Here is a 288,358-nt window from a genome sequence, read left to right as displayed (position 1 = left end):
AAACATTTAAAAAAGAATTAACAGCAATCTTTCTCAAACATCTATAGAAAATACAAGAGGAGAGACCACTTTCTAACTCATTCTATGAGGCTAGCATTACCCTTATACCAAAGTCAGAAAGACACCACAAGAAAACTATAGACTAATAACTCTTATGAACATAGATTCAAAAATCTTTAAGATACTATCAAACTGAATCAAATAGCATATTTAAATAATTATAAAAATTCCATGACCAAATGGGATTTATCCCAGGAATACAAAGGTGATTCAACATAAGAAAATCAATCAATGTAATACACATTAATAGAACAACAACAAAAAAACTGAACCATTTAGTCATCCTAACTGATGCAGAAAAAGTAGTTGACAAAATCTAACATTTTTGATTTTTAAGAAAATACTCACAGAAAAGTAGGAATAGAAAGAACATCCTCAACATAATAAAGGGCATTTATGAGAAAACCACAGCTAACATCATACTCAATGACGAGAAACTGAAATCTTTACTCCTAAGATCAAAAACAATACAAAGACTCCTACTTTTACTACTGTCATTTGATATTGTACTGGAAGTTCTATACACACCAATTATAAAAGAAATAAAGCATAACCATCAATAGCAGTTCTATACACTAACAATGAACTTTCCAAGAAATAAATCAAGAGGGCAATCCCCTTTATAATAGTTACAAAATAAAATATAATACCTAAGAAAAAATTTAACCAAAGAAGTGAATTATTCACTGAAAACTATCAAACATTGATGAAAGAAATTGAAGAAGGCACAAATAAATGGAAAGATATCCTATGTCCATGGATTGGAAGAATTAATATTGTTAAAATGTGCATGCTGTAATACCCAAAGCAATCTACAGATTTAGTGCAGTTCATATCAAAATACCAATGACATTCTTCACAGGAATAGAAACAAAAGTTCTAAAATGTATATTGAACCACAAAAGAGCCTGAATAACCAAAGCAATGTTGAGCACAATAAACAAAGCTGGAGGCATCACACTACCTGACTTTAAAATATACTACAAAGCTATAGTAGTCAAAACAGCATAGTACTAGTGTAAAAACTGACAAATAGATAACTGAAGCAGAATTAGATAATCCAGAAATAAATCCACATATGTATGGTCAATTAATTTTTGACAAAGGTGCCAAGAACACACAGTGGGAAACGACAGACCTTTCAATAAGTGGTGTTGTCACAAGAGCATAGCCACATGCAGAAGAATGAAATTAGATCCTATCTTATACCATATATAAAAACTAACTGAAAATGGATTAAGACTTAATCATAAGACTTGAAACTGTAAGACTACTAGATGAAAACATAGGGGTAGAATTTCATGACATCAGCATGGGCAATTATATTTTACATATGACCCTAAAAGCACAGGCAACAAAAGCAAAAATAGACAGGATTACATCAAACTAAAAAGTTTCTGCACAGCTAAGGAAACAATCAACAGAGTGATGAGACAACCCATGAATTGGAAGAATGTATTTGCAAACCGTACACCTGATAAGGAATTGACATCCCAAATATATAAAAAACTCAAACAACTCTATAGTAAGAGAACCAGTGACTGATTTTAAAGTGAGCCAAAGGACCTAAATAGACATTTCTCAAAATAAGACATATGAATGGTCAACATGTATATGAAAAACATGTTCAACATCAGTAATCATTAGATGTCTTAGTCTGTTCCTACTGCTGTAACAGAATACCTTAGACTGAATAATTTATAAACAACAGAAATGTATGGCTCACAGTTCATAAGACTGGAAAGTCCAAAATCCTGGTGCCAGCAAATTCTGTGTCTGATGAAGACTTGTTCTCTGCTTCAAAAATGGCACCTTTTCTTGCTGTGTGCTCACATGAAGAAAGGGGTAAGGGCGGTCCTTTGATTCTCTTTTATGAGGCCACTAATCCCATTCATGAGGGTGAAGCCCTCATGACTTACTCATTTCCCAAAAACCCCACTTCTTAATACTATCACAGTGGGTTTTAGATTCTAACATATAAATGTTGGGGCACACATGAACATTCAGACCATAGCATCAGCAAAATACAAATTAAAACCACAATGAGATATCACCTCACACCTGTTAGAATGATTATATCAAAAAGATAAAAGATAACAAGTGCTGGCAAGGATGTGGAGAAAAGAAAACCTCTGTATACTGCTGGTAAGAATGTACATTAGTACAGATATTATGGAAAATAGTATGGAGGTTCCCCAAAAAATTAAAAATAGAATTACTCTATAATCCAACCACTCCACCGCCAGGTATATATCCAAAGGAAATAAAATCAGTATGTTGAAGAGATATCTGTACTCCTATGTTCACTGCAGCATTATTCACAACAGCCAAGATATGGAATTAACCTACATGTTCATCAACGGATAAATAAAATGTGGTATATATATACATGATGGAATACTATTCAGCCTTTAAAAAGAAAAAAATCCTGTCATTTGTGATGACATGAATGAATCCGGAGGATATTATGTTAAGTGAAATAAGCCAGGCACAGAAAGACAAATACGGCATAATCTCACTTACATGTAGAATCTAAAAAAGTTAAACTCATAGAAGCAAAGAGTAGAATGGTAGCTACCAGGTGCTGTGGGGTAGGGATTGAGGAGATGTTGGTCAAAACATACAAAATGTCAGTTAGATGGGAGAAATAAGTTCAAGAGATTTATTGTACCACATGGTGATCATAATGAATAATAATGTACCCTTGAAACTTCCCAAGAGAGTAAATTTTAAGTGTTCTTACCATAAAAAAATAAGTTTGTATAGTACTGCATACACTAATTAGCTCAACTGAGCCATTCCACCATGTATACATATTTTTACATGTCATGTTGTACACAATAAATACATATAATTTTTATTTGTCAATTAAAATAAATAGATAAATTTGAATCTTTAAAAAAAGTATCCAAATTGGAAAAAAGAAGTAAACCTAGTTCTTTTCACAGGTGACATTATCTTACATATAAGAAATCTCAGAGAATCCACAAAATAAACTAGTAGAGCTAATAAACCAATTCAACAATTTCAAAGTATAAGATACAAAAATCAGTTGTGCTTTGATACACCAGCAATAAACAATCTGAAAAGTGAATTAAGAAAAACAATTTCATTTACTATAGTGTGAAAAGAATAAAATACCTACAAATAAATTTAACCAGGACGGATAACCTGTATGCTGAAAACCACAAAACATTGTTGAAAGACCTAAATAAGTGTTAAGATACCTCATGTTCATGAGCTGGAAGACTTAATATTGTTAAGATGGCAATACTACTCGAAGTGATCTACAAATGAAATCTTTATCGAAATTCTAGCAGCTTTTTCACAGAAATGAAAATGCCGGCCAGGCACAGTAGCTTATTGTATGATTCCATTTATATGAAATATCTAGAATAGGTAAATCCATAGAAACAGAAAGCACATTGGTGGTTGCCAAGGGCTGGGGGAGGGAGGAATAGGGAGTAACTACTTTCTTTACTTTACTTTCATAGGGGATGAGGCAAATGTTTTAGAACTAGGCAGAGGTAGGCGGTGTTTACACAACATTGTGAATGTACTAAATGCCAGTGAATTGTTCACTTTAAAATGGTTAATTTTATGTCGTGTGGATTTCATCTCAATTAAAAAGAAAGAATAAACCAGAAAAGCCACTTAAAAAAAAGAAAAAAAGAAGTTTGTTAAAAAACGAAGTTACCTGGAAATAGAAATCAAATGTCAATCATCCTTATACACCCTTGCTCCCATGACCTTTAGCACAGGATGACACATAAAGACAGAAAATGAATAGTGTTTGCCTGGATGGATGAATAACCTACCCAAAGTGATCTACAAATGCAATCCTTATCAAAATTCTAACAGCCTTTTTTACAGAAACGAAAATGTCAGCTGGGGTGGTGGCTCACGCCTGTAATCCTAACACTTTGGGAGGCCAAGGCAAGCAGATTGCCTGAGTTCAGGAATTTGAGAACAGCCTGGGCAACATGGTGAAACCCTGTCTCTACTAAAAACACACACACACAAAAAAAATAGCTGGGCATGGTGGCACGCCTGTAGTCCCAGCTACTCGGGAAGCTGAGGCATGAGAATTGCTTGAACCTGGGAGGCAGAGGTTGCAGTGAGCTGAGATCATGACACCACACTCCAGCAGCCTGGGCAACAGAGTGAGACTCCATCTCAAAGAGAAGAAAAAGCCAGTCCTCAAACTCATATGAAATTTTCCAAGGTCCTTGAATAGCCAAAATTATATTGAAAAACAAGAGCAAAGTTGGTGTACTCACATTTTCCAATTTCAAAACTTGCTACAAAAGTACAGTCATCAAAATAGTATGGAACTTGTATAAGGAAAGACATACTTGCCAGTGGAATAGAATTGAGAATCCAGAAATAAACCCATACATCTAAAGAAAAGCTACATATAAATTTGAGGGATTTAGAAATCCTAGAAGATCTTCATCTTTCATTCGCCCCTATTGTTTCTTTAAATGCTTCCTTGGATTTTCTTTTTCCAACTAGAAAAGCAATACTCACTACTTCCTACAAGCCAGTAGCAGACAAGTAGACAAAGAATTCCCAGCAACTGCCCTCTCCACTCCCAACGCCACACCGCTGCACTCTCACAACTGAGGTTCCGATATTAACAGATTAACAGTCTGGTGTGTATCTTTTCCCTCTTTTTTTCATACTTATTCAAATATCCTCCAAATGATGTGTGCAATCCACCTCGTGGTTACTATCCCACAATTAGTATTCCTAAGGTGAATTACTCCCATGTGTTTTTACTCTTTGATATTCTCCCCTGAGATGCTGGGGGCCAGAGGGCATGATTAAGAGGCATTTTCCCAGGTTAAAGGAATGACATTTCAACTGCTATATGCATTGTCTAATTACAAAGAGTAGGAGTTTGATTTGAAACTTAAAATGAGAAAGCTTCAGTGGGTGAGACATTTGGCAACACCCATACTCCCGCCCCTAATGTATGCTATGTGTTATTTTGTAACCATCCCCATTCATCAGCAGAGACCATCTGCCTCCCAGCAGGGATTTTATCAGAAAGCATTTCAACTTTTACCAGTTCAAAGATGGAATTTCATCACCTTCAAATATTTACTTAATTTATGTACTTATTTTGTTTACTGTCTGCCTCCTTCACTAACATATTACCTCCAAGGGCCAGAGATTTTGGTCTATTCCTTCACTCACAGGTGCCCAGCCCTTGAATGTGCGTGGTACACAGCGGGTGGTCAAAAATACTTGTTGAATGAAATTCTACAAGATCTTTTCTTTTAGGCTTTTAGATAAGGCTGGGGTAGAAATCTGGAACATTTTTTCTCTCTCCTCTCCTTCCTGGTTTCTCATGAAGATGACAGCTAATTAAGAGAGATGGGGAGTTGATTGACCAACAAGGCTCTGGCTTGCCTGGGTCTCCCAGCTTCTCATCTTGTTGGATCGCTGGTGGAGTTGAGAGATAAGACCCTCCATGAGCATCACCCCTTGAGAATCACTAAGCCCCTCCACACAGCATCACCGGGTCCTTAGGCCATCCTTTGGGAGAGATAAGAAAGGGTCATTCCATTTTACAGGAAGGCATTGGGGAGCCCTCTGTGTGACATGAGGGAGCTGAGATCAGAATTCATGTCTTCAACTGCTTGCTCAAGACTGTCTCCATGGCCAGAGAGAAGCACCATTTTTCCCTCATGAGGTTACATTTTAAAACCCTAATTTTCTACCTCAGCAGGCAGTTTTCCCCAAGCTATTTTAGGAACAATAGAATACAAAAGCAGATGCTCGAGTTTTCTTCAAAAAATGTTGGTTGATCAGCCGTTTTGTTGAATGTCCCTCTATTTGGGTTTGTCTGATGTTTTCTCATGACTGAACTGAAGTTATGCATTTTGGGGGAAAAATACCACAGCTGTGAAGTTGTATTCTTAGTGCAATAATCTTTAAAAGTGTCATGGTCATAAAAGACAAGAAAAGACTAAGGAATTGTTAGAGACTGCAGAAGATGAAGAAATAACAACTAAATATAATATGGGACCCTGGATAGAGTGCTGGAACTGAGAAAGAATATTAATACTGTTAGTGGGAATGTAAATTAGTTCAGCCACTATGAAGAGCAGTTTGCAGATTTCTCAAAGAACTAAGAGCAGGACTACCATTTGACCCAGCAATGCCATTACTGGGTATGTACCCAAAGGAAAATTAATAGTCCTACTAAAAAGTCACTTGCACCCATATCTTCATCACAGCACTATTCACAATAGCTAAGACATGGAATTGACCCAGGTGCCTTTATCCAACAGTGGGTTGGATAAAGAAAATGTGGGACATATATACCATGGAATACTACACAGCTATAAAAAAGGAATGAAATTATGTCTTTTGCACCAACATGTATGCAGCTAGAGGTCATCATGCTAAGCGAACTAGCACAGAAACAGAAAACCAAATACTGCATGTTCTCACTTAAAAGTGGGAGTTAAATATTGGGTACACATGGACATAAAGACGGGAACAATAGACACTGAGGGATACAAAAAGAGGGAGGGAAGGAGGAGCGCAAGGATTGAAAAACTGCTTTATCAGGTTCTATGCTCAGTACCTGGATAAAAAATTCATTCGTACTCCAAACTTGAGTATCACACAATATACCTTTGTAACAAACCTGCACATGTACCACTGATTCTAAAATAAAAGTTGGGGAATAAAAAAAGAAAGAACATTAGTGAAAAAACAACATTCAAAGTCTATAGTTTAGTTAATAGTATTATATCAATGTTAGTTTCTTAGTTGTGATAATTGTTCTATGACTATGAAATTTGTTGATATTAAAAAAACTATAAGAGTACAGAAAAACTCTACTATTTTTGTAATTTTTTCTGTAAGTCTAAAGTTAGTTTAAAATTAAAGGTTAAAAAAATGATGTGTGTTTTCCTTGTTCTCCCCACCTCTATTTACCTGGAAAGGGAGAGAGGAAAAGACACAGAATCTTTCTAGCTCCTTTAGAGTTACAAAGATAGAAGCAACCAACCCTAAAGCAAAGTGGATCTGGACAGCTCCAAGTAGCTTTAGGGGCTCAGAGCCAGATGACCAGCAGAGAGTGAGCTCTTCTTGGAATTCCAAGATGCTCCATCTTGAATAGTTGGCTGAAATTCACGTTCCCATGGATTTAGCTGTATCCTGATATAGGAACATGGACAATTGGTCTCATTGGTCAAACTCGCCATGCACGTGGGGAGCCCTTGCTCTCCTGTCTGTCTACATAGCCAATCACTCATCCTCTCTGTATGCAGGGGCCCTACTAGGCACACAGTTCTTAGTGTTTCAGAAGACTTATTCCTCCTTCCTGTTCCAACCCTAACACTGCCGAACTTAAGCTTGACATTTTCTGCCGTCATCCCAGATGGCAGTGGTGTACTTTGTGTACCACATGTGTGCGTGTGCACACGTGTGTGCATGCATGCACCAATACAAGTAATTTTCTACTTAGACTGTTCAATTTTTATATCAACAAGCCATATTCAAGCTAATGTTTTGATGATATTTGTTAAGTTGAAATCAAGTTAATTGTGGGTAGCAAAAAGCAAGGGACTTCCAACAAACTCCTATCTCCCACATCTCATTCATTCAATAAATACGTATTGAAAACTTCTGTGTGTCAGGCAATGTGGAGCAATGCAAATGATTTATTTCCAATCCTGCCTTCTATGGCACAGAGTAGGTGAACCGTCTTTGATGCCATTCCATGACCCATCAAGGCATCTGGTTTTACTCTCAACCCACAGGATTACTGTGCACGCACAGATACACGGAGAGCAAAGGTTAGGACTGATGTCAGAGAGATTTTAGAGGAATGAACAAAAACATAGTTATTAATCGGATATTCCAGATAAGGTGTCTGGAAGGAGAATAGGAGAGAATCATGGAGTCCATCCTCTGGTCCTGCTTTTAAATACCTGAGTTCAGATTCCAGCAGGAACCCCAGACCTGACACCAAGGAGGCCTTTTCACCAACCAAACTCAGTTCCTGTTTCTTCCTGTAAGAGATTAAATCTTGTACCCATCCATAGGTAGAGATTAAAAATAGCAATGATTTGGGTCCAACCTGACATGTAACTTTTTTTTATTTCTGTAGGAGAGAAGAATGAGGAACACATCAGCTTAGAGACAGACCCATGGACCCAGAGAAAGCTGTCAGATCTCACCCCACTTTTGTGATATAACCATGGTGCTTCAGAGGTCATGGACCACTCTTTCATCCCCACTCCTCCACTGTCCCCCAGACCGTTTGGGTTGCAGAGCTGGGACAGTGATGATCCACAGCACTCAAAACCACTTTCCCTGGGAGCCAAGACAGCTATTTTTCATTTAGTCCCTTAAATGTCTCTCTGTGTGAGTGAGACGCAGCCAGCTACCTTGTTGCCCAACACGTCAGAGAAGTGGGACTGTCCCACATTCGCTCTGCTCATATTTTTAATTGCTTAATAATAGTGAGTGGGCTTCCCTCCTCCCCTCCAGCATAGCAGCGTGGGGGACTTTGACATTCAGGGCTTGACGTGTGGGCAGCAAACACAGATGAGGCTGGGAAAATGTCAGCCTCCTACAGCTTCTCTCCCAGTGAATCACCATACCATATGACAGGGCACACCTCGTATCAGGAGCACCGGGCTGGCAGTCCAGGGAGCTCAGTTTCAGCCCCAGCTCCACTACTAAATTAACTGTGTGACGTAGAGCAAGTGGCCCACCCTGTGGGAGCCTCAAGCTCCTACTGCTTTGAAACATTTAAATGGCAATGAGAATTGGCAAAGAGGATATTTATGGAATACAGATCATAGGCACAGGCTCAGGATCCAGACCTCCTGGAGCCACTCCTGAATCCACTGCTTGCCAGTAGCAGGAACTCAGGAGAGTTACTTAATCTGTCTATGCCATGATACTCTCAATTGCAAAGCAAGCATAATAGTACCTACACAACACAGTTGTTGGAAGGACTTACAACTGTGCATAGCATGTTGTATGCATTCAATACCTGTTTGTTGTTATTATTCCAATTCTAGCCATCTAACTGACTATATTTAAAGTTCCTAGGGAAGTATTTTCAAAGAGGAATAAAACATGAAAATTTCCCCCAGATACAGACTTATGGGGAAGATGAATACATGCATAAAATATTGGGGAGAGGAAAGTGGGCGCTGCCTGTGATGCACTGTGTAACAGAAGTGAGTGATGATACCATGTGTTCAGCATGTGCCAGAGGATGTGCAAAGGGCTCTGCCTGCGTTCCCCATGGAATCATTACAGCCGCCCATGAGGCTGATCCCACTTTATAAAGTGGGAAGCAGTCTCAGAGAATCTGCCTTCAATCTCATAGCTTCTAAGTGGCAGAGACAGGATTCAAACCCGGGACTTAAGTCATTGCTCTTAACTCCATGTAAGTTATTGAACCTCTCTGAAGACTCTGAGGTGTCTTCATTTCTGAATAACAAGAGTGCCCACCAACAGAGCTGATGGGAGTAGATGAGCTTGTAGATGTAAACTGTTTTTGTTTGTTTGTTTCTGAGATGAAGTCTCACTCTGTTGCCCAGGCTGGAGTGCAATGGCGCAATCTCAGCTCACAGCAAGCTCCACCTCTTGGGTTCATGCCATTCTCCTGCCTCAGCCTCCCGAGTAGCTGGGACTACAGGCGCCCGCCACCACGCCCGGCTAATTTTTTGTATTTTTAGTAGAGATGGGGTTTCACCGTGTTAGCCAGGATGGTCTCAATCTCTTGATCTCATGATCCACCCGCCTTGGCCTCCCAAATTGCTGGGATTACAGGCGTGAACCACTGCGCCCATGTAGATGTAAACTCTTAATGTCGTGCCTGGTGTTTGGCAAGCACTTGTCAGACGTTAGCTTGTATCATCATCTCGTCATCATCATTGCTGTCACTGTTTCTTCATCATCATCATCATCATCCTCATCATCATCATCTATACTCAGTTTCCTTTCAGCTGATGGTCAGGACCACTTATCGATAAATGGATGATGGAACTTCCATTTTCAAAAGGGCTGTCAAGACGCCTTCCAAACCACCTCCTAGTAGGTGCTTGAAACATGACAATCAAACATTTATTCCTTAGGTTTTTCCCAGGCATTTGTCTTATGCCTGGGGTCTCCTTGTAAATATAACAGCCACCAGGAGGAATGAAGAACACATGATGCAATACTCAACCACATTCATTTAGTTATTTGAGAGAGGCCATACCCTAGGCAAGGAATTAAGAAGATGATGCAGAGGCAGAGGAAGATAGCAGAAGCGCCACTCCAAATGAGGACTGGAGAGTAGGGAGGAGATACAGCTGAGCGCGGTCTCCTTCATAGTTCCTCCAAGGACTACTCTGTCTCTGTCTGCTGAAAGGCTGGGCCCCAGCTTTTGGGCAGGGGTTGTATATGACCTGGGATCTCATTAGCATTGGCCACCAGAGTGCAGAGAGGTGAGTGATGGCTCCCCTAGAATGGAGGCTTGTTTGATGTAGGTTTGTCAACCCCACCATCCTTCACCAGCACCTGCAGCCAAGATTCATATCCTCTGTCAGAGGCTCATCCAACACCCCAAGCTGGCCTCCACCAGGGTCTAATTTTTATACCCTCTCTCTGAGAATGGCAAGCAATCTTTCAGGTCCTGGAAATGGGAAGACACACCGTAATGCTCCATTTTTCCTGGGAATTTCTTAGAGGTTGGAGGCAGAATAAACTAAGAAGAGGGAAACAGAGAGGAGGATTTAGAAGGAATGCATTAACTACAGTCTTTTACCTATTTTCTACCATTCTTGCTCATGCCATCACTCCCCCCAGCCCCATGCCAGGTTTCTAGGCAATATCACCTTGAATAATGGTATATTATTTAGTATCAGTTCAGGATACTGCTCTATCACAAGAGAAAATGCTCACCGAGAGAAAATGATGCCATGACATGCAAGACGAGATTCATATGAGGAATAAAATTCTTACATTGAGATGAAACTATTTGAATGGTTTAGTTGGAAGGTCTGTATTGCCTCTCCTTCATTTTGTGTCACCTGTGTTGCCATGTTTATATTCAATTTGTTAAGTCCCGGTTACATGCTGGGCAGATTGCTGAGGGCTGGGAGACACTCAATGCAGAGTATGGCTGAGTTCCTTCTCTAGGAGCTCATAGTCTTGAGCCTGTGACTATAAGCCTACCAAGGATAGGAACTAGGTCATGGGTTCCACAGTGGCTGGTATACAGCTTCTCAAGAACTGTCTTTTCAGATCTAAATTTCACAAGCATCTTTCATACAAAAATGATGTGGAAACCAACAGGAGTGAATTTTTTTATTCTTTTCCCTTATCTAATCCATTCTGAAGGGAATGGTGTTTTCCTCATTTTTCATTAAGCTTGGACAACAGTAAAGATCAATAGAAATTGGCACCATGCCCTTAGTCAGTATCACCATTCATTGTGTGGAACTAGCAAAACGGATTCTGGGCCAGAGGCTACAAGTTCATGCTGGCTCTCTCCTAGGTCACTGTGTGATTGTGAGGCCCCTGGGCCTCTCTGATCCTGGTGCCACGTAAAGCTGGCTCCTCTACCTGACAGATCAGGACCCGAGAGGCAGCAAGAGCTCCATGAGGCTTTAAAATCAGGGTTCTGAGCTGGGATCTGTGGGTTCAGCTCTCAAAGTCTACAACAGAGGAAACAAAATGGTGGCCCCCAGACATGGGTTTTGGCCCACATACGGTTTTAAAGAAAATTGAATTCATTCCAATTTTTAAAAATTAGGATACTATATACATTTTAAAATCTAGATGTCCAGCTCCCTTTGAAAACTATCAGAAAATCTGACAATGCTGGATCAGAAGCTGAACATGAAAACAGTCTTTTGCCATTGAAGATTGGCTGCATCCTTTAGACTGGGCCTGTGCTCTCTGGTCACCACAGTTCCTACCATAACCAGCTTTCCTCATTTAGGCCAACTCTCTGGAGCCTGTAGGCATCTGGCTGGTTAATAAACCTGACCAGGTTAACCAGTGGTCCAAGGCAGCGTGTGCCCGACAGTGCTGTGAGATTTACAGGTATAGGCACAAGATGGAACCCAAGAATCCAGAGGAAAGAGAGCTCCAGGGCATTGGGAAGGAAGCTGTTCAGGAAGTGAGTGAGAAATGTGTGTAGTCCTACTGCGGGCCCATGAGTAAACCTTTCTGGCTAGAGTGCGAGTTTGTGCAGGTGAACTGGTGGGGACAAGGCTGAGAATGGTAAGTTGAGCTCAAACTGTGGGAAGAAGGGCCCTCAATGCCAGGTAATATTTTTCTCTGCTTTCACACCAGAAACTCCAGATGTAATGTGGGGTTTAGGGACTAAGGCTGCCAAGCTCATCCCTGCATACACTTCCACCCTCACCTTCATAACAGGAGTTGGAGTGAAGATCTAGGCCTCAGGAAATACAAGGCTAAGTACAAAGTTCTGAAAGCCACCCTCAGCCTTCACAAAGTCCTCATCATGCAGGTTTCCTAAAGCAGCCAGAGGCATCCTACAAAGACCCAGTGGCAGCAGGAGACAAACACCCAGGGCAAATTCTCTCAAGGAAAAGAATGGGAGAAAGAAAGAAGGGAAAAACCTTCCTTTTGGCTTCATTAGAGCTCTTGCTTAACTGAGCTAAAAATAAAACTAATTGCTTTTGCTATTCTAATGTGAGAAATCAGTTTTTAAAGGATCAAGATTCTCTCCCTGGCTGGAGGAATCATTGAATCTGTAATAGACTGACTGCCAATGAATTATGAATGTCATAATCAAGCCTTCTTGGAAGGCCAAAGTATTGGTTACAAATGGGCACTATAATTAGAAATATACTGAAGCTGCCTAAAGCAGACCCCTCTCCCTACCCTTTGTCTTTTTTTTTAGGAGGGAAGAGGCATAGACTGCTCTTCATCAGGTATCTGGCTTGTTCTTGAACAATGCCCTGTTCTCACCGTTTGAGGAGACATTACAAGTGAGCATAGGAATAGCCACTCCTTCCCCCCCTTCTCCCTTTAAAAAGCCCCACCAAACTCCCCCAGCTGTGATCAGGAGAATGGTTCAATTCTCTTCATCTATTACCTGGAATTCTATATACTAAAGATACTTGGACAACAAGCAGCCTCTTTTTAAATCCAAGAGGACTAGGGTAGGGGCAAGTGTCAGTTGTCCACACCTTAATGGGAATCAGTTTGATCAAAACTTTTTGTCTGAACTAGCTGAGCTCTGCAGAACTGGAACCTGGAGGGCAGGAGGTGTGCATTTCAAAAAAGCAAATGAGAGGAGAAGGGCCATATTGAAGACTGAGAATCAAGGGAACATAAATGTGAACAGGGCTGCTGCCCTGCTCCAACCCCTCAACCAGGAAGGAGAGGAGATCCCCGCCCCCCAACACAAAAGCTAGACAATGTGAAAAAACCAATCTAGATTGACAGAGCCAATAACATCCCTCCAAGAAATTATCATGTTCGAAAAGAGGTTGCCTTACCTATTTTTTTTTTTTTTTTGAAGGTGAAGCCATTTTGAGCAAAAAATGGCTGGGGGTTGCTGTCCTTCTTCAAACCTTCTACCTTTAACTTGGTCCCTAGAGATAGAATCAGTTCTAGCCAGAAAACTCTTTCAGCAGGAGCTACTTCCAAGTGCTTATCTCAGCCATGGAAGTGGCCAGTTAGGGGAAGGGAGTAAGGGCTCTGCTTCTCTCTGAGCCCTGTGAATTGAAAAATGAAGCAAGCACCTCAGTGCCTCACCACTTGCTAAGTGTGTCTGGATGGGCCAAATGACTGGTTCTCATCCCCAATTGCACATTAGATTCACCTGGGAGATTTTTAAATGTTAATGCCTGGTCATTCCCCAGCCCAATTGAATGTAATATCTAGGGGTGGCTTCAAGCATTACTATTCATTAAAACTTTCTGGTAATTCTAAAGCGCAGACATGGTTGAGAACCACTGAGCTAATCACTCCATTCCAGCACCTGTTCTCAATCTTCCTGCCTCTCCTCTCATTTCCCAGACCTAGACCAAGGGGCTTTTCTAGCACAAGAGGTTCTGGAGGCACCCTTCATCTCTCAGGGCAGGTGCCAGGTTTGGGGGCATCTCTATGCAGTGCCAAGGATGGCTCCCTGCCAACCCCCCAATTATTCCATTAGAAAAGAGCTTAAGGTATATTTTGTCCAGAGTAGCAAATAGGATTCATCTTCCAAGCCAACTCTGTTGGGCCAGAAGTGGGTCCTCACGGTACTGTATTGAGAAATCCTTCTCAACAGGTCATGTCCAAGCTCAGTGGGAAAAAATACCATGCTCAATTATCAATGTTAGCTCAGGGAGAAGAAGAGAGAAATGATGATACAGAAGCCTAGCATTTGTCAGTCCTAAAAAAAATTTCCTCATCTGGACTATGAGAAAAAAAGACCCAGAGAAAGGACATGATGTGCCCATTAACCAGTTCAATAAATCCACAAGTTAGCTTAGAAGATTTGATTTGTGTTTAATACTACAGAACCTTGCCACACAAAGTGAGGTCCACAGACCAACAGGGTCAGCATCTGCTGGAATATTGTTAGAAATTCAGAACCTCAGACTCCACACAAGACTTATTGAATCCAAGTCTGCATTTTAACAAGTTCCCCAGGTGATTCGTTTTTACAATGACCTTGAAAAGTGCTGCTAGAAAGTAGACAGAAGATGGGAATAGCAGTAAGCTCTGCCACAATCCAAATGAGGAATACATGGGGGGAAATCAAGCAAAGAACAATGCTAAGGCATGTAAGAGACAGAAACGTCTGCTGCCAGAAAGTAGAGAGATCCACATACGTGCAAAAGCACAGAAGGCTTTGGAAATCAGGAGGCCTATGGGTCAGGTCCTAGCAGACTGGTAGAATGGACAGAAAGGCACCTGCCACTCTCCAGCAGCTTTCTCTCACCCCAAGAGCCTGCTGTCTCTCACTCTCTGCCCTGACACAGCTCTGGACATCAATCCATTGCTTCTGCTGTGAGTCTTCTCTCCCCAACAGGCCTGTAAGCTCTTCGAGGCCAGAAATGGCATCTTCTCCCTGTCCTGATTCCTGTACCTATCCACACAGGATAAGGCTTGTAAGGACCACTCAAAACATTTTTGAATACATGAGTGATTGATGTGATGAATGATTTCAGCAAGAAATGACTGAAGCCAGGGTGGTAAGAACACAGAGGCCAGCTCCATTCCACCCCTCTCCATCAAGTTGCCACTCCAACTTGACCCAGTGGAATTTAGGCTGGTACCAAAATGATCAGACTATGACTTTTTTAAAATGAACACTTAACCTAAAATCCCAAACCTCCCTTAGCTCTGGCTTGGCTGCTAATCATCTGGGGTCCCTTTATCCTGGAAGGAAACTCTCTAGGCTCTGGTCCACATGCATAGCTGAACCCCAGAGGGAGAGAAATGGATGATGAGGCTTGGGGAAAGCGTGTGGAGGCCTCCTAAAATGCTATGGGACAGGGGTAACACTCCCTCTGGAGGGTCAGCTGTCCTTTAGTGAAGATGTTCCTTCTGATAGTACAGAATTCAAAGGCCCAAAGGATTCAAAGGGTCCAGCAAGTTCTGTAGACCCTACCCACTCCCAGCCCATCCCACAAAGTCAGTGTATGTGGAAATACTTTAAAGAGATGTGAAATGCAAGGTATCATCATTACTGTATGAAGGAAAGCCTCAAATAGAATATTATAGTCATAGGTATTTTCCATACATTTATTTATTCACACAGTCCTGCATTTGTGAACTTTGCAGAAAAAGATAGTGCAGGCTCTGGGGTGACAGTGCCTGTGTTTGAATCCTGACCCTGGCACTTTTTAGTTGTATGACCTTGAGCAAGTTATTTAATTTCTCCATGCCTCACGATATGCATTAATAAAATGGAGATAATAGTAGTACTGCTTCTGTCACAGAAGTGCTCTGGGAATTAAATGAGCGAATGTATATATGAGTGTGTGGTTTAGTTCCTAGACACATTACATATTCAATAAATGTCAGCAATTACCCACCTTACCTTCATGGCCCATCCACTGCACATCTCTCCCCCATGCCCACACAATTAATGTTGCCACTAGTTGCCCAGATTCTCCATGAATACCACCAGGCCTGGTACAGAGCAGCATTTCATGCTGCAAAGAGATCGGTGCCCTCTGACATTTGACTCTTTACAATTACTATTCTCTTGGGGCACATTCTCAGCAAGCCAGAAAAAAGTACTTGATAATCTAATTTATGTGGAAGTGTTATAGACTTATAAATGTCTATATTCCTTTTGAGGTACAGAATATTTTGTCTTTAAAAAGGAACCTAAAGCTAGCAATGCCTCAACAAAAAGAGATTAAGGCAAGAGCAATGGAATTTCAGGAACAGTTATAGATCAGGCCGTTAGGTGTTTTTAAATTGAATGAGGAGAGAATCCTGAGTGCCCAACTCCATGGACAATCCTCTTTCTAATTCAATACAAGAAGGCAAGAAGATTCTAGAAAGAATTTCAAGGTAGGTGGATGATCTAGTTGGTTCACTGTTCCTGAAATTGGAGTCATTCTTTGTAAGGTAAGAGTATACAGGTACATCTGTATCTCTGTTATCCCCATCCTACAACTGAAGACTGCAGGGACTCCCTCTGCCCTGAACATCGAGGTCCCCATTGGGCCAAGGAACCTCAAGCTCATCCTTCCTGAGCACTCTTCAGGCACAAACCTGCAGAAATCTCCACCATTTTCTCACCTCTATCCAAGGAAAACATCCTCCAACCAGGTGCAGCGAAACATGGTGCTAACAGCAGGAAGGCTTAACAGAGTTGTGCCTCCTTCTCTAGAGCTGATCATGTATGTACAGGAAACGTAAGAGGCCAGAGAAAATGGTACAGGAATGGTTGCAGGTCTATCCCTACCTCTAAGCCGCATCTCAGGCCCCATGCAAGGGTATTTCAGGCATCCAGAGAGAAGAGCTGGAACTTTGTTTTCTAGCTCTTCCTACTCACTTGGCTTCCAGAAGCTTTGGTATAACTTTCCTACCTTCATCATGTCGTATAACTTCACATGCATGCAACACACACAACCAAGACAATCATAGTAGACACAACAAATGCACAGCATGGGGCAGCAGCAGTTCTCGCCCCTGAATGGTGTAGATTTCACCTTTGCAGTAAAAAGGTATGAGCAAGCTGGGTGTGGTGGTGCATGCCTGTAGTCCCAGCTACTCAGGAGGCTGAGGCAAAAGGATCACTTGAGCCTGTGAGTCCGAGGCTGCAGTGAGCTATGATCATGCCACTGCCCTCCAGCCTGAGCAACAGAGCAAGACCCTGTCTCCTAAAAAAAAAAAAAAAAAAAAAAGATCAAAAAAGGCCCAGCTGGCCAACTCCCTCTTTTTGCAGAGAACTACACTGAGTTTTAGCAGAAGGGCATTTCTTGCCCTAGGTCAGAGAGAGAGGCTGTAACTGAATCAGGACTAAAACTCAATTCCTTTTTACTACCTTCTGCTAAGAGCTCCCTTTTACCGGGTGACTTCACACAGGTAATTTCTGGTGGTGGTTAACAGCAGATATCCAAAATACAGATAAGACTACAGTTGGAGGGTTCTTCCTGTCTTGACTTTATCCTGAGCCTCCGGAACAATGAAGTCTTGGTTATGTGCAGGATCCCAGCCTGCTTTGGTACTGCTAGCAATACCTTTTTTATTTAAGGGACAGGGTCTTTCTTTGCCACCCAGGTTGGAGTGCAGTGGCACATTCATAGCTCACGGCAGCCTTGAAATCCTGGGCTCAAGCGATCCTCCCACCTCAGTGTCCCAAGTAGCTGAGACTACAGGCACACTCCAGCAAGCCCAGCTGGATTTTTAATTTATATTTCCTTTGAGACAGCATATCTCTCTGCCACTCAGGCTGGAGTGCAATGGCTCAATCATCTCACTTTAGCCTTGAACTCCCGGGCTCAAATGATACTGCCACCTCAACCTCCCAAGTATGCTACTACAGGAACACAAACTCCTTTTTTAAAGTTTTTGTAGATATGGGGTCTCACTATGTTGCCTAGGCTGGTCTTGAACTCCCAGGCTCAAGCAGTCCTCCTGCCTCAGCCTCCCCAAATGCTGGGATTACAGGTGGGAGCTACTGTATGCCTGGCCTTATCTAAGCTGTTTCCCTGAAAATCCTCGTCTTGGGTAATGATTCCATTGGCCCCACCATGCCCTGTCCTGCCTCCCTGGCTGTGCCCAAACTTGGTCCCTGCCTGCCTGCCTCACTGTCTGGGTCTCGAGCTCCTGTGACACGACTCCTCTCTCTTCCTGGAGTGATCCAAGCCCTGCCACTTCCTGACTTTGCCCACACTGTGCCCTCTGCCTGGGGCAACTTCATGTCTGCCCTTTGTCCCTTAGGTCTCAGCCCAGGCACAAGCCCCTACCTCCAGAGGTCATCCAGGCCTCACCAGGCTATACCCTCTCGTAAAATCAGATTCCCTCCCTTCAGGGTAGGTTTATAATGAAACCCTCCTTAAAGGCCAGGTGCGGTGACACCCATCTGTAATCCCAGCACTTTGGGAGGCTGAGGTGGATGATCACTTGAGGCCAGGGGGTCGAGACCAGCCTGGGCAACATAAGGAGACTCTTGTCTCTCTTGTCTCTATAACAAATTTAAAAATTAGCTCACCAGGCCAGGCTCAGTGGCTCATGCCTGTAATCCCAACACTTTGAGAGGCCGAGGCAGGTGGATCACAAGGTCAGGAGTTCGAGAACAGCCTGGCCAACACGGCAAAACCCTGTCTCTACTAAAAATACAAAATTAGCCAGGCATGGTGGTGCATGCCTGTAATCCCAGCTACTTGGGAGGCTGAGGCAGGAGAATCACTTGAACCCAGGAGATGGAGGTTGCAGTGAGCCAAGTTTGTGCCATTGCACTCCAGCCTGAGCAACAGAGCAAGACTCTGTCTCGAGAAAATAAAAACACACAAAAAATTAGCTCACCATGATGGCACATGCCTATAGTCCTAGCTACTTGGGAGGCTGAGGTGGGAGGATTCCCTTCAGCCCAAGAATTTGAGGCTGCAGTGAGCCACTATGATTATGCCACTGCACTCTAACCTGGGCAAAAGTGAGACCCCAGGCTAGAGTGCAGTGGCGTGATTTCAGGTTACTGCAACCTCCGCCTCCCAGGTTCAAGCGATTCTCCTGCCTCAGCTTCCTGAGTAGCTGGGACTACAGGTGCCTGCCACCACACCCAGCTAATTTTTGTATTTTTGGTAGAGACAGGGTTTCACCATGTTGGCCAGGATGGTCTCGAACTCCTGACCTCATGATCTGCCTGCCTCAGCCTCCCAAAGTACTGGGATTACAGGCATGAGCCCTCACACCTGGACACATTACTTAATATTTCTGTGCCTTGGTTTCTTCATCTGCGAAATGGGATTCTTGTGAGAATGCAAAGGGATTCCCAGGGCAGTTCCTAGTGCATAGTTTGGCTGCCTTTGTGTGTGTGTTTGTGTGTGTGTTTAATATAGAGACAGGGTCTTACTATGTTGCCTAGGCTGGTTTCAAACTCCTGGTCTCCAGTGATCCTCCTGCTTCGGCCCAAAGTGGTGGCATTACAGGTGTGAGTCACCACACCTGGTCACTTTATATTATTATTATTTTTTTCTTTTGAGACAGGGTCTCGCACTGTCGCCCAGGTTGGAATGCAGTGGTGCAATCTCAACTCACTGCAAACTCCGCCTCCTGGGTTCAAGCAATTCTCCTGCCTCAGTCTCCCGAGTAGCTGGGATTACAGATGCCTGCCACCACACACAGCTAATTTTTGCATTTTTAGTAGAGATGGGGTTTCACCATATCGGCCAGGCTGGTCTTGAACTCCTGACCTCAAGTGATCTGCCCGCCTCGGCCTCCTGAAGTGCTGGGATTAGAGGAGTAAGCCACCGCTCCTGGCCAATTTTTTAAGGCAATGTAATCAGCCCAAGTCCAGGGCAAGGGGCAGCTGGTACCAAGATCTGGCCTCATTGGCCATGTTATCCAAGAGGCCTCTGCCTGCCTGCAAAGTAGTACTGCACACTGGGATCTCCCTGGACCAAATCCCAGCTTCAGTTTTGGGTACTTCCTCATAAGCGTTGACTACCCCAGAGTGTGAGGGATTTTGTGGCCTGGTCCCAGGCATGCACTCACCAGTCAATGGCATCACGGGGCTGGCCATGGCCTCCCAAGCCACAAAAGCAACCATATTTCATATAGGCGATGGGGGTTCGGGGACCAACACAACCCACAGTTCCTGCCAGTTCCAGGATCCCACGCCGGTACACATGTAATGTCCTGGAGGCTGGGGGGTAAACAAAGGTGACAGGCTGCAGGTCAGGGCTTCCCAGACCCCTGGGAAGGGCATTAGCCTGAGAAGAGCCTAGGTGTTACAGCCTGGCTGTCTGGGTTTGAATCCTACTTCCTAGCTGTGTGACCTTGGACAAATTCCTAACCTCTCTGGGCCTTGGTTTCCTCACCTGTGAAATGGCAGATAAGCTGACTTCAACTCATATGAACGAAATGAGATAACTGAGTATAAAGCCCCTGGTGCATGAAAAGGCTATTATAATCCAGCTGGGCTCAGTGGCTCACACCTGTAATCCCAACATTTTGGGAGGCCCAGGCGGGCAGATCACCCGAGGTCAGGAGTTCAAGATCAGCCTGGCCAACATGGTGAAACCCTGCCTATAGGAAAAATACAAAAATTAGCCGAGCATAGTGGTGCACGCCTGTAATCCCAGCTACTAGGGAGGCTGAGGAAGAAGAGTCACTTGAACCTGAGAGGGGAAGGTTGCAGTGAGCCAAGATTTTGCCACTGCATTCCAACCTGGGCGACAGAGCAAGACTTTCAAAAAAAGAAAAAAAAAAAGGCTAACTATTATAATCAACGTCCTCAAGGTAGCCAAGAAGGGAAAAAAGAATCATGCATGAAACGTTTGTCCAGTTCCCTGTGTTGGGCACTGGGCATCACGGATGAGCCTACAGGTGTCTGTCACCAAGGTGGGCTCCTCTGTGGCAGCTCCCGGGCCCTGGCACTGCCCTGTGCTCATGACTTCCCCTCCAGACTCAGGCTCAGGGCCCTTGGTATCTCCTCTTATTTTCACTGCCAGACAAGAAGGCCCCTTGGCCTGAGCCCAGCCATTTTTCTAGATCTTGGCACAGCTCGAACATGTAATGGTGCCTAATGCATGTGACTGGAACCCCTGCACTGGACATGTAGGAAAGGAGGCCAGCCGGGAAATGTAACCCCACATTCCCACAGCCAGCAGGATCTCAAGCAGAGGCTTCAACCCAGGCTTCTGACTTGCAAACCAGTGCTTCTTCCTCCTTACACAGTAACATTAGGGGAAGGTGGCCTTCGGGGTTGCCAGAGCCGAGTGGTACCAGCAATAGAGTGGAAACACTCACACACAGGCTTGCCTGCTTCCTGGGTTAGGGTTAGGGTTTATACGGCTCCGGGAAGTTGATGCATTGTGTTTGATCATTTTTTTTTTTTTTTTTTTTTTTTTTTTTTTTTTTTTTAGGCAGAGTCTCATTCTTGTTGCCCAGGCTGGAGCATAGTGGTGTAATCTTGCTCGCAGCAACTTCTGCCTCCCAGGTTCAAGCAATTCTCCTGCCTTAGCCTCCCAAGTAGCTGGGATCACAGGCGTGCACCACCACGCCCAGCTAATTTTTGTATTTTTAGTAGAAACGGGGTTTCACCATCTTGGCCAGGCTGGTCTCAAACTCCTGACCTCATATGATCCACTGCTTTGGCCTCCCAAAGTGCTAGGATTATAGGCATGAGCCTCTACACTCATCCTGATCATCTTGTCTCTCTTTTTTTTTAGAGACAGGGTCTTACTTTGTCACCAACACTGGAGGGCAGTGGCACAATCATAGTTCACTGCAGCCTCCAAATCCTGGGCTCAAGCGATCCTCCTGCCTCAGCCTCCAGACATACGGGCATGCACCACCATGCCCAGCTAATTTTTAAATTTTTAGTAGATACGGGGTCTCACTATGTTGCCCAGGCTGTTCACAAACTCCTGGCCTCAAGTGATTCTCCTGCCTTGGCCTCCCAAGGTGCTGGGATTCCAGGCATGAACCACCATGCCCAGTCTCATTTCTGTTTTATCTTGAACAGTTTTCATCACACTGACTTTTTTGAGAAGTCCAGGCCAGATTTAAATTCCATTTTGTTTTTTAATCAGTGGAAAAAGTAGCATATTTATGTTGGAGGACAAAGATGAATCAAAGAGGAAGAAAATGTAAAACACATTTGGGGCCAGGCGCGGTGGCTCATGCCTCTAATCCCAGCACTTTGGGAGGCTGAGGCAGGCAGATCACCTGAAGTGAGCAGTTCCAGACCAACCTGACCAACATGGAGAAACCTTTTTCTACTAAAAATACAAAATTAGCTGGGCACGGTGGTGCATGCCTGTAATCCCAGCTACTTGGGAGGCTGAGGCAGGAGACTCGCTTGAACCCGGGAGGCAGAGGTTGCAGTGAGCCGAGATCGTGCCGTTGCACTCCAGCCTGGGCAACAAGAGTGAAACTCCGTCTCAAAAAACAAAAACAAAAACAAAAACAAAAAAAACACATGAAAATAAAATGGCATTTGCAGTTGAAAGCTTTGCCTTCCTCTCTGGATCGTCACTCTCCCAGCAGCCCACGCCTCTGCCTCAAACCTCCATGGCTCCCACGAGTCTGGATAAAGCTAAGGAGTCTCAATGCACCCCAAGTCCTGGGGGTAGTCAGCCCCTCTCACCCCTCCCTCATCCTCTCACACAAGAGTCATTTACTCTTCCTCCAGTTATGCCCCCTCACGCAGACACTCTGCTGCTCAAATGCCCTCACCCCATCCTCAGCCTGCTCCCAGGCCACCTCCCTTCAGAATCCACCTTGCCTGCCAGGTGGCCATAGGGACCCTCGCCATACTGTCTGCTTGTGGCAGTGCCCTCCGGCATGGGGTGTCTTCCAGAGCAGATCTCTGGCCAAGCGCAGTGGCTCATGCCTGTAATCTCAGCACAATCGGAGGCCAAGGCAGGTGGATCACCTGAGGTCAGGAGTTCGAGACCAGTCTTGCTAACATGGTGAAACCCTGTCTCTACTAAAAATACAAAAATTAGCCAGGTGTGGTGGCGCATGCCTGTAGTCCCAGCTACTCAGGAGGCTGAGGCAGGAGAATCTCTTGAACCCGGGAGGTGGAGGTTGCAGTGAGCCGAAATCGTGCCACTGCACTCCAGCCTGGGCAAGAGTGAGACTCTGTCTCAAAAAAAAAAAAAAAAAAAAAAAAATGCTGAGCTCTGATATAAGCTGCCCTGGCACACAGTGAGCTTCCAGAAATGGTCCCTTGACCTCTAAATCCATCAAGACCCAGGGAACACACCCTCTCTGAGCACCCTGACAATGTCCCAGTCCCAACACCGTACCCTGAAGCTGTCCCCAAAGGTTCCCCTGCCACCCTCCCTGACCACTCTCTGGTATCTCAGAGCCCTAGCAACAGCCCTATAGAGGGAGGGTTCTAGGCACGGGGCGGGCATCCAGCACTGTGCTTATAACCAAGCCAAACACTCCCTCTGTGCCAACATAGGTGGGGCAGGTCACGCTAGGGTCTGTTTGCCCTGTCTGCCCGCTGCAGCCTCCTCGGGGAGGGCCAGGGTTGTCTGTGCATCCTGTGAGCCCCTGGGTCTATGTGCACATATGTGTGTCTGTGCGGCTCTGTGTGTGTGTGTGTGTGCGTGTGTGTACACGGCTCATCTGAATTGTCCTGAGTGCGGTCCCGGGTATCCTTGAGCTGTGTGTGCTTGTGTCCCCCTAGCGGTATCTCAGTATTTTTGCCTGTGGGAGCCGCACACAGCGAGCTGCACACCTGAGGGCCAGGTGAGTCTGGGGCTGGTGCTGTGCCTCCGCATCTGTGTGCTGGCAGTGTCTGCATAGTACTCTGCAGGTACATGTATCTGTGCACCCCAGAAATAGGCAGTCACCCAGGGGACCTCTCTACAGTGACCCCAAAGGATGGATAGTGAGATAGGGGCAGTATGTTCTATTTTTTTTTTTTTTTTTTGTCACAGGGGTTTCTTGTACAGGGGCACGATATATTCTCCCACCACCAAGCCGGGCCTTTCTGCCCCTGCTCCTCCCACCCTCTGGTGTCTCACATCTCAGGGACAGGTGAAATGAAGGATAAGTTCACGGACCCCAGATCAGGACAACCGGGAGGCTTCCGGGCTGCCGGAGAGGGTCACAGCCGGTTAGGGGAGGGAGCCAGGAGAGGACTCTGCACCCCTGGGGAAGGACTGGGCTAGTTCTGGGTCCCTGGGAGGAGTGAGTGGGGCGCCCTGCAGAAGGCTGGGGCGCACAGTGTGGGTGAGCATTAGAAGAGCGAGCTGGGGGCTCTAGGGCAACTAGGAACTTGGAGAGGGATGGGAGGCAGGGCTGCTGGGTCCCTAGGAAGGGCTGGAGGAATCCCGGAACGCCTGAGTTCCGGGAAAGCCCCTTCCTCACTCACCCTCGCCGGACCCGGGGCCAGGTCGAAGCAGCAGCAGCAGCAGCGACGGCAGCAGCAGGAGCAGCATGATTGGCAGGCACACAGGTAGCGGCCCCATCGGAGGGTGGCAGAGGTGGGACGGTGCTGCCGGGCCACCGGAGGCACCAAGCTCAGGGTACACACACCCCGGCTGCCACGCCCTGGCCCGGCCCCCGACCTCACCTTCCGTCGGGGCCCAGGCGGAGGCAGCTAGGGGCGGGCACCTGGGGCGGCCCAAAGGCGTCCTGATCTCTGCATCTTGGCCACTGAAGGGGCTGGAGAGGCCGCGGGGCGCTGAGGACAGGACCGGGAGTCAGGCTCAGGGAAGTCTCCTCGGAATAAGGGAGGAAAAGGCGCTCTTTTGATGTTATTATTCCCCCAGCCCCTCCCCCGCTCACGTGGGCGCCCAAAGGGGACAGAAGACTTGGAGGAGGGGTAGTCCTGAATTTACTTTAACATTTTATTTTATTTGGCCGGGCGCGGTGACTCACGCCTGTAATCCCAGCACTTTGGAAGGCACAGGCTGGCGGATCACCTGAGGTCAGGAGTTCAAAACCAGCCTGGCCAATATGGCAAAGCCGTCTCTACTAAAAATACAAAAATTAGCCGGGCATGGTGGTGCGGACCTACAATCCCAGCTACTTGGGAGGCTGAGACACAGGAATCGCTTGAACACGGAAGGCGGAGGTTGCAGTGAGCCAAGATCACACCACTGCATTCCAGCCTGGGTGAGAGCCAGACTCTGTCTCTTTCTCGCTCTCTCTCTCTCTCCCTCTCTCTCTCTGTCAGTCTGGAGAGAGTTGATTGTCCCCGGTCAGTCTCTCTAGTCGAGAGAGAGAGAGAGAGACAGAGGCTGGGCACAGGTCTCACGCCTGTAATCCCAGCACTTTGGGACACCGAGGCGGGTGGATCACCTGAGGTCAGGAGTTCAAGACCAGCCTGGCCAACATGATGAAACTCCGTCTCTACTAAAAATACAAAAAATTCCCCGGGTATGGTGTTGGGTGCCTATAATCCCAACTACTCAGGAGCCCGAGGCAGGAGAATCGCTTGAACCCAGGAGGCAGATGTTGCAGTGAGCGAAGATTGCACCACTGCACTCCAGCCTGGGCAACAAGAGCGAAACTCCATCACACACAAACACATACACACACACACACACAAAAAAAATTAACCAGGCACGGTGGCACATGCCTGTAGTCTCAGTGGCTCAGGAGGCTGAGGTACAAGAATCGCTTGAATCTGGGAGGCGAAGGTTGCAGTGAGCCAAGATTGCACCACTGCACTCCAGCCTGGGTGACAGAGTAAGACACTATCACAAGGCCGGGCACGGTGACGCATGCCTGTAATCCTAGCGATTTGGGAGGCCGAGGTAGGTGGATCACCTGAGGTCAGGAGTTCAAAACCAGCCTGGCCAACATGGTGAAACCCTGTCTCCACTAAAAATACAAAAAAATTAGCTGGGCATGGTGGTGGGCACCTGTAATCCCAGCTACTCAGGAGGCTGAGTCAGCAGAATTATTTGAACCCAGGAGGTGGAGGTTGCATTGAGCCAAGATCGCGCTATTCCACTCCAACCTGAGCAACAAGACCGAGACTCTGTCTCAAAAAAAAAAAAAAAAAAGACTCTGTCTCAAAAAAAAAAACGAGAAGTCTTCATCTGTGATCTTGGGAAAAGCTGCTCACATCAAGGATGCCATCTTCTTCCGGTGAAAAACTTCCCTTTTGTGAGATTATGAACCCAAAGTTCAAGGTCCTAAAGTTTTGCTGTAGTGTGGATGGCAAGGACATTCTTTCTCTGATGTTCTCAGAAGATCCAATCTTCAGGTTCTAGATTGTGAAGGAATTGATTGTCCCCAGTCAGTGAGCCATAAAAAGCTTTCAGTACCTGGTGAAAATACTCTGTACCATAATGATCTACTGTTGTAATATCAGCCCTCCTGCATGGGAAAGCAACCAGAAAACATGCATCGAAAATGACAATTGACAACTGAAATGTTCAAACGGCCCATGAGGTAGCCAAATGCACCTGAAGCTTTGATTGTCTTCCCAGGAACATGGATTTGACAAACGAAACATTGGTTGTGAACTATTTTAGCAATTTATAAGTCAGCACACTGATACATACTTAATTTGGATCATTTTATCTTTTCCATGATGAGTCATGGAAGGCAGAGCCCTTTGTTTTTTGTTTTTAGACAGAGTTTCATTCTTGTTGCCCAGGTTGGAGTGCAATGATGCTATCTCGGCTCACCACAACCTCCGCCTCCTGGGTTCAAGAGACTCTCCTGCTTCAGGCTCCCGAGTAGCTGGGATTACAGGCATGAGCCACCACAACCGGCTAATTTTTTGTATTTTTAGTAGAGATGGGGTTTCTCCATGTTGGTGAGGCTGATATCGAACTCCCGACCTCAGGTGATTCACCCGCCTCGGCCTCCCAAAGTGCTGGGATTACAGGTGTGAGCCATCACGCCCAACTGCAGAACCTTTAATAACAAACACTTTAAGGAGTCAGGAAGGACAAGGTGACCATCTTGATTCTCCATGAGTCCATGGTTAACATCGGACTTACGTGCTCTTGAATATCAGTTGTTTCTCCAATTTACGTACATAGCACTGATACCTAATAGGTAATCATAGGTAATTTGACTTAGACCTTGGAGTTCATTCAAATTGTATATCTAGGCTGGGCAAGCCCACAAAAAATTAGCTGGGCATGGTGGCACCAGCCTGTAATCCCAGTTACTTGGGAGGAGATGGGAGAATCCCTTGAACCCAGGAGGAGGAGGTTGCAGTGAGGGGAGATTGCTCCACTGCACTCCAGCCTGGGCGACAGAGTGAGACCCTGTTTCAAAAACAACAAAAAAGGCGTGGTGGCTCATGCCTGTAATCCCAGCACTTTGGGAGGCCGAGGCTGGCAGATCAACTGAGGTGGGGATTTCCAGAGCAGCCTGACCAACATGGAGAAACCCTGTCTCTACTAAAAAATACAAAATTAGCAGGGAATGGTGGCTCATGCCTGTAATCCCAGCACTTTGGGAGGCTGAGGCAGGTGGATCACCTGAGGTTGGGAGTTCAAGACCAGCCTTACCAACATGGTGAAACCCCGTCTCTACTAAAAATTCAAAAAAATTAGCCAGGCATAGTGGTGGGCGCCTGTAATCCCAGCTACTTAGAAGGCTGAGGTACGAGAATCACTTGAACCCGGGAGGCAGAGGTTGCAGTGAGCCAAAATCACGCCATTGCACTCCAGCCTGGGTGACAGATTGAGACTCCGTCTCAAAAAAGCAATAAGCAAATAACAAAAACAAACAACAACAACAAAAACCAAACTGTTTATCTAAACAATTTCGGTATCAGCTGTTTTAACATAAAAATTTAGCAAAGTATTTTTTTGGTATTCAATTAATTTTTTGTCTCGCTTGGGTTAGCACTGATACTTTTCTTTCTTTCTCTCTTTCTCCCCTTCCTTCCTTCCTTTCTTCTTTCTTTCTTTCTTTATTTCTTTCTGTCACCCAGGCTGAAGTGCAATGGCACGATCCTGGCTCACTGCAATCTCCGCCTCCCGAGTTCAACTGGTTCTCCTGCCTCAGGCTCCCAAGTAGCTGGGATTAGAGGTGCCCGCCACCATGCTCAGCTAATTTTGTATTTTTTTAGTAGAGACAGGATTTCACCATGTTGGTCAATTACAATTCACCTGTCTTCATGAATCGGCTCTGTCTAGGCAGTGGGCAATGTCAACCCCTTGAGCAGTTACAGTAGTGCTAACATGTCAAGTTTCTGGGCTCTCTCTCCCTGATTGGCCCTGGGGACCCTGTTCAACTGTATGCCAACAAACACATTGTCATGAATTAAGAATATTCACAAATAGTTTACAAATTTTGGAGAAATTAGGCGGAGACAGAAATATGACTCAAATTCTATTTATGAAAGTATACTCGCTGGATGGGGTGGCTCATGCCTGTACTCCCAGCACTTTGGGAGGCCAAGGCAGATGGATCACCTGAGGTCAGGAGTTTGAGACCAGCTTGGCCAACATGATGAAACCCCATCTCCACTAAAAATACAAAAAGTTAGCCAGGTGTGGTAGTGGGCACCTGTAGTCCCAGCTGTTCCAGAGGCTGAGGCAAGAGAATCACTTGAACCTCTGAGGCAGAGGCTGCAGTGAGCTGAGATCGCACCATTGCACTCCAGCCTGGGCGGCAGAGTGAGACTCTGTCTCAAAAAATAAATATAAAAAATAAAAAGCTGCTATGCTCCATTTATTCCTGCAGGCCCAACAAAGGCAGCCTAGGAATTCTAGATCAATGGAATGAATACAACTTGCTAGAAATACATAGGAAATAAAATGACTATTCACAGAACCAAATAAAAGCCTTCCACTAGAAACTAAAAATAATAATAATCATAATGATTTTATATATATGCATACACAAGCAAAGCCAGAAGAGAATAAATAGCAAATGAATGAAAATTAGAAGCAAAAACAAGTAACTAGGAAACCATCTCTACATTTTTTTTACTCAATCTACCCTGAATGCTACAGCATTATTCAGGACCCCAGAAAACACAATAATACTTTATTCCTGATAAACAATTCAATGTCCTTAAGTCCACCAATATCACCATACATTCTGTGCAATCAAGAAATTTACTCAGCTGGGTGCAGTGGCTCACACCTGTAATTCCAGCACTTTGGGAGGCCAAGGCGGGTGGATCCCCTGAGGTCAGGAGTTCAAAAACAGCCTGGCCAACATGGCAAAACCCCATCTGTACTAAAAATACAAAAATTAGCCCAGTGTGGAGGCACATGCCCATAATCCCAGCTACTCGGGTGGCTGAGGCAAGAGAATTGCTTGAGCCTGAGAGGCAGAGTTTGCAGTGAGCCCAGATTGCGCAACTACACTCCAGCCTGGGTGACAGAGGGAGACTCCATCTGAAAGAAAAAAAAAGTTTGTAGACCTAACATTAACATTGTCATGTCCTTGATTATAGGAGGCCAACACATAATTTACTTATGAATGATCTATGGGGTGCAGCCTTTCCCAGATGCCTGAGGCCTTTTCTTGCTGAGTAGACATCTATCTGGCTGTTACATGATCTTAGGAACAGCTATTCATTTGGAAAAGGGTGTTGCAATGACTTTCTCTTTTGCATAAGAAGATGGGGGGCTGGGATCCTGAGATTTTAAAATTTCCTTTACAGCATACCCATATGTGCTCAATATTGAAAAGAGATGACAATTGGCCAGGCATGATGGCTCACACCTGTAATCCCAGCACTTTGGGAGGATGAAGTGGGCAGATCAGAAGGTCAAGAGATCAAGACAATCCTAACTGAAATGGCGAAACCCTGTGTCTACTAAAAATAAAAAAATTAGCTGGACATGGTGGCATGTGCTTGTAGTGTCAGCTATTTGGGAGGCTAAGGCAGGAGAATCGCTTGAACCCGGGAGGCAGAGGTTGCAGTGAGCCGAGATCACACCACTGTATTCCAGCCTGGCAACAGAAGGAGATTCCATCTCAAAAAAAAAAAAAAAGAAAAGAAATGAGATGACAATTGCAGTGCAAAATATCTGTTCCCTTTTGTTCCCCAGTGCCACTGCTACCCCATTCATCACCAATTTTTGTTGATGTCTCTTCCTGACTACTTTTTTTTTTTTTTGGAGATAAGAGTCTCACTCTGATGCCCAGGCTAGAGTGCAGTGGTGTGATCTCAGCTCATTGCAACCTCTGCCTCCAGGTTCAAGCAATTCTCCTGCCTCAGCCTCCCAAGTAGCTGGGACTACAGGCACGTGCCACCACGTCCAGCCAGTTTTTGTATTTTTAGTAGAGATAGGATTTTACCATGTTGGCCAGGCTCGTCTCGAACTCCTGACCTCAGGTGATCCACCCGCCTTGGCTTCCCAAAGTGCTGGGATTACAGGTGTGAGCCACCGTGCCTGGCCTTTTTTTTTTTTTTGAGATGGGGTCTCCCTATGTTGCCCAGGCTAAGCTTGAATTTATTTTTATTTTTATTTTTATTTTATTTTTTCATTTATTTTATTTATTTTTTTTATTTTTTGAGATGGAGTTTTGCTCTTGTCGCCCAGGCTGCAGTGCAGTGGCACGATCTCGGCTCACTGCAACCTCTGCCTCCCAGGTTGGGAGTAGCTGGGACTACAGCTGCCCGCCACTATGCGCAGCTACTTTTTGTATGTTTAGTAGAGCTGGAATTTCACCACGTTGGCCAGGCTGGTCTCAAACTCCTGACCTTAGGTGATCTGCCCACCTCGGCCTCCCAAAGTGCTAGGATTACAGTCGTGTGCCACTGCGCCCGGCCTGGGCTGGAATTTCTGACCTCAAGCAATCCTCCCTCCTCAGGCTCCTGAGTTGCTGATATTACAGGTGCATATCACCTTGCCCAGCACTAGAAACATGATTTTGTCACAACCCCAGACCCCTCTCATTCCCTTTCATAGGAAGACACTGGGCACCAAAGAAGCTTGAGCCAAGAACCAGGGGAACCAAGATTTAAACTCATTTCTGTTGGGTGCCAAACCTCTCTCTGCCTCCTTCTATTGGAGACGGCTAGGCACAGTGGCTCACACCTGTGATCCCAGCACTTTAGGAGGCCTAGGTGGGTGGATCACCTGAGGTCAGGAGTTTGAGACCAGCCTGGGCAATATGGTGAAACCCTGTCTCTACTCAAAATACAAAAAATTAGCTGAGTGTGGTGGCGGGTGCCTGTAATCCCAGCTACATGGGAGGCTGAGGCAGGAGAATCGCTTGAATCCAGGAGGTGGAGGTTGCAGTGAGCTGAGATCATGCCATTGCACTCCAGCCTGGGAAACAAGAGTGAAACTCCACCTCAAAAAAATTAGAAAAACAAAAGAAAAGAAAATCAGAGGCTTTGGTCCCTTTGTCTGCGACACTCTGGAGTAATTCTGTCCCTGGCTGAATGTGATCTCCTCAAGGCAAAGTCTGGGTCTCCTTCCTCTTGCGTGCTCAGCCCTGGCCTATCTGTCCCACCCTAGGTGCTCAGTGAAGGCTTGCTCTTGTGGAGTATGGGTTTCAGGCATACCAAGACTTGGAGTTGCAGAGGCTGTGAGTGACAAGCCTTGGAGTGCTATGCCCACCAGGAAATGGGTCTATCTCTGAGTTGGGCCAATAAGCTGGGCTCCCTCCGACGCCAGTGCTCACATCTCCCCTACCCGGGGTGGACCCCTGCAGATAGTCAAGTATGTTGGCTCCATATTTGCCTTGAGTAGCTGGGTGCAGTAGCAGGGCATGGTGGCTCAGGCCTGTAATCTCAGCACTTTGGGAGGCTGAGGCAGGTGCATCCCTTGAGGTCAGGAGTTTGAGACCAGCCTGGCCAATATGGCAAAACCCCATCTCTACTAAAAATACAAAAATTAGCTGGGCGTGATGGTGCACGCCTGTAATCTCAGCTACTCTGGAAGCTGAGGCAGGAGAATCACTTGAACCCAGGAGTCAAAGGTTGCGGTGAACCCAAGATTGCGCCACTGCACACCAGTGTGGGGCACAGAGGCAGACTGTGTCTCAGAAATAAATAAATAAAATAGATGGAGAGGCTGGGTGTGTGTGGTGGCTCATACCTGTAATCTCTGCACTTTGGGAGGCTTAGGTGGGAGGATCAGTGGAGCCCAGGAGTTTGAGACCAGCCTGGGCAACATCTCTACCATCTCTACCAAACACACACACACAAATTAAAAAACTAGTTGGGTGTGGTGACGCATACCTACTTGGGAGGCTGAGACGGGAGGATTTCTTGAGCCCAGGAATTTGAGGCTGCACTCAACAGTGACCATGCCACTGCACTCCAGCCTGGGTGGCAAAGTCAGACACTTTCTCAAACAATAAAAATAAATAAATAAATAAATAAAGCGGGAGGATAACGGTGAGACATGGAGAGAAGGCGTGCTAGGCAGAGAGACCTCCGTAGGCAAAGTCCAAGAGACATGAAAGAGCCAGTGTGCAAGAGTAAATTCCTAGAACTCTGGGAGATGGGAGCAGAGGGAGCTGGTACAGGTCTCCACCTGGTGTAAAATCTTGGCATAAATCTCCTACCATGAAAATAAATGACATTTTCTTCTTCCGGCTTGTGTAAGTTGGAAGAAAGCATTTTTTCTGAGATGGAGTCTCATTCTGCCTCCCAGGCTGAAGTGCAGTAGCGCAGTCTCGGCTCACCGGAACCTCCGTCCCCCTGGTTCAAGCGATTCTCTTGCCTCAGCCTCTCGAGTAGCTGGGACTACAGGCACATGCCAACACGCCCGGCTAATTTTTGTTTTTGTTTTTTCGGAGACGGGAGTCTTGCTCTGTCACCCAGGCTGGAGTGCAGTGGCGCGATCTCAGCTCACTGCAAGCTCTACCTCCCGGGTTCATGCCATTCTCCTGCCTCAGCCTCCTGAGTAGCTGGGACTACAGGCATCTGCCACCGCGCCTGGCTAATTTTTTGTATTTTTAGTAGAGATGGGGTTTCACTGTGTTAGCCAGGATGATCTCGATCTCCTGACCTCGTGATCTCTCCACCTCGGCCTCCCAAAGTGCTGGGATTACAGGCGTGAGCCACCACGACCAGCCTGAACCCGTGTCATTATTTAGCAGAAACTTTCAGAGTCAGTAAGTGGCTGGGCATGTCTCTTTTCTTTGTGCCACAGGACTCTGGATGTTTCCAGTGCAGACTAATCCAAGGCTGTTGTGGATGCGTTGTGTTGATTTCTCTATGGAGAACGGGGAGTGCACCAGGCAGAATGACTCATGCCTGTAATTCCAGCACTTTGGGAGCCCAAGGCTGGTGGATCACTTCAGGCCAGGAGTTCAAGACCAGCCTGGCTAACATAGCGAAACCCCGTCTCTACTAAAAATACAAAAATTAGCCAGGTGTGGTGGGCATGCCTGTAATCCCAGCTACTCAGGAGGCTGAGGCAGGAAAATTGCTTGAACCAAGAGGCAGAGGTTGTAGTGAGCCAAGGTCACACCACTGCCCTCCTGCCTGGGCAACAGAGCAAGATTCTTATCTCCAAAAAACAAAACAAAACAAAGAGAGGGAGAATGGAGGTTGCTTGTTATTGCATCATAATCTTGTTTATCCTGACTGATGCATTAGAGGTACTAATGGCATGAGAGGAACAATTTCCTGAGACACAGTTTACTGACCATGAATTTCCTCAAAACCCCTGAAAGCAGGCTTCTCAGGAGGAGACTCAGTGTGGAATCCCTTGCCAAGGTAGATCCTGGTTCTGTAGCAGGACGAGCCACAGACAAATCTCCTCAGACACCGGATTAAAGAAGCAAAAGGCTTATTTGTCCGGGAGCACTGGCAGATTTGTGTCTTAAGAGCCAAGCTCCCCGAAAAAGAAATTCTTGGCCTTTTTAAAGGCTTACAACTTTAAAGGATCCACGTGAAAGGGTCATGATAAATCGAGCAAGCATGGGGAACATGACTGGGGGCTACATGCATCAGCTAACAGAACAGAAAGTTTTGCAATGCTTTTTCATACAATGTCTGGAATTTACAGATAACACAAGTAGTTTAGGTCCGGGGTTGATGTCATTATTATTATTTTTAACTCCTATGGCAGGTGGTGGTGCCAAGGTTGTCTGGCTGTTTATCTCACTTTTGTTTCTAAATTTTTGCTTTCTCTCTTTCCTCCTGTCTTGTGAACTAGGCAAGATGGTGGAAGGAGGGCAGCAGTAGTAGTGGTCTCCTTCCTTAGTTCAGGTTCCAGCTACAAACATTCACCACCTGTGAGACCTTGGGCAGTTCACATCCCCTCTCTGTGGCTCAGTCTGCTCAACTGTAAAATAGGTTAAATCCTGAAAGATCAAAATCCCTCACATCTAAAATCTCAAAAATCACAATCCCAAAGTGATCGCTCTTGTTGCCCAGGCTGAAGTGCAATGGTGCGATCTCAGCTCACTGCAACCTCCGCCTCCCAGGTTCAAGCGCTTCTCCTGCCTCAGCCTCACGAGTAGCTGGGATTACAGGTGTGCACCACCATGCCTGATTTATTTTTTGTCTTTTTAGTAGAGACAGGGTTTCACCCTGTTGCTCAGGCTGGTCTCCAACTCCTGACCTCAGATGATCCACCTACTACAGCTTCCCAAATTGCTGGGATTATAGGCATGAGTCATGGTGCCCGGCCCCTTATTTTATTTATTTATTTTTTTGAATTTTGCTCTGTCACCCAGACTGGATTGTAGTGGCACGATCTCAGCTCACTGAAACCTTTGCCTCCTGGGTTCAAGCAATTCTCTGTCTCAGCCTCCTGAGTAGCTGGAATTACAGGCGTCTGCCACTACGCTGGCTAATTTTGCATTTTTAGTAGAGATGGGGTTTCACTATCTTGGCCAGGCTGGTCTTGAACTCCTGACCTCATAATCCACCCGCCTCGGCCTCTCAAAGTGCTGTGATTACAGGCATGAGCCATTGTGTCCAACTGCCAGAGGCCTGAGTGAGTTTGGGCACACTCTGTGTGATTGGGCAGAAGAAGGCCTTTGGGAAGTTTAGCTGAGGACAGGGCCTGCAAAGGTGATGGATAGTGGGGGTCTGTCCTGGTCACCAGGCCCTGGGTCCTGCCCACCTGCTTGGTGCTCCCCACCCATCACTCATGATGCTGCCAAGCCCACTGGGTATTGTGGCCAAATACCCTAGGAGAGAAGCTGATGAACTTTGTTTCTTGAAATGCAGATTTCTTGGACATCCCTGAAAGGTCAATCATGAAAGTCAACTTGGTTTTCTCCCCCTCATTTGGGTTCAGAATTTAAAGTCCATGCACACAGGCAGTAAGATGATATAGATAAGTGACATCATCACTCTGTTTCAGATGTTAACATGTCTAGGTGGGTTAGGGGTGATGTGAGATCACACAACCTTGTGCCACAAAGTGGAATTCCCAGGCCAGAGGGAGACATTTTCTTGCCATGTTATGATCTTATCATTGAGTTTAAAGGCAATCTTGTTTCATTTTGGATTCTTTCTTATATTTATATCTTATAAGGGCACTTTGAATTTCCAAGCAAATAATAATTTTGAGTTAGCTTTTAATCATTGACTTCTAGCACAGTTATATGATCAGAAACATGCTGTGTGATTTAATTGCTCTAAAATATATTGAGATTTGCTGGAACAAAATAAGTCAGGTTAATTTTTGTAAATGTACCATGCATGCTTAAAATGAGTGTATCTACAACATTTGTCCCTGAGATACAGGTTGATGGCCTGATGGCTACATGGATGTGATGGAGATGGTTTACTATTGGGACCTTCCACATCCTGCTGATGTTTTGTTGCTTAGGATATGAATGGCTGAGCGGGGGTTGTAAAACCTAGCACTCTGCTTGGGTATGAGGTTCTTCCTGCCATCCTGCCATCATTTGTTTTTTATGTTTTGTCGCCAAGAGTGACCTTGAGGAATCCTGGGAGCTCAGGAAGGAAGGAGTGCCCAGAAGCAGGGACAGGGAGCTGGTTGGGGAGGACCAGAAATCAGGTTTGTGAAGGTTCCAGAGAGGACCTGTCCTTGGGAGGAGTGTTGGGGGCTGAGATGGGGGAGGGGGCATTGGCATGTTGGGCCACTCATGGGATGTCCATTGTGAGGCCGCACCACCGGCATCAGGGATTGGTGGAGAGGGAGTACAAAATCCCGGGGTTGCTAAGAGAGGGCCCAGACCGAAGAAGGTTTGGTGGAAAGCAGAACCTTGGTCTCCATCTGACTGCTCCTAAGCCTCACGTTCCCTTGCCCTGCGCATCCTGTTGCTTCCCTGATTGACCTTCTCCGTGACCTGTAGCTAAACCTTCCACCAGCGCTTGAGAACTTAATTTGAACCGGATCCTTTCCCAGACCCCTTTCTCCTCCTCCTCCTCCTCCTCTTCCACCTCCAGGTGCCCAACAGCCCCCTTCTCCTCCTTTCCCTTCCCTTCCCTTCCCTCCCCTCCCCTCCCCCTTCCCTCCGCCTCCCCATCCCCTTCCCTCCCCCCACCCTAAGCCACCCCCGCCTCTGTCCTGGCCGCCTCAGGGCGCCCTGAGAGGACCAGGACATGCCGGTGTGGTGGCTGCTCTTTTGGCTCCTCCTGCTGGGATTTATCAGCCATCACCCCACCTATGTGAGTAGACGCTGGACCCGCGGGGTTTCTTCCTTGTTACCGGGCTGTGTCACACGGCATGAAATTACACAGCTCAGGCCTGTAATCCCAGCACTTTAGGGGGCCGAGGTGGGCAGATCACTTGAGTCCAGGAGTTGAAGACTAGCCGGGGCATCATAGCGAAACCCCATCTCTACAAAAAATTCCAAAAAAGATTAGTCGGGCCTGGTGGTGCGTACCTGTTATCCCAGTTACTGGAGAGGCTGAGGTGGGAGGATCACTTGGGCCTAAGAGCTGGAAGTTGCAGTTAGCCGAGATGGCCCCGCTGCACTCTTGTCTCAAAAAAACAAAATGGACCAAAACAAAGTGAAATATCATTTGATTTGTGTCATCTGGTTTGACGACTTTTTTTTTTTTTTTTTTTTTTTTTTTTAAGACAGAGTCTCACTCTGTCGCCCAGGCTGGAGTGCAGTGGCAAGATCTCGGCTCACTGCAACCTCTGCTTCTGGGGTTCAAGCAATTGTCCTGCTTCAGCCTCCTGAGTAGCTGGGATTACAAGCGCAGACCACCACGCCTGGCTAATTTTAGTATTTTTAGTATAGACGGGGTTTCACCATGTTCGCCAGGATAGTCTCCATCTCTTGACCTCATGATCCGCCTGCCTCAGTCTCCCAAAGTCCTGGGATTACAGGCATGAGCCACCGCTCCCGGCCAAAATATATAACTTTAAGTGTAAGTTTACTAACTTTGGAAAGTACATATCCCAGCATAACCCAACCCCCGTTCAAGATCTACATTATTTTATTTTTATTTTATTATTATTATTATTTTTGAGACAGAGTTTTTCCCTTGTTGCCCAGGGTGGAGTGCAATGGCAAAATATCCCTTGTTGCCCATTGGAGTGCAGTGGCACAATATCAGGTCACCGCAACCTCTGCTTCACAGGTTCGAGCAATTCTCCTGCCTCAGCCTCCCGAGTGGCTGGGATTACAGCCGTGTGCCACCACGCCCAGTTAATTTTGTATTTTTAGTAGAGATAGGGTTTCTCCATGTTTGACCTTGAGGAACCCTGTGAGCTCAGGAAGGAAGGAGTGCCCAGAAGCAGGGACTGGGAGCTGGTTGGGGAGGACCAGAAATCAGGTTTGTGAAGGTTCCAGAGAGGACCTGTCCTTGGGAGGAGTGTTGGGGGCTGAGATGGGGGAGGGGGCATTGGCATGGTGGGGCACTCATGGAATGTCCATTGTGAGGCCGCACCACTGGCATCAGGGATTGGTGGAGAGGGAGTATAAAATCTCAGGGTTGCTAAGAGAGGGCCCAGACCAAAGAAGGTTTGGTGGAAAGCAGAACCTTGGTCTCCAACTAACTGCTCCTAAGCCTCACGCTCCCTTGCCCTGCGCGTCCTGTTGCTTCCCTGATTGACTTTCTCCGTGACCTGTAGCTAAACCTTTCACCAGCACTTGAGAACTTAATTTGAACCGGATCCTTTCCCAGACCCCTTTCTCCTCCTCCTCCTCCTCCTCTTCCACCTCCAGGTGCCCAACAGCCCCCTTCTCCTCCTTTCCCTTCCCTTCCCTCCCCTCCCCCTTCCCTCCACCTCCCCATCCCCGTCCACTTCCCTCCCCCTGCCCTAAGCCACCCCCGCCTCTGTCCTGGCCACCTCAGGGTGCCCTGAGAGGACCAGGACATGCCGGTGTGGTGGCTGCTCTTTTGGCTCCTCCTGCTGGGATTTATCAGCCATCACCCCACCTATGTGAGTAGACGCTGGACCCGCGGGGTTTCTTCCTTGTTACCGGGCTGTGTCATGCGGCATGAAATTACACAGCTCAGGCCTGTAATCCCAGCACTTTAGGGGGCCGAGGTGGGCAGATCACTTGAGTCCAGGAGTTGAAGACTAGCCAGGGCATCATAGCGAAACCCCATCTCTACAAAAAATTCCAAAAAAGATTAGTCGGGCCTGGTGGTGCGTACCTGTTATCCCAGTTACCGGAGAGGCTGAGGTGGGAGGATCGCTTGGGCCTAAGAGCTGGAAGTTGCAGTTAGCTGAGATGGCCCCGCTGCACTCTTGTCTCAAAAAAACAAAATGGACCAAAACAAAGTGAAATATCATTTGATTTGTGTCATCTGGTTTGACTTTTTTTTTTTTTTTTTTTTTTTTAAGACAGAGTCTCACTCTGTCACCCAGGCTGGAGTGCAGTGGCAAGATCTCGGCTCACTGCAACCTCCGCTTCCGGGGTTCAAGCAATTGTCCTGCCTCAGCCTCCTGAGTAGCTGGGATTACAAGCACAGACCACCACGCCTGGCTAATTTTTGTATTTTTAGTATAGACAGGGTTTCACCATGTTCGCCAGGATAGTCTCCATCTCTCGACCTCGTGATCTGCCTGCCTCAGTCTCCCAAAGTGCTGGGATTACAGGCGTGAGCCACCGCGCCTGGCCAAAATATGTAACCTTAAGTGTAAGTTTACTAACTTTGGAAAGTACATACCCCAGCATAACCCAACCCCCGTTCAAGATCTACATTATTTTATTTTTATTTTTATTTTATTATTATTTTTGAGACAGAGTTTCTCCCTTGTTGCCCAGGCTGGAGTGCAATGGCACAATATCCCTTGTTGCCCATTGGAGTGCAGTGGCACAATATCAGGTCACCGCAACCTCTGCTTCCCAGGTTCGAGCAATTCTCCTGCCTCAGCCTCCCGAGTGGCTGGGATTACAGCCGTGTGCCACCACGCCCAGCTAATTTTGTATTTTTAGTAGAGATAGGGTTTCTCCATGTTGGTCAGGCTGGTTTTGAACTCCTGACCTCAGGTGATCTGCCCGCCTCCGCCTCCCAAAGCGTTGGGATTACAGGCGTAAACCACCGTGCCCAGCCAAGATCTAACTATTATGTCACCCCAGAAAGTGAACTCTCACTCTTCCCGGCCAGTCTCTTTCTTATCATGGGTTAGCTTGTTTATTCTGGAATTTCGCGTATACAGATGCATGCCATGCCATAGGTACTCTTTTGTGTCTGCCTTATTCTGCTCAACACCATGTTTCTGAATCATTACCATTGTTGTATGGTTCTCTAACTCCATCATTTGCATTTCAGACTCAGCATATGCTGAGTTCAACCTGTTGAAGGGCTATCTCTGTTTAATTCACCATCTTGAAAGAAACATTTAAAATTGAGATGTTTTCAAAAATATATAGTTAAATCCTGAGGAATCGATGTAGAAACGCTATCACAAACTGTCTGAACTTACTCAGGGGAAGTCTTCGTCTTCACTCACATAAGAGTCTAATGGAATTAATATCAACAATCTTAGAGAAATCCCACATTATTCGTGCCATTTTCATGATCTCCATGGTAATTTTTTTTTTTTTTTGAGATGGAGTCTCACTCTGTCACCCAGGCTGAAGTGCAGTGGTGTGATCTCGGCTCACTGCAACCTCTGCCTCCCCGGTTCAAGTGATTCTTCTGCCTCAGCCTCCTGAATAGCTAGAACTATAGGCACGTGCAACCAGGCCCTGCTAATTTTTTGTATTTTTAGTAGAGATGGGGTTTCACCGTGTTAGCCAGGATGGTCTCAATCTCCTGATCTCATGATCCACCCACCTCGGCTTCCCAAATTGCTGGGATTACAAGCATGAGCCACTGTGCCCGGCCCACCTTGTTAATTTTTAAGCACTAAAATTTGATACTTATTTGTGAATGAAGTAATCCCTTCATTTTTTTTTCTTTTCTTTTTTTTTTTACTTATGCTGAGCTTTAAATGACAAAGATTCACATAATCCAAGAGGGAAGTATTATTTAGAGAGATTCTTTTATCATGTGATATATAATAAATGCATCCAATGTTACACATCAATTTAAAAAACAAGTAAATAACTTTAAAGAAAAGATAACTACTGGCCAGGCCCAGTGGCTCACACCTGTATTCCCAGCACTTTGGGAGGCCCAGGCAGGTAGATCATGAGGTCAGGAGTTGGAGACCAGCCTGGCCAAGATGGTGAAACCCTGTCTCTACTAAAAATACAAAAATTAGCCAAGCACGGTGGCAGGCACCTGTAATCCCAGTTACTCAGTAGGCTGAGGCAGGAGAATCGCTTGAACCCGGGAGGCAGAGGTTGCAGTGACCTGAGATCATGCCACTGCAATCTAGCCTGGGTAACAGAGCAAGACTTTGTCTCAAAACAGAAAAGAAAAGATAAGATAATTACTTTATACTTAGCTTGTCTTACCCATGAGTGATGGGCTGCGTGTGGCCCAGGACAGTTTTGAATGCAGTTCAACACAAATTTGTAAACTTTCTTAAAACATTATGAGATTTTGGCCAGGCGCAGTGGCTCTTGCCTGTAATCCCAGCACTTTGGGAGGCTGAGGCGGGCAGATTACCTGAGGTCAGGAGTTTGAGACCACCCTGGCCAACATGGCAAAATCCTATCTCCACAAAAAATACAAAAATTTGCTGAGTGCACTGTCAGGCACCTGTACTCCCAGCTACTCAGGAGGCTGAGGCAGGAGAATCACTTGAACCTGAGAGTCAGAGGTTGCAATGAGCCGAGAGCACACCACTGCACTCCAGCCTGGGTGACAGAGTGAGACCCCATCTCAAAAACAAACAACAAACAAAAACAAAAGCAAAAAAATGGCCGGGCATGGTGGCTCACACCTGTATTCCCTCCAGCAGTTTGGGAGGCCGAGGCAGGCAGATCGCCTGTCAGGAGTTTGAGACCAGCCTGGCCAACATGGTGAAACCTCATCTCTACTAAAAATACAAAAATTAGTCGGGCATGGTGGCAGAGACCTGTAATCTCAGCTACTCGGGAGGCTGAGGGAGGAGAATGGCTTGAGCCCAGGAGCTGGAGGTTGCAGTGAGCCGAGATTGCACCACTGCACTCCAGCCTGGACGACTGAGCGGAGCGGAACACTGTCTCCAAAAAAAAAAAAAAAAAAAAAAGGGAGATTTTTTTAGATCATCAGCTATTGTTAGTGTTAGTGTATGTTATGTGTGGCTCAAGACAACTTTGCTTCTTTTAATATAGCCAGGGAAGCCAAAAGATTGGATATCCCTGCTTTATACCAAGAAAGATGACACCCCACATTTGCAATGCCTAAAAACACTACCAGCCATCTGAAAAACACGAGACTTCTAACTTCTGTTCTTTTTTGTAGCAATGGAATCCCACGGTGATATCTGAGGGATGTGGTTACCTTTTGGAGGAGGTTGACGGTTTCTAAGGATGATTCTTTCTGAGTGAAATATTGTCAGTGTCATTGACCTTTTCATTATTTCAACTATTATTATTCCAGGTTATCAATTCTCCACCTGATCATTTTCATCCTGGGACTGACTTTTGTGGAATTCCTTGGATAGTTATCATTATTGTGTTTCTGGGAATTTCTACACTTGCTATTTTCCTCTGGAAAACTAGCCTTTGTGTGAGTATACTAACTTTCTGTAGAGGTATACTTGTAATCAAAAATAAGAAGAAATTATTTAAAACAATTCACGTTTCTGGACTTCATTATGAATATGTGGTTTTACCCAAAAAATCAGGGAAATGATTTATTAGCATAAGAATTATGAAAATATCTGCCATTTACATTATGAAAATTAAATAGGTTGGTGTTTGTTTAATAAAATGTCAACAGAGCTTTTGGTCAAAAATAACTTTTTTTAACCTTAGTGTTATTTATCAGAAATGGAGTATGAGGTTTCATCACTTAAATAGGAAATTCTTTCTAAACTCTTCCGCTCTATAGTTCTACCATAAGGGTGGAAGGAAAGCTTCCAGTCTCCTCTCTGAAGATTCACTGCAGAAATGAGCTGACAACAGACAGCTTAACAGGAGAAGAAAAACATAGAACAGGCATAAACATGGGAACCAGCTGAAAAATGAGACTGCTAGAAGGGCTGGATGGTTGATGCTTAAAGAGCACCCTCTTCTGAGGGAAGAGGGAGATAGATGGAGATGTAGGCCATTTAGAGGGGCAGCAAATGATTTTTAGGGGAAATGGAAGAGCTCAAGGAACAAACAATTGGCCTGAGACCAAGTTCCTCTGAGGTCATAGGGATGAGGTGACAAACTGCCAGAAGGTGAAGGGCAGAACTGCACTGCATCTCATGATGCAGAGAAAGCCCCAGAGAATCTCTTAGAACTGCCCTCCAGAGAATCAATGAAAAGTGTGTCTGGGCAGGGTAATTTTGAATGACATCATTCAAGGTGCATGTTCCCAGTTGCAACTGGAGAGAGATCAGTATGTCAAAAGTCTGTACTTGGTAAGAATTTGGCTGCTAAGTTGTGCCATAATTTGTCTTTTGAGCCTTTTTTCCATTGGGTAAGTTGAGCTCTACATTTTCTCTTGCCATTCATGGCAGTAAAAATGTGGTTGTCTGGGGGCTGAACCTCCTTCTGAACAATGATCCAAGATAAAAGTACTAATACCACAATGCTTTTTTATATTCAAGGGAAGAGGAAGTATGTTTCAGTTTTACCACCTAGATAATTACACGTCATTTGGCACTGCCTTTCAAGATATGTAGAAAACAGAAAATATATGAGTTATGAAGCTATCGAGGAACGTTTAACATTCTCTATGCCACTTAGTCCTGAAGAGGGAATTTTTGGTATAAATTGGAGGAAGATTTTTTTTTTTCCCCAGCCCCAAGATGAGTCTCCCTGTGTTGCCCAGGCTGGAGTATAATGGTGTGATCTTGGCTCACTGCAACCTCCACCTCCTGGCTTCAAGTGATTCCCCTGCCTCAGCCTCTCAGGTAGCTGGGATTACAGGTGCCCACCACCATGCCCAGCTAATTTTTGTATTTTTAGTAGAGTCGGGGTTTTACCATGTTGGCCAGGCTAGTCTCAAAACCCGACCTCAAATGATCCGCCCGCCTCAGCCTCCCAAAGTGCTGGGATTACAAGCGTCAGCCACCACGTGAGCCGGGGAAAGTTTTTAAATTCACCACTTTTTAAAAATTCCATTTAGGAAAGTTCAGTTGAGCTGTTGGACTTGGACAACTTCACACCTTCTCATCTTTGTCCTTATCATCTAGTCATCTATACCACTACCTCCTAAGCAGGGACATCATGGGTGCCATGAAGCATTCATGCATGATGGCATTTCCTTGCTTCTCATTTCTTCATGTGTTTGACATTCCTCCTAGCTCCAAACTGGGCCAGCTACCTTTCCTATGAAATCTAGCAGTAGCTGTGGGATAGATGTGGTTGCTCTTTCATCTTTTTAGATTACCCATGCTTCTCTCGAAATCCTAGTACATGTTTTGTTTTTTATCCTATGTGCAGAAATCAGAAAAGAACAAATTCTGCAAAGAATTTGAAAGATATTATTTCAGGCCAGGTGTGGTGGCTCATGCCTGTAATCCCAGCACTTTGGGAGACTGAGGCAGGTGGATCACTTGAGGTCAGGAGTTCAAGACCAGATGGGCCAACATGGTGAAACCCCATCTCTACTAAAAAGACAAAAATTAGCCAGGCATGGTAGCGGGCACCCGTAATCCCAGCTACTTGGGAGGCTGAGGCACAAGAACCGCTTGAGTCTGGGAGGTGGAGGTTGCCATGAGCCAAGGTAGCGCCACTGCACTTCAGCATGGGTGAGAGTGACACTCCGTCTCAAAAAAAAAAAGTTATTTCAATGACTACCTCAGGAGATTCATAGGTATCTGACCCACATCTGAGATGAGATTTTCATTGCATTTTAGCTATGATGAGAACAAATATTTAATATCTTAGAAGATTAAAAGCATACTGTGATAATATGGAAATCTTCGTGGGAATTCAGTCGTTATTGAGAATGTTTTGCGTTAGGTTCAAACCAGCCTCAATGAAGCTGATGTGAGGGAAGGGAAAGTGGACTCTGAGTAGAGCAGGGATAGAAGGAAGATGCTCCAGTGCAGATCAGGAAGGAGCAGGGGGTGAAATGTTACAAATTCTAGAACTCGGAGATCTAAAGGTAATTACTTCCTTTTCAAGTTGTGAAACATGTTAACCTGTGGTAAAATACTTACAACATGATAATTACCATCTAACCGTGTTGAAGTGTACAGTTCAGTTGTGTGAAGTATATTCATGTCTTTTTTTTTTTTTTTTTTTTTTTTTGAGACGGAGTCTCACTCTGTCACCAGGCTGGAGTGCAGTGGTGTGATCTCGACTTACTGCAACCTCTGCCTCCCGGGTTCAAGCAGTTCTCCTGCCTCAGCCTCCGGAGTAGCTGGGACTACAGGCATGCACCACTATGCTCAGCTAATTTTTGCATTTTTAGTAGAGACGGGGTTTCACCATGTTGGCCAGGATGGTCACCATCTCTTGATCTTGTGATTCACCTGCCTCGGCCTCCCAAAGTGCTGGGATTACAGGCGTGAGCTACCGCACCTGGCCTATTTTTTTTTTTTTTTTTTTTGAGACAGAGTTTCAATCTTGTTGCCCAGGTTGGAGTGCAATGGCACAATCTCAGCTCACTACAACACTTTCCTCCTGGGTTCAAGTGATTCTCCTGCCTTAGCCTCCCGACTAGTTGGGATTACAGGCATGCACCACCTCTTGGTGATCTCGGCTCACTGCAACCTCCGCCTCCCGGCTTCAAATGGTTCTCTGCCTCAGCCTCCCGAGTAGCTCGGATTACAGGCGCCAGCTGCCATGCCCAGCTAATTTTGGTATTTTTAGTAGAGACGGGGTTTCACCATCTTGGCCAGGCTGGTCTTGAACTCCTGACCCCGTGGTCCACCCGCCTCGGCCTCCCAAAGTGCTGGGATTATAGGCATGAGCCAGCATGCCCAGCCATCATTCTTAAATTATTATTTCCTAGGTGTCTTTCCTCAAGACTGTCTTAAAGTCACAAAATGTACATGACGGATCCACGGATGTACAGCGGAAAGCCTGGAGGTCCAATAGCCATAGCCAGGAAGGTATGGCTCTGTTGGAGTCCCCATAGTGTGGAAATGAGTTTGCCCTGGAAAGGGAAAGAACAGCTTCTTGCCCTCAGGTTTCTCACCTTCTCCTCTCCTCACTCTCACCAAGGGCCGAGGTCCATCTGTATGCACACAAAGAAAGGGGTTTCTTCCTTTCCAGGAATTAAAATTGGCCTAGAAGACCTCTTTACTTCACAGAGACATATGGAAGCCAAAGTTCGAGCTGAAGTCCATAAGGTGACAAAGAATGTCAACAGTCATTACAAAATCAATGGACATAGGAAGACTGCCAAAAAAAAGTAAGATGTGCCTTGACAGAAATACTGTTGTATGAACCATGTGCCAATCAAAGTAGACAACTGTAAAGTCCTTGAGAATATTTTCTACAATATTTGTGGCAAATTCAGTGGGTTCAAAATTGAGTTTGTCCTTTCTGCTTGATTAGTTTAATCTGTATAATTCCTTTCCCTTCCTACATTCTTGTTTGTAATTTTTTCGGGGGAAGAGGAGGTGCTAGTACTGGCATTGGTTTTCCTTTCTCTCTTTTTTTTTTTTTCCTGAGACGGAGCTTTGCTCTTGTTGCCCAGGCTGTAGTGCAATGGCACAATCTCAGCTCACTGCCTTTTGGGTTCAAGCAATTCTCCTGCCTCAGCCTCCCAAGTAGCTGGGATTACAGGAGCCCACCACCACACCCAGCTAATTTTTGTATTTTTACTAGAGATGGGGTTTCGCCATGTTGTTCAGGCTGGTCTCGAACTTCTGACCTCAGGTGATCCACCTGCCTCAGCCTCCCAAAGTGCTGGGATTAGAGGTGTGAGCCACCACACCCAGCCTTTTTTTTTTTTTTAAATTTTGAGATAGAGTCTCGCTCTGTTGCCCAGGCTGGAGTGCTATGGCACAATCTTGGCTCACTGCAACCTCTGCCTCTCAGGTTGAAGCAATTCTGCCTCAGCCTCCCAAGTAGCTTGGATTACAGGTGTGTGCCACCACACTCAGCCAATTTTTTTTTTTGTTTTTGAGACAGAGTCTCACTCTGTCACCCAGGCTAGAGTGCAGTGGGGTGATCTTGGCTCACTGCAACCTCCGCCTCCCAGGTTCAAGCGATTCTTATCCCTAGCCTCTTGAGTAGCTGGGACTACAGGCATATGCCACCACGCCCGGATAATTTTTGTATTTTAAGTAGAGGCGGAGTTTCACCATATTGGCCAGGCTGGTCTAGAACTCCTGACGTCATGATCCACACACCTCGGCCTCCCAATGTGCTGGGATTACAGGCGTGAGCCACTGTGCCCAGCCCAATTTTTGTATTTTTAGTAGAGACAGGGGTTCACCATGTTGGCCAGGCTAGTCTTGAACTCCTGACCTCAGGTGATCCGCCTGCCTCAGCCTCCCAGCGTGAGCCACCGCACCCAGCCTGGATTGTTGAATTCAATGCTTGGGTCACCTCCAGATTCATTTTCACAGTCTTTCACATTTTGGTCATATTACATTGTATTTTGCTGCCATATGACTGATCTTTTTTTGTTAAATGTGAGATACTTGTTAAAAAATATTTAGCAATGAATTGAGACCTAGTAGCATGTTATCTTGCTGCAGAAGAGATGGGAGTCTACTTCTGGGGGATGGTCAGGGGTCCTCCATACAGGCTGCAATTGAGGTCATCAGTGCAGGCTCCGTCCCTACAAAGGCCAGGTATTTCCTATCCACCTCTGTTCTGATGTGTGACTCTTCTGGGTCTCAACCAGAGCCAGTGGACTTCAGTACGGGTTGCTTTCATTGGCAGACCCTCAATCCACTTGGTTTTCATCTAATCGCATGCATGTGTGCAAAAGCTGCTCTGCTTCTTTGCATCTCAGTAGTCCCTTCTGGAATTCAGCAATGAAACTCAGGGAAATGGGTTCCAAATGCGAGGATGTCTTTCGTCCTGGGTTTCCTTCTTCTCCATCTTGACCTCATGTCTGTTTACTGCCATGTTAGCAATTTGATGTATTCAATCATGGGTTTTATATTCTGTTTGGTGTCCCCCATTGTTCTCATCGGAGATTGGAAGCTTCAGATGCACTTATGCCAACTCAAGATTAGAATGCTTCCTTAGCTTCCCTCCAGAGTCAGGTTTTGTGTTTGTAGTTCCCAAGTGCACAGCAGGAGTAGTGAGGTCCTCACTGGCTTCTCATTTGCATTAATCTGTGAGCTCATTTAGCGTGGGGACAGGACCCTGCTCCCATTGCATTCTCAGCACCTCACCACACACTCCTTGTTTGAGGCCACTCCAGACAGCATGTGCTGAAGGATGCCCTGTGGTCAGAAACAAGTTTATTAACTTTCTCTTTGAAGTGTTTTTGTCCCTGTTTCCTAGCATTCTGGGAATTTTACACATCCTTCCTATAAAACCAAGTATCAGGTGAGGTCCTTAGGATCAGGACCATGAATCAAGTGGTGTGAGGGCAACACAGCAAGCTTGCCTTTTTAGGTCATTTCCTTTTTCTGCCCTCACTCTCTGTGAACGGAACCTTGTTACAGTCGGTCAACACCAGGGTGGATGGTTTGCAGTTGTCATCTATTTTCAGGACATAACACCCTGACTTAGGAGCCATTCCAATCATTTCTAATTCAATAGATGCGCCCAGCATTCAGATTGCCTTTTCTCTCAACCAGGATCTTTAAAGTCGATGACAAGAGTTCCAGTCCTGAATCATGGCAAAGTGCAGTAGTGAACTGCAGGGTTAATGACACCATATTCTGGAAGGATCTCTCTATGGCTGATGGTCTCAGTTCCACCATCATCCTCTGACTGAGAATCAGGTCTCCCACAGGAGGAGTCAGATGAGGAGCAATCCTCTGCTTCCGATGGAGTTAGTTGTGATGAGTTGGTGAGGTCTGGTTTTTCACACTGAAGTAAAATGAGCTTTTGCTGTGTCAAGCACAAGACTGACCCCAGAGACACACATAGTGCACCTCATAGAAGCTTTTAATAGTCTTTATTTACTAAAGAATAGGACTAACTATAGAACTATGAAGATGAGCTGGAAATGACAGGTGACTTGCCAGCAGGCCAGAGTGTGATTTTTCTTTGTCCCTCAATGGGAGGTGTCAATTCTCCCTTTGGTTGTGAGAATCAGTTGGTTCATTTATGGGAAGGTTGCAGGGGGGCTCTTTGAATCACAGCCTTCAGATGCCAGAAGGGCAGAGGGAATCCCACATGGGCTGGTGGAGCTTGAGTGTGCATTTCCCTCCCTTCTAATCTCAGGAAACAAAACATGAAAGAATGTGAGCAAGCAGAAAATGAGAGGCAGCTATCAGAGGCAGAGGAGAATGGGAAATTGGAGATGAAAGAAATACATACCTACCTTGAGTTCAGAAACTGAACCCCACCCTCTTGGGAAACCCCCCTCTTGGGAACCCCCCCTCTTGGGAAACCCCCATTGGAATGTTGTTTTTAACCTTTGTAGAATGTTTAGACCCAGTAAATGCAGAAATAGAAACAAATGGTCAGAAGACATATCGAGAGAGAGAGAGAGAGTTGACAAAACAGAAAACAAAGTACCTTAAGGTTTACCAGTGACCAAAAGATGTGAAGTAGCAAAACATCTCCTGACCCCATTGCCAGCTAGACTGTGTGGAAACTCGGTTACCAGCCATTCTAGGGGTGGAGTGAGTTGTTGTCATCCTTAGGAAAGTGTGTTGTTGTAGGATCAACCACATCCTTCAAAAGGACTATGCCTGTTTATAAGCCCAGCTGTTTCTGCCCTGTGAAACACGGCAAGGATATTAATACAAAGAGAATAGAGCTTTCTGATAAAAGATGCTCAATGAAGGACGAATTAGGGATATACTGAGAATGGGGAAGGAAATTGTCAACTCAGAAGTCAGCAGGCAGTAAGCAAAAGAGGACGAATCAATACAGCAACAGTTTGGATCAGACTGTACTGTTTTTGTTTTTGTTTTTGTTTTTGTTTTTGTTATTTTTTCTGAGGTGGAGTCTCGCTCTGTCACCCAGCCTGGAGTGCAATGACGTGATCTTGGCTCACTGCAACCTCCGCCTCCCAGGTTCAAGTGATTCCCCTGCCTCAGCCTCCCGAGTAGCTGGGATGACAGGTGCCTGCCACCATGCCCGGCTAATTTTTTGTATTTTTAGTAGAGATGGGGTTTCACTGTATTAGCCATGATGTTCTCAATCTCCTGACCTCATGATCCACCCGCCTCGGCCTCCCAGAGTGCTGGGATTACAGGCGTCAGCCACCGCGACCGGCTCAGACTGTACTCTTATAGCCATCTGAAATACGTTTTCTAGGTATAGATAGATTGTGTAAGGGTACAGTTGTGAGGATAACAGAAACATGGCAGATTATTTAAAATCATCCTGAAAGTGGTGCTTTATCTGATGAAAGTGATTGTAATCCATAGGAAACTGTTTCAACGCATGCAAGAGTTGCGGCGGCGGGCAGAGGACTACTACAGATGCAAAGTAAGGAGCTTCCTCCCCGCAGTTGCACGATAGTTCAGTGCTGATGCAGATGATGCCATGGCCCTTAGACTCTCTCAACATTCAATTTCTCATGTGTTGGCTTTTTCAGATCACCCGTTCTGCAAGAAAGCCTCTTGCCAACTCAGTAAGTTTGTTTGTTTTCCTTGCTTTTGGACATAGTCTGCCAGGACAGGACATGGATGTATTTTTCTCCCCACAGCTCTGTGCTCAAGCCTTGCAAAGGGGGAAGGCAGAGAGGAAGGCTGCCTACAAGCAGCACAGGTAGGTCATTGTGATGGACATTTTAAAGGATGTTTTTGTTTTGAGATAAAGCTTTGAGCATCTAGTAAAGAACTTGGTGTTTTAATTCTTCAAGTCAATTCTTTCTCTGTCTTCTAGGTGTCAAATGAGGCAAAAGCAGAGAGTCCCAGAGAGACACATGAGTCAGGAGCCAGTCCAGGGACGACTGGGCCTAGAGAACCCTTTCTGGATGGGTAGGAGCTTGCTGTGAAGGCAGCCGCTTAATTTCTGCTGCACAACCCACACACCCTGCTTCTCCTTTTGGGGATGAGGGCTTGGGTGGGGTGATTGTTATGTTTCCTGGAAACAATTCCAAGCACTTATAAAGAGAATAGTTGTCTCGCTGGGTGGCAGGACCCTATTTTTCTCAGGTGCCCGAGCTGAATGGCTCTTGGCTAGTCCCCTGTGAATGGTGGAGCTCAGGCCGCTCCACTGACTGTGGACATTGCCCCACCCTGATGTCTTGGTTACTTTTAACTGAGGAGATGAACCCAGAAGGCAGATGGGCCAGCTCCCATTTCCACCTTGTTTCAGTGTGAAGGATTTATTTTTCTTTCACTTGAGAAAACAAGAATAGCACTTTAGAATGGGAGCCACATGTGCTGATGAGAGCAGAGATTTTCTGGCCATGTCTTCATGGATCAATATTGTAGCTTGAGATCTGCTTTAAGAAAAGAAGCATTTATTTACACTTCTTGGAACTTCCTTCATTCTTTTTGTTTAAGTTGTTTATTGTCAACTATATAACTCCATTAGTAAGTTAAATTTCTATGTAATCCTACTCCCCTAACATTTGAAGTGTAACCCTAAAACTTTCCAGTTAATTTGTGTAGCTCTTACCTTTTCTCATGACTGTTCATCTCTTTATGTCCATTTCTGTTCATAAGTATTGATAATACCTGGCCAGGTATGAAAGTTAGATTAACTATGAATCCACAGAATTTTAAATGTCCCTATGGCTTGAAGAAGAGGAGCAGTGCTGTTCCTGTCCAGGGTTTATTGATATTCTTCCAACCATGGCTGTTCCTATTTTAATTTTGAGTCTGTGCTCACATGATGAGTGATTTCCTCTGATATGTACTGATTTAGAGCTCATTTCCAGCTGGTTAGAGCCCGACCTGTTCACAGCCTGTTGAGAGTTAAGAATACCCCTGGACCAGGGCTCTGTGTTATCTTCCTCAAGGATGAGGGTCCAGAGGGCTCCAGAGTCCTCTGAGGCATGTGGTCAATAAACCCTGTGCCTCTGGTAAGGGACCTGTGTGGCAGAGAGTGAGATGGCAGCGGAGGGTGTGGAGGGTTTGTTATTCTGCACAGAACATGCAAGCCAGATTTAGCCCCATTCCCTTCTCTGGCCCTTAGCAGATTCAGGACCTCATTCGGTTCCCATGAGGAACAGCAACGGCGTCCCAGCTGAAAACACAGAGAAGACAAAGGTAAATGCTGGGGACGTTTTCACTCTTCTTATATCAGGACACTTTGGTCTTTTCCGACAACGCCCTCTCCTGGCCTGGCCTCTGCTCTGTGGGTTCTGTGGTGTCTTTTCTGTCTCGACTTCTTGAGAAGCAAAATCTTCTCCATGAGCTTTCAGGCTTCTCCATTCCCAGCTGATCATCGTTGGTGGCACCTCCAGGATCCATAAAAGCTCAGGGACCGAGGGCTGAAGGGCTTTTACTGTTCTGTTTCCAGAAATAACACGAGGAGGCACCACTGACCTCCAGTACTGTAGGTCTCATGGCGCGGTGAACTCTGACTGATCCACCTTACCCAAGATGTTGTGGGGTCTCATTTCCGAAATATGTGGGATTTTCTTTTGCTGTGATTTTGTTTGCATTCTGCTATAATGTAGGTGATTAACGTTTGAAATATCTGCTGTATTCCCAGAAGTGAAAATAGTGAAAACGCATTAATCTAACATTAATTTGTGCTTTGTGCAATTTTGAATGCTCTTTGACAAGGCCAATTCCATAGTTCATCACAGTCCCATCCCTGTTGGTAACCGTGTTGTGCAAAAACACCTTCATACCCACCCAATGGGGCCCCTGATCTAATATTCTAAGTGTCAGAAGTTCCATATTTGTAATAGCAAATAGGCCCTGACTGTAAATTAGTGAAGAGTGAATGTAACTTATTACCTACAGGGACAATTCCAAATGAAGGCCTTAAATGATGCTCAGCTAAGCTGGTTCTTCTGTGGCCTCTGTACCTTGAAAAGCTGCCGAGTCCTATGATTCCACATGATGGGACTTGTACACTTGAAGTGAAACACAGTTTTCAAACTTGCTTTGTTTAGAATTCTCACTCATTTTTCCATGGAAAAAAGTATTCTTTATGTCCTAGTGCACTTACAATTTGGTATTACCTGGGAGTGAAAAGAAATATTACAGCCATGTCTAACTGACTTCTTGAGGTAAGATTGTTCTGTCAGAAATCCCTCTCCCAGCTCCCCTGAAGCTCTTCAGGAATCCACATCTCTCCAGAGCTCTTTATTCTCATGGGTGGCACCTCCAGAGTGAAGAAGATCCTTTGTCAAGAAGGGAAACAGAGGGGAAATGAGAGGGTCCCGCAGTCAGAGCTGGAATCTACTTCCACTCTGCCTCTTGCAAGCTGTGTGACCCTGGGCACAAATTCTCCTTCCTCTGGAAACCTCTGTTTTCTTAGATTTGGAGCAGGGTGGTCACACTGACCTTGCAGAGTTCTGAGAATCAGAGACAGAACATAAAAGGCCTGGAAAACATTCTCCAAAAAGAAGCTGCAACATGTGTGGACAATGGGCTTTTCATGCCTCTCTTACTCTCTGTTGACCTGGTGCAAGAAACATGCTCTGGTGCTGGCTGTGAGGGAGGAATGAGGATAGACATAGACACTCCTGTGTCTCAAACATGCTTCTTTATTAATCTGTTATGAATCTGTCATGACTCTGTCTTCCCTGGGGCAGGACCCCAGCCTGCCTACATTTGCAAACAGACACAGTGGCATGTGGAGACAACAGTGTGTCCCAATGACTTTTCTTTACTCCCCAGCTGTGGGCAGTACTCAGTGGAAGGGTGATATTATGACACTGATACTGCTATTTTGAAACCTGGAGGGTGGAAAGGTGCAAAAATCTATCACCAGCAACAGAAGATGCAGCCTGTGTTGGTGGCGGTAATTTTGTCCATCAAATGAATATGTGTGAATATATCCTCCTTTGGCCCTACAGGTCAGGATGGTGGCAGTGGAGCACCATCATTCCTCAGGATTGCGCTACCGGCCCTACCTCCCGGCTGAAACTTTAAGAAAAAGGATAGGCCGCAAGCCACGTCCTCCTATTCAGTGTGATCTGAGAGGTCAACCACGTCCATCAGTTAAAGGATGTCTGAGACCGCTGACTCTTTCTCGACTACAGTGTCCACTAGGACCTCAACCACATTCTACAACTGATGATTTTCTGAGAAGAGAGACACCTCAAGACGAGTGTGCCCTGGGACCTGATCCACTTCCTCGAGCTGATGATTTTCCGAGACTCAAGACACCTCCCGAGGGTCTTTTCATACCAATTTCCCCTTCTCCAGTTGATGATTCTCTGAGCCTCAAGACACCTCCTGAGTGTGTTCTGGTACCCCTTCCACCTTCTCCAGTTGATGATTTTCTCACACCACAGGCACCTCCCATCAAGCGTCATCGCCTGGGACCTGTAGCATTTCCTCGAGCTGATGATTTTAGGAGACCCAAGAAACCTCCTGACCGTTTTTTTGCACGCCTTCCACCTTCTCCAGTTGATGATTCTCTGAGCCTCAAGACACCTCCCGAATGTCTTCTGGTACCCCTCCCACCTTCTCCAGTTGATGATTTTCTCACACCACAGGCACCTCCCATCAAGCGTCGTCGCCTGGGACCTGTAGCATTTCCTCGAGCTGATGATTTTAGGAGACCCAAGGAACCTCCTGACTGTTTTTTTGCACGCCTTCCACCTTCTCCAGTTGATGATTCTCTGAGCCTGAAGACACCTCCCGAGTGTCTTCTGGTACCCCTTCCACCTCCAGTTGATGATTTTCTCACACCACAGGCACCTCCCATCAAGCGTCGTCGCCTGGGACCTGTAGCATTTCCTCGAGCTGATGATTTTAGGAGACCCAAGGAACCTCCCGACTGTTTTTTCGTACCACTTCCACCTTCTCCAGTTGATGATTCTCTGAGCCTCAAGACACCTCCCGAGTGTCTTCTGGTACCCCTTCCACCTCCAGTTGATGATTTTCTCACAACAGAGGCACCTCCCATCAAGCGTCGTCGCCTGGGACCTGTAGCATTTCCTCGAGCTGATGATTTTAGGAGACCCAAGGAACCTCCTGACTGTTTTTTTGCACGCCTTCCACCTTCTCCAGTTGATGATTCTCTGAGCCTGAAGACACCTCCCGAGTGTCTTCTGGTACCCCTTCCACCTCCAGTTGATGATTTTCTCACACCACAGGCACCTCCCATCAAGCGTCGTCGCCTGGGACCTGTAGCATTTCCTTGAGCTGATGATTTTAGGAGACCCAAGGAACCTCCCGAGTGTCTTTCCGCACCCCTTCCACCTTCTCCAGTTGATGATTCTCTGAGTCTGAAGACACCTCCCGAGTGTCTTCTGGTACCCCTTCCACCTTCTCCAGTTGATGATTTTCTCACACCACAGGCACCTCCCATTGAGCGTCGCCTGGGACCTGTAGCATTTCCTCAAGCTGATGATTTTAGGAGACCCAAGGAACCTCCTGAGTGTTTTTTCGCACCCCTTCCACCTTCTCCAGTTGATGATTCTCTGAGCCTCAAGACACCTCCCGAGTGTCTTCTGGTACCTGTTCCACCTTCTCCAGTTGATGATTTTCTGAGACCACAAACACCTCCCGTCCAGTGTCACCTGAGACCTGTACCATTTCATCGAGCTGATGATATCAGGAGACTCAAGAAACCTCCTGACTGTTTTGACTGTTTTTTGTTTTGTTTTGTTGTTTTTGTTTTTTTGTTTTTGTTTTTTTTTATTCTGTGGCAGGAAGGGGCCTGGTGTGTTGTTGATTCAATTTATTGATCATTTTTACAACACATAAATTCATTTAAGTATTGATTGTGCACCTATCATATGATACGCATTTTTTCATCACTCCCCCACTCCCAGAACCCTAAGCTTTTCTCACTGTTAGAACTGCTAGTTTATTTGTATTTCAGTCACTTTGACTATAAACTCCTTTAGTGTAGGTGCTTAGATTTTTTTCACTGCTTAGCCCCCAATGCCTGTATAGAGTAAGCTTTTTTTTTTTTTTTTTTGGTACCAAATGCCCAATGGCCAATTTATTCTGTATCAATAACAACTAGGCATCATTTTCAAAGGGCCATATACTGACAACAGACTGCCCAGAAATTATCTCCCTATGTAGGAAAACTACAGAAGACAAGTTCTTAGACTTTTAATGCCCAATACAGTAGCCATTAATGACAGGTGACTACCGAGCCTTGAAATGCGATAGTCCAAATTGAGATGTGCTATAAGCTTAAATTACACACCACGTTTCAAAGCCATAAGGCCAAAAACTGTAAAATAGTCTAGTAATTTTATATTTATTATATATTGAAATGATATTTGGTATTTTGGATATATTGAGTTAAATAAAAGTTAAATTCACCTGTTTGGTTTTTTACTTTTAAAATGTGAATTCCAGAAAAAATTTTTTTTTATGAAGTATTTATTGATGATTCTTGGGTGTTTTTCGGAGAGGGGGATATGGCAGGGTCATAGGATGATAGTGGAGAGAAGGTCAGGAGATAAACACATGAACAAAGGTCTCTGGTTTTCCTAGGCAGAGGTCCCTGCGGCCTTCTGCAGTGTTTGTGTCCCTGGGTACTTGAGATTAGGGAGTGGTGATGACTCTTAAAGAGCATGCTGCCTTCAAGCATCTGTTTAACAAAGCACATCTTGCACCACCCTTAATCCATTTAACCCTGAGTTGACACAGCTGTTTCAGAGAGCAGGGGGCTGGGGGAAAGGCCATAGATCATAGAGCAGGGGGCTCTCTGAAACCCCTGTTTCAGAGAGCAGGGGGCTGGGGGAAAGGCCATAGATCAACAGCATCCCAAGGCAGAAGAATTTCTCCTAGTCAGAACAAAATGGAGTCTCCTATGCCCACCTCTTTCTACACAGACACAGCAACAATCTGATCTCTCCTTCCTTTCCCCACACTTCCCTCCCTTCTCTTCAACAAAACCGCCATCATCCTCATGGCCCGCTCCCGATGTTCGCTGTCTCTTCGGAGCTGTTGGGTACACCTCCCAGACAGGGTGGCTGGGCAGAGGCGCTCCTCACCTCCCAGACAGGGCGGCCGGGCAGAGGGGCTCCTCACTTCCCAGATGGGGAGGCTGGGCAGAGGCGCTCCTCACATCCCAGATGATGGGTGGCCGGGTAGAGGCACTCCTCACATCCCAGATGGGGCAGCCGGGCAGAGGCGCTCCTCACATCCCAGATGATGGGTGGCCGAGTAGAGGCACTCCTCACATCCCAGACAGGGCGGCCGGGCAGAGGCGCTCCTCACTTCCCAGATGGGGCGGCCGGGCAGAGGCGCTCCTCACTTCCCAGACAGGGCGGCCGGGCAGAGGCGCTCCTCACTTCCTCCCAGACGGGGTGGCAGCCAGGCAGAGGCGCTCCTCACTTCCCAGACGGGGCTGCCGGGCAGAGGCGCTCCTCACTTCCTCCCAGATGGGGTGGCAGCCAGGCAGAGGCGCTCCTCACCTCCCAGATGGGGTTGCCGGGCAGAGGCAGTCCTCACTTCCCAGACAGGGTGGCTGGGCAGAGGCGCTCCTCACCTCCCAGACGATGGGCGGCCGGGCAGAGGTGCTCCTCACTTCCCAGATGGGGCAGCTGGGCAGAGGCGCTCCTCACTTCCTCCCAGATGGGGTGGCAGCCAGGCAGAGGCGCTCCTCACCTCCCAGATGGGGCTGCCGGGCAGAGGCACTCCTCACTTCCCAGACGGGGTGGCTGGGCAGAGGTGCTTCTCACCTCCCAGATGATAGGCGGCCGGGCAGAGGCACTCCTCACTTCCCAGACGGGGCGGCCGGGCAGAGGCGCTCCTCACTTCCCAGAAGGGGCAGCCGGACAGAGGCGCTCCTCACTTCCTCCCAGACAGGGTGGCAGCCAGGCAGAGGCGCTCCTCACTTCCCAGATGGGGCTGCCGGGCAGAGGCGCTCCTCAATTCCCAAACGGGGTGGCCGGGCAGAGGTGCTCCTCACCTCCCAGACGATGGGCGGCCAGGCAGAGGCGCTCCTCACTTCCCAGACGGGACAGCCGGACAGAGGCGCTCCTCACTTCCTCCCAGACGGGGTGGCAGCCAGGCAGAGGCGCTCCTCACTTCCCAGATGGGGTGGCCGGGCAGAGACGCCCCTCACCTCCCAGATGGGGCGGCCGGGCAGAGGTGCTCCTCACTTCCTCCCAGATGAGGTGGTGGCCAGGCAGAGGCGCTCCTCACCTCCCAGATGGGGCGGCCAGACAGAGGTGCTCCTCATCTCCCAGACAGGGCGGCCAGACAGAGGTACTCCTCATCTCCCAGACAGGGCGGCCGGGCAGAGGCGCTCCTCACTTCCCAGACGTTGGGCGGCCAGGCAGAGGCGCTCCTCTTCTCCCCGACAGGGCGGCCAGGCAGAGGTCCTCCTCACTTCCCAGAGGAGGCAGCCGGGCAGAAGCGCTCCTCACTTTCCAGACGGGGCGGCCAGGTAGAGGTGCTCCTCACTTCCCCGACGGGGCGGCCGGGCAGAGGCGCTCCTCACATCCCAGACGATGGGCAGCCAGGCAGAGACGCTCCTCACTTCCTATACAGGATGGCGGCTGGGCAGAGGCGCTCCTCACTTCCCAGACGGGGCAGCCAGGCAGAGGGGCTCCTCACATCCCAGACGATGGGCGGCCAGGCAGAGATGCTCCTCACTTCCTAGACTCGGTGGCGGCGGGGCAGAGGCTGTAATCTTAGCACTTTAGGAGGCCAAGGCAGGCGGCTGGGAGGTGGAGGTTGTAGCGAGCTGAGATCATGCCACTGCACTCCAGCCTGAGCAACATTGAGCATTGAGTGAGCGAGACTCCATCTGCAATCCCAGCACCTCGGGAGGCCGAGGTGGGCAGATCACTCCAGGCCTGTTTCCATCACAGGACTCTTTCTCTAAGTGTTTCCTATCCAGTAATCACTGTTTATTTGATTGTCCACCAAGCTCCAGACTTGCTAGGTTCTTTCGCGTGCAATTCTTTGTGGGGATCCAGCTGCCTCATCTGTGATCCCCAGGCAACCTGACATTACAGCCTTCAGTTCTGTTTTCATCCTAAGGCCACACCTGCCTGTTTCTCTATGCCTTTCTCTATATTCACATCATTGCCATAGGCAATCAGCTCTTTCGGACCATTTTCCAGGAATTAATACCTATGAAAGGGAACTTTTCCTGATAGTCTTTCTTAACAGTTTTAGGTTAGTCTTCACAATGTCGCTCCTTTAGACTTAAACAGACAACTGGCCCTCCATGTTCCAGCTCCACGGTGATGGATGTGTTTCTCCGCTTCTCAAGGAACTGCATCTCTGATATCGTTCTACTCCCAAGGCCTGTCACACAGCCTGGTCTGTAGGAAGGGGGTAGCTAGAGCCAGCTCCTCCCACCCAGGTCCCCCAGCCCCAGTCCGGCTACTTCCTAACTTAACCCTGGGCAAGTTTCTTAGCCTCGCTGTGCCTCAGTCTCCTCAGCTCTGATGAGGGGTTGGTGTGAGGATTAACAGAAAGCCCCAAGACAGCACTTGGCAGGTAGCTAGAGCTACCCTTAGTGGTTAGTATTCATGTGGCAGGACCGCAGTACATGCTTATCAGAGGACAGAGCTCAGAAAACTAGTTTGTCTTTGGCAGTAATCTTCTCTTGAACGACATAAGAATCATCTTTTATTTTGAAGACAGCAAGATCCCCGTAGCTTCACTTTGGCAGTGCCATGTTTTTCAGAGCCTGCTTGATTTGTACACTGAGTGCGGCTACTTCTGCAGATGTGCTGTAATGCAGCAGGTTCACTGCACTGATTCCTTAAGTGTTAGATGAAGCACATTGCAACCTGCCATATCTGGGAACGCCAATGGTATCCTGCTAAGAGTCTGGATGCTGAGATTGGACAGAGATAAGTGGCAAAATATTTTATGAAAATAAATGCTGAATATATAACCTTTTGGTAAATCATTTCCAAGTAGATGCTTTATTTTTCTCTATTTTATGGATAAATATGTGTCAACTAGCTTTTTGTTCATAGATGCAGAGCACATTAAAAACCTGAATATTCCATACATATAAATGAGCTGCTATATCCTAGTGATTAGAAGCATAAACTCGGATGCCGAGCAGAGAGAATTTCCATCCCCAGCTCCATTCTGCATAGCTATGTGACTGCACAGTCACCTAACTTCAAGTTACAGTTTCTCCATCTATAAATTGGGAAACCAATATAGTACTTAACTCCTAAGGTGGTTTTTGAAGATTATATATGAAAATGTATGTAAGGCCCTCAGTTCAGTACCTGGCATACTCTAAGTGCTCAGTAATGTTAGACAATATATTTAAAGTTGATGGTGCTACTGGACTGGATCTCAGTGCAGGCAAATGTGAGAGTGAAGAATGATTCATAGATGACCAGTGGCATTTTATAGAGTGAGATAAACACAGTGCATGAGGCTGGAGCAGGGTTTCCCCATGCTCCATATGTATCCAAGTTCTCTGTGGAGCTTTCAGAGGAGACTGATGCCCAGTACTATTCCTGGAGATGTAGATTCACTTGAAAAGAGTCTCAGGCACCCACCCAGCCCGGTTGAGAGCCCTCTGGCTCCAGCACAGTGCTCTGCAGTTACTGAGGTCGTAGCTACCAGCTGTTCCTTGGTGTCGTCTAGCACAGAGGTGTTCGTTGTTTGAGAAGAGACAGGCTGGGGATCTGAACATTCATTCAGATCCATCCCCATCTCTGAGAAAAAGATTCCCAACATAGCATCTGTTGATATGGATTTGAGTAGGAAATAAGCCTCACGCATTATTCACATTCATCTTTTACCCCTCAATCCCATATGTGCCGTCCTCATCCCAGTAGACTTTATATTAGTGAGTGGAAGTACAGCTTTGTACATTGTACTGAAGCTGGCCAGCACTTTAACTTTTTGAGGGAAGAGACATTTTGCTCCATTTTTGCATTTGGCCTATCATGTCTTATGTTATAAACATTTCTAGGCCTTTCTCTTTCTCTAAATTTCAAACTCCTCTTGAAGAATACCTACGTCTTACTTATTTTAAATTTCCTAACGGCTCATTGCTATGCACATTGCAAGCTTAGAGTGAAATTCCTGGGAAATGGATTAACCATGAGAAATTACTAAGCAGTCATGGAGATGAGCTGTGAAAATGTATTCTGGTGATATGGTGTAAATTATCCATAGCAATCACATATAAAAACATGTAGATTTAAGAAAATAAGGCCGGGCACGGTAGCTTATGCCTGTAATCCCAGCACTTTGGGAGGCCAAGGCAGGCGGATCATGAGATCAGGAGATCAAGACCATCCTGGCTAACACGGTGAAACCCAGTCTCTACTAAAAATACAAAAAAATTAGCCAGGTGTGGTAGCAGGCGCCTGTAGTCCCAGCTACCCAGGAGGCTGAGGCAGGAGAATGACATGAACCTGGGAGGCATAGCTTGGAGTGAGCCGAGATCGTGCCATTGCACTCCAGCCTGGGCGATAGAGTGAGACTTCATCTCAAAAAAAAAAAAAAAAAAGTACATTACACTTTCACAATAAACCCAGACTTCTGTTTATTGGACCTTTGGGAATGGATGAGGGAATCTTTTGGTGTTAATGCCATTGAGTCTTGGATAAGAAAACCATACCTTTTCATCTTTTATGACAAAGTTATCAATTAATTTCCTGGAACTTAGAGAAAAGAATACCATACTTAAATGAAGTTTAGGTATCTGAAAGTCACACTAAGGCCAAGTAACAGCAGGAACAAGGGAAAACACTAGAACCAAGTGGTCCTAGATGAGGTGGTCAGTTTTCTGTATTTGAGAGTTGATTGAATATGAGAAGAAATGTTATGTCCCCTTCACAACTTACATCAGCCTCTCTGAGCACAATTGTGACACTCTGTTGGATTCTGTGGGGAAGATCACAGAAACACAAGACGTGACTTCTGCTCTCACGAGGTTTGCCTCTGGCCTGAACACCTCCTCGAGATATAGGCAATCCAGGTGCCTGCTGGCATGTCCACTGGGATGACCTGTTGTGTTTCACATTTGACATACTAAACCTCATTCATCTATACAATGGCATGTGGAGCTTGAAGGAAACTCAGCTTTACCTCCCAGGGTTTGCTGATGGAATATTGTTGCCAGACCCATTTCTTCTTGCCCTGAGGATCCTTTCCCTTTCCACTCCTGCCATTATACAATCATCAATTCACATAGCCCCTCACTCTGTGATCCTCCCAACAGATCATGATTGCGCTTTGGATTCCTATAGTACTATGTTTGTACTTCATTTCTTAACTTAGTGTAACCGATGTTTAAATTAAATATTTAAATGTATTTAACCCATACTTACTTCCCCATCACTTTGTAAATGTCTTGTGGAAAAAGACTATCTTACTAATCTTGTGTGCCTTTCATGTTTCTTTGCACATAGCGTACTATAAATATTTGTTGAATGAATGAGTGAAGAGAAAAGGAAGACTGTCTAAGATGGGTCAATTGATGCCAAAGTGTTTGCAGACAATACATTTTGTAGATGCTCATATTTTTATATTGCTGCTCTAGCCTTTTAAAATATGCCATATTTGGCCGGGCATGGTGGCTCACACCTGTAATCCCAGCACTTTAGGAGGCCAAGGTGGGAAGACTGCTTGAGCTCAGGAGTTTGAGACCAGCCTGGGCAACATGGAAAAACTCTAAAAAAAAATCTCTAAAAAAAAAATACAAAAATTAGCCAGGCATAGTGGTGTATGCTTGTAGTCCCAGCTACCTGGGAGGCTGAGGTCAGGGAATCACTTGAGCCCAGGGGGTTGAGCCCAGGAGGTTGAGGCTGTAGTGATCCGTGATCCACTACCACTGTACTCCAGCTTGTGTGACAGAGGGAGAGGTTGTCTCCAAAAAAATAGAAAAAAAAAAAAAACAAAAAAAACCCACCAAAACAACAACAAGAAAAACAACACTGCCATATTTACTTTGATTGGTTCAAATCTTTAGAGACACAGCCTCTATTATCACTTGTAATATTTTAAATCCCTTGAAAACAGTGGTGTGATCTTACAGTGGAAAATTCACCAACCTGCCAACCCTGAAATAGATTGACCCTCTACCCCAGACTCTTTCTTTGTTTATTGGATTTATCTAGTGCCTTTGCTTTAGAGCTGAGAGGACATATGCTAGTCACCTGGAGAGATCCTGTATTTCAAAACAACCGATAGCCAATAAGAATGGGGAAGACGGCAGACACTGTCTCTGATGTTGACATATCCTGCTTTGTCTCCCCTCGCTTTCCCTTAGCAAGGAAATGTTTCATATTCACAGCACAGTCAGTACTCCTTGCCTGCCACCAGGCCCGGAGTGAGAAAAGCCCAGAAAGGAGGACCTAGCAGGTGCCCAGGCCTCTCGAAGTCACAGCTGGTGGCGTGAGGGACCAACCATCCATTACACCAGACCACACAGCGCCTGGTTGCAGCCTGCTCCTGGCCCAGCCTCTTAAGGCGATCGGCTCTTCTCCTCTCTCTGCTTCATCCCACAAATCTTCCCTCTGGCCCTCACCCTCCTCCCATCTCTGCTTTCTGTCTTATCTCCTTGTCACAGTACTAGAAAGGGTGAGCCGACCAAAGCCGTCCTGAGCACTGCCATGGTTCTGGTTCATTAGCAGCACACAGAACAAGTGAGTAGGGGTGGACAGAACAGACAGGATCCTGCCAACCATGAGTGAGTAATAAGCGTATCCATGCAAGGTTTTCCAGCTCACGCGAAGCCGCGTCTCTTGGAAGGTTACCCCCATGGCTCCTCCAGAAAGGAACTGCACCTCCCGCCCCTCAGCCTCTGTTGCCACCTTTCCAAACACAGAGGCGCTCCACCGTAGCCAGCAAACAGTTATCTTGACAGTGCAGGGAAAAAGTGATACCTCTAAGAGAAGGTGTAGCAGAGAAAGCTAGAGAAAATGTTGCAGAGAAACCCCTCCAACTGAAATGATGAGCCAGTAGTCATCTTTTGATGCCTATCCTCTTCCACCTCCCTCTCCACAAAAATAAATAAATTAAAGAAATTCAGCACCTGTGGAAAACTCTGCCAAGAGGAAGTTACCTCCTGTGTGGTTTGTCAGATTCAGGTTCTTCACACTTTCCATGGGAACAAAGAATGTCTACATATTTCCTATCAAGTGAGGACAATGGTGAGGCTCTGCAAACCATTTTGAATCCTTGGGTTATTTGGGTAGGAAGTTATTTAAAAAAATAGTCTGTAGGAAAATGTTTGATTCCATTTTATTCAGGCTCAGGATGAATTTCTTATGGCATTTCAGGGCAATGGAGAAGCCGTGGGGACAAGAGAACAGCGGGAGAGTCCTGTGCCAATCAGAGTGCAGGGCTGTGTTATCTGGCTATTGCCAGGTAACAAACTGTCTCAAAACTTTGTGACATAAAGCACTGATTTTATTATGCTCATGTGTCCCTGTCTCCATTCTGTGATACTGGGGCCTTGTCTGGGAAGACTCAAAGACTGGGAGTGACTGCTTGGCTGGGCTGGGATGAGGCGTCTTTACTTACACATCTGGCACTGGACACTGGCTGTCTGCTGGGACCTGCTGGGGTGATGGCTGGAGAACATTTGACCTCTCCAAGCGGCCTGGCCTTCCTCATTGCAGTGACCTCTGAATTGTTAGCTGCCTTATATGACAGCAAGTGTGCGAGTCGGCAGGTGGAAGCTCTGCTGTCTTTGTCACCTAGCCTCAGAAGTCACATAGCCTCACTTCCACTGCCCTCTACTGGTGGGAACAGTCATAAAAGCCCACCCATTTTCAAGGCAAGAGGACATAGCCTGCGCCTCTCAAAGGGAGGATTGTCAAAGCCGCACTGGAAGATCATGTAAGTTGGAAGACAGCATTGCTGCTATATTTGAGAGATTGTGCTGTGCTCTATGTAGTGCTTTCTGTAGGAAATAAACAAGCTAAGTTCTCTGGTGAAAACACATCTGAAAACGTGTTAACAGGAATATAGCTAATCCTTAGCATTTCTTGTAGTAGCTAAGGTCAGTGTACCTAAGCAGTAGTCTTGATGCTAAGTTAACAACAGGTAGCCAAAAGGAGTGTTTTCTAGCTATTTGGAAACTGAAATTCAACCAAAAAAGCTACTGTCGCTCTGCATCAGTTACATCATGATACCTTAGATCTAGGCTACCTTTTTTCCTGAATAATAGAAGGTTACATTGATTAGAAATTATGCGGAAAGTAGATTCCGTCATATAAAAATTGATTAAAGTTTGACTCTATTCTCTGTTAAAGTAAGAAGCTTTTTAAATAATTGGGTTCCTTGAAGGAATTTTTATATTTTTTACCTGTTTAGCCACGATAAATAGAATCAGATAAGAGAACAAGTGTGAATATTCAGCACAACCTTTAACCAGGTGTATGTATGTATTTCTCTCTATGTTCTAAAGGACTCAGCAACGTGTAGTGCTTATGAGTTCTCATTTGACAGAGGAGGACTCCTATGTGGAATGACATGTAATGGCCAGGCGCGGTGGCTCATGCCTATAATCCCAGCCCTTTGGTGGCCTAGGCAGGAGGATCGCTTCAGGCCGGGAGTTTGAGACCAGCCTGGTAACATAGTGAGACCCCTCCCCACACACACACACACACCTCTACAAAAAAAAAAAATTAGCCAGACTTGGTGGCACATGTCTGTAGTCCTGGTCACTGGGGAGGCTGAGGTGTGAGGATCGTTTGAGCCCTGGAAGAGTTCGAGTCCGCAGTGAGCTATGATCACACCATTGCATTACAGCTTGGGTGATAGAGCAAGACCCCATCTCTAAAAGAAAAAAACAGATATATATATGTAAGTGCCATGTAATATTTTACACTTTTATTTCTTGTCTCAATTCTGGTTTTTTTTCTTGAGCAATTTCTTTTTTTCATTCTCATGAAAGTTAAGGTGATGATATTTTATAGATATAGGAAATATCTATAAAGATACAAGGGAAATCATTAACAATTATTATCTACTGAGGACTGGAATTGGGGGTATTGTCTACTTTGCAGTTCATACACATACAATTACCCACAAACTGTGTATTCACATAGCCTTCACTGCCATTTGTCCTCAGCCTTTTCAAGAAGCTCAAATCCTAGAATGATTGAAACATCTCTTAGATCCCAAAGTGACTTAAGAACCATGTTAAGAATTAATCCTGCTTTGTAGGAAGTTACACAACAGCAGCATTTGTGGCAGTGCCACAGCAAGCCAGGGACTGGCCCATGGGCGGTACGCTCTCATTCCCAGTGCTCTCTCTGCCTTCCAGAGAAACAGGAATTTGCCACACGTCTGTGACTCATTTGCTGGAGCTGTTAAGTGATGATGGTTTAAAATCTCAGGGAAGTAAAGCCACCACTTACTGAACACTTCCTGTGTGCTGTGCACTCACTTGTACACTTGTAACCACATTATTTTATTTCATCTTGACGATAATCCTTTAAAGGAGCTTTTATTATCCCAATTTTACACATGAGGAAATTGAAGTTCTGGGAGGATGGGTAACTTGTAGAAGGTCACACCGTATGTGAGTAATGGACCCAGCCTCTCCAACTACTCTCAGCTAATTATAGAGATTAAATTAGAAGCAGTTCTTCCTTTCTTGGAAAAGTAAACCTAATGGGAAACTCAGAAGCCATAAAGGAAAAGAGTGATTAATTTAGCCACATAAAAATCGAAGGCTTCTGCTCAACAAACTGCACCAAAAACTTGGATCAGGGATGTATAACAAACTAGTGGGGTGGGGAAGGAGACTGCCAAGCTGTGATAAAAGGCCAATTTTTAAAACATAACAAAGAACTTTTTAACAGTCAGTGAGCACGAGACATACAGACTGCTGTGAACATGGGACAGGATGCTCAGCTTCGCTCGTGATTAGAGAAATACAAATTATTTGCTGCAAATTACATTTTCAGCTGTAGGTTTGACAAGGATTTTAGAAGTGGATAATGTTCAGTGCCGTCAAGTGTGCAGGACAACAGGTACCCTCCATCTCCATTATCTGTGGACATGCAAATCGGTACAACTCTATATTAAAATGGAAAATACACATACTCTTTGATTCAGCATTTATTTATCCCACAAGTATTTTAATATAGGTATTCAAAGATAAGGGCACTGCTCTATTCATTGCCATGCCAGAAACTTCATCAATAGAAGACTGATTAAATAAATTGTAGAATGTTTATACTACCGAACACTAGTAGCCATTATTATTATTTTTTTTTACTTGAATCTTGTTTTTTATTTTAGCACTTTATACAGCTTGTCTCATTGAGTATCACCCAGCTAAGATTTTTTTTATAGGGCATGGCACATATATTTTGTTTTGTTTCCTTTTATTTTTGCTCTGGATCTCATGTGTAGCAAGTAGAGATATGAAATTAAATATTCCACAGTAGGTATGCCCCCTAAGTAGCCATTATAAAGTGTTCTATACACCTTTAAGTAAAGAAGACAAAGATATGTTGAAAGAACTAAGGTATACAATATTCTATAAATTATTCCATTTTTTGTTTGTATAAACATGTAGACTTTTGTGCATAGGAAATATCTGTAAAGATACAAGGGAAATCGTTAACAATTATTATCTACTGAGGACTGGAATTGGGGGTATTGTCTACTTTGCAGTTCATGTGCATACAATTTAAATTTTTTACCATGAACATGTATCATCTTTTATAATAAAATGCTAATTTCTAAAAATACAGTGTAGAAGACATTCATTTATTAGGGCCCTATTTGCAGGAAGCAGCATAAGTAAATCATCCCATGTTGACAGATAGAACTTATCCAACCATAGAGAACAGATATCAATGACTTAATAAGCAGTAAAGATAATAAAAATTTTAGCAAAACCAACTAGAACCTCTTGGGAGTGAGTTTCTCTAGCTAGATGAGTTCTTCAGCCTAGCAGAAATAGGAGAAAATAGTTTTTTTGGAAAGATAGTTTCTGAAATCTTATCCAATTCTCTGTATATGTTAATACCTTTTTTTTCTATTTACCGAAGTGACACATTCATTGTCAAAATTTGGAAAATACCAGTAAGCTCACATGGGCTTTATTTTTAACAGGCTACAAATTTAAATACAGATAGCAATTGCAAGATTATGTCTAAGCAAAGAGAGGAAATTGATGGCTGAACTGATGATTGATTAGAATGACTTTTGTCTTTTTAAAATTGAGTTATATAAGAGGTAAAGGAAACAGACTGATGGCTGGAGAATTTGACCATGTATAAGAGAATCTGAGAATTCTTTTGAAAAATATTCAAATTTCCAGCCAACATAGAGTCTCATCCACCATTGAAGGGAATCTTAAACCATCATTGCATAAAACTTTGGAGATGAAAGACTTCTTACTCCTTCATTTTACAAAGAAAAATTGGGGTCTAATTTTTTCATTAATTCAATTTTAAAATAACAAGTATCCAATGCAATACTCTTTCCACTTCCTGATCTTGTCTGATACAAGAAGAATATTTTTCTAGGACATTGCTCATTATTCACTTGAGGAATAAGTATGGCTTTCAACAAACAAAGGCAAAATCATGAGATATAACTAAAATTGATGATTCACTTTTGAAGAAGTTTCAGGTCATTATTTTAATACCTTGTTCACACAGAACCTGTTTTACATTCATTTGCAGACTTCAAATAACTCATTTCAGGGTGAAGTTTAGCTGAGTGACAGTAGAGCCCTCTGAACTCTCTTTGGTTTGGCATGAAGTGAGAGGTCTGAAAAGAATATCAAGCTAAATGCTCAACTTAAAAGCAACACTTGTTTTTTTAATTTAAAAAATCCAATATTATTTCAATTTTCTTAATGACAGATTGTGTCATGCTCTTCAGTTAGAACTCAATATAGAAAATGGAGCATGGGTTGAAGTAGACAGCAGAAGTGAAAGCCAAATAAAGATATCCGATTCCAACTCGCTGTGATATGGGAGGACAAGGGAAGAAAAGGTAAAGCACCACAGCCAACAGCACTGATTGAGGAAATATCTTACTCACAAAGTTTATTAGGCTGTTCTTGCATTGCTATAAAGAAATACCTGAGACTAAATAATTTATAAAGAAAGAGGTTTAATTGGCTCTTAGTTCTGCAGGCTGTACAGGAAGCATGATGCTGGCATCTGCTCGGCTTCTAGGGAGGCCTCAGGAAGCTTACAATCGTGGTGGAAGGCAGAGGGGCTGCAGGCAAGTCACGTGGTGAAAGCAGGAGCAAGTGAGAGAGAGTAGGGGGAGGGAGGAGCCACACACACCAGAACTCATGAGAACTCACTGTCCCGAAAACAGCACCGCTCCATGACGGATCCACCCCCATGATCCAAACAGTTCCCACCAGGCCCCACCTCCAGCATTGGGGATTATAATTCAGCATGAGATTTGGGCAGGGACCAGTATCCAAACTGTATCACAAGGAAAGCTTCAGGAGCTGAGGCAACCCTTCTAACATGTGGGGTCTTGCCAAGTTTTGCCAGTGGTCCTGGAGATTAGGTGAGTTACTAGGATCAAGATCCTCAAGCAATATCCCCCATATAAATGGAATCTGGGCAGTTCTCCAGCAGGTTTGCCAGGCCTCAGATCACCTCTGCCAGGTTCCTGGAACAGGCCCACAGGGTGTGGGTCCAGCTGATTAGTGTATCAGTCAAGGTCAGCCAGGCTTGTGTTGCAGTAACAAATCACCTGAGAATCTCTGTGAATTCACCCAACTGAAGTGTGTTTCTCACTCTGGCCATGTGTGGGTGGGGTGCCCTCTGCATCATTCTCACACACAGAGCTGGTCTGTGGGGGATCTACTCTCTCAGTTGTTCCTGGGGCTGCTGGGCTGCAGGGAACGAAGCCACACCACCTGCGTGCCCTGCCAACTGCTAAGGGGCAGGCACAGGCAATTCCCCCATGTGCCTGGAAGCAGAGGGAAGGCACTGTGTTGTGCAGGTAACTCAGACTGCCGGGAAAGACTGTATATCAAAGTAGACTACAGTTCACAGGGTCTTTGGGATCCTGGTAGGGCTTTTTACAAGCCCACCCCATAGCAACAGCCCCCTGTAGAGTGGCGTTGAATGTGATAGGGTTACTTCTCCGCAGGGAGCCTGCTACCAGGAATCATTCAGACTTCTCCAAGCCCATTTCTTGTTCTCTCTCATTAACTTCTTTAATGGTCTCCTACCTCATTCCTTCCCCTTTAAGTCTACTTCTGCTAAGGGATGCTTGATTCTTTGCAGAGTTCAGCTTGGGTTACATCACTCCCTCACACAGAAATGTTTGGAGGTTTCCCATTCTCTACAGTTTTGCAACTCAAACTTGTCCGTAGACCAACAGTATCAACATCAGCTGGGGTCTTGCTAAAATGCAGCCTCTCGGGCCCCACCCGAGAACTGAAGAATCAGAGTCTGCATCTTAACAGGATCACAGGAGATTTCTTTTCTTCCCTTTTCTTTTCTTTTTTGTTGGAGTCTCACTCTGTCACCCAGGCTGGAGTGCAGTGGCACGATCTCAGCTCACTGTAACCCCTGCCTGCCAGGTTCAAGCAATTCTGCCTCAGCCTTCTGAGTAGCTGAGACTTCAGGTGCACGTTACCATACCAGGCTAATTTTTTGTATTTTTAGTCGAGACAAGGTTTCACATGCTGGCCAGGCTGGTCGAGATTTCAAATATTAAAGTTTGAAAAGCACTTATGCCTAGTATTGGGTCTCAAATTTGGCAGCATTTTGAATTATCTGGAAATTCAGTTGAATTATCTGGAAAGCTTTAAAAACTGCTAATTCCCACTTTCCAGGTCTGGAATGGCGCCTTGCACCGAGATCTTTTAAAGCTCTCAGGTGACTATTGTGGGTGAGAATTTGAGAACTCTGGAGTTTGGGAACTCAGGTGACACTCCCAACCACCCATAGTGTGGCTCCCAAACCTTCCCTGTGCCATCTTTCACTCTAACTATATCAGGCTGACCTCCAGTCCCCGAACACCCTATGCTTTTATATAATGTGTTTTAGCCTATTACCAGAAGTCACCAGACATTGTACACACCTTCTTCTCATGACTGGAGAGGGTCTAGGATGACTGCATATAAATTTATCATTGAAAATGCCATGACTACAAGGCACGGAGACATAAATACACGCATTTACTCAATTGTACATTTAGTTTTCCTGATTAATAAAATGTAAGACCTGATTCCTCCAGATGACAGCTTACTATGGTACTAGGTATCTTAACTGTTTTAGTCTTATTGAACATCAACATTATGATGGGTAATTGGAAGAATATGCTTGTTTCATTGAGTTAACTTTGGGGGTTATAAACTGAGGAGCTTTTAAAGATATATATATTGCAGTAGCAGTGGCAACTGTTTTTCTTTTTTTTTTTTTTTTTTTTGAGAGAAGTCTTGCTCTGTTGCCCAGGCTGAAGTGCAATGGCACAATCTCAGCTCACTGCAACCTCCACCTCCCAGGTTCTCCTGCCTCAGCCTCTCGAGTAGCTGGGATTACAGGCACACGCCACCATGCCCAGGATAATTTCTGTGTTTTTAGTAGAGACGGCGTTTCACCAGTTGGCCAGGCTGATCTTGAACTCCTGACCTCGTGGTCTGCCCACCTCTGCCTCCCAAAGTGCTGGGATTATAGGCATGAGCCACTGTGCCTGTCTGCAACTGCTTTTCGTTACTCTCACTGCTTCTCCTCCACTTGTGATCAGTGACATATGTTTGAGAGACACCTGGCTTTGGAGACAGAAGTCAGGATCCTTGACCTCTTTATTACCTTTCCTAATGGAATGAGGTTGCACCCATGGGCCATGCTGCGCTGCACATGTGGGCCGCGCTTTGCTGCTCACTGGCAGTTCACAGAGTCCCATCGTTTTGGGGAGCACTCCTCTGTCACTACAGTGCCTATGTTTGTAAAACCTTACCCACGGGAGTGTTTTTTCCAAACCACCTCAGATAAATACTTACTTGATGTTTTTATTCACGCAAGATGTTAATTTCTAACAAGACTTTTATGAGCACAGCAAACAGGAGTTGCTTTTTCATGTGAACATTAAATAAGACTCAAGGTATGAAAAGCCTGCTGCAAAGTATCCAGAAGCATCTGTGGGATTTGGTGGGCTGCAGCAGACAAATGGCCTGCCAGTCTGTGACAAGTGTGCAGTCACCGTGGGCACCATCCTTGGGAGGCACAGGATCCACTAAGTCGTCGGGATTACTGGGCTCTGCCCCTAGCAGCTCCCAGAGAGTTAGGGCCCTGTGTGCACATCTCTGCAAAGGCTGTTGTTCAAAGACATGAAAAGCCAGTATTAGTGGTGTCTGCCTGAGCCACCGTAAATCACCTCTCCCTCTGGGCTGCCACTGCATTGCCTATGCACAGCCTGGAGGCATGGGACGTGTGTCACTGGGGGAAACATGCAACTCAGGAGTCCTGTTATGTCCATATGAATGTGAATATGAAAGCATGCCCTGGCGCCTCTGTGCTGGGCTATTATTGGGACGGAGGACTCACACACAACAGTGATGTCATCCAGGTGCAGAATAGAAGATTGTGCTGAAACGTCAGATGCCAGATACCAGGTTTTCTCTCACAAACCGTTGTTTTAAGTGCCGATATCAAGGCTTGACAATGCTAGTGCTGGCAGGACTTTTGTTTAGAGATGCAGAGAAATAGTCATTAGAATGAACTAAATTAAAAGCAGAAAGCAGTTAACTTTATGTCGACTCTAAGATAATGTTAGTAAATAAAAAGGCTAATTGGAATTCTCTGTATTCTAATGAGAACTTTTTATTAGTAAGTTATTTGTGCTTTAATGGGCCGCTTGTGGCATGTGGCAGAGTCTTGATGCTTTCCATTACTCATTTTTATTAACACATACAGTAAATATTAAAATAGACCTTGGGAGCGATAACATAGGTAGAAAATGATGGGTGGCTTTTCAGATACAAAATACAGCAGCATACTTACAGATGTGTTCTCATGCCATTTTCAAATTTATATTGGCTATTTTTAAACTTTGTCAAGCCTTTCTCTGACTTCTGTTTTACTGTACTGCTGTTCTTGACATTCCCACCACCCCCGCCCCCGACACCAAATTGAAATTTTGGTGTGGCTTATAAAAGTGCAAAATCCCAAAAGCTAGGACTTTGACAGCCAATGATATGTATCTTTTTAAAATGTTTCATTCAGGGTAAGCAAATGAGCAACAGCAAGGGAAAAACACATTTTAGTATTTTTCTCCCTGTTAGAGATTGTTTTGTGCTTTTTAACTAGGATACCAGAAAGCAAAGTATTTCAAAGTGTTCCTTTAGCAAACTACATATACTCAACCAGATTTCTAGTAGCACTTTTCTTGAATGTTTAAAAAAGGCGACCTTTTTAAACTTTTACTTTCTATTCTTCTTATCCTTCCATAAGTGATTTATGTACTTTTTGCCCTGTTTAGAATAGATAAAATATAGCTTTAATTTTTCTTGGATAATTAAAATGTTTTTCTAATGGGCTGTAATCCATAATGTTTCTAGAATTTGGTGGAAAGTCAATTCACTAATTTAATGGATTAGTGTAGGTCAGTTCTAACTGTAAACTTGAAAAGGTATAAGAACTCCAGGCTAGATTGGAACTTGTCCGTAAGTCATATTTAGGGAGTTTTTGTTTTATTTTGTAAAAACATTCATCTCACATTTCCTAAAAATGAAATAAGGCAGCAAAATAAAACTCATCCAAGGATTCTGGTTACTTGGGTTTTATAGCTAACTAAGACTTTATTTTGGTTTTCCTTTCCCTTTCATGTGGGAAATGTTTAGGACTAAGAGATGTCCCCAAATGTTTAGGACTAAGAGAATGAGGTGGGAGGCCCAGGCTGGAGGGCTCCTGGACAGGGTCTTGAGGGGCACTTGTCTTTCCTGTACTACCTGGGGTGTCACTGTGTTCACCTTTGGGGATACCAGGAAATTTCATATGAAGGGAACTCCCGCAGGCACTGCTTTGATTTTATGGATATCGGCTTTTCAGTGTTATGGGATCCTTCTGCTTCAAAGTGAAACTAGGTCTGAAATTTTCAAGCTCAAAAACTTCCATAGGCAAAACTTTTCATGGAAACAAAATATTTTTTTATCCTCATTAAGTAAAATTCAGACATTTGTCAAAAGCAAATATAGCTTCCAAGCCTTGTGGATTATATGTTTTGGTTCCAAAGAATGATGAACCTCTGGTAGCCCCAGGAATGGGAGATTTTCACACTGTTGTGATTCTGAAGTCACCAACTTAACAACTAGAACCAAACAAAATCAGTGCTGTTCAGTGCCTTCTGACTGCTTACTATCCACTGGGTGCTGAAAAGCCCTAGCCTGTGTGTTGCTTAAGATCCAGTATATTATTGTAGAAAATAAGGTTTGTGGGTCCCTAGTGGTCTCTGCGGGCTAACTAGTGGATCTGCTGGCAGCTTGGTAATTTTAGAGGAAATATGAAGTATAAGATCGATTGTGATTTTTGTAGCTATCCCATTGTATTCTTAGCAACAGATTTATAGCAAGTATACATTTTATCCCATAACTCTGGGTGTGAGAAGTGTTGCCACCTTCTATTTGTCTAAATTTGATTTCGTCTACTTCACACTACCTCTTCCTCCCTCCACCCACACACAGACCAGATTTGGGGAAGGCCTTGGGAACATTTGGGAAAACGCCCTCTCAACCTACCATCTTGGCCTGAGAGTCTCTTCAAGGCAGACAGCTCCTCTGCTTCTGTGAAAAGGTGGACACGGGGGCTTTTCACTAGGGCCCCAGAAGCTCCAGCTCTTGATGTTCAGTCGGCCCTGTATCCCAGAGCTCTCCCACAGAGGCCCTGCCACCGCTGGAAAATGCTGTACAGGCCTGGGTTCCTGGCTTCTCCTTCTCTTAGGATCCTCCAACCTCTGTTGCCTTCCCGGCTTGTGCCTCCTAAACTGCCCCTGATCCAGCTGTTTCTCCTCCCTCTCTGAGCTCCTTCCTCCCTCTTCCTGCTTCTTGTGTCACCTCCTCCCTTTAGTGAGCTTTAGAAATATAATGCTGGGTTCTCCTTCCTACGGTGGTGGAGATGGGGTGAGATACCAACGCTGGTCAGCTTAGTTTTCATGATGATCATCTTAGTCCATGCTGGCTGCTGTAACAAAGCACCATAGGCTGGGACAACAGAAACGTATTCCTCACAGTTCTGGAGCCTGGGAAAGCCGAGGTCAAGGCACCAGCAGATTTGGTGTCTGTGAGGGCCCACCTCTTTGCTTGTAGATGGTTTTCTCCTTGCTGCATCTTCACATGTCACAGGGGCAACAGCTCTCCAGGGCCTGTTTATAAGGACACCAATCCCTTCATAAGGGCTCTGCACTCCTGACCTAATCACCTCCCTAAGGACCCACCTCCTCAGACCATCACCTTGGGGGTTAGGTTTTTTTTGTGTGTGTGTGTGTGTTTTTGTTTTCAGATGGAGTCTTACTCTGGTTGCCCAGGTTGGAGTGCAGTGGCATGATCTCGGCTCACCACAACCTCCACCTCCCGGGTTCCAGTGATTCTCCTGACTCAGCCTCCCGAGTAGCTGGGATTACAGGCATGCGCCACCACACCCAGCTAATTTTGTATTTTTAGTAGAGACAGTATTTCTTCATGTTGGTCAGGCTGGTCTCAAACTCCCGACCTCAGGGGATCCACCGATCTAGGGCTCCCAAAGTGCTAGGATTGCAGACGTGAGCCACTGCGCCTAGCCAGGGGTTAGGATTTTAACATGAATTTGGAGGTAACATAAACACTCACTTCAGAGTAATGATAAAGTATATTGCCCATATGCTACAAGGACTGTCTTGGTCACTTTTCAGCTAACATTTAATTAAAAGAGTGTAATTCTCTGCAACTGTGTTTTGTCTCATTCACGTGTTAATAAATACATGTGCTAGGTTTCCCTTTGCAACAATGATTGGATCAGTTCAAAGTGGTTCATTGATGTCCGAAAAAAAGTGAAAATAATGCATAAATCCTAGAACTCAAGACATACGCAAGTGGTAATAATTAAGCTTCTACTGTGCCTGTGGATTGTGAATCTACAAGTGTGATGATTTTATAAAAGCAGCCCAAAAAGGAAAATACAAATCGGAAGTATAACAAGGAACATCTGAAAATTTGAACTTATTTGCACTCGGAGGCACTGAACTCTGGCCTTTTGTAGTTGTCTGTTATGGAATTCCATTAAATAGTCTCCTCATCTGTAAATGGAGGTGATAATAGAACTTACTTCAGAGTGATTGTGAGGCATAAATGAGGTAACACATGTGGCATGCTTGTGTACATGTCTATGTGCTGTCTGAGTTGTCATTATTATAGTTATCGAAATTATTATTATTAACATAAAACACAGCCATCTCTCTAAACCTATTAGGTTTTTCCAGAGTGAATTACAATAACGGTGCTTTGTTACAGAAATGCTATGTTTTGTCATCAAAGGTGGAGAAATAACCAAAATTGTGGCAGTACCATGAATAGTTGTAAAAGTTGGTCCAAGTTACAATCTGACCAAATAAGCCGTAAAGTAAATGGAAAATACAGTTCGAACCATGAAATTGCCATCTTTTAATAGTCCCAGGTAGTGAAATACTAGAAAACCCACATGTTTCTTCTTGACTCCATACTCAGAGGAAAATCAGAGTGAGCTGCTGGCAAAATTCCTCTGCTAAGTGACAGCGTGGAGGCCATGCGACCTGAGTTGCATGCGCCGTGAAGAGCGGTTCCGGTGTGTGAGTTGGCAGATGGCCTGCTCTGCATTCTGCTGAAGCCACAGACCATGGTTCTTCACACAGGTGGGTTGAGGGTCTGAAGAGGCGCTCAGTAAGTGCCAGTAACTGGTTTCCTGTGCCTGCCTCCTTACCTAGATTCACCCTGAACTTGCTGTGCAGCCAGCCCCTTCAATGACAGCCTTGACACCTGGCCGCTAAAGAGGGCACAGTGCTTCCCCAGTCTCCCCACTGAAACCCAGGGGCCTCGCCTGTGGCTCACTACCCTTTTAGTCCCATCTATTCCCAGTGTTATTTCCTCTTGTTTGCCTAGTTGCATAGTCTTTGCTCGAGCCATTTGGCATGTTCCCATTTCTTGAACACCTCCATGCACCCATCCCTCAGCTCACCCCCCCGTGTCTCCCCATCTCCACTTTTTGAGCTCATGCCCGTCTTTCCTTGCCCATCTCCAGTGCAACCGCACACACAAAGCCACCCCTTCTTTCCCAGTTGCCTGTGCTCCCTACCTCCTCTGAACCTCAATCTCAATCTCACTTTGCCATTTTCTCCTCGTTGGTGATCATTATCTCAGTCCTCTGTGTTCAGCAGTGGCATATTTGTTTTACTCCATCTGTTACAGCAGCAGCCCCCAACCTTTTTGGCACCAGGGACCAGTTTCATGGAAGACCATTTTTCCATGGTTGGGGTGGGTAGGGATGGTTTCAGGATGAAACTGTTCCACCTCAGATCATCAGGCATCGGATTCTCATAAGGAGCACACAACCTAGATCCCTTGCCCGCACAGTTCACAATAGGGTTCTCGCTCCTATGAGAATCGAATGCCTCCACTGGTCCGATAGGAGGCAGAGCTCAGGTGGTTATGCTCACTCACCCAGCACTCACTTTCTGCCATGCAGCCTGGTTCCTAACAGGACACAGACTGGTACTGGTCCACTGCCTGGGGGTTGGGGACTTTTGTGTTAGATGACAGCTCTCTGAGGGCAGGGGCTATGTCTTGATCACCATCATGTCTCTCCCACATAGTAGGCTGGTGGGCAGTAGTTCTAAAGTTGAAGTTGGCTGGTGCTATCCCCATTACTCCAGGGCCCCTCCCTGTTCCATGGCAGCATTGCTGACTTCTTATGGACCGGAGGCTCACTGAGCCTGGCTGGCAGGTGCTACTTACCCTGCCTGGGAGTCCTGACAGTAGCCCAGGGAGGTTCTTTTAAACTCATGACTACATCGACTGTTGGGTTCTCTACAAGGAAGACTATATTAGCTTTTGAAGGAGGCCTTTGGCTGCCACCCCGAGCAAGCCAGCTGCGAATCACTGGCCTCATTTTAACTTTCTGTGTTGTTGCTCCTTGTGTTTGGACTGAGAAATGCATTCAGCAACTCCTCCTTTTTTTAATCCTATTGCTACATCTCCAGCCTTGAGATTTGCCAAATGTTGCTCAATGAAACACTCAGAACAGCATTTAGACAAGGCTTTGTAAGACTTTGATGCGGTCTGAGAAATTACGATCTTTCCATCCGTAGATGGGGCTCCTGTCGTTTCCATGTCACAGTCAGCAGAGCTGTGATAGAGTCTGAGCAGCAGCAGCTCAGCTTTCTCCAGTGTGCCTTGATGAACCAAAATGTTTTGTTTTTGTTTTAGCAAAGGCATGATCAGCACAGAACCTGTAAGAAACCCTAGAAGAAAACCTAGGCAATACCATTCAGGACATAGGCATGGGCAAGGACTTCATGTCTAAAACACCAAAAGCAATGGCAACAAAAGCCAAAATTGACTAATGGAATCTAATTAAACTAAAGAGCTTCTGCACAGCAAAAGAAACCACCATCAGAGTGAACAGGCAACCTACAGAATGGGAGAAAATTTTCACAACCTACTCATCTGACAAAGGGCTAATATCCAGAATCTACATTGAACTCAAACAAATTTACAAGAAAAAAACAACCCCATCAAAAAGTGGGCAAAGGATATGAACAGACACTTCTCAAAAGAAGACATTTATGCAGCCAAAAGACACATGAAAAAATGCTCATCATCACTGGCCATCAGAGAAATGCAAATCAAAACCACAATGAGGTAACATCTCACACCAGTTAGAATGGCGATCATTAAAAAGTCAGGAAACAACAGGTGCTGGAGAGGATGTGGAGAAATAGGAACACTTTTACACTGTTGGTGGGACTGTAAACTAGTTCAACCATTGTGGAAGTCAGTGTGGCGATTCCTCAGGGATCTAGAACTAGAAATACCATTTGACCCAGCCATTCCATTACTGGGTATATAGCCAGAGGATTATAAATCATGCTACTATAAAGACACATGCACACGTATGTTTATTTCGGCACTATTCACAATAGCAAAGACTTGGAACCAACCCAAATGTCCAAAAACGATAGACTGGATTAAGAAAGTGTGGCACATATACACCATGGAATATTATACAGCCATAAAACATGATGAGTTCATGTCCTTTGTAGGGACATGGATGAAGCTGGAAACCATCATTCTCAGCAAACTATCATAAGGACAAAAAACCAAACACCGCATGTTCTCACTCATAGGTGGGAATTGAACAATGAGAACACTTGGACACAGGAAGGGGAACATCACACTCTTGGGGCCTGTTGAGGGGTGGGGGGAGGGGGGAGGGATAGCATTTGGAGATATACCTAATGTTAAATGACGAATTACTGGGTGCAGCACACCAACATGGCACATGTATACATATGTAACTAACCTGCACGTTGTGCACATGTACCCTAAAACTTAAAGTATAATAAATATATATATATATATAAAAGAAAAACTAGAGGTGAGGTCTTCTTATGTTGCCCAGGCTGGTCTGGAACTCCTGGACTCAAGTGATCCTACTGCCTCAGCCTTCCAAGGAGCTGGGACTGCAGGCATGTGCCAGCATGCCCAGCTACATTTCCACAATGTTATTGGAGTCTAATTACAGAACCAAGGACCAAAGAGAGAAAAAGTTTCCTACTAAAAACTGTGTCATCCCACAATAAGCATCCAAGAAAGTAAAAGGAAACCATATGATATGTGCTTTACAGTTTTGGAACTGAAAGACACCAGGGACATTCTATGGTTACTATAATGAGTAATTGAACCCATTAAAAGGTATTCAGGCACAAGGATTATAAAGATCACAATAGTATGACTGAAAAGTTCCTGTGAGAATACTCACCAAATAAACGCTGACCATATTTTAAGTTTCCTCTACTGTGGGAAAGCTTTTCCACATACAGTTTTCCTGTCACCATGTATTTCCCAGTTCATGCCATTTTTCAGCCCCCAATTCCTCTAAGTATTTAGCACCCTTTCCCATTTTCCAAAGAAAAAAAGTAAAGGAAATTCAAATAGTCATATTTCTATAATACATTTTTTTTCTGACCAACTATTCCCCAAGACCATAAAACTATTATAGGTAGACCGCAGCCACAGTTGAAGAGTAAATACTATGCAAAACTAGATTCAGAGCAAGAAAATTTATTTCACAAAAGAGCACTTTACCTTGGTACTATTCAGAGTTCATCATCTATTGCACTTTACCTTGGTACTATTCAAAGAGTTCATCATCTATTGAAAGCCATGAGTCACCAGAACTCTGTTCGTTGCACAGTCTAAAGAGAAAAACATACAAGAAAAATGAGTGAGTTCATTTCTCTTAAAAAAAAAAATTATTTGTTTTGTGTCTGGGTATCACCCCCCCAAACAAAAACAAAAACAAAAACAAAATCTGGGGAAAGGTCAGCTATCTATACAATAAATAATATTTCTTAATATAATTAAAATTGGCCTCTTTTTCAAAAAGATTTTAGTTACCTATTTCTGCCTCCACCTTTCCCAACCTATGAAATGTTCGATGAAGACTCACCCTTAGTTCCTTAACAAATAGTGACCGGCAATATATTGGCAGAGCCTGAGAATAATTTGTCTTCAGAAGTGTCTGTCCTGAAGGCTGAATTCAATATCCAATTAATGAGTGACGTAACCTTTGTTACCTGAACTGGAACCAACTGATCGCTTAAAACAAGGTAGAAAGAGACACTGTGTCTTCTCCATTACCTGTCTCTGGTTCAAAGGCTAATCTGTGCCACTAAAAAATGGCAGTCTTGGTTCTTCAGCATGGAAACCACTTAAGTAGGCCCTATTGCTGCCCTTTACCCTAAAACAGTGTAGACAGTTCCCTGAAATGTCTGAAATGCTTGACAGCTCAATGTACGAAAGTTAAAGGAACAAGTGTCTATGTCATTATTGGAAATATGCTTTGCAGAAAGATTAAAACCTTAACAAAGATAAACTTTAATTATGTTCCCTGCGTAGGTCCTGCCTAGTTCAGCTCCACACCAACTAGCAAGCCCTTGAGAATCTTCATAGGTGCTCTGAAACCCAAGGAGAGAGACTGCTGGAAAAATAGAGTCCTGAAAGCTGTATCTCTGTTTTTCCCAATTGCTATCTCAATATCTTCTTTCCTATGGGCTCCTACTTACAGATCCCTCTAGGACTCAATGACGGTCTCCAACATTGAAATCTTCCGTGTATGAAAGCACCCATTCCAAAAAATGGGTTCAAATGACCAAGAGTAGGAGCTATTTCCCTCCTTCCGGTAAACAAACTACGTGTAGTCTCAGTTATCTGTCCCCAGTACAGACACGTTCCCAACTACCCAAGTGAATTAGTACAACCACCTTGGAGAATAGTTTTGAAGTTCCTGAAAAGACTAAGAATAGAATTACCATGTGATCTAGCAATCCCACTGCTAGGTATAAACCCCAAAGAAAGGCAATCAGTATATTGAAGAACTATGAGCATATTCATATTTATTGAAGCATTATTCCCAATAGCCAAGATTTGGGAAATAACTGTTCATCCATAGAAGAAAGGGTAAAGAAAAAGTGTTACATAGACACAATGGAGTACTATTCAGGCATAAAAAAATGAGATCTTGACATTTACAACAACATGGATGGAAATGAAGGACATTATGTTAAGTAAAATAAGCCAGCCACAGAAGAACAAAGTTTGCATGTTCTCACTCATTTGTGGAAGCTACAAATGGAAACAATTGAACTAAGGGAGACAGACAGTAGAACAATACTTAGGAGGGGCTGGGAAAGGTATTGAGATTGGGGGAGGGTGGAAGTGGGGATGGTTAACTGGTACAAAAATATTTAGATAGGATTAATAAGATTTGGCGCTGGATGGCACAACAGGGAAACTATAGTCAACAATAATTTATTGGCTGGGCGTGGTGGCTCAGGCCTGTAATCCCAGCCCTTTGGGAGGCCAAGGCGGGCGGATCACGAGGTCAGGAGATACAGACCATCCTGGCTAATACGGTGAAACCCCGTCTCTACTAAAAAATACAAAAAATTAGCCGGGCATTGTGGCAGGCGCCTGTAGTCCCAGTTAATCGGGAGGCTGAGGCAGGAGAATGGCGTGAACTCGGGAGGCGGAGCTTGCAGTGAGCCGACATGGCGCCACTGCACTCCAGCCTGGGCGACAGAGCGAGACTCCATCTCAAAAAATAATAATAATAATAATAATTTATTGTATATGTTAAAATAGCCAAAAAGTATATTTGGAATATTGTAACACAAAGAACGGTAACTGCTTGAGGGGACAGATATACCCATTTACCCTGATATGATAATTATGCATTGTATACCTGTATCAAAATACCTCAGGTACCCATAAATATATTATGTACACTTGCTATGTACCCATAGAAATAAAAAATAGGAAGACAACCCAAAAAAGAACAGCGAAAAAAAAACAGCTGAGATAACAATGACACATTTTTACCAAAAAACTATTCTTACTTGGATTTCAGAAAACTTTAAGCCAAAGAAACATCAAAATTCAAATGAATAAGCATGGCTCATTTTATTCAATATTTTGATTTATATGATATATGTAAATCAGATATTATCAATGATTAATATTAGTCTTTAAGACTGTTATAAGGGAGTGGGTTATGACTACTATCAGGTACTATGCTCATGGCGAGAGTGATGCGATCTGTCCTCCAAACTTTACCATCACTCAATATTCCCATGTATGATATCTGCATATGTGCCCTCTGTATCTCAAATAAAAGTTGAAATTAAGAAAAGAGAAACACTGTTATAAATTTTCAAAAGAATAGTTTAAAGGTTATCTTTTACAACTTTCTACCTTCAGAAATGCTTTTGTTTGAAAGGAGGGAGGAAAAGCTTCAACTTAGATTAAGTCCTAATAGTCCAATTTTAATTCTCTCAACTTGCTCAGACTGGGTAGGTAAACATAAAGTTTTTAAGCTTGGAAAGGTCCTGAGAGAGAGTAAAATACATAGTGGGTATTCAGGTCACATTTGGTGAATAAATGGATTAAAAGACTACATAAATATATTTGAGGAGTTCAATATTTTTACAGAAAACTCGTAAAGATAAGTAACATTTGTGCAATAGAAATGATTTATATTTGCTATTTTTTATTTTCATAAGGACACCACTAAAATAAAATTATTAAATTATAATTGTTTGCATGTATGTAATAAATCTATCCATAATAAAAGACATGTATATGATAAAGAGTATACACAATACAATCTACCAGCACAGATTAAAAGATTCCCTCTATTTCTGAGAGGCTAAACCTTGGCAGAAGATACCAATCCACAAAAAAAAATTAATAGAAAGCAAGAACTTCTTTTTATCTGTTCAAGATTCATATTCCTGTTCTTACCTAGGATTATTTCGGTAATAATAAACTTTCACTAAACCTGTTATACATGCTCATTGTGGATATCACAATAATAAAAAGGAAAATAAATCACCTATAATACAAATGTCACAAAATAACAAAATTTTATCACATTTTGTGTATACCTTCGGCTACCACAAGACCATTCTGTTTGTGTGTTTGTATAAACAAATCGATTTTTTCTCACTTCATATACCAAAGTACATCTTCCCATGTCAACATGCATCCATATCTATTGCTACCTTCAGTAGTTACATATAATTTCATCCTATGGATGCACTGAAATTTATTTATAAAATCCTTTATTTGCCCATTTCCTTAATACATTGCTATTGGAAGCAGTGCTGAGAAAAATGAATTGTATGCATCTCTAATTATTTCCTGAAAATATTTTAGTATAACGGAATTAATGAGTAAAGAATACATACCTTTTTCAGAGTGATGTTCACCACCAAATTGTTTATTTAAAAAGTTAACAGCAACTTAAACTTTAAGCACTGGTATAAGTACTACTGATTTTCCAGATCACTAGTAGATCTGGAAAAAGTACTTTGGCCAATTTAAAATTATAGTTCCTATTTCTTTAAAAAAATTCTCTGTAAAAGGAAAATATATTTTTCATTGCAAATAATATATGTCTATATTTATGTATATAATGTGAATATTTTGCAAGTATGTTGTCTTTTGTTAATTTTTTCTGATGTAAGGGGAGTTTTAATTTGTGTTTTCTAAATCAACCTGCAGGATGCATTCATAGGAAGGTCTTTGTCAACACAAAAATGTATCTGTATAAATAGGCATTCATGTTTTATTCTGGCATTTTCTAATTTTGTATAAGTTTTTATGCATATTCTATCAATAACTTATTTTTGTAACATACAAATCTAGCTAGTTTTCTCCAGTTAACAGACATTTCATTTACAAATAACTCATCTTTTCATACACGTATGAAATGTCATCAGGATCAGGTTCTAAAATTTTACATATAGTTCAGTGTTTGTGCATTTTTTATTCTGTTCCACACATTTATCTGTCTTCTCATCTTTTAGCAAATGGAACTTAATATCACACTTTGATATATAGAAGGGCAAGTCTTTGCTCTGTTACAAAAATTTTCTTAATGTCATCATAACAGTAAAAGGTAGCATATGTAACCCAAAAATCTTAAAACCTTGATGTTTTTATTTGGTTTATCTAAAATGAAGAGTTCACATCTTGAGAAAAATGAGTCTTCCCACATGCACACATATGTATATTTTGGCACTATTCACAATAGCAAAGACTTGGAACCAACCCAAATGTCCATCAATGATAGATTGGATTAAGAAAATGTGGCACATATACACCACGTGGAATACCATGCAGCCATAAAAAAGGATGAGTTCATGTCCTTTGCAGGGACGTGGATGAAGCTGGAAACCATCATTCTCAGCAAACTATTACGAGATCAGAAAACCAAACACCACATGTGCTCACTCATAAGTCGGAGTTGAACAATGAGAACACATGGACACAGGGAGGGGAACATCACACACCAGGGCCTGTCGGGGGCGGTGGGGGGCTAGGGGAGGAGAAATACCTAATGTAGGTGACGGGTTGAGGGGTGCAGCAAACCACCATGGCACGTGTACAGCTATGTAACAAAACTGCACGTCCTGCACATGTAACCCAGAACTTGAAGTATAATAAAAAAAAGAAAGAAAGAAGGAAAGAAAGAAAGAAAGAAAAAGAAAAAAAGAAAAATGAGTTTTATTATTCAAGAACAGGGAACCATGCTCTCACTTCAAAGGATCCTTCTGAGGTCATTCATGAAATAACTTATTACTCAGGTGTAGGTGGATATAAAAGGGATATTAGATTTTTACCCAAAGAATTTTTAGCCCAGAAGTTAATATAATATAGAAATTATTTTTCTCATGATGCTTGTTTCCATAGCATATATAACGTTGTTTAAAATGTGGACAATAAAAATAAAAAGCTAGGTATGTTTAATTTTTTTTAGTTAAAGCACTAAAACTTTCTGTAAAGTAACGGGAATTATGAGAGGATCGGACCAGCTGAAGTTTTGTTTTCATCGCGCTGCTCATAATGATGACCTTGGCGCTCCTGTAAGGTTGCCACACCGGCTGCTGCGGGCTGCAGAGGGAACAAAGCCCAGCGCCCTCGGGGACAGGGGTGGGCCGGGAGCAGGAAAGGAGGCCTCTCCCCGACTCGCCCTCCTCCCTCCCCTGCCGGGCTCCAGTTCCTATTACCTGTTCTTCTCGTCTCTGTCAGCCACGCCACTCTTCGGCAGCGAAAGGATCCGCCGCATTGTCTCTGTCCGGTCCCCGCCGGCAGCTCTGCGGAGCCTGTCGAACCCCCTGTCCGGGTCGTGGCGCCTGGGCTGGGAGGAGGCGTGGTCCGCACTCTCACTCGCGGCGCCCGCGCCCGCCTTCCGGGGGCTGAGCCCCAGGGCAGCTCGCCCTTCCCCCTCCTGAAGCCCGACGTCTTCATGGCTCTGTCTACCGGCTTCGGAGACCCGCTGGACTTTTCGCCGCCTCCGGAACCCTATACGAAGAAGCAAATCGCGTCCGCCACAGCCTCCAACCAGGAAACTCCGCGACTCTCAGCCCCTCAGAAGAGAAACAGAGAGGCGCCAAGCAAGGCCGTTACACGGACTGTGCACGCATCTCCGGTGTCCCTGCGCGTGACACAAATTTGGCCCCGAGGGAGCTCTGTGTGCCTGAGTCCCAGGAGCCCTAGAGGCCAGCGACAGCTTGTCACCAGGCCTGCGACGCCAGCGGGCGGGAGTCGGCGGAGCTCAGGACACTGACGACGGGCCTGGGGGAAAGCTGTCCCCACACAGCCTGGGGCCAGAGGAGCGGCATGCCAGGGCCAGACGGAGGAAGACCGCGGGAAGCAGGCTGGACGTGCAGGGAAGGGTCCAGTCCCACCCGCGGGTGCAGGGAACAGCCTGTGGGGAGGGGACCCAGGGCCGCGTGGGAAGAGTCAGGGAGCTTAGGTGTACCGCCCGCGGCAGGAAGAGAGGGGAAGGCTGAGCAGTGAAGGGGTCCCCAAGTCAGCCAAGGCAGAGTTCCCAGGTACGAATTCAGAGCCTGACGGTACTGGGCGGGGAGGTAGCCCCCACCTTCCTGAAGCCCCCTCCTCAGCTCTGCGAGCGTGAGGCTGGGGACGCCTGGGTAGGGCTGACGGTGAGCCCTGGGTGTCCACCCTGCAAGTGCCTAGAGACCCCACACCTCCAGCCTCCCTCTGAATTCAGGGTTCTCTGTCCTGAGGCTGCCCAGGGGAGCCTGGCTGGGGCGAGGTGGGCCGGACATGGGCCTGGGCGAGTCTCACCACAGAGGGGCGCCGCTGAGCAGCCAGGCCCCCCGAGGAGGAGTGGACACTCTCCCGGGAGGCCCTGGGATCCGCCACCCACAAGCACACTTGGAGGCAGCATCCTTGCAGGACTCGCGCCAGGGCCTGGGGCCCTCCAGCCAGCCCAGCACGCCACTGCCCTTCTGTCCCCAGCCACCCGCGAGAGAATCTGGGTCGCCAGGGCCTTGTCCTTCACCAAGGCAAAGCCGGCTCAGCCTCAGAGCCGCAGGCCAGAGCACCTGTCTGCATGAGTGAGCACATGGGTGTTTTTGAGTCTGTGGGTGTCACAGAGAGGAGATCGGGAGCTGCCTGCTCACAGGCACTTTGGGACCCCGAAAGAAAAGGCTGTGCCGAGAGAGTTCTTCCAGTCAGGAGGTTTGGGAATGGGGGAGAAGGGAGTGCCTGGAATTCCGACCTCAGAACTGAGCCTCCGAAGTGGGAAACGGTGGCTCCCCTACGCGCTCAAGGGCCAGGCAGGTGCATCCACCCTGCCTTGCATGGCCCAGGTGTGAGCCGGTGGGCAGAGGTGTGGCCCTGGGTCCAGCTGAGAAGGCTCCTGGATTGACAGGTTGGGGTTGGGGAGTTCTGCCTTCCTGCGTGGCCCAGTGCTGGGAGGGGTAAGGGGTGGGGGTTGGGGTCCTATAGCTGGGTCCTGACCCCTCAGGCCACCCAGACCCTGCCCAGGTGGGCACTCAGGGGTCAGGTGTTCTTAGAAGGAACTAAGCTGGGCAGGGTCAGCGTCCCATTCTGCAGAGGAGGAAGCTGAGGCCCACGAGGTAAACAGTGGGCTGGGAGTGGGCCTGGTAGACCCTAATAGACCCCAACCCCAGGCCACGGAGACCACCTACTGAGGGAGCACCACAAATGCCCCTTAACGGCTGGATCCCCCAGTTTTCATGCAATGGGGTCTACACTGACCCTAGGGTCTCACTGGGGGAGAGCAGGAGGTGGCTTGAGGCTGGGCATGGGTGGCCACAGGGGTATAGACTGGCTGACCCGTGTGCATTGACCGCACTCTCCGTCCCCAAGGTGTCATGAAGACTGGAGATGGGTCTATCAGGACCATCCGCATGATGTCAGCCAAGGATCTCATGGCCTGCCTCTGCCAAGGGAGGACCAGCACCTTGTCCTGAGCACTCCCAGCTTCCCATTGCCTTCAACCTGGCTGCATTCAGCTGCCATGCCCCTACCTCCTGATGTGGCCAGCACCCTCCAGGACTTCATCTCGGTGCACCCAAAGGCCGAGGACGTTGCTGGCCAGCAGGAAATTCCTGGTGCATCCAGGAAGACTTCCAAGAGGTGGTGGAGCAGGGGGCACCACACCCAGACAGCTGTGTGTAATTGTGCAGCTGCGAGCTGCTGCGGGTGCTGGCCGGAGTGCATTCTGTGCACACTGGACTGTGTCACCACAGGCAGGCTGTTGCCGGAGGAGGAACTGTTGGCCGCCAAGGCCTATGTGCCTGGAAACCAGCGGGGCTGCTGCAGGAGGAGGGCTGCAGGATGCTCCAGCTCAGACCCGACTCAGGGTTTTAGAGGGCACAGGGCATAAGGCTGTGGACATAGACAGCCCTACTGCGCAGGAAGAGCATAAACCAGTCAGAGGACATGCATGTGGGCTGCTGTTGCATTCTGGTCTCCTTTGAGGTAGGGAAGGACGTATTTCTTTCTATTTTATGGGTGAGCAAACTGAGGCACAGTGCTGGAGTGATTTCCCACGGCATCGATGGCAGATTTAGCTCCAGGGCTTAGATTTTAGGATCCTGCCTCTCAAATACCGTGATGTATCGTGGGCTTTCTCTCCACAGAAAATTAGAAACTCAGAAATGGAAAGGGAACAATGAAACTTACCCATTCTCCCACTGCTCACATTTCCTTCTGGTCTTTTTGTGTGTGCATATAAAATAGATCTCAGAAAATTGAGTTTGTGCTGTGGATGCCATTTATATCCTACCTTTTATACTCAATGGATCATGAAAATCCCCTTTGTTGCTAATAATATTTCCTGGTAGCCCCATGGCCCATCCTATGCACGTGCTGTTATTCCTTTGGAGAGTCCTAGATTTTTGCTCTTAGTTGTAACACATCATGAGTGATACCCTGTCTCCACGATGTTTTCTCCTTAAGATGGAGACAGATATAGAGCTCCTGGATCAGGAAGCACTGCCACCTGTAGGATCCTTGACTTTAGGAGCTGCCCCCCTAACCATCTGGTCACCTCCCGTCCTCCACCCAGTCCTGATGCTCACTTTGCAAATTCTTTGCCAACCTAATGGGTGCAAATTCTTCTGCCAACCTCAGCTGTTTTGATGAGTACTCCTCTGACTGCTGGAAGATGACAGGAAGGAGTTTTAGCAACGTTAAAACCACTGAGACTGGGGATGTCTTTGGGTCACCATTGATGTCAGCCGCCACCCCACTAAACACACACACACACACACACACACACACACACACACACACACACACACAGTCTCTCTCTCTCTCTCTCTCACTCTTCCTCTGCCTCCCAGGTGCTTAATTTGTATGGCTTTGGTTTGCTGGTGAGGAAGAACTTTCTTCTTTCTTTTATGTGATTTGAGGCCATATATTTGTATCTGGAAATTGTCAAAATTGAGGCTCTGGCTCCTTTTCCTAGTGAGAATTCATGAACACTGCCAGCATTCCTACGTGGACACAGACACATGCCACGTGTAGCCCCTGTGTTACCTTGTTCTGCCTACAAACACACCCGTGGGTCCAGAGCCCAGGAAGGCCATATTGCTAATCCAAATTTTTGTGGAAAAGGAAACTGATGCAGGATCTGCTCAGGGTCAGCCCTGCTGCTGAGCATCGGTGTAACCTCAATTCTGTCATCTGTAAAGTGCCTCCCCGACAAGGCGATGGAGAGATTGAGGGAAAGGTAGGGTCGATGGCTGCACACCGGGAAGTGCAGCTGTGGGTTCTGGGGATGGCATGGCGTGGGGGTCTCTCCAAAGGGACACAGGTCTCTGCAGTCCTGTGGGAAGGAAGCTACCCAGGCCAGGTGCATAGGGACAGGATTTACCTGTGGCCCAATCAGCTGGGTAGGCGAGGGGGTGTGGGGAAGGGGCCAGCCCATCCTGAGCCACTCTCCCCACAGGGAAGCCCCACGGCGTGCACCAGCTGGCCACACTGCCAATGAGTTGGATGTGGAGGACGTATCGCACCTTCTGGTGGCCAACAACCTGGTGGCCACCTGGATGAGGCCCACAAGTCCCTGCTGGTAGCCCTCTCCTGAGAACTCAGATGGCCCCTATGCTGGCACTGCTGGCCTTGCTGTGGCTGGGGAAAGGCTGCTTCTACGATGCCAACCCAACTGGGCTGCAGAGGGCAGGTAGGAGCAGGACTCTTCTCTGAGGAGGGCACAGATCTTCTGTGGCCCTTGCTCTCCACCCCACAGCCTGGGCTTTGGAGCAAGCAAAGCTTGTTCAGCCCTAATTCTGCCACCTGCCACAGGCCCTCACCTTTTGACCTTCAGTCTCCTCATCTGTGTCCTGGTCTTTTGGGTTGTCACGGAAATTAGCTGGAGCAGGTACCCCAGGGCCCAGCAGGTTTCCTGCATACAGTAGGTGCTTTGTATTTGTTTTTGCTGTGGTTTCAATGATATCGGTGAAGGTTTTTGTTTGTGTGTTTTTGTCCCTGTGCCCTTCCATACTATACTCCTTTTCAGGTGAAAGAGGCTATATGTATTTTACATGTTGTACATTACAAGAAAACTCAGAAGAATTCTTTTTACAAAAGGCACAATTCAATTGTATGAACAGAGTCTAACACTCTCTCAGTAATTGTTTGAGCAAAGACATTTTGAAAAAAAGATCAACAAAGATATGTAAAATATAAGTAGCAAAAAATAAAAACTTGATGCCCTTTTAGTTTATGTAATATTTCAACCTTCCTATTTTAAAGTCTAATATTTTATATATGTCCAGTAGATCATGCATTAAATCTAGAATAATTGATGAAATCCTAAGCTGCATGTGTCACAGGATTGTCATCACACAGACCACATTATTTAACCTTAATCTAATTGTCAGAAAAATAGCCTTCATTTGGACATAAAATCACACAGAAAAAATAAACTTCTAAAAACCGATGATGAAAGAAGACATTAAAATGAATATTCTAAAATATTTAAAGGTTATAATTGGTAAAACTATAAATTTGTGGATCCAACAAATGCAGTGCACTAGTTTCCTATTGGTGCTGTAATAAAGGACCACAACCAGTGACTTAAACAACACAAATATAGTATCTTAGAGTTTTGGAGATCAGAATTCTGAAATTGGCTTTAATAAAATCAAGGTATCTACAGAGTGGCATTCTTTGTAGGTGTTCTAAAAGATCGTTCTTTTCCTTGACTGCTCTGGTTTCTAGAGGCCACCTGCATTCCTTGGCTTGTGTCCCCTCCTTCATCTTCAAAGCCAGCAGTATTGCATCTTCACATCTCTCTGAGTCTCTGCTTCTGTCTTCCACTTTTAGCCCATTGTGATTACATTGCATCAATATCTACTACTATATGGACATATTTTGGATGCTGTTATTCTGCCTACCACAAGCAGTATTTAAGGAAATATTAGACTTATAAATGATATATTAGAAGGTAAGAAAGACTGTAAATTAGCGAAATGAGTTTCTAATCTGAGAAATATTAGAAAAAGTCTTCAGAATAAATCCAAACACATTAGTAGATATGAATTGCTAGTAAAAAATCACGGATAAAAAAATTGTAACAGAAATCCAGCAAAGTTCAATAAAGATCAACATCTCTTTAAGTACACTAATAAAAATGGATAATCATCTGTCAAGATTTATCAGGAAAATAGACAATATTAGAAATAAAAGGATGAACATATTAAATTGCTGGAGCTTATGCCAGTAAGAACTTTGTAACACTTTATTTGAAATTCTAAACTATCTGCCTATATCCTCAAAAATACAGCTTACTAAACTTGACTAAATATTAATTATAAAATGTTAATGCTCCTGTAGCTGGTAAATAAACACAATCCATAGCATCTGCTTTGAGTATGATTGGTGAGGAGACAGCAAGGAGCAGGTGCCACGGGAAGGTGTGACTGGCCAGGTGGGTAGGTGTCCTTGAGGAGTCCCATCTGAGCTGGGTCCTGGGTGTGCAAAGTGAGCAGGGAGGAACATTCCAGACAGAAGAGCCTGAAGGTCTGGAGCAGACAGCGTGAGCGCACTGCAGATTTGATGCCCTCATCTGTAGAAAAATGAGTTCTGGGCCTGCCTGGGCATCTGGACCTCAGTTCCAATAGGAGAATCTGTGTGTGTCACTTAAGTTCTCTGAGCTCTGGTGGCTCATGGCTGCTTCCTCTTGTTTTGGGAGTGACTGCCAGGTCCAGGAGGTGCACTTCAATAAGTTCTTGGACAAACTGAGGTAGCAAATCCATGAGGAAATGTGGATTCTCTTGGAGTTCTGGAGGTCAGAATTCTGAAATTGACTTTAATAAAATAACATCAAAGTATATACAGAGTTGCATTCTTTCTAGAGGTTCTAAAATATAAGCAAAGTTTTACCGGCAAATAGTGATATAGTGAAGTTTTCCCTGGAAAAGGTCAAACATTTTCTGAAGAACATAAAATCCAGGTAGGCTGACCAGACCCCAAAAGGCAGAAGGAACTAGCCTGAAATTCATATCCAGGGTCACAGGCAGCCTGCTTAGGAGCCAGGGGCTTGCCCTGCAAGCTTAAAAGGAATATTTTGTCTCCAACTTTGGAAAGTGTTATGGCTCTTTGTAGCTCTGTTCTCAGTCAACCCAGAAGATTCCAAGAAGAATTTTGAGAATTTATGGAGGGAAGTTTTAAGGCAATTTAGTTTAAAGGTCAAGAGCATGGACCTCCCCTTAAACAATTTAAATATATGTGCTTTTTGTTTTTTTTTTGAAAAGGCAAAGTCATCATATAGAAACGTTCCCTTTATTCCTGCAGAAATTTGGTTATGAGCACACACGCATGCGTGTGCCACACACACACACACACACACACACACACACACACACACACACAATCCTTTAACTTACATTTTTTGGTCCAGGGTTTTATTAACAAGATAAAATATTACAAGGTGAAATATATACACATACACACATATACATATATATATATACACACACACATACATATATGATGTTTATATACATATTGGATCATACTATGCAACTTATTCTGTAACTGCAGACATATTTCAATTTTAAATAATCATGAATAATTCATTCATATGGAGGCTTTATAATGATCTATCCCCAACTGATTACCTTTTTTATTGGTTCCAATTTCTAAGTATTACAAACAGTTTTCTGTGAACTTTCTTGTATCTTTGGGCTTTTGTACAACTAGTTCTGTAAGAACCAATCACAGAATGGAATTTCACTACTAAATGATTGTAGTACTTAGAGTCTTAGATCGGAGGTCCCTGTTCAGAATGCTAATAAATGCTCCTTATGCCAGCTTCCTAAATTGAGTGATCAGTCCATGCAGGATAGTTTTCGAAATTAAGAAACTGTGAGTATAAAACATGTTTCTTTCCATTCTTAGGCTCAGGAGTTTATTAACAAGGTGAAATATTATAAGAAAGAATTTTGGAAGACACTATACAGTCAAATATTGTAGAGTCCAGTCCCAGTTGTAATTATCATAAGAACAGAAAGTGTGCACTTGATCAGCTTCTGATAGGCATTCTGGGTCAAGGGTAGATCCGTAACTTTACACATAGACTAACAGAAGAGAATGGAGAATCCAGAAACTAATTTCAGCATCTATGGGTAATTGACTTTTCACAGCATTGCCAGGAAAAATTCAATGGAGAAAAAACACTCTTTTTGACAAATGGTGCTGGGATAATGATAGCCACATACAAAAGAGTGAGGTGATGTTCTTACATGACAGCGTATACAACAATTAACTCAAAATGAATTAAAAACCTTAACATAAATGTTAAAATTCTTTTTTTTTTTTTTTGAGACGGAGTCTCGCTGTCGCCCAGGTTGGAGGGCAGTGGCGCGATCTCGGCTCACTGCAGGCTCCGCCCCACGGGGTTCACGCCATTCTCCTGCCTCAGCCTCCCGAGTAGCTGGGACTACAGGCGCCCGCCACCTCGCCTGGCTAATTTTTTGTATTTTTAGTAGAGACGGGGTTTCACCCTGTTAGCCAGGATAGTCTCGATCTCCTGACCTCGTGATCTGCCCGCCTCGGCCTCCCAAAGTGCTGGGATTACAGGCGTGAGCCACCGCTCCCGGCCAGTGTTAAAACTCTTAAAAGAAAACATAGAAATAAATCTCCATGACCTTTGATTTGACAATGGAGTCCTAGATATAGCACTGAAAGCACAAGAAACAAGAGGAAAAATACATAAATTGGACTTCATCAAAATTAAAAACTAGAATCCATAAGAAAACATTATGAAGACAGTAAAAAGACAAGTTTGTAGTTTAGATTTATTTTAATCTGTCATCTATCTATCTATCTATCTATCTATCTATCTATCTATCAATCAATCATGCTTTGAATTGCTGCCCTGGCCCAGTTTTATTTGCTCTTTATTTTTCAACTTTTATTTTAGATTCAGAGGGTACATGTGCAAATTTTTACTTGGGTAAATGGCATGATGCTAAGGTTTGTGGTATGAATACCCCCACCACCCAAATACCAACCATACTACCCAACAGTTAGAATTTCAACCCTCACCACCACCCTCCCTTTCCCCGCTAGTAGGCCACATTATCTTTTGTTTCCATCTTTATGACCATGAATACCTGATGTTTAGCTCCCACTTATAAGTGAGAATATGCGGTATTTGGTTTTCTGTTCCTGTGTTAATTTGCTTAGGATAATGGCCTCCAGCTGCATCCATGTTGCTGCAAAGAACATAATTTTGTTCTTTTTATGGCTGTGTAGTATTCCATGAAGTATACGTACCACATTTTCTTTATCCAATTCGCTGTTGATGGGCACCTAGGTTGATTCCATGTCATTGCTATTGTGAGTAGTATTGTGATGAACATGTGAGTGCATGTATGAGTTTTTGGTAGAATAATTGGTTTTCTTTTGGATATATACTTAGTAATGGGGTTGCCAGATTGACTGGTAGTTCTCAGTTCTTTGAGAAATCTGCAAACTGATATCCACAGTAGTTGAGTAGTTAAACTAATTTACATTCCCACCAACAGTGTGTAAGTGTTCCTTTTTCTCCACAACCTCACCAACATGTTATTTTTTTATTTTTTTGTAATAGCGATTCTGACTGGTGTGAGATTGTATCTCATTGTGCTTCTAATTTACATTTCTCCGATGATCAGTGATGATGAGCATTTTTTCATATGTTTGTTTGCCACTTGTACGTATTATTTTGAGAAGTATCTGTTCATGTATTCTGACTGTTTTTGAATGGGGTTATTTATTTTTTGCTTGTTCAGTTACTGAAGTTCTTTACAGATTCTGGATATGTGACCTTTGTTGGATGCGTAGTTTGTGAATATTTTTCCCATTCTGTACATTGTCTATTTACTCTGCTGAAAGTTTCTGTTGCTATGCAGAAGCTCTTTAGTTTAATTAGGTCTACTTATCAGTTTTTATTTTTATTGCAATTCCTTTTGAGGACTTAACCCTAGCTTTCCCAAGGCTGATGTCCAGAATAGTGTTTCCTGGGTTTTCTTCTAGGATTCTGTTAGTTTGAGGTCTCACATTTAAACCTTTAATTCATCTTGAGTTAATTGTTGTACAAATGGTAAAAGGTAGGGTCCAGTTTCTTTCTTCTGCGTATGGCTAGCCAGCTATCCCAGCACCGTTTATTGAATAGGATATCCTTCCCCCATTGCTTGTTTTTGTCCACTTTGTTGAAGATTAGATGATCAAAGGTCTGGGGCTTTATTCCTGAGCTCTCTGTTCTGTTCCATTGGTCTATGTGTCTGTTTTTGTACCAGTAGCATGTTGTTTTGGTTACTGTAGCCTTACAGTATAGTTTGAAGTTGGGTAATGTGATGCCTCTAGTTTGGCTTTTTACTTAGGTTTGTTTTGGATCTTTGGGATCTTTTTTGGTTCCATATGAATTTTAGAAGAGTCGTTTCTAATTCTGTGAAAAATAGCATTGATAGTTTGATAGAATAGAATTTTAAGTTGCTTTGGCAGTATGGCCAAATTTTAACAATTTTATTTCTTCGAATCCATGGGCATGGAATTTTTTATTTGTTTGTTATCTATGATTTCTTTCAGCAGTGTTTTGTAGTTCTCCTTATAGAGATCTTTCACCTCCTTGGTTAGATGTATTCCTAGAGATTACTTCTTTTGTGGCTATTGTAAAGGAGATTGCATTCCTGATTGGGCTCTCAGCTCATATATTACTGATGTATAGAACTGCTACTGATTTTCATTTTTGATTTTCATTGATTTTCTACTGTGAAATTTAATGAAGTTGTTTATCACTTCTAGAAGCCTTTTGGTGAAGTCTTCAGGGTTTTAGGTATAGAATTATGTCATCAATAAAGAGAAATAGTTTGACTTCTTCTTTTTCTACTTGGATGCCTTATGTTTCTTTCTCTTGCCTGATTGCCCTGGCTAGGACTTCTAGTATGACACTGAATACGAATGGTGAGAATAGGAATCCTATTTTGTTGTAGTTCTCAAGGGGACTGCTTCCAGCTTTTGCCCATTCCATATAATGTTGGCTGTGGGTTTGTCATAGATGGCCCTTATTATTTTGAGGTATGTTTCTTTGATGCCTACTTTGTTGAGGGTTTTTAACATGAAGGGATGTTGAATTTTATCAAAAGCTTTTTCTACATCCATTGAGATGATCCTATAGGTTTTGTTTTTAATGTTTATGTGGTAAATCGCATTTATTGATTTGCATATGTTGAAACAAACTTGATTCCAGGAATCAAAACTACATTTTTATGGTGAATTAACTTTTGGATGTGCTGCTAGATTAAGTTCACTAGTATTAATATTTTGTTGAGAATCTTTGTGTATAAGTTCATCAGGGATATTGGCCTGTAGTTTTCTTTTTTTGTTGTGTCTTTGCTAGGTTTTGATATCAGGATGATGCTGACTTCATAGATGAGTTAAGGAGGAGTTTCTCTATTTTTTGGAATAGTATCAGTAGAATTGGTATCAGCTGTTCTTTGTACATCTGGTAGAATTCAGCTGTAAATCCATCTAATCCTGGACTTTTTTTGCTTAGTAGGTTTTTATTCCTGCTTCAATTTTGCAACTCAAGATTGGTCAGTTCAGGGTTTCAGTTTCTTCCTGATTCATTCTTGGGAGGTTGTGTGTTTCCAGGAATTTATCAGTTTCCTCTAGAATTCCTAGTTTGTGTGCATAGAGGTGTTAATAATAGTCTGAAGATCTTTATATTTCTGTGGATTCAGTAGTAATGTCATCTTTGTCATTTCTGATTGTGCTTCTTTTGGTCTTCCCGTTTGTTACTTTGTTAATATAGCTAGCAGACTATCAATTGTGTTTGTATTTTCTGTGAACAAACTTTGGGTTTTGTTGATCTTTTGTACAAATTTTTGCTTCTCAATTTCATTCAGTTATGCTCTGATTTTATTTATTTTCTTCTACTAGCTTTGGGGTTAATTTGTTCTTTTCTATCTAGTTCCTTTGGTGCAATGTTAGACTGTTAATTTGTGATTTTTTCTATCCCCTTGGTGTAGGCATTTAGCACTATAAACTTTCCTCTTGATACTGCTTTTGCTGTATCCCAGATATTTTGGCATGTTCTGTCCTGTTTTCATTAATTTGAAAGAATTTTTGATTTCTGCTGTAATTTTATTGTTTACTCAAAAGTCATTCAGGAGCAAGTTGTTTAATTTTCATATAATTGTGTGGTTTTGAGAGATATTCTTGGTGTTGAATTTATTGTCCTGTGGTCTGAGAGTATAGTCTAATTTCTATTTTTTAAATTTATTAAGAGTTGCTTTATGGACAAGCATGTGGTCAATCTTATAATATGTTCTATATGCAGATGAGAAGAATGTATATTCTGTGTTTGTTAGGTAGAGTACTACTAACATAAAAACACTTAAGTACATCGTCCAATGACTCTATCAAGCAACTGCACAACTGAGTCTACAAAACAATGACAGGATAAACATCTCACATATCCATATTAACCTTCAATGTAATTGGTCTAAATGCCCTACTTAAAAGGGACACAGTGGTAATTTGGATAAAACAATAAGACTATTAGGTCAAATTCGTCAAGTGTCAAGTTTAAGTCCAGAATTTCTTTGTTAGTTTTCACCACAATGATCCATTTAAAGCTGTCAGTAGGATGTTGAAGTTCCCCACTATTAGTGTGTGGCTAAGTTTTTTTGCGGGTTTAGAAGTATTTGTTTTATGGATCAGAGTGCCCCAATGTTTATCTCCATGTCTTCGGAACCAATGAACGTCCCAGCATACTACAGATGCCCAATAAATGTTCAAAAAGTGAATACAAAAAGGAATGAATGTGTAAGAATGTCTTTGTATGCCCTGGAGGCTAGCTCATAAGGAGCAGACTTCTGCCTTTCTTCACTCTACTGTTGAGGCAGATGCCCTTCTTTTTTGTAGTGTGTGTGGCTGACCTGTTCACCCAGTGAGTTTTACCCAGTGGGGGTTACCAGCATCATCAATAGCAGACCCCTTTTTTCCCTGCTCCTGGGTAGCAACTGTGAAGGAAAAGGCAGGAGCTGAACCCAGGGTAGCTGTATCCAAACCAACCGGAGGGCTGCTGGGGAGGAGCAAAAGAAAGTGAAGTCCCTCCTCATGAGGGACTGGGCCTGGGTCCCAACACGCCAGGACTGTGAACAGAGCATGTTAATCCTTAGTGGCTGTTTTTGAGCCCTTGGTGATTAATTTCCATTGAAGATTAAGATCCAACAGGGGGAAAAAAGTCAATGGCTAATCTACTATGCTCCTGGGGTAACATACTTCATATGCTTCTAATGATTACTTCCTACCTGAGCATTCTAGAAGCTAAGTGGACCTGAATCACAGAGAGCATTCCCAGTTGGGCTCATATAAGTGAGGACCAAGCTGTGAGGGCGGACACAGGAGCCTCCTATTCAGCAGGCAAACAACATGCATGAAGTCCCCAAGGCCTGAGCTTGTGCCTCTCAGAGGTTTTTCTTGGCAATAATCTGCACACTTCAGTCTGCAGAAGACAGAGATTCTCTAATCCATCCTTTCCAGAGCTAAAATCCCCTACACAAGTCCCCCAGTGATGACCGGATTAACCTGGACATATGTAGCCATCCAATGGGTTCATTTTGCCCAGTGCCCAGGTACAGCTGACTTGTTAAGACACGGGAATGCAATAGAGAAAATTTAATTCATGCAGAGCTGGCTGAATGGGAGACCAGTTTTATTATTAGTCAAATTAGTCTCCCTGGAAACTCAGTGACTAGGGTTTTTAAAGGATAGTTTGGTCAGTAGGGGGCCAGGAAGAAGGAAGTGCTCATCAATTGGGTCACACATGAAGATGTAGGGAGCTGAAGCTGTCCTCCTGCACTGAATAGGTTCCTGGGTGGGGGTCTCAGGACCAGTTGGTAGGTCTGGGTGAAGTCAGTCTTCAGCAATGCAAAAACCTGAAAAGATATATTAAAAGACCAGTCTTAGGTTCTACAATAGTGATGTTATCTGCAGGAGTAATTAGAAGCTGCAAATCTTGTGATCTTTGGAATAATGGCTGGTAACTGTTTATGTCTACACCTTAGCAGAATTCAGACTTCCCTCATGCTCACAACCTGACAGGCTCTCATTAGATTTACAAAGGCAGTCAATTTGGGGGAAAAGTTTAGTTTATTTAAACTATAAACTAAATGTCTCCCAAAGTTATCTCGACACAAGCCCAGGATTGAGTAAAGGCAGTTGGAGGTTAAAGGCAACATGATAATTGGGTAGATTAAATCTCATTAACTGTCATAATTCTCTCACTGTTAAAATTTTTGCAATGGCTGTTTCACCTACTTCTCCAACTAAAAAACGTTTTGTACAAGTTCAGAAAAAAACTTTTCAGAGACAAGTTAGTGCTTCCAGGAAAATATGCATATATAGCCCTAAATGCTAAAAGCAAGATATGGCACAAAATAATGTATGATGTGCTGTTTTATTTCACTGAATTCAACGTGTATTAACTAAGAGAAGTTCCCAAGATGCATCTCGTCAAATCTCAGAAAACACAATTCTGAGCATAGTAGGCCCACACAGAAAATGAGAGTATCTACCCTGAAAGTTAAATGCAAGCTTTGTGCCAAAAACCTATATTATGTGCTATTTTCTTTCAATAAAATAAACATGTTTTGACATTGATCACTTTTCAAACACACATTTTGTAAAAGCTCAGAAAAAAATATTTCAAAGCCTAGTTAGTGCTTCCAGAAATATAAGCATATACAGCCCTAAATGCTAAAAGCAAGACATGGCACACAAATAATATACGATGTGCTGTTTATTTCACTGAATTCAACATACATTAACTAAGGTCAGTTTTCAGGGACACATCTTGACAAATCTCAAGAAACACAAATTCTGAGCAAAGTAGGACCACACAGAAAATGGGAATATCTAGCCCTGAAATGTAAATGCAAGCTTCGTGCCAAAAATTTAGACAATGTGCTGTTTTATTTCACTGAATTCAACATGTTTTGACATTGACCACTTTTCAAAAACACGTTTGTACAAGCTCAGAAAGAAACATCTTGGAACCCAGTTAGTGCTTCCAGGAAAATAGGCATATATAGCCCTAAATGCTGAAAGTAAGACATGGCACAAAAACAATGTATGATCTGTTGTTGTTTTTTCACTGAATTCATCATGTATTAACTAATAGCAGTTTTCAAAGACACATCTCGTCAAAACTCAAAAAACACAATTCAGAGCATAATAGCCTCACACAAAAAATGCGAGTATCCAGCTCTAAAATATAAATGCAAGCTTTGTTCCAAAAACCTAGATTATTTGCTGTTCTCTTTCATTGAATTCAACATGTGTTGACATTGATCACTTTTCAAAAACCCATTCATACAAGGTCAGAACAAAGCATTTCAGAGCCCAGTTAGCGTCTCCAGGAAGATACGCGTATACAGCGCTAAATGCTAAAAGCAAGATAGCAACAGAAATAATGTATGATGTGCAGTTTTCTTTTACCGAACTCAACATGTATTAACTAGGAGCAGTTTTTAAAGACATATCTTGTCAAATCTCATAAAACACAATTTTGAACTTAGTAGGCCCACAGAAAAAATGCGAATATCTAGCTCTAAAAGGTAAACACAAGCTTTGTTCCAAAAACCTAGATGATGTGCTGTTTTTGTTCATTTAATTTGACATGTTTTGACATTGATCACTTTTCAAAAACACACTTTGTGCAAGCTCAGAAAAAGATATTTCTGTGCCAGTTAGTGCTTCCTGGAAGATAGGCATAAAAGCCCTAAATGCTAAAAGAAAGATATGGCACACAAATAATGTATGATGTGCTGGTTTCTTTCACTGAATTCAACATGTATTAACTAAGAACAGTTTCCAAAGACACATACTGTCAAGTCTCAGAAAACACAATTCTGAGCACAGTAGGCTTACACAGAAAATGTGAATATCTAGCTGTCAAAGATAAACACAAGCTTTGTGCCATAAACCTAACTTATGTGCTGTTTTCTTTAACTGAATTCAACATGTTTTGACATTGATCACTTTTTAAACACACATTTTGTACAATCTCAGAAAATAACATTTTGAAGCCTAATTAGCACATCCAGTAAGAAATACACATGCATCTCTAAATGCTAAGAGCAAAATATGACATGCAAATAATGTATGATATGCTGCTTCATTTCACTGAATTCAACATGTATTAACTAACAGCAGTTTTTAAAGACACATCTTGTCAAATTTCAGAAAACATAATTCTGAGCATAGTAAGCCCACAGAGAAAATGTGAATATCTAGCCCTAAAAGCCAATAGCAAACTTCTGCCTAAATTAATTATGTTGTGCTGTTTTCTTTCACTAAATTAAATAAATTCTTATTTGGAACAATTGTCAAACCTACGTTATATAGAAGCTAAAAAACACACACTTTAGCCCATGTAGCCCTTATAGAAAGATATGAATAACCAGCTCTAGTATTAAAAAAAAGCAAGCTTTGTGCCAAAATATTACATGATATGCAGGGTTTTTTTACTGAATTCCACGTTTTGCTTTTGAACATTTTTCTAAACTACATTTTGTACGAGCTCAGAGCAAACATTTCTGAGCCAAGTTAGCCTTTAAAGGCACGTAGACATAACCAGCTCTAAATGCTAAAAGATGTGGCACACATATACGGTATAATGTGCTGCTTTCTTTCACTGAATTCAACAGGCTTTTATTTGAAGAGCTTTCAAAAACACGTTTTTTCCAAGCTCAGAAGAAACATTTCTGAGCCCAGTTAGTCTTTTTATGCAGTTATGCAAATCCAGCCCTAAATGCTAAAGCAAGATATGGCACACAAATACTGTATGATGTGCTATCTTTTTTGATGAATTCAACATGTTTAGACATTGGTCACTTTTCAAATTGTGTTGAATCTCTGACTACACAATTCTGTGCATACTAGGCCCTCAAAGAAAATGCGAATATCCAGCTGTAAAAGCTAAAAGAAAATTTGTGTCAAAATAATTTATGATGTGCTGTATTCTTTGACAAAAGATAATATGTTTACACTTAACAGTTTTCTTTTTCTTTTTTTTTTTTTTTTTGAGACAGAGTCTCGCTCTATCCCCCAGGCTGGAGTGCAGCGGCGCGATCTTGGCTCGCTGCAAGCTCCGCCTCCCAGGTTCACGCCCTTCTCCTGCCTCAACCTCCCTAGTAGCTAGGACTACAGGCACCCGCCAACACACCCGGCTAATTTTTTGTATTTTTAGTAGAGACGGGGTTTCACCATGTTAGCCAGGATGGTCTCGATCTCCTGACCTCATGATCCGCCCGTCTGGGCCTCCCAAAGTGCTGGGACTACAGGCGTGAGCCACCTTGCCCGGCACTTAATACAGTTTTCAAACGTAAGTTTTGTTAACACACAGAACACAAATTTGCGAACCCAGTGGACTCTAATAAAAGACTATAAATATGCACACGTAAAAGCTGAGAACAAGTTTTGTGCCAAAAATCCTTATGATGTGTTGTTTTGTTTCACTGAATTAAACACATTCTTACTTAGAACAGTTAGTAAAACCACGTTTTTAGACCTAAGAAGAGACACGCTTGAACCCACTCAACTTTCAAATAAAAACGTGAATATTCAGACATAGTAAATATAAGAAAGGTTTGTGCCAAAATCGTCTATGATATGGAGTTGTCTTTCACTGTCTTTTTGAGACAGAGTCTTGCTCTGTCGCCCAGGCTGGAGTTCAGTGGTGCAATCTCCGCCCAGTGTAGCTGGGACTACAGGCGCCCACCACCACGCCTGGCTAATTTTTTGTATTTTTAGTAGAGACAGGGTTTCACCGTGTTAGCCAGGATGGTCTCAATCTCCTGGCCTCGTGATCCGCCTGCCTCGGCCTCCCAAAGTGCTGGGATTACGGGGGTGAGCCACCGCGCCCAACCAGCACATCATCAAGTTTTTTGGCACAAAGGTTGCTTTTAGCTATTAGGGCTGGGTATTCATATTCTGCTATGAGTGCCCACTGGGTTCATAAATGACTGTTCTGAAGGCCTACAAAACCTGTGTTTGAAAATGATTCTATATGAAAACATGATGAATTTCCTCAAAGAAAACAGCCCATCCTAATGAATTTAGGCACAAATCTTGCTTTTAACTTTTAGGACTGGATATTCACATTTTCTGTGAGGGCCTGTTGTACTCAGAATTGTGTTGACTGAGATTCGACAAGACAAGTCTTTGAAAACTGCTCCACATGAAAACAGGTTGAATTCAGTGAAAGAAAACAGCACATCATAAAGGATTTTTGGCACAAAGCTTGCTTTTAGCTTTAGGGCTGGATATCTATATTTTCCTGAGTGCCCACTGGGCTCAGATATGTCTTTTCTGAGCTTCTACATAATGTGTATTTGAAAACTGTTCTAGGTAAAAACATGTTGAATTCAGTGAAAAAAAAAAACCCAAAACATCATCAAGTTCTTTGGAAAAAATCTTGTTTTCCATTTTTAAGGCCGAATATTCTTATCTTCATAAGGGATCTCACTGGGCTCAAGAGTGTCATTTTTTAGTTTCTATGAAACGAGTGTTTGAAAACATTTTTAATTAAAAATGTGTGGAATTCTATTAGAGAAAACAACACATCATAAAGTATTTTAGCCCAAAATTTGCTTTTAGCAGTTGGGATTGGAAATTCATATCTTCCTATGAATGCCTACAGGGCTCAGAAATGTTTGATCTCAGTTTGTACAAAACAAATTTTAAAAAACTGTTCTCAGGCAAAACATGTTGAATTCAGTGAAACAAAACAGCACATTATATAGTTGGTTTTTTTTGTTTTTTTTTTGTTTTTGGCACACAAAGCTTGCTTTCAGTTTTTAGACCTGGATATATCACATCTAGGAAGATATGCATATACAACCCTAAATGCTAAAAGCAAGATATAGCACACAAATAATATTTGATATGCTGTCTTTCTTACACCAAATTCAACATATAGTAACTAAGGGCTGTTTTCAAGGACACATATTGTCAAATATTTTTAAAAACACAATTTTAAGCACAAAAGGCCCTCAGAAAAAATGAGAATATCTATCCCTGAAAGGTAAATGCAAGCTTTTTGCCAAAAACCAAAATGTTGTCTTGTTTACTTTCACTGAATTTATCATGTTTTGATGCTGATCGCTTTCCAAAATTTGTTTGTACAAACTCAAAAAATAACATTTTGAAGCCCAAGTAGTGCTTCTAGAAAGATATGCATATATAGCCCTAAATGCTAAAAGCAATATATGGCAAACAAATATTGTATGATGTGCTGTTGTCTTTCACTAAATTTAACATGTATTAACTAAGAGCAGTATTCAAAGACACATCTTGTGAGATCTCAGAAAACACAATTTTTAACTTAGGTGGCACAAACAGAAAATGCAAACATCTAGCCCAGAAAGGTGGACACAAGCTTTGTGCCAAAAATCTAGATGATGTGCTGTTTTTCTCACTTAATTTAATATGTTTTGACATTAATCACTTTTCAAAAACTCGTTTTGTACAGGCTCATAAAATAAAGTTTGGAAGCCAAGTTAGTGATTCCAGAAAGATATGCATATACAGCCGTACATGCTAAAAGCAAGATATGACACACAAATAATGTATGATGTGCTGTTTTGCTTCACTAATTCAACATGTATTAACTAAAAGCACTTTTCAAAGACACATCTTGTAAAATCTCAAAAAACACAATTCTGTGCATAGTAAACCCACAAGGAGAATGCAAATATCTAGCCCTGAGAGTGATCGCTAATTTGTGCCAAAAACCTAGATGATGTGCTGTTTTGTTTCACTGAATTCAATGTTTATTAACTAAGAGCAGTTTTCAGAAACACGTTTTCAAGTCAGAAAACAATTCTGAGCACAGTAGTCTTACACAAAAAATGCGAATATCTAGCCGTCAAAGGTAAACACAAGCTTTCTGCCAAAAACCTATATTATGTGCTGTTTCTTTCATGGAGTTCCACATGTCTTGACATTGAACACTTTTTAAACACACGTTTTCTACAAGCTCCGAAAACAACATTTCCAAGCACAGTTAGCACTTCCAGGAATGTATGCATACACAGTCCTAAATGCTAATAGCAAGATATGGCGCACAAAATATGTATGATCTGCTATTTTGTTCACTGAATTCAACATGTATTAACTAAGAACATTTTTCAAAGATCATCTTGTCAAATCTCAGAAAACCTAATTCTGAGCATAGTAGGCCCACACAGAAAGTGCGAATATCTAGCTCTAAAAGGTAAACACCAGCTTTGTGCCATAAACCTAAATGATGTGCTGCTTTCTGTCAATAAATTTAAGACGCTTTTACATTGATCACTTTTCAAAAACACATTTTGTACAAGCTCAAATACCATTTCAGAGCCCAGTTAGCACTTCTGGGAAGATATGCATGTACAGCTATGAATGCTAAAAGCAAGACATGGCACCCAAAATATAAGTCATGTGCAGTTTTCTTTTGCTGAATTCAACATGTGTTAACTGAGAGCAGTTTTCAAAAACCCATCTCAGAAAACACAATTGTCGAAAACACATCTAGAAAACAGATCTCAGAAAACACAACTTCAAGCTTAGTAGGCCAACAAAGAAAATGCAAATATCTAATCATAAAGGGTAAACGTAAGCGGTGTGCCAAAAACCTAGATGATGTTCTGGTTTCCTTCACTTGATTCTACATGGTATAGCAGTTCTCAAAGACGCAGCTTGTCAAATCTCAGAAAAAACAATTCTGAGCATAGTAGGCCCTAAAAGGTAAATGCAAGCTATGTACCAAAACCCTACCTGATATGCTGTTTTTTTCCACTGAATTCAACATGTTTTGACATTGATTCATTTTTAAAAGCACGTTTGTACACACTCAGAAAAAAACTATTAAAAGCCTAGTTAGAACTTTCAGGAAGATATGAAAATACAGCCCTAAATGCTAAAAGCAAGATATGGCACACAAATAATGTCTAATACACTGTTTTTTTTTTCCACTAAATTCAACATGTATTAACTAATAGCAGTTTTCAAATACACAACTTGTCAAATCTCAAACAACACAATTCTGAGCATAGTAGGCCCACACAGAAAATGCAAATATCTAGCTCCGAAAAGTAAATGAAGGCTGTGTGCCAAAAATCTAGATGATGTGCTGCTTTCTTTCACTGAACAGAACATGTTTAGACATTGATCCTTTTTTTAAACAATGTTTCAGACAACTTTAAAAAAAGTATTTCTGAGCCCACTTTGTACTTTCAGGAAGATATGCATATACATCCCTAAATGCTAAAAGCAAGATATAGCACACAAATAATATATGATGTGCTGTTTTCTTTCACTGAATTTAGTATGTATTAACTAAGAGCAGTTTAAAAAAACACGTCCTGTCAAATATCAAAAAACTCAATTTTGAGCATATTAGGCCCACACAGAAAATGCAAATATCTTGCCCTAAAAAGTAAATGCTAGCTTTTTGGTGAAAAATTAGATGATGTGCTATTTTCTGTAACTGAACTCATTCCATATGCTTCAAAGAAAATGCTAAACTGACACAGCTATAGATCAAACACTTGATGCACCACTTCCTTTTGACCCCCATGTCCTCACCGCCTGCTTCTTTGTTTGATGACCAATAAATAGTGTGGGCTCCCAGAGCTCGGGGCCTTCACAGCCTCCATACTAGTGTCAGCCCCCTGGACCCACTTTATGCACCCTTAACTTATCTTGTCTTATTCATTTGACTCCGCCGGACTTCGTAGCCCCCACAGTCTGGGATTGGGCCTGATCACCCCAACAAATAATGAGTTGATGGGTGCAGCAAACAAACATGGCACATGTATACCTATGTATCAAACCTGCACGTTGTGCACATGTACCCTAGAACTTAAAGTGTAATAGAAAAGTAAGAACAAAGAAAATGTGTCTTTAAAAAGTGACCAATGTAGAAACATGTTGAGCTCAGTTACAGAAAATAGCATGATAAAACGTGTTTTTGAAAAGTGATCAATGAGAAATTATGGCTGGGTGCAGTAGCTCAGATCTGTAATCCCAGCACTTTGGGAGGCCAAGGTGGCAGATCACTTGAGGCCAGGAGTTTGAGACCAGCCTGGCCAACATGATAAAACCCCATCTCTACTAAAAATACAAAAAATTATCTGGGCATAATGGCGCACACCTGTAATCCAAGCTACTTAGGAGGCTGAGACACAAGAAATCACCTGAACCCTGGAGGCAGAGGTTGCAGTGATCTGAAATCATGCCTCTATGCTCCAGGCTGGGCCAAAGAGCAAGACTGTCTCCAAAAAAAAAAAAAGCCACAGGGGACAAACACACACACACACACACACACACACACACACACACATATACAGAGAGAGAGAGCATGAGAGGGAGAGCTGGCAGGGCAGCACATGCCTATAGTCCAGCTACTTGGGAGGCTGAGGGGGGAGGACTGCTTATGCCCAGAAGTTTGAGTCCAGCCTGAGCAACACAGCAAGACTCCATCTCTGAAAAAAGAATTTTAAACAAAAAACATAGAGAGGGCTTCTCTTATCTTAGGACAACTTAGTAACACTATGAGTTAAGTACAGAAGAGAGGAACACAATTAACTCACTTGTAAGATGGTTATGGTTTTCTTCTTTTGAATCCTTTTTTTCCACAGGTGCTTCTTGATACTGTGCAACAGAAAATAAATTAGGAGAAGCACTTTTTGAAGTTAAGACAAAATCTCCATGAACAGTTCTGCAGTAGTTGCTTTGCTTATGGGATAAAATTTAGGAAGCGTATGTTTCTTCCTGAGTTAGGTCCAGGTAGACGTATGACGGGAAGCAGCGTGTGGCTCTCTATCCAGTGGTGGCATTTCCTGGAGACCTGTGCTTCTGGCTCTGATCATCAGGCAGTAAACTCAAACCTTACAGTTAAGAAAAGCAACAAAGCTGATGACTTCCTTCAACATTTTCTCTTTCATCCCCAGTAGTGACTCCACCCCACAAAGGCTTCTCCACAGTGACAAAAGGATTTTTTCCCTTTATTAGGAAGTGATGTTTAACAAAATCATGAAATATTTATTTATTTCTTTATTTATTCTTTTTTTTTTTTTGAGATAGAGTCTTGCTGTCGCCGAGGCTGGAGTGCAGTGGTGCAATCTCAGCTCACTGCAACCTCCACCTCTCGGGTTCAAGCTATTCTCATGCCTCAGCCTCCTGAGTAGCTGGGATTAAAGGCATGCACCACCATGCCCAGGGAATTTTTTGTATTTTTAGTAGAGATGCAGTTTCACCATGTTGCCCAGGGTGGTCTTGAACTCCTGAGCCCAGGCAATCTGCCCGCCTTGGCCTCCCAAAGTGTTAGGATTACAGGCATGAGCCACCATGCCCGGCCAAAATCATGAAATTTTTTAAATTCCAAAATGACCTTCACATAGATTTAAGTAACAGTATATTTAGATGCTGCTTCTGTGCAGACAGTGTGGGCACTGCAGAGCTGCAGCTGCCTAACTCCTATTCCACATGTAAGAACATGCAGGAGTCAACTCTGCAGCCCTGCAATCAGCACATCAGACCTGGAGCACCCACACAGACAGTGATGCGAGTGATCTGAGCTGTTCCCTAGTTATCAAAACCCGCCCTTTAGATTATCCTTAAAATTTTGGTATCATTGGTTGACAGAATAAAGGCTGACTTTTCCCTTCTGGCATGATCTCAGCTCACTGCAACCACCACCTCCCCAGTTCAAGTGATTCTCCTGCCTCAGCCACCTGAGTAGCTGGGACTACAGATGTGCGCCACCATGCCCAGTTAATTTTTGTATTTTTAGTAGAGATGGGGTTTTACCATGTTGGCTAGGCTGGTGTCGAACTCCTGACCTCCAGTGATCCACCACCTCAGCCTCCCAAAGTGCTGGGATTACAAGCATGAGCCACCACACCCAGCCAAGAGTTAACAACTTTTCATTGTTGGTCTGATGGTAGGAAGTGTCCACTCTATCCAGAGAGCACATGTCAGGTGCAGTGGCTCACACCTGTAATCCCAGCACTTTGAAACACTGAAGTGGATCATTCGAGCCCAGAAGTTTGAATGTTAGCCAGGCATGGTGGCATGCACCTGTAGCCCTAGCTACTTGGGAGGCTGAAGCAGGAGGATCACTTGAGCCCAGGAGTTTAAGGTTATGATCACACCACTAGACTGCAGCCTGGGCGACAGAGTGAAACCCCCAACTCTTAAAAAGAAAAAAGAGAGAACATAAGTGCTAGCCTGGCCAAGGGATGATCCCCAAGCCCATGTCTTCCAGGCCAGAAAGGGGAATTCTAACAGGTTGGGAAGATGCACTCAGAGATGCATGTGTCTGGCCTCTAGGCAAACCCAAGAAAACCCACATCCTGCTTCACCTGCAGGAGGAGTGAAGGAGTTCTTCACCAAGGCCTGAAACCTCAGATTTCCAGAATTACTTCAGTAAAGAAGTTTCTAACAACAACCTTGGGTGCTGAGAGACATTTTTTAAATCTTGGCAGTTTGATATAGGTAAATCTATTGCTGGTGCATTGGACTTACAACAAAACATCCTGGAAACCTAATGAGTCTATACAACAAAGGGATTATCACATCCACTACATTCTAGAATGCCTGACCAATGATGAATGATGTTGAATAGATAGTAAAGGATTTCTAGCTTGAATCTTTGTTGTAATAAGAGCAGAACAATACCGTAATGGTTGTCACACCTGTATTTTTGCTTTCTTTAAAAATAGCAATAATATATAGTAGTTGGATGGTTCTTCAAGCATTCTATAGGTTTTTATTACACATTTTTTTTAGATGGGATGACTGTCACCCAGGCTGGAGGGCAGTGGCACAATCACAACTCACTGTAGCCTCAACCTCCAGGTCTCAAGTGTTCCTCCTGCCTCAGCCTCCTAGGTAGCTGAGATGACAGGCACGTGCCACCACACCTGGCTAATTTTTATATTTTTTGTAGAGATGGGTTTTCACCATGTTGCCCAGGCTAGTCTTGAACTCCTGGGCTCAAGCAATCCCAAAATGCCAGGCCTCCCAAAGTGCCAGGATTACAGGCATGAGTCACCGTGCCCGGCCTATCATTTCTTGGAGGAGAGTTTTGACAGACATAGAATTTTCTTTGAGCACTTTATACCATCCCACTGCCTTCTGGCTCCCATGGTAATAGATTGGCTGTTAATCTTATGCAAGTTCCTTTGTATGTAGTGATCATTTCTGTCTAGCTGCTTTTAAGCTTCTCTCTGTTTTTGGCTTTCAACAGTTTGATTATTAATATAACTCTATTGTGGACTTTTTATCATACTTGAAGTTCATGGAGCTTCTTTGAAGTGTTACATTATGTATTTTAACAAATTGGGGACTTGCCACTGTTTCTTCAGATACTCTTCCTGCCACCTTCACCCTCATTTTTCTTTCTGGGACTCCCATTATGCATATGCTGATACACTTGATGGTGTCCACAAATCTTTTGGACTTTGATCTTCATTCTTCTACTTTCTGCTCCTCAGACTTAATAATTTCAATAGTTTTATCTTCGAGTTTCCTCATTTCTTCTCTTACCTGCTCAAATCTACTCTTGAGCATCACTTGTGAATTTTTCATTTAAGTTATTGTATTTTTTTTCTTTTTCTTTTCTTCTTTTTTTTTTTGAGACAAGACATTGCTCTGTCACCCAGGCTGGAGTGCAGGAGTGTGATCTTAGCTCACTGCAGCCATGAACTCCTTGGCTCAAGTGATCCTCCTGCCTTAGCCTCCTGAGTAGCTAGGGCCACAGGCATGCACCACCATGCCCGGTTAATTTTGTAATTTTTTTGTAGAGAGGGGATCTCCCTATGTTGCCAAGGCAAACTCTTGGCCTCAAGCGATCCTCCCACATTGGCCTCCCAAGACACTAGGATTACAGGCATGAACCACCATGCCTGGTCCTATTGTACGTTTTAATACACAATTTCTTTTTGGTTCTTTTCAGTTCCAAAATTTGTTTGGTTCCTTTTATAATTTCTATCTCTTTATTAATATTCCTTGTTTTTTAAATAATTTCAACTTTTATTTTAGATTCAGAGGGTACATGTGCAGGTTTGTTACCTACATATAATTCGTGGTGCTGAGGTTTGGGGTATGATTGAGCCCCTCACCCAGGTACTGAGCATAGTAGCCAATAGTTTTTCAACCCTTGCCCCTCCCCCTCCCTCCCAGTCTAGTAGTCCCCAGTGTCTATTGTTGCCATCTTTATATCCATGAGTACCCAGTGTTTAGCTCCCACTTACAAATTAGAACATGTGGCATTTGGTTTTCTGTTCCTTCATTAATTCACTTAGGACAATGGCCTCCAGTTGCATTCACGTTGCTGTGAAGGACATGATTCCATTCATTCTTTTTATGGCTTCATAGTATTCCATGGTGCATATGTGCCACATTTTCTTTATCCAGTCCATTGTCGATGAGCACCTAAGTTCATTCCATGTCTTTCCTATTGTGAAGCGTGCTGTGACGAACATACTAGTGCATGTGTCTTTTTGGTAGAATGAGTTCTCTTGTTTTGGATGTGTATCCAGTAATGGGATAGCTGGGTTGAATAGCAGTTCTGTTTTCAGCACTTTGAGAAACCTTCAAACTGCTTTCCACAGTGGTTCAACTAATTTACATTCCCACTGACAGTGTAAAAGCATTTCCTTTTCAATAAAGCCTTGCCAGCATCTGTTGTTCCTTGACTTTTTAATAATAACCATTCTGACTGGTGTAAGATGGTATCTCATTGCAGTTTTGATTTGCACTTTTCTGATGATAAGTTATGTTGGGCTTTTTTTCATGCTTGTTGACCATTTGCACATCTTCTATTGCATATTCTCTATTTATTGAGACTTTGTTCTCTTGGTTCTTTCTTTCAGTTATTTTTCTATGTTTCCTTTCACTTTTTGTCCATGTTTAAGACAGTTTATTTGAAGTATTTGTCTAATAATTCCTATGTCTGTGCTTCCTCAGCTCAGGGACAATTTCTGTTCATTTCTTTTTTCCTTTGAATTGGCCATTTTTTCGCCTTTTTTTTTTTGCATGCCTCATAATTTTTTGTTGAAGATTGGACATTTTGAGCATTACGATGTGGTAACTCTAGGAATCAGTCTCTCTCCTCCCCCAGAATCTCTTGTTTCTTAGACAACCCTATAGAGTAGGTTGTAATGATGAAACTTGGTAAATTACCGTGTCCCCAATCCCCTTGGTAATAAATTGTGGAGTCAGGATTCAACCCCATACCCTTTCCACTGTATTCTCTACTCTATCCTTTCTATTCTCATTTTATTCAGTATCCTAAAAATCTGAATCTTCCCCATTGCTTTATTCCCATTTCAGTGAATCTCAGATCTGTATCTCCAGCCCCCTGCCTCTCTTGAATGGCAGATAAATGTATTTCCAACTAGTTACAAGCACTGTCATGAATTTCAAACGCAGGAAGGCTTAAAGTAAATTTATTATCTCACTCTCCTGTTTCCCGAACTTTCCCGAAATTTTCTTCTTTCCCGCCCTTGTGAATCCCTTCCATTTCTCAGTTAAAGGACAGCACCATCCACCCACCTCTCTCAAAGCCTACGTTTGTATTAATCCTCATTGACCAAATCCCTCCTGAAATATGAAACTGAAACAAAGCCCTGAACCCTCAGGCTGATCTTGGAAGAGAAACCCCGCCAGAGGCCGGGTACCGCTCCCCACCTGGCGGACCCGATTCCGGGCGCATTCCGGCTACCGTCCCTGCTTGGGCCGCTGCGCTCGTGCGGGGCGGGGTTCCGGCGCAGTGGCGCCCGCCCAGCCCCGGGGGCAGGGAGAGCCTAGATTACGGAAGTACCGCGAGCAAGGAGCGCGGAATCCGGGAGCGCCAGGAGCTAGCTGGATCCTCTAGGCAGGTGCGTGGGCGCCGCGGGGTGGGGGCTGCCTAAAGGTCCCTGTAGTCCTAGCCAGGAAGTACCCCGCATACTACTTCTCCGCCAGAGGCTGCGCCCTTGCCCTGCGCGGCATTGGCGCTGTGGGCCTGACGGCGCTGTGAGGCGCGGGGGTGGACTAGTTAGTGCAGCCAGCGCCCTCGGGGAGGGATGTTGCGGTCGTTCTGCTCTGCCCGGCGGCGCAGCCCTGGTGACTAGAAACGGGGTGCGGTGGGGGGCGCCCACCGGAGCCGACACTCACACCAAGTCTCCGCACCCCGTGCGGTGCGGTTCACAGTAGTATGCGTTGTTTCTTGTTTCCAGTATGCCAAACGGCCTTCTTTCCTAAAGTTAGGTTTCGAATTGTGCAAAAGTAAGGTGGTTTGGTGAGTAATCAGGAAGTACTATCTGACCTCGTGAGTCATTGGGAACACCGTGATAGAAACAGTGTGTTTGTTGAGGTCCAAAGTTGAAAACCTCTAACTCAGTTAAGTAATTCCTGCTGGGAGGGCCGAATGGTTCACCCAAGGATCGAGTTGGTAGATCACAGGTTCTAGAAAACCAAGGCGCTGCTAAATATTCAAGCCCAAGCACTTTGGATTCTGGACTGCTGAATGACAACAGTTATATGACAATATCCAAGCATAGTGCTATGATAAAGGGGAAGTTCGCTCTGAGTATGTGCGTGTTGCAGATTCATTACATTGACTTTATCACTTATTAAGTAAACATTAGGTCTTGTTTGTGTGCGTAGAGCTACTGTATATCATGTAGGAGTGAAATAAAAGTAGTATCTTTGTTGTTTAAGGGTTTAATAAACCCATTAGGGAGGTGCATTACTGATGCTATTTGAGTCCAAAATGCAAATAGTGTCAGAAGGCTTTTCTGTAATCCTGGGCTTTAATGGATACGTGAGAGTTTTTAGTAAGCAAGCTTTTATTGAATGCCCACTGTATATCAAAAGTGATCTTAGCGTGTGGTGACTCACATACTTCGGAAGGCGGAGGCTGTAGAATCAAGACTGCCCAGAAAGGGACTCCTCAGGGTTTTCCGAGAGGAGGAAATGCCAGTGGTAAAGACGAAGACCTGTGAAGCAGGAAGCCACTTGATTCCACCTACACCAATGGTTTATGGAGCAGCCAGGAGTTTGTGAGGAGGCGCGCTGAGGGTGTCTTAGGAATCGGGGCTGTTCCCTGCTGTCTTTGGATGGAAGACACTCTGTGAATGTTATTTGGGGAAGAAGCTGGGAAGGGGGACAGGCTGGAGTGACTGTGCAGATTTGCCTTAGAGAATAACCAGCCCCTAGCCCGGTGTCTGCCACATCTCATATGTACGTAATCAGCGCTGATGAAAACATGAACTAACTGTGTTGAGAGAACACTTTGAAACAAGGAGGAACTGGTGGCGCACGTCGGTTAGGTGCTGTTAACCCAGAAGACGGCTGGCATTTTACAGAGACTAGAGATGAATCTGTGGAAAGAGAGAAGTCAAGGCCTCACTTGAGATTTCACGAAACCCAAAGTGCGCCTTTCCATACCTCCCACGCAGCCGCAGGTGCTAAGAACAGACCACAGATTTATGTTTAAAATGTTTTTACTCTGGGCCGGGCGTGGCAGCTCACACCTGTAACCCCAGCACTCTGGGAGGCTGAGGCAGGAGGATCGCTTGAGCCCAGGACTTTGTGACCAGCATTGGCAACATAGTAAGACCCTGTCTCTACCAAAATTAGGCGGGCATGGTGGTGCAGGCCTGTGGTCCCAGCTACTAAGGAGGCCGGGGTGAAAGGATTGCTGGGACGGAGGTCCAGGTTGCAGTGAGCTGTGACAGTGACCGCACCACTGCACTCCAGCCTGGGAGACAGAGCCAGACCCTGTCTCAAATAAAATACAATGTTTATACTTTGATTTCACAACTATGTGTAGGTACTTAATGCCACCGAACTGTACATTTAAAATGGTTAAGATGGTAAATTTTATCTTCGCATATTTTACCACAATTTTTAAAAGGCTAAAAAATGTTTATACTCCTTGATTCAGTAATTACATTTCTGGCCATCAACTCTAGGGAAACTATGACAGAGATGTGGCCAAAAAATATATGTATAAGCATTTTAATTAAAGTGTATTTCTAATAGTGAACACTTTTAAGTAACCAAGTATCTGATGACTTGGGGAAGGATTAAATAAATGCAAAGCTTATGTAACCACTAAAAACACCTTCAAAGAATATTTAGTGACATGGGGAGGATATCACTAAAAGCTAAATAAGCTGTGAAAGTGAAAGTCCTATTTAAAAAGTAAAGGGCAACTGGCTATAACATTAAATATAGAATATTAATAATTTAAAAAATACAATGATACAAGAAAGAATAATACCAAAAAAATTAAAATATCAACAGTGGGGGCCAGGTGCGGCGGCTCATGCCTGTAATCCTAGCACTTTGGGAGGCAGAGGCAGGCAGATCACTTGAGCTCAGGAATTCGAGACCAGCCTGGCCAACATGGTGAAACCCCATCTCTACTAAAAATACAAAAATTAGCTGGGCATGGCGGTGCCTGTCTGTAGTCCCAGCTACTTGGAGGCTGAGGCACGAGAATTACTTGAACCTGGGAGGCAGAAGGTTGCAGTGAGCTGAGATCGTGCCACTGCACTCCAGCCTGGGTGACAGAGCGAGACTGGCTCAAAAAACAAACAAACAAAAATCAACAGTGGGGTTATTTTTGGATGGAGGGATCAGGTGCTTTTTTAAAAACAACTTTATTGACCCATAATATGTATGTAACTATTATGTATCCAAAAAATACTATTTAAAAAATGTATTGGGGTACAATTTACATACATTAAATTCACTTATTTTAATTGTACAATTCAATAATTTTTCTCTTTTTTTTTTTTTTTGAGATGGGGTCTCTGTCACCCAGGCTGGAGTGCAGTGGCATGATCACAGCTCACTGCAGCCTTGATCTCCCAGGCTCAAGTGATCCTCCCACCTAAGTCTCCTGAATAGCTGGGACCATAGGCATGTACGACCTTGCCCAGCTAAGTTTTGTATTTTTTGTAGAAATAAAGTTTTGCCATGTTGGCCAGGCTGCTCTCAAACTCCTGGGCTCAAGCGATTTGCTCCACTTGGTCTCCCAAAGTGCTAGGGTTACAGGCATGAGCCACGTTGCCTGGCCCAATTCAATAATTTTTAATAATTTACCAAGTTGTGCACCATCACTGCAGTCTAGTTTTGAGCATTTCCATCATTTTAGGTGCTTTTTATTTTTTCTTCGTAATGATTAACTTTTAACACAAAAAAATTGTTCAAACTTTGATTCAGTAGTTCTAGTTGAGTATTATTTTCTAGGATGATCGTTGGAGATGGAAACAAGGATTTGCACATAAGGATGTTCATCATAGCTTTTTATGATACCAAAAATTAGAAATGATTTAATTTTCTAACAATAACTCATTTATGGTCCATATCTGATAGTCTCTATTAAAAATGTTTTCCAATAATATTTAATGACAAAATGCTAAAGATGCTGACTGATAACAGCAGGATAGGTAGTGTGATTTCAATTTGATAAAAAATACAGTCTGTGGCTGGGCGCGGTGGCTCATGCCTGTAATCCCAGCACTTAGGGAGGCCAAGGTGTGCAGATCACTTGAGGTTGGGAGTTTGAGACCAGCCTGGCCAACATGGTGAAACCTCGTCTCTACTAAAAATACAAAAATTAGCCAAGCATGGTGGCAGGCACCCATAATCCCAGCTACTTGGGAGGCTGATGCAGGAGAATCGTTTGAACCTGGGAGGCGGAGGCTGCCATGAGCCGAGGTTTCACCACTGCACTTCCGCCTAAGTGACAAAAGTGAGACTGTCTCAAAAAACAAATAAGGTGTTACAATAGACCTAGAAAAAAGCCCAGAAGAAAAATGCAAAACAAGATGCTAACATAGCCCTAGGTTTTGAGATTTTTTTGTTTTGTTCTGTTTTTTTTTCTGTTATACAATTCTGTATTTTTCACATTTTCAACAGTGACCATGAGTCACTTTTCCAGGAAACATGTTTTAAACAGGTCAGAGGATTTAACACATCCAGGACCCATCGGAAGGTGGACTTGAGCAGCCACTCCATGTCAGCCAACCTTGGTCAGCATAAGTGGGGGTGCAATATCACATAGAGGCTGTCCTGGAAATTATTAAAGAGTCATTAAAGGCTTTTAGTGTTTTTTTTGTGTGTTGTTTTTAATTGTCAGAGATTACGACTAGCATAGATTAACCTAAATAGTGTGGTGTAATCTCTTTTATGGTACCCCTCATTTCATCCCTCCTATCTATGCACAGATGTTAATTATTGAATGTAAGAGGCAGTCAACAAATGAAACTTTTACATGCTAATGTTATGGAAAGGCAGAATTACCTCAAGAGACTTCAGTTTAATCGGACCTCAAAAGAAAGATTAAAAAATATGAATCCCTAATGTGTCCATTCATTGTGTCCTGGATGGGGGATACAGCATGGGGTGAGGAAGGGCTGGGGATCCCAGGGATAAGGACTATAATATATAACAGCATGTGTCAAGACTTGGAGGACCAAGCTGTGGGTTTCTTCCTCCTGAAGAAAAAGCCAGTGTGGCCAGGAGGGAATGAGATAGCTGTTGGCCTTGAACCATGATAAGCAATTTGTATTTTATTTGAAATGTAATTTAAAAACAAAAATCAAGATTCCTGAAGCTGCAGTGTGGAGAAGAGATTGAACACAGGCCCAACAGGAGTGGGAGCCAGTCAGGATGTGAGGGAATGGGCCAGAGTGGCAGCAGGAGGGACAAGTTCTATACATTGGGGCTGTATCAGGGGCTGTGATGGAAGAGAGACAGCTGGCAGAAGGAGGTGGGGGTGCAGGGAGTCAAGAATAGCACCCAGTGGTTGTCTCCAGCCAAGGGGGAGAGGGAGGCCTAGGCTGGGGACGTCGAGCATCTGTGGTGCCAAGGAAACCCAGAGGTGAGGTGTCAGGGAGGCAGTGGCATTGTATCCTCAATTGAAAGCCCAGGGAATGGGTACCACCATCCAACACACACAGGGCAAAGGTACTGAGAGGTGACAGCGTGCTGGCAGCCCTTGCAGCCCTCGCTTGCTCTCGGCGCCCACTCTGGCCGCACTTGAGGAGCCCTTCAGCCGGCCGCTGCACTGCGGGAGCCGCTTTCTAGGCTGGTGAGGCCAGAGTCGGCTCCCTCAGCTTGTGGAGAGGTGTGGAGCGAGAGGCATGCAACCGAACCGGGGCTGCGTGCCGTGCTTGCGGGCCAGCGCGAGTTCCGGTTGGGCGTGGGCTGGGCAGTCCCCGCACTCTGAGCAGCCTGCTGACCCCGCTGGTCCGGACAGTCAGGGGCTTAGCTCCCGGGCCAGCAGCTGCAGAGGGTGTGCCGGGTCCCCCAGGAGTGCCGGCCCACCAGCGCTGCGCTAGATTTCTCGCGGAGGCTTAGCTGCCTCCCCAAGGGGCAGGGCTCGGGACCTGCGGCCGCCATGCCTGAGCCCCCCTCCCCGATGGCCCTGGGCTCCTGCACAACACGAGCCTCCCCCACGAGCACGGCCGGCGCCGGTCCCATCGACCGCCCAAGGGCTGAGGAGTGTGGGTGCAAGGCGTGGGACTGGCAGGCAGCTCCATCTGAGGCCCTGGTATAGGATCCACTGGGTGAAGCCAGCTGGGCTCCTGAGTCTAGTGGGGACTTGGAGAACTTTATGTCTAGCTAAGGGATTGTCAATACACCAATCAGCATTCTGTGTCTAGCTCAAGGTTTGTAAATACAACAATCAACACCCTGTGTCTAGCTCAAGGTTTGTAAATGCACCAATCAGTGCTCTGTGTCTAGCTAATCTAGTGGGGACTTGGGAGAACTTTTGTGTCTAGCTCAGGGATTGTAAACACTTATCAGCACCCTGTCAAAGCAGACCAATCAGCACTCTGTAAAATGGACCAATCAGCAGGATGTGGGTGGGGCCAGATAAGGGAATAAAAGCAGGCTGCCCGAGGCAGCGACGGCAACCCGCTGGGGAACTCTCCCACACTGTGGAAGCTTTGTGTTTCACTCCTTGAGGTAAATCTTGTTGCTGCTTACTGTTTGGGTCCGCATTGCCTTTAAACCGCTAAGGTCTGCAGCTTCACTCCTGAAGCCAGCGAGACCACGAACCCATTGGTAGGAGTAAACAACTCCGGACAAACTCTGGATGCGCGGCCTTAAAGAACTGTAACGCTCACTGCGAGGGTCCGCAGCTTCATTTTTGATGTCAGTGAGACCAAGGAAGGAACAAACTCCCGACGCGCCGCCTTTAAGAACTGTAGCACTCACCACGAGGGTCCGGGCGGCTTCGTTTTTGAAGTCAGTGAGACCAAGAACCCACAAATTCTGGACACAGCACTAGGTAGGGCGGGGCCTCTGGCCTGTAGGAGTGGGAGGTAAAAGGGCAGGCAGAGTAAAGGAGAAATGGCGGAGCCCAATCGCGGTGCAGGGCAGTGGGCTTTCAGCAAATCAGCTTAGTCCCAAGACGCGCCGGCCACGGCAGAGAACCTGACCTGACTGCCCAAACTAACACAGGACCCAGAACCGCGATCCCCAAACTAATACAGGACTTGGGAACTGCTATCGCCAAATGGCAGCTTACTTTGGGGGAGCCTGTTAGACGTGACTCCTTGCTTTTAAAAATTGACAAATACGAGTCTGGGCAACATGGCGAAACCCTGTCTTTACTAAAAATGCAAAAAATTAGCCGGGCGTGGTGGCGCAGGCCTGTAATCCCAGCTACTCGGGAGGCTGAGGCAGGAGAATTGCTTGAACCCAGCGTTAGCACAAACTGCAACATTTTGTGAGCTCCCCGCTATTTTGCAGACTTTGGGTAAAGTGAAACATTTCTCGGGGGTTTAGGCGGTGAGAAACATCCTTCCTAACCGCCTGACCGCAAGGCCAACAAAGGCTTATCTAAAGAAACTTCCCTCTCATGTCTTCTTGGGCAAACGTCCAAGAAACGCCATGATGACATCCACCTGAATAAGGACCAGAACCCTTGTTCGGGGTTACAAATCATGGGAACATCTTACCGATATCTTGCGGGGCAACAAGCCATACTGCCCAGACCCCTCCCACCCATACCTATAAGTACCCTTAGCCTGTAAGACTTAGCAGTGGGCTGTGGCATTAGGCTGGTCCCCTACTTCTGTAGGTTTTATGCTGCACATAAAGCCGCATTTGCTGTCAAGCTCGCGCTCTCTCTCGCTCTCTCTGTCTCCTCTCTGTTTCTTTTTCCTTTGTGTGTGTGTGTGTCTGTGTGTGTGTGTGTGTGTGTGTCTTTAACCCTCACCTTCCCTTCCCGGAAGGCAGAGATTGCAGTGGGCAGAGATTACAGTGAGCTGAGATCTGCCACTGCACTCTAGCCTGGGCGACAGAGTGAGACCCTGTCTTAAAAAAAAAAAAAAAAGCGGGGGTGTGCCAGGCGCGGTGGCTCATGCCTGTAATCCCACAATTTTGGGAGGCCAAGGTGGGCAGATCACTTGAGGTCAGGAGTTCAAGACCAGCCTGGCCAACATGGTAAAACCCCCGACTCTACTAAAAATACAAAAGTTAGCCAGGTGTCGTGGTGGGCGCCTGTAATCTCAGCTACTTGGGAGACAGAGGCAGAAGAATCAATTGAATCCAGGAGGTGGAGGATGCAGTGAGCCAAAATTGCACCAGTGCACTCCAGCCTGGGTGACAGAGCAAGATTCTGTCTCAAAAAAAAAAAATTTTACAAAATGGAAATTAAACCCAATTTTTCACCATGTATTAATTTATTGTTAAATGCATTGTACAGTAAATGAATTAAATTAACCCAGGCTGGGTGTGGTGGCTCACACCTGTAATCCCAGCACTTTGGGAGGCTGGGTTTGAGCCCAGCCTGGTCAACATGGTGAAAGCTTGTCTCTACTAAAAATATAAAAATTAGCCATGTGTGGTGGTGCCCGCATGTAGTCCCAGCTACTCGGGAGGCTGAGGCAGGAGGAGGCTGAGGCAGGGGAATCACTTGAACCAGGGAGGCGGAGGTTGCAGTGAGCTGAGGTCGCACCACTGCACTCCAGCTTGGATGACAGAGTGAGATTCCGTCTCCAAAAAAAAAAAAAGAATTAACCCAAATGCAGAATATATATGTGTATATACACACATACATATTCCATTTAAACATAGTTGTATATTTTTATTATCAGTTGTTCAGTTTTTCCCCAGAATGGCTTAATAGAAGTCCACATAAGGAGTCTTTTTGAATGGATAGAATTATATATAAAAAACCCATGGTTTCACTATCAAATAATGTTAATTTCTAATTTAGAAATAAATGGTTCCATGTTCTGGAGTCACACACTTGATCTGTAACTGAAATCTGTCATGTTTTTATTAAGATGTATATTATGAGCCTGTACAAAGGGATTTTTGGTGTTGTAATATTAACCATAAAAGCTAGAAACGATTCTTAAACCAACACACATATTGCAAGCTAGGATATTATTCAACTTTTGCAATGTTCAATTGATAACATGATTACAATATCTTTCTTAAGATAATACCCAATTTTCCCACAGTTTGCTTGTATAATAATTCTAAATTCACTGTCATATTGACTTAAGAGAGAGTCCTTAAAAACTTTTTTTCCTATAGGATGATGATGGGAATCTTTGCAAATTGTATCTTCTGTTTGAAAGTGAAGTACTTACCTCGGCAGCAGAAGAAAAAGCTACAAACTGACATTAAGGAAAATGGCGGAAAGTTTTCCTTTTCATTAAATCCTCAGGTATTTCCAAATGTCATAAACTACAGTATGATAAAACATCACGCATGCAGGGAACAGGGTCATGGTTAGAAGAGGAAGCAGAGATTAGCAGCAGGAGAGAGTGAGTGAGCTACTCGAAGTTCCTCAGGAGAGACTGTGACATGGCCCATTGGGAGGCTGGGCTCCGAGAGGCAGAGGTGGCCCAGCCCTGTCCTCTCCCTGTTCCCTGAACTGCAGGACAATCCTACATGTCCTGTGAAGCAGGATATTACTAGAGCACAGCCAAATATGAAAATAGAATTTCAGACCAGCCATATCTATTCTTGAAGGAGAGAAGTCATAGTACACAGGATTTGCAAAAAGCGCAGTCGTCACTCACCAGTGTGTCAATGCTGGGATGATATACTGGTAAGCCAGGTTCCTGGGTGCAGAAAGAAAGACATGCAGTGCAGACTCATCTTCGCAGTGTAGCTTATGCTGTTTGTTTTGTTCATTTAAAGGCTGTAGGAATTTACCTTCTGCCTCTTGAACTTGTAAGCCTGGCAGTTCAGAATAATAGGATTTTACAGCTGGATGAAATCTTAGAAATAATTCAGTCTAACCTCTTCTTTTTTAAACCACCTCACTGTAAGAAGTAAAAATAGAAATCCAAAGGCTCTAGGTGCCAGACTGGCCTGCCCCTGTCCTCTGCTGTTCCCTCTGTTGACGAATTGATGAGCTGACTCAGCCTGCCCCTCCCTGGACCTCAGCCCTGGAGCTTGGCCATTGTGAGCCTCATCTATTCTGTGAAGCGTGTTCAACTCCAGCTGAATACCAGAAATGCAATGTCCCTGTTTACTTCCAGTTCAGGTAGAATTGTATATACTTCCCTTATACAGCTTCCCACACTGAGCTGTCTCACTGTCTCTGTGGACAGATAAGTAATTCGTGCCCGCTCTCCCTTCTCAGTTTGTCTTCTGTGTAGAGAACTGCCAACATGGTCTCTCCTTTTTAGAAACTCACACACTGTGAGTGCAACCTTGTGGAAGTCAATGTGCATAAACATGTGAAATGTGCATCCCAGCTACTGTAGATAATGAGGCAGCTCTATGTGTAATGATGAAGAACAATCGCCAAGGTAAATTCAGTGGAAAAGCCGGCACGGAAGAGGCTGAGGAGCACGCTGCCATGTGTCTACGCATAGTGTAGCTCTAGCAGGATTCGCGAGGAGCAAGTGACAGCAGGTGCCTCTGCAGAGAGGAACTGGGGACAACAGAGGGGATGAAGTTATGTCATCATTATTTTTTAGATATTCTACAATGTGAGTTTACTATTTATTAAAAAATAAATAAAATTATAAGCGGGCATGGTGGCTCATGCCTGTAAACCCAGCTGAGATGGGAGAATCACTTGAGGCTGAGAGTTCAAGACCAGCCTGGTCAACATAGCAAGACCCCATCTCTACAAAGAAACAAGATTTTCTAAAATTACAAATTAAAATAAATAATGAATAACCTGTGAACCTCCGTTTCCACTACTAAGAAAATAGTTGAACAAGTGCAGAAAGATGTGTACATGAGGATAGTCATCACAGCATTGGTTACAATAATGAAAATTTAGAAATAACCTCTAGGGTTAATCAATTATGGTGCATTCATATCCATATCCTTTAAAAACAGTTGATTTTTAAAATGTTTATGTAACTAGAAACTGATAATTTATAGAGGTTTTTAGAAATTTGAGGAAGATTATCACAAACTACCTTAAAACAATACTTTTTAAGGGTGAAAATTACAGATACAAATAACTTATTTAAATGTTGTTTTTCCTGATGCGTAATGGATTGACTCTTTTTTTCCTTAGTGCACATATATAATCTTAGATAATGCTGATGTTCTGAGTCAGTACCAACTGAATTCTATCCAAAAGAACCACGTTCATATTGCAAACCCAGATTTTATATGGGAATCTATCAGAGAAAAGAGACTCTTGGATGTAAAGAATTATGATCCTTATAAGCCCCTGTACATCACACCACCTCCTGATCAGAAGCCGAGCAGTCCTGGTAGGTATTTCATAGCAAGCATTTAATGTATCATAGGTGCCATAGTACACACTTGGGTTTGTCAAAGATATCATAGAGAATTGTCCAGAAATACTAAAAAAAAATTAGACTTCTTATTACCTCAGAAAATGGACAGAAAAATAACAAAGGACAAAAGACTACTTTAGCAATAGAAACAGATTTCTTGATATCTAGCCTAGTAGGGTCAGATTTAAAATGGCCACAAAACACTGATCATCTCAGAAAACCTGATTGTGATTTTAACTAGGGGGAGGGGAAAGCTTTTGTGTTAAACAGTGATTACTACAACCTAATGATTGGAAATTTGATGACCAGCATTTTGCTGAAGAAATTCTTTCCAAACAAAAGATTGTCTCCCCAAAAGAAACGTGTTTTCTTTATAAGCCAAGATTTTATTTTTGAAACTGGCCAAGAAGAAAGCCTTTGGACATGGAAAATGCACTTTTCCTGAGTCATATCAAAAATCGCACATTTTTGTAAGTAGATAAATACTAACTTACAGTAAGCACATGGTATGTGTTAGATACCGTAATGACTTGGCAGGGTGGAGCCTCCTTAGACAATAGTCCAGAAATGCTGCTGCAGTCCCAGGACATGTCCCAGCAAATGATAGTTACAACAGAAATAGACAAAATAGTAGACTCATTTCACATTGAAAACATACTGTATGACAGCCAGCATAATTTATTCAGATTCCAAATTACTACAAATACACTGATGATCCTTGGAATCTTGACAGTATAATTAAAACTGGAAAGAAGTCCTCACACTGAGTTATTCCTATATATCACAGTGCTCTAGATAGTGTTACTGTTTCTCTGTACAGAAAGTATGAAGCAAAAGCTCACGTAGAGCTCTTGACTTTCCCTCCTCTAAGCTAGAACATCTCCAGCTCCTTTGCTCGTGAGGTGCCGACTCTAAGGAACTCATTCTGATCCTGTGCGCTTTGTACTCTTCAAGAGGAAAGTGCCAATTGAAAATTGTATGGCTATCAATGAGTTTCAAATAATACCAGATGAGAATTCTCCTGATATGCCTATTAAAATAGAATTAGAGTATGTTCTCACTGTCTCATAAGGTTATACCTTCCTCTTATAATATTATACCTTCCTCTTTTCCCACTGGGAAATTTTGATCCCCAAAATTATAACTAATTTAAGGATATATTTATAAATCTTAAAAATTCCAGCACTTAGGTTAACTAATTATAATAAGTCTTTGGGCAGTAAACAAGTGTGCTGTTTGCTTTAATTCTAGAAGTGAAAACAGAAGGTCTATGCCCGGACAGTGCCACAGAGCAGGAAGACACTGTGGAACTCACTGAGTAATTCACTTCTTTCTGATTCCTGGGACTCTACAGAGTTTTTAAAATCTTGCGTAAACCTCAAGCACAGTATTAAAATTCTATTTGTAGACTTTTTCTTATTTTAATTTATTTTGTGTATCTAATTCTTAAGTGATTTTTTATTTGAGTCTTTTTCTTCAACTAGTATAGTGATCATTATTTTAAATTCTCAGTATTAAATGAGATTGGGTGCAATTATTAAATTGATGTTTAAAAAGAAAACCAGTGGGTTTTTTTTTATTCTTTAAAAAAAAAAAAACCTATTTTCATCCTATTACTTTCCTGAGCAGCCTTTAGATTAAAGACAGTTTGTTAATTTTGCCTGATATTTTCAAAAATGGAAATAACAGCCTTCCTCAAATGGAGTATGGGAGTCTAAAGTTCTATATGGCTTCTTAAAGCATACCCAAAACATCGGGTTAATTAGGCATCGCATTCAATCTTGTTATATTTGTTAATAATAGTGTTTAAAGAGAAGAAAATCCAAAATGAAAAGTACAGATTATGAGAAGTCTGACTCCTTTATTTTAGAGAGGAATGGACTGTGGTCTGGAGAGGAGTGACATAGCTTCTAAGAGTCAGATCCAAAGCAAACACAAGTAGCCCATCCCCACAGTGTGTGGCCCACTTCTTTCTGCCTCTGTCACGTGGAGACCATCTTCCAGTGCAGACGCTACAGTACTGGGTGTCTGAGTTGGAGAATTACACAGAGGAGGCATCCAGCTCATTTCAAATGATCTTTTAACAATTTCTGGGATAGCTGAGGAGGCCTTTTTGTAAGGAATCTATCATGTGTTTTGTAAAGATGTATGAGAAAAAATTTATGAAATTCTGTTTAGCCTAAAATCCATTTAATATTAAAATTTTAATTATACACTGTACAAATTTCAGGTTTGGTACACAGAATGTTGAAATTCCTCATCTTCCTCAAGATTTTGAAGTTGCAAAATATAACACCTTGGAGAAAGTAAGAATCTGATTTCTAGTTAGCAAAAAGAAAAAAACCTGTTTGAATGTCTTCTGGGTGTTTTTCCTATTCGATCATTTTCTCATTGTTTTGAAAAATTATGCATATCCTGAATATCATATATTCCTTAAAATATGAGTTAATTTTATTTACATATTTATTTTTGTGGAGACAGAATCTCACTATTTTGCTGGTCTCGAACTCCTGGGCTCAAGCCATCCTCCCTCTTTAGCCTCCCAAAGTGCTAGGATTACAGGCATGAGCCACTGCACCCAGACCTGATATTTTAACAGTCAAGAAAATGTTTATGTTTAGAATTTAAAGTTTAAATTTTTAGTATTTGTATTATAAAAGTAATGCATGCTCATAGCAAAAATTTTAAACAGTACAAAATATCAATATGGCATTAAACATAAAAGTGCTCTTCCCTGTTACTAACGGTTTCTTGTATTTGGAAAGGGAAGGTTTGACACTAAGTATTTACACTATGTTGCATTTCCATTCCTTTTGCATTAGAAAGAAAAACAAAATCGTTTTTTTTCCCCCACAAATGAAAATCAACACTAGTGTCTGGTGTGGCATCACTTGCCTATAGTCCCAGCTACTTAGGGGGCTAAGGCAGGTGGATCTCCTGAGCGCAGGAGTTTGAGGCCACTCTGGGCAACATGGCAAGACCTGTCTCTAAGATATATATATAGATATAAATCAACACTAGCCTTCAAAGTGATGTTCCATTTGTATTTTGAGATATGTTAATAAAATGTAACTTGAAAATAACGTTTCCCTCTTTGATAAGGAAAACATGAAAAATGGTATGGTATAAACATACAGATCTATTTATGGGATGGTAAAAATACAGGAGGGAAACATACCAAAATATTAATAGTGATTGTATTGCTGTCATAGGATTTTAGGAGATTTTAATTTTCTCCTTGATACTTTTCTATATTTTCTAAATTATATCTCTAAATGAACATATTTTATAACTATAATCACCATTTTCAAATGGCACATGTAGTTTGATGTTTCCCGAGTGCAGCTTCTGAAAGCACATCCTGTTTTCCAGGTGGGAATGGAGGGAGGCCAGGAAGCTGTGGTTGTAGAGCTGCAGTGTTCGCGGGACTCCAGGGACTGTCCTTTCCTGATATCCTCACACTTCCTCCTGGATGATGGCATGCAGGTAATGCTGTTTATATTGATTCCTATATGTTTACTGACCTCTGTTCATAACTCGTTTCAATGAATCAGCTGACCTCCCAACCTTTTTCTTCTTACCTGGTGTCTTAGTTCAGGCTGCTATTAATAAATGCAACATGCTGGGGAGCTTAAACAACAGACATTTATTTCTCACAGTGCTAAAGGCTAGAAGTCCAAGGTCAAAGTGCCGCAGGGTTGATTTCTTCTGAAGTGAGGCCTCTCTCTCTGGCTTACAGACAGCTGCCTTCTTGCTGTGTCCTCACATGGTCTTCCACCTATGGACATCTGTGTCCTCATCTCTTCACATGAGGATAGCAGTCATATTGGATCAGGGCCCACTCGTATGATCTCACTTAATTAATCAGTTACCTCTTGAAAGGCTTTGTCTCCAAACACAGTCCCATTGTTGAGGTCCTGGGAGTTAGGACTTCAGCATATGCATTTTGTAGGGGTACAGTTCAGCCATAACACCTGGTAAATAATTTTGCAGAGGGGAAATGTGTTCTCTTTTGGAGTATGGGAGGTGAGGACCTCACCCCCTGAGTAGATCAGCACGGGGTCCCGCTAGAAGGGAATGTTTATTGGGTGCAGGGTGTATAGCATTTCTGCCCTTGTTCCACTTCACTTATGGGATATTTTCCTAATATTTACACCTCTGAAAGCATTCCACTGATACACTTCATTAAGCACCTGCTGTGTACCAAGCAATCGACTAGGGCTGACACTCAAAGATAAAAATAGCTTCACACCCTGGCATCAGAGATCACTGTCTAGAAAGAAATAACACTCATCATTACAATCCACTGTGACATTTCCAATCCTGAATATATATATGGGGTGTTGATGGCTCAAGGTCACAGAGCCCTGGGAACAACAAAGGAGGCTTTGCAGAGGCCATACCTTTGCCCTAGGTCAGTCAGTATCAGGTCAAGAGCACAGTTCCAATCTAAAACAATCATGAAACAAAAATAAATTTAGAATTAATGCCTGAAGTTCAAATAAAATGCTGCAACACCCACCAGGATGCCTTCTCAAGTAGACATTCAGAGTTACAGATCTATCTTTTTTTTTCTTCTTTTTCCCCGAGACAGAGTCTCACTCTGTTGCCCATGCTGGAGTGCAGTGGTGCGATCTCGGCTCACTGCAATCTCTGCCTCCCAGGTTCAAGCGATTCTTGTGCCTCAGCCTCCTGAGTAGCTGGGATTACAGGCATGCGCCACCACGCCTGGCTAATTTTTGTGTTTTTAGTAGAGATGGGGTTTCACCATGTTGGCCAGGCTGGTCTCGAACTCCTGACCTCATGATCTGCTTGCCTTGGCCTCCCAAAGTGCTGGGATTACAGGCATGAGCCACTGCGTCCTGCCTACAGCTCTATCTTGGGCCAGGAAACAGTCACTTCTCCATGAGAGTGGCCCTCACAGAGGCCCACACAGGCTCCAGGAGCTTTTCCCTTTGTTCCCACTCTGAGTGTCAGCTCAGGTACAAGAGAAAGAGACTCACATCAGGTGGATGTGAGATCCACTTGGCTTGGAAGCCCTACCCCACAAGAGCCCGTAGCTCTTGTAGCATTGTCTCAAGTTCCAGATGCCCTCAAGGGACATACCCAATTATATGAGTCACTGCTCTCTGACAAGCCCAAAGCTTGGGTTTCCCACCATTGAACCCCCAGTCTCAATGCAATTTATCAATGAGAGGCCACAATTACATAAGCAATTTTGCCTACTATTACAGCTGACATGCCATCTTTATCAGATTTCCGTGGGAACAGAGCTAGAAAGCGAATCCATGGTCAAATACGTCCAAGAAGGAGAAGGAGTTTTGTTACCCTTGTACTCTGAAATGCATACTGTATTTTGTGGAGGATTTAGTTGTTTGGGTAAGAAGTAAGTAAAAACGAAGGTGAAAAACATGATAGAATGTGTTATTGTTTTCTTCATTGGGAAAGAAAACTATAGCATCGTTTAGGCCAGGACATCCCTCAGGGTGCCTTCCTCCCTCAGCAAGCCCAAGTCTGTGTATAGCATCCCCTGGGTGAGCCTGGTTTGCTGAGCAGAGAAGCCTGTCCACCTTGATAGCAGTGAGCCTTAGTCCGCTGTTCTGCTGAAGAGGATTTTCCAGCCTGCCCTTCTGCTTAATAAAACCATTTTGATGGGAATCTTCCAAAATTACGTTAAACTCTACCTTCTTAAATGGAGTGACTTCAACAGGCACTTCTATTTTCCAAGTTTCAGAGGCATCCTGCGGCCCCCCTATCTAGGAGGGCGGCTTATGGGTATCCTGAGTAGTGTGGCTTTCCAGGGGTCCACACCCCCAAGCCAGGGGCTCAGCCAACACCTACAAGGACACCAGGGCTTTGAGCTGGGGCAGGTTCTCCCAGATTTTCCTGGGGTTAATGTTAGGATCACTGCCCACTACAGGGGCAGGAGTTTCCCGGAAAAGCAGAAAGTGCCGCCTCCGTAGGCAGTTTGGGATGAGGGAGGAGCTGGAGCCTTTAACACGTGCATGACCTAATAACTTTCCTGCCTGTCTATTGGCTGTGATTTCATTTTCACTGTGTGCCTGTCTCTAACAGTTCTTCCTTTCTGAAGTATTTTTCTTTTCTTCCCCTCCCCTGTTTTTTTTTTTTTCTCATTTCCAAAAAGCTGGAAAACCAGATTTCCAAGCTAATTAGAATGGTTGGTAAGGAGTCTGTAGACTTGGAAGGAAACTTTGAGTGACTCTCCAGTGAAACAAACGATCTTTTCTGTCTGCTGTGCGTTCTCAAGCTTTTTCCCCTTTACCTCCAGGTTTTAGGCTATTAAGAGTTTAAAATTTTGGTAATTCTGGCCAGGCATGGTGGCTTACGCCTGTAATCCTAGCCCTTTGGGAGGCTGAGGTGGGTGGATTGCTTGAGGTCAGGAGTTATTCAAGCCAGCATGGTTGAAACCCCATCTCTACCAAAAAAATACAAAAAAAATTAGCCAGGTGTGGTGGTGCATGCCTGTGGTCCCAGCTACTCAGGAGGCTGAGGCAGAAGAATCACTTGAACCCAGGAGGTGGAGGTTGCAGTGAGTCGAGATTGTGCTACTGCACTCCAGTCTGGGCAACAGAGCAAGACCCTGTCTCAAAAAAAAAAAAAAAAAAAGGAAAAGAAAAAGAATTTAAAATTTAAGTAATTCTTTGAAAAAAACTAATTTCTAAGCTTCTTCATGTCAAGGACCTAATGCTTTATTTGTGTTCAATAAAGCTAGATATGTAAATAATGACTGTACTTTTGCTGTTCACCATAATTCACAGACTAGAAGACAGTTTGCTATAAAGAAAACCTCTGAAGATGCAAGTGAATACTATGAAAATTACATTGAAGAACTGAAAAAACAAGGATTTCTACTAAGAGAACATTTCACACCTGAAGCAACCCAATTAGCATCTGAACAATTACAAGCAGTGAGATTGATTTATAATTTTTTTGTTGTTGATTGAATATTTTTAATAGAAATGTTTTCTCTATTACAAATAAAAAACTGGGCCAAGCTTGGTGGCTCATGCCTGTATCCCAGCAGTTTGGGAGGCCAAGGCAGGAGGATCACTTGAGGCCAGGAGTTCAAGACCAGCCTTGGCAACATAGAGAGACCCATTTCTACATAAACTGAAAAACATTAGCCAGGAATGGTGGTGTGCCTGTAGTCTTAGCTACTCATGAGGCTGAGGCAGGAGGACCACTTGAATCCAGCAGTTAGAGGTTACAGTGAGCTATGATCATGCCACTGCACCCCAACCTGGGCAATACAGCAAGACCCTGTCTCAAGTACATAAATAAATAACTGTCAGGAGGGAAGAGGAGGAGTTCAGAAAAGGAAATCTGAACTCATAGAAAGGCATGGAAGTTGAGTGGGGAATGTGTTTTAGAACAAGCCAGGAGATGTATTGCTTATTTCAGCAACAGACCCTCCCAGCTTTTGGGAGATCTCTTTACAAGCTAGCCATGAGTCAAGGGTCCTTAACCCTGACTTCGTGTGTTGACTACTACTGACAGGCCTAGAGTTTACAGGGTGAAGGAAAAAATAGAACAGGAAGAAAAGGGGGTAGGAGGGAATCAGAGAAGAGGGAATGGAGGAAGACAGAGGGAGGATCCAGTAGAGAAAGGATTTAGTTACCTGGCTGGGGATGACTCTCCTGGGCTCTAATTAATTATTTCTCCTCACACCTCTGTTCGTTGGCCCATGTAAGTTTTCCACAAACTCACACATGATGACTTTTTGGTGGCATTTCTATTTTATTGTTGCAGTTACTTTTGGAGGAAGTCATGAATTCAAGCACTCTGAGCCAAGAGGTGGGCGATTTAGTAGAGATGATTTGGGCAGAGGCCCTGGGCCACCTGGAACACATGCTTCTCAAGCCAGTGAACAGGATTAGCCTCAACGATGTAAGTCGGTGTGTCGCTGAAACAGAATGGGAGAAATCTGCCTCCTGGTTGAATGGCATCAGCAATAACACGTGTGTTTGCGTGCTGGCCTGACTGCTCTGGAATTCATTCCTAAATGTTCTTTCCTTGTACCCTGAAGAAAGGGACCACTAACAGCACTGAGGAGAAAAGCTTCTGAGAAACCTAGACATCCCTGTCTGTAAAATATCAGCCTCAAGAGCTGATCGAAGGCAGGCTTCTGGTGCTGGCCAATTAGGAGGCCTGATCCTCTGTGCCAAGAGGTTTGCAGGAAGCTGGAGGGATATGGGTGGTCTTGGTCCCCAGTGAGATGCCCTGACCCCAACCCATTTCCTAGTGACTCCACAGTCTCGCACCTTCTGACTTTTAGGAAAGGCAGGCATGCCTGCAGACCACCAGAAAATGTTCTTCCTTTCTTGATTAAGCATAATTGCAATGAAAAGAGCAGACAAAAGAAGATATCCCCAATGGTACAACTTGTGCAACTGCATTGTTGTATTGAAATAATATGGTCAGTTTTCCTCTGTGGAATTAAACTAATTTATCTCAAGGAGAAAATGGCTAACTGGGATAAAGCCCATGAAGTACTTGTGTAATTAGAAACACATTCAGGAGGTTTTTATCCCTGGTCTGATTCTGACAGTTTTCTAAATTTCTCATGTGAAAAGCAAGTCTATCACAGTCGCATTAGTGTTTCTCTCTGTCTGTATACGTATGTAGATGTGTCCACATATGTATAGAAATATAAGACTCTGGTTCTTTCCTCTAGTAAAACTGAGCCCAGTTTTGCAACAATCCTCATGGCATCTTTGCCACAACTGAGATACGTCTCCAGTAAAGATCAGCATTTGCTTTGTGATGGCTGTCCATAGAAAATGGGTAGTCTTGATATGTCCAACAATTATTTATATAGTTTTGTGCATGCTCTTTAATTTCTGTATTGAGATTTCATTGTAATAAGCATATACGATCTGTTGAAAGGTGAGCAAAGCAGAGGGGATTCTCCTCCTAGTAAAGGCAGCACTGAAAAATGGAGAAACAGCAGAGCAATTGCAAAAGATGATGACAGAGTTTTACAGACTGATACCTCACAAAGGCACAACGCCCAAAGAAGTGAACCTGGGACTATTGGCTAAGAAAGCAGACCTCTGCCAGGTAAACCTCTGAAATATAGAATTCAATTTACTATAAAATATGTTGAGGGTGGGGGTCTTTAGAAATCTGATGAATAAGGTAACACTGAATCATGAAATTGTCTCCAGAGTTGTGCTAGAAAATAAATTGTTGAACCATTTTAGAAAGCCCTGGATCCTTATGAAAGTTAAACCATATTTTCAAATGTGAATATGTTGGCACAGTGACATAAATGCAGAAATAGTTTTAAAATTGCTGTCTTGTAAAATAGCTTTTCAGACCCTGGAATGAGTTTGGATCCTCTCTGCAGAAGAAATGGGAAACTGCAACTAACTTAAACAATGAGGACATTTACGATCTCAGACAATAAGAAGTCCAGCTGTGGGCTGCCTGCTGGCCTAGGTCACCCCGAGACTCAGTGTGTCAGTGTTATCATCAGGGTCCCAGCCTCCTTCTGTCCCTCTGTACTTCCTGTAGAGTGACGGCTCTGCTCTTAGCCTGGCTTCCTTGTGATCTGCAGATGGCTGCAGTAGTTCATAGCATCCCATCTGTAACAGTTCTTTCTGTGTCATGTAGAGGAAGCCCCTGGCAGACTCATATTTCTCTGGTCAGAATGAAGTCGTGCACAATCTCTCAAACCAGTCGCTGGTGAGGAGATTGGAGCCACTGTGGCTGCTCAGAAATGGGCCTTCTCCTCTGAGCTGCCAGGAGAGAAGCAGGCTTAGTGAGTAGAGGAAGGCAGCCACGGCAGCCAACCCTGCCTTAGACAAGGCTGAAGTCACTCTCTTGGTCCGCGTTGCCTCATCTGTGCATGCAGGGATTCAGCCAAGATCAGAGATTCGTGTCCTAGACTTCAGAGGAGTTTATAGATGTGAAATTTTGCATGTTTGGGAAATAATCACTTTCAACAGATTCCCAGAGGAATCAGTAATCCAAAATAAGGAAAGAACTGGTCAATGAGAAAATATAAGACCCTTCCAAATTCAAAATTCTATGATTTACCTAACATCAAACATAAAGAATCTGTCAGTCAGGTGTGGTGGCTCACTCCTGTAAGCCCAGCACTTTGGGAGGCCAAGGCAGATGGATCACCAGTCAGGAGTTTGAGACCAGCCTGGCCAACATGGTGAAACCCCATCTCTATTAAAAATACAAAAAATTAGCTGGGCATGGTGGCATGCACCTGTAATCCCACTTACTCAGGAGGCTGAGGCAGGAGAATCGCTTGAACCCAGGAGGCAGAGGTTGCAGTGAGTCAAGATCACGCCACTGCACTCCAGCCTGGTCAAGAAGAGCAAAACTCCATCTTAAAAAAAAGAAAAAAAATGTCAATCATCAGTATTGCTAAGAGGGAACATATAGTGCCCATTCAAATACAGTTCTGGAGGCTAAGGTGGGAGGATCTCTTGAACTCAGGAGGTTGAGGCTGCAGTGAGCTATGGTCATGCCACTACATACAGTCCAGCGTGGGTGAGACCAAGACCCGTCTCAAAAATAAATAAAGTAAAGCAAGCTTTGGGGGAAAATGGACTTTTCCCATCTTTCTGAGAAAGTGTTAATGTAATATAAATATTAATTTTGATATGTGGTGATTCTGACATCTGTGTATTATTTCCACCTACAGCTAATAAGAGACATGGTTAATGTCTGTGAAACTAATTTGTCCAAACCCAGCCCACCATCCCTGGCCAAATACCAAGCTTTGAGATGCAAAATTGAGCACGTTGAACAGAATACTGAAGAATTTCTCAGGGTTAGAAAAGAGGTTTTGCAGAATCATCACAGGTAAGCATAAAGGAAATATCTCAGGATCTGTTACAATATAATGCTCTTTGAGACTCCGTTGAAGAGCTGATTACAGTAATTACCTAGATAATTTAATCTTCAGCAACAAGCCACAGTAGCGGTGGTGTGATGACAAATTACTTTCTTCTCTGCTCATAATGGTGCCTGGGGCAGTATTCTGTGCTTGAAATCACCCTCTATATTCCACTCCGATTTCAAGGTTACCTAATCTTGTTGAGAGTTAAATTTAATTTAAATCAAAACGTGTTCGAGTTTGTATTTTGTAGGTTATTACAGAGAAAAAGCCACTTAAACTAAGACTTAAACATGCAGGAATATGGGTATGGCGTCTTCTAACGTGGCCTCTCTGTGGCATGAAAAACTGCCCCTGAAAACCTGGAAAACACATTCCTGAATACCAGTTACACTTGTGCTCTCATTCACTGTGAATACCCAGGGTCCTGCGCTGAAGGGCATTCTCCAGTAACAACAAACATGATGGACCACCTGCTCAGATGAGCCCTTGCTGGGTGTCAGCACCCCTGAGGGTCACCGTGGTTGAGTCTGTGCCCAGCCTCTCGGTTTGGAAACCCCATTGCATGCTTGTTCTCGAGCATGGGACTGACTCTTTTGACTTGGTGGTTCATTCCATTGCAGCAGTTCCTCTTCGTCAGCTTGGCACAGCCCTTAGAACGAATGGTGGTGAGTCGTAGCCGCACATACCAGCTTATGAGAGCCAGTTGTCAACATTTAAGAGATTTGGTGAGCTGGTTGTTAAACCATTGGTAGCTTGAAATTGGACACGGGAAGGATTTGCGCCATGGAAATCAGCAAATGCTGCAAATCAGGGCTGTGCGGGGGCGTTGCTGCTGCTGTTTAGAGAGCTGGTTTTCCAGAGCCCCACTAAAACCACACCCAGCCACTCTTACCTTATGGCCTGACTCAGACTCATCTAAAATTATGTTCTGCTTTCCTTGATCATTCTCAAAATCCATTCCGAAAACCACTTCACATCTACTAAGATGGCTATGATTTCCTTTTTTTTTTTTTTTTTTGAGACGGAGTCTCGCTCTGTCTCCCAGGCTGGAGTGCAGTGGCACGATCTCGGCTCACTGCAAGCCTTTGCCTCCTGGGTTCACGCCATTCTCCTGCCTCAGCCTCCCCAGCAGTTGGGACTACAGGCGCATGCCACCACGCCTGGCTAATTTTTGTATTTTTAGTAGAGATGGGGTTTCACTGCTTTAGCCAGGATGGTCTCGGTCTCCTGATGTTATGATCTGCCAGCCTTGGCCTCCCAAAGTGCTGGGATTACAGGCGTGAGCCACCACGCCCAGCCATATGATTTCTTTTTAATGTAAAATTATAAGTGTTGGTGAGGATATAGAGAGACTGAAAGCCTCACACATTGCTGATGGGAGGGAAAAATGATGCAGCCTCCATTAGATGATTCCTTAACAAATTAAACATACGATTACAATAAGACCCAGCAATTCCACTCCTAGTTCTATACTCAAAGGACTTGAAAGCAAGTACTCAAATAGGTACTTGTACATGAATATTCATAGCAACACTATTCACAACAGCCAAAACGTGGTTAAATAACCCAAATGCTCATCAACAGGGAAGTGGATAAGCAAAACGTGATAAATATATGTAATAGAATATTATTCAGCAATGAAAAAGGAATGAAGCACTGACACATACTACAAACGGGGGAACCTCAAAAATATGCTGAGCGAAAGAAGCCACATATTGTACGATTCTGTTTATATGAAATATCTAGAATAGATAAATCCATGGAGACAGCAAATTGCCTAGTGCCGTGACAGGGAGGGTTGGGGACTGACAGCCAAACGGTACGGGGTTTTCTTTTGGGCAAATAAAAATTTTGGAACTAGAGGTGGTGATTACATGACACTTTGAATGTTCTGTACTAAATACTACCAAATTGTACACTTAATGGTTAATTTTATCTTTTTGGAATTTCACTTTAATTTTTAAAAAGTCCAGGCCGGGCATGGTGGCTCATGCCTGTACTCCCAGCACTTTGGGAGGCCAAGGCAGACGGATCACCTGAGGTCAGGAGTTTGAGACCAGCTTGGCCAACATGATGAAACCCCATCTCCACTAAAAATACAAAAAGTTAGCCAGGTGTGGTAGTGGGCGCCTGTAGTCCCAGCTGTTCCAGAGGCTGAGGCAAGAGAATCACTTGAACCTCTGAGGCGGAGGCTGCAGTGACCTGAGATTGCACCATTGCACTCCAGCCTGGGTGACAGAGTGAGACTCTGTCTCAAAAAATAAATATAAAAAATAAAAAGCTGGTATGCTCCATTAATTCCTGCAGGCCCGACAAACGCAGCCTAGGAATTCTAGATCAATGGAATGAATACAACTTGCTAGAAATACATAGAAAATAAATGACTATTCACAGAACCAAATAAAAGCCTTCCATTAGAAACTAAAAATAATAATAATAATAATGGTTTTATATATATGCATACACAAGCAAAGCCAGAAGAGAATAAATAGCAAATGAATGAAAATTAGAAGCAAAAACATGTAACTAGGAAACCATCTCTACATTTTTTTTACTCAATCTACCCTGAATGCTACAGCATTATCCAGGACCCCAGAAAACACATATAATACTTTATTCCTGATAAACAATTCAATGTCCTTAAGTCCACCAATATCACCATACATTCTGTGCAATCAAGAAATTTACTCAGCTGGGTGCAGTGGCTCACACCTGTAATTCCAGCACTTTGGGAGGCCAAGGCGGGTGGATCCCCTGAGGTCAGGAGTTCGAAAACAGCCTGGCCAACATGGCGAAACCCCATCTGTACTAAAAATACAAAAATTAGCCCAGTGTGGAGGCACATGCCCATAATCCCAGCTACTCGGGTGGCTGAGGCAAGAGAATTGCTTGAGCCTGAGAGGCAGAGTTTGCAGTGAGCCCAGATTGCGCAACTACACTCCAGCCTGGGTGACAGAGGAAGACTCCATCTCAAAGAAAAAAAAAGTTTGTAGACCTAACATTAACATTGTCATGTCCTTGATTATAGGAGGCCAGCAAATAACTTACTTATGAATGATCTACGGGGTGCAGCCCTTCCCAGATACCTGAGGCCTTTTCTTGCTGAGTAGACATCTATCTGGCTGTTACATGATCTTAGGAACAGCTATTCATTTGGAAAAGGGTGTTGCAATGACTTTCTCTTTTGCATAAGAAGATGGGGGGCTGGGATCCTGAGATTTTAAAATTTCCTTTACAGCGTAGCCATATGTGCTCAATATTTAAGAGAGATGACAATTGGCCAGGCATGATGGCTCACACCTGTAATCCCAGCACTTTGGGAGGATGAAGTGGGCAGATCAGAAGTTCAAGAGATCAAGACAATCCTAACCGAAATGGCGAAACCCTGTGTCTACTAAAAATAAAAAAATTAGCTGGGCATGGTGGCATGTGCTTGTAGTCTCAACTATTTGGGAGGCTAAGGCAGGAGAATCGCTTGAACCCGGGAGGCGGAGGTTGCAGTGAGCCGAGATCACACCACTGTATTCCAGCCTGGCAACAGAAGGAGACTCCATCTCAAAAAAAAAAGAAAAGAAATGAGATGACAATTGCAGTGCAAAATATCTGTTCCCTTTTGTTCCCCAGTGCCACCGCTACCCCATTCATCACCAATTTTTGTTGATGTCTCTTCCTGACTACTTTTTTTTTTTTTTTTTTTGGAGATAAGAGACTCTGATGCCCAGGCTGGAGTGCAGTGGTGTGATCTCAGCTCATTGCAACCTCTGCCTCCAGGTTCAAGCAATTCTCCTGCTTCAGCCTCCCAAGTAGCTGGGACTACAGGCATGTGCCACCACGTCCAGCCAGTTTTTGTATTTTTAGTAGAGATAGGATTTTACCATGTTGGCCAGGCTCGTCTTGAACTCCTGACCTCAGGTGATCCACCCGCCTTGGCTTCCCAAAGTGCTGGGATTACAAGTGTGAGCCACCGTGCCTGGCCTTTTATTTTTTTTTTGAGATGGGTTCTCCCTATGTTGCCCAGGCTAAGCTTGAATTTATTTTTATTTTTATTTTTATTTTATTTTTTCATTTATTTTATTTATTTTTTTTTATTTTTTGAGATGGAGTTTTGCTCTTGTCGCCCAGGCTGCAGTGCAGTGGCACGATCTCGGCTTACTGCAACCTCTGCCTCCCAGGTTGGGAGTAGCTGGGACTACAGCTGCCCGCCACTATGCCCAGCTACTTTTTGTATGTTTAGTAGAGCCGGAATTTCACCACGTTGGCCAGGCTGGTCTCAAACTCCTGACCTTAGGTGATCTGCCCACCTCGGCCTCCCAAAGTGCTAGGATTACAGTCGTGTGCCACTGCACCCGGCCTGGGCTGGAATTTTTGACCTCAAGCAATCCTCCCTCCTCAGGCTCCTGAGTTGCTGATATTACAGGTGCATATCACCTTGCCCAGCACTAGAAACATGATTTTGTCACAACCCCAGACCCCTCTCATTCCCTTTCATAGGAAGACACTGGGCACCAGAGAAGCTTGAGCCAAGAACCAGGGGAACCAAGATTTAAACTCATTTCTGTTGGGTGCCAAACCTCTCTCTGCCTCCTTCTATTGGAGATGGCTAGGCACGATGGCTCACACCTGTGATCCCAGCACTTTAGGAGGCCTAGGTGGGTGGATCACCTGAGGTCAGGAGTTTGAGACCAGCCTGGCCAATATGGTGAAACCCTGTCTCTACTCAAAATACAAAAAATTAGCTGAGTATGGTGGCGGGTGCCTGTAATCCCAGCTACATGGGAGGCTGAGGCAGGAGAATCGCTTGAATCCAGGAGGCAGAGGTTGCAGTGAGCCGAGATCATGCCATTGCACTCCAGACTGGGAAACAAGAGTGAAACTCCATCTCAAAAAAATTAGAAAAAAAAAAGAAAAGAAAATCGGAGGCTTTGGTCCCTTTGTCTGCGACACTCTGGAGTAATTCTGTCCCTGGCTGAAAGTGATCTCCTCAAGGCAAGGTCTGGGTCTCCTTCCTCTTGCGTGCTCAGCCCTGGCCTATCTGTCCCACCCTAGGTGCTCAGTGAAGGCTTGCTCTTGTGGAGTATGGGTTTCAGGCATACCAAGACTTGGAGTTGCAGAGGCTGTGAGTGACAAGCCTTGGAGTGCTATGCCCACCAGGAAATGGGTCAATCTCTGAGTTGGGCCAATAAGCTGGGCTCCCTCCGACGCCAGTGCTCACATCTCCCCTACCCTGGGTGGACCCCTGCAGATAGTCAAGTATGTTGGCTCCATATTTACCTTGAGTAGCTGGGTGCAGTAGCAGGGCATGGTGGCTCAGGCCTGTAATCTCAGCACTTTGGGAGGCTGAGGCAGGTGCATCCCTTGAGGTCAGGAGTTTGAGACCAGCCTGGCCAATATGGCAAAACCCCATCTCTACTAAAAATACAAAAATTAGCTGGGCGTGATGGTTCACACCTGTAATCTCAGCTACTCTGGAAGCTGAGGCAGGAGAATCACTTAAACCCGGGAGTCAAATGTTGCAGTGAACCCAAGATTGCACCACTGCACACCAGTGTGGGGCACAGAGGGAGACTGTGTCTCAGAAATAAATAAATAAATAAATAAATAAAATAGATGGAGAGGCTGGGTGTGTGTGGTGGCTCATACCTGTAATCTCTGCACTTTGGGAGGCTTAGGTGGGAGGATCAGTGGAGCCCAAGAGTTTGAGACCAGCCTGGGCAACATCTCTACTATCTCTACCAAACACACACACACAAATTAAAAAACTAGTTGGGTGTGGTGACGCATACCTACTTGGGAGGCTGAGACGGGAGGATTTCTTGAGCCCAGGAATTTGAGGCTGCAGTCAACAGTGACCACGCCACTGCAATCCAGCCTGGGTGGCAAAGTCAGACACTTTCTCAAACAATAAAAATAAATAAATAAATAAATAAAGCGGGAGGATAACGGTGAGACATGGAGAGAAGGCGTGCTAGGCAGAGAGACCTCCGTAGGCAAAGTCCAAGAGACATGAAAGAGCCAGTGTGCAAGAGTAAATTCCTAGAACTCTGGGAGATGGGAGCAGAGGGAGCTGGTACAGGTCTCCACCTGGTGTAAAATCTTGGCATAAATCTCCTACCATGAAAATAAATGACATTTTCTTCTTCCGGCTTGTGTAAGTCGGAAGAAAGCATTTTTTCTGAGAAGGAGTCTCACTCTGCCTCCCAGGCTGAAGTGCAGTAGCGCAGTCTCGGCTCACCGCAACCTCCGTCCCCCTGGTTCAAGCGATTCTCTTGCCTCAGCCTCTCGAGTAGCTGGGACTACAGGCACATGCCAACACGCCTGGCTAATTTTTGTTTTTGTTTTTTCGGAGACGGGAGTAGAGCTCACTGCAAGCTCTACCTCCCGGGTTCATGCCATTCTCCTGCCTCAGCCTCCTGAGTAGCTGGGACTACAGGCATCTGCCACCGCGCCTGGCTAATTTTTTGTATTTTTAGTAGAGACGGGGTTTCACTGTGTTAGCCAGGATGATCTCGATCTCCTGACCTCGTGATCTGTCCACCTCGGCCTCCCAAAGTGCTGGGATTACAGGCGTGAGCCACCACGACTGGCCTGAACCCGTGTCATTATTCAGCAGAAACTTTCAGAGTCAGTAAGTGGCCGGGCATGTCTCTTTTCTTTGTGCCACAGGACTCTGGATGTTTCCAGTGCAGACTAATCCAAGGCTGTTGTGGATGTGTTGTGTTGATTTCTCTATGGAGAACGGGGGGTGCACCAGGCAGAATGACTCATGCCTGTAATTCCAGCACTTTGGGAGCCCAAGGCTGGTGGATCACTTCAAGCCAGGAGTTCAAGACCAGCCTGGCTAACACAGTGAAACCCCGTCTCTACTAAAAATACAAAAATTAGCCAGGTGTGGTGGGGCATGCCTGTAATCCCAGCTACTCAGGAGGCTGAGGCAGGAAAATTGCTTGAACCAAGAGGTAGAGGTTGTAGTGAGCCAAGGTCACACCACTGCCCTCCTGCCTGGGCAACAGAGCAAGATTCTTATCTCCAAAAAAACAAAACAAAACAAAGAGAGGGAGAATGGAGGTTGCTTGTTATTGCATCATAATCTTGTTTATCCTGACTGATGCATTAGAGGTACTAATGGCATGAGAGGAACAATTTCCTGAGACACAGTTTACTGACCATGAATTTCCTCAAAACCCCTGAGAGCAGGCTTCTCAGGAGGAGACTCAGTGTGGAATCCCTTGCCAAGGTAGACCCTGGTTCTGTAGCAGGACGAGCCACAGACAAATCTCCTCAGACAGCGGATTAAAGAAGGAAAAGGCTTATTTGTCTGGGAGCACTGGCAGATTTGTGTCTTAAGAGCCGAGCTCCCCGAAAAAGAAATTCTTGGCCTTTTTAAAGGCTTACAACTTTAAAGGATCCACGTGAAAGGGTCGTGATAAATCGAGCAAGCATGGGGAACGTGACTGGGGGCTGCATGCATCAGCTAACAGAACAGAAAGTTTTGCAATGCTTTTTCATACAATGTCTGGAATTTACAGATAACACAAGTAGTTTAGGTCAGGGGTTGATGTCATTATTATTATTTTTAACTCCTATGGCAGGTGGTGGTGCCAAGGTTGTCTGGCTGTTTATCTCACTTTTGTTTCTAAATTTTTGCTTTCTCTCTTTCCTCCTGTCTTGTGAACTAGGCAAGATGGTGGAAGGAGGGCAGCAGTAGTAGTGGTCTCCTTCCTTAGTTCAGGTTCCAGCTACAAACATTCACCACCTGTGAGACCTTGGGCAGTTCACATCCCCTCTTTGTGGCTCAGTCTGCTCAACTGTAAAATAGGTTAAATCCTGAAAGATCAAAATCCCTCACATCTAAAATCTCAAAAATCACAATCCCAAAGTGATCACTCTTGTTGCCCAGGCTGAAGTGCAATGGTGCGATCTCAGCTCACTGCAACCTCCACCTCCCAGGTTCAAGAGCTTCTCCTGCCTCACCCTCACGAGTAGCTGGGATTACAGGTGTGCACCACCACACCTGATTTATTTTTTGTCTTTTTAGTAAAGACGGGGTTTCACCCTGTTGCTCAGGCTGGTCTCCAACTCCTGACCTCAGATGATCCACCTACTTCAGCTTCCCAAATTGCTGGGATTATAGGCATGAGTCACGGTGCCCGGCCCCTTATTTTATTTATTTATTTTTTTGAGTTTTGCTCTGTCACCCAGACTGGATTGTAGTGGCACAATCTCAGCTCACTGAAACCTTTGCCTCCTGGGTTCAAGCAATTCTCTGTCTCAGCCTCCTGAGTAGCTGGAATTACAGGCGTCTGCCACTACGCTGGCTAATTTTGCATTTTTAGTAGAGATGGGGTTTCACCATCTTGGCCAGGCTGGTCTTGAACTCCTGACTTCATAATCCACCCACCTCGGCCTCTCAAAGTGCTGTGATTACAGGCATGAACCATTGTGTCCAACTGCCAGAGGCCTGAGTGAGTTTGGGCACACTCTGTGTGATCGGGCAGAAGAAGGCCTTTGGGAAGTTTAGCTGAGGACAGGGCCTGCAAAGGTGATGGATAGTGGGGGTCTGTCCTGGTCACCAGGCCCTGGGTCCTGCCCACCTGCTTGGTGCTCCCCACCCATCACTCATGATGCTGCCAAGCCCTCTGGGTATTGTGGCCAAATACCCTAGGAGAGAAGCTGATGATGTTTGTTTCTTGAAATGCAGATTTCTTGGACATCCCTGAAAGGTCAATCATGAAAGTCAACTTGGTTTTCTCCCCCATTTGGGTTCAGAATTTAAAGTCCACGCACACAGGCAGTAAGATGATATAGATAAGTCACATCATCACTCTGTTTCAGATGTTAACATGTCTAGGTGGGTTAGGGGTTATGTGAGATCACACAACCTTGTGCCACAAAGTGGAATTCCCAGGCCAGAGGGAGACATTTTCTTGCCATGTTATGATCTTATCATTGAGTTTAAAGGTAATCTTGTTTCATTTTGGATTCTTTCTTATGTTTATATCTTATAAGGGCACTTTGAATTTCCAAGCAAATAATAATTTTGAGTTAGCTTTTAATCATTGACTTCTAGCACAGTTATATGATCAGAAACATGCTGTGTGATTTGATTGCTGTAAAATATATTGAGATTTGCTGGAACAAAATAAGTCAGGTTAATTTTTGTAAATGTACCATGCATGCTTAAAATGAGTGTATCTGCAACATTTGTCCCTGAGATACAGGTTGATGGCCTGATGGCTACATGGATGTGATGGAGATGGTTTACTATTGGGACCTTCCACATCCTGCTGATGTTTTGTTGCTTAGGATATGAATGGCTGAGCGGGGGCTGTAAAACCTAGCACTCTGCTTGGGTATGAGGTTCTTCCTGCCATCCTGCCATCATTTGTTTTTTATGTTTTGTGGCCAAGAGTGACCTTGAGGAATCCTGGGAGCTCAGGAAGGAAGGAGTGCCCAGAAGCAGGGACAGGGAGCTGGTTGGGGAGGACCAGAAATCAGGTTTGTGAAGGTTCCAGAGAGGACCTGTCCTTGGGAGGAGCGTGGGGGGCTGAGATGGGGGAGGGGGCATTGGCATGGTGGGGCACTCATGGGATGTCCATTGTGAGGCCGCACCACCGGCGTCAGGGATTGGTGGAGAGGGAGTATAAAATCCCAGGGTTGCTAAGAGAGGGCCCAGACCGAAGAAGGTTTGGTGGAAAGCAGAACCTTGGTCTCCATCTAACTGCTCCTAAGCCTCACGCTCCCTTGCCCTGCGCGTCCTGTTGCTTCCCTGATTGACCTTCTCCGTGACCTGTAGCTAAACCTTCCACCAGTGCTTGAGAACTTAATTTGAACCGGATCCTTTCCCAGACCCCTTTCTCCTCCTCCTCCTCCTCCTCTTCCACCTCCAGGTGCCCAACAGCCCCCTTCTCCTCCTTTCCCTTCCCTTCCCTCCCCTCCCCTCCCCCTTCCCTCCGCCTCCCCATCCCCTTCCCTCCCCCTGCCCTAAGCCACCCCCGCCTCTGTCCTGGCCGCCTCAGGGCGCCCTGAGAGGACCAGGACATGCCGGGGTGGTGGCTGCTCTTTTGGCTCCTCCTGCTGGGATTTATCAGCCATCACCCCACCTATGTGAGTAGACGCTGGACCCGCGGGGTTTCTTCCTTGTTACCGGGCTGTGTCACGCGGCATGAAATTACACAGCTCAGGCCTGTAATCCCAGTACTTTAGGGGGCCGAGGTGGGCAGATCACTTGAGTCCAGGAGTTGAAGACTAGCCAGGGCATCATAGCGAAACCCCATCTCTACAAAAAATTCCAAAAAAGATTAGTCGGGCCTGGTGGTGCGTACCTGTTATCCCAGTTACTGGAGAGGCTGAGGTGGGAGGATCGCTTGGGCCTAAGAGCTGGAAGTTGCAGTTAGCCGAGATGGCCCCACTGCACTCTTGTCTCAAAAAAACAAAATGAACCAAAACAAAGTGAAATATCTTTTGATTTGTGTCATCTGGTTTGACGCCTTTTTTTTTTTTTTTTTTAAGACAGAGTCTCACTCTGTCGCCCAGGCTGGAGTGCAGTGGCAAGATCTCGGCGCACTGCAACCTCCGCTTCCGGGGTTCAAGCAATTGTCCTGCCTCAGCCTCCTGAGTAGCTGGGATTACAGGCACAGACCACCACGCCTGGCTAATTTTTGTATTTTTAGTATAGACGGGGTTTCACCATGTTCACCAGGATAGTCTCCATCTCTCGACCTCGTGATCCACCTGCCTCAGTCTCCCAAAGTGCTGGGATTACAGGCGTGAGCCACCGCGCCCGGCCAAGATATATAACCTTAAGTGTAAGTTTACTAACTTTGGAAAGTACGTATCCCAGCATAACCCAACCCCCGTTCAAGATCTACATTATTTTATTTTTATTATTTTTATTTTTATTTTTATATTATTATTATTATTTTTGAGACAGAGTTTCTCCCTTGTTGCCCAGGCTGGAGTGCAATGGCACAATATCTCTTGTTGCCCATTGGAGTGCAGTGGCACAATATCAGGTCACCGCAACCTCTGCTTCCCAGGTTCGAGCAATTCTCCTGCCTCAGCCTCCCGAGTGGCTGGGATTACAGCCGTGTGCCACCACGCCCAGCTAATTTTGTATTTTTACTAGAGATAGGGTTTCTCCATGTTGGTCAGGCTGGTTTTGAACTCCTGACCTCAGGTGATCTACCCGCCTCGGCCTCCCAAAGCGTTGGGATTACAGGCGTAAACCACCGTGCCCAGCCAAGATCTAACTATTATGTCACCCCAGAAAGTGAACTCTCACTCTTCCCGGCCAGTCTCTTTCTTATCATGGGTTAGCTTGTTTATTCTGGAATTTCGCGTATACAGATGCATGCCATGCCATAGGTACTCTTTTGTGTCTGCCTTATTCTGCTCAACACCATGTTTCTGAATCATTACCATTGTTGTATGGTTCTCTAACTCCATCATTTGCATTTCACACTCGGCATATGCTGAGTTCAACCTGTTGAAGGGCTATCTCTGTTTAATTCACCATCTTGAAAGAAACATTTAAAATTGAGATGTTTTCAAAAATATATAGTTAAATCCTGAGGAATCGATGTAGAAACGCTATCACAAACTGTCTGAACTTACTCAGGGGAAGTCTTCTTCTTCACTCACATAAGAGTCTAATGGAATTAATATCAACAATCTTAGAGAAATCCCACACTATTCGTGCCATTTTCATGATCTCCATGGTAAGTTTTTTTTTTTTTTTGAGATGGAGTCTCACTCTGTCACCCAGGCTGAAGTGCAGTGGTGCAATCTCGGCTCACTGCAACCTCTGACTCCCCGGTTCAAGTGATTCTTCTGCCTCAGCCTCCCGAATAGCTAGAACTATAGGCACGTGCCACCAGGCCCTGCTAATTTTTTGTATTTTTAGTAGAGATGGGGTTTCACCGTGTTAGCCAGGATGGTCTCAATCTCCTGATCTCATGATCCACCCACCTCGGCTTCCCAAATTGCTGGGATTACAAGCATGAGCCACCGCGCCCGGCCCACCTTGTTAATTTTTAAGCACTAAAATTTGATACTTATTTGTGAATGAAGTAATCTCTTCATTGTTTTTTTTTCTTTTTCTTTTTTTTTTTTTTTACTTATGCTGAGCTTTAAATGACAAAGATTCACATAATCCAAGAGGGAAGTATTATTTAGAGGGATTCTTTTATCATGTGATATATAATAAATACATCCAATGTTACACATCAATTTAAAAAACAAGTGAATAACTTTAAAGAAGAGATAACTACTGGCCAGGCCCAGTGGCTCACACCTGTATTCCCAGCACTTTGGGAGGCCGAGGCAGGTAGATCATGAGGTCAGGAGTTGGAGACCAGCCTGGCCAAGATGGTGAAACCCTGTCTCTACTAAAAATACAAAAATTAGCCAAGCACGGTGGCAGGCACCTGTAATCCCAGTTACTCAGTAGGCTGAGGCAGGAGAATCGCTTGAACCTGGGAGGCAGAGGTTGCAGTGACCTGAGATCATGCCACTGCAATCTAGCCTGGGTAACAGAGCAAGACTTTGTCTCAAAACAGAAAAGAAAAGATAAGATAATTACTTTATACTTAGCTTGTCTTACCCATGAGTGATGGGCTGCATGTGGCCCAGGACAGTTTTGAATGCAGTTCAACACAAATTTGTAAACTTTCTTAAAACATTATGAGATTTTGGCCAGGTGCAGTGGCTCTTGCCTGTAATCCCAGCACTTTGGGAGGCTGAGGCAAGCAGATTACCTGAGGTCAGGAGTTTGAGACCACCCTGGCCAACATGGCAAAACCCCATCTCCACAAAAAATACAAAAATTTGCTGAGTGCACTGTCAGGCATCTGTACTCCCAGCTACTCAGGAGGCTGAGGCAGGAGAATCACTTGAACCTGAGAGGCAGAGGTTGCAATGAGCCGAGAGCACGCCACTGCACTCCAGCCTGGGTGACAGAGTGAGACCCCATCTCAAAAACAAACAACAAACAAAAACAAAAGCAAAAAAATGGCCGGGCACGGTGGCTCACACCTGTAATCCCAGCACTTTGGGAGGCCGAGGCAGGCAGATCGCCTGTCAGGAGTTTGAGACCAGCCTGGCCAACATGGTGAAACCTCATCTCTACTAAAAATAAAAAAATTAGTCGGGCATGGTGGCAGAGACCTGTAATCTCAGCTACTCAGGAGGCTGAGGGAGGAGAATGGCTTGAGCCCAGGAGCTGGAGGTTGCAGTGAGCTGAGATTGCACCACTGCATTCCAGCCTGGACGACTGAGTGGAGTGGAACACTGTCTCCAAAAAAAGGGAGCTTTTTTTTAGATCATCAGCTATTGTTAGTGTTAGTGTATGTTATGTGTGGCTCAAGACAACTTTGCTTCTTTTAATATAGCCAGGGAAGCCAAAAGATTGGATATCCCTGCTTTATACCAAGAAAGATGACACCCCACATTTGCAATGCCTAAAAACACTACCAGCCATCTGAAAAACACAAGACTTCTAACTTCTGTTCTTTTTTGTAGCAATGGAATCCCACGGTGATATCTGAGGGATGTGGTTACCTTTTGGAGGAGGTTGACGGTTTCTAAGGATGATTCTTTCTGAGTGAAATATTGTCAGTGTCATTGACCTTTTCATTATTTCAACTATTATTATTCCAGGTTATCAATTCTCCACCTGATCATTTTCATCCTGGGACTGACTTTTGTGGAATTCCTTGGATAGTTATCATTATTGTGTTTCTGGGAATTTCTACACTTGCTATTTTCCTCTGGAAAACTAGCCTTTGTGTGAGTATACTAACTTTCTGTAGAGGTATACTTGTAATCACAAATAAGAAGAAATTATTTAAAACAATTCACGTTTCTGGACTTCATTATGAATATGTGGTTTTACCCAAAAAATCAGGGAAATGATTTATTAGCATAAGAATTATGAAAATATCTGCCATTTACATTATGAAAATTAAATAGGTTGGTGTTTGTTTAATAAAATGTCAACAGACCTTTTGGTCAAAAATAACTTTTTTTAACCTTAGTGTTATTTATCAGAAATGGAGTATGAGGTTTCATCACTTAAGTAGGAAATTCTTTCTAAACTCTTCTGCTCTATAGTTCTACCATATGGGTGGAAGGAAAGCTTCCAGTCTCCTCTCTGAAGATTCACTGCAGAAATGAGCTGACAACAGACAGCTTAACAGGAGAAGAAAAACATAGAACAGGCATAAACATGGGAACCAGCTGAAAAATGAGACTGCTAGAAGGGCTGGATGGTTGATGCTTAAAGAGCACCCTCTTCTGAGGGAAGAGGGAGATAGATGGAGATGTAGGCCATTTAGAGGGGCAGCAAATGATTTTTAGGGGAAATGGAAGAGCTCAAGGAACAAACAATTGGCCTGAGACCAAGTTCCTCTGAGGTCATAGGGATGAGGTGACAAACTGCCAGAAGGTGAAGGGCAGAACTGCACTGCATCTCATGATGCAGAGAAAGCCCCAGAGAATCTCTTAGAACTGCCCTCCAGAGAATCAATGAAAAGTGTGTCTGGGCAGGGTAATTTTGAATGACATCATTCAAAGTGCATGTTCCCAGTTGCAACTGGGGAGAGATCAGTATGTCAAAAGTCTGTACTTGGTAAGAATTTGGCTGCTAAGTTGTGCCATAATTTGTCTTTTGAGCCTTTTTTCCATTGGGTAAGTTGAGCTCTACATTTTCTCTTGCCATTCATGGCAGTAAAAGTGTGGTTGTCTGGGGGCTGAACCTCCTTCTGAACAATGATCCAAGATAAAAGTACTAATACCACAATGCTTTTTTATATTCAAGGGAAGAGGAAGTATGTTTCAGTTTTACCACCTAGATAATTACACGTCATTTGGCACTGCCTTTCAAGATATGTAGAAAACAGAAAATATATGAGTTATGAAGATATCGAGGAACATTTAACATTCTCTATGCCACTTAGTCCTGAAGAGAGAATTTTTGGTATAAATTGGAGGAAGATTTTTTTTTTTCCCCAGCCCCGAGACGAGTCTCCCTGTGTTGCCCAGGCTGGAGTATAATGGTGTGATCTTGGCTCACTGCAACCTCCACCTCCTGGCTTCAAGTGATTCCCCTGCCTCAGCCTCTCAAGTAGCTGGGATTACAGGTGCCCACCACCATGCCCAGCTAATTTTTGTATTTTTAGTAGAGTCGGGGTTTTACCATGTTGGCCAGGCTAGTCTCAAAACCCGACCTCAAATGATCCGCCTGCCTCAGCCTCCCAAAGTGCTGGGATTACAAGCGTGAGCCAAAACGTGAGCCGGGGGAAGTTTTTAAATTTACCACTTTTTAAAAATTCTATTTAGGAAAGTTCAGTTGAGCTGTTGGACTTGGACAACTTCACACCTTCTCATCTTTGTCCTTATCATCTAGTCATCTATACCACTACCTCCTAAGCAGGGACATCATGGGTGCCATGAAGCATTCATGCATGATGGCATTTCCTTGCTTCTCATTTCTTCATGTGTTTGACATTCCTCCTAGCTCCAAACTGGGCCAGCTACCTTTCCTATGAAATCTAGCAGTAGCTGTGGGATAGATGTGGTTGCTTTTTCATCTTTTTAGATTACCCATGCTTCTCTCGAAATCCTAGTACATGTTTTGTTTTTTATCCTATGTGCAGAAATCAGAAAAGAACAAATTCTGCAAAGAATTTGAAAGATATTATTTCAGGCCAGGTGTGGTGGCTCATGCCTGTAATCCCAGCACTTTGGGAGGCTGAGGCAGGTGGATCACTTGAGGTCAAGAGTTCAAGACCAGATGGGCCAACATGGTGAAACCCCATCTCTACTAAAAAGACAAAAATTAGCCAGGCATGGTAGCGGGCACCCGTAATCCCAGCTACTTGGGAGGCTGAGGCACAAGAACCGCTTGAATCTGGGAGGTGGAGGTTGCCGTGAGCCAAGGTAGCGCCACTGCACTTCAGCATGGGTGAGAGTGACACTCCGTCTCCAAAAAAAAAAAAAAGTTATTTCAATGACTACCTCAGGAGATTCATAGGTATCTGACCCACATCTGAGATGGGATTTGCATTGCATTTTAGCTATGATGAGAACAAATATTTAATATCTTAGAAGATTAAAAGCATACTGTGATAATACGGAAATCTTGGTGGGAATTCAGTCATTAGTGAGAATGTTTTGCGTTAGGTTCAAACCAGCCTCAATGAAGCTGATGTGAGGGAAGGGAAAGTGGACTCTGAGTAGAGCAGGGATAGAAGGAAGATGCTCCAGTGCAGATCAGGAAGGAGCAGAGGGTGAAATGTTACAAATTCTAGAACTCGGAGAGCTGAAGGTAATTACTTCCTTTTCAAGTTGTGAAACATGTTAACCTGTGGTAAAATACTTATAACATGATAATTACCATCTAACCATGTTGAAGTGTACAGTTCAGTTGTGTGAAGTATATTCTTTTTTTTTGAGACGGAGTCTCACTCTGTCACCAGGCTGGAGTGCAGTGGTGTGATCTCGGCTCACTGCAACCTCTGCCTCCCGGGTTCAAGCAGTTCTCCTGCCTCAGACTCCCGAGTAGCTAGGACTACAGGCATGCACCACCATGCTCAGCTAATTTTTGCATTTTTAGTAGAGACGGGGTTTCACCATGTTGGCCAGGATGGTCACCATCTCTTGACCTTGTGATTCACCTGCCTCGGCCTCCCAAAGTGCTGGGATTACAGGCGTGAGCTACCGCACCTGGCCTATTTTTTTTTTTTTTTTTGAGACAGAGTTTCAATCTTGTTGCCCAGGTTGGAGTGCAATGGCACAATCTCAGCTCACTGCAACATTTTCCTCCTGGGTTCAAGTGATTCTCCTGTCTTAGCCTCCCGACTAGTTGGGATTACAGGCACGCACCACCTCTTGGTGATCTCGGCTCACTGCAACCTCCGCCTCCCGGCTTCAAATGGTTCTCTGCCTCAGCCTCCCGAGTAGCTCGGATTACAGGCGCCCGCTGCCATGCCCGGCTAATTTTGGTATTTTTAGTAGAGACGGGGTTTCACCATCTTGGCCAGGCTGGTCTTGAACTCCTGACTCCGTGATCCACCCGCCTTGGCCTCCCAAAGTGCTGGGATTATAGGCATGAGCCAGCGTGCCCAGCCATCATTCTTAAATTATTATTTCCTAGGTGTCTTTCCTCAAGACTGTCTTAAAGTCGCAAAATGTACATGACGGATCCACAGATGTACAGCGGAAAGCCTGGAGGTCCAATAGCCGTAGCCAGGAAGGTATGGCTCTGTTGGAGTCCCCATAGTGTGGAAATGAGTTTGCCCTGGAAAGGGAAAGAACAGCTTCTTGCCCTCAGGTTTCTCACCTTCTCCTCTCCTCACTGTCACCAAGGGCCAAGGTCCATTTGTATGCACACAAAGAAAAGGGTTTCTTCCTTTCCAGGAATTAAAATTGGCCTGGAAGACCTCTTTACTTCACAGAGACATATGGAAGCCAAAGTTCGAGCTGAAGTCCATAAGGTGACAAGGAAGGTCAACAGTCATTACAAAATCAATGGACATAGGAAGACTGCCAAAAAAAAGTAAGATGTGCCTTGACACAAATACTGCTTTATGAACCGTGTGCCAATCAAAGTAGACAACTGTAAAGTCCTTGAGAATATTTTCTACAATATTTGTGGCAAATTTAGTGGGTTCAAAATTGAGTTTGTCCTTTCTGCTTGATTAGTTTAATCTGTATAATTCCTTTCCCTTCCTACATTCTTGTTTGTAATTTTTTCGGGGGAAGAGGAGGTGCTAGTACTGGCATTGGTTTTCCTCTTTTTTTTTTTTCTTGAGACGGAGCTTTGCTCTTGTTGCCCAGGCTGTCGTGCAATGGCACAATCTCAGCTCACTGCCTTTTGGGTTCAAGCAATTCTCCTGCCTCAGCCTCCCAAGTAGCTGGGATTACAGGAGCCCACCACCACACCCAGCTAATTTTTGTATTTTTACTAGAGATGGGGTTTCGCCATGTTGTTCAGGCTGGTCTTGAACTTCTGACCTCAGGTGATCCACCTGCCTCAGCCTCCCAAAGTGCTGGGATTAGAGGTGTGAGCCACCACACCCAGCCTTTTTTTTTTTTTTTTTAATTTTGAGATAGAGTCTCGCTCTGTTGCCCAGGCTGGAGTGCTATGGCGCAATCTTGGCTCACTGCAACCTCTGCCTCTCAGGTTGAAGCAATTCTGCCTCAGCCTCCCAAGTAGCTTGGATTACAGGTGTGTGCCACCACACTCAGCCAATTTTTTTTTGTTGTTTTTGAGACAGAGTCTCACTCTTTCACCAGGCTAGAGTGCAGTGGGGTGATCTTGGCTCACTGCAACCTCCGCCTCCCAGGTTCAAGCGATTCTTATCCCTCAGCCTCTTGAGTAGCTGGGACTACAGGCATATGCCACCATGCCTGGATAATTTTTGTATTTTTAGTAGAGGCGGGGTTTCACCATATTGGCCAGGCTTGTCTAGAACTCCTGACGTCATGATCCACACACCTCTGCCTCCCAATGTGCTGGGATTACAGGCGTGAGCCACTGTGCCCAGCCCAATTTTTGTATTTTTAGTAGAGACAGGGGTTCACCATGTTGGCCAGGCTAGTCTTGAACTCCGGACCTCAGGTGATCCGCCTGCCTCAGCCTCCCAGCGTGAACCACCGCACCCAGCCTGGATTGTTGAATTCAATGCTTGGGTCACCTCCAGATTCATTTTCACAGTCTTTCACGTTTTGGTCATATTACATTGTATTTTGCTGCCATATGACTGATCTTTTTTTTGTTAAATGTGAGATACTTGTTAAAAAATATTTAGCAATGAATTGAGGCCTAGTAGCATGTTATCTTGCTGCAGAAGAGATGGGAGTCTACTTCTGGGGGATGGTCAGGGGTCCTCCATACAGGCTGCAATTGAGGTCGTCAGTGCAGGCTCAGTCCCTACAAAGGCCAGGTATTTCCTATCCACCTCTGTTCTGATGTGTGACTCTTCTGGGTCTCAACCAGAGCCAGTGGACTTCAGTACGGGTCGCTTTCATTGGCAGACCCTCAATCCACTTGGTTTTCATCTAATCGCATGCATGTGTGCAAAAGCTGCTCTGCTTCTTTGCATCTCAGTAGTCCCTTCTGGAATTCAGCAATGAAACTCAGGGAAATGGGTTCCAAATGCGAGGATGTCTTTCGTCCTGGGTTTCCTTCTTCTCCATCTTGACCTCATGTCTGTTTACTGCCATGTTAGCAATTTGATGTATTCAATCATGGGTTTTATATTCTGTTTGGTGTCCCCCATTGTTCTCATCGGAGATCAGAAGTTTCAGATGCACTTATGCCAACTCAAGATTAGAATGCTTCCTTAGCTTCCCTCCAGAGTCAGGTTTTGTGTTTGTAGTTCCCAAGTGCACAGCAGGAGTAGTGAGGTCCTCACTGGCTTCTCATTTGCATTAATCTGTGAGCTCATTTAGCGTGGGGACAGGACCCTGCTCCCATTGCATTCTCAGCACCCCACCACACACTCCTTGTTTGAGGCCACTCCAGAGAGCATGTGCTGAAGGATGCCCTGTGGTCAGAAACAAGTTCATTAACTTTCTCTTTGAAGTGTTTTTGTCCCTGTTTCCTAGCGTTCTGGGAATTTTACACATCCTTCCTATAAAACCAAGTATCAGGTGAGGTCCTTAGGATCAGGACCATGAATCAAGTGGTGTGAGGGCAACACAGCAAACTTAACTTTTTAGGCCATTTCCTTTTTCTGCCCTCACTCTCTGTGAACTGAACCTTGTTAAAAGTCAGTCAACACCAGGGTGGATGGTTTGCAGTTGTCATCTATTTTCAGGACATAACACCCTGACTTAGGAACCATTCCGATCATTTCTAATTCAATAGATGCGCCCAGCATTCAGGTTGCCTTTTCTCTCAACCAGGATCTTTAAAGACGACGACAAGAGTTCCAGTCCTGAATCATGGCAAAGTGCAGTAGTGAACTGCAGGGTTAATGACACCATATTCTGGAAGGATCTCTCTATGGCTGATGGTCTCAGTTCCGGCATCAGCCTCTGACTGAGAATCAGGCCTCCCACAGGAGGAGTCAGATGAGGAGCAATCCTCTGCTTCTGATGGAGTTAGTTGTGATGAGTTGGTGAGGTCTGGTTTTTCACACTAAACTAAAATGAGGTTTCACTGTGTCAAGCACAAGACTGACCCCAGAGACACACATAGTGCACCTCACAGAAGCTTTTAATAGTCTTTATTTACTAAAGAATAGGACTAACTATAAAACTATGAAGATGAGCTGGAAATGACAGGTGACTTGCCAGCAGGCCAGAGTGTGATTTTTCTTTGTCCCTCAATGGGAGGTGTCAATTCTCCCTTTGATTATGAGAATCAGTTGGTTCATTTATGGGAAGGTTGCAGGGGGGATCTTTGAATCACAGCCTTCGGATGCCAGAAGGGCAGAGGGAATCCCACATGGGCTGGTGGATCTTGTGTGTGCATTTCCCTCCCTTCTAATCTCAGGAAACAAAACATGAAAGAATGTGAGCAAGCAGAAAACGAGAGGCAGCTATCAGAGGCAGAGGAGAATGGGAAATTGGATATGAAAGAAATACATACCTACCTTGAGTTCAGAAACTGAACCCCACCCTCTTGGGAAACCCCCCCTCTTGGGAAACCCCCATTGGAATGTTGTTTTTAACCTTTGTACAATGTTTAGACCCAGTAAATGCAGAAATAGAAACAAATGGTCAGAGGACATATCCAGAGAGAGAGAGACAGAGTTGACAAAACAGAAAACAAAGTACCTTAAGATTTACCAGTGACCAAAAGATGTGAAGTAGCAAAACGTCTCCTGACCCCATTGCCAGCTAGACTGTGTGGAAACTCGGTTACCAGCCATTCTAGGGGTGGAGTGAGTTGTTGTCATCCTTAGGAAAGTGTGTTGTTGTAGGATCAACCACATCCTTCAAAAGGACTATGCCTGTTTATAAGCCCAGCTGTTTCTGCCCTGTGAAACACGGCAAGGATATTAATACAAAGAGAATAGAGCTTTATGATAAAAGATGCTCAATGAAGGATGAATTAGGGATATACTGAGAATGGGGAAGGAAATTGTCAACTCAGAAGTCAGCAGGCAGTAAGCAAAAGAGGAGGAATCAATACAGCAACAGTTTGGATCAGACTGTACTGTTTTTGTTTTTGTTTTTGTTATTTTTTCTGAGGTGGAGTCTCGCTCTGTCACCCAGCCTGGAGTGCAATGACGTGATCTTGGCTCACTGTAACCTCCGCCTCCCAGGTTCAAGTGATTCCCCTGCCTCAGCCTCCCGAGTAGCTGGGATTACAGGTGCCTGCCACCACACCCGGCTAATTTTTTGTATTTTTAGTAGAGATGGGGTTTCACCGTATTAGCCACAATGTTCTCAATCTCCTGACCTCATGATCCACCCGCCTCGGCCTCCCAGAGTGCTGGGATTACAGGCGTCAGCCACCGCGACCGGCTCAGACTGTACTCTTATAGCCATCTGAAATACGTTTTCTAGGTATAGATAGTGTAAGGGTACAGTTGTGAGGATAACAGAAACATGGCAGATTATTTAAAATCATCCTGAAAGTGGTGCTTTATCTGATGAAAGTGATTGTAATCCATAGGAAACTGTTTCAACGCATGCAAGAGTGGCGGCGGCGGGCAGAGGACTACTACAGATGCAAAGTAAGGAGCTTCCTCCCCGCAGTTGCGCGATAGTTCAGTGCTGATGCAGATGATGCCATGGCCCTTAGACTCTCAACATTCAATTTCTCATGTGTTGGCTTTTTCAGATCACCCCTTCTGCAAGAAAGCCTCTTGCCAACTCAGTAAGTTTGTTTGTTTTCCTTGCTTTTGGACATAGTCTGCCAGGTCAGGACATGGATGTATTTTTCTCCCCACAGCTCTGTGCTCAAGCCTTGCAAAGGGGGAAGGCAGAGAGGAAGGCTGCCTACAAGCAGCACAGGTAGGTCATTGTGATGGACATTTTAAAGGATGTTTTTGTTTTGAGATAAAGCTTTGAGCATCTAGTAAAGAACTTGGTGTTTTAATTCTTCAAGTCAATTCTTTCTCTGTCTTCTAGGTGTCAAATGAGGCAAAAGCAGAGAGTGCCAGAGAGACACATGAGTCAGGAGCCAGTCCAGGGACGACCGGGCCTAGAGAACCCTTTCTCGATGGGTAGGAGCTTGCTGTGAAGGCAGCCACTTAATTTCTGCTGCACAATTCACACACCTTGCGTCTCCTTTTGGGGATGAGGGCTCGGGTGGGGTGATTGTTATGTTTCCTGGAAACAATTCCAAGCACTTATAAAGAGAACAGTTGTCTCGCTGGGTGGCAGGACCCTATTTTTCTCAGGTGCCCCAGCTGAATGGCTCTTGGCTAGTCCCCTGTGAATGGTGGAGCTCAGGCCGCTCCACTGACTGTGGACGTTGCCCCACCCTGATGTCTTGGTTACTTTTAATTGAGGAGATGAACCTAGAAGGCAGATGGGCCAGCTCCCGTTTCCACCTTGACTCAGTGTGAAGGATTTATTTTTCTTTCACTTGAGAAAACAACAATAGCACTTTAGAATGGGAGCCACATGTCCTGATGAGAGCAGAGGTTTTCTGGCCGTGTCTTCATGGATCAATATTGTAGCTTGAGATCTGCTTTAAGAAAAGAAGCATTTATTTACATTTTGGAACTTCCTTCATTCTTTTTGTTTAAGTTGTTTATTGTCAACTATATAACTCCATTAGTAAGTTAAATTTCTATGTAATCCTACTCCTCTAACATTTGAAGTGTAACCCTAAAACTTTCCAGTTAATTTCTGTAGCTCTAACCTTTTCTCATGACTGTTCATCTCTTTATGTCCATTTCTGTTCATAAGTATTGATAATACCTGGCCAGGTATGAAAGTTAGATTAACTATGAATCCACAGAATTTTAAGTGTCCCTATGGCTTGAAGAAGAGGAGCAGTGCTGTTCCTGTCCAGGGTTTATTGATATTCTTCCAACCATGGCTGTTCCTATTTTAATTTTGAGTCTGTGCTCACATGATGAGTGATTTCCTCTGATATGTACTGATTTAGAGCTCATTTCCAGCTGGTTAGAGCCCGACCTGTTCACAGCCTGTTGAGAGTTAAGAATACCCCTGGACCAGGGCTCTGTGGTATCTTCCTCAAGGATGAGGCTCCAGAGGGCTCCAGAGTCCTCTGAGGCATGTGGTCAATAAACCCTGTGCCTCTGGTAAGGGACCTGTGTGGCAGAGAGTGAGATGGCAGCGGAGGGTGTGGAGGGTTTCTTATTCTGCACAGAACATGCAAGCCAGATTTAGCCCCATTCCCTTCTCTGGCCCTTAGCAGATTCAGGACCTCATTCGGTTCCCATGAGGAACAGCAACGGCGTCCCAGCTGAAAACACAGAGAAGACAAAGGTAAATGCTGGGGACGTTTTCACTCTTCTTATATCAGGACACTTTGGTCTTTTCCGACAACGCCCTCTCCTGGCCTGGCCTCTGCTCTGTGGGTTCTGTGGTGTCTTTTCTGTCTCGACTTCTTGAGAAGCAAAATCTTCTCCATGAGCTTTCAGGCTTCTCCATTCCCAGCTGATCATCGTTGGTGGCACCTCCAGAATCCATAAAAGCTCAGGGACCGAGGGCTGAAGGGCTTTTACTGTTCTGTTTCCAGAAATAACACGAGGAGGCACCACTGACCTCCAGTACTGTAGGTCTCATGGCGCGGTGAACTCTGACTGATCCACCTTACCCAAGATGTTGTGGGGTCTCATTTCCGAAATATGTGGGATTTTCTTTTGCTGTGATTTTGTTTGCATTCTGCTATAATGTAGGTGATTAACGTTTGAAATATCTGCTGTATTCCCAGAAGTGAAAATAGTGAAAACGCATTAATCTAACATTAATTTGTGCTTTGTGCAATTTTGAATGCTCTTTGACAAGGCCAATTCCATAGTTCATCACAGTCCCATCCCTGTTGGTAACCGTGTTGTGCAAAAACACCTTCATACCCACCCAATGGGGCCCCTGATCTAATATTCTAAGTGTCAGAGGTTCCATATTTGTAATAGCAAATAGGCCCTGACTGTAAATTAGTGAAGAGCGAATGTAACTTATTACCTACAGGGACAATTCCAAATGAAGGCCTTAAATGATGCTCAGCTAAGCTGGTTCTTCTGTGGCCTCTGTACCTTGAAAAGCTGCCGAGTCCTATGATTACACATGATGGGACTTGTACACTGGAAGTGAAACACAGTTTTAAAACTTGCTTTGTTTAGAATTCTCACCTCATTTTTCCATGGACAAAAGTATTCTTTATGTCCTAGTGCACTTACAATTTGGTATTACCTGGGAGTGAAAAGAAATATTACAGCCATGTCTAACTGACTTCTTGAGGTAAGATTGTTCTGTCAGAAATCCCTCTCCCAGTTCCCCTGAAGCTCTTCAGGAATCCACATCTCTCCAGAGCTCTTTGTTCTCATGGGTGGCACCTCCAGAGTGAAGAAGATCCTTTGTCAAGAAGGGAAACAGAGGGGAAATGAGAGGGTCCCGCAGGCAGAGCTGGAATCTACTTCCACTCTGCCTCTTGCAAGCTGTGTGACCCTGGGCACAATTTCTCCTTCCTCTGGAAACCTCTGTTTTCTTAGATTTGGAGCAGGGTGGTCACACTGACCTTGCAGAGTTCTGAGAATCAGAGACAGAACATAAAAGGCCTGGAAAACATTCTCCAAAAAGAAGCTGCAACATGTGTGGACAATGGGCTTTTCATGCCTCTCTTACTCTCTGTTGACCTGGTGCAAGAAACATGCTCTGGTGATGGCTGTGAGGGAGGAATGAGGATAGACATAGACACTCCTGTGTCTCAAACATGCTTCTTTGTTAATCTGTTATGAATCTGTCATGACTCTGTCTTCCCTGGGGCAGGACCCCAGCCTGCCTACATTTGCAAACAGACATAGTGGCATGTGGAGACAACAGTGTGTCCCAATGACTTTTCTTTACTCCCCAGCTGTGGGCAGTACTCAGTGGAAGGGTGATATTATGACACTGATACTGCTATTTTGAAACCTGGAGGGTGGAAAGGTGCAAAAATCTATCACAAGCAACAGAAGGTGCAGCCTGTGTTGGTGGCGGTAATTTTGTCCATCAAATGAATATGTGTGAAAACATTTCCTCCTTTGGCCCTACAGGTCAGGATGGTGGCAGTGGAGCACCATCATTCCTCAGGATTGCCCTACTGGCCCTACCTCCCGGCTGAAACTTTAAGAAAAAGGATGGGCCGCAAGCCACCTCCTCCTATGCAGTGTGATCTGAGAGGTCAACCACGTCCATCAGTTAAACGATGTCTGAGACCGCTGACTCTTTCTCGACTACAGTGTCCACTAGGACCTCAACCACATTCTACAACTGATGATTTTCTGAGAAGAGAGACACCTCAACACGAGTGTGCCCTGGGACCTGATCCACTTCCTCGAGCTGATGATTTTCCGAGACTCAAGACACCTCCCGAAGGTCTTTTCATACCAATTTCCCCTTCTCCAGTTGATGATTCTCTGAGCCTCAAGACACCTCCCGAGTGTCTTCTGGTACCCCTTCCACCTTCTCCAGTTGATGATTTTCTCACACCACAGGCACCTCCCATCAAGCGTCGTTGCCTGGGACCTGTAGCATTTCCTCGAGCTGATGATTTTAGGAGAACCAAGGAACCTCCCGACTGTTTTTTCATACCACTTCCACCTTCTCCAGTTGATGATTCTCTGAGCCTCAAGACACCTCCCGAGTGTCTTCTGGTACCCCTTCCACCTCCAGTTGATGATTTTCTCACACCACAGGCACCTCCCATCAAGCGTCGTCGCCTGGGACCTGTAGCATTTCCTCGAGCTGATGATTTTAGGAGACCCAAGGAACCTCTTGACTGTTTTTTTGCACGCCTTCCACCTTCTCCAGTTGACGATTCTCTGAGCCTGAAGACACCTCCCGAGTGTCTTCTGGTACCCCTTCCACCTTCTCCAGTTGATGATTTTCTCACACCACAGGCACCTCCCATCAAGCGTCATCGCCTGGGACCTGTAGCATTTCCTCGAGCTGATGATTTTAGGAGACCCAAGGAACCTCCTCACTGTTTTTTTGCACGCCTTCCACCTTCTCCAGTTGATGATTCTCTGAGCCTGAAGACACCTTCCGAGTGTCTTCTGGTACCCCTTCCACCTTCTCCAGTTAATGATTTTCTCACACCACAGGCACCTCCCATCAAGCGTCGTCGCCTGGGACCTGTAGCATTTCCTCGAGCTGATGATTTTAGGAGACCCAAGGAACCTCCTGACTGTTGTTTTGCACGCCTTCCACCTTCTCCAGTTGATGATTCTCTGAGCCTGAAAACACCTCCCGAGTGTCTTCTGGTACCCCTTCCACCTTCTCCAGTTGATGATTTTCTCACACCACAGGCACCTCCCATCAAGCGTCGTCGCCTGGGACCTGTAGCATTTCCTCGAGCTGATGATTTTAGGAGACTCAAGGAACCTCCTGACTGTTTTTTTGCACGCCTTCCACCTTCTCCAGTTGATGATTCTCTGAGCCTGAAGACACCTCCCGAGTGTCTTCTGGTACCCCTTCCACCTCCAGTTGATGATTTTCTCACACCACAGGCACCGCCCATCAAGCGTCGTTGCCTGGGACCTGTAGCATTTCCTTGAGCTGATGATTTTAGGAGACCCAAGGAACCTCCCGAGTGTCTTTCCGCACCCCTTCCACCTTCTCCAGTTGATGATTCTCTGAGCCTGAAAACACCTCCCGAGTGTCTTCTGGTACCCCTTCCACCTTCTCCAGTTGATGATTTTCTCACACCACAGGCACCTCCCATCGAGCGTCACCTGCGACCTGTAGCATTTCCTCGAGCTGATGATTTTAGGAGACCCAAGGAACCTCCCGAGTGTTTTTTCGCACCCCTTCCACCTTCTCCAGTTGATGATTCTCTGAGCCTGAAGACACCTCCCGAGTGTCTTCTGGCACCCCTTCCACCTTCTCCAGTTGATGATTTTCTCACACCACAGGCACCTCCCATCGAGCGTCGCCTGGGACCTGTAGCATTTCCTCGAGCTGATGATTTTAGGAGACCCAAGGAACCTCCCAACTGTTTTCTCGTACCACTTCCACCTTCTCCAGTTGATGATTCTCTCAGCCTCAAGATACCTCCCGAGTGTCTTCTGGTACCCCTTCCACCTTCTGCAGTTGATGATTTTCTGAGACCACAAACACCTCCCGTCCAGTGTCACCTGAGACCTGTACCATTTCATCGAGCTGATGATATCAGGAGACTCAAGAAACCTCCTGACTGTTTTGACTGTTTTTTGTTTTGTTTTGTGTTTTTTTGTTTTTTGTTTTATTCTGTGGCAGGAAGGGGCCTGGTGTGTTGATTCAATTTATTGATCATTTTTACAACACATAAATTCATTTAAGTATTGATTGTGCACCTATCATATGATACGCATTTTTTCATCACTCCCCCACTCCCAGAACCCTAAGCTTTTCTCACTGTTAGAACTCCTAGTTTATTTGTATTTCAGTCACTTTGACTATAAACTCCTTTAGTGTAGGTGCTTAGATTTTTTTCCACTGCTTAGCTCCCAATGCCTGTATAGAGTAAGCTCTTTTTTTTTTTTTCTTTTTGTACCAAATGCCCAATGGCCAATTTATTCTGTTTCAATAACTAGGCATCATTTTCAAAGGGCCATATACTGACAACAGACTGCCCAGAAATTATCTCCCTATGTAGGAAAACTACAGAAGACAAGTTCTTAGATTTTTAATGCCCAATACAGTAGCCATTAATGACAGGTGACTACCGAGCCTTGAAATGCGATAGTCCAAATTGAGATGTGCTATAAGCTTAAATTACACACCACGTTTCAAAGCCATAAGACCAAAAACTGTAAAATAGTCTAGTAATTTTATATTTATTATATATTGAAATGATATTTGGTATTTTAGATATATTGAGTTAAATAAAAGTTAAATTCACCTGTTTGGTTTTTTACTTTTAAAATGTGAATTCCAGAAAAATTTTTTTTTTTTATGAAGTATTTATTGATGATTTTTGGGTGTTTCTCGGAGAGGGGGATGTGGCAGGGTCAGAGGATGATAGTGGAGAGAAGGTCAGGAGATAAACACATGAACAAAGGTCTCTGGTTTTCCTAGGCAGAGGTCCCTGCGGCCTTCTGCAGTGTTTGTGTCCCTGGGTACTTGAGATTAGGGAGTGGTGATGACTCTTAAAGAGCATGCTGCCTTCAAGCATCTGTTTAACAGAGCACATCTTGCACCGCCCTTAATCCATTTAACCCTCAGTTGACACAGCACATGTTTCAGAGAGCAGGGGGCTGGGGGAAAGGCCATAGATCAACAGCATCCCAAGGCAGAAGAATTTCTCCTAGTCAGAACAAAATGGAGTCTCCTATGCCCACCTCTTTCTACACAGACACAGCAACAATCTGATCTCTCCTTCCTTTCCCCACACTTCCCCCCCTTCTTTTCAACAAAACCGCCATCGTCCTCATGGCCCGCTCCCGATGGTCGCTGTCTGTCTCTTCGGAGCTGTTGGGTACACCTCCCAGATAGGGTGGCTGGGCAGAGGCGCTCCTCACCTCCCAGACAGGGCGGCCGGGCAGAGGGGCTCCTCACTTCCCAGACGGGGAGGCCGGGCAGAGGCGCTCCTCACATCCCAGACAATGGGTGGCCGCGTAGAGGCGCTCCTCACATCCCAGACGGGGCGGCCGGGCAGAGGCGCTCCTCATATCCCAGATGATGGGTGGCCGGGTAGAGGAACTCCTCACATCCCAGACGGGGCAGCCGGGCAGAGGCGCTCCTCACATCCCAGACGATGGGTGGCTGAGTAGAGGCGCTCCTCACATCCCAGACAGGGCGGCCAGGCAGAGGCGCTCCTCACTTCCCAGACGGGGCGGCCGGGCAGAGACGCTCCTCACTTCCCAGACGGGGCGGCCGGGCAGAGGCACTCCTCACTTCCTCCCAGACGGGGTGGCAGCCAGGCAGAGGTGCTCCTCACTTCCCAGACAGGGCGGCCGGGCAGAGGCGCTCCTCACTTCCCAGATGGGGCGGCCGGGCAGAGGCGCTCCTCACTTCCCAGACGGGGTGGCTGGGCAGAGGCACTCCTCACTTCCTCCCAGACGGGGTGGCAGCCAGGCAGAGGCGCTCCTCACCTCCCAGACGGGGTGGCCGGGCAGAGGCCCTCCTCACTTCCCAGACGGGGTGGCTGGGCAGAGGCGCTCCTCACTTCCTCCCAGATGGGGTGGCAGCCAGGCAGAGGTGCTCCTCACCTCCCAGACGGGGCTGCCGCGCAGAGGTGCTCCTCACTTCCCAGACGGGGTGGCTGGGCAGAGGCGCTCCTCACCTCCCAGACGATGGGCGGCTGGGCAGAGGCGCTCCTCACTTCCCAGACGGGGCGGCCAGGCAGAGGCGCTCCTCACTTCCTCCCAGACAGGGTGGCAGCCAGGCAGAGGCGCTCCTCACCTCCCAGATGGGGCTGCCGGGCAGAGGCGCTCCTCAATTCCCAAACGGGGCGGCCGGGCAGAGGTGCACCTCACCTCCCAGATGATGGGCGGCCAGGCAGAGGCGCTCCTCACTTCCCAGACGGCGCGGCCGGGCAGAGGCACTCCTCACTTCCTCCCAGACGGGATGGCAGCCAGGCAGAGGCGCTCCTCACTTCCCAGATGGGGCGGCCGGGCAGAGACGCTCCTCACCTCCCAGATGGGGTGGCCGGGCAGAGGCGCTCCTCACTTCCTCCCAGACGGGGTGGCAGCCAGACAGAGGCGCTCCTCACTTCCCAGATGGGGCGGCCGGGCAGAGGTGCTCCTCACTTCCTCCCAGATGAGGTGGTGGCCAGGCAGAGGCGCTCCTCACCTCCCAGATGGGGCGGCTGGGCAGAGGTGCTCCTCACTTCCCAGACAGGGCGGCCGGGCAGAGGCGCTCCTCACATCCCAGACGATGGGCAGCCGGGCAGAGACGCTCCTCACTTCCTATATGGGATGGCGGCTGGGCAGAGGCGCTCCTCACTTCCCAGATGGGGCAGCCAGGCAGAGGGGCTCCTCACATCCCAGACGATGGGCGGCCAGGCAGAGACGCTCCTCACTTCCTAGACTGGGTGGCGGCGGGGCAGAGGCTGTAATCTTAGCACTTTAGGAGGCCAAGGCAGGCGGCTGGGAGGTGGAGGTTGTAGCGAGCTGAGATCATGCCACTGCACTCCAGCCTGAGCAACATTGAGCACTGAGTGAGCGAGACTCCGTCTGCAATCCCAGCACCTTGAGACAGAGTCTTGCTCTGTTGCCCTGGCTAGAGTGCAGTGGTGCCATCTCAGCTCACTGCAACCTCTGCCTCCCAGGTTCAGGTGATTCTCTTGCCTCAGCCTCCCGAGTAGCTGGGATTACAAGTGCGTGCCACCACGCCCAACTAATTTTTTTGTATTTTTAGTAGAGACTGGGTTTCACCATCTTGGCCAGGCTGATCTCAAACTACTGACCTCGTGATTCACTTGCCTTGGCCTCCCAAAGTGTTGGGATTACAGGCGTGAGCCACCGTGCCCAGCCTGTGGCTGTCTTTCTGTAAGGACATCAGTCATGTCAGACCAGGGCCCACCCTACCCCAGTATGACCTCATCTTAATTTAAGTATACATTTGCAACAATCCTGTTTCCTAATGAAGTCAGTTCTGAGGTACCGAGAGTTAAGATTTCAACATCTCTTTCTTGCATAGGGAGGGGAGACTGATTTAGCCCCTACCAATAAGAGAAAAAATATTATAGCACAGTCTGGATGTAGTGATTTCTTTCTGCAGTCCACACACACACACACACACACACACACACACACACACACACAGCGCTGATGCAAGCACATGCTGTCAATGCAAAGGAAAAAGACAGATGTCTCCCTACGCCTTTCTAAGCTTTTATATATTATACCTCACATTGTCAGCTCTAAAATCCTGTATCTAATACATTTATCTATCTAATAGATTTGTTAGATCTAATACATTTATTTATTTGGTAATAAATAAATAATAAATTTACCAACTGTCTTGGTGAAAAGGAGTTCATGCTGGATGACGGATGAGGCCTTGAATAATGGCCTTCCCTGCCACTATGGCCACTCTCCACTCAAGGATCTATTGTACAAGCATTGGGGTGGCTGGGGGCAGAGATGACTGACATCTACCAGCCAGTCAGCCGGTTCCTCCGTCTACCTGCTTAGTGAGTGTCCTGTCTATACCAAATCTTCTCTAGTGGCAATGATGTGAGACACAAAGATCTGCACATTTTGCGGCCACTTCCAACAATTCATCTACATGCTTCTTCCCAGACCACTTTGTCTCTGATCATCTAAACTCGCCCCTTCTAAACCCCAGACCAAGACCAGCCAAGTTATTTGCCACTACATGGAAGTCCATATATACCCTTACCTCATACCACTTCTGGCACACAAAGTGGACAAACAAGCGTACTGCTCACAGCTCTACCCTCTAGGAGGGTTTCTCCTCATCATTGTCCTTCAGGGCCACCACTGAGTTGAGCGGTAGTGTTGACAGCTATCCACTCTCAGGCAGCATTGATTATCCAAACCAATCCATCCACGAACCAGGAATAAGCTGTGTTGTTCCTCCTTCATCAGTGAATCATAGAGTTCCCTCACTCCTGCCCCCATATTTATCGATGTGAGCTGAGAGACATGTCAGGACAGCAGAGGTAGGTGACATGGAGCTCTGGGCCACCCTATACCTTCTGGACTTGCTCAGATCTGGTCCTGAATATACCATTTCCATCATACCTTATCACCTTGTTGGATCTGACAATGTCCAGCTCGTAACAGTAAACTCGTATCATATAATCACTGGATGTACCACTTTCAGGTGCTTGATCTCTCTTGACCCCTTATCACATCAGAAGCTGTTTTTTTGAGTGGTGAGTAATTAAACAATAAATAGTCTCTTGAATGCAGTAGACATGCCTTTCTCCAGAACCCTACCCATTCTGTACTGCAAATCTATTAGGGTTTGTCCAAGATTTCCTATACCATCCTTTTCTACCATGGATACCCCGAGCACTGTTGGATCTGTTGAATTATATGGCCTCAACAGCAGAGTACGTTGTCCTGAAGCCTAGAATTTCTGCAGTTTTCTTCTGCTTTGGGTTCCACTCAAAACTGGTAGACTTTTAATGACCCAAGAAATGAGTCAAAGAAATAATCTCAAGTGCAATATTGGCTGCCTCCTAAAATTCAAAGTGGCCCACCAAACAATATACCTTTTCATAGGGGTAATTGTTTACCTTAGGATGCTGCAAACCATGGGACTCCTAAAATCTTCACCAATATGGCAGGACTTTGATACTGTAAATGATTTATGTTTTACCTTCATGTGTTTTACTATGACATCCAGAGTACCGGCCACTTTCTGTTCACCAAGTCCAATTAGCATAATGTCAACAACATAGTATACCAACATGGTATGTCAAGGTGACAGAGAGAAAGAGAATACATATAGCCTTGGGGAAAGACAGTGAATGTGTACTCATATCCTTTCTTAATGAGACAGAACTGATCTTGACCATCCTTGCTGAGGAGGTTCGAAGATGACTTGTTTGCCAGATGGATAGCCACAACCCAGGAACCAAAGGCTGTGCTGCTCTGTTCCAGTAAAGATACCACATCCAATTCGGTAGCTACATACAATTGGGACTGCAACTTAGATAACGTTCCGGTAGTCTGCTGTTATTCATGAAAATCCACCTGTTTTTTGCAGAGACCATGTAGACAGACTGAATGGGGATATGATGAGGATGACCACCTCTGCATTTGCTAAGTTCTTGAGAGTGGCATCGATCTCAGCCATTCCACTGGAATAGGGTATTGCTTTGATTTGCTGTCTTAGGTGGGAATGGGCACTTTCTGGGTTTCCATTTGTTTCTTCCTTCCTGGTTCTTATTTCACAGGTCAGGAAGCAAAACGTGAGGGCTCTACCAGCTGCTCAGTCTATCCTTTCCAATTAAGCACACTGGAACTGAGGAAGCAACGACAGGGTGAGCCCTAACACCCTCATCATCACTGCTGAGCCTGCCTTGACAAGAACTCCATTTATCACCTGCCTCCATGATTTCCCATCCTAACTAGCTGTCATCATGGCATTCCAGGTTCTGCTGATGTCATTGTCAGGTTAGACCCTGTATACCCTGAAAACTCTGTATATTTCCATTTTCTTAGGGTAAAGTTACACAGGTCCCTTTGGGGGAAGGTTTGTGGCACTGCAGGGTTCTTTTTCAAGGCGGCCCAGCCTCCCCTTCAATCACTAGGCCAGGGGCCCGAGAACTGACTCAAATCTGGGAGCTAGGTGAGGGATTATCATTTTTCTTTTTGGCAGCAGACATCAGATTTCAGCTTACCTTCTCTTTAATATTTTTTCTGGTTACACAAGTCAAGAAATATTCACAGTGGGTACTCATCTATCTTTCCTCTAGAAATACCCTATGTGTACAGCACGCTGGCTGGCACCTTGGCCTTGCTGCCATATGGTAGTCATATTCACTTTGTGGTGGTCATATTCACTTTGATGGCCAAATGCTGCGACTTGGCCTCTGCTACTCCAAAATATCTTCATCTTCAGTAATATTAGAGAGGTCAGTTCTGTGGCAGCATTTCCTACTGTGAACCATAGACCATGGAAGACAATCACTAGTGAGATTCCCAACAATGCTGGTGGCCCCTCACCAGTGAGTTTCTTGTTTTTGTACAAAGGGCATGTCCTCTTGGCCTCACAGGGAACAAGATCAGGGTCTCTGGTCTTGCATAATAAATCCTCCCTGGACTGTCTGACTCCTTCCTCAATACCATGCCATGGCAAATATGGCGTCTTTCCCTCATTGACTATAGGCTGTCATCTTATCCAAGCTTCAAGAAACCTGCTGTCAGGATGCAGAGTATCAAAAAAGGACTTTAACTTATCTATTTATTTTTCGAGATGAAGTATCACTTTGTCACCCAGGCTGGAATGCTGTAGCGTGATCACAGCTCACTGCAACCTTGACCTCCCAGGTTCAAGCTATCCTCCCACCTCAGCCTCCCAAGTAGCTGACACTACAGTCGCATGCCACCACTCCCGGCTAATGTTTGTATTTTTTGTAAAGAGGAGGTTTCACCATGTTGCCTAAGCTGGCCTTGAACTCCTGGGCTCAAGTGCTCTGCCTGTCTTGGCCTCCCAAAGTGCTGGATTACAGGCATGAGCCACCATGCCCAGCCCAAATGAAGAACTTGGAGTCCATGGTGAAAGGCAGAACCTCCCCAACTCAACTGAGCTGGTCATGAGTGAAAAGTACATCTTTAAGCCACACCTTTCAAATGGGTCAGCAAATTTGATAAATTTGGCAAATTTCATCTATTCCCACCCACTACGTATACCTCTCTTACAATTTATAGTGTCTTCTCATGTCCTTTGCTCCTATCAAATCTATCCTAACCAGTACCTATATTAAATATTTATTTCTACATTATATAGTCTTCAGAGTTCTAGGGCGGTGTGTTCAAATGATGGGAATATTACACACCTGCACTGTCCAGCCACTAGCCACATTGAACTACTGAGTACTTGAAATGTGGCTAGTGTGACCCAAGAACTGAATTTTAAATTGGACTTAATTTTAATTAATTCAAACTTAAATGGCCACATGTGGCTAGTGGCTACCACATGAAAGCATGCAGCTCTAGATGGACATGAGCCTAGACAGGCAGAATAACTAGATTCTAAAGTAAGTTGGTAACTAGGGAATTAGCACTTACTATGGGAATTTAAAAGATGTGTTAAAATATATACTGGTGGGAAAGAACTTTAAGAAAAACTGGTGGTTCCTAATGGTTTAAGAACCTTAATAGTCAAACATTTCTAAGAATGCTTGTCCCTGGGTAATATTTCTAACTGGTCAAGTCACAATTATTACGGAATGGATCTCCCCAGTATCAATTGTTTCCCTATAGCTTCTATGTGCAGCATATTTATGTCCTGAGTGTACAATGTCTGGCCATAATGACACGAAAGGTTGGATTCTAGGGGTGGAATACATCAAGTCACTAGGATGTCACCAAGCCCACTGTGTGGGTTAAATGCTACAGACAGAGGGTTGTGCCACCCATTCCCCACCTTCCCTACCTCCCATCCTACCCAAAGCTTCAGCCAAAAGGAAGAAAATGCCTCCCACATGGCCATAGGCTGAAGTGCTGCCCCTCGGTGGCCAGAAGTCACTCAACATGCAGGCAAAGATGATGTTAACAATACAAAGAATCAGAAAAAGACTGAATTCCTTAGATCAATCTGTTTGGCTTCAAAAGCTAGAATCTCAAAAGTCTATCCCCTGCTGACTTTATTTTTCTTTCAACTTTTCAATGCCATTGCTCCTGCCTGAACAAAAGACAAGAAAGTCCAGTCTCATCCCAGAATAGACAGAAGAGCACAGAACAGACAGAGCTATACACCACTGCAGGACTAGAGATTATTCCTCATGCTGGGCAGGGTAGGGTAGAAAGAAGAGAATCCATCAAAGCAAGAGGTGGCTAATTCCCTCAACAAAACTAAATTAACAATATTAGCTCAAGTGAGGGAGCTGAATCTTCTCACAGTGTTAAACAGTTTGTTCTGTTTTATATATTAAAGACCCAAGTGTAGTTTATTGTTTTTATGGAGTTAAGTGAATTCACATGTTAAATTTAAAAGGTTGGGGGAGACAGGAGATTTTGTTTGTTTCTAGTATTATTTGGCAGAGTATAAAAGTCCCTGGACTTAGAATTGGAAGGCTTGGACTCAAATCCACACCCTTCCTGGTACCAGCCAAGTGCCCCTGGGCAATCACTCAACCCATCTCCTTCACTGGTGGTTGTGGCAGCCCTTCTCAAGCAGACTTGAGAGACCTTAGCTCCCTAACCCAGTGGTTCTCCAACTAGCGAGTGCTCAGAATCACCTGGAGGGTTGGTTAAAACAGCACTGGGACCAATCCCGAGTAGTCCTGGAATACAGCCTGAGAATTTGCCTTTCCAGCAAGTCCCCAGCCTGGTTGAATGCCATTCCCAGCCCACCCACCCCTGGCTCCACTTTCTCTTGTACTAGCTGATATCTGAGATTCCACCATCAAGAGCCCCAACCCAATTTAGCCGGGAAGCTTTACTCTTATTAAAAGGTACATACACGAAACAATATTAGCAGTTAGACTGTATCTTTCACATCTTATCCTTCTTTATCATTCCTGTGTCTCCCTTGCTGTATTGCCTGCACAAGTTCACATGTTTGAGGAAAGAAACTTCAAACATAGTCTGTATCAAGAGGCTTTATTATTTTCTTTTTCCTCTCTCCCCGCTTTCCCCTAGAGCTTGGTCAAGGTGTCCTAATGGTCTAAAATGTCAAAAGAAAACTAGATGAGGAAAAAGTAATAGAAAATAACTCTATTATAAGCTTCCTTATAGTTCAGATTCATCTCTTTCTTATAAGAACCACCCACCAGTTCCTACTCAGAGACTCAAGGATACTCCTGTTCCTCAGTTGGTTCACAATAAAAACACTGAAGATTTACATCAATCGAAGGGTTTCTGTTACCATTCACATGGGCCTTCCCAAATGCTAGTGAAACAGAGGTAGTCATTACTCATCAAAAAACACTCAGCAAGAAGGGCCAGACTCCCACACATGGATCCCAGAAGTCAGGGAGAGAGTGAGTGTGGAGGCCTACCTCCTCCTAACCTGCTCACCCACGGAGCCATTCCATGGCAAAGGAATAGCAGCTCAGAGGCTGCCCGCACTGCCCTCACTGCAGAAGTTTAAGGAAATCTCCCAGTATGTTTCATGTTGGAAGACCCTGAGATAAAGCCCATATTTCAGTCTGTATTTGTCCTCCCACAAAATGAAGAGTGCTTGTCCATGAGACCAGCCCATGTCTAATTCGGCAGGACACAGCGTGCAGAGCACCTCGAGCAGGCAGCCCACTGCTGACTCCTTTCCAGGGGCCTTTCCCCGAGAGGCAAAGCTTTCTCCCAGGGAGTCCCCACTTTCAGCCCTGTCAGTATGCCCAGTGCCTGCACTCTGCAGGGCCCAGTTCTATCCCATTACGCAAGTTGGTTTTCAGCGGCTATGGGAAAGTCACACACGATTGTGCCAAGGTGAACAAATGTTGGCGACCTGTGGAAAAGCAGCAGCTGCACATCCTGAAGCATTGGGTCTTCCAAGGAAGCCTCGTCTAACCAGAAAAGCCATCACTCTCCTCCTCCAACAATTTCTGATATAGGAAATCGTCTTATCGTGTTACCCCCTTTTCCCTGTTGTAAATCCATGCTGGCGAGCCCAGGGCTCGCTCTATACACTGCCTGGCATGGTGCCACGCAGCTAAGTGTGTTGGAATACAGCGCTGTCCACTATTCAGTTATTTTAACAAGCACTATGGAGCTCTCATAAGTGGCTTAAAAACATTTATATTTACCCCAAAATCACTTTAAAATAATTCACTCCATCACAGCCTCAGCCAGAGCCTGCTCCAGCTCTCCCACAGACTTTTACAGGAGGCCTCCCCTAATTCCAACTCCACGGGGGCTACAAGGACACTGTTTATAGAGCATTTTGGCTTCTCGCCCTGTGGCCCACAGCCATCGATGCAACAGCAATTTAATCAAGCGATAATCTAGTAAGTACAACTTGCCACTAGGACACTAAAAAGCCCTTATTTAAGCTAAGTGATAATGGTGATAACAAGAATCCTGGGTGTCTGTCATCTCAGATTATCAAGTGACACCTTTACATTGATTATTATATTTTCATGTAAATACTTAGAGTGCTCAGAACTTTCTTATTCTGTTTTCAATTTGAGGTCGCTAAAGGGCAAAAAGGAGTCTCACTGGTGGCAAGATTTATTCAGAGAACACTGTCACTCTGAGAACAGCTGTGCTGGAGACACAGCTTCACCACCCAAACCCACAAGCCTACCAAATTAGGTCAAAACACTAAAATACAACTGCTTAAGAGATCTTCAAAACCTAGAGTCAGCTGTTCATGTTTTGTACTTGAAAAATACACATTAGAACAGAGTCAGAGGATGAAAGGCTAGAAGTTTCATCCCAGAGCTTTCTGGACACGACTGTATCTCAACTGTGTCAGAGACGAGGGTGAAAATGTAAAATTATAAACCTAGGATGCTACAAAAATAAAAATATCACATTTTCTATTTCCTGAATTAAAAATAGGAGAGATACACAATCACTTAGGAAAAATATTCTGAGAAGAGACAGTCATGAATATAAAAAACACAACAACACAACACTGTTCTCTAAATGGAAGAGAAGTGCTAACAGCAGAAGGTGAGCCTGTTGGCATATGTTGTACTATTGCCCTTTATTCACAAATGAGTAGAAACTTTTGGATTTCCAGCATCAAACTACTGTTAGATGGAATAGCAAGTAAGTACAAATTAGCCTATATTTTATACAGAGTGACTCAGCATGCACACAAATATCAATAAATTGCCGACACTAGAAGGCTATTTACTGACTTGTAAAGAAAGCATCATTATTTAATATGGAATATCTGTAGAGCTGCCCCTATTAAATAGTTACAGTCATGTAAATGCAATTTTCCAAAGTATGACCTACATAAAGCTAGTGCCTAGAAATTATCCATGAAGACTTCCAGGGTTAATACATTTGAGGATAGAGACTCAAAATGTTTGTTAGCATATCACAGACTCCAAGTGGTTCCTCAGCAGAGAAGCCAGCTCAATGTTGTTTAAACCAGTATTGCTCAAAGATAACTAATGCGACACTTTATTCCCAAGATGAGTTATTAATGCATTTAAAGAATTGCTAATATAGACATGTGCAAAATCACTGTCTAAAAGTTTGTAGCAGATTATGTACCTACATTTGTATCAACTCCATAGCATTATAAATACTCTTCATTGCTTATATTTTCCTTTTCTCATTGTTTAATTTGGGGGAATAAAAGGATTCATTTCAGAAAGACAATTTTTGGAGACAAGTTTACAGGGGGAACACTGTCACTCTTTGGCCCACATGGGAAGGCGCTACAAAGTCATCTTCTATCCGATATGGAAGTTGAAAGCCTTGCAGTCGTCCCATTCCCGTGGATCTTGCTCATCATCCCAATCCATATATCCAGTCACCCCCGCTGCACTGATTGTGCCTTCTGCACTGTTCTCAGGTCTGTTTCAATCTTCCACTCCCCACAGTCACTGTCCTAGTTTGAGCCACCAGCAGCTTTGCCAAGGTCCATTCTTGGCATACTCCATACCTTGTAGCCCAGATCACCTTTTAATCCTTGGAAGTGTCTTCTATCTACCAAGACTATATGTCTACTATTAGTAGAAAGAATGACAAAGTCATCAACCATGTACCCACCAATCAGTTTAAGAAAATATTTCTAAGACTCCTGTGAATCCACTCCTATGAATTCTGTGCTTATAATTCCCTCACTTTTCTTTATAGTCTAATCACATATGTATTTATCTGACAATGTACTGCTTAGTTTTGCATCACTCTGAACTTTATATAAATGTACTAGTTTGATTCATCTGGTATTCATTTATTTCACTTTACCTTATGCTTGTTAGGCTCATCAACTGGGGCCCTCAATTTCCATAGCTGAACAGTATTCCAGCTGTATGAACAAATTGTTTACCCATTTCTCTGATGACAATCACTTGAGTTCTTCCCAGAATCCTCCCCCTCACCTTTTTTTTAACTACTTACAACAAGTGCTGTTATAAACCCTCCTATTTTTTCATGCCTGGTACAGAAAAGTATACCTGGTAGAGAAAGTACAGCATTTTTTTTTCTAGGTTATATTAGGAATTGAATTGCTGGGTCATAGGGTAGTCCATATTCAGATTTCACAGATCTGTTCTGCAAAGTGGTTATACCAATTTGCTCTCCTACCTGCAGTGTATAAGAGTTCCTGTGACTCCACATCCTTGCCAACATCTGATACTGTCAATTGTTTTATTTTTTGCCAAACTAGTGATAGTAAAATATTTTAGGAGTATTGTAATGTGGTTTTATAATGTGCATTCCCTGATTAATATTTGTTATTTTATGTCATTTTTTGCATATCCATGTCTTTTGCTCATTCAAAGTAATTTAAAAATATATCCTTTTCCAATGGCTGGGCATGGTGGCTCACACCTGTAATCCTAGCACTTTGGGAGGCGGAAGCGGGCAGATCACTTGAGGTCAGGAGTTCAAGACCAGCCTGGCCAACATGGTGAAACCCTGTTTCTGCTAAAAAATTAGCCAGGCATGGTGGCAGGTGCCTGTAATACCAGCTACTCAGGAGGCTGAGGTGAGAGAATTGCTTGAACCCATGAGGCAAAGGTTGCAGTGAGCCGAGACTGCACCACTGCACTCCAGCCTGGGCAATAGAGCGAGACTCCATCTAAAGCGGGGGTGGGGGGAAGTAAGTTTTATGCTATGTGGTATTTAACTTTAAATATCATTGAATTTGTCAGTCTTTTGCTCTATGTTTAATGGCTTTTCCATTGTATCTAGAAGATCCCCAACTTACTTAACATTTTTAACTTTAAGATTTTTCAACTCCACAGTGGTGTGAAAACAATATGCATTCAGTAGAAACTGTACTTCAGGTGCCTGACAGCCATTTTGTTTTTCACTTTCAGTGCAGTATTCAATAAATTACATGAGATATTCAACACTTTATTATGAAATAGACTTTGTGTTAGATGAGTTCGCCCAACTGTAGGCTAACATAAGCATTCTGAGCACATTTAAGGTAGGCTAGGCTAAGCTATGACATTCAGCAGTGTAGGGGTATTAAATGTATTTTTGACTTACAATAGTTTCAACTTACAATGGGTTATTGGGACTTGACCGCATCGTAAGTTGAGAAGCATCTGTATAAAATATAAGATACTCAGAGTGGGTATAAAAAACACTATCATGGCCAGGCGTGGTGGTTCATGCCTGTAATCCTAAGCCTTGGGAGGCCGAGGCAGGTGGATTATCTGAGGTCGGGAGTTCAAGATCAGCCTGGCCAACATGGTGAAACCCAGTCTCTACTAAAAATACAAAAATTAACCGGGTATGGTGGCGCACACCTGTAATCCCAGCTACTCAGGAGGCTGAGGAAGGAGAATTGCTTGAACCCAGGAGGCAGAGGTTGCAATGAGCCAATATTGTGCCACTGCACTCCAGACTAGGAGTCAAAGCAAGACTCCATCTCAAAACAACAACAACAACAACAACAACAAAAACACTATCAAAAAAAAATTCTTTTGTATTATCTTCTAAAATTTAAAGTGTTACTTTTCACATCCAGTCTTTAACTCTATTTTTTGTGTGCAGTGTGATACAGAGGTGCATTTTTTTTCCATATAGATGATCAATCACTACAACACCATTTTAAAAAATTCTTCCTTCTTCACCCAATAATCTACACAGTGTCACTCAACCTATATTCGAGAGTCTATTAATTTGCTGAGTCTGCCGTTGGGCTCTTGCTCCTGTTCCACTGCTATCTGCGCATCCCTACACCAGTGTTAGACTGTCTTAATTCCTACAGGTTTATTTGAATCCTGAGTGGTCAAGTCCACCAACTTGATTTCGGGAATGTTATAGGCTTGATGAATGAATTGACAAACAAATGAAGAAATGCAGAAGTTTCTAAGTAGGAAGAGTAGGCTATTTGTACAAATCTAAACAAACTCTCAGACACTTTTTTTTAAAGGCAAGCCTTAAAATAATGTCTTTTTTTCTCTAAACATAGCTATGCTTCTTTTAAAGACCTCTTAAAACAATTTATACAAAGAGCGAGCGATGGCTACTGAACGTGAATTGTGGAGCTAATCCCAGTAAAGAGAGACATCTTTCTATTTTCTCAAAAGGAATTAGGACAAGGCATATGGACTTAGCATCACTCTTCCTTTCAAATTAAAAGTGATTTATGGATTGTTGATTCAGAATTTGGTTGCCACTAATACTTCATCTTTGTATGTTAAATGATTACAAAGAAGAAATCTGGATGGTAAGGAAGTTGAGTTTTCTTTCAAAAAGAGACATAATTACTTTGTTACAAGACCTACGACAAAAAAGGGCAGAAGGCAAGCAACTCAGTCAAACTGAAGTTTTGCAGCTTTGGCAAGCATCCCAGTTCTCCTAATGTTAGTCTTCCCAGGACTTTACTACTTACTGGTCATGAAGTTTAACTCATATCCAGAAAGAAGAATATAAGATGAGAACAAAAACATACAAGCCCAAAAGCAGGTGAATCAGGCAATGCTCTGTGAACTGGAAAATGCTAGTAAAATCTAGGCAATTGTTATTATTTATTCCATGAATAAATAGTTAGATTATTCTTATCACTGTAAATTTTCACTAACACAGATAATCAAGAGCCTGGCAGTAGAAAGTATTAGAACAGTAAATTACATGTAAGATTAAAAAGAGTTAGTTAGTATGACTGACATATACCTGTAGCAGATAATTAAGGTTCTAAGCCAATCGAAAACTAATAACAAGAGGTATTATGAAGATAAAATATCCTGTTGCTTCATTTGTCTGGTAAATATGATCTTTTCCCATGCATATCTGAGCATTAGGACCTGAAGATTTAGTGGACAATTGCAGTTTATTGATTAACTTAATCTCTTAGCACAACATATCCTGCTACTCAATCTTAGAGCAAATAAAACCACTTGACATTTATTCTGCTTTTTATAGTTTACAAAACACTTTCAAGTTACCTCTCCTTCTGTTAGACCAACTAGGCTAGAAGGACACAAACCTCAACCTACCGGTAGTTACCAAACCATTCGGTCTGGGGAGATTGCCAGAGAATGAAAGGAACCCAGAAAAACACAGAGCTGAGAAGCGGAGAGAGAAACATTTCTAACGATATTGTGGGAGACCTAAATCCAACTTACTTGAAACACCCCTATACCCCTGCACTTTTCAGTTATAAGACTCAATAAATTCCCTTTTCTGTTTAAGACCATGTGAACCGCGTTTCTATCACCTGCACCTGAGAAAGGCCTGGGTAACGTTAAGTCAGTCACATTGCTAACTGCACCAAGAATCACACTGTTAATTGCACTAGGAGTCACGGTGCTCAACTGCTCCTTACAGGAGCCTTTGAGTGACGAAAAAAGCCTGTTTGCTTTGAACCCCAATACAATCACTTAACTACCTAGATGATCTCAGACAGGACATATAATGTGCATGTGCCTCCAAATGAGCCCCAAATACAAGGATATAATTTAACTTATAAGGTTATTTTGAGAGCTAAATTAGAGTTCTTTTCCCAAAGGAATTAGATAGAGTCTGGCACCTAGAATCCAATAAATGGTAACATTGCTCCTGCTCTCTCTCCTGACATGGTACTCAATAAGATAAGATATGTAAAGCATCTATTATAATTCCTGGTACAATGTAAGATACTCAATACATGTTAATTCTCTTTGCAATAAAAATGATTCAGGATTGGTAATCACATTCATCTTACATCACTATTTTTCACATTGTAGAAGAATAACTAAAAAGAAGAATATAGACCAACTCCAATGGCCTTTTTAACCCCCACATTTCCAGAAAGGTACAAAAACACTGCTAGAGGGAGGAAAATAAGAACATATAAATGGGTAGTTGGAAATATTAAACAAACCAGGCAATTTCCAGCATTTGAGCCATGTGAAGCCTCAACATAAATGTAGGGATTTCAAGTTCTCCAAAGGGGAAGATAATCACAAGCTACAGAAGTAATAGCAGAACCACTCAATACACAAAACAGAAGCCAAATGCTGGACTCACAGTATCTGGACCGTATGGTAGGCCATAGAATTTCTCTTGTGTTTCCTTGAGAATGTCTGTGGTTGAACTCCTCAGGGGATGCTTCCCATGGTAGATTTGATCCAGAGTGGCATAAAAGACCTGGATAGATAAAAACATCTACTTAGTTTTGGTCATCCATCCTCACATCAAGATGTGGTAGACCAAAGATGCTATAAGTGCACCAGAACAACAGTTACCAATCACAGTTGAAAACAGTCACAAAAATAAACTTATATGGTTTGAAATGTATTTCATACCACATTTAAGACCATGCTAACGATGAAAAGGAATGCTCTCCACCTTTTCATAAATAAGAATATTAAAGAACTTTGAATCATACCCATAAGATACTCTTTATGTACAATGGCGGCAAACTAAATATGTGACACAAAACTGGAATTTTGCCAAAATATATGTAGACAGAAGGCCGGGCGCGGTGGCTCACACCTGTAATCCCAGCACTTTGGGAGGCCGAGGCGGGAGGATCACGAGGTCAGGAGATCAAGACCATCCTGGCTAACACAGTGAAATCCCGTTTCTATTAAAAATACAAAAAAATTAGCCAGGCGTGGTGGTGGGCACCTCTAGTCCCAGCTACTCGTGAGGCTGAGGCAGGAGAATGGCGTGAACCCGGGAGGCGGAGCTCGCAGTGAGCCGAGATCGCTCCACTGCACTCCAGCCTGGGAGACAGAGAGAGACTCCATCTCGGAAAAAAAAAATATATATATATATATATATATATATATATAGACAGAAATATACAAAACCAGTTACAACTTTAGACCTGCTGTATCTAACAAATTTTGTTTGGTTTCCTCCTGGAATCCTGATATATCTTAAATGAGAGAAATGAAACGGTAAGAATTCTAGTTTTGTGATGAAAGGTGAAAGAAAATTAAATAGGTGTGGTGGGGGTAGAGAAAGAAATAGCAATGCAGCGTCTCGTGAGTACAGATGTATCGAAGAATTCTGGTGCAGCTGTTGGAGAGGCTGGAACTAGACTCCCACACCTGGTGTCAGGAAGTACAAAGGAAGCAGCTGCTATATAGGGAGGGCTCAACTAGATGACCAAGGGAAAAAGAGCACTCTCCTCTGAGTAGAGGATATAGGCCACTGAAACACAGTGGGAGAAGAAAGCATTAAAGAAAGTTTGGACATGAAATCTGCTGTTTACGAAGTACTGAAAACTAAATTTTGCAAAGAAATCTAAAATAAACATAAAGCATTTTTTCACTGCAACATCTGACTCAAATATTGTTTTTGAACACTGACTTGAACATTTGACTTCATGCAGGCAAGTAGAAAATGCTTTATTTTAAAGGACAAATTTTGACATGCAATTATGCTTCTGATATGTATCTTTGTGATTCAGAAATGGGATTTGTAGAGAATGTGCAGCTGTTGACTTGAAAGAAGTGAGGATTAGTTTGGTTAAAAGAAAAAATTTAAATGACCTCTAGCTTCTGGCTGCATCTAGATATAGAATTATGGTTCTAAATTATAAAGTTAAGTTTAAACCTTCCCTAGAAAAATACAGACATTTCCTAAATATAATATTGCTTTCTTCTAACTGGTAATCTAAACATATAGCTAAATATAGCTCTTTCAATTCTACATTTTATAATGAGTAACAATGCATAAAGATAATCAGAGAGGCCAAAATTACTCAATGTCTTACCTATATTCTAACAGAGTAAATTATCAGGAACTGAAACTCTTACATTCTAACCTCAACTGAGGTGTTATTTTGCCCCAATATATAAATAAATCAGAATTTAAGAGTTTCGTTTCTTCAATTATGCCTTTTACAAAATGATATAAACATGGGGTAACTTTTTTGAATTGTAACAGAGCAAAATAAATTAAATATGAAAACAGAGCAAAATAAATTAAATGTGCATTCTTTTTATGCTTATTTGCTGATAAACTAAACAATTTCAAAGACATGAGCCTATCTGCCTATCCAGGGAGTCATGCATTCCTGGGGCCAAGAAACTTACTAAGTCACAGAAAAATAAAGAGCTTATTTTTAAAACAATAATTTAAAAAAATGTACAGTTTTAAAAACACTGTTTTTTTGTTTTTGTTTTTTTGTTTTTGTTTTTGAGACGGAGTCTCGCCCTGTAGCCCAGGCTGGAGTGCAGTGGCGCGATCTCGGCTCACTGCAAGCTCCGCCTCCCGGGTTCACACCATTCTCCTGCCTCAGCCTCCCGAGTAGCTGGGACCACAGGCGCCCGCCACCACGCCTGGCTAATTTTTTTGTATTTTTAGTAGAGATGGGGTTTCACCATGTTAGCCAGGATGGTCTGGACTCCTGACTTCGTGATCCGCCCGCCTCGGCCTCTCAACGTGCTGGGATTATAGGCGTGAGCCACCGCGCCCGGCCTTAAAAACACTGTTTATGTCCCCATAGAAAGTTGGAACAATTCACTTCCTTTCCACCTGTGTTTGTCTCCACTGTCCAAGTGTAATATAAAAGCTGAACCCAGGCAGCTCCTCTACCAGGACTTTGTCTCTCTCTGTCTCTAGGGGGCTATTGTTTTTGGAGGGTGGAGGAGGGAAAGGTTGGTTTTCCATTGTAGAAGAAAATTATCAGAACAATTTTTCAAGAAGAAAGCCACAAAACAGACTTTTAAAAGCCAAGCCTTCTACTAAAGACACCAGCAAATCAAGACTTTTGCCAAGTAATGTTAATTTTTAAAAATAACTCAGAAATCCTTTAAAAATTATATTGATATGAATAGATACTGAGTAAGGTAAAGCAAATATAGATTCATGGTTTTGTCTATATAATAGATTTCCTTCACTGAAACATGTATTTCATATTTCAAGGTACAGAAAAACAGAGCACATTTATTACCTTCTAGGGACTGAATTTTACAAAACTATAAAGCAATTAAATAGTGATTACTTTGTTAAACAGGTAACTGAATCATCATAAAGTGAATACTGCTTAAGATGAAAGATGGGTGTTTAAGGTGTTTACATAACTCAAGATCTGAAGAGGAGTGAGAATTCCATGAACAATCTCAGTCATTACAAACATCTATGCATCTGGTGTCATGCAGAACTGGCATCCAGATGGTTCATGAAAGTTTTCTGGTCTTCATCTCGAAACCTGGGAAGTTGGTTTTGAATATTATCTAAAACTAACAGCAATTACTATCTAAACTTCAAACCTAAAAACACAAAAATTTTAAAAAGATACAAAATGAATAAACATATATATATATATAATTAAGTTTGAGCCTTAATTTAGCTGGTAAAATGTGTGATTTAGAAGAAGTCATGTAAATTTTCTAAGCTTTCATTTTTTCCCAACTGAAAATGGGAAATAGTCTTTTTTTTTTTTTGAGACAGAGTCTCGCTCTGTTGCCCAGGCTGGAGTCAGTGGCAAGATCTCGGCTCACTTCAACCTCCACCTCCCGGGTTCAAGCGATTCTCCTGCCTCAGCCTCCTGAGTACCTGGGATTATAAGCACGCACCACCACGCCCGGCTAATTTTTGTATTTTTAGTAGAGACGGGGTTTCACCGTGTTGGTTAGGCTGGTCTCGAACTCCTCACCTCGTGATCCGCCCACCTCAGCCTCCCAAAGTGCTGGGATTACAGGTGTGAGCCACTGTGCCTGGCCAGGAAATAATTTTATTCAACGCCTACTTCATAAGGGCAGTGTGAGGACTAAATGAGTCAATTTTGGTCAAGTTCTTTGAACTCAGATGAAAGATGTTTTAGAAGCATAATTATTATAATAAATAGGTATCATTGGCAAGAATTTAAAGTTATATATTTATTTGGGATAATGACTCCAGAAAGCTTCAGAACAAAGGGACATACATACCTGAAGTTGCATATCAGCTGCAGCACAAACCTTTTTAGATTCACAAAGACGAGACACCATATTTTTTGGCAGTGGCTTGATAAAACAAAAGAATATATATGTGAGTAAACTGCGTAATAAGTCACTGCACTATGTATATTATAAGTCAGGAAATTTAAAAATAACATCAAATGTAAAATGAGTAATAGAATTTCATTATAGTTTAAACATAATAACGTTAAATATTTTAGTTGGCAAGACAACATGAATAAATACATTCTGTTTAATTTCAAAAAGTGGTAATTGTCAAATAAGGGTTTGTACATGAAAATACAGGATTATGTGGAACTAAGACACTGGCGCCGATCTTTAAAAATCTATTTAAAACCTCAAAGGGAATACTTTTTCTGTTCCTTTGCTATCAGTGAGCGCCTTTTCAAATACTCTCTTGACTTTTAAGTGCATATAATCACTGACAATAGGACTAAAAGATGAAAATGTCAAGAAAGAAATGGTAACTCATGGTGTCAGCCAGTGTTAAAGCTAAACTGACATCCTAACAAATAGTCATAATAATGAATTGCAGAGTATTTTCTTTTCCAATCTGAAAGAACTGTAGAGCTTGGACACTTAGTTTAATGTCCCTATGTGATTTAAGGCTTTCTTTTTGAGATGAATTAGGCCTAACCCTATAACATACAGATCCTCTTAGAAATAAATTAATAATGTAGTTGAACAAGAACTTTCCTCAATCTTACTCTAGTTTAAAATCATTAATACTGATGTTTATTAAAGAAAGATACCGATTTACAACCTAATTAAGCTAAAAGCCCCTCTAAAGAGAAACACATTATATAAAGACCAATGGCAAGTTACTCAGTGGTATGGTCGTATAAATTAACCACCTGTGAATGAGAATGTGGGCTGTCTGCTGCAAGCGGAAACTAGCCACTGCTTTGTAGGAGTCTACTCCCAGGGCCTAGAACAGTGCCTGGAGCCGGCAGACACTCAGGAAAGATTTGTGAAGGAATGAACTAATAGAAGAACTGCTAGGAAATGGCTTCTTAAGTGAAAGACATAGAATCTGCTGACTGCTCAGATGGCAAACCTACAGCCTTTTCTCTTTCCATTTGGCAGCAAGAGAAGTAAACTAGGCAGAAAAGACAATATTTTTAAAGAGCTAAGACACAGATGGGAGGAAGCTACATAGTGTGAATTCTGGTACAGGTCGCAGGCCTGGGGCTTTCTGATACCAGGGGCACTCGTCTTGTATGAAAGAAATATTTCCTCAAACAGGATTTTTAACAGTCAAGATTTATTTAAGTCATATCTGCCAATAGATTGCGTCAAAATGTTCACGTTTCTTTAAACCTTACTTTATATCCTATTTTATGTTGTTGACAGGATTCATGCTACATTTAAAAGATTTTTCATGCTTCACCAAGTTTTAATAATTTTTACAAAAAAAGTATATGTGGAAGAATGACACTGAAACCATCTTTGAAGAATTGTAAGTAATAAGAAGAGAAGTCTAACATGACTGACTCCATCCTGCTTCTAACCTCTCAGGCTACATTTGTCTTTAGCTTATTCTAGTGCAGAGGCCAAGATAACTATAAGAAAAATTTGGTTTATAGTTAAACTTTGAGGCTAGAAAACCTGACCTTCCTGCTTGTTTGGGGACTGAAGCCACATTCCTAAGGCTGGATTGGAATTATGGTAGGGGCCTGGACTTTGCTAAACAATAGATACACTTAAACAATCACCTGCCACTGCTAAGCTTGCTTTTCTATAAGTTGCTCACTACCAGAGTCACATAGCCAGAGGCTATAAGACTTGTAACTTCCCCAGCTACTCCTGTAAATAACATCACTATTGTGGAACCTAAAGAACTGGTCTTTGAGATATTTTTCAGATTTAGCATTTCGACAAACCAAGAGATGCTACCTGGTCCTGAGACCCACCCCCCAACCAGGAACAGACTCAGCTGTGCAGTTTAGACACTCCTATGATTTCATCCACAGCTTATCAACTGTTTCAGTTCCCTAGGCCCCTGCCTGACAAAGTATCTTTAAAAACTCTAGCCTCCAAGTTCTCAGGGAGGTGGATTTGAGAAACGCCTTCTGTTTTCCACTTAGCTGGCCCTGCTATGATTAAACTGTTTGTTGCAACATTTGCTGTTCTCCGCACATTAGCTTTTCTGGGCAGTGGGCAAGAATAACCCACTGAGCTGTGACAATATTTTCTCATTTAACTAACACATATGAAGACCATGTAAGCAAGCACTGCATTAGGCACAAGGGGCACAAACAGTGGGCAACAGCCAGTGTCTGCCCCCAAAACTTCTCAGCTAGCATTCTCCACGTAAGCACCAATTCCACGGTTACTAACTGTAATGTGTGCAGGGAAGAAAAGGCCTGTAGGGGACGGGATGTGAGCTGTGACCTTGAAAGGCTTGATGGATGTAGGAGTGAGATTTGCAAAATGAACAGGTGTTAACTAGACAAGAGAAGGATGGATGGGAAGGGGAAAGAAGCATTTCAGGCAGAAGAAACAGCACATGCAAAGGGCAGGAAAGAACAGGGCTGTTGGCAGAAGGTGGAAGCCAGCAGAAGACAGGAAAGGAGGTCCCCATCGGAGAAGCCGGGAAGCTGAGCCACGCCGGGTCCCATCTCCACTCTGAGAAATAAAAAAAAAATTCTGAGCTCCTAACCGACTGAACAGACCCCCTGTTGGCCAAAGGGACCCCAGAGAAACCTTGGAAACTGAGTTCCAGACCATGACAGGATGGGCAGCTGGTCGTGCCTCACTCTCCCCCTCCCTCGCTCACTGCCATTAGGCTTTCTTCCCTACCAGCAAACCAGACACTGCCTCTAAAAAAAGAAAATACGTATTTAGAAAAAAACAAAAAATGCTACCACTGGAGAAAACTGAGTGATGGGGACATAGGACCTGTCTGCATTTTTGTTTTTGCAACTTTCTGTGAATTTATAACTATTTCAAAATAAAAAGTTAAGTACTCCAATTATATATTCAATGTGTACTATATATTGTAATACAAAAAACATTCACTTGTAAAGAAACACATAAGTAGAGAATAAGTATAATCCTAATCCTAGTAGAATAGTTCAGAGGACAGAATCATTAACTCATCAAATCACAAATAAAAGATACACATATTGTATGTGCTGTACATAGAAAAGTAAATGTTCGTTTTAAAAAAACTAGTTTGATTGTCAACTGGAATTAACAAATGTATTAATTGAGATGAAGTTATATGCTTATTCTCTTAGAAAATACTTGCTTTTTAAAAAATAACAACAAATTTGAAAAAATAAATACCATACAAACTGATTTGCTTTTAAAGTTATATGTAAAGTTATTTTTTAAAAATAAACAACGTTTCAAAATTAAAACTGAAATTTAAAAATGTTTCCTGGTCAAGATTTTCTTCTGTAAATATTGCTTTGCCAATCACGGCCACGATAACCAATACTGAATTACAGTGTTCCCTGGTATACATGGGGGAACTGGTTCCAGGACCTCCTAAGGATACCAAGATCTGTAGATGCGCAAGTCCCTGCTGTGAAATGATACGGTATTTGCATATAACCTATGCACATCCTCCTATATATTTGAAATTACCTCTAGTGTGTGAATAGTTGTTATAGTGTACGTTTTAGAAAATAATGACAAGAAAAAAAGTCTGTACATGTTCAGTACCGACACAATCATCCATTTTTCTTCCCCAAATAGATACACATATAAATACATATTTATGTATATCTATAAAAATATATATATAAAATATACCTATCTCTCTCATAAATAGGGTCTCACTGTATTGCCCAGGCTGGAGTGCAGTGGCACAATCATAATTCACTGCATCCTCGAACTCCTGGGCTCAAAGATCCTCCCACCTCAGCCAAGATCTTGAGGAGCTAAGACTACAGGCATGAGCCACTGTGTCCAGCCCCCAAATAATTTCAATCTGCTGTTGGTTGAATCGACAGATGTGGAACCCACAGATACAGAAGGTTGACTGTAATTCAATTTTGCTGTAATTCCAAAAGCAATTAAGTCTACACAGCAGCACAGATGTTTAATATTATTGTCTCCTAAACACAAGACTCTCACATTTGCTACATTAAAGAAACAGAATTAACATATCTAAGCTGATAGGTAATGAGCAACTATGTATAAATGAAAACGCATTTAAAACACCTAAGCCTTGAATAATATTATAATTATGTTCATTATATTGAATTTGAAAATTTACCAAAGTCTGAGGCATTAGAAATAACTTTCACCATATTATCAGCTGCATGTTTTACCAGATACTATTTCAATTTCCATAATTTCCAAGGCAGAAAATACTCCCTTCCACTGATCTGTAAATCTCCTATCTCACACTGACATATAATTTCTCAATTCTTCTGAGGATATGGACACTACCATACTTAGTAAAAAAAAAACTTTTTTTTTTTTTTTGAGACAGCGTCTCGCTTGTCGCTCAGGCTGGAGTGCAGTGGCGCGATCTCGGCTCACTGCAAGCTCCACCTCCTGGGTTCACACCATTCTCCTGCCTCAGCTTCCTGAGTAGCTGGGACTACAGGCAACCGCCACCACGCCCGGCTAATTTTTTGTATTTTTAGTAGAGACAGGGTTTCACTGTGTTAGCCAGGATGGTCTCGATCTCCTGACCTTGTGATCCGTCCACCTCGGCCTCCCAAAGTGCTGGGATTACAGGCGTGAGGCAACGCGCCCGGCCCCATACTTATCAAAAATTAAAAAGAATCCTACCAGCATATTAAGAATGCTATAAATCAAGAATGTTTATATTAGCTAATTATGGTAAAGAAAAACTGTGCAAGAAACGTTGGGACTGGAGAGCTCTTTTGGGCCTTTCAGGCTGTTTCTAGCATCCTAACTCCTGAACACCGAAATGGCTGCTTCACAATATCCAATTAATCAAGAAATACCATTCGTTCCATGAACTTAACCTATTACAGTAGAACTGAGAGCATGGCCTGCCTTAACACCAAAATCTGCCTGCATTTCAAACTCCCATGATTGCGCATCACTGTAGCACAGGAAAGAGCATCAGATAAAACTGAGTTTGAATCCCAACTGTGCTACTTACCAGCTGAGTGGCATGGATGTTGGGCAACTTACTGAAATTTGTGAAGCCACGTTTTCCTCATCTGCAAAATGTTGATATTATCTTTTCATAGGATGAGAATCAAGCAAGATAATGTGTTTTAAAATGTTAACACGTCAGGTTTAACACAGATACTGAATAAATGGTAGCTGGTATTCTTTACTACTACTGCTGCACTATATAATACAATAATCACTGACTTTGATGAACTTTATTTACATTTTACTGTGTTATCTACATACTCTGCAAATGTGGTCTGTTTCAGATTTATAAGTTCTTAGAAGACAGGAATTATAGCCAAACAATTTTCTCTCTGTAGCACCTAACAATCAAGTTCTAAATAAGGAATGTACTTTCATAGTTTCCTGATTTTTTTTTTTTTTTTTTTGAGACAGAGTCTTGCTCTGTAGCCCAGGCTGGAGTGTAGTGGTGCAATCTTGGCTCACTGCAACTTCTGCCTCCCAGGTTCAAGGGACTCCTCCCACCTCGGCTTCCCAAGTAGCTGGGATTACAAGCAGGCACCACCATGCCTGACTAATTTTTGTATAGTAGAGATGGGGTTTTGCCATGTTGGCTGGGCTGGTCTCGAACTCCTGACCTCAGGAGATCCACCTGCCTGGGCTTCCCAAACTGCTGGGATTACAGGCGTGAGCCACTGTGCCAGGCCTATTTTTTATTTTTTTTCATTTATAAAATAGCCAATTATCTTTAACCCAAAATGTATGCCTCCTCAAATTACCTGGTTTTAGAAGAGGATGCCTTCTCTAACCTGGTAATTAATTTAAGGTTTACAAAAAAACCCCACAATGAAATAAAGTAATGTGCTATTAATCTATTAATATCTTTAATATTTCAATATCTGCCACAAAACTTGGTCATTAACTCACTTTTTGAAAATATTTTCTCCACCTTAAGTAGAACTAGTTATCAAACAATGAGTCAGTTTTTCATCTGCAGGTTCCAGCTCATATTTATAAAATACTGGTACTAATCAGAAAATCTCTCTCTTCTGATGATCAAATGTATCTCATGCTATAAGTCTAGATAGTTCAGAATTGCATAGTTTTGAATGAAAAGTCTACTGTAATTATTACTTCTGTTTGTAATGTGTCTTTTCTGCCCTGGTTGCCTTTAAGGTTTTCTCTTTATCTTTGGTTTCCAGCAGTTTGACAACAATGTATCCAGGTATATTATTTTAAATTATTTGTCCTGCTTAAGATTCTTGAAGCTTCTTGGATCTCTGGTGTGCTTTTCATTATTTTTGGCAAATTCTCAGTTATTATGCCATCAAATATTTCTCCGGCCTTGTTATTGCTCTCTTTTCCTTTCTGGAACTTGAATTGCATGTATGTTACGCTGGCTGGTATTGTCCCAGAGTTCTTGGATGCTTGGTTTTGTTTTTGTTTCCCATCCCGTACTCCGTTCCCCTCTCTGTATTTCAGTTTAAATAATTTCTACTGACCTAATCTATCTTTAAATTCACTGATTCCTTCTCCAGCTTCATCGAGTGTATGGATGAGCTTCTCAAAGGAATTCTTCATATGTGATATCGTGGCTTTATTATCTGCACTTGCATTTGACTGTAGTTTTTTTTTGGAGTTTCCACTTCTCTCTATCTGTTCATACATGTTATCCATGTTTTCCGTCTTATCCTTTAACGGTTAAGTCCCTGACAGACAGTGACTTTGAAGTTATTCTAGTTGTTAGTTATTTTCAAGTCACTCAGTTTGCTTTTATTGATTGCTTTATCTTGGAGCAGGGAGTCAGGGTTTTCTGCTATTCCTGCAGCAGCAGCCAATCACTTCCTACAACACGGAGGAGGCCTGTCTGCTTTCACACCCTGCTCTCATGAGCACCCACAGGAGGCCGGCAGAAAATGGCCTACAAGTGAATGCAAACTCCTCCAGTATCAGGGCCCTCAGGTATTCCAGATTGATATTCCAGTCCACACTGGGTCTCTAACAATTTGCTAAAGTGTTACTGATCTCTTCTTACCCCCTTGTATGGCAGTCAGCCTTTCCACCCATGATCTGCCACAGGTGAGCCATCTGTATCTCTTTGGATTCAGACACCTCGAGGGCCCTGAGACCTCAGCTTCTCTATGAGCTCGAGAAAAGTTAGCATTCTACCTGCCTTTTCCTGTAGGAAGGTTGGTTGCCAGCACTGCTCTTTCGAGCTTTCCGCATCCTAGGTGGATGGGCAAATCCCAAACAGTTCAGACTTCATTAAGTAATATCATTTGGGCTTAGCCTCCAAAGGAGAAAAACCAAACCAAACCAAACCAAACACAAAGGCAGAAAAGCTTTACAAAGGGTGAACTATGCTTTTAAGTCAGGAATTAGACATCATCAGAGACTATCATGAAGAAACTTGTAAAGCTCTGGCACGTATGACAGACAGCATAGCTGAACACTGTCTCAAGCAGTTCGGTCAGTCGAGTGAGAATCCCCCTTTCCCCACCTTAGCAATTTTTTATCCTCCAACTCCCTCCACTCCCTCTTTCCTTGGCTATAAATCTCCACTTTTCCTTGTAGAATTTGGAGTTGAGCAGAATCTCTCTCCAACTACCAAACCTCACTGCAGTAGCCCCCCTGATAAAGTCTGCCTTACTGTTCTTTAATAACTGTCATGAATAATTTTTCCTGTAACAAGAACAACAATAAAACATCATCCTTTGCCCTCAAAAGCATTAAAATTCCGATACCTGCACCACAAGAAGGTGGAGTCTGTGATGCATGCTGTAGGTGTGTAACTTTGGGCTTGTTGATTCACTTTCGATTTGTTTGTGTACCCCTCAAAATTCGATCCTGTATAGGTATGCTGCCCCTTGATGGCAAAGGCGCTTCCATCCAAAATTTGTTTTACTGATACTTCAACAAGTTCCCCCACAAAAGGATCAGTAAACATTCAGTGTTTCCCGAATGAACACTTAATAAAACACTCAACAAAACATTCAGTGAATATAATTTATATATTTAATACACAATTAGTATACAATTGATAGATGAGGAAATTAGATAAGGAAAAATGAAAGCAGAAAAATAAAATGAGGTCAGAATTGAGGTTAGGCATATTAAAACATGTGTCCTATAATTCCATATCATTTTCACAGTTGGGCCATACATTTAATTCTGGGTTTGGCAGTGGGCTAAGCAGCGTTAAAAGAAAAACTTTGGACAAATTAAATTTAACAGAGTTTGGCTAGGCGCAGTGGCTTACTCCTGTAATCCCAGCACTTTGGAAGGCTGAGGCAGGCTGATCACTTGAGGTCAGGAGCTCGAGGCCAGTGTGGCCAACATGGTGAAACCCTGTATCCACTTAAAAAAAAAATTAGCTGGGCGTGGTGGCGGGTGCCTGTAATCCCAGCTACTCAGGAGGCTGAGGCATGAGAATCGCTGGAACGCAAATACGGGAGGTAGAGGATGCAGTGTGCCTAGACAGCACCACTGCACTCCAGCCTGGGTGACAGAGCGAGACTCTGTCTCAAAAATAAATAAAAATAAATAAATGAATAAATGAATAAATAAATAAATAAACTTAACAGAGTTAAACAGAGCAAAGGACACCTTAAAAATTGGGCAGTCCTTGGAACCAGAATAGGTTCAGAGGACTCAGGAGCTGCCAAATAGTCTGATAATATTTATGGACAGAAAAAGGAAAATGACCTACAGAAAACAGATGTGAGGTACAGAAACAGCTGGGTTGGTTACAGTTCACATTTGCCTTATTTGAACAAGGTTTGAACAGCCTGTGATTGGCTGAAACTCTGTGATTGGTACAAGGGTAGGTTACAGGCTGTTTATACCTCTAGTTAGGTTAGAGTTCATTATGTATGGAGAAATCTTTAAGTCTAATTTAAAATATGTAAGGCAGCTTTAGGCTAAATGTAACAGCGGAGAGGGAAATTCAATGATGTGCCTCATTCTAATTTCTGTGAGTAGTGGTCTAGATCCCTTACCTGAAATTCCATAATCCATTAAGGTCTGAAGACTGGAAAGTTTTCATAAATTTGACCAAAAAACCATTAGATGTTAAGACCTGACCTGGACAAATGTGAAGTTTGTAAAGTATTTATCTTTTAAAAATATTTACCCTTACACTTCGTGAATATGCAGAACTATGATGTGTTTCACTACTGGGTACTCTACCAGAACTAGCTAGGTTTATTCATTTCTTTTAATTCAACATCCACAGTATAAGGTTAAACAAAAATTATGGGAGGCCATTGTTTTATACTGAGCTCCTACATTAGGCCCCAATAGACAAAACCAAACCAAATGGAGTCACTCATGCTAAATGCCACACAATCAAACCGAAGTTTTAGAGAAGCAGGTAAATCCCATACAGTCCAGTGTTTCCTGAAAATAGGAGATTGCAGTCTACCTGAGTCAGTGTAATATGGAAGCTCCCTTTGCTTTAACCCTTACAAAAGAGGAACCTGATGCTAATCAACCGGCTTTTTTTTCTAGTGTTCTGTTTCCTTGTTCCCACCTTATAAAACCCACTCTTCTGCTATTGCCCAGGGGTAGCTTTCATTCTGTTTTGTAGAATAGAGGCTGCCCAATTCATGAATCACATATAAAAGTCAAACAGATCTATAACCAAATTTGTTGCAATTTTTTCTTCTGATAAACCATATTAATTTTCTAAAAATCCAGAAAAGTCTGAATTCCAAACCATCTAATCCCAAAGTTTTAGATAGAGAACTATAAATCTCTATGTGTTATATATTTGGTCTGAAATACAGCATAAATTCTCCACTTTTTACTACAAAAAAAAAATAGAAAAAAAGCCAGACACGGTGGCTCACACCTGTGATCCCAGCACTTTGGGAGGCCAAGGTCAGTGGGTCACCTGAAGTCAGGAGTTCGAGACCAGCCTGGCCAACAGTAGAGATGAAACCCCATCTCTACGAGAAATACAAAAATTAGCCGGGTGTGGTGGCATGTACCTGTAATCCCAGCTACTTGGGAGGCTGAGGGAGGAGAATTGCTTGAACCTGGGAGGCAGAGGTTGCAGTGAGCTGAGATTGCATCCTTCCACTCCAGCCTGGGTGACAAGAGGGAGACTCCATCTCAAAAAAAAAGAAAAAAACCTCTTTTCATTCCAAGTGTTCTACACACAGTATATTGTACATGTCTTCCCAATGAGGTTTACAGATGTGTCATTTAAAAAATGGGTTAAGTGTGAGAAACTCTTCGAGCACTCTTAATTTTGTATCTATAGAATCCAGTTGAGTGAAGTTACTTGGCCTTCACTTGATGTTGCCCAACTCTCGTGCTTGTGTTGACTCAACAGAGGCCCTGCCTGTGGTAGAAGACCCAACAAAAAAAGCAGGTCAGATTGTCTAGGAAATTCACTCAAGTAAACACCTTTCTTGGGGAATCCAGTTATTAGCATATTATATGTAGTCCTCCCTTTACAGAAACCCATTTAATGCTACACCCATTTTCCAAAATTATTTGAGTATAGAACACCTGTCCTCTCCACCCCATACATCTTTTATAATCAGGTGATTTAATATGTAGAACACTGGTTGGAAAATGACTTGGTAAAGCAATTAAACGTAAACTTTCACTAATAAAAGAAACAATTCTTATAAATAAAACATTGTAAAGAAATAAACGAATAAATACAGCTGTTATTCTGGCTATCTTAGCTTCTTTCCAGTCTTATATTTACACCCACTTTATTAGAAAGCTCCTCTTCAGCTCTTCTCCATCGCACCTGTCTCTGCCTCTCCCAGGCGAGCACAGCCCCCAGGCATTCTGGGAACTTGCCTGCAGGGTGTCCTGCCACTCTGGCGCCTGAGCCAGTTCCAATGCCCCATCAGAGTGTGCATTTCTAAGGAATGCAAGTTGATGGAGCTCATGAAAGCACACTAATTTGCCTTTCCTTATGGCCAGGGAACAAATGGACACAGCACAGAAGGTGCCATATGTACTGGTCTCCTCAATGCATTAGCAGATCCACAAAACTCCTTCTGATTTCTCTGCTCCAAAACAGAAGAAAAATACCCAGCATCCAACACTGCCTCCATACTGAAAAACGCCAAATAATACCAACTGCAAGCTCCACATTTCCCTCCTGCAACAGTTTCTTTTTCCACAGTAAAGAGGGAGATTCCCACTCTGTTATTTTTTCAGATATCACCTATCAACTATTACTTTTATGGAGGCATTTTATTGAAATACAATAGTAAATCTAGTTATACCCTCAGTAAAGCTTTGCAATCTGCAACCTTTACAAACTATCTTACTATAGAGTTGTTCAGAAACAGTTTTCTATAAAATCTGTATCCCTTAACAAGGGCAGACTATTTTAAACATGGCTTGAGAATTTATGTTAATGTGAATTTATTTCAAAGCAATTTTTACTGAGTGAACTTTATACTTCAGATAATTTATGCCCCTTCCTAGTTTCTCACATAAAAATATCTGCAGATTTTTTTTTGTCACTATAGGATCCCACCGAGTCCAAATGAGCCCTGGTTTGAAGCTGGCTGCCTCCTGTGCTTACGAAATGGGCTGTAAGAGAAGACAGAGCAAGAAAAGCAGGTGAGACCTGTCACAAGACTCTCTGGGCTCACCTTCACCGAGCATCCCACCCTGTGCAAGGCATCCTACTAAGCAGCTGTGTAATATACAATGAATCTCACCTGATCCTGCTACCTGGAACCAGAAAAGGAATGTACAACCTGCAGTATCTGAGGCGGGTTGGTTCCAGGACCTTCCTCCAAGAACAAAATCCATACATGTTCAAGTCCCTGGTATAAAATAGTATAGTATTTGCATATAACCTATGATGCACATCCTCTTATATACTTGTAATACCTAATACAAAGTAGCTATGTAAATAGTTGTTACGCTGTACTGCTTTTTTATTTGCATTTTAATAATTGTGTTGTTATTATTACTACTTTTTTCCAAGTATTTTTGACCCATGGTTAGTTGACTGTGTGGACACAGAAGGGCCAAATGTATTTCAGAATTAATAAAGCATGGGAAAACACACCAAGAGCCACAAAAGAGGTGCAGATAAAACAATAAAGGAATTTAGAAGACAGTAATCATTTACAGTGTTGGAAAGGCAATTACCCTAACAATAAATGGTGCCGTTTGTACTACCATAACAGTGGTATTTCAAATGCAGAGATCAAACATCGTGGGTGGTTTTTTAAAACAGGAAAATGGTAGAAATGTTGTTTCTACAATTGGAATGTAATATGCCAATAATTAACTATGGTGACCTAATATGCTTACTGTAATAATCCAACCTGAATTTTTCCACAATTACCACTGTATTTAAAACAGTTAATTCCTGTGTTTATTTCTAAAAACTCAAGATTTGACTATATGACTACAACAAGAGAATGCAGCCTGTCTAATATGCCAAAGTTGCCTATAAACTAAAAAGAACTGACTTAAGCCCTGGAGTGGTTGCCTCACATTGCCCCACCCTGCAAGGCTGTACTACAGTTGGGTAACTAAATGCTCCTATTTCGAGCATTTAGCTAATTGATTCATCCTATCCCCATGATGCATTCAATGGTTTAAACTTAGATTTCTAGAGCCCCAACTAGACTCTGTGAGACACAATCAGCCATTGCTGTGTGAAAGGTCCCTTTAAAGGACACTAGGGAGTGGGGGCCCCACCCTCTTTGTGTACCCAAACGCACAGCTGTGCAAGAGGGGACTCCCAGTGCTCATTTATTCTATTGTTTGTTAATGCCAGAACACATTTACGGCCAGAAAGGGAAAATGAAAGACTATAAAACCGACCTCCTTCTTATATTAAGAAGGCAAAAATCTGTGTCTTGCTCAGAATTGCAACATTTCTTTTTTCTTTTTTTCTAAATATGGATTGTAATAACAGTAATTACCCAACTATGTGAAGCCCAAAGCAAGTAGAGACCAGCAGCATCTGGGCGCTTCTTTTTTTTTTTTTTTGAGACGGAGTCTTGCTCTGTCACACAGGCTGGAGTGCAGTGGCACGATCTCAGCTCACTGCAACCTCCGCTGGGTGTTTCCTGGAAATACAGAATCCTGAACCCACTTCACATCCATTAAATCAGAATCTGCATTTATCCAGATCCCCAGGTGATTGTGTGTTTCAAAGTTTTAGATACCTGACTTAGAAAAAAAACAGTCATCACAATGACTTGAAAAACAAAGATGAGCAAACTTAAATCTCTAATTTTACAAGCAGAAAAATGGTCCATAAGGAGGAGAACTGTGTGAAAGACAAAGGCTTGGGTCTGAGTTAGGCATCCTGTGTTTTCTATTGCTACTCTTTTGCCTCTTAGCCTAAAGAAATCTCAGAGTATCCTATTTTCTCATTTGTAAAATGAGGATAAAAATACCTCTGCCACAAAATTAGGATGAAGATTCAATAAGGTGACAATTAGTCAATGAACTTCTAAAATGTATTAACTAAATGGAAGAAATTCAGGTCCCTGCATCTGAAACATCTGACTTTCTCAATGCTGTCACAGCTTGGGTGACCACACATGGAGGTGGGCATGACAGTCCTAGGTTATGACTGCCATCTTGGTGTGATCAATAATAGCACTCCCTTCTTTCTTAACAGCATTTTGGAGCTGGGCACGGTGGTTCACGCCTATTATCCCTGCATTTTGGAAGGCCAAAACTGGAGGACTGCTTGAGGCTGAATGTTCAAGAACAGGCTGGGTAACAGAGCGAGACACCATCTCTACAAAAAAGTTTAAAATTAGCTGGGCAAGTAGCTGTACTTCTACTTACTTGGGAGGCTGAGGCAGGAGGACTGCTTCAGCCCAAGAATTTGAGGTTTCAGGGAGCTGTGATTGCACCACTGCACTCTAGCCTGGGCGACAGTGTGAGACCCTGTCCCTCTCTCACCAAAAAAACGGGTTTGGCTTGGACAATAGATCATATTGTCACCCTATTAATAACTAACTTACTGAGTGCTTCATATGAGCCAAACACTGCATCAGTTGTCCACAGCCTACGCTATACTGCCTTACCAAAGAGAGGAAGGTGTCAACTGTATTCTTGGGGTAAACAAAAGTGGTAGTGTTTGTTGACCACGCATAGGAACAAAAACATTAAAACAAATAGCTTTCCCATTCTATGAAGCTAGCACAGCATTTTGGAATGATTCTAGAAATAACACCAAAAAATACAAATGTTTGGTAAACACAGTTATCACCTGAGTTCTCTAAATATTTTGTCATGAGCTTAAGTTGTAAGCATGTAATCTCATAAACTTGCTAAGTATTCTCTAACATTTCACAATCTCACTAGTCTAATTTAAATAACATTACATTAAAAGTTTGGTATCAAATTATTACAGAGCTAAGTCACTGTGATAAAATACCTTTTTTACTTATGACCATTGAGAAAATGCACTGTGGTGAGAAGCTGCATATATATTAACAGGTAAGACAATCTCTGGTACAAGTCCTTGTTATGGTAGTAATTCAACTCATCCTGAAGCAGAGAACTCCTACCGCTGATGTCCCTGGGCACGTGATAGATCTAATGACAGAAAACTTGTTGAAACATAGTCATCCAAAACAAGAAAATACTTCAGCGGCATAAAGCCAGGCATCAGGCTGCCAAGCAGCAGCTCTGATTTCCCAGCTGATCCCATCCCACCCCAAGCTGTGTGTCACGGCACTGCATTTCCTCACGTGTCTATAATGGGAAAACAACTGGATTGCATGTCTCAACTAGCTTGTTTTAATATAACCAGTAATCCAGATGGCACATAATCAATAAAATAAAAATGTTGGCTAGGTCCAAGGAGACAAAATCTCAAGCCTAAATCCACCGGAAATACTACTTTTCACTTACTTTTAAGTAGTGTTTTCTAACAAACTAAATAAGATGACCTAAGATTAAAAAACCCTTTAAAAATGCTTACACTTTATCACAGACCCACCGATGGTTTAAAGAAACATAGGTCAGATGGCTTTGAGTTTTGCAGGGTTCAACACTAAACATTTTAATGTGTGATAGGGCTCCAACTTCCATTTTTTTCTGAAAATATTCCAATAACACTGTGTTTTACAGTTTGCATCCATTATTAAATTTGTCCAAAAATTTTGAGGCAGGTATGGAGGCTTGTTAAATTTTAATTTTGACATATTTATTCCATTTATTTTATATTAAGGAGCAGAAAAGTCTCAGACAAGTTCAATGACTGGTCTAAAGTCAGCTGTGTATGGTGGTGGGGCCGGGCTCAGATCCATCTCTACCTCCCTGTTCAATGCTCTTGTCTAGACCTAATTGAGAAGCACTAACACTGAAAGTAAGAAAAGTTCCAAAACAACCTAAACCTGCCAAAGTTAATCTAATGCTAGTTGCACTGTAATGTTTACCTTCGATTCTTTTTCACATCTCTTGAAAGAGGATGACAGGAGAAGATTTATTACAAGTATGTATGTTTCCTTGAAGACAGAACTTAAGCAATTTTAGCCTTGGGCTGACTTTCACAAACTAAGGCAAGAAACTAAATCTTATAATGATGCAGGACAGAAAAATTCTAAAATGAAAGCACTAGAATGTTACTGTTCTAAAAATAACACTTAAAGTAGATATGGGGCTTCCATTTTGTGAGACACATTGTCAGAAGTTTAGGTGATACATATTGAGGAAGTTTTAACTAGAAAATACCTGGAAAAAGAAAATACTCACAATGTTATAATACTGACTTGATCAACTCTAACTGAATTTTAAGGAAATTCTAAGGTGAAACTAATAGATCTATTGCCCCCCTCATTATTATTGTGTGATCTTTGGAAAACTGCCTACCCTGGCTGAGTCTAAGGTAGCCAGGGTAAGGAATCACAGTAACTACAGTTAGTCCATACAGTGTGGACAACTAGGTACCAACCATCAACTTCACAGAAAGTTGCCAGAAAGCTGCCAGAAAGGACTAAATAAGAAAAAATTATGAGAGTGAGTATTAACTTCTATAACACTGTTTTAAAAATATTCAGTGAGAAAGACAACTAGAGCAGCAAACATTTTAGTGTAGTGGCTAATGGACAAAACTATACAAAAAATATCAGGTTCTCTCAAAAATCAACTGGCTATATTTGGTGATTAGTAATGTAGCTGGGGTTGCAAAATTACCAGGAAAAAAAAAAAGATTTTAAAACAAGAAACATAAAAAGATTAAGAGGATAACACATAAGGAAGAAAGGAATTGTTCATCGGGGAAACTATGCTTTTATGCATCTAATAAAATAGTCTCAAAATATAGAGAGCAAAAATGGATAGAACTAAGGGGAAATGATATAGCTATCATTCTCATAGTAGAAGACTTATACCTCTAAATTTTTGCTATATCAAAAAAATTAGTTATATCAAAGATCTAAACAATACAATTAAAAGGTTGACTTACCAGACTAGTATGAAACCGCAGACCCAACAATTATAAATATACAATCTACTCAAGCACAGATGGAACATTTCTAAAAAACTGATGACACATGAAGCCATAAAATAAATATTAACAAACTGCAAAGAATCAATACCAGATAGACCAATTAATTAGATATCAGAAACAAAAAGATAAATAACTCCCCTGCAAAGGTTTAAAACTTTTAAACTATAGCTCTAAACAAGTCTTTGGTTAAGGAGGAAATTACAATGGAAATTAGCAACTTTAAAAATATTTTGTATTAAAATCACAGAATTCAGCTAAAACATTTCATCACATCATTTAATATTTAAAGCATTAAAATTTAAATGCTTATGTTAAATAAAACAGAAACCTAATTAGATAAATGCCTATGAAATCAGAAGAAAAAAACAAGGATGGAGGAAGGAGAGAGTAATAATAAAAGTAGGAAGTAATGAACTGAAACAAACAAAACAGGATAAACAAAGTTTGCATTGGTTCTTTGAAAATACAGTCAGCCTTCCATATCTGACGGTTGCACATTCATGGATTCAATCAACCACGAGTCAAAAATATTTGGAAAAAAAACTGCATCTGTATTGAACATGTACAGACTTTTTTCTTGTCATTATTCCCTAAACAATACAGCATCTATTTATATAGCATTTACATTGTATTAGGTATTATAAGTAATCTAGAGATGATTTAAAGTATACAGCAGGATGTACATAGGTTATATGCAAATACTACACCCTTTTATAAAAGGGACTTGAGCATCCAAGGATTTTGGTAGCCACGGTGGCGGGGAGTAGTGGCCCAGGAACCAATCCTGCTTAGACACTGAGAGAAGACTACACTGATAAAGTAGACAAAATTCTCCCAAGATTAACAGAGAGAAAAAAATGTGAAAACAGAATTAGAAATTAAAAAGGATACAATTATAGCAGAATTTGAAGGATAAAAGAATGCTATGAGTAACTTTATGTGAATAAGCTGAAGAACTTGGCTCAAATTGATAAATTTCTAGAAAATTACAACTTAGCAAAGTTTATCCAAGAAGAAAAGAAAGCCCAAAGAGGGCTATGACTATTAAGGATTCAGTCATTTAAAAAATCTTCCCACAGAGAAAACAACAGACCCCGAATGGTTTCATAGATGAATTCTGACAGTTTTAAAGAACAAATGATTACAATGTTATAAATAAATGCTTGTAAAGAAAGGAAAAAGAAACACTCACCAACTCATTTTATGAAATAGTATATATTTCAGTGAACACCAGCAAAGAATGACAAAGAAAAATCATAAGCAATCCCTCTCTCATCAACATAAATGCAAAAATCAAGAATATAAAAATATTAGTAAACTAGCAAACTATGAGGTGGGTGGATCAACTGGGGTCAGGAGCTCAAGGCCACCCTGGCCAACACGGTAAAACCTCACCTCTACTAAAATTACAAAAATTAGCCGTGTGTAGTGGCACACGCTGTAATCCCAGCTACTCAGGAGGCTGAGGCGGAAGAATCACTTGAACCCAGGAGGTGGAAGTTGCAGTGAGTAGAGATTGCGCCACTGCACTCCAGCCTGGGCGATGGAGGGAGACTCTGTCTCAAAAAAATAAATAAATAAAATAATTGGCAAACTAAAGCCAGCTCTGCATTAAAAAATAACTATTATTTAGGACCAAGGTGGCTTAATCCTGAAATGCAAAGGTGGCCTAATGTTTAACATTAACATTCACTACATTAACAGATTAAAGGTGAAGAACAATCTGACAGCTCAAAAGATGCAGGAAAAAAATATGATAAAATGCAACACCCATTAATGATTTAAAAAATAGTAGCAAACTGGAGATAGAAAGGAATTTCCTTTTCCTGACATCTCCAACAAACCTATAACAAACATCTTTCTTTACGGTGACATATTAAAAACATTTCCTTTAAGCACCAGGATCAAGGCAGTAATGCTCATACCATGGCTTTTACTCAACATTAAGGAGGCTCTCATAAGTGGAGTAGAACAAGGTAAACAGAAAAGATACATGCTTGGAAAGGAAAAATAAAGCTGTCATTATTTTTAGCAGAAGGAATTATCTGGTTAAAAAAGCTTTTAAAAGTCTATAGACAAATTCTCTGAATTAATAAGAAAGTTTAGCAAAGCTGCTGTAAACAAGAGCACTATACAAAAACAGACAAACAGCATTTTTAAACACCAGTAACAAACAATCTGAATATATGTACTGCTTATAGTATCAAAAAGGTAGGGCATCCAGGAGGAAGCCCAACAAAAGCTGACCAAGGCCCTGGAAGAAAACTTTAAAACTGTATTCAAAGACTTTTGAAAAGACCCAAGAAATGAGAGATATGCCATATTCATGGATTCAAAGATTCAATATTCAGAGATATCAGTTCTCTCCAAATTGGCCTAGAAATTTAATGTAAACCCAATCAAACTCTTACCAGAATTTTTCAAAAATTAGATAACCTGATTCTAAAATGTATATGAAAGAATACAAAGGTCCAAGAGTAGACAAGAAATTTTGAAGAACAAATCAAGGAAGGCCTATCCTTCCAGATATCAAGGCTTATTATTACTTATTAATAATAGTAAGCTTATTACTATAACTTATTCCAAAGCTCTAGTAATACAGACAGCATGGGCTTGATATTAGGACAGACAGCTTAAACAATGGAATGAAAGAGAATCGCACAAACTGACGATTGCATGTACATGAGTAATGGCACTGAAGAAAGGGTAAATTACTCACTAAATGGTGCTGGGACAGTTTGTTATTCACAGGGAAGAAAGTAAAATGGATTCCTGTCTTATGCCAAACCCAGAAAGAATTTCCAACTTGATTAAAAATTGAAAGAGAAAAGAAAGCATTAAAATGTTTAGAAGAAAACTGAAGACGCTGGGCATGGTGGCTCACGCCTGTAATCCCAAAACTTTGGGAGGCTGAGGTGGGAAGATTGCTTGAGGCCAGGAGTTTGAGACCAGCCTGGGCAACACAGTGAGATCCTGTCTCTATAAAAAATATAAAAATTGGCTGGGCATGGTGGCATGCCTGTAAGCCTGGGCGAAAGAGCAAGACTCTGTCTCAAAAAAAGAAAAAAAAAAAGAAAAAATATAACAACTATTAACTATAAAGACAAGATTGATAAATCCAACAATACTAAAAGGAAAGTGAAAACACAAGCCATAAACTGAGACAAGATATATGCCTAAAAAAGGATTATTATTTCAACTACCAAGAATTTTCGAAAATCAGTAAGAAAAAGACAAATTTCCAAGTAGGAAAATCAGCATGAGACAAAAAGACATCTGACAGAAAACAAAAATGAAAAATAAGCCAGGTGTAGTGGCACATGACTATAGTCCCAGCTACTTGGGTGGCTGAGGCAGGAGGACTGCTTGAACCCAGGAGTTTGAGGGGCCAGCCTGGGCAACCTAGCAAGACCTTATTTCTAAACAAGACAAAACAAAACAGAAAAAAACAAAAACAATAAAAAACCTTAAAGGTAATCAGAGAACACTGCTGCTAATTAAGACCACAATAGCATTTCATTTTATAATCACAAAATGGGCAAAATTAAAACTTTTGACAAAATTAAAAGTCAATGAAGATGTTGCACAATAGAAACCATTGCTGAGAGGAGTATAAATTAGTAGAAACATTTTGAAAAACAATTTGGCATTATCTCATAAACTTAAAGACATGCACACCTTACAAATCCAGCAGTTCCAATCTTGTACATGGATATACAGAAGAAAGTATAAAAATGTTCAAGCAGTAGCACATGAATTAGCAAAAACCTGGAAGAACCCGTGTGCTCCACGTGTGCTCCATGACAGAAGAATGAGTATATAAATGATGGAATATTATCTGGAATTGAAATAAATATACTGCAGCTACATGCAACACAGATTAATCTTAGGCATAAAATATATATTTTTTAAACAACAGAAGATTATAAACAGTAAAATACCATTTTTGTAAAGTTCAAAAACAAAACTAAACACCACACTTCTTAGGAATAAATAATGTGGCAAAAAAAAAAGATAAGAACTGAGCACTGTGCTTCCCTCTGGGAGGCAAGCGGGGCAGAGATGGGTTCAGAGAAGAGCATGTGGTAAAGTTTTACTTCTCAGGTTGGAGAATGGCTTCATAGCTGTTCTTTCTACAAATACTGTGTTATAACATTAAATATTAAATAAAAGAGAAGTTCATTACTTGGAGAGGCATCTCTTTCTGCTCTAATCATTTATGAGAAGAATCTCCTGAACTGAAATGAGCCTCCTTATAATTCCCTTCCACTATTCCTAGTAATACTGCTTTTTCCTGGAATGACTTTCTTCCTTTACATGGTATCCTTCAAATAGTATATGAAAGACTTGAGTTTCATTTTTCTAGTCTAAAAATGTCTTTTCTTAAACCCCTCCTAATGTGAAGTGGCTACCAATTTTACAAATAAGCAGCAGCCACCCCTCAGGATGGTTTCTAGTTCATCAGCATCACTGTAAAACAGGCCCTCCGAAATTGATCAAACACACTGGGACTGGCAGCCCAGCTCCAGGCAATATGCTGAGGACAAAGGGATATTGTAGGTAAAGACGAGGATAGTGGCAGTTTCTGTAGGGGTGGAGGAGTTAGTTGGAAACTGAGGAATCGAGGACAAAAGGGAACAGAGGCAGCTACTGTGGAGCAGGGGAAAGGGTGGGCAACCAAGCATCTGGACTACTCAGGGGCTGGGCTAAGTCAATTAGGACACATATAGTCACACACCTGGGGAAAATTCAGTCTGAGAAAGTGGGATGGGAACAGAACCTTAGAAATGCAAAGGAAAGGTAAAAGTATTGGACTTTTGCTCGTTTTCAGAAATTTACCTAAAACCTGACATGAAGAAATTGCAAATCTAGGGCACAGACAAATAGATCCTGCCTCCATTAGGAATCAGGATCTGGGGACAGTGAGACAAGAGGAAAACTCCGAGTACCCAAATGATCTGGGCATCGGGGACAGCCTAGCTTCCCCACGGGGGTGGGGTGGTGGATGGGGATGGGAATTGCCTTACTGTATTTTGTGTTGCTATAACAGAATATCTGAGACTGGGTAAATTATAAAAAACAGAAGCTTACGTAGCTTACAATTCTGTAGGCTAGGAACTTCAAGACTGAGCAACACATCTGGCAGCTTCTGGTAAGAGCCTTGTGCTGCATCAAAGCATGGCAGAGAAACGGAAGGGGAACCTGGTGCATATGTAAAAGGCAAAATACAAGAGGCAACCTCGCTTCATAACAACCTGCTCTCGTGGGAACTGATCTGTTCCCATGAGAACTAATCCATTCCAGAGAGAACCCAGCCTCCAGAGAGAGATATTACTCCATCTAAAGGACCTAATCACATCTCAAATGCACCACCTACCAATACCACCACGTTGGGGACCAAATCTTAACATAAGTTTTGGTGGAGCAAACCATATTCTAACCACAGCAGAGGTCAAGGGGCAGGCTATTAGACTGCACGGTGAAGGTGCTTAGCATTTTCAATGCTAGGTATAGGGGCTTAGACTGTCTTCTTTCCTTGAATCTAAGAACCCAATATTTGTAAAGAGCCACTGTGATTTTATGACAGATTTGGGGAGAGAGCACACTATGCCACTGCTATAGCTTGAGTATCTGTCCCCTCCAAAACTCATGTTGAAATTTAAGCCCCAATGGGGCAGTATTGAGAGATCACTGGGTCATGAGGGCTCTGCCCTCATAAATGGATTAATTCATCCATTGATTATAATGGATTAAGAGATTATCATGGGAGTGGGACTGGTGGCTTTATAAGAAGAGGAAGAGAGACCGGAGCTAGCATGTGAGCACACTCAGCCCCCTCGCCATGTGAGGCCCTGCGCCACCGTGGGACTCTGCAGAGTCCCCACCAGTAGGAAGGCGCTCATCAGATATGGCCCCTTGACCTTGGACTTCTCAGCCTCCGTAACTGTAAAAAATAGATTCCTTTTCTTTAGAAATTATCCATTTTCAGGTATTCTCTTCTAAGGAACAGAGAACAGACTAATATAGCTATTCAATATAAATAGGTAAATAACAAGGGGATCCCACTTTCAGAGAATGATCAAAACATTAAAAAAAAGAAAGTTGCATCTTAGAAAGGTTTAGGAAGGACAAGAATCATGCTTCCAGGAGAATGAGGCCACCTATATATAATTCTGTGCTAATTTGGAGCAATGGCAAAGAAGTTACGCCGAAGGTCAAAATCTACAAGCACTGAGAAGAGAAACAATGACCTCTGGGTCCTTAGGCACCACAGCTCCACTAAGGTAGCCTAAAATTGAAGGAGATTTATAGGAAAACCCATCAGACTGTTGATCCATGTTAAGTTTATTATGTCTAAACACCTGAACTGCAACCAAGTTTGTACTCCTTCTATACCTGTGGTATTGATTTTAAGATTAATTTACAATAAATTCTACTTTGGCTTTGATGTTGTAGCTTGTCAAGACGTTCTGAATCTTGAATGAGCACCTCTGGTATTTGCTATCTCCGACAGCTGCATGGCACCTGCAAATCTGATAAGCATACATCTAATTCTTCCACCACAAGGAATTCATTGGCTATGCTATGATATAGTTCTGATAAAATACTTGTAGGTGTTAATAAGTCACTGATTATCCCCTACCTGAGACCTCTCTGGAATATATTTCATAATGTTAAAAAAATCCTTTCCTGAAATGCAGCAGGATAGAAAATTAGGCATAAACATGCAACCCTGTTATTTTTTCCTTGTGAGATTAAATGCCATTTATTTACAAAGACTTGGATTTTAGAGAATTAACTTCTTATCCTTAAGGCTAGGACTGCCCTTAAAATTAAAAAATAAAATAAAATAAAATAAAATAAACCTCCTTGGTGCCTTCATTAGTGACAAGAAGAGGCAAGCCCTTGTGAAGCTCAAAGCATTTACATGTCTCTTGCCTTTGGGCACGCTTTCCATTCTCCATGAGAATCACAAAATTTTAGATTCTTTAGAGACTATGTCTGTAAGTCCCTTAAGGGCACTGGATCCGTCTTCTGTGTCTGAAACTTGAATTAATTCAAAGCAGCTTAGTGCTTTCTTCCTATCTCATCTATCTTGGATTAGATTTTGGGTTTACTCTTGTTTTCTTGCATCTAGTTCAACAACGCATCTTCTTACAGAATAATTTAGTAAGAATACAGGCATTGAGAAGCTCTCTCCTTTTGCACCTTACATCACACTTGGAGCAGTGACCCCAGCCTTTCTTTGCTCCCGGTTGTTCTATAAGTACATGGCAATTAAAAAAAAATTGACATTTGTATTTGTGGTAAATTTCCACTCCAGATTTTACTTTTAAACAAATGACTACTGTGCAAGGCTCCCGGTCCTCTTGTGCAGTCACCCCGCGTGTGTGTCCTCCCACGCCCTGTGTTCACGTCCCCCCGCCAGACCCTCCTTCCCCACCCCTGCACCACGCGCTCTCACTTTGGCAGCGGCGACCTCCGAAACCTCAGACTCCTCAAACTCGCAGAAACCCCTCCTGGCGGCACTGATGCTCCCCACGTATCCCACACTAAGTGGCGCCTCCCTTGGCCTGACCCTGCGGAACCCTCGGAAGCAGGATGCCCCTTCGCCGTCCCCTGCCTCCCGCCCTGACCCCTTCACCAGCCGTGTACTGGGGCGCCAGGGCTGAGGCCACCCAGCAAGGGTGGGTGGAGAGAGGCCGCGCGCCTGGGATGAGGGGAGAGGGGCCGAGCCCCCGGAGCCGGAGCCTGCCTCTCCAGGAAGCCTCTCAGGCTCTACCCGCACCCCCTGCAATCCGCTTCCTCCCTGACACCAGGGTGATTTTCTTGAAGTAAAAATTTGATTCCCGCCTGAAAGCCTTTACTGGCTGCTGCTCCAGCAGCAGAAGACCCAACCCATATGCCGTGTTTTTCCCTGTCTAACTCCTCCTCAGCCTTTAGCTCCCAGCTCCTGGCCAGGCCTCCCTAGCAGTCTAGAGGTTGCTCCTCGCCTCTCGTGGGCTTTGCCTTCGGGCGGCAACACCCTAGTCAGGCTCTGTCTCAGTTCCTCTAGGAATTAAAGACCGCGGGCAATGGGATGTTGCCTGACTTATTCTTGGCTGTTTCTCGGATGCTGAGAATGCAGACTGGTAAATATTAAAACTCAGTAAGTCTTTTCTGACTGAAGGGCCTCTCTGTCCTATGTCCTCAATAAATGTTTTTCAGTGGAACAGATGAGTACTGCTGAGAGCTGACTGGCGAATGCTGCTTCTCTTTTTCCCAGACTCCTTCCTCCTGCACTTCTCCTCCCCAGCCTCCCCAGTTCCCCCAGGCAGAGCCCTCCTGGCCCTGCCTGTGCGCAGGGCTCTGCTCTAAGGCACCTCAGGCAGGGAGCAATCACTGAACTCCTAATCATTCCCAGTCCCCAAAATACATGGCCATAGATGGATTATGCTATCACGTGGAAGGGTATGCCCCTCTATGTTATTGGCCAAGTCTACATAATTCCCAGAACAATTCTTTGTAGATTAATGGATGGGTAGTTAATTGGATCACAAATTTGCCACCTTAATAACTGAAATATATTATGCTGAAGAGTCACTCAGATTACTTATCCAGAATATCATTCATTATTCTTTTTTTTTTTTTTTTTTTTAACAGTCTCACTCTGTTGCCCAGACTGGAGTGCAGTGGCGCCATCTCGGCTCACTGCAACCTCTGCCTCCCAGGTTCAAGTGATTCTCCTGCCTCAGCCTCCTGAGCAGCTGTGACTACAGGCATGTGCCACCGCGCCTGGCTAACTTTTGTATTTTTAGTAGAGACAGGGTTTCACAATGTAGTCCAGGCTGGTCTCGAACTCCCAAGCTCAAGTGATCCACCTGCCTCAGCCTCCCAATGTGCTGGGATTACAGGCATGAGCCACTGTGCCAGCCAGAAGATCACTGATTATTCTACAGATAAAATCAAGTCCAAAAAAAAAAAAGAAATGACCAAATAATATTACACATCTGGAGACATAATCAGAAGAAGAGTCACAAATAAAGGTGGTTAAGGTCCTTCTGTTTCTAACTCTATTCGTCCCGTCATTTAATTTCTTTCAGTGCTTTTTTTTTATTCTACGTGCTAAGGATTCACAGATGAATACAATTTACATTTGTACCGGGGGTATATACAGTCTGAGGGGGAAAAACATCACCTCACGTAATACGGTTCTAGTATAATCAGAATTAGAGGGAAGGGAAAGAACGTATCTTCCAATGTACACATGGACAGTAAACAGCACAATGTTGACAACTTACAGCTAACTTAGTGTAAGGTACCTCACATTTTATTTTTTTTTTTTATTTTTTTTTTTTTCACACTTATATCTTTATTTTTGCCTTTATAGAAATAAAGGATGAGTTAAATGAAAATCTTTAATATTAGAATGCATCATTGAAATTTAAGCCTTAAAATTAAGGACTTTGCAGACTAAACATCACAGAGATGCTAAGCATACTGGCAAAATATGGCATTGGGTTCAGTTTAATGAGACAACATAAAAATTCAGACCAAGAGAATAAATATTCAGAAGCAAAGGCTTTTTAGAAGTGAGACAGGCTTGAATGCCTATTCTACTACAGAGCTTGTTTCTTCATCTGGAAAATGGGGATAAAGTGCTTTCCTTATGGGGTGCTTATGAGGACTAAATGGCAGATTACCAGGCATATAATAAAGGGTAGCTATTTTTCAACACATGACTATATGCTAGGACTATGAGTTAATAGGCTGGCAAAAGAAAAGAGGGAATCAGGAAAAAAAGAAGCAATAAAAGGTTTGTTACTAACAGAGGGTGAGTTCTGAAAAGCAGGAAGAGTTCAACTTATCCAGGATGTCATAAACGCCAACTATCACAACCCAAAGGACAAGATGACAATATTACTGTTCCTACCTGTCCAGTCTGATAATGTCTGGCAAATTGGTTAACTACTCGATAATCATTTGCAAAGTACTCCATCAGAATAGAAGGAACCTCAGCAAAATCAGTAGGGCACCTGGTCCCTCAAACAAGAAAAAAAAAAAAAAAAGTTGGCATGAATCAAATCAATATACTTATCTTACTTTTTATGTACCCTTTAAAACTTTTATTTGTACTTCTGATGAACTGTAAGTTTTAATTCATTAAATCAATATTTTTCTTCTATAAATTTATTGTACATATTTGCAAAAAAGTTTATTATAATCCTACATATTTTCCTTTATATCAAAATTAAAACAAAATATTTGCACAGCTGCTAAAACACCTTATAAAGCAATAGCTCACACCTTTTACAAACAAACCTGTCTTCAGCTATGCTGGCTATACATGAAACAAATTAAAACATTTCTAATATTAATATAGCGTTTGTATTTAATTCACTAAATTCCATTACCTAATACTTTTATCCTTCCTTTCTTTTACAAGTACTTTATTTTATCCATTTATTACTTTTTGTAACAAAGTCAATTCTCAGTGAGGAAAAGAAATATTTTAAACTGAAAATTACTTAAAGTAACAAATCTTGTAAGAAATTTAGATGACATTTAATGATTCTGTTCAGCCCACCTACAGTCTTTTCAATACCTTCTCCTTGTCCAAAATACTGTGTGTAAAGTTAGTTAACAAATGCTGGATGCCAACAATTCATTAGTGGTCTAATGCTGACCATATGTGATAGTGAGCTTAAGACTTAAGGATAAGACAATGAAGAGGGAAATCTGTAATATCACAAAATATAGCCACATAGCAGCATAAAAACTACAAAGCAGAACTATGATTTTATACAGGGCAAAGTATATGAAAAATTAAAAGGACTTCATCATACTTCTTAAGCATGCTTTATTTTGTTTTCTGATTTTGAATACAAAGAGAAACCATTCATTCACTTACTTATTAACTCTGTGGTAGGTATTAAGGAGATACCTTTTTATTCACACACACATAGCCACAAACTTAAATTCAATATAAAACACTGTAAAATGTAAAAAGGGACAAACTTGAGAGACAACTGAGATTATTCCCGGGTGAAAGCTGTTAGCAAGCATGGAAAAAAGCATGGAAGATCAGGCTGCACAACCATGGGGAAGGCAGGATGAGGCAATCTGAGATAAAGACCACAGGACACGGTAAAGTGATCACATTTTCCAAATAAAAAGCCCCTTTCCCAATTTAAAAGAAAATGTATGTTTGTAAAGGATTGTAGTAAATAAAAGCCCTCCTCATGGCTCACCAGTGACGTGTTGGTAACGAGTACGTCCTAGCATTGAATGCATGGCATGTCCCATTTCATGGAAAAGATTTTCCATCATGCCAGGAGTTAGCAAAGTTGGAGAACTCCTTGAGGAACGGGGAAGATTCAGCATAAGAACTACAACTGGGAGTTGATAGTCTCCATCTTCCTTTAGTCTGCCTCCACGGATAGTGAAATGGCAATCCTTTAAGAATCAGATAACATAAAAGGAAAAGAGTATTCGGTAATGTGAAGAGTAAAACAGTCTTAATGAATATAAAATTTCACCAAAAATGTGTGAGTGCAAACTTTAACTTAATTATATTCTTATTCTATCTATTTACATATATACACCTTTTCTTGCCATTTTTTATTCTGCTAAAATTTTAATTTTTTAAAACATCAATAACACATTCAGTTTCTATGGATTAATTCATTACTTTGGTCCCAAAACATGCATTGAAATGATGCTGTGCCAGATGCTGGAAACAAAGTCAGCAAAGAGCTTAGGAAGGGACACTAACATTTATTCTGAGTCCCTACTATGTGTCAGATAATGAACTAGTAGGTACTTTCCATGTCTCTTGGCTGCTTTTTTTTTTTTTCTTTTTTTAAGATAGGGTCTTGCTCTGTTGCCTAGGCTGGACTGCAGCGTTGTGATCACGGTTCACCGCAGCCTGGACCTCCTGGGCTGAAGCCATCCTCCTGCTTCGGCCTACTGATTGGCTGGGACTACAGGTGTGCTCCACCACACCCAGCTAAATTTTTAGATTTTTTTTTTTGTACAGATGGAGTCTTACTATGTTGCCAGGGCTGGTCTTGAACTCCTGGGCTGAAGCGATCTGCCAGCCTCGGCCTCCTAAAGTTCTGGGATTACAGGCATGAGCCACCGCGCCCAGCCTCTCTTGACTTTTATCACTTGAACGAGATGGGATCTAAACTAGTGTAAAGCAAGGGATCCAGATCCAGAATAACTTACTCTGAAACAGGCACTACACTGAGACTCACATACACTGTATCACTTATTCTCCACAACAACCCTATGTAGCAGGTATCTCACTTTTCAGATGATAAAACTAAAACTAGTCTTAGGATTATTAAATAACACGTCCAAGGACACCTAGCTAGAATTGCCACACCTTAGATCTGAACCCAGGCTGACTATTAGGAGCCAGGGCTCCTAATCACTAAAGTTGAGTCTCCACCACCCACCCATTTAAGCAAAGAGGAAGAACACTGGCCTCAGAGTCTGGTGACCTGCACCCTGTTCCTACCTTTCACACCTACTAGCCAAATCATCTTGGAAAATAATTTGCTTCTGAAAGCCTCATCTCTAAATGCTTCCTTGTCAAATCCCACAGTAGCTGTCCAGAATTCATAGGCTCACATCTGTTAAAATCTGTGCTTTGGAAATTGTGAATCACTATTCAAACATAAGGTAGATTATTTCTGTTATAACTTATAACCTAAACTCTTGACATTTCCCATCAAGCTACATGAAACTGCTAAAGCCGACTGGCTGTCAAAGTCGGCCAACGCTAAAGAAAAGGAGATGAGCTGCCTCAAATCTTCCACATAAGGAACTACTTGGTGGTTGGTAAGGTTTCCACATGGAATACCTTCTGCAGTTTTAGAATAGGTTCATTGTCAAGTAGGGAAAAGAGTTAAAAGTTGGGGATCTGCTCAGGATGTATGCCTTTAAGTCCTAGCACTTCTGGCCAAGTAGCTTAACCTCTATGGCTTCAGTTTCCTCATAATGTGAGTAACTAGTCAAAAGGGTGACGTGAACATTAAAAGGTTGATGTGTATAATGGACTCAGTGCACTGGTTGGCACAAATAAGGATTCATAAAATGTCAGTTGTCATTATTACTATAATTAATACCATGGCCCAGATAAAAGTGACAAATATAGACTGATGTAATTATTTCCATAAACTTTTTAATTTTAAAATTCTATCTTAATTTCAAATGTATATATTTGGTAACCATCATTAATAACTTTTAAATATCATGGAATTTAAAAAATGACACAAAGTTCACATCGATACAAATGAAATGCTGATCAGTTCTAGAGAGACCAGTTTATAAAGAAAGGATCACCTGATGTGGTTTGTCTGCTCGCTGAAAAAAATCACAGTAAATGTACCCCAACAATCCTTCAGATTCATGAACGACAGCCTAGAAAAAAAAAATTTAAATTTGGTGGTAAACGAGGCCATCTGATTCTCTAAAATCCCTAACACAAAAATCTGTATATTAAACATCCACAGCCACACATATAGACATTTTAATTACATTCTACACCCCACATTATCTCCAGATAGATTCTCTTTTCCCCGCATCCTCTTCTGCTCCACCTCTTGAATGATTTTAGTTTTGGAATTCTGTGTCCAGGAGAGGAAATCCTCCTCATGAGGACCTTTTGTCCTGACTGCCTATCCTCTACAATACCTTTACTAACCACCCACAAGAGCTGGGAAGAAGTGCTGGCTGGACAATTTTAGGAGCAAAATTATTTTTCCTTCAAATCCTGGAATGTCGTGATATATGCCCAAGCAAATTATAACCCTTGAATTTGAAAACACCACAATGCAGCTCCCAGCTTGAGTTAAAAATCAGCAATATTACTATCTATCCCCCCTCCAAGAGACATAGTTTATAGGAGAGACTCAACCACTACTCTCCATCTTGCCTTCTTTGTTCTTTCAGAATTTAATGATTCCATCAAAGAGAACCCCGATTTTGTGCTTTAAAATTACCTGCAAGTATATATTTATTGTTCATCACACATCTATTAAGCACCTACTTGGTGCCAGGAACTCTTCCAGACATTGGGGATACAGAAGTGAACGCAACTGACAGTGCTGGACCCCAGTGGAGTGCACATTCTGCAGTTCTGGGGAAACTCTTCACCACCCGCATTTTGTCCTCTCAGTCTCCTCTTATAAATTTTCCTTTTTATTATATCTCAGCGTTTTATCAATCTCTATCTTTTTTGGAAGTTTGTAATACAGATAGTGAAGTAAATCAATGCAGTGATGAACGTCCTCCCATCCTGACTCTCCTTTCAATCCCACCACCACACCTACTCTCCACTCACAAGACGTGGCCGAGGCAATGAGACTGTTTACATTTCCTAAAATATAGTGAAGAAAGCAGTGTGGTAAGCATGCTAGCAAAAATCAAACAACAACACAATACAAAGCCTTAGTGACACACACAGGTCAACAAAGCCTCAAATCCTATGAGAAAAAATATAAAATATTCATGCCTCATATAAAGTGGGTCTTCACAGGAGAAAGATGATTTCCAGGCTTGAAGTTATTATCAAAGAAGTTAAATAAATCAGAACACAGGACGTAAATTAATATCTGATGCAAATATAAGCCCCTACAACATGGGATGGGGGTTGGAAAGAAAAAAGGTCACGTATCCAATGGATTTGGGAATTAACCAAAACGGACACACAGCACTGAAGCTATATACAAAGTAAAGGACAATTTTCCTATAAATACAATTTGTGGATATATGAAGGTGCATATATATTCAACCTTCTATCAAGTTCCAAAAAACTTTTTTAGAAAACTCTGCTGTTTTATGTTTGGATCCTTTATACAGTGTCTTAAATCAGAAGTGCAATTTGGAGTTTTTTTGTGAAGCAGAAGTAAGGCAGGGGACACACTCAATCAGGGCAAAGTTAATGTAAACCTGAAACTGCTGTTGACTCAACTGCCCAACCGAAAGGCAAATGCATGCAACTGCAGGCTGAGCAGGAGCTCACCAGTTTTCGGACATCTTCGCTCCACACCTCTCCTTTTGCAGGCTGCTCTGCATATAATGAAATCCCCAACAGTCTGTTAAGCAAAATATTCAGGCCTTCCATGCATGCTCCAAGAGAGAAAAACGGGCAATATAGGCTGGGCTCAATATTATACCTAAGAGAAGGAAGAGAGGTTCAACAGCACCTTTGTTTGTTTCAATTTCTGAAGGTAAATTCAATTAACTTTTCATTTAATACTTAAGATCACCGGAGCTAAAGAAGGATTCAAAACATAAAAGTGTATTTATATCATTTGAGGGGTTTTCAGACAGTTTGCTTCAGAATGACAGTCTGATTATTACTAGTGTTAGTCATAAGTCAGTAATTAAGGTAGATATATCATTCCCTAACCTTTGTCCCTTCCATGTTATTTACTCTTTCACTAACCCAATTAAGCACTGTCTCAATTGCTCACTGTATACATTCCTTATACATACTTGCAAAATATGATCAGTTTCAGTTATAATGGTAACTCTTACCTTATGAGTTATATTCTAGAAACTTGTGACTTATATACATAAATATTAAATGAATAAAAATCCTGAGGCACATTAAGTGAATTTAAAGTTCTCATCCAGTAAAATATTCATTTATGAAAAAACATGCCTGCAATATAAATAATCAGATCTTAACTTATCTGTTTTATAGTTAGATATCTTAAGTTAAGGACAACATAACTAGTAAGGCGAATTATTCTTCACCCAAAAATAACTTTTTCTGTTCTATATATTCCAACATAAACCAAAGCAAATCCAAAATACGTGATCTGAATGTTTACATTTGAATCATTAAGTCAAGCCAAAATATATAGCCATAGCCAAAAATAATGGCTCTAGAATATCGTAGGTTCTCATTATATGTCTACTTTTTGGGATTACCAAAATACACATTTTTTTTTCAATTGGCTTTATTTGTGATTCTAGAACTGCACAACACTTCGTTCCATAAAATAAGAGTCCCCACAACAAAATTATATATAAAAATATACAAACATAGTTACTAATAAATGAATGAGTTTAGTAAGTGAACATAAATTGCACAACAAATGAGACTTTGGCTATGGACATCCACAAATTTACACCTAATTTCTGACTGATTTTTCATTAAACAGAATCCTAGTGTTGAAAGAGACGTTTGTGATCCAGTGCCCTCGCTCCCTGGTTCGTTCACTCAAGCATGCTGTCAGCAAACCTGCAGGGTGCTGGAGGAGAAGAATGAAGAGCCTTTGTGTCTAAGCAGCTGGCACTGAAAGAGGCAGAGAAGTGAACCAACTACACTGTGTCCTGGGCCTGGAGCAGTGGGCACACAGCTGGCGCTCAATAGACAGTGCTGAAGTATGAATGAATGAGCACTGCACAATGGGAGGGCAAAGGACAGCATGATGACTTTACTTGTGGAGTGCAGAGTAGCACTAGGGAAAGCTTCTCGGATAGGAATCAAGAAAGAATCGGCCGGGTGCTGTGGCTCACACCTATAATCCCAGCACTTTGGGAGGCTGAGGTGGGTGGATCACGAGGTCAGGAGTTCAAGACCAGTCTGGCCAATGTGGTGAAACCCCGTCTCTACTAAAAGTACAAAAATTAGCCGGGTGTGGTGGGGGGTGCCTGTAATCCCAGGTACTCGGGAGGCTGAGGCAGAGGTTGAGTGAGCCGCGATTGTGCCACTGCACTCCAGCCTGGGCGACAGAGCAAGACTCTCCATTTCAAAAAAAAAAATAAAAAAACAAAAACAAAAACGGAATCAGACTTTGCAAGGCAGGGCTGGGATGAGGAATGGAAAATGGGAATCATAATAGGAATTCTGGGCAGAAGCGACGGTGTAACTAAAGTATGATGGCATAAAATAGCCTGGTAACTTCTAGAAAGGATGTGGTTAAAGATGAAGCAGTTACCAATGCAGGGATAAATGCAGAAAGAATGGGAGCAGAGTCTGGAAAAGGCAGGCAGGGGCCAGAAAACAGAGCGCCTGGTCCACTAAGCTGAGGAACTGGGACCATGCACCATAGGCCATGGCCTCTAAGCTTCCTCACCAATGCACACTAAAATAACTTTTGAGTATTCAACCTTCTGTAAGTACATTCATAAAGTATATGCATGTGGTATTGTTTTATCACACTGCAAAAAGAAAAGCAGACATTTTTATAAGTTGAGATAAAGAAAAATAAATATACATACAATTTCTAATATTTTATGACTATACTCTCAATGAATTGCTTACAGATGCCATTTGGGAGACAGCTTCTGCAGGCCATAGGGGAGCATCTGATGTTTTCTGGAATGCTGCACAGTGGACAGCATGGAGGGTGGAATGCAGGAGGCAGGGAGGGCTGAGAGGAGGACAGACTTCCAGGCTTCAGAGGGTGAACTCTGACAGAGGGCAGTGGGGTCAGGGATGAATGTGTTTTTCCTTTGAGATGCAAACGTCTCAGGACTGTGTGAGTGATTGGATTTGGAGGGTGATGAGAAAGACAGAACAATCTAGAATAACACTCAGGTTTCTGGCTTGGACAAATAAGTGGATGGTAGAGTCACTGAATCAGCCAGCACAATGAACACAAAAAAAGGAAGAGGGGAATCTGGGTGTGTTTGTGGGAGAAGAGAGGAGGGTGAGGTGCAATGATGGGAGGAGGATGGAGGGCTCACAGAAAATAAACTCCATTTTGGAGACACCAACTGTGAAATGCCCATGAGATGCCAGACACTCAGGACGCAAAGCTAAGGAGAACAAGGAGACTTCACTGTCTGGATATTAGAGCCAGAGAGGGAGACACGGCCATTAGGGAAGGGCGATGCAGCCAGAGATGAGGGTAAAGGGCAGACCCCTGAACTACCAGAGGGAGGGTTGGGAAGGAAGACACAGAACAGTTCAGAGGTACTGAAGTACTGAGAGAAAGGAGTACATGGAAAGAGGGGAGAAAATAAATTATAAAAGGAAGTGGTCCAGGCTTGAGGTTTCCACTCCTGCACATGAGGAGGTTGAAAGTCACCACTCCATCCTAACAAGCAGGAAGCTGAACAAGCTGAAAATCAAGAATCTTCTTAGATTTAGCAGAGAATCAAGGCCACAGAGCAAAGTGCTGCCCCCAAAACTGGAAAGACAGGCAGGCAGCCATAGAGAATCACAACTTACCAGAGCAGAAACCTCCCACAGAACCTACTACCAAGGCAAGAAAGTTTAAACTATAATTGGTTATAAAAAGCAATTCATTTTTTTGTTGCTAGATAATAAAAACACAAAAATAAAGGAGAATAAAAAGAAACTTTACATATTAAAATTGTACCCTTCTTAAGATTATAATGAACATATGACATTTACTTTTATGGAAAAGAAACACAGTAAAGCTAATAACACAGCTTATTTTACTAAACTATAACCTAAAAATATTTACTGACTTATCCAATGACCATGACAATCATATGTGTTAGGCAAAATTCAAGGAAACAATTTATCTTGGAAAAAAAATTTAAGTATAGAATGTAAGTTTATATAATATCACGATATTACCCTAAAATGACTGGGAACAAATGAATTTCTAAACTGCCTGTTTTAAAATAAAAACACCTCAAAAATAGTAACAATGGGCAAAAAGTATACTGTCTTGTCTCCTGGCTCACTACGCCCACCCCCAGAAGTAAGTATCTTCTGTATCCTTCCAGGCATTTTCTATGCACACTCTTAGAAGTTTATGCATGTAAACTTCATGTATATATAAACCTACTTTGGCACAAATAGAATCATACCATTCACACTATCTTGCAATTTCATTTAACATAAAAATATATCAATGATATGTATTTTTACACATATTTTTTCATAAAAATATAACTTGGAATACTTTCCAGTTTAGTATATAAAGCCCTAGGCTGTTTTCTTTCATGGGTGTAGTCACCCACAGCAAACACATGACAAAGCTTATTTCATGCATCTCCTGTTGTGTTGTACATGAGCAGAGGAGGCAAGGCCAATGAGAGCCTGAAGCATCAATGGGGGAAGTATCCGACCACTGACATAGTTTGGAATTTCCCACACATGGGGATATTAAAGGATCCCAGACTTTTCATCAGTTTTATTATTGATTTTAACTTCTTTACAGAAAATGCAACCGGTTAGGCCACACCCAGAGCTCACTTCCCTGCCTTGGTCTGCCTCTGTTCCTTTTAACTGACAGTAAGCTGCTGTTAGTTTATCTGTTAAAATGATGCCATAGTGAAATGTCCTTGTCACACCCACACAAGCCTATCCATAAGATAAACTGAAGAAATGACACTGCTGCAAAGAGTACAAGATCTTAAATTTTTTGATAGGTATTTCCAAATTATCCTCCAAAAAAAAGCTGTTCTAACTTACATTCCTACCTGCAGTGTATGAAAATACCTAGTGCCCTCACTCTCGCCAATGTAATTCTGTTATGTTTCTTTTAATGCTTCATTTATTTTCCTTCTTTGGCTATGTGTACTGCATTTCCTTTCTCTTTCTAATAATTTGATATACTAGTGATATTTATAGTCTATATTTTAGCTTCTCTGGTGGTTTCTCTATTGTTTTTAATTTTTTTTTTTTTTTTTGAGACAGAGTCTCACTCTATCACCCAGGCAAGAGTGCAGTGGCATGATCTCAGCTCACTGTAAGCTCCACCTACTGGGTTCAAGCGGTTCTCCTGCCTCTTAATTTTGATACTTTTGGTAGATACGGGCCTCTATTGGTTTTAAAATAAACATTTATTTACTGGTTTAGCAATTTTAGATAGTATTTACTGATTCCCCTCCTCCTGCCTTGCCCTCCTGATCTGTCTTGTTGTTATATATAGATATAGATATATTGATGCTCTTTTTCTTAATTTTGCTAGGCACCAGAGAGGAGAAGAATAGAGATATGCCCTTTATTTTGCCAACATTTACTGGATCTCCCCAGAATGCATACAATGGGGGAATAGCTGCTATTAGTAGTAAGGAAGAAGAGGAGAGAAATGACAAAATCCTGTGCTTTAGAAAGATTATTCTGGCAGTGACATGTAGGTCAGTTTAAAATGCAAAGATTCATGATTATTATAGCAAGAGAAAGTTCAATATAGTTTGTGTATCCCTTATCCAAAATGCTTGGGATATGTTTTGGATTTTTTTTGTATTTTGGAAAATTTGCATATACATAATGAGATATTTTGGGGATGTGACCTATGTCTACACACAAAATTTATTTGTTTCATATACACCTTATATACATAGCTTGAAGGTAATTTTACAAAATATATTAAATAATTTTGTGCATGAAACAAAATTTTAACTGTATTTTCACCACAATCTGTCACATGAGATCCACTTGTGGTGTCATGTTGGCACTCAAAAAGTTTTGGATTTTGAAGCATTTCAGATTAGAAATGCTTGACCTATATTGCAAATATGTTGTCCATTTTTCCCTAAATTTAATCTACAAACAGAAAACTATCACTACCAAATGATGATGATGATGATGATGGTAACTGACATTTGGTGAGTACTCACTATGACAGTGGGCTAAGCCCTTTATACATATCTCATTAAGCAGCAAAAACGATCCTTTAAGGTAATACCATCACCCCTATGTTACAATGGAGAAAACAGGTTTACAAGACAGTAAGTAACCTTCCCAAGGCTACGACAACAACCAAGTAGAAGGCCTGAGACCATCCTTTATAACTGCATGATAACAGCATGGAAGTTGGAAAAAAATCATCAGGAGGGCACATCTTTGTTTAGGCTGAGGTACTGAAGTTTTTCACAAATATCTGTTACAAGTTAAAGCAAGTACTAAAGGAAGCACAGTAATTGTATCATTCATTCTTACATACATTTCCCAAAATGCTTTCAAGAGTGAGGAGCTACTGGTCACAGTGAGAACACTACATCCCTGCATTGACTCCTACGGCAGCCTAACAGTGAACAAAGATTGAGAACGACCAATTTAGAGAAGTAAAAAGAGAAATGAGTGTGGTGATAAAAAAGGAGATAACAGGAAGTCTGAGGGTGTGTGTTGAAGAAAGAATTTTAAGAAACTGGACATGGTCAGCACTGTCAAAAATTGCAGACATTAGGATCTCAAATCCAAGCAAAAAAAAAAAAAAAAAAAAAAAAAAAACACCCAAACAGAAAACTGCAGACATCAGGGATGTTGAGCAGTAAGACAAATTACTGAATTTCATGCTGGCAGGTGGCTGATAACCTGGAAACACTAGCTGGGTCGACTGACAGGCCTATAAACCAGACTGTAGCTATTAGAAAGAGGACGCAGCAGCAGAGAGTAGGACTGGGGGAAGTTCGGCAGGAAAAAAATGAGATAGTACCACAGTCTCTCCAACAGTCACAGAAGGATAATTATGTGTGTTGTAAGATAAGAGATATCTTAGCAGGTCTGCAGGCAAAGGGTTTGAAACTAATACAAAGGAAGAGATGGTGATTATGATAAAGTTAGAATAATTGGTGAAGCAAGATCTATAGTGGTTTGAGATAATATTATCTTATATTGTCTTGGTGCTTCACAATTTGCAAAGTACTTTCACATCAAGAATCAAGAATCTCCTTATTCCTTACATGATTCTGTGAGACAGGTGGAGCAAGAATTATTATCAGAATTATTGTTCGTTTTACCTGAGGAAACTCAGACTCAGAGGCTTGTGACAGTCTAAGGCAATCTGGAATACACGAGAGCCCTGGGTTTGAAAATACTATTTCTCATTGGTTCCATGCTTTGAGCAAGTTACTTAGGTTTCTGAAGCCTCAGTTTCCTCACCAGGAAAGTGGAAATACTTTCCACGCTCCATTAACAATTACAGAAACGCATGCAATGAACCTGGGATGGTTCCTGGAGAAAAGCAGGCCCACAGTAAATTATAGCCACTATTATTGCTGTTAGACAGAGACAGGGACAGGGACAAGACTAAACCCAGTGGTTTCTACTCCTATTCCAGTTCCCTTCTATTCCCCAAAGCTGACCTTACCTCTAAAAAGAAATGCAACACTGTGTCAAGAAGCTGTGTAGATGCAGTAAACTTTCATTAATCACCTGCCATGTGCCTGCATGACAACAACTCAGTGTGGAAAGATGAACACACTGTAACAATAATGACAACCAATCCAAATGATCAGGGGCAGAGGAGCAGTGTAAACAAGGCATTGGCTCAAAGATGAGGCTGTGGTCAGTTTCACCTGGCAGAGGGGAGAAGCTGGGAATGGGAGGAACAGAGAGAACTACAAAGAAGAGGCAGCATCTGGAGCACACCTGGAAAGATGAGGCTCCTGGAAGAGAGGGAGGGCACTCAAAGGGGAAGAAAGAGGGCAGCAAAGGCCCAAGGGGATTCAAGCAAATGGGGCAGACAAGCTCAAGCAAGCACTAGTGCCTTAGTCCTTACTCAGCTGCCTCAGCCATCCAGAGCGAGACTACATGCCCCTCCGCACGCTCAGTGACTCTCAACAAAAGCAGGCTACTTCCCTCCTGAAGAAGAGCCAGAAGGAGAGAGGTCCAGAGAGGGTGGAAGAGATTCAAAAAACTACAGGGTGTTTTCCGCAGCTCCAGCCCACATCTGAGGGGCCCCAAGGAGCAGTCCCACATGACCAGCCAGTCAGGAGGGTGTGACTGCTGTGCTCTCAGCTCACGTCTTCAACACGGAGTGAAAAAACATGCACAGAGGGTGTTTGGGTGGTCACAGGCCCCAGTACAGCCCTCCATGCCAGGCTCATCATGTGGCTCCTCCTGCCTCCGCAGAGCACTCCGAGGCTGAGGCCGGCCTGTGAACAACTGACTGCACCATCTCCATCCACAGCTTCCTTATCTGCATAGATGCTACAAATAAGAACATTTTCCTCTCTCATCTAGAGACCCAAGACAGTGGGAAAGCACCACGGGCAGCACATAGGACCTCACAGCACAGCAGAGCCACAACCAGCAGAGACAGAGCTTAGGTGCATTTTGAGGACTTGGCTTCAGTGCCATCCCTGTCACCACCTCAGACTCTTCTACAGTTTTACAAGAATTTTATGACTATTTTTTGTAAAGAATTCCATGGATCTGGACCCAGAAGTAAGGGATCTCTAGAACCCTTTGATTCCTCTGAAGAAAGAAAGAGGAAGAAAATTATGTTGTCCACTACAGGTGACCGAATAAGTCCAATAAACGCTCTGCTATTCTGGTTTATAATACGTTACATGTGAGTTTACAAATTTTCAGCAAAGAACCAGAACATACCACTATCAACATGATACAATGGTATAAATATAATTAGGTCTTTTAAATTAAGAACAATATAATTTAGTAATGGATCAAAATCTTCATCTAATCTTCATCCAACACTAATTATGATTGAAATGAGCATAGAAATACCAGTCAAGAAGAGACTTTCAACTGAAGAATTCATCATTGTAAATTGAATTTTAAAAAAGTCAGTGGATCACTGTATTTATGAAGCACACTCTATGAGTCAGACTTATATTTCAACCTCTGACACACCTGGAATTAAGGTAAAGAAAGAACTTGGATATTACGTCCAAACACCATGGCCTCAAACTTAGTGAAAATATAAAACACAATCAAATACAGTCAGAGAATCCAGGTTGAAACTGCAGGTAAACATAGCTTCAGTCTTACCTTATTCTATTCAGTGAGTGACAGCAAATGTGACAGAGAACATGTGCACCAAATGGCAAATGTCCACAGAGGCTTGTTACAGAATGAACAAGATGGCCTGCCAGAGGGCACGTGTGGGCAAGGAAAAAATGGTCACTTGTAAAGAACATGGCATGTGACAGTACTGTCAGAGAAACTATTTTTAACTTTATCGAAAGCAAATGAAACTGTATTTTTGGCATCAGGAATGACTAAGTATAATTCTCATGTTATAGCTGGGTGACATTTTGAAATGCTGCCTTGAAAACCACAGGGAGAGCTACTGTTTTATTTGGTTACATAGAGAAGGTAGCAGTAAAGGAAGTGAATGATACTGGAAACCTGTTTGCCCTTCAGGTAACTATATAGAACTGAAAAGACCTTTCCCCCTCTTCTATAAAGAATCCACCATTGCTAATTTGGCTCTATCTTGACTTCTGAAGCTAGTGGCAAGAAAATTGCTCCAGTCAAACTTCCTGGCAACCAGGAAATAATTTTCATTAATGGTGCAGATCAGCAACACAGTTCACTGAAAACTAAGAAATCAAAGCTAAAGAAAGACAGTACAATTCCATCATTATCCTAGGGAGTAGGAAAGTAAACCAGTAGGCCTGACTTTAGGGAGAGAAGATGACACCACACCGATGTGCCGCTAGATGACAGAATTCTCGCCATAGAGGCTGGGGCCAAATCTCACTACAGCAAGGAGACCTCTATTGCAATGGTCTCTCATTCAGCTTAAGCTGTATCAAAATGTGAAATCAAACAGCCATGTCTAAAATTGAACAGTAGGAAAGAATAACCAAAAATAACACCTATGTGCTGCATCTTGCTTTAGGAAGAACAGAATGGGAGATGTGGAAATGTCGTGAGAGAGGATCCAGGTTAGCCCTGGGACAGGGAGGAATGAAAACCTAGTGAGAAGGAACAAGTGGCAGCAGCGAAAGGGGAATAGGCAGAGATTTTCTCCCCCAGAGCCTTGTGGAAAACGATGAAAGGAAAGTGGCCGGACAGCCATTTGCTTTGCCTAAGGAGCTTTTCCAACCCTCTTTGAATGATTGAGTCCAGCAACAGACCCTATTCTCAGACCTCTCCCCAGGTTGCAGATGCTCCTGGCTCACAACTGGAGAAATCACCACCCCTTTTCTGTCCTGCAGGGACAACTCAAAGTTTGAACTGAGTTTGTCCCAGTTCAAACTCAACTGGGAATAATAAACACAGGTATCTTGAGTCTCACTCAACAAGCTCCTAAAAGACTGACTTTTCAGTGCAATTGGCCAAGTTATGACAGATTTGGCATCCCTCCAAAATGACTGTAATGGACTGAAACACAATGAATCAATGAAATTCCATTAGTTTATAATGACGCTTTACAAAGAGAAAGCCAGATAAGACTCATCTGTCACTAGTTCAGAAAACTATTACAATAAATCCTTATTTTGAGAATTAGTAATTAAAAAGAATGACTGACTCAGATGAAGACTATCAATGGGTGTTAAAGCCACTGGGTAAATGACTGAGGGAAAATTGGATGTTTCCATGTTGCCAGGAACACCACACAGATCCCTTTCTAGCTGAGAGGGAAACCCTCACCACAGACTGCAGAGATCCTGTCAGCATCAATCTACCTAGGGGTCCATCTTCACATCACCCTCAGTGGGCAACTGATATTTCATGTCTTTTTTTTTTTCTTTTTTTTTTTTAAGAGATGGAGTCTCACTCTGTCGCCCAGGCTGGAGTACAGTGGCGTGATCATAACTTGCTGCAGCCTTGAACTCTGGGATTCGAGTGATCCTCCCACCTCAGCATCCAAGTCACTAGGATTACAGACATGTGTCACCATGCTCAGCTATTTCACGTCTTTTGATGTGATGTGACACAAAGTATACAACATCACCTATGGGTGTCCATGCCAAAAATGGGAAATGTTTAACAGTGAGTTGTTATATGTAACATCCAGCTTCCAGGAATGATAGGAAGAGAGGAACTAGTGAAATGATGCCACAAGGAAGCACACAGATAAATCCAGAAAGTTAGAAATTCTGTAGGACAAATGGCCTGGTCTCTTCAACAACTGTTGCTGATAATATGACAAAAAAGAGAGTAAGAAGAGCATGAGGCATGGGGAATTGCTCTAAAGTAAGAGACAGGAGACAGAAAAGCCAAGAGAATGTGGAGGCTTTGTTGGAGTCCTAATTCTAACAAGCTAACAGGGAAGAAAGCTGATTTGATACTACCAAGGAAATACGAATATAGACTAGATATTAAATGATGCCAACAAATTGCTATTAAATTTTTATTAGGTAATAATGATACAAGAGTTATGTAAGAAGATGTTCATGTTTTTCAGAAGTACATAATAAACGTGTAAGACTGAGATGACATGAGGGCTAGGATTTCCTTTAAAGTAGTCACAAGCCAGGTAACAACACTTCTGTCAGCAATGAACCACATATGCTACGGTGGGTGGTCCCTCGAGATGATAATGGAGCTGAAAAATTTCTATCACCTAGTAACATTGTAGCTGTCATAATGTCAGAGTACAAGGCATTACTCACACGTCTGTGGTAATGCTGGTGTAAACAAAACTACTGTGCCCTCAGTCATATGAAAGCCTGACACATACAATTAGGTACAGTACACAACACTTAATAAATGACTGTATTACTGATTCATGTATTTACTATACTGTACTTTCTATCACTATTTTGGTGTACTCATTCTAAGTTAACTGTCAAACAGCCTCAGGCCGGTCCTTCAGGAGGGATTCCAGAAGAAGGCATTGTTATCACAGGGGATGGCAGCTCCATGCCTGTTATTTCCCTTGCAGACCTTCTAGTAGGACAAGATGTGGAGGTGGAAGACAGTGATGTTGACGATTCTGACCCTGTGTAAGCCTTGGCTAATGTGTATGTTTGTGTCTTGGTTTATAACAAAAAAATTTAAAAAGTACAAAAAAAGTTTTTAATAGAAAAAAGTTTATAGAATAAGGATTAAAAAAAGAGAAAATATTGTTGTTCACCTATACAATGTGCTTGTGTTTCAAGCTACATATTATTACAAAAGTATCAAAGTTTTTAAAAACTAAAAAGTTTATAAGGTAAAAAAAGTTAAGGAAGCAAAAGTTAATTTATTATTGAAGAAAGAACCATATCTTTCTATAAATTTAGTGTAGCCTACGTGTACAGTGTCTATAAAGTCAATAATGGTGTATGGTAATGTCCTAGGCCTTCACATTCACCACCACTCACTCAGACTCACCCAGAGCAACTTCCAGTCCTGCAAGCTCCATTTGTGGTAAGAGCCCTATACAGGTGTACCATTTTTTATCTTTTATACCTATTTTCGCCATACCTTTTCCATGTTTAGATGCATATATACTTATCATTGTGTTGCAGCTGCCTACAGTATTCAGTATAGTAACATTCTGTGCAGGCTTGTAGCCTAGGAGCGACAGGCTATACCAGAGAGCATAGGCATGTGTGTAGGCTATACCCTTAGGTCTGTGTAAGTGCACTCTAAGATCATACAATGACAAAATTGCCTAACAATGCTTTTTTTTTTTTCTGAGACAAAGTCTCACTCTCTTGCCCAAACTGGAGTGCAGTGCCATGATCTCGACTTACTGCAACCTCCACCTCCCAGGTTCAAGCAATTCTCCTGCCTCAGCCTCCCAAGTAGTTGGGACTACAGGCACATGCCGCCATGCCCAGCTAATTTTTTGTTGTATTTTTAGTAGAGACAGGGTTTCACTATGTTGGCCAGGCTGGTCTTGAACTCCTGACCTTGTGATCCACCTGCCTCAGCCTCCCAAACTGCTGGGATTACAGGCATGAGCCACTGTGCCCAGCCCATGATGCATTGCTCAGAATGTATCCCTGTCATTAAGTGACACATGACTGTACATTAGTAGTGAGAAAAGAGAAAGAAGAAAAGCAGGGAGGGAAGGAAGAAGGAAAAGAAGAGCAAAGAAAGAAGAAAACTTAAAAAAGAGCCAAATGAAGCAAACATAGAAAAATCTTGGTAATTGGCCGGGCGTGGTGGCTCATGCCTGTAATCCCAGCACTTTGGGAGGCCGAGGTGGGCGGATCACGAGTTCAGCAGATCAAGATCATCCTGGCTAACACGGTGAAACCCTGTCTCTACTAAAAATACAAAAAATTAGCCGGGCTAATTTTTTTTTTTTTGGTAGAATCTGGGAGATCAATATACAGAGGTTACTCATATTGCTCTACTTCTGTTTTTTTAATTCATTTTTTTCTTAAACAATTTTTTCTTTGTTCTTTTCTTTTGACTGAGCCATCCATTTCCTATATATTTCTGTTTATTTTGAAAGTTTTCATAATAAAGGTTAATTTTTAAAAATTTAAAACCACCAAGATCACTAATCCTATACTAACAAAGCATGCGATTTCTCACATCAAAAAAAAAAGTCCTTCTGTGAGAGCCCATTTTTTGAATAGTTTAAAACACAAAACATCTGTATTTCATTATGTGAATGCCCTTGAGATTTTAAAAATATATCTTAGCAAGGAATAGACAATACTGAATGCCCTTTCCCAATGATATCTTAATTTAAAAATAGGACCAAAATTGGCAGGATGTGGTGGCTCATGCCTGTAATCCCAGCACTTTGGGAGGCTGAGGCAGGCGGATCACTTGAGGCTAGGAATTTGAGATCAGCCTGGCCAAAATGGTGAAACTCTGTCTCTACTTAAAATACAAAAATTAGCTGGGTGTGGTGGTGCATGCCTGTAATCCCTGCTACTCGGGAGGCTGAGGCAGGAGAATCACTTGAACCCAGGAGGCAGAGGTTGCAGTGAGCTGAGATCACGTCACTGCACTCCAGCCTGGGCAACAGAGGAAGATTCTGTCTCAAAAAAAAGAAAAAAAGAAAATAAACAAATAAACAAACAAAAATAGCACCAAAATAAATGAAATACTGAAACTCATTACTTACAGAAAAGAAATAGTGTTTCCAAAGCATCAAAAACAAAACCCAAACACTGGAAGGATACATTAAACAACTTAAAAGTGATGACTTCTGGGACAGAGGTAGAGATGAGTATTCTCAATTAATACTTCTTAACATTGTTGATTTTTTGAGCCATGTGAATGAATTGCCTAATCAAAAATAAAATTTAATTTCAAATAAAATAATTTATTTTCGTATCTGAAAGAAGTAATGTTACTCTTCCATGAAGAATCTTACACTAAAGCTTTTAAAAAGAAAAATGAGCGGCTCTGTAAGACTTGCTGACAGTCACTTACACTACTACAGTATTTTTCAGGATCAACCTTTGGCACTTTTAAAACACGTTAATTTCTCCTCCTGCTTCTAAACAGGTTCTTACTTTTCTTTAGACGAACATTAAAAACTCGAAATAAATCTGAGGTATTTAACATAAAAGCAAAAGACTCCCTGAGGTTAACTTGAAAAAAAAAGCTCAAATCAAGGAAAGCCCCTTCTATATTTCATTTTGTGTCAAGCCACACATTTAAGTCTTTACTTGAAAGGTGATGAATTTAACAAGCATTTAGAAATCTTCACTTTGTTCCACTCTTCTAACCCCAAACCCAGCCTATGATATTTTTCCTTTCTTTTCTCATCCATTACCTGTGCAGCAGCCTCCTCTTGTCAATCAAGACTACTGAGGCCTCAAACCAAAACTCAGTAGCCTGTTAAGCTACTTAAAATAGATTTTTAAAACCCGATTCTTATAGCCCCTTCTGATGCATTTCTGCATCTTTTCCTGGTTCTTTTTATTTTTTTATTTATTTTTGTTTTTTTTATTTTTATTTTTTTCTTTATTATTATTATTATTATACTTTAGGTTTTATGGTACATGTGCGCAATGTGCAGGTAAGTTACATATGTATACATGTGCCATGCTGGTGCGCTGCACCCACCAACTCGTCATCTAGCATTAGGTATATCTCCCAATGCTATCCCTCCCCCCTCCCCCCACCCCACAACAGTCCCCGAAGTGTGATGTTCCCCTTCCTGTGTCCATGTGTTCTCATTGTTCAATTCCCACCTATGAGTGAGAATATGCGGTGTTTGGTTTTTTGTTCTTGCAATAGTTTACTGAGAATGATGATTTCCAATTTCATCCATGTCCCTACAAAGGACATGAACTCATCATTTTTTATGGCTGCATAGTATTCCATGGTGTATATGTGCCACATTTTCTTAATCCAGTCTATCATTGTTGGACATTTGGGTTGGTTCCAAGTCTTTGCTATTGTGAATAATGCGGCAATAAACATACGTGTGCATGTGTCTTTATAGCAGCATGATTTATAGTCCTTTGGGTATATACCCAGTAATGGGATGGCTGGATCGAATGGAATTTCTAGTTCTAGATCCCTGAGGAATCGCCACACTGACTTCCACAAGGGTTGAACTAGTTTACAGTCCCACCAACAGTGTAAAAGTGTTCCTATTTCTCCACATCCTCTCCAGCACCTGTTGTTTCCTGACTTTTTAATGATTGCCATTCTAACTGGTGTGAGATGGTATCTCATTGTGGTTTTGATTTGCATTTCTCTGATGGCCAGTGATGGTGAGCATTTTTTCATGTGTTTTTTGGCTGCATAAATGTCTTCTTTTGAGAAGTGTCTGTTCATGTCCTTTGCCCACTTTTTGATGGGGTTGTTTGTTTTTTTCTTGTAAATTTGTTGGAGTTCATTGTAGATTCTGGATATTAGCCCTTTTGTCAGATGAGTAGGTTGCGAAAATTTTCTCCCATTTTGTAGGTTGCCTGTTCACTCTGATGGTAGTTTCCTTTGCTGTGCAGAAGCTCTTTAGTTTAATTAGATCCCATTTGTCAATTTTGGCTTTTGTTGCCATTGCTTTTGGTGTTTTAGACATGAAGTCCTTGCCCATGCCTATGTCCTGAATGGTAATGCCTAGGTTTTCTTCTAGGGTTTTTATGGTTTTAGGTCTAACATGTAAGTCTTTAATCCATCTTGAATTGATTTTTGTATAAGGTGTAAGGAAGGGATCCAGTTTCAGCTTTCTACATATGGCTAGCCAGTTTTCCCAGCACCATTTATTAAATAGGGAATCCTTTCCCCATTTCTTGTTTTTGTCAGGTTTGTCAAAGATCAGATACTTGTAGATATGTGGCATTATTTCTGAGGGCTCTGTTCTGTTCCATTGATCTATATCTCTGTTTTGGTACCAGTACCATGCTGTTTTGGTTACTGTAGCCTTGTAGTATAGTTTGAAGTCAGGTAGTGTGATGCCTCCAGCTTTGTTCTTTTGGCTTAGGATTGACTTGGCGATGCGGGCTCTTTTTTGGTTCCATATGAACTTTAAGGTAGTTTTTTCCAATTCTGTGAAGAAAGTCATTGGTAGCTTGATGGGGATTGCATTGAATCTGTAAATTACCTTGGGAAGGATGGCCATTTTCATGATATTGATTCTTCCTACCCATGAGCATGGAATGTTCTTCCATTTGTTTGTATCCTCTTTTATTTCCTTGAGCAGTGGTTTGTAGTTCTCCTTGAAGAGGTCTTTCACATCCCTTGTAAGTTGGATTCCTAAGTATTTTATTCTCTTTGAAGCAATTGTGAATGGGAGTTCACTCATGATTTGGCTCTCTGTTTGTCTGTTATTGATGTATAAGAATGCTTGTGATTTTTGCACATTGATTTTGTATCCTGAGACTTTGCTGAAGTTGCTTATCAGCTTAAGGAGATTTTGGGCTGAGACAATGGGGTTTTCTAGATATACTATCATGTCATCTGCAAACAGGGACAATTTGACTTCCTCTTTTCCTAATTGAATACCCTTGATTTCCTTCTCCTGCCTAATTGCCCTGGCCAGAACTTCCAACACTATGTTGAATAGAAGTGGTGAGAGAGGGCATCCCTGTCTTGTGCCAGTTTTCAAAGGGAATGCTTCCAGTTTTTGCCCATTCAGTATGATATTGGCTGTGGGTTTGTCATAGATAGCTCTTATTATTTTGAGATACGTCCCATCAATTCCTAATTTATTGAGAGTTTTTAGCATGAAGGGTTGTTGAATTTTGTCAAAGGCCTTTTCTGCATCTATTGAGATAATCATGTGGTTTTTGTCTTTGGTTCTGTTTATATGCTGGATTACATTTATTGATTTGCGTATATTGAACCAGCCTTGCATACCAGGGATGAAGCCCACTTGATCATGGTGGATAAGCTTTTTGATGTGCTGCTGGATTCTGTTTGCCAGTATTTTATTGAGGATTTTTGCATCAATGTTCATCAAGGATATTGGTCTAAAATTCTCTTTTTTGGTTGTGTCTCTGCCCGGCTTTGGTATCAGGATGATGCAGGCCTCATAAAATGATTTAGGGAGGATTCCCTCTTTTTCTATTGATTGAAATAGTTTCAGAAGGAATGGTACCAGCTCCTCCTTGTACCTCTGGTAGAATTCGGCTGTGAACCCATCTGGTCCTGGACTTTTTTTGGTGGTAAGCTATTGATTATTGCCACAATTTCAGCTCCTGTTATTGGTCTATTCAGAGATTCAACTTCTTCCTGATTTAGTCTTGGGAGGGTGTATGTGTTGAGGAATTTATCCATTTCTTCTAGATTTTCTAGTTTATTTGCATAGAGGTGTTTGTAATATTCTCTGATGGTAGTTTGTATTTCTGTGGGATCGGTGGTGATATCCTCTTTATCATTTTTTATTGCATCTATTTGATTCTTCTCTCTTTTTTTCATTATTAATCTTGCTAGCGGTCTATCAATTTTGTTGATCCTTTCAAAAAACCAGCTCCTAGATTCATTTATTTTTTGAAGGGTTTTTTGTGTCTCTATTTCCTTCAGTTCTGCTCTGATTTTAGTTATTTCTTGCCTTCTGCTAGCTTTTGAATGTGTTTGCTCTTGCTTTTCTAGTTCTTTTAATTGTGATGTTAGGGTGTCAATTTTGGATCTTTCCTGCTTTCTCTTGTGGGCATTTAGTGCTATAAATTTCCCTCTACACACTGCTTTGAATGCATCCCAGAGATTCTGGTATGTTGTGTCTTGGTTCTCGTTGGTTTCAAAGAACATCTTTATTTCTGCCTTCATTTCGTTATGTACCCAGTAGTCATTCAGGAGCAGGTTGTTCAGTTTCCACGTAGTTGAGCGGTTTTGAGTGAGATTCTTAATCCTGAGTTCTAGCTTGATTGCACTGTGATCTGAGAGACAGTTTGTTACAATTTCTGTTCTTTTACATTTATTGAGGAGAGCTTTACTTCCAAGTATATGGTCAATTTTGGAATAGGTGTGGTGTGGTGCTGAAAAAAATGTATATTCTGTTGATTTGGGGTGGAGAGTTCTGTAGATGTCTATTAGGTCTGCCTGGTGCAGAGCTGAGTTCAATTCCTGGGTATCCTTGTTGACTTTCTGTCTCGTTGATCTGTCTAATGTTGACAGTGGGGTGTTAAAGTCTCCCATTATTAATGTGTGGGAGTCTAAGTCTCTTTGTAGGTCACTCAGGACTTGCTTTATGAATCTGGGTGCTCCTGTATTGGGTGCATATATATTTAGGATAGTTAGCTCTTCTTGTTGAATTAATCCCTTTACCATTATGTAATGGCCTTCTTTGTCTCTTTTGATCTTTGTTGGTTTAAAGTCTGTTTTATCAGAGACTAGGATTGCAACCCCTGCCTTTTTTTGTTTTCCATTTGCTTGGTAGATCTTCCTCCATCCTTTTATTTTGAGCCTATGTGTGTCTCTGCATGTGAGATGGGTTTCCTGAATACAGCACACTGATGGGTCTTGACTCTTTATCCAATTTGCCAGTCTGTGTCTTTTAATTGGAGCATTTAGTCCATTTACATTTAAAGTTAATATTGTTATGTGTGAATCTGATCCTGTCATTATGATGTTAGCTGGTTATTTTGCTCGTTAGTTGATGCAGTCTCTTCCTAGTCTTGATGGTCTTTACATTTTGGTATGATTTTGCAGTGGCTGGTACCGGTTGTGCCTTTCCATGTTTAGCGCTTCCTTCAGGAGCTCTTTTAGGGCAGGCCTGGTGGTGACAAAATCTCTCAGAATTTGCTTGTCTGTAAAGTATTTTATTTCTCCTTCACTTTTGAAGCTTAGTTTGGCAGGATATGAAATTCTGGGTTGAAAATTCTTTTCTTTAAGAATGTTGAATATTGGCCCCCACTCTCTTCTGGCTTGTAGGGTTTCTGCCGAGAGATCCGCTGTTAGTCTGATGGGCTTCCCTTTGATGGTAACCCGACCTTTCTCTCTGGCTGCCCTTAACATTTTTTCCTTCATTTCAACTTTGGTGAATCTGACAATTATGTGTCTTGGAGTTGCTCTTCTCGAGGAGTATCTTTGTGGCGTTCTCTGTATTTCCTGAATCTGAATGTTGGCCTGCCTTGCTAGATTGGGGAAGTTCTCCTGGATAATATCCTGCAGAGTGTTTTCCAACTTGTTTCCATTCTCCCCGTCACTTTCAGGTACACCAATCAGACGTAGATTTGGTCTTTTCACATAGTCCCACATTTCTTGGAGGCTTTGCTCGTTTCTTTTTATTCTTTTTTCTCTAAAATTCCTTTCTTGCTTCATTTCATTCATTTCATCTTCCAGGGCTGATACCCTTTCTTCCATTTGATCGCATCGGCTCCTGAGGCTTCTGCATTCTTCACGTAGTTCTCGAGCCTTGGTTTTCAGCTCCATCAGCTCCTTTAAGCACTTCTCTGTATTGGTTATTCTAGTTATACATTCTTCTAAATTTTTTTCCAAGTTTTCAACTTCTTTGCCTTTGGTTTGAATATCCTCCCGTAGCTCGGAGTAATTTGATCGTCTGAAGCCTTCTTCTCTCAGCTCGTCAAAGTCATTCTCCATCCAGCTTTGTTCCGTTGCTGGTGAGGAACTGCGTTCCTTTGGAGGAGGAGAGGTACTCTGGTTTTTAGAGTTTCCAGTTTTTCTGCTCTGTTTTTTCCCCATCTTTGTGGTTTTATCTACTTTTGGTCTTTGATGATGGTGATGTACAGATGGGTTTTTGGTGTGGATGTCCTTTCTGTTAGTTTTCCTTCTAACAGACAGAACCCTCAGCTGCAGGTCTGTTGGAGTACCTGGCCGGCCGTGTGAGGTGTCAGTCTGCCCCTGCTGGGGGGTGCCTCCCAGTTAGGCTGCTCGGGGGTCAGGGGTCAGGGACCCACTTGAGGAGGCAGTCAGCCCGTTCTCAGACCTCCAGCTGCGTGCTGGGAGAACCACTGCTCTCCTCACAGCTGTCAGCAGACAGGGACATTTAAGTCTGCAGAGGTTACTGCTGTCTTTTTGTTTGTCTGTGCCCTGCCCCCAGAGGTGGAGCCTACAGAGGCAGGCAGGCCTCCTTGAGCTGTGGTGGGCTCCACCCAGTTCAAGCTTCCAGGCTGCTTTGTTTACCTAAGGGAGCCTGGGCAATGGCGGGCGCCCCTCCCCCAGCCTCGCTGCTGACTTGCTGTTTGATCTCAGACTGCTGTGCTAGCAATCAGCGAGACTCCGTGGGCGTAGGACCGTCTGAGCCAGGTGCGGGCTATACTCTCCTGGGGCACCGGTTCCTAAGCCTGTTGGAAAAGCACAGTATTCGGGTGGGAGTGGCCCGATTTTCCAGGTGCCGTCTGTCACCCCTGGAAGGGGGACTCCCTGACCCCTTGCGCTTCCCAAGTGAGGCAATGCCTCGCCCCTGCTTCGGCTGGCGCACGGTGCGCTCACCCACTAACCTGCGCCCACTGTCTGGCACTCCCTAGTGAGATGAACACGGTACCTCAGATGGAAATGCAGAAATCACCCGTCTTCTGCGTCGCTCGCGCTGGGAGCTGTAGACCGGAGCTGTTCCTATTCGGCCATCTTGGCTCCTCCCCACTTTTCCTGGTTCTTTTACTGAGTTAATAGCCAAATAAATAAATTAGTATTAAAACTTTAAAATAAGCTAAAGCCCCACATGGATATCTGGCAGACTACATTGTGTTCCCAGCATACCTGGTGATTTCAAGGACTTAGCAAGCAGGTGGAAGACTCCATCAACCAGTGAGCACTGCAAACATGTCATGCAAAAACATGGCATTCTCTTTCTAAAAAAAAAACCTCATCACTGGATTGCTTTTCATGGTTACTGGTCTAGATACAAGCTTGAATAGGGGCTATGAATTAATATGTATTTACTGAGGGTCCAGAATGTTTGTCCTTGTAGAGCTTTAAAATATGGTTGACAAGACACATTTAACGTCCAGAACATATTAGCAGGTCTACTGTGTAGCACACAGGCTGTTAGCACAGCAGGGCCAGGAGCTACACAAGGCTAGTGCAGACTCAGCGGCTTCATGGACACCTGGCAAGATGTCACAGATGTGTAAGACAAAGCAGGGATGCAATGGGAACCCACTGCTCCCCTGACAGAGGTTCTGCCTTTGAGACAGAAAGGGGTTTGGCTGGGATAAACTGTGGAGGAAGAGCAGGGGTGGAAGAAAAATCAGAACAAATAAATGTGAGTAGAGATGTTTCTTTCTGTAAAACAAAAGTAGGTTGTGATCAGATCCTACAGTGCGCCCAGAGCCAGGCTTGTGGGCTGTTGGCAGCTATATTTATACCCACTGTTATTTAAATGCAAATTAAGGAGTGGGTTAATGCAAATTGGGGGTAGATTATTCAGAACTTTCTAGGAAGGGGGTGCTAACTTCCGGGTCATTGGCCTTGGCACTTGTAAACTGTCAAGGCGCTGGTGGGAGTATCTTATGCTAATGAGTAGTGAGGGCAGCCAGAAATCCCTTTCCTTGCCATCTGCTGGTCTGGGCTGGTTTCTTTACTTCATCCTGTCTGGACCAGATCCTGTTTTGGTCAGGAGGTTGTGACCAGAAAACAAGTCCTGCTGATCTCCTACCTCGGAACCACCATTTGGGCATGCTATATTTACAGAGTATAGTTAAGTGAAAAAACTATCACTTATATTTAAGGCCAAGGCATTAATGAAAATAATCAGGTATCGGGGACATGATATGAAAGGAATACCTGATAAAAATGAGAGTAGCAAAAATTAGAATATTTATTAAATTAGAATATTTAATATTCTAAATATTTAGAATTAAAATTAGAATTCTAAAAATTAGAATATTTAATATTAAGTATATTTAATTTACATTACTCTCCAATGTCAAAAATCAAATGCTTTACATAAACATGGAAAGTACAAATAAATTTTATTACTGATTTATGCTACATCTTTAACAGGTGAAACAACCAAGCCAAATCTTTCTTTGACAGAATTTTAAAAGAGACATTTTATTTTTTAATGCAACTATAGGGAGCAGGGTTTCAAGTTCTGCAACCAGAAAACAATTTTGTAAAACAAATATATTCTAAACCCTCGTTGTTTACCATAACCAAATTATTATAGATTTTGAATAACAGTTTATGTGTTTTCACTAAAAAGAAGACTGATGCTGAATTTGAGACACATTTTGAAAAAAATGGTACCTAACCAACCTGGGCAACACAGCAAGAACCTATATCTCTACAAAAAAATTTAAAAATCAGCTGGGTGTTGTGGTACGCATCTGTAGTGCCAGCTACTTGGGAGGCTGAGGCAGGAGGGCTGCTGGAACCTAGGAGGTTAAGGCTACAGTGAGCCATGATTGCGCCACTGTACTTTGGCCTGGGTGACAAAGTGAGACCCTGTCTCTAAAAAGAGTTGTTTAATGAAAAATAAAAATAAAAAATAGAATCTGACCAAATATTCTTAACTAAAGGTTAGGACACAATTATGCCTTGTAAGTAAAAATGGTTTTGGCAACAGTGATAGATGGAGCCCAAAGAGAGGAAAATAAATGAAAATTAAGTGAGTAAGTGCTTCAACACACTAATTGATCTTAGGCTACTTCATCCTGCTGGTATAGAAAAGAACATAGAAAGTTATTGTTTTCTGTTTTTATGACAAATGCCGAAATAAATAATTAAGCAAATACGTCTTATTTTGGAGAAGTACCTACTATGCTTTACTTGATGCTTCAATAATGCATAGTAATAAAAATATTTTAAAGCTTAATACCAAATAAATATACATATCATCACAGTACATGCTGGTATGCTTTAATGAGGAAAAAAAACCAAAAAACTTACATTTTCTTCTATTACCTAAATCAACTTTAACTCTCCTAAACAGCATATCTCAAAAATTAACTACAAGAGAAAAATGTTAATAAGTTGTTAAAGAGTAGGATTCTGAGATTTTTTAAAAAAAATTCCTATTGGGTATATAAAGTTGCTTCAGCTATAAACATTTTAAAGTGTGTTCACTGTGAAAAGAGCTCTATTTCTTGGGTTTATAATATAAAAATTACAGAAATAGTGTGTCCGTAGGGAGAGAAGGACATATCTACTTTTCTCCAATATAATAAACACAGGAGGATACAGAAGCCAGAGGAGTACTTCTGTCAACTTAAGTTTCTTAAATCTTTATTTCATTTATATCCTTCCAGATGGACCAATAATGTGTTGACAATATATGTGTCAAAATAAAAATGAGAAAACATAAGAACGCCACTGCACTCCAGCCTGGAAGAGAGCGAGACTCCGCCTCAAAAAAAAAGGAAAATAACGTAGCACCATGCCATGTACCGCTTTATTCCTTTACTGGTTCAGTAAACACATGCTGAGCCCCTACTCTGGGTCAGCAATGGGATACAACAAGGATTCCAGCAATGCTCACAGCCTAGGAAGAGAACCAGAAAGTTATGCAAGGGCAGGGCTGGAGAGGGACCAGACTGTAGAGTTTTAAACAAGGAAATGATGCAAGCAGCTGAAGAATACATGAGTGGAGCAGACCACGCCAGCAGAAAGAATGGTGTCAGGGGAAGGGTTTGTACTGTGGGCGACTCAGTGGATGACAATAGCTGTTGAATAAACATTAGTTTCCTTTTCCTGTATGGGTATTTCTTGAAAAACTTACCTTTCTGCACGAATCACACCACTGTAGTAGGGGGGGTCCCAAGGCATTACTTCCTACAATGGAATAATTCACTGTTAAGGAAAGCTACTGACTCTTTCGTAGTTTTTATCAGCAACGTGGCCAGCTTATAGAATGCAAACCAGCTACTGTTCATGTAAATCAGAACAATTTTATAGAATCCCTTAAAAAATTGATAGCTCGGCAGAAAATACCTGGCTCCTTATTTTGACTTCCCTGTAATCAAGGGACAGTGAAGTATAACTAAGACCTACCCCAGAATCTGGGGAAAAGACAAACAAATGTCATTCTAAAGTGGAATCTAACAGAAGTAAACATTAATGAATTATATTAGCCATAATGAAATTTTTCCCAAAATGTAACCCATGTATTAATCCATAAAACACACTGCAGGTAAGATGAGTGTACTAAAGGTAAGATTAAGGTTCTTTCTAAATCTAAGCAAGAAGCTTTGGGTAGATATCAAAAATGAAAGCAGCAATTTAAAATGTAACCAAGGCAGAATTAACTTTAATCTTGGCAAAGAAAATATGTCATAAAGAAGTACTACAGTACTAGTTGCTTTTGATGACTGGCACATAATACTGAAAGAAGGGAAAGTTTGAATACTTGAATGAATTGTCCTTCCTTCTAGGTGTCCAGGTGGACAAAAGAGTGGTTAAGAGACCAGGCTGTGAGACTGCCTGGGCTCAAGTTTCCAATACATACCAGACTATAAACTACATGATGACAGGGACTTTGTTTGCATCCTTCCCTATTACATTCCTGTCCCCTGAACAGTACCTGGCCCGGGGTAGTCACTCAATAAATATTTGCTGAAAGAATCAACAGTACTTCCCAAATAAGATTGCTGAATGTACTTAACTATTAAGTAGACTATCTGGCGTTGAGTAAGGGCTCAACAAATGTTGGCTGCTCTCCTTATTACCATTATCCTTTAACATTTCAGTTTAGGCATAATCTCCTCCAATAACAAGGTGTTATTTCCCATATTCCATGGTAATACTTATATCATGGGATGTATGACAACCTAAGATACTTGTAGGCTTATTTTCTTTCTCCCCATGAGTGCCTGAAGGGCAGGGACTGTGTCCACGGAACCCTAGCCCCACAGTATTCAGGTCCTGGCACACATTTTCTCTAACAGATGATTATTTGCTATCTGCTAGATGCAGACAGAGTGCAGGCTGTAATGAGACAAAAACAAGAGGATGATAGCCTAGGCAGTAGAAGGGCAAGTGACTCAACAATCAGAGGATAGTATGTCATGTCTACATTGTGCCATGTAAAACACAGCCCACAAGAAAAGTATTTAAATCACAGCGGAAGGTTCGGAAATGTTCTCAAGAAGGCAAAGCCTGAATTGAGTTTTATGATAGAAGCAGTTAATCCAGATGAGAAAGGGGGAAAGGCATTCCTGTAGGTGGTGTTTGTAAATGACTGGAAGCTGCCTACCATGCCGTATTTATGTGGCCGGCACGCAAATATTAATTCAAATTAAAGAATCAAAGAAAGCAAAGCAAGGAAAGAAAGCAAAACTAAGTGAATAGAGATCACACGAGCATCGCACAGGTATCAGGAGAGAGCAAAGAACACAGCCTCGGCTTGGAAGGGCAGCAGAAGATGAAGCTAGAGAAGGAGGCAAGGGCCAAATCATGAGGGCTTGGCGGGAGCAGCAGGGCAGTAGGAAGGGAAACTGGAGAATAACCAGGAGCTACTGAAGAATTTTAAACAATAGAGTGACAAGATCAGATCTGCTTTTTAGACAAATCCCTCTGGTGGCAATTCATTCATTCATTATTCATTCATAGTTCAAATAAGTGTTGACAACCAATTGTATGCCTAACACTGGGCTAAATACATGGCTAAACTGTCTGAATCCAAGACGGCTTCGAGTGGAGCAAAAACAAAAGGCTAGAAACCAGTTAGGCAATCCCAGTTACCATCTGGGTGAGAATAATGATCCCAACCCAGGCTATGGCAATGGGCACAGGAGAAGACACAAGAGTTCACAGGGAGGGAGAATCTGCAGGACCTAACAAATGATTACGGGGGAGGGGAGTGTGCAGTGCCTGGGGTGCTTGTTGAAACACAGATTGTGGAGCTCACCCCAGTTTTTGATTCAGTGGGTCTGAGGTGGGGCTCAAGAATTTGCATTTCTAACAGGTTCCCATGTGATGCTACTGCTTCTGGTCCAGGAACCACACTTTGAGAACCACTGGTCTGGATTAAGTATAGGTCCTGACTAGAGCAGCACGGTGAATGGTGGCACCATTCACCAAAGCAGGGACTTCATGAGGAGATTGGGCATTTCACAAATATCTGCAGAATAATTGTATCCATAAGCTATATACAAATAGCTACAGATAACAGTTTAAAGTCATATTCACTTTTACTGAATTAGCTTTTGGCAACACATTTTGTTTTTTATTTTTCTGTTTCTATAGTCACCAAACTAAATTCTTACCTATTATCTGGTTTCCCAAATGAGCCTACCTACCAGGCCAAGGTGTGCAGATGACTAACAGTAGTTACTTTGCTAGACACAGCTCCTTCCATAAATGAACAGACTGACATGCTACTCTACACATCGCTGAGTTTAATGGGATTAATCTGTTTCCTAGTGGCTGTATCTGGGAAGCTAGTAAACAGTTTATAAATCTGCAAGGCCCATTTCCCTAAATCTTCCTTATGACTATGGCTCTGGCAGCAGCAACTAAGTCAAGAATGAATAACAGCATTTGGAAAAGAATGGTGTAGACAACCCCGGCAATCCTGTAGTGCCCTAGAACCAAATGGGAATGAGTCCTAATATCTGGAATCTCGACACTTTTCAGGGCACTCCCCCAATCACCTGGGCAGCATTCTGGCCATAACAATACTTGTCTATACTCTTGGATCACATAAGGAAGATCATATAATCATATGATTGAAAACAACACTTAAGTGTTTTTAGAATGTGGTGTACTTTGTTAGTCAAATACTGACCTACTCAATCGGGCACCATAAATTAGCTAACAAATAAGCAAATGAACTGCAACGTTAACACTGATGGTTAAAATTGCCACCTGCCAGATGAAGCCTCCACTGAGTCTCCTTAAAGTCTGCTTCAAACTGAGAAGCCAACAATCCACAGAATGAAAGCAGTCTTTGCATGAATATATACACATTGTGTTAGTGTATATACATAAAATATGTCGACTCCTCAACAAAAATGCTGTATGTACAGGCAACATCAGTTTGGGACATAAGAATCAAATATTTCAACATCTTTATTCACCAAAACTGAGGATCAGAAACAAGACTAAATGGACCTGTAGCCTATCACAAGAAAGTTCCTGAATCAAAAGGTATTGATTTCAGTTGACAGACTGTCTATATTATAATAAAAATATTCCAACATACTTACGGAATTTTGAGGATTCAGTTTCATTTTCATCCCTCGTATCATCTCAAAATCTTTTAGAGTTCTATAAAACAGGTTTATCATTACTTGTTAGGACAAAATTTTAACAATTACATTATGAAAGGACTAGTTTGCTTATGTTACATTCCAATATTCATAAGATTAGATATAATTAGTAGTGCACACATAAATCACTATTAATCCAAATTTTACCTAAGTGTCATGAGAAATAACAATATATAAAGCAGCATATTAATGCAATTTCTACCTTAAAAAGCATCATGGTGGATAAACGTCTCAAGAGTACTAAAGCTTGGAAAAACTAGCAATGTCATTACAAATATGCAAAGCATTCATCAGCAAACTTTAAATCACTACTTTTTGCTATACCTTTAAAGGAGACTTAACAAATTAACTCCTAGAAAGGAATTTTATCATTGGCTACATTTAAGATTTCTAGTCATTTTTCCCCTATAGAAAAACTCTAGCTGGTCAATAATTAAATGGGTATTTAATATTTGTAGAATATGACATGTATATTGGAATTAATTCCTATATATACCTGTAAAATGATGAAGCTATGCTTGCTCAAAAATCTATAGCTATGTAGAGAAAGACTACTAACACTTAACTAAGTAAAGCAGGATATCCTCAATAAGTGCATAATTAACCCTCTTTCTTTATTGTATCAAAGACACAGTGGTTCACCAGGATTAAAAGAAAATTTTAGAATTTATAAACATAATCCAAACTAGAGAAGAATGAGTTCTAAGGCATGAGTTTATAGTACAAAACAGAAAGGTGAGCCAAGATCCGATGTGTTGGTGTAGCCAAAACAGGCAAACAGAATTTTAGACAGCATCACAAGAGAAAAAGAGAAAACATCATCCTTTTTTACAAACCATGACTGCTTCTTCCTAAAATCCTTAGTACCTAAAGGTGTGCTGCCTCTCAACTAAGTCCCAGAAGAGGGCCAGTGAAGGGCAAGTGTATGATCGAAGGCACTGAGCAGGGGAGGGGCAGAGAGGCAGGAATACAGGTTGAGCCTCCCTAATCTGAAAATCTGAAACTTTCTCAGCACTGACATGATGGTACAAGTGGAAAATTCCACATGTGATGTCATGTGATAGGTTGCAGCCAAAACTTTGTTTCAGGCACAAAATTATTAAAAACACCGTATAAACTTATCTTCAGGCTATGTGTATAAGGTGTATAGGAAACATAAATGAATTTCGTGTTTAGACTTGGGTCCCATCCCCAAAATATCTCATTATGTATATGCAAATATTCCAAATTCACCCCAAAAAATGAAATCCAAAACATGTGTGTTCCCAAGCATTTCAGATAAGGGACACTCAACTTGTATATAACAAATGGACACACCAAAGGCAGTAAAACACTTCAGCTTGAAATTACAAATGTTGAGATAGAACATTCTTAAAATACTACACAAAATCAAAAAGACACCACATCCATGAGCCTCCTGTATTTAGGCCAAAAGAAGAGAAATACTACTTTATGAACTTGTCATAAAATTCATGGTACAAGTTAAAATAAATAGTTTCAAAAACATTTTGGTAAAGATTTTTAAAGTGCAAATGAAAGATGAATTTCTAAAAACAATTGTTTAATGAAAGGGGACAGCTTATGTTTTCAAGAATGGCATATAAGGAAGACAACTATGGCCTTTCAAAGTATGTCTCATAGTGAGACAGGTCTGATCCAATATGCCAAAACTTATATTCTAGGTCACTTCCTAATTTTTTATAAATCTAGCCTTCTTTAAAAAGACTAAATAACATATAACCAAAAAACTAAATAGTAGAATAAAAACTAACCTTTCAGAAAGTTTGTCAGATAGTTTTTCAAGGAACTGCATGACAGTCTCTAAAATGAATCCAAAAGAAAATATCTTCAATTATGTGAAATAAAATGAACATATCTGTTAAAATTATTATGTGATGATCATAATCTATATACCACAATTCCCTTAAAGTGATGATTTTCAAAAGGAAGTAGAGCTACCAACATATACCAAACATATAGTAAATACTTCTAGGTGATGATGATCTTTTAATCAGAAAAAAATTAAATTGGCATACTAATAATCCACAGCTCAGATTATATCCCAAAATTAAAAGAGTTAATGGGATCAGGTGGCTCATGCCTGTAATCCTAGTACTTTGGGAGGCTGGGAGGTGGGGTGGTGGATCACCTGAGGTCAGGAGTTCAAGACCAGTGTGGCCAACATGGTGAAACCCCGTCTCTACCAAAAATACAAAAATTAGCCGGGCGTGGTGGTGCATGCCGGTAGCCCAGCTACTTGGGAGGCTAAGGCAGGAGAACAGCTTGAACCCAGGACGTAGAGACTGTAGTGAGCCCAGACTGTGCTACTGTACTCCAGCCTGGGCAAGAAGGTGAGACTCCATCTCAAAAAAAAAAAAAAAAAAAAGAGTTAATAGGAGGCTAAAGAAAAAAGTCCAAAATTTCAAGGTGTTTCTATCTATTCATATGTGTAAGAAAAAAAAGTTCTTAGACATGTCTGATGTTTTCAAAGTTTTAAAGAGATATCTAGACTCTGCTTTCTTCATAAAAATAGGTGCAGTGTAGAAGTATAATTCCCTGAAATAAATTTTTTAAAATCAATGTTTTTCTTGATAACAATTTTATTGTTACATACAACTGTAGAATAATCTATTCAGGATAAATATGAAAAAATAGCAAAATGAGAAAAATAAATGTTAACTTCTGATAGAATTTTTAAAGTATTTTTATTAAAATACTTCTGCCATAGTTGTCATAATTTACAAACCCATAAAGGCAGTGTAATAGAATTACCACCGTTTCTCACAAGAGGAAATGTTTTGTAAGTATTTCTGAATGTAGCACTTTTTATCACTGACTTATGTGTACAGAGCTTTCATATGCATTTTAGTTCACCACAAACACTATGTTTATATTTTCCAGATAATCTTTTATACAGTTTTAAGTTTCTTGCCCTCTCTTCAATTTAAGTTATCTCCTTTTGAGTGAAATAAAAGACTAAGGAAATAAATAATGGTGGTTAACCTAAACCCAAACCATGAGGTTTCTTGCCACTGTCAATACTTAACAAGTCCTGTGTATACGAATTCTGAAAACACTGGCTCATGTGCCATATGAAACAACAATAGGAATTTTTGGGGAACAAAGACATTATTTAGCCAACAATGAAATCTCATTTTAGGATTACATTCCAGGTACCATACCAAACTGCTTTCAAATGAATCCCCACGTATGCTTGTATACGTTTTATTTCTTAATAACCATGTTTTAACATTCACCCATCTTATTCTTCCAGTCACTTTACATGTGAAGAATCTGCCTCAATTAATCTTTTTTTTTCTTTTTTTTGAGACGGAGCCTTGCTCTGTCACCCAGGCTGGAGTGCAGAAGTGCCATCTCGGCTCACTGCAACCTCTGCCTCCCAGGGTTCAATGGATTCTCCTGTCTCAGCTTCCTGAGTAGCTGGGATTACAGGCACCCACCACCGCACCCAGTTAATTTTTGTATTCTTAGTAGAGATGGGGTTTCACCATGTTGGCCAGGCTGGTCTCAAACTCCTGACCTCAGGTGATCTGCCTGCCTCAGCCTCCCAAAGTGCTGAGATTACAGGCATGAGACACCGCACCTGGCCTGCCTCAATCAATGTCCCCAGAGAATTGTCATATTAAGATTCAGTTTGAAACCTCCCACTAAGTGCCTCACCGCAGTCACCTCCTCCTGTGGCCTCACTGGCCACATGAATGCCCGCCTTAGCCTCAGTCAGCCTCTCCTGTCTTCCTTCTGCTCTGCTGAGGGCTCACTCCATCACTGTGCATGACGGTTTCATTTCTCTCAGGGCGCCTTCAACAGCCACAGACGCATCTGACAAACACCCCGAGCTCCTAAATCCCATGGCATTGTTTTGTCTGTACTACTCCATCGGCACTGAAAATGTGCCAACCTGTATTATTATTTATCTTTTTATATGCATATATCCGGCTCCTCAACTAAGCTTTAAATCCTCAAGGACCCAGAGCACATCTTATGTGATGATGTGCACAACAGCCCCCTGCCAATACATCAGCACACCAAGCACTTAGTGCACAAGGGTGACCTGCCAGTCACAGAATCTAGAGCTGGGTGCTGCAGGTCCAGTGAGCTCCACGCTGCTACAGCCAGTGGTCATGCCCAGCCCTCCTCACATGTGACCCGGCCACAGCATGAGTCAGCTGATCTCTCCCTTCTCCTGCAGACAGACCTTCTGCACGGCCTCCAGGACCACACCCTGTAATCACTTTCCACCTCCCTCACTGGCCGTTACATCTGGCAGCGTTAACTAGCAGTTCCTCACATGCCTGGCCTCTTAAACTTGAAGGCCCCAGAGCGCAGTCCTTGGACTTGTTCTTTAAGTTCACTCTCTTAGCAGTATCAGAATCTCATTTTAGAGGTTCAGACTTACATATGAAGCTCAGAACTCCACACTCTATCTAACTGCCTACCCAACTTCACCACTTGAACCTTATCTGGTATCTCAAACTTAACTTGAACCAAACCAAGTTCCCGGTCCTCCCAATCTTAGTTAACAGTAGTAACTCATTCTCTTTCTAGTTGCTTAGGTCGAAAATGTTGGCTCCCTCTTCCAAATACCCTGTACCCAGAATCTGATCACATCTTACCACCTTCCCTGCTACCACCTGGTCAAGATGCCAACATTTCTCATCATGGTTACTGCAAAACAGCATCTAAAGAGGCCCTCTTCTACCCTGGCCCTGCTGCAGTCTTCTCTCAGGAACAGCAGCACTCACTCACCATTAGCACTGGAGTCAGATCATCTCACTCCTCTGCCCCAACCCCCACAGTGACCTGCTGCACTTGCATCAAGTCTCTACTTAATGCCGCCCCTTGTTAGTCTGTTCCCACCTCTCGCCACTCTCCTTACACACACTGCGCTTCAGCCACTCTGCCCTCCTCAAACGTGGCAGGCATTTTTCTGCCTCAAGACCTTAGCACTTGATAGTGAATCTGCTTGAAACCTTTCTCCCCCCAAGAGCCACAGCCTCACGCTTGTGTCTGTCAAGAGCATGCTCACATTCCACATTCTAAGTGTGCCCTCCGACAATGCTCTCTAAAACTCCAACACCAGCCTACATGCCCACATTCCTTATCCCCTTCCCTGTTCAGTTTTCTCCACGGCTTGTATTAACTAATAACATACCACATACTTTATCTACTTATTTCATTCTTAACTGTCTTCCCTTGCTTACAAGAATGTAAACTGCATAAGGATAGGAATTTTCTTCTGCTTTATACACTGACTTATTTCCATGACCGAGAATAATATCTGACATATAGTGGGCAATCAGTAAATATTTGCTGAATTAATAAACAAAAATGGGATGTAGATGATATAAAACACAGGGCATTAGGTCTCAAGCAGCCTATGGAAAACCATAAATGTAGAATATGTGTTTAGGTTTCAGTTCTGCCACATTTTAGCAATATAACCTAACCTTAGATTCCTCATCTGTGACATGAATACAAATACCTACTTCACAGAGCTGCAGAGGAAGGAAATGAGATAACAACAGGATAAGCACTGAATGATATTCTAATATTATTATTTTTTATTATTTTATATAAATATAAAATAAAAATATGGTACTATTATTTTATATATTATTTTATATAAATATAAAATAAAAATATGGTATTATTTTATATCTTTTATATATTATTATATATTATTTTATGTATTAAATATATATTATATATTTTTTTTTATAAATATAAATATTTTATACAAATATAAAATAAAAATATGGTATTATTTTATATATTATTATATATTATTATTTTATTATTTTTTATAAATATAAATATTATTATTTTATATAAATATAAAATAAAAATATGGTACTATTATAATCAAACTGTTGACAACAGCGACTACAGAAAAACATACTTTTCACCAAACTGATACTTACAAAAAAAAGAGAAAACATACACTAAAAACACACATTTAATACATAACATACATATTATACCTGTTTAGGAGCTTCGATTATATGAAACAAATTATAAGTGTTTTAAGGGTTCGGGGACAAGGGAGTCCAAGGAAAGTGAAAAAGTTTAACCAGCTTCATGAAAGAGGTGGGTTTTGAGCTGAGCACTAAAAAAACGGGGTAAGATTTTAACAGGCAGACCAGGAAGAAAAGCTGCTCTCCATAGGAGAGTGACATGAGCAAGGGAACCCAGGCTGCAATGAGCGTGACACGCCTGTAACTTAACTGAGAGCCTTGACAGGTCAAGGGAAACAGTTGTTTATGAAAGAGTAAGAAGAAAGATTGAGTGCATTTAGAGAACTTTGGAGAAGACAGGAACATGCTAGGGTGAGAAGGGATAAGCACAGAAGGAATAAAGACAAGCGAGGATTCAGGTTGTGATCTGCCCCCAGTGTCCCCTCTGTCCGTGAGTGGAATGTCTAACCAGATGTACAACCAGAAACCCAGGGGGCCCACCACAATGCCTCCTCCTCCCTCTCACCCTCACTAAGTCTTGCAACTTCACTGCCAAGACCTTGAGTCTCACACAGCTCCACCATCATGGCCACCCTACTCCTGACTCACCACCTAAATTACAACTGTAAGTTTTAATAAATGCTTTTGAAAAAACGTCTTATGTATATTTATATTATTATTGTGTAACATTTTCTCTTAGACATTATGAATCATAAGGAACTCAACATAGCACAAGGCAAGTTTATGACAAACCCAACGACACACTTCCATAACACCTCACCTAGCACAAACCTTCCTAAGAAGTACTCTTCTCTCTGAAAAGGAGGTTTATCTGACTGTGTGTTTTTTATATGATCTAACTTACATTTAACCTCGACCTCAGTAAACATACTGATCTTTCATTCTCTTACCCTAATTCTAACCAATTAGTCAAATTCAGCACAGAAACTGGGTTAAAATGAAAACAATTTAGACTAACATCAAAATGAAAATTTAGGTTATGATTTTACTCTCAACATTCACATAAAATAAAATTCTTTGGTTAGACAGAATTATGCCAAATTATTAGCTCTATTTAAAAATGGTTCCTATAAAAATACATACAAAATCTCAATAAATGGTTCTCTGCATGTATTAAAAATAGAACACTAATTTACAGCTATTTAAAATCAAAAGCTCAGTTTCATAAAAATCCTATTTTGCCCTTAAATGATGGATAAACAGGCTTACCTGGATTTTTAGCTATCGTTCCTTGGAGAGCCCTGTGAGAAAACGTGGAATACCCCACCAACTTTGCCAGAAGATCTCTGCTGCTGAGCAATTCTTCTAAACATTTCAATTGACCAGCATTGGGGTAAAGAAAAATTTTATAAGCAGCTTCTCGCCCCTATGTTTAAAAAGTAAATGGTGAAGGCTATAAATACCATGACACAGTCCTATGCAACAATAACACAGGCTCATACTCGCCACTTGATCTGCAGATGATCACCGCTTTCAAAATAAAGCAATGGTCTACACGAGGCGATAAAGCTTCCAGAGTCATAAAATAGCATGGGATGCAACAGCATACTTGACTGCAGCTCTAGGGTACTGTTCTGAGGTACGGCGGGGCAAACCTCTACCCAGTGAGTGGATCTCTATGCTATAAAGCGTCTTAACCAGGAGAAGTAAGGCTGCGTGAATTTAAAAGTCTCTGTAGTCTAGAATGTCAGTCAATGCTGTTATTAATCATAATTTAAAAATAAGGAGTCTTGTAGGAAATATAAGTAATTAAATCATTTTCATTCTTTGAAGTGTTTATGGCATTAATAATTCCACAAGTTAAATTTTTAGGGCTTAGTAATGCTAAAAAGTTTTTAAGGATACTATTATATTATCACTGAATTTTGGGTTAAAACAGTAGCAACGCACAGATGGGACCTAAACAACAAAGAGAATGAAACACATACCAAGTCATCTGGCGATTCTGCGTGGAGACCATCAATTATGATATGATCCCCAGCAGATGTAAAGTTACGACGAATGTGTTCTGGTAAGAGATGCTTCTCAATCTTGTTGGGAAAATTGGTTCCCATAAGAAATGTACTACTCAAATCCAAGATTTTAACATTGAGGTCCACTGCTCTTTTACGCTGTATGCAGGAGGAGTAAAAGTTATTTAAAGGCATTTTGAATTAATATTTCACAATTTAATAAACAAAATATAAAGATGTCAAATCAACATATACATTGTTGAATTATCATTTAACAAAATATTAAAGTTTAGTAAAATGAATATATTGTTAGTATATTATAAATATATATTAATTTTACTTTTAACAGATATTTAATATTCTAACAAAAAGATCATACTTATGGTTTTCTGATGTTTCTATGCTTTAAGGTTTACATAACTTCTAGTTCTATTTTACGTCTAGGTTATACAACTAATTGTTGAAATTAACAACATTGAAAAACACATGCCAGGTGCAGTGACTCACGTCTGTAATCCCAGCACTTTGGGAGGCCAAGGAGGGCAGATCACTTGAGGTCAGGGGTTGGAGACCAGTCTGGCCAACATGGTGCAATCCCATCTCTACTAAAAATACAAAAATTAGCTGGGCGTGGTGGCACGTGCCTGTAATCTCAGCTACTCGAGAGGCTGAGGCACGAGAATCGCTTGAACCCAGGAGGCGGAGGTTGCAATGAGCCGAGATTGCACCACTGTACTCCAGCCTGTGAGACAGAGGGAGACTCTGTCTCAAAAAAAAAAAAAAATACAGTTCTTTGCAAAAGTGTAGTGAGCCTCCAGAAGGGGGAAGCACATTTTAAAAGTTCTGATTTTGGCCGGGTGTGGTAGCACACGCTTGCAGTCCCAGCCCTTTGTGGGGCTGAGGCAGCAGGATCACTTGAGCCCAGGAGGTAAGGCTTCAGTGAGCTATGATCACACCACTACAACCTGGGCAACAGAGCAAGACCCTGTCTCAGGGGGGAAAAAAGTTCTGATTTTGCATGTGCTTGAGCTGCTACAGAATGATACAGTGAAGTCTAAGAAGTAGACTGGAGCCCCAGGGCATGGTCCTTTCTTCTACTCTGTGTCCCTGCCATGTGGCACATGGTCCTTGCTCCTGCCAGGCCTTCAAATGGTCAGTGATGAGGACGTGGATGGTGCGGACACATCTGCTTAGGTTTAATCTTGCAGTCATACCTTTGTAACACACAATCACCTGAGAAAATGTGTATTAGCAAAGGTGTTGCCATAAATGCTTTAAGATGAAATATAAAGTAGAAACCACATAATTAGGCTGACTGGAGGAGAAGGGCTGAATTTTCAGTTACTGGCTACTAAAAAACTAGACAGGCTCTGCATATGAATTTTCAGTTACTGGTTACTAAAAAACTAGACAGGCTCCGCACTGGGCTCATGTTGGGCTTCAGGTGAATGTGTACACAAATCTTTCTGGGAGAGGAGATAGCAATTAACAGGTTCTCAACTGTTCTATGCTCCTAAAAAATGATTAAGCCACAATACTAATATACTTTTTAAAGATAAACATAGATGATGTAGAGGCATGCTTGATAAGACGCTGAAAAAATTGAGTTTATATCCATATTCCCAGAATTTCAATACAGAAAATTCAAATTTCATGGAAAAAAGTTTTAGGAGACTCCCATTTCTTTACAGTCCAGATTTCTCTTTGCTTATTTTGTTTCTGATATGGCCATTTATCACCACCTAATGGTAACAAGTGGAATAACAAAAAAGATAAACAAGATTTTGAAATGACATTACAGTTCCAAAATTTTCTTCAAAACTTTTACTTTGGAAAAAAAATGTGATAAAATTAACTACCTTGAAGATTTTATCAACTGATAAAATCTCTGGAAAAATCAAAACTGAGTTCATGCCGACTTCAATGATCTGCCAGGCATGTCACTTCACCATTCTGTGGTAACAATGAAATGCACAATAATCTGAACCCTTCAAAAATTCTATGAAATTTCTGTGTTATTAATGTTAAAAATAAACATTTCTATTACATTTAAACTTATAAGTTATATTTGTATGAGACCTTAAAAATTAAGGCCGGGTGCAGTGGCTCACGCCTATAATCCCAGCACTTTGGGAGGCTGGGGCGGGTGGATCATCTGAGGTCGGGAGTTCGAGACCAGCCTGACCAACAAGGAGAAACCCCGTCTCTACTAAAAATACAAAATTAGCTGGGCGTGGTGGCGCATGCCTGTAATCCCAGCTACTCAGGAGGCTGAGGCAGAAGAACTTCTTGAACCTGGGAGGCGGAGGTTGCGGTGAGCCAAGATTGCCCAATTGCACTCCAGCATGGGAAACAAGAGTGAAACTCTGTCTCAAAAAAAAAAATTAAATAAGAAACCAACTGGAAAGAACACAGGCTTTGATGATTTATAGATTTTGTTGGTGGGTTTACGTCATGGTCTCTCTTTTGAAAAATGGAACATGTCTACTTTATATCCTGTCCTAGTGGAGCACCTTTGAGAACAAACATGGAAGTTACAAGGGAAAAACTGAGCAGGTTTACTTTAGTTGCATATTCAATATTGAGGGGTTCCCTGGGAGCTGCTCCCTGGGAAAGAGGAGCCACACTGTAATAAAATGTTAGATAAAAGCGGCCATGTCTATGCTGGTGAAACTGAACATATATTATTTGTCAGCAAAATTTCAAAAGCATCCTTCATGAGGATACATAAAAACTAAAACTATTCACATGGATTCTCTACTAGCAACCTTCCTTCTGAAGATATCAAACTTGATGATAGCTAGCATTGTTATGATTTGTCATACATTCACTCAATGCTTTTATTGAGTCCAAAACTAATATGCATTAAAAAACATGATCCATGTTCTTGATCCTTTGTAAGCCTAGAATTTAGATAAGCAACACAACAATAACAGCATCATCATCAACAAAAGGTAAAGAAGAATGCCACATGAGTGAAATAAGTAAAATACATTCAGACGAATACAAAATTCCACCTGGGGGACTGATAAAAGCTTCGCAATGTGGCGTGAGGATGAAGCCTTCATGGGGACTTCAGCCAGGGAAACCTGGTGAGCAGGCCTAGGAGGACAGCACACAACACATGGGGGAGGGCACTGTGTATGAGGGGCTGACAGCCGGAGCACAGCCACGAGTGTGAGCTCTTTGTTACATGTTAACTTCACTAGATAATGGGAAGTCCACAGGAGGATTCTGGGCAGGAGAGTAACAAATCAATACTTTATGAAAACTAATCCAATGTTCACAGACGGGGAAGACTGACTAGCAGGATGGCGACATGCTGGTCATGCAGGCTCTGGAGTCTGTCTGTGCTTACAAAATAACGTCCCACAACCTCTACAGCATTGGTCTAAAAAAAGCAAGGAATAATAGTAGCACCAAGCTCAAAGTTGTTGTGAGGATTTGATGAGAAACATATGATTTAAAATAGCAAATACTGAGTTGATGTTAAATCACTGTTAGGAAGACAGAGGCCTTTAGAACAGCCCAGGTGTTTGGTGACAAGAATCAAGGTGATTTGCTTTTGGGATGCAGACAGATGCAGGACTGTAGGAACAATGCAAGGACTTGGTTAGAAGATACGAGAATATTAGGAAGGGAAAGAATACAACTAACTCCCAAATTTCATTTTACAGAGAAGTATTAATGAAGAATTGATTTGGAAAGGGGCAAATGTGGTCACTTTAGGCAATGTGAGTTTACAGTAGAGCACATAAGCCTCATGGGCTGCTGGGAAGGCACGTCCTGGCTCAGGGTCAGACCAGGAATCACATGCTGAGCCTTTAACGCCACACAAACACATCAGATGTGTGAGGTGTTACAGCATTACTCAAACTCAGCACCTATCAAAATGGTAACATCTATTGTATGTGATACATATTTCCAAGGCCCTGCCTTCTACTTTTCCAGATATTTTGATAACTTAATCTCTTCATAGTAAGTGGTTTAATTCTACTATATTTACTAGGAAAAATGTATTACTGTTTAAAACAAATAAACAAACAAAAAGCCATAATAGTCCAGACTGCAGGTGAGTGGGGGAGACTATGCGGCAGGATGAACTTCCAATGGTGTCAAGTCCCTCCTGTTCTTCCAACTCTGAATTTACAACTGAAATGAGGCACTTGGTTTCTCAGGATGTTATGCGCTAGAAAGAACAATGGCCAGTGGTAGAAATTTTAAGAACTAACACTGGCCATTTGTTAGTTAGGATGGCAACTTAAACAAATCACTTTGTCTTGTTTCCACATCTGTAAAATGAAGGGGATGAACTAGGTAGAAGGCCCTCCATCCCAGCCCAGTGTAAACACTGTGTAATCTATGCTTGCTGCACCTGTCAAACACACGTATAATATAAATAAATACACTTATGTAAGGTCCTAGTGATATTCCCTGTACTACCAATCTTCAATGACATCAGCTTTCCCATTCACTTGCCAGTCTTTCCTGATATTGCCTCTCTCATCCTAATTTCATGATTATCTTAAACACTCCACTTGGCTCAAGTCTGTCTTAATTCTGAATTATCATGGTGTGATAGGTCAGCTTCCAGAGAGGGGGCTACATTCAAATACAATCTATAGAAGAATTTCATAACAGATAAAAGACCTGCACGTTTTTGCAATATGCAAATTCAAGCAATATATACAAGGACTGTAACAATAATGGTATCAACTAAATGTTAGTAAAACTGGAAGAGTCAAAAAAACAGAAGAACGATGTACCTTTTCTTTGTCTAGATGGATTCCACTAATTTCAAAATCAAACATAAACAGTTCAGCCACTCGCCTATAAATGAAATGAGCCCAGGTTATAATAGGTAATAAAAATTGCTAACAAAAAAACTGTGGTTTTTTGTTAAATAAATCAGTCTTTTTGAGCCTCACTGCCAAAAGTTTCTTCAAAACACACACACACAAACACACACACACACACACACACACACACTTTATTTTAAACAAGGAGCTTAATATCCTCAGATATTAAGGCAAACATCAGGCAAAACATCTATCTAACTGGCAATTATGATTGGGTCTTCATGTAAGAGCTTATTCCTTTATTCAGAGAGTACAAACCTGTGAAAGCCACCATAATAATTATTTATTTCAACTCAATCCAAATCACAATAATTAAAAACATAAAAGTTTTATATTTGGACAATTTTTCAAAGGCCCTCTGCATAAGATTTTCAGTTTTTCTTCCAGCCAGTAGCAGCTATTTAGAATATTAAATTCTTTGATGCTGTGCTGGAAGCTGAGTTTCTTGGCTAATGAGAATTGTTTTCCTTCTTTTTACTCCTGCTTCATGCTTGGAACCAATTTCAAGTGTAGCACTTTTTTTTTTTTCGTCAATGGTATTTTTTTTTAAAAAAACCAACAACATTGAATGGAAATAATCAAATATTTGATCTACTCTTTTGGCTTTCCTTGAGTTTTCAAAATAGATATATTTACCTTCCTGATTATTACGTCAAATATACCTTGAATGGAAATTTATAGTGTACGTTTATCGTATTACACAATATAGGTCTATTATGTAACAAAACTGTATAGCAGAAACATATGAAACATTTAAAATCACTAATCCTATCAAAGATAATGACTATTAAAATTCTTGTATTTCCTTTCAATCTACTTTTAATGTTATATTATATATTTAGAATAATTAAGGCCCAACCGTATATACTTTTGTATCTTGCTTTTTCTTGTAAAATTATATCACAAACATTGAACAGTTCTCCATGTCTTTAAACGTTCTTCAAAAAGTTGGCTTTTGATGCTTGTTTTGTGTTGTCATATAGACTGCAAATGTTTTTATTCTCCCACACCCATGAACCACAATATAATAAAAATCCTTGTTACATTTTTTAATCCTCGTTTCTTTCCTTAGGATAAATTCCAAGAAATTAATCAAAAAGTATGCACATTGATATATATTACCAAATGCTCCTCCGTAAAGACTTATCAATTTACCCATAACTAGAGAGGATCCATCATCCCAAACCAGAAGTACTATTCTTATTCTGTTTCAACTTTGTCAGCTACTGGCGGACAAAGTTTTGCTTCATTCTATCTTTCCTTAATGGTGGTGTGTCTCGTGCCAGGTACAGAGCAAAGCACCTTACACAAATTATTTCCCTTACATCTCATATGATTCTTATGAAGTACTTTTTATTTCCCTTTTACAAAGGAGAAAACTAGGGCTTAGCGAGCTCTGAAGCCAAAGTCCAACCCCGCAGTTCCATTCTAGAGACACACTTCCACCCCCTTCACACTTGGCGCCACTCTTACAGCTGTGGTACACTGCTATCAGTTTAAGGGCCATCTGTTGCTATTCCTTATTTTGTGAAATGAGAGTTTCACAAAGAGAATCTTTTGCCCATTTTTCTATAAGGGGGGTTTTCTTTCTTCTTTTTTTAAAGTAATTTGAAAGGTCTCTTAACATACTTAATATATTAACCCTTTGTCACGTAGGAAACATTTGTCAACATTTGTGTGTTCTGACTTTGAATGTGGAAGCGTTTTGCCACATCAAAGTTTGCAATGTTTATATACTAAAAATCAATGAATCTTTCTGTGGTATGAGTTTGTATCATGCCAAGAAAGACCTTCCACATCCCAAGATTACCACTAGTTTTATAATTTCTTTTAAAAATATTTAAATCTTTAATCAATCTACTTTTTTACCCCAAATGGTTATCCATTGGTCTAACATCATTTCCTGAAAACCAAGTCTCTCCCTACTGATGTGAAATGACACTTTTATCACATACCAAATAGTCTTACTGTATATATATCTGCATCTGTGTCTAAAATTTCTCTATTCTTCCATTGATCTAATTGACTATTCTGGCATTTTTAAGTATAATGCTCTTTAAATACAGCATTTTTATATGTTCTACTATCTGGTATAAGTCCCTTTTTAGTATTTTTCCTTATGAGAGTTTTCCTGCCTGTTCTGGCATATTTATTCTCTATGACTTCAAAATCATTTTAAGTAACAATAAAAAAATTCTTTATAAATTGGACAGCATTCAACTTATAGTAATAAACATTACTGAGCTTTCTTCTTCCTTAAGAATAGAGCATGCTTCTCCATTTCGGTCGCTTGCATGCTTCCTAGGTGTTGTGTGTGTTGCGGTTCTGCACTCTACCTTCCCAAGTTCATTTCAACGTGTGTTACAGCTTTGGCTGTTCTTGCAACTAGAATTTTCCCTCCATTATATCTTCTGGAGAATGTGCTTATTATAGTCTTTGCATACATGAAAGCTCTTAATGGCTTTGGAAAAACCCCAAGTTAAACAGGTTTCTTTATGGCCTGGCTTCTCAGAGACTCTAAACTACTAAAATTCTTCAAGCAGGGAAATACATTGATACATCAGATTTCCAAACTTACTGACTGAAGGAACCGTTCTGAGAAAAGTTCTGAACATCTCAGAGAACTAGTATTTCAAGGACTGAATCTAAGAATAACATGACAAGCTACTCAATTTAAATCATTTCCTCTGTACATTAACTTACAAGACTTTATTAAACCTATAACTCTTTGTTTTCGCCACTGTCTTATATTTTGCCATATGCATGGTTCTAAAATATAGTTCTTTCTGGGTGCTAGCCAACACTCAATGATATCTAAGTGCCATGATACTGCAATAATTATTACTTCAAATTCTTCTTCTCTCCTACTTCCAAGTTGCTTCTTTTCTAGACTGTTGATATTCTATCCAGTTTATTTTCCCCAATATATTTATCATTTTATTATTTAAAAATTCCTATTGGCATTTTTAATAATATCTAGAAATGTGGTGTGTATCCTATCACTACAAGTCCTTTCTATCTAAAATGGTCTGCTAGTCCACTACAATTCTTTATACACAAACAAGGGCACATCGATCTTCAGTAAATAGAGATTATGAATAATCTTCTATTTTTAACATTGTTGTTATTTAAAGTCAGTACCAGTTTGGTATAAATCTGGCACAATTAATAGGCATTCAACTTTTCCTCGCTTTGCTAATGAAAGCAATATAATGATAAAGCTTTAACTACTGTGATGACACAGCTAGCTTTACTAGTGTCCTGAGCATCAGGACTGATAAAGTGAAACACCACTAGGTACCTGCAGGTGAAAATAACCCCTCAAAGACTGAGTTACTCACATACCATGCTGCTCATGTATTAGATTAACAGCAAACTGGATGATCAATTGGTCCCTATAGAAAATGGCTTCATTTGGGGTCAATAAGCCACATACGGAGACAAAATAGGAGAAGGAAACAGGATCAGAAAGAATCAAGTTGTCAGAGGAAGTGTCCCACCAATAAAACGTAGATAAACAGGAACAAACAAATGAGAAAAAAAAATTAATCTGTGTTATAACATACATATTATAAGCAGCCTAAGGACAAACCCTACTCCATTCACAATTGCACTTGAGCAAAGAAATAAGATATCCAGGTTCCTATATCAAATATTCTAATGTGTTGATTTAAAAGTAAGGCCTTTTTGATGCAGATTTATAAATGTAGCCTAATGAACCAAAGCAAATCATTACAAGGATCTTGACATCCTCCCAGTAGATAAAACTGATTTGCTTATATTTTCTGATAGTATCAATTATGGAACTTTGAGCATAAAGCTAAGTGTAATTATTAACTGTCTACAGGAGTCCACTCATTAGTTGAGCACTGACCACATGCCATGAATGTGTAGGTACTGAGGATGCAGCTGGGAACAAAACAGACCAAGCCCTACCCTCAAGGAGCTTGCAGTCTGGTGAGATAGATGATGGACAAATAAACAAACAGGATATGTTGGAAGGAATGAGGGCTATGAAGAAAAATAAATCAGGATCAGAGGGTAGAGTCTGACCCTGTGTAAAGATTTTGGAGGAGACACCATTTGAGTGGAGTCCTAGAGAAAGTGCAGGAGTCATACAGATACCTGGGAAGGAACATTCCAGACAGCAGAGGATGCAAGTACAAAGGCCCTGAGGGACAGTCTCCCAACCTCACCTCTAGAGTCACAGTCACAACCACGGCAAAGAAATGAGTGAGTACCTTGTTTCTGGATCAAGGGAATCCACAAGTTTTTTATCAGCTAGTAATTTTCGCAAACTTTGATATAAATCCACATTTGTGTTCAACCTAGAAAAATTAGAAATTTAAAAAATTAGATGATTTTCTAATACCTTATTTTTAACTTTACATGAAAAGAATGGTGTCAGATTGTACCGCACACATGCCCAGAAGCTGAACAGCATAACCTACCAGGAACAGTGTAACCATCCATCCTTCCCCCTTTCCTTCCCTTATCTCCTTCCCTTCTTCCTTTCTTTCCCTTATTTTGGAGACAGGGTCTCACTCTGTCACCCAGCACCCAGGCTGGAATGCAGTGGCACAATCACAGCTCACTGCAGCCTCAATCTTCTGGGCTCAAGTGATCCTTCCACCTCAGCCTCCCAAGCACTTGGGACTACAGGCATACACCACCACGCCCAGCTAATTTTTAAATTTAAAAACACTGTAAGGGAACGCTCAGGACACAGCCAGAGCCATGCAACTGGGATGCAAGACTGGCCCTGTTACTGCTCTGGGACCTTGGACACGTTATTTAGACCTTAGGCTGTCGTGAGGATTAAATGAGATTATGTGTGCAGCACACATTTCCTATGTGAATGAACCATGGCCACTGTTGAGCAGTTGTGCCATCCAGAGAGCAAAGGGCCCAACGCTGGGCAGTGGTCCCAACCCACCCCATAGTACCACTAGCAGGAAACCAGTCCTCTTCCCTAAATGCAAATGCCATGACCCCCTCAGAGCTAAACACTGAGCTGGGTCTAGATACAATCTGCACCCTGCTGGGTAGGTCTTCAAGGAGGGATAAGGTTATAAGAACCACTCACCAGTCCCTACTCAGAGACTCAAGGATACTCCTGTTCCTCAGTTGGTTCACAAAAAAACACTGAAGATTTATATGAATCAAAGGGTTTCTGTTAACATTCTCATGGGCCTTCCCAAATACTAGTGAAACGTAGATAGTCATTACCCATCAAAAAACACTCACCAAGAGGGGCCAGACTCCCACACATGGATCCCAGAAGTCAGGGAGAGAGTGAGTGTGGAGGCCTACCTCCTCCTAACCTGCTCACCTACGGAGCCATTCCATGGCAAAGGAACAGTAGCTCAGACGCTGCCCGCACTGCCCCCACTGCAGAGGTTTAAGGAAATCTCCCAGTATGTTTTATGTTGGAAGACCCTGAGATAAAGCCCATATTTCAGTCTGTATTTGTCCTCCCACAAAATGAAGAGTGCTTGTCCATGAGACCAGCCCATGTCTAATTCGGCAGGACACAGCGTGCAGAGCGCCTCGAGCAGGCAGCCCACTGCTGACTCCTTTCTAGGGGCCTTTCCCTGAGAGGCAAAGCTTTCTCCCAGGGAGTCCCCACTTTCAGCCCTGTCAGCATGCCCAGTGCCTGCACTCTGCAGGGCCCAGTTCTATCCCACTACGTAAGTTGGTTTTCAGCGGCTATGGGAAAGTCACACATGATTGTGCCAAGGTGAACAAACGTTGGTGACCTGGGGAAAAGCAGCAGCTGCACATCCTGAAGTGTTGGGTCTTCCAAGGAAGCCTCGTCTAACCAGATAAGCCATCACTCTCCTCCTCCAACAATTTCTGGCATATGAAATCGTCTTATCGTGTTACCCCCTTTTCCCTGTTGTAAATCCATGCTGGCGAGCCCAGGACTCTCCCTAGTTCTATACAGTGCCTGGCATGGTGCCATGCAGCTAAGTGTGTTGGAATACAGCGCTGTCCACCATTCAGTTATTTTAACAAGCACTATGGAGCTCTCATAAGTGGCTTAAAAACATTTACTTTTACCCCAAAATCACTTTAAAATAATTCACTCCATCACAGCCTCAGCCAGAGCCTGCTCCAGCCCTCCCATAGACTTTTACAGCCTCCCTAGACTCCCCTAATGCCAACTCAACAGGGACCACAAGGACACTGTTTATAGAGCATTTTGGCTTCTCGCCCTGTGGCCCACAGCCATCAATGCAACAGCAATTTCATCAAGCGATAATCTAGTAAGTCCAATTTGCCACTAGGACACTAAAAAGCCCTTATTTAAGGTAAGTGATAATGGTGATGACAAGAATCCTGGGTGTCTGTCATCTCAGATTATCAAGTGACACCTTTACATTGATCTCATTTAACTGTCACAAGGACCCTGAGGCAGGGTTAACTTTATGACCCCATTTACAAACAAGGAAATGACTGAGAGAACAGACGACCAGCCCTGAGGCCCAGTGCCCGCCTGCGAGGTGAGCCAATGGCCTGTCCTGAGCCCTCCCTCCGGCCACCCCTGGTCACACACACCTCCCACCCTGCTGGGCGGGGGACAAGCGCTATGGACAAAACTGCCTACGGCTCAAGTCCATGCAACCGGATCACCCAGGACTTGGCATGGAGGTGGGGAGGGGAACAGCATGTACTTCTCCACCATGGTGCCAATACTTCTACAAGCTTCTTCCGCAGCTTCTCTGAATGCTGGCTCAGGGTGAGCGATTTTCACAAAATCAGCCTAATAAAGGGGAAAGACAAAACCAAAAGGGAATTTGATGAGAAGCTTTCTTCCAGGATCTGGGGGCGAAAATGAAAACTGGGTTTTAAGAGGTGCCATTGGCTTGGCCTATGCATTTCCATTACTGACTTTTTCCTAAGCGAGTAAAGCAAAGCAGCTTCTTTCTGAACATTTAATTCTGTTATTCCTTGAAACCAAGTTTGTTTCACTCCAAAAAAAAAATTTTATTAACTTTGTTTCAGAAAAGTTTTTCTCCTTCAAATATAAACACCAAGCAAATTCTTCCTAACCCTTTATTAAATCAAAAGAGCAGACATTGGTTTCAAATATTCTACAACTTTCTGGCTAAAAGTCTTTGCAGTATGGTTCTCACAGGTTAACCTACCTCCAGAAAACAACTCTTAAAGGCTTGTTTTCTTTAACTGACACATAGTATAGTTTCAAAACTCATTTAACTACACTTTAGTCTTTACGTTCTAGTCTTTGTGCAGAAAACAAAGGCACAGTCTCTTTATAGTTCTTTTAATAAAATATGAGTTCAGTCTCCATGTAATACTGTGTACAACTACTACTGCTGCTGCTACTTAAGTCATTAGAAATTAAAATGAGCAACAATTTTTTTAAAAGATAAAATGATGTAAAACTAACTTTTCGTTTTCATGTCAATTGTAACAAAAAGCAGAGAAACTACAAAACACTACATATTTTATTTGCCAAGAAGATGTGTGACTATAACATGAAATAAAATCACCACAAGGTAAAATTTCCTAATTTTATTATCAAATAGTTTTTAATGCCAAAACATTTAAATCCATAGTTTGGTATATTTGTTGTAAGAATTGGTAACGATAAAATAACATTAGTACCAAAGTATCTGAAAAACGAGTTATGTAAATTTACATTTTTTTTTTACAAATTACTAATCTACATGTTGTGAATTTATAATCAATATTAAAATTCAAAACACTAGCATACATATTTAAAAATTTGTAATAGTGATGAGGAAAACAGTTCTGTTACACAAAAACTGTGTTGAAAACAAAGAAAACAAAATGACTATTTGGTGAAAAAGTTTATAAAACCATTGCCTTATAATAGTACTAACATTACTGGTAGGTAATATCTTAAAAATTCAAAAAGGAGAAAGGTTCTTTTTTACCCAGAGAACTACATATATAAATCACATAGTTTTTTTTAAGTTTTCAAAATGAGATATTATACATAATATTAAAAATGTCAAAATAAGAAAAAATATAGGGCAGAGAAGTTAAAATATTTTAGTGAAGACCAAAAGCAAAAATGTAGAAAAAAATCCTAGAATACTGATTAAGATGAAGACTAAGACAACAAATACACAGTAAATTCTGGGATTTGTGACAGCCACGCCAACAGTCACCCCTTAGTATCAGTGGGCAATGGTTAGATCTTCCCACAGATACCCAAATCCACAGATGCTCAAGTCTCTGATATAAAATGGTGTAGTACTTGCATATAACCGACACACAGCACACCCCATACATCGAATCATATAACCAACACACAGCACAACCCATACATTGAATCGTCTCTAGATTACTTGTAATACCTAATGAATGTAAATAATATGTAAATAGCTGTTACACTGTATTGTTTCATGGAACAGTGACAAGGAAAAAAAGTCTGTACATGTTCAGTATCAATGCAATTTTTTTTTTCAAATATTTTTGATCCAAGATTGGTTGACTCCACAGATGCCCAAATCTGGAGGGTTGACTGCACTTGAATAGTGAAATTCACTGACACAGATTTTCCTTTTCTGATTTCAGTGACACAATTAGGTGAACAGGGTATGAAACCTCCTTTGGAGCAGTGCATTTCCACAGCTCCCCCATCATTCAAAGACGCATTTCCTATGCACATACTGGAGGCACAGAACAAAAACCCAGTACAACAGAACTACCCAGAACCTGCAACTTCACTCCAGAGAAAAACCCTTTACAATAAGATACTTTATCGGCTTCCTTAAGAGCGGGAAGCTTGTGGTGAACATATAATCATCTGAAAGGTGTTAATGCTCAAGTCAGGTGTATGGGTGGAAGGAAATTCTCCAAAAAAGGAAAAAAAAAAAAGATGGGGAGGAGTTATGCTGGGTGAAAGAAGTCAGTCAAAGGTATACAGGATTCCACTTATGTGACATTCTAGAAAAGGCAAAACTATAGGGAGAGAGAACAGATCAGTGGTTGTCAGAGGTTAGTGGGGAGGGGTGGGTGTGACTATACAGGGAGATTTTTGGATGTTGATGGAATAGCTTTGTATCCTGATTGTGGTGAGGGCTGCACAAATTTACACGAGTTAAAATGCATAGAACTGTACCATCCTCCAACAGAAGTCAATTTTACTGTATAATAATTTTAAAAACAAGTACTTTTTTTTAAAGATGGAGAGGCTAACAAACTTTGCAACCTTTCCAGGTAAGGGTCCATGAGACCTGAGCAGCCAGCCAGCCCTGAAATGGTTGGAACAGGAGAAAGAAGAGGAGCTCGACCTGGGCTGGCAGCCCAACTGCACCACATGCTGGCCAGGTGACAGTGGGGCACATCCCTTCATCACCCAGTGCCTTTCTTCCCTCTTGTGAAAATGGAGATATGCTGAGAAGGTTATCTCAGCTCATCCAGGTAAACCTTCTTCAGGTAACTAGGCTATAGAAATGGACCACAGCCTAAATTTTCAAAAACAAGTTAATGCCAGAGTACAAACTCCATTAAGTCAGAGATTGTGTCTGTTTCATTCCTGCATGTATCCCTGGTGCCTAGACAGTGTCTGGCACACAGTAGGTGCTCAACATTGACTGACTGTGAGGGAAAAACCTATGTAGTTTAATACTATGTAGACAAGATCGTAAATGATCACTATTTAAATTGTGTGTGCCGCTTTCCTTGACATGAGTAACCAAGAGTCGGCTCCTTCAGGCTGACAGAAAATCTTGCTTCCTGGAAATGAGCAAATCGAAGAGATATCTGCACTTCCATGTTTGTTGCAGCTCTGTTCACAACATCCAAGATGAGGAAGCAACCCACGTGTCCATGAACAGATGAATGGACAAAGAAAATGTGGTACTTACAATAGAGTGCTATTCAGCTATAAAAAAGAATGAGATTATTGCCAGGCGTGGTGGCTCACACCTGTAATCCCAGCACTTTGGGAGGCAGAGGTGGGTGGATCACGAGGTCAGGAGATCGAGACCATCCATCCTGGCCAACATGGTGAAACCCTGTCTCTACTAAAAATACAAAAAATTTAGTTGGGCATGGTGGCGCATGTCTGTAATCCCAGCTACTTGGGAGGCTGAGAGAGGGGAACTGCTTGGAACTCAGGAGGTGGAGGTTGAGCTTGGACTGCACCATTGTACTCTAGCCTGGGTAAAAAGAATAAAACTCCATCTCGAAAAAAAAAAAAAAAAAAAAAAAAAGAATGAGATTGTGTCATTTGCAACAACATGGATGGTCATTATGTTAAGTGAAATAAGTCAGGCACAGAAAGACAAACATCACATGTTCTCACTCATTTGTGGGACCTAAAAATAGATACAATTGAATCATGGAAATAAAGAGTAGAAGGATGGTTACCAGACGCTGGGTAGGGTAGCAGGGTGGTATGGGGGAGGTGGGGATGGCTAATGGGTACAAAAAAACAGTAAGAATGACTAAGACCTACTATTTGATAGCACAACAGGGTGACTACAGTCAATAATAATTTAATTGTAGATTTTAAAATAACTAAAAGAGTACAATTGGATTGTTTGTAACACAAAGGATAAATGCTTGAGGGGATGGATACCCCATTTTCCCTGATGTCATTAGCATGCATTGCATGCCTCTATCAAAACATCTCATGTACCTCATGAATATATACATGTACCCACAAAAATTAAAAATAAAAAAAAAAGAAAAAGAAAATTTTGCTATCTCAGCAATGGATTTCCTAGTTGGTGAAGAGATCTAGGTATACACTTCTATTTCAAATTTAAAATGTTAAAAAAAAAAAAAGACTTTATAATCATTTTGATGTGAAAACTTGGTTTTTAATTAAAAAAAAAAAAAGCATTCCTGAAAAGGTTTATTAAAACTGGTTTTCACACCTCTTCTGAAAAAGAAGTGGCTCACACTTACAATCCCAGCACTTTGGGAGGCCAAGGCAGGAGGTTCACTTGGGGCTAGGAGTTCAAGACCAGCCCGGGCAACACAGGGAGACCCTGTCTCTATTAAAAAAAAAAAAAAAAAAAAAAGATAAAGAGGAATTTTGTTGTAAATGCACACATAAAGTGTTCTTAGAATTTTGGCAGAAGCTTTCATAAATAAAGAATCTCTGTCAAATGAATATATATGTAAATATATATTACCCAAATATAGCAAATATTTGCCATATTAGTAACCATTCATTCATTATATATTACAGGTATATTTTATTAAATATACATATTAAAGTACAAGTTCTAAATGTCACCTTTTCCTATAACATTTTCCCATTCCTAATGACGTATTTCATCACAAAAAAATTATACCCAATGGATCTCAAATAGTTTCAGACATTTTTAACTTTATAATCTAATATTAATAGTAAACAACAAAGGATAAATTTCACTTAAATTTTAACAGGTTGAAAGAGAGGTAGCTTCAAGTCTGAGGCAAAGCATCTTACCAAGTCGGCCACTCTGCACAAGGAATCCGAGAGCTCATCGAAGATCAGCACGGTCTGGGGCCCAGGTGGGGTGGAACACGCACGGCCCACAAGCAATTCTGTCTTTCTGAAGGCTTTTTCTTGTGCAGCATGAAATCCTTCCGGGGCACTCAGCTCAGGAACTCCAAAAAGACCCTTAGAACCAAAGAATACGTCTCATTTATAACCAAAATTCAAAATTGTGCTTTTTTTATATTTACTAAAATTACTTTTATCATAAAGGAGATCTTGGCTTTCATTGGTGTATCATGTTATACCTGTGATCACGGATACCACTATCATACTCCTCATATCACCCCACATAAATTACACCAAAAATGATTTCAGAACATCATTTTTCTTCCATTTTTTTTTTTTGAGACAGAGTCCCACGCTGTCACCCAGGCTGGAGTGCAGTGGCGTGATTTCAGCTCACTGCAACCTCCGCCTCCCGAGTTCAAGCGATTCTCCTGCCTCAGCCTCCTGACTAGCTGGGATTATAGGTATGCACCACCACGCCCGGCTAATTTTTGTATTTTTAGTAGAGACGGGGTTTCACCATGTTGGTCAGACTGGTCTCGAACTCCTGACCTCAGGTGATCCGCCCGCCTCAGCCTCCCAAAGTGCTGGGATTACAGGCTTGAGCCACTGCGCCTGGCCAATTTTTTTTCAATTTTTAATTATTTTCCAAAAAACAAAAACTGAACGGTATGGGTTCAAAATCAGCTCTGTCACTTCTACAGAACCTAAGAGTGGCCACAAGGATTAAATGAAATTATATATATATATATAGATATATATAAACCAGTGTTTGGCACAGAGCATTTACAGATGTTAGCCATAATTATTATTAGCTTATAACCCTGGTCATGTTATTTCTCCTCCTAGGCCTCATATTTTTTTCATCATGTACAATGGGAATGACAATACATACCTTATAGCATGGACACAGGTACTAAGTACATGTAAAGTACTAACAACAGCATCTGACAGAGTGAGATCTCAGTACATAGTACCAATTATTCTACAACTACCAAATAGAGAGGACGAGTTGACTATCAAGCAACAGATATTTTAGAAAAATTAAATGAACATATTAAAATCATAGGCTGAAACTGGGAGCAAATTGTATACGTTCCAAAGACATTTCAATATCTTGATAAAAACAAAAATCACTGATCTAATGGGAATGACCATTCTCTTGTTACCTATTCAATCACACTTGTTAGCACACTCTGGAAGGCAGGGAAAGAAAGCATTTAATATGCACCTACCGCATACCATGAAGTGTGCCTGCTACTTTACGTAGGTTCTCATTTAAATCACACAATCCTACACAACAGAGTATCATTCTTTTATAGATCAGGATACATGCTTTAAGAGGTTAGAAAAAACTTGTTTGAGGTCACAAATTAATATTGGGAAAGACAGAACTCGAACCGGCTCTGTACATCTGTAAAGCCCACACTTTTCCATACTTTTCTATTACAACTTATCTGTTTGAAAGTCTTCTTTCCTGAAAAGGTGAGCTTCCAGACCCAAGAGCCCTGCCCTTCATTTCTTTAACTAGCTATCCAATAGACCGTCTAACACATGGGGGAACTCAACGGAAGAAACAAATGACCGGAGCAGATGCTAGGCTTTGTTAATTCACTTTGTAGGTGCTTAACACATAGATTTTCAGAAATACCAACAGGTAAACCTTCAGGCCTGACAAGCCCTACTGTTGCTACAAGAAGGGATGGATGAAGTTAAGCTAGTAATCGCTCTTCAAAATATATTACAAATTAAAAAAAAAAAAAAAAGAAAGTCAGTGGGGGACAAAGCAGAATCAGGACCAAACACAAACGTCATCTTTATACTGATTTAATTTGATTCAAGCACAGACTACTTCCACTTCCCAGTACAACCTGCCCATATTGCTCTCGGGAATTCTAACTCTCGGATTACTAGTGACCATAATGCTAAAAAACTGAATAAACCTTTTTTTCCAAGGCAAAAACCAACTCTAAAATTTGAAAATCAGTGCCAAATATCATGATACAAAAGAGAAAAATAAAGCTAAAATTAGTTATATCTCATCTACCCAAAATCAGGCTTCCCCTCACGTCTTTCTGCTCAGCGCCTACAAGTAGTTCTCACACCAACTATGTTAATATCAACACTACATACCCTTAAGGAAGGTGGTGTAGCAAATTTCACACAAAATAATTTTAAAGTCGACAAAGCTGATAACGGAGATAAAACAAGAATTATACACCCTTTAGCTCAGTGCAACAATACCCCAGACTCCTCTTTATAAGGCAATACAGTATAATGAAAGGCAAAAATAAAAGTAATCCTTAACTAAAATGGACAAAATGTACAAACTCCAAGTAGAACATGCATCAGTAAGTCCTTTCCAACCTTGCCTTCCTCTCACCTTTCATTCGCTCACTGAACAATTACTGAGGCCTACTGAATGCCAGGTACGACACTAGGCATGGTACATATAAATAAGAAGCAAACAATGCAATCTAGTGACTTCCTGGGGTAAGAAATCAAAGTGGCCAATTCCATGGCACTATACGAAGTCAGACTCATCTCAACAGAGTTTTGTGTTTCAAAACAAGAAAGCCCAAAGCTTTGAAATAAATTAATAGGTGACAGAATTTCAGGTATCAATTAAATTACCATTACTTGACTGCAGGCAGCCTTGTCCTTGGAAAAAGACCACGTGATGACGCCTGTGAAGGCACAGGGATAAAGAGGCCTCTTAAGACAGGCCTGTAGCGGTGGAGCTAAAGGGCTTTAGCCGGGGTGCCGCTGAGTGTAGGCAGAGGGCGGGTCCTGGCAGGCCGAATTCACCGCCACCGCCAGAACGAACTATTCAGATTCACGTGGAGCAAGGGGCTAACGCAGGCATTTCCTAGATCCAACACTCTGGGGAGGAGACCACTAAACCCGGCCCCTCATAGCAGAGGTGACCTTGCCTGTCACTGAGAGCGCACACAAGACCCCACTATACAAGTTGGGTTCGCTGCCCGCCTCCTCCCAGGCCCAAACAATCTCGCTCTGAGTGTCGCTGGCCGCGTGGAGCAGGCGCCGGCTTACTTCGGGGACCTAGGGGAGCTCCTCCTGCGCCACTCACTCCGCGCTCGCCAAACGGGTCCAAGCTACAGCCCTGGAACTTGACATTGAATGACATCGAAGGCGGCGCCCACCGGAGGCGAGCTGGTGCTGACCCTTCGGGCCGGATCCCGGCTTCAAGGCTGCCCCGGCCCGCCGCCTGCGCCGCAGAGGCGCTGCTCTTGCTCCGAAGCCGCCCAGCTTTCCGGCGCACAGCGTGGTGTCCCGGAGCAGTCCTTTCCTCCACCGTGAGAACCCCGTCCTGGGCGCAGCAACTTTTACCTGGAGCGCGCGCTCTGCGTTTCCAAAGCAGCGGCCCACGCTGCCCCACCTGACGGCCCCGCTTCCGGGTCTGGGCGCGGCCTCGACGTGGGCACGTCGACGTCCAGAGAGCAAGAGCGTCATTCCCATGCTTTCTCGGCCGCCATCGCGGCATAGCGACTCCTGTCTCTAGAGTAAAGAAAGGCTAGGGTTGCGCTTCCCTCCTGCTGTGACTGGGGGCGCGGGGGCAGGCAAAATCATGACATAATCGAATTCCAGTGGACATTATTTTTTGAGAGATGGTAGGTACTTGAGTAAACAAGAAATGCCCACCATAGGCCTGAAGGAGAAGTTTCCCTTTTAACCTACCCTCTTGGTAAATTCATCCTGCACTTCTAACTCTGATTTCTCTGTCGGATAACTTGTTTTTACTCTTGCATAGCTCATTCAGAAATTTTAGATGGGAAATAGTGAAGGCAGTCTAATGGGATTTTCCCTGCAGGGTTTCAGACTTGCGTGGGACCCATGATCCCTTTCTTCCTTCCCCTTTCTCTCTTTTGGAATGGACTGTCTGTCCTATGCCTGCCCCTGGCCCCCACTGTCTTTTAAAAGCGAATTAACTTGTCTGGTTTCACAGGATCACACATGGAGAGAAATTTTGCCACAGGATGAATCACAGTAGGCCTCCTCTGTAACTTAAATGATGTAGATGGTGAGAAGAGTTGATGTGGAAAGTGTTAAAACTTTTGGAAATGTTGACATGGGGCGAAAATGTATTTTGCACAAGCGAAGGAAATCAACTTTGGGAATCAGAGGGCAGATTGTTACGGGTTGAGCTGTGTCTCCCCAAAAAGGTGATGAAGTCCTAACCCTCGGTACCTGTAAATGTGACCTTATTTGAAAATAGGGAGTTTGCAGATATGATTAAGATGGGTCATACTAGATTAGGGAAGCTGTCCTTGTAAGAAGAGGAAAATTTGGCAGATGCAGGAGGAGGACAGCCACCTGAAGATGGAGGCGGGGACTGGAGCGATGCTGCCACCAGCTGCCAGAAGCTGGAAGCAGCAAGGCCGGATTCTCCCGTAGCCCCTTTGGAGGGAGCACGGCTCAGCTGCTGCCGTGATCTCAAACTTCCAGCCTACAGAACAGTGAGAAAGTCCATTTCTGTTGTTTAAAGCCTCCCAGTTTGTGTACTTTATTAGGGCAATCCTAGAAAACAAATAGAGATTCAAGTCTTATTATTTTAATAATAAGATATTGATTTGTTGGCCCACAGTTTGAAAAGATGCTGAATTACGGGAAGGACAATCAGTAGTTCTAATGTTCGGATATAATCAGAAAAATTAACCTCTTATTCCTCAGAATTTCTAAACCAATAGGACTCAAGACAAATGAATGTGATCATAGGTTAGAGTGTGAATGAAATTTACATTATGTATATACGTAGAAGAGCTGGATATATAATTGTTTCGTTTTTATGTAATACCAAATTATATTTCAGAGAGACTTCTTTTTGTGTTTCTTGGAAACTTAGACAAGTTATTTTAGAAAAATTACCTAGTGATTTTTTTCTCTTCACCCACTCCCTTCTCACTAAAAAAGAATTGTTTGTCATGAAAATTAAATCTAGAATCCTAAAAAAAAATCAGAATTCTTTTTTAACCACTCATTTCAAAATTACCAAAAACATTAAAATTATCAGATTTTATTGAACTCATAATTAAGCAGCTGATCATTTGGTAAACCTTGGATAAACTATTTTGCTGGTTTTACTATACCTTTTGAGATACTGTTTCAAAAGAGAAAATATAAAGAACATAAGCATAATCCCAATTAGAAGAGTCAACAGGTGCTGCTTTCTGATGCAGGTACAGTTCAATCATTCTAATTCTAAATTACGAACCCTTTCGAGTCTGGCAGAAGAAAATGAATTGCCAGTGCATTTTCCTTTTTCTGCTTCAATTTTTAAATTATCAGGTACAAAGAGGATTTTTTTCTCTTTATCTTTAAAGATGTTCTCTTTTTCTTTTCAAAATTCGTTCTCTGTGTTTCCAGGTGCAGCAGTTTTTCCTCTTAGCCTTCGCATGTTAGTTGAGCCCATCAGTCCCAGACTTCTCGGACCCTGAGAGAACTTACGGTTCTTGTTCCAGTAGAAGAAGATAGCTAATCATTTGTTTGATTTGACCTGTATGATGTGACATTGAAAAATTGGTTACTAACCCTTAAAAATCTGGGAATTTCATAGAAAAATACAGATTTTTTAGTTCTTTTGCACCTTCCTGCATAGCAGTAGTCTATGGCACTAGGCTATGATAATACAGGCTTTTCTCAGCAAGGAATGGGCTTGCTGGCTTAACGACATTACAATCACTCCATTTTCTTTCATATTTCCTTGCTTCACTCATTTTCATTGCTTGTCTTAGACCTGTAAATAGTCAAGGTTTTGTAATGCCTTGAGTAATACAAACCAAATTTCTTAGAATTTAAAAAATTAAACATTTATCTTAAATATTTTAGTTATTGTTTTCTCATAGTATACTTGCTGGATGGTGGTCAAGTTTTCTCATTCACATTTTATCTTTTCCTGTCACTTTAGACTTTCTTAGCATGCAAAAAAGTTCAACTTTTTTATATATTTAATTTTGTTGTTTTTTTTTTCAAAGAACTGAATTCAGTTTGAACCTTAAAAGAAGAAATTAGAAAATGTTTTAGAAAAAAATTTAATTTTTTCAGTATAAACATTATAAAAAGCATGTTGACATTTGTGGGATAAAAGAGACCAACAGGTTTATTTAACATTTTAAGTTTTTTCTGACTTTATTTTTCAGTTTACTACATAGTTATAATTTTGTTTCTGTTTTAGCAAAAAGAATCATTTTACTTCCAAGAAAAACATTTTTTTGCTAAAAGTCATGTTACAATATTTAGAAGATTCTTGTTTCATGAAAATCTGCTCATTATAGACAGACATTTAATATTTTACAATTAAGTAGCTAATCAGTTTTGTTTTCTCTTCTCTTGGATTATATGTGATTTATTTCAAATATATATTATGCTTTACATAGAGAATAATCTGGGGACAACTTTGAAGCGCTAGAGTAGTTCATCAAATTGGAACCATTATATGGAAGAAAATACAAGCTCCTTTGTAGAAGATGCTATTTTGTATATTGCCTCACTAACTTTGTTACCGATTCAGTGATACCTATCAGTTGTTTTCTCAGCTTTGTTTGTAAATTAGATAAAGGTGAATGCCTGAAGTACTAAGATCGTCAACAACTAATGACTCTTGATAGTGAGAGGTAGGAAAGTAGAAACACAGTGAATAATTAGACTCGAAATAATTCATAAATGTAATTTTGGACACAAAGTTATGTTTATTCTGTAAGCAAATAATTCAGAGAGACAGCAAGTGAGAGAGAACTGACTTGTTTTAATTTCTGATAACAGTTAAATGGTAGGCCAAGTTTGGTGGTTCATGCCTGTAATCCCAGCACTTCGGGAGGCCAAGGTGGGCAGATCCCTTGAGGCCAGGAGTTTCAGACCAGCCTGGCTAACATGGTGAAATCCTGTGACTAACAAAATACAAAAAATTAGCTGGGCATGATGGCACGTGCCTGCAGTCCCAGCTTCTTGGGAGGCTGAGGTGGGAAGATTGCTTGAATCCAGGATGAGGAGATTGCAGTGAGCCGAGATTGTACCACTGCACGCTGGCCTGGCCAACAGAGCAAGACTGTCTCAAAAAAAAAGGAAATGGTGAAATGAACCAAGATTTGCAAAAAGAGAGGGATGAAGGACATCTATAAGTAGCTCTTAAATCCCAGAGAATTCATGGTTTCTGCAGTTAATATTTTCCCATACTTTTACTGTCCTTTGTTACCACAACATTTCCTAGGTTTAGATTTAGATTGCTGGTATTGTCTAAACTAAAATAATTGTTATCTCAGTTATCATGCATATTGCAATGACATAGAAAAATATAGGAAATTATTATTTAATCTCATAACTACAATAAAGATAAAACCAATAGAAAGTCAACTCAAAACAGAAGGTCATATAGCACATTTACTCACAATTTCTCTTTTTTTTTTTTTTTTGAGGAAAGTGAGCTATGCCTACATTTCTTTTTTTTTAAATTAATTAATTAATTAATTTCTTATTATTATACTTTAGGTTTTAGGGTACATGTGCACAATGTGCAGGTTAGTTACATATGTATACATGTGCCATGCTGGTGCACTGCACCCACTAACTCGTCATCTAGCTGCACCCACTAACTCGTCATCTAGCATTAGGTATATCTCCCAATGCTATCCCTCCCCCTTCCCCCACCCCACAACAGTCCCCAGAGTGTGATGATCCCCTTCCTGTGTCCATGTGTTCTCATTGTTCAATTCCCACCTATGAGTGAGAATATGCGGTGTTTGGTTTTTTGTTCTTGCGATAGTTTACTGAGAATGATGATTTCCAATTTCATCCATGTCCCTACAAAGGACATGAACTCATCATTTTTTATGGCTGCATAGTATTCCATGGTGTATATGTGCCACATTTTCTTAATCCAGTCTATCATTGTTGGACATTTGGGTTGGTTCCAAGTCTTTGCTATTGTGAATAATGCCACAATAAACATACGTGTGCATGTGTCTTTATAGCAGCATGATTTATAGTCCTTTGGGTATATACCCAGTAATGGGATGGCTGGGCCAAATGGTATTTCTAGTTCTAGATCCCTGAGGAATCGCCACACTGACTTCCACAATGGTTGAACTAGTTTACAGTCCCACCAACAGTGTAAAAGTGTTCCTATTTCTCCACATCCTCTCCAGCACCTGTTGTTTCCTGACTTTTTAATGATCACCATTCTAACTGGTGTGAGATGGTATCTCATTGTGGTTTTGATTTGCATTTCTCTGATGGCCAGTGATGGTGAGCATTTTTTCATGTGTTTTTTTGGCTGCATAAATGTCTTCTTTTGAGAAGTGTCTGTTCATGTCCTTCGCCCACTTTTTGATGGGGTTGTTTGCTTTTTTCTTGTAAATTTGTTTGAGTTCATTGTAGATTCTGGATATTAGCCCTTTGTCAGATGAGTAGGTTGCAAAAACTTTCTCCCATTTTGTAGGTTGCCTGTTCACTCTGATGGTAGTTTCTTTTGCTGTGCAGAAGCTCTTTAGTTTAATTAGATCCCATTTGTCAATTTTGGCTTTTGTTGCCATTGCTTTTGGTGTTTTGGACATGAAGTCCTTGCCCATGCCTATGTCCTGAATGGTAATGCCTAGGTTTTCTTCCAGGGTTTTTATGGTTTTAGGTCTAACATGTAAGTCTTTAATCCATCTTGAATTGATTTTTGTATAAGGTGTAAGGAAGGGATCCAGTTTCAGCTTTCTCCATATGGCTAGCCAGTATTCCCAGCACCATTTATTAAATAGGGAATCCTTTCCCCATTGCTTGTTTTTCTCAGGTTTGTCAAAGATCAGATAGTTGTAGATAGGTGGCGTTATTTCTGAGGGCTCTGTTCTGTTCCATTGATCTATATCTCTGTTTTGGTACTAGTACTATGTTGTTTTGGTTACTGTAGCCTTGTAGTATAGTTTGAAGTCAGGTAGTGTGATGCCTCCAGCTTTGTTCTTTTGGCTTAGGATTGACTTGGTGATGCGGGCTCTTTTTTGGTTCCATATGAACTTTAAAGTAGTTTTTTCCAATTCTGTGAAGAAAGTCATTGGTAGCTTGATGGGGATGGCATTGAATCTATAAATTACCTTGGGCAGTATGGCCATTTTCACGATATTGATTCTTCCTACCCATGAACATGCAATGTACTTCCATTTGTTTGTATCCTCTTTTATTTCCTTGAGCAGTGGTTTGTAGTTCTCCTTGAAGAGGTCCTTCATATCCCTTGTAAGTTGGATTCCTAGGTATTTTATTCTCTTTGAAGCAATTGTGAATGGGAGTTCACTCATAATTTGGCTCTCTGTTTGTCTGTTGTTGATGTATAAGAATGCTTGTGATTTTTGTACATTGATTTTGTATCCTGAGACTTTGCTGAAGTTGCTTATCAGCTTAAGGAGATTTTGGGCTGAGACAATGGGGTTTTCTAGATATACAATCATGTCATCTGCAAACAGGGACAATTTGACTTCTTCTTTTCCTAATTGAATACCCTTGATTTCCTTCTCCTGCCTAATTGCCCTGGCCAGAACTTCCAACACTATGTTGAATAGGAGTGGTGAGAGAGGGCATCCCTGTCTTGTGCCAGTTTTCAAAGGGAATGCTTCCAGTTTTTGCCCATTCAGTATGATATTGGCTGTGGGTTTGTCATAGATAGCTCTTATTATTTTGAGATACGTCCCATCAATACCTAATTTATTGAGCATTTTTAGCATGAAGTGTTGTTGAATTTTGTCAAAGGCCTTTTCTGCATCTATTGAGATAATCGTGGTTTTTGTTTTGTGGTTCTGTTTATATGCTGGATTACATTTATTGATTTGCGTATATTGAACCAGCCTTGCATCCCAGGGATGAAGCCCACTTGATCATGGTGGATAAGCTTTTTGATGTGCTGCTGGATTCGGTTTGCGAGTATTTTATTGAGGATTTTTGCATCAATGTTCATCAAGGATATTGGTCTAAAATTCTCTTTTTTGGTTGTGTCTCTGCCCGGCTTTGGTATCAGGATGATGCAGGCCTCATAAAATGAGTTAGGGAGGATTCCCTCTTTTTCTATTGATTGAAATAGTTTCAGAAGGAATGGTACCAGCTCCTCCTTGTACCTCTGGTAGAATTCGGCTGTGAATCCATCTGGTCCTGGACTTTTTTTGGTTGGTAAGCTATTGATTATTGCCACAATTTCAGCTCCTGTTATTGGTCTATTCAGAGATTCAACTTCTTCCTGGTTTAGTCTTGGCAGAGTGTATGTGTCAAGGAATTTATCCATTTCTTCTAGATTTTCTAGTTTATTTGCGTAGAGGTGTTTGTAGTATTCTCTGATGGTAGTTTGTATTTCTGTGGGATCGGTGGTGATATCCCCTTTATCATTTTTTATTGCATCTATTTGATTCTTCTCTCTTTTTTTCTTTATTAATCTTGCTAGCAGTCTATCAATTTTGTTGATCCTTTCAAAAAACCAGCTCCTGGATTCATTAATTTTTTGAAGGGTATTTTGTGTCTCTATTTCCTTCAGTTCTGCTCTGATTTTAGTTATTTCTTGCCTTCTGCTAGCTTTTGCATGTGTTTGCTCTTGCTTTTCTAGTTCTTTTAATTGTGATGTTAGGGTGTCAATTTTGGATCTTTCCTGCTTTCTCTTGTGGGCATTTAGTGCTATAAATTTCCCTCTACACACTGCTTTGAATGCATCCCAGAGATTCTGGTATGTTGTGTCTTGGTTCTCGTTGGTTTCAAAGAACATCTTTATTTCTGCCTTCATTTCGTTATGTACCCAGTAGTCATTCAGGAGCAGGTTGTTCAGTTTCCATGTGGTTGAGTGGTTTTGAGTGAGATTCTTAATCCTGAGTTCTAGCTTGATTGCACTGTGATCTGAGAGAGAGTTTGTTATAATTTCTGTTCTTTTACATTTCCTGAGGAGAGCTTTACTTCCAAGTATGTGGTCAATTTTGGAATAGGTGTGGTGTGGTGCTGAAAAGAATGTATATTCTGTTGATTTGGGGTGGAGAGTTCTGTAGATGTCTATTAGGTCCACTTGGTGCAGAGCCGAGTTCAATTCCTGGGTATCCTTGTTGACTTTCTGTCTCGTTGATCTGTCTAATGTTGACAGTGGGGTGTTAAAGTCTCCCATTATTAATGTGTGGGAGTCTAAGTCTCTTTGTAGGTCACTCAGGACTTGCTTTATGAATCTGGGTGCTCCTGTATTGGGTGCATATATATTTAGGATAGTTAGCTCTTCTTGTTGAATTGATCCCTTTACCATTACGTAATGGCCTTCTTTGTCTCTTTTGATCTTTGTTGGTTTAAAGTCTGTTTTATCAGAGACTAGGATTGCAACCCCTGCCTTTTTTTGTTTTCCATTTGCTTGGTAGATCTTCCTCCATCCTTTTATTTTGAGCCTATGTGTGTCTCTGCACGTGAGATGGGTTTCCTGAATACAGCACACTGATGGGTCTTGACTCTTGATCCAGTTTGCCAGTCTGTGTCTTTTAATTGGAGCATTTAGTCCATTTACATTTAAAGTTAATATTGTTATGTGTGAATTTGATCCTGTCATTATGATGTTAGCTGGTTATTTTGCTCGTTAGTTGATGCAGTCTCTTCCTAGTCTCGATAGTCTTTACGTTTTGGCATGATTTTGCAGCGGCTGGTACCGGTTGTGCCTTTCCATGTTTAGTGCTTTCTTCATGAGCTCTTTTAGGGCAGGCCTGGTGGTGACAAAATCTCTCAGCATTTGCTTGTCTGTAAAGTATTTTATTTCTCCTTCACTTCTGAAGCTTAGTTTGGCTGGATATGAAATTCTGGGTTGAAAATTCTTTTCTTTAAGAATGTTGAATATTGGCCCCCACTCTCTTCTGGCTTGTAGAGTTTCTGCTGAGAGATCCGCTGTTAGTCTGATGGGCTTCCCTTTGATGGTAACCCGACCTTTCTCTCTGGCTGCCCTTAACATTTTTTCCTTCATTTCAACTTTGGTGAATCTCACAATTATGTGTCTTGGAGTTGCTCTTCTCGAGGAGTATCTTTGTGGCGTTCTCTGTATTTCCTGAATCTGAATGTTGGCCTGCCTTTCTAGATTGGGGAAGTTCTCCTGGATAATATCCTGCAGAGTGTTTTCCAACTTGTTTCCATTCTCCCCGTCACTTTCAGGTACACCAATCAGACGTAGATTTGGTCTTTTCACATAGTCCCATATTTCTTGGAGGCTTTGCTCATTTCTTTTTATTCTTTTTTCTCTAAACTTCCCTTCTTGCTTCATTTCATTTATTTCATCTTCCATCACTGATACCCTTTCTTCCATTTGATCGCGTCAGTTCCTGAGGCTTCTGCATTCTTCACGTAGTTCTCGAGGCTTGGTTTTCAGCTCCATTAGCTCCTTTAAGCACTTCTCTGTATTGGTTATTCTAGTTATACATTCTTCTAAATTTTTTTCAAAGTTTTCAACTTCTTTGCCTTTGGTTTGAATATCATCCCTTAGCTCGGAGTAATTTGATCATCTGAAGCCTTCTTCTCTCAGCTCATCAAAGTCATTCTCCGTCCAGCTTTGATCCGTTGCTGGTGAGGAACTGCGTTCCTTTGGAGGAGGAGAGGTGGTCTGCTTTTTAGAGTTTCCAGTTTTTCTGCTCTGTTTTTTCCCCATCTTTGTGGTTTTATCTACTTTTGGTCTTTGATGATGGTGATGTACAGATGGGTTTTTGGTGTGGATGTCCTTTCTGTTAGTTTTCCTTCTAACAGACAGAACCCTCAGCTGCAGGTCTGTTGGAGTACCTGGCCGGCCTTGTGAGGTGTCAGTCTGCCCCTGCTGGGGGGTGCCTCCCAGTTAGGCTGCTCGGGGGTCAGGGGTCAGGGACCCACTTGAGGAGGCAGTCTGCCTGTTCTCAGATCTCCAGCTGCGTGCTGGGAGAACCACTGCTCTCTTCAAAGCTGTCAGACAGGGACATTTAAGTCTGCAGAGGTTACTGCTGTCTTTTTGTTTGTCTGTGCCCTGCCCCCAGAGGTGGAGCCTACAGAGGCAGGCAGGCCTCCTTGAGCTGTGGTGGGCTCCAAGTAGTTCGAGCTTCCCAGCTGCTTTGTTTACCTAAGGGAGCCTGGGCAATGGCAGGCGCCCCTCCCCCAGCCTCGCTGCCTCCTTGCAGTTTGATCTCAGACTGCTGTGCTAGCAATCAGCGAGACTTCGTGGGCGTAGGACCCTCTGAGCCAGGTGCGGGATACAATCTCCTGGTGCGCCGTTTTTTAAGCCCGTTGGAAAAGCGCAGTATTCAGGTGGGAGTGACCCAATTTTCCAGGTGCCGTCTTTCACCCCTTTCTTTGACTAGGGAAGGGAACTCCCTGACCCCTTGCACTTCCTGAGTGAGGCAATGCCTCGCCCTTCTTCGGCTCGCGCACAGTGCGCGCACCCACTGACCTGCGCCCACTGTGTGGCACTCCCTAGTGAGATGAACCTGGTACCTCAGATGGAAATGCAGAAATCACCCGTCTTCTGCGTCGCTCGCGCTGGGAGCTGTAGACCGGAGCTGTTCCTTTTCGGCCATCTTGGCTCCTCCGCCGGATCCCACTCTTCTTCCACAGTTGAGTCTTTATTGTAAATACACACTGTTTAAAGCTATCAGATAAGTAAATTAGTTGGTTAACTAACTTTAAGTAAATTTATTCTAAATCATTAATTCACAGTTAATGTGGTTCTTGTTTAAATCTAATTCATATTGGTTCTTATTTAAATTTAATTTTGAATGGATACATCTTTAGAGAGTGATCTGCATATTACAGTCTACCTAAGCACTATGTAAACAAGTAAATGCAAAAGGTATATAGTATGATTGTGTGTATGCATGATAGAAAAAGATAAACATAACAAATTTTAAATAACTGGTAAGAATATGGAGATTTTTGGCTCATCAGTTCTCTTATTTTTTTAAATGAAGATATACGTGTACCTATAAGTGTGTGTGTATATATATATATATATGTATAACCCTTAAAATGAAAAACAAATAGTATTTATTATTTAAAATACAGTTAATACCACTATGTGAATCCAACTTTCAGTAAATATATCTTTCTGAAACATACACACACGTATATATGTCTGTGCAACAACAAAAATGACACAAAATTTTAAAACTGATGAGTATGCTACCCTCAGAGCAATGTTTACTGGCTTAATATTGAGAAAAATAAAATGAAGGTATCAAAGTCATCCATTTATTAAACTAGCTATCTCTGTTAGGAGGAAATCATAAGTCAAAAAGATGAACACTCTGAATCTGCGTAGTGGGGGAGGCAAGGATAAATAGTTTTATATACTTCAGAATTCATGGAATTTCTTACATAAAATCCATACGGGTTTAGAAATCACATATAAAAACTATAAATATCTATGAGAAATTTAAGCAAATTTTAATCAATTCTTTGGATGAGGAAGAACTAAAAGTGTTGAATCAATGGAATATCAATAGGCTTAGGTTTGACTTCATAAAAATCTGAAATTTCTGCTTAAAAATGCTATAATGAATAACAGGGGAAACGATTTTTCAGAAAAATTGACTAAATGGGGACTATGCCGAGTGTGATAAATTAATAATTCGTTAACAACAACTTAAATATTACTCACTCACCTTATAGATAAATGGGCCAAGGACATAAACAATCCGTAAAAGAGAAAATCTAACCAATGAACAACCTACACAGATAAATATTCGGTGTCACCAATAAAGAAGTCAAAACAACAATGACATGCCATTTGCACCCATGAAATTAGCCCTTTCTCTTTTAATGAGAAAATCCAATGTTGGCAAAATAAGGCATGAAATTTAAAACTTTGATTTATTGTTGATACAAGAATACAATTGCTCTTGGATTTGGCAATATATATTAAGAACGCTAAAAATATTCATACTCTTTAACTAGGTAATTTCACTTCTAGCAATCTATATACAGTTAAAAAGCCTTATGCTCAAAGATGTCTGTTGCTGTATTATTGATTATACTGACACTTACATGTCCAACATTACAGGTTAATCATAGCACTAATTAAATATCATGCAACCATTAGAATATGGTCCTGTCCTTCATTTTATTTTATTTTATTTTATTTTATTATTTTATTTTATTTTATTTTATTTTGAGATGGAGTTTCACTCTTGTTGCCCAGGCTGGAGTGCAATGGCGCAATATCAGCTCACTGCAACCTCTGCCTCCCAGGTTCAAGCAATTCTCCTGCCTCAGCCTCCTGAGTAGCTGGGATTACAGATGCCCACCACCATGCCTGGCTAATTTTTTGTATTTTTAGTAAAGACGGAGTTTCACTATGTTGGCCAGGCTGGTTTTGAACTCCTGACCTCAGGTGATCCACCCTCCTTGGCCTCCCAAAGTGCTGGGATTACAGGTGTGAGCCACCATGCCCACCCCTGTCCTTCATTCTCTCAACAAGTAAATACCTCTCAGCAGTAATTTATGTGCAGCCTTGCTTAGTATACATATATAAAAACAGTCAATATTCACTTTTTCATGGGAAAACAAATATACCTGAATGGTTAAGCTTTAGGGATTTTTTTGAATCCCCTCATAGTTCTCTCAATGTCTAAAAAAGGATATATATATATAATTTTTACAATCATATATATATCAACTCTATATGTAGATGATTTTCTGCTGTGTTTTCTGATCTAAGTAGTTTACTGAAGACTCCAAATACCTCTTATCCAAATTAGGTGAAAAGGGACATAAAGAATCTAGAAAAAATGTAAACTCTGCCAAGAATCTACATTTTTCTGGACACAATCTCTCACCAAATGGACAGTGTCTGTTTTCAGCTAGAATAAAGTGCATTCAATTCTATCAAGAATAGAAATTAAAAGATGGCTAAGGAGACTGTAGGAATATAGGTAATTGTATATCTGATTTTTCTCAATAGCTCAGCCTTTGCATGGGCTTACTAAGTTTATAATTTCTGAAACTCTTCCTTGTGATGCAAAAGTAGAAAATGCTGTCTGCTCTACAAGGCCAGGTCTGGTGGCTCACACCTGTAATCCCAAGCCTTCTTGCAACAACCTCCACCTTCGGGTTTTCCTAAATCTACCACACTCTTCTCTCTGCCTATCTTAGCACATTCCTTGATTTGGAGGCAAAGGTATACCTTCCGTACTTGCATGAGGTGGTAGCAGTGGCCAAACTTGTTGATGCTTCCACCATAGTGCTTGTTTCTCCACTAACTCTATGGGTCCTGCATCTCTAAAGTTTTTACTACTTCAAGGCAGCATCTGACATTTCTCCACTAGTCAATTTACCACTTATGAAATTGTAATGTCTGCTTTGCTTATTCGCTGTTGTTCAAAATGTAACCCTGCAACTTTATTCCCTTTTAAGAATAAAGGGGAATCACATGACTGTTTAGCATCCTCTCAGGAGTTAAGTATGCCTGGATTTGAATCTTCTCCCTTTTAGTCAACCTTGATTTAATATACTTTGTAGATGCTTCTCAAATATGACAGAGACACTCCCAGTGCAGGACATGCTGTTATCATTGAACAGCTGATTCCCAGCCTGCCCAGGTAGCTGAACCTAGTAGCTTAGATTTGGGGCTGCACTCTGGCAAAGATGAAAGACTAAATATTAATATGGATGGTAGATTTGCTTTTTGGGTGGTTTATGATTTGTGGAATTTATTAAAACACATGATTACCTCCTTTTGGGATACTCTGATTAAAAATGGTAAAAGAATCAATGACTTATTAGTACTTTGTCAATGCCCCAAGGAGATAACAGTTTGATAACTGATATAAACCAAGAGTCTAGAGATCACCCCAGAAAAAAATAGTAATGTCTTTGTTTTGATTTACATGCTAAAAGTTTTTGGCTTTTGAAAAACACCCCAGCTAATATTAAGTGTTGCCAAGTTTATGTTAGTCACCACCAAATCTACTGAAAGAAAATTGGCTCAATTTAGATGTAGTATAATTAACTCACAGTTATTAGCTTAACCTGCTTTAGAAAAACAATATTAGCAATCAAGAGGTGTTTTACCCATAAAGATGGAATTTGGAAATTTTGGGATGGCTGCCCTCAAGTGCCATGACCCATCCAGTGGACCCTGGTCACATTACTCCACGACTATGCCCATTAGGAGCGACAGAAAGTACTTCCACCTCAAATAAGTAAATTGAAACAATTTTCAAAATTGGCCAAGGGAGTGGTAGAGTCATGTCTTAGCCATGAATAGCATAACCTGGGTGAAATGTGGTTCAGACTCTTCTCTTCAAGGTCTTTAGGTATTTACAAATGCATTTTTATACAATTGCTGAAGTCTTGAGTCTCTGACTATGTAGTAGTTATTTCTTGTGAACTATCTGCATGTATAAAAATGCTTCCCTGCCTGAGAATAAGGTAGAATCATTCCATCAATGGTCTCAATTCTTCACCTATTCCTAAACCCAAGCCCTCACATTTCACCTCGTAGTGCTCTTTCACTCTAATTTTGTGTTCCATTATGTGAGTTGATTTGGTCACTGGGATGCCACAAAGGAGAGGCTTGCAAAAGCATTTGTAAGATTCCACTCTAGCTCTTTCCTTTTGCCATTACCTTGAAACATACCCATCATATTCATCCTGATGGAGGATGAAGATGAGTTGAGCAGATAGGAGTTACCCAAGACACCTAAGCTAAGGTAATTGTAGACCAGCTGATAAAGACATTTCAAGGAAAGAAAACTACATATCACTCATGAATACAAATGAAAAGTTCTAAATAAAATATTAGCAAATAGAATCTAGTGATACATAAAAAAGATAATACATTAAAACCAAAAGGTGTTTATTCCAAAAATAAAAAATGTTGGTTTAACATTTAAAAATCTCGTTAATGGAATAACAGAAAAACATTTTGATTACCTTGATAGATGCAGAAAAAATATCTGATATATTCAACACTAATTCATGATTAAAAACTTTTAGCAAACTAAAAATAAATTGGACTCTCTTAATCTAGTGAAGAATGACTACAAAAGCCTATAGCAAACATCATTTCAAATAGTGAAGCATGGAATTCTTTCCACCTGAGTTTGGGAACAGGGCAAGGCTGCCTCCTCTTACCATTTCTATTCAATATTACAGTGAAAGTCCTAGATAATTCATTAAAGAAAGAAAAAAGTATAAAAATGGGAAGAAAGTAGTAACTTTATGTGATTGCATATATTTAAAAAATCCAAGGGAATCTACAAATTATTTATTAAAATGAATATGTGAATTTATGAAGGATGCTAGATGTAAAGTCAACATACAAGGCCAGGTGTGGTGGCTCACACCTGTAATCCCTGCACTTTGGGAGGCTGAGGTGGGAGGATTGCTTGAATCCAGGAGTTCAAGACCAGCCTGGGTCAGTGAGACCAGAGAGACTCCTTCTCTACAAAAATTAATTTAAAAAATTAGCCAAGTGTGGTGATGCCTGCTTGTAGTCCCAGCTATGTGGGAGACTGAGGTAGGAGAATTGCTCGATCCCAGGTGCCACTGCACTCCAGCCTGTGGTGACAGAGCAAGGCCCTGTCTTAAGACAACAAATAAACAAAAGTCAATGTACAAAAATGAGTTATGTTCCTATATACCAAGAGCAAATATTTAGAAAATGAAGATCTTCAAATGTCATTTAAAATAGCATAAAAATATATCAACTACGTAGAAATAAAACTAACAAAAGATGTGTGAAACCTGTATACTACAAATATTGCTAAAAGAAATCAAAGAAGACCTCAGTAGAGAGATATATTATGTTCATGAGTTGGAAATCTCAACAATTTTAGATATTGTATGTGTGTGTGGGTTTGGGTGTGTGTGTGTGTGTATGTAAATTGCCAAGATGATTCTAAAATTTATATGGAAATTCAAAAAATCTAGGAGAGCCAAGATAGTTTTTAAACAAAGAAGTACAAAGTTGGAGGACTTATACACAAGTTTTCAAGAGTCACTATAAAGCCAGAATAATTAAAACCATGGTCTGGACTTAAGTATAGATAGTCATAATGAAAGAAAAAGCCTAGAAACAGACCTATACATATATGTTCACTTTATTTGCAATAAATGCACCTCTGCAATTCATTGGTGGAAATTATGCTCTTTACAATAAGTGCTACAGGAGGAATTGAGAGCTATGTGAAAAACATGAAACTTGATACTTTATATCTTTACAACAATTAATTGGAGGTCAGTCATAGACCAATATATCGATAGAGGTGTTGGTTACATGCATATATATACTTAGGTATAATACCATCAAGATATATACTTGATTAGTGCAACCTACCATATGTGTTATACCTCAATAAAAATGTGGTTATAGATGCATGCATATATAATGTATACTTATATCAGGGCATATGTACATACAGATAATTTTATATATCTTTTTCACTTCAACTTTTAGGTTCAGGGGTACATGTGGAGGATGTGCAGGTGTGTTACACAGGTAAACGTGTGCCATGGTGGTTTGCTGCACAGATCATCCTATCCCTAGGTATTAAGCCCAGCATCCGTTAGCTATTCTTCCTGATGCTCTCCTTCCCCCATCCCCTCCCTCCCCACAGGCCCTAGTGTGTGTTGTTCCCCACAGTATGCCCATGTGTTCTGATTGTCAGCTCCCACATATAAGTGAGAATATGCAATGTTTGGTTTTCTGTTCCTATGTTAGTTTGCTGAGGATAACAGCTTCCAGCTCCATACATGTCTCTGCAAACGATGTAATCTTGTTCCTTTTTATGGCTGCACGGTTTTCCATGGTATTTATGTACCACATTTTCTTTTTTGTTTGTTTGTTTTTTAAGTGTTAAATAATCTTTATTTGATATTACACATAAACCACACTAAACTGTCTTTAAATAAGTAAAAGGAACCATATTAAATACAGGGAATTCTAATTAGATTGGCATAGTTAAGGCCAAAAATACAAAGAAGACATTGCTACCTTATCTTCAACCCTTGCCTTTAAGAGGCAAATAAACACAAAATACAGGTGAATCTTGCTTGGTTCTGAGACAGTGAAGGAATTTCCCCAGTATTTAAATACATTCACATAACCAGTCATATAAATCTAAGTATAAACCAATATAAATATAAATATAAAACCAATCTCCCATAAGTTTTAAGATGGTACTCACCATCTTTGTGAAAAGTTGAACATTATTAACAAAGTCTAATCATATCTTTAGAAGGGGTAAACAGTGATAGCATTTACTGAATTGGAATTACTATTAATATTCAAAAACCAAACTTATTCGTTCAACCACAAGCCAGTCTTAGTTTTAAACAGGACTGCCCAACAAAATATTCTGACAGTCATTCATAATCTGAACTCTGGTGTATGAGATCTATTAAATTATGGTACACATAAAAAAGTCATGAGACATTTCTGTTTTGTAATATAAGGCAGTGGCCAATTATTACTCCCTAGTAGCTTTTTTGAGATAAGCTATCAAGTCTGCCCTTTCTGCCTTCTTCTTAATGCTGGAAAAGATCATTTTTGTTCCAGGAATGTACTTCCTGGAATTCTCAAAATGCCCCATCAGTGTATCCTCTCCCCAGGTGATGCCTTTGTTCATATCGGTGTCTATGTAAGATAATCCAATGGCCTGACCTGTCTTTCAACCGAAGAGACCATGGAGATTAGGCCCAGTCTTGTGCTTGCCTCCCTCTTCCAAGGTGTGTCACTGGGCACACTTGTGAACAAAAATCTTCTTGCTTTTCTCAACATCACCCATATTTAATTCTCTCTTTCATCACTGGCACTGCAAATGTTCTCACTCAGAAGCCAGACGTCCCGCTCTATGTACCACATTTTCTTTATCCAATCTATCATTGACTGGCATTTAGGTTGATTCCATGTCTTTGCTATTGTGAATACTGCTGCAATGAACATATGTGTGCATGCATGTATCTTCATAAGACAATGATTTATATTCCTTTGGGTATATACCCCATAATGGGATTGCTGGGTCTGATGGTATTTCTGCCTCTAGGTCTTTGAGGAATTGCCACACTGTCTTCCACAGGGGTTGAACTAATTTACACACCCACCAACAGTGTAAAAGCATTCCTTTTTCTCCACAACCTTCCCAGCATCTGTTATTTTTTGGCTTTTTAATAATAGCCATTCTGACTGGCATGAGATGGTATCTCATTGTGGTTTTGTTTGCATTTCTTTAATGATCAGTGATGTTGAGCTTTTTTTTCATATTTTTGTTGACTGCAAGCATGTCTCTTTTAAGAAGTGTCTGTTCAGATCCTTTGCCCTCTTTGCCCACTTTTTAATGGGGTTGTTTTTTTCTTGTAAATTTAAGTTCCTCATAGACTCTGAATGAGGTATTACCAGTGAAGGCTGAGAAACAGCAAAGATGGCAGCCAGCTCCTTCCTTTGGAAGCTCCATCCCAGGGGGATACTGACCTGTTGCCAGCCCGCACATACCTGCAGGAGGTGGCTGGAGACCCCTGTTGGGCATTCTCACCCAGTCAGGAGGCATGGGATCAGGGACCCATCCAAAGAAGCAGTCTGGCTGCTTTGGGGTAGAGCAGGTGTGCTGCATTGTGGGGGATCCTTCCTCCTCCGGACCACCTGTATTCTCCAAAGCCAGCAGGTTGGAGTGGCTGAGTTGACCAAACTGCAGAGATGGCAGCTGCCCCTCCTGCCAGGAGCTCCATTTCAGGGAGAGATCAAAGCTCTGTCCATAGAACCGTTGCTGGAGTGGTTAAAGCCCCTGCAGGGATTCCTGCCCAGTGAGGAGGAATGGATTGGGGTCCTGCTTAAAAAGCAGTCTGGTCATGATCTGGCAAGCCAGCTGTGCTGTGTTGTGGGGAACTCTTCCTTGTCCAGACTGTCTGTATTCTCCATAGCTGGCAGGCTGGAGTGGCTGAGTCTATGAACCACAGTGATGCCGGCTGCCTCTCCCCACCTCCCCAGGAACTCAGATCTATCTGAGGTGGATTCCAACCTGCTGCTGTTGGCAGGCTAGGATTCCAAGCCAGTGGGTCTTAACTTGTGAGGTGCTATGGAAATGGGGCCTGCAGAATGATGCTGCCTGGCTCCCTGGATTCAGCCCCCTTCCCAGAGATACATACGGACAGATTTCCTACTGTGCTGAAGATCCCGGGTGGCTAGAGTGTGTAAAACTCCTGGATTTCTGTGTGTGCCTGAGCAGCTGATGTGCCCAGACTCCATGCAGGTCTGTGTATCAGACCCACAGCCCTGGTGGCATGGGCTCATAAGGAATCTCCTGATCCATGGCTTGCAAAGGTCCATGGGAGAAGCACGGTTTCCCAGGCAGGACTGCACACTCACTCACTGCTTCCCTTGGCTGGGAGTGGGGGTTCCTTTGGCTCCATGCCACCCCTGGCTGGGCCATTGCACCCTCTGCCTGCTTGTCTTCATTCTCCATTGGTCGACCTGTTCATCCAGTCTGTCCCAATGTGAGAACCTGGTTGTCTCAGTTGAAGGTGCTGAATTTCCTCGCCCCTTTTCATTCCTCTTTGTGAGCACTGCAGAGTGCAGCTGCTTCTAATTGGCCATCTTGCATCACTCTAAACATTTCTTTTTTAGCCTTAGTTCTTAATTCCTATAGTCCCTCGTTTATCACCAGTTTCTTGATAAAATAATCTGTCCACGTTCTCCAGTCATGGGATGATGACTCAGGCAGGGGATCCAGGACATTATCTGGGAAGTAGCTGAACTTGCAGCCCTGTCCTGTCCGGAACTGAGTTAACACAATGCAGAGAGGTACTCCTTCCACCTCTCGGCAACTGATGCCAGCCCTCAATAATTACATTTTTATTGAGGTATAATAAGTATTGTAAATTACATAAAATTAAACAATGATCCTTTCAGCTGGCATTTCACAGTAAA

The 288,358-nt window shown here is 42.3% G+C and overlaps 4 protein-coding genes, 1 long non-coding RNA gene and 1 pseudogene across 29 annotated transcripts; 4 read left to right on the top strand and 2 right to left on the bottom strand.

The window, feature by feature from the left end:
* Positions 1-41,365: 41,365 nt before the first annotated feature.
* On the top strand, positions 41,366-55,990 carry LOC129049640 (nuclear pore complex-interacting protein family member B4-like). Of its 6 annotated transcripts, XM_054529414.2 has the most exons (9): positions 41,367-42,103; positions 45,491-45,590; positions 45,754-45,892; positions 49,998-50,058; positions 50,168-50,203; positions 50,279-50,340; positions 50,458-50,552; positions 51,718-51,791; positions 53,558-55,990. In XM_054529414.2, exons 3-9 carry the CDS (start codon positions 45,798-45,800, stop codon positions 54,851-54,853), a joined length of 1,719 nt encoding a protein of 572 aa, XP_054385389.2. In that variant the 5' UTR covers positions 41,367-42,103; positions 45,491-45,590; positions 45,754-45,797; the 3' UTR covers positions 54,854-55,990. The 6 variants fall into 6 exon arrangements, with proteins under 6 accessions (XP_063570814.1, XP_054385389.2, XP_063570815.1 ...); XM_063714744.1 differs by having other exon boundaries at positions 41,366-42,103; positions 50,168-50,340; XM_063714745.1 differs by lacking the exon at positions 41,367-42,103 and having other exon boundaries at positions 45,497-45,590; positions 45,703-45,892; positions 51,721-51,791.
* Positions 55,991-85,384: 29,394 nt separating this feature from the next.
* LOC134759825 (uncharacterized) lies at positions 85,385-88,395 on the top strand. The gene is made up of 2 exons (XM_063714747.1): positions 85,385-86,726; positions 87,505-88,395. The coding sequence occupies exons 1-2, from the start codon at positions 86,434-86,436 to the stop codon at positions 88,022-88,024; spliced, it is 813 nt and encodes a 270-aa protein (XP_063570817.1). The 5' UTR covers positions 85,385-86,433; the 3' UTR covers positions 88,025-88,395.
* On the top strand, positions 87,918-162,832 carry LOC100450382 (protein mono-ADP-ribosyltransferase PARP4). 12 transcript variants are annotated; one of them, XM_063714730.1, is made up of 11 exons: positions 87,918-88,119; positions 121,750-121,882; positions 123,704-123,905; positions 125,184-125,250; positions 126,163-126,238; positions 127,305-127,418; positions 130,712-130,861; positions 131,703-131,840; positions 132,840-133,013; positions 134,617-134,777; positions 148,471-148,666. In XM_063714730.1, exons 1-11 carry the CDS (start codon positions 88,085-88,087, stop codon positions 148,532-148,534), a joined length of 1,314 nt encoding a protein of 437 aa, XP_063570800.1. In that variant the 5' UTR covers positions 87,918-88,084; the 3' UTR covers positions 148,535-148,666. The 12 variants fall into 12 exon arrangements, with proteins under 12 accessions (XP_063570800.1, XP_063570801.1, XP_063570802.1 ...); XM_063714731.1 differs by lacking the exon at positions 148,471-148,666 and adding an exon at positions 138,053-141,829; XM_063714732.1 differs by lacking the exon at positions 148,471-148,666 and adding an exon at positions 135,235-136,674 and having other exon boundaries at positions 87,921-88,119.
* Positions 98,838-270,615, bottom strand: LOC100460674 (mitochondrial intermediate peptidase-like). 9 transcript variants are annotated; one of them, XR_010136650.1, is made up of 20 exons: positions 268,549-270,615; positions 268,129-268,181; positions 265,438-265,611; positions 260,672-260,760; positions 258,236-258,322; positions 253,902-253,965; positions 249,112-249,294; positions 248,393-248,549; positions 242,960-243,008; positions 241,125-241,185; positions 237,698-237,750; positions 234,736-234,827; positions 234,521-234,636; positions 212,433-212,510; positions 210,332-210,536; positions 209,014-209,123; positions 182,525-182,599; positions 178,665-178,784; positions 122,241-123,103; positions 117,032-119,507 (listed from the first exon to the last, which is right to left on the bottom strand). XR_010136650.1 is itself a non-coding variant. In XM_063714719.1 (19 exons), exons 1-19 carry the CDS (start codon positions 268,997-268,999, stop codon positions 98,919-98,921), a joined length of 2,376 nt encoding a protein of 791 aa, XP_063570789.1. In that variant the 5' UTR covers positions 269,000-270,615; the 3' UTR covers positions 98,838-98,918. The 9 variants fall into 9 exon arrangements, 6 of the variants coding, with proteins under 6 accessions (XP_063570789.1, XP_063570793.1, XP_063570791.1 ...); XM_063714719.1 differs by lacking the exons at positions 117,032-119,507; positions 122,241-123,103 and adding an exon at positions 98,838-99,077; XM_063714720.1 differs by lacking the exons at positions 117,032-119,507; positions 122,241-123,103 and adding an exon at positions 156,618-157,462.
* On the top strand, positions 225,382-237,676 carry LOC134759830 (uncharacterized). The gene is made up of 2 exons (XR_010136657.1): positions 225,382-225,674; positions 237,228-237,676. It is a non-coding gene; the product is annotated as an uncharacterized LOC134759830 (long non-coding RNA).
* Positions 270,616-285,905: 15,290 nt separating the features above from the next.
* On the bottom strand, positions 285,906-286,611 carry LOC112128581 (cytochrome c-like; annotated as a pseudogene).
* Positions 286,612-288,358: the final 1,747 nt, after the last annotated feature.

Source organism: Pongo abelii, chromosome 14 (assembly GCF_028885655.2).
Source record: "Pongo abelii isolate AG06213 chromosome 14, NHGRI_mPonAbe1-v2.0_pri, whole genome shotgun sequence".
Taxonomy (NCBI): Eukaryota; Metazoa; Chordata; class Mammalia; order Primates; family Hominidae; genus Pongo; species Pongo abelii.
This window is presented reverse-complemented; position numbering and strand designations above follow the sequence as displayed.

Bases quoted from the DNA above. Each gene is read 5' to 3' on its own strand.
- LOC134759825 (XM_063714747.1), top strand. From the start codon at position 86,434: ATGGGCCTGGGCGAGTCTCACCACAGAGGGGCGCCGCTGAGCAGCCAG. The intron at 86,727-87,504 runs GTGAGCACATGG...TCCGTCCCCAAG, and splicing joins CAGAGCACCTGTCTGCATGA to GTGTCATGAAGACTGGAGAT.
- LOC100460674 (XM_063714719.1), bottom strand. From the start codon at position 268,999: ATGCCGCGATGGCGGCCGAGAAAGCATGGGAATGACGCTCTTGCTCTC. The intron at 258,323-260,671 runs GTACATGCTGTT...TAATTTTTCTAG, and splicing joins ATTGGCACCATGGTGGAGAA to GTTGAACACAAATGTGGATT. The intron at 182,600-209,013 runs GTAGGAACAGTA...TGTTTTATCAAG, and splicing joins GACATTATCAGACTGGACAG to CCACTGCCAAAAAATATGGT.
- LOC129049640 (XM_063714746.1), top strand. From the start codon at position 45,720: ATGCACACAAAGAAAGGGGTTTCTTCCTTTCCAGGAATTAAAATTGGC. The intron at 45,893-49,997 runs GTAAGATGTGCC...TGTAATCCATAG, and splicing joins AGGAAGACTGCCAAAAAAAA to GAAACTGTTTCAACGCATGC. The intron at 50,553-51,717 runs GTAGGAGCTTGC...TCTGGCCCTTAG, and splicing joins AGAGAACCCTTTCTGGATGG to CAGATTCAGGACCTCATTCG.
- LOC100450382 (XM_063714725.1), top strand. From the start codon at position 144,853: ATGCCGGGGTGGTGGCTGCTCTTTTGGCTCCTCCTGCTGGGATTTATC. The intron at 156,504-156,610 runs GTAAGGAGCTTC...TGGCTTTTTCAG, and splicing joins AGGACTACTACAGATGCAAA to ATCACCCCTTCTGCAAGAAA. The intron at 156,784-156,900 runs GTAGGTCATTGT...TCTGTCTTCTAG, and splicing joins GCTGCCTACAAGCAGCACAG to GTGTCAAATGAGGCAAAAGC.